Source organism: Channa argus, chromosome 16, assembly GCF_033026475.1.
Source record: "Channa argus isolate prfri chromosome 16, Channa argus male v1.0, whole genome shotgun sequence".
Lineage (NCBI taxonomy): Eukaryota > Metazoa > Chordata > Actinopteri > Anabantiformes > Channidae > Channa > Channa argus.
The window spans coordinates 2,215,322-2,503,679 of NC_090212.1; the positions used below are offsets into that span (position 1 = coordinate 2,215,322).

At 39.2% G+C, this 288,358-nt stretch overlaps 13 protein-coding genes across 35 annotated transcripts in view; 5 read left to right on the plus strand and 8 right to left on the minus strand.

The window, feature by feature from the left end:
* Nucleotides 1-2,840: 2,840 nt before the first annotated feature.
* Nucleotides 2,841-32,581, minus strand: apoba (apolipoprotein Ba). The gene is made up of 28 exons (XM_067480332.1): nt 32,447-32,581; nt 29,443-29,475; nt 28,864-28,976; nt 28,612-28,757; nt 27,933-28,080; nt 27,634-27,786; nt 27,268-27,389; nt 27,107-27,183; nt 26,572-27,028; nt 26,256-26,397; nt 26,020-26,166; nt 25,635-25,846; nt 25,171-25,378; nt 24,912-25,082; nt 24,559-24,759; nt 20,194-20,367; nt 19,878-20,083; nt 19,590-19,772; nt 19,303-19,433; nt 18,836-19,046; nt 18,503-18,675; nt 18,251-18,426; nt 17,764-17,885; nt 17,226-17,599; nt 9,672-16,976; nt 9,437-9,548; nt 8,981-9,167; nt 2,841-5,426 (listed from the first exon to the last, which is right to left on the minus strand). The coding sequence occupies exons 1-28, from the start codon at nt 32,502-32,504 to the stop codon at nt 4,281-4,283; spliced, it is 12,888 nt and encodes a 4,295-aa protein (XP_067336433.1). The 5' UTR covers nt 32,505-32,581; the 3' UTR covers nt 2,841-4,280.
* Nucleotides 32,582-38,808: 6,227 nt separating this feature from the next.
* dglucy (D-glutamate cyclase) lies at nt 38,809-56,726 on the plus strand. 6 transcript variants are annotated; one of them, XM_067480070.1, is made up of 15 exons: nt 38,809-38,949; nt 39,930-40,012; nt 42,228-42,381; nt 43,017-43,103; nt 44,151-44,307; nt 44,516-44,666; nt 44,774-44,896; nt 45,008-45,247; nt 48,716-48,833; nt 49,318-49,460; nt 49,630-49,729; nt 51,037-51,185; nt 53,203-53,322; nt 54,862-55,022; nt 55,857-56,726. In XM_067480070.1, exons 2-15 carry the CDS (start codon nt 39,937-39,939, stop codon nt 56,016-56,018), a joined length of 1,941 nt encoding a protein of 646 aa, XP_067336171.1. In that variant the 5' UTR covers nt 38,809-38,949; nt 39,930-39,936; the 3' UTR covers nt 56,019-56,726. The 6 variants fall into 6 exon arrangements, with proteins under 6 accessions (XP_067336171.1, XP_067336174.1, XP_067336175.1 ...); XM_067480073.1 differs by lacking the exon at nt 38,809-38,949 and adding an exon at nt 38,971-39,088; XM_067480074.1 differs by lacking the exon at nt 38,809-38,949 and adding an exon at nt 38,999-39,095.
* Nucleotides 56,727-62,626: 5,900 nt separating this feature from the next.
* Nucleotides 62,627-80,605, minus strand: LOC137101094 (ovarian cancer G-protein coupled receptor 1). 2 transcript variants are annotated; one of them, XM_067479005.1, is made up of 7 exons: nt 80,479-80,605; nt 66,407-66,708; nt 65,964-66,113; nt 65,152-65,285; nt 64,657-64,879; nt 63,169-63,349; nt 62,627-63,086 (listed from the first exon to the last, which is right to left on the minus strand). In XM_067479005.1, exons 2-7 carry the CDS (start codon nt 66,503-66,505, stop codon nt 62,647-62,649), a joined length of 1,227 nt encoding a protein of 408 aa, XP_067335106.1. In that variant the 5' UTR covers nt 66,506-66,708; nt 80,479-80,605; the 3' UTR covers nt 62,627-62,646. The 2 variants fall into 2 exon arrangements, with proteins under 2 accessions (XP_067335106.1, XP_067335107.1); XM_067479006.1 differs by lacking the exon at nt 80,479-80,605 and adding an exon at nt 68,642-70,987.
* Nucleotides 80,606-86,121: 5,516 nt separating this feature from the next.
* ccdc88c (coiled-coil domain containing 88C) lies at nt 86,122-122,786 on the minus strand. The gene is made up of 31 exons (XM_067479004.1): nt 122,164-122,786; nt 120,729-120,841; nt 119,230-119,338; nt 113,750-113,819; nt 112,532-112,590; nt 111,492-111,575; nt 110,722-110,865; nt 110,234-110,466; nt 109,654-109,735; nt 108,073-108,231; nt 107,835-107,981; nt 106,950-107,100; nt 106,666-106,847; nt 106,419-106,556; nt 106,041-106,325; nt 105,132-105,929; nt 104,335-104,462; nt 104,090-104,231; nt 103,859-103,993; nt 103,552-103,713; nt 103,187-103,464; nt 102,383-102,508; nt 102,071-102,257; nt 101,761-101,906; nt 101,507-101,596; nt 100,741-101,048; nt 97,174-97,257; nt 95,278-95,388; nt 95,059-95,190; nt 94,493-94,725; nt 86,122-91,861 (listed from the first exon to the last, which is right to left on the minus strand). The coding sequence occupies exons 1-31, from the start codon at nt 122,221-122,223 to the stop codon at nt 91,088-91,090; spliced, it is 5,850 nt and encodes a 1,949-aa protein (XP_067335105.1). The 5' UTR covers nt 122,224-122,786; the 3' UTR covers nt 86,122-91,087.
* Nucleotides 122,787-125,119: 2,333 nt separating this feature from the next.
* Nucleotides 125,120-150,342, minus strand: pals1a (protein associated with LIN7 1, MAGUK p55 family member a). Its single transcript, XM_067479932.1, has 17 exons — nt 150,117-150,342; nt 139,560-139,863; nt 138,865-139,042; nt 138,220-138,320; nt 134,351-134,458; nt 133,170-133,247; nt 132,932-133,072; nt 132,169-132,330; nt 131,079-131,156; nt 130,715-130,898; nt 130,461-130,532; nt 129,623-129,694; nt 128,592-128,759; nt 128,411-128,500; nt 127,038-127,150; nt 126,811-126,921; nt 125,120-126,682 (listed from the first exon to the last, which is right to left on the minus strand). Exons 2-17 carry the CDS (start codon nt 139,728-139,730, stop codon nt 126,506-126,508), a joined length of 2,004 nt encoding a protein of 667 aa, XP_067336033.1. The 5' UTR covers nt 139,731-139,863; nt 150,117-150,342; the 3' UTR covers nt 125,120-126,505.
* Nucleotides 150,343-152,094: 1,752 nt separating this feature from the next.
* Nucleotides 152,095-178,576, minus strand: gphna (gephyrin a). 8 transcript variants are annotated; one of them, XM_067479389.1, is made up of 24 exons: nt 178,391-178,571; nt 172,660-172,738; nt 172,507-172,564; nt 171,904-171,996; nt 171,718-171,812; nt 171,559-171,625; nt 170,940-171,233; nt 168,198-168,299; nt 165,967-166,104; nt 163,574-163,616; nt 163,277-163,414; nt 162,946-163,038; nt 162,675-162,730; nt 161,261-161,380; nt 161,052-161,110; nt 160,786-160,939; nt 160,520-160,641; nt 160,002-160,089; nt 159,732-159,805; nt 159,086-159,150; nt 157,833-157,936; nt 157,344-157,440; nt 155,643-155,781; nt 152,095-155,540 (listed from the first exon to the last, which is right to left on the minus strand). In XM_067479389.1, the coding sequence occupies exons 1-23, from the start codon at nt 178,452-178,454 to the stop codon at nt 155,648-155,650; spliced, it is 2,337 nt and encodes a 778-aa protein (XP_067335490.1). In that variant the 5' UTR covers nt 178,455-178,571; the 3' UTR covers nt 152,095-155,540; nt 155,643-155,647. The 8 variants fall into 8 exon arrangements, 7 of the variants coding, with proteins under 7 accessions (XP_067335490.1, XP_067335484.1, XP_067335485.1 ...); XM_067479383.1 differs by lacking the exon at nt 168,198-168,299 and having other exon boundaries at nt 178,391-178,575; XM_067479384.1 differs by lacking the exon at nt 165,967-166,104 and having other exon boundaries at nt 178,391-178,575.
* An 8,990-nt stretch (nt 178,577-187,566) lies between these two features.
* On the plus strand, nt 187,567-191,211 carry dnal1 (dynein, axonemal, light chain 1). 2 transcript variants are annotated; one of them, XM_067480552.1, is made up of 8 exons: nt 187,567-187,676; nt 188,171-188,209; nt 188,402-188,511; nt 188,992-189,047; nt 189,147-189,202; nt 189,320-189,446; nt 189,878-190,018; nt 190,316-191,211. In XM_067480552.1, the coding sequence occupies exons 1-8, from the start codon at nt 187,674-187,676 to the stop codon at nt 190,357-190,359; spliced, it is 576 nt and encodes a 191-aa protein (XP_067336653.1). In that variant the 5' UTR covers nt 187,567-187,673; the 3' UTR covers nt 190,360-191,211. The 2 variants fall into 2 exon arrangements, with proteins under 2 accessions (XP_067336653.1, XP_067336654.1); XM_067480553.1 differs by lacking the exon at nt 187,567-187,676 and adding an exon at nt 187,790-187,814.
* Nucleotides 191,212-191,411: 200 nt separating this feature from the next.
* Nucleotides 191,412-198,072, plus strand: tedc1 (tubulin epsilon and delta complex 1). Of its 2 annotated transcripts, none has more exons than XM_067480550.1 (8): nt 191,412-191,722; nt 192,120-192,204; nt 192,463-192,683; nt 193,116-193,253; nt 193,554-193,622; nt 193,935-194,021; nt 194,258-194,401; nt 194,892-196,287. In XM_067480550.1, exons 1-8 carry the CDS (start codon nt 191,579-191,581, stop codon nt 195,021-195,023), a joined length of 1,020 nt encoding a protein of 339 aa, XP_067336651.1. In that variant the 5' UTR covers nt 191,412-191,578; the 3' UTR covers nt 195,024-196,287. The 2 variants fall into 2 exon arrangements, with proteins under 2 accessions (XP_067336651.1, XP_067336650.1); XM_067480549.1 differs by lacking the exon at nt 194,892-196,287 and adding an exon at nt 196,294-198,072 and having other exon boundaries at nt 191,413-191,722.
* Nucleotides 198,073-198,264: 192 nt separating this feature from the next.
* pth2 (parathyroid hormone 2) lies at nt 198,265-200,979 on the minus strand. 2 transcript variants are annotated; one of them, XM_067480555.1, is made up of 4 exons: nt 200,767-200,979; nt 199,974-200,078; nt 199,559-199,735; nt 198,265-198,685 (listed from the first exon to the last, which is right to left on the minus strand). In XM_067480555.1, the coding sequence occupies exons 1-4, from the start codon at nt 200,775-200,777 to the stop codon at nt 198,511-198,513; spliced, it is 468 nt and encodes a 155-aa protein (XP_067336656.1). In that variant the 5' UTR covers nt 200,778-200,979; the 3' UTR covers nt 198,265-198,510. The 2 variants fall into 2 exon arrangements, with proteins under 2 accessions (XP_067336656.1, XP_067336655.1); XM_067480554.1 differs by having other exon boundaries at nt 198,297-198,685; nt 199,559-199,738.
* A 6,628-nt stretch (nt 200,980-207,607) lies between these two features.
* rin3 (Ras and Rab interactor 3) lies at nt 207,608-227,597 on the minus strand. Its single transcript, XM_067479926.1, has 15 exons — nt 227,463-227,597; nt 226,987-227,123; nt 221,675-222,230; nt 219,856-219,967; nt 219,676-219,748; nt 218,230-218,321; nt 215,291-216,368; nt 212,172-212,355; nt 211,903-212,074; nt 210,882-211,003; nt 210,533-210,719; nt 210,043-210,174; nt 209,700-209,866; nt 209,294-209,408; nt 207,608-208,593 (listed from the first exon to the last, which is right to left on the minus strand). The coding sequence occupies exons 2-15, from the start codon at nt 227,019-227,021 to the stop codon at nt 208,325-208,327; spliced, it is 3,294 nt and encodes a 1,097-aa protein (XP_067336027.1). The 5' UTR covers nt 227,022-227,123; nt 227,463-227,597; the 3' UTR covers nt 207,608-208,324.
* A 6,711-nt stretch (nt 227,598-234,308) lies between these two features.
* Nucleotides 234,309-254,863, plus strand: LOC137100943 (enolase-phosphatase E1-like). Of its 6 annotated transcripts, none has more exons than XM_067478647.1 (6): nt 234,309-234,601; nt 235,012-235,272; nt 237,042-241,088; nt 244,835-244,958; nt 247,603-248,481; nt 249,537-254,863. In XM_067478647.1, exons 3-6 carry the CDS (start codon nt 237,677-237,679, stop codon nt 250,120-250,122), a joined length of 5,001 nt encoding a protein of 1,666 aa, XP_067334748.1. In that variant the 5' UTR covers nt 234,309-234,601; nt 235,012-235,272; nt 237,042-237,676; the 3' UTR covers nt 250,123-254,863. The 6 variants fall into 6 exon arrangements, with proteins under 6 accessions (XP_067334748.1, XP_067334749.1, XP_067334750.1 ...); XM_067478648.1 differs by having other exon boundaries at nt 235,012-235,116; XM_067478649.1 differs by having other exon boundaries at nt 235,012-235,073.
* A 10,616-nt stretch (nt 254,864-265,479) lies between these two features.
* adi1 (acireductone dioxygenase 1) lies at nt 265,480-269,140 on the plus strand. The gene is made up of 4 exons (XM_067478655.1): nt 265,480-266,035; nt 267,009-267,128; nt 267,494-267,673; nt 268,454-269,140. The coding sequence occupies exons 1-4, from the start codon at nt 265,889-265,891 to the stop codon at nt 268,568-268,570; spliced, it is 564 nt and encodes a 187-aa protein (XP_067334756.1). The 5' UTR covers nt 265,480-265,888; the 3' UTR covers nt 268,571-269,140.
* A 753-nt stretch (nt 269,141-269,893) lies between these two features.
* trappc12 (trafficking protein particle complex subunit 12) overlaps nt 269,894-288,358 on the minus strand; it is a 35,019-nt gene continuing 16,554 nt past the window's right edge. For both annotated transcript variants that reach the window (XM_067478653.1, XM_067478654.1), the window contains exons 4-12: nt 285,588-285,701; nt 284,370-284,508; nt 281,788-281,900; nt 281,467-281,539; nt 280,177-280,250; nt 278,068-278,166; nt 276,011-276,114; nt 272,691-272,778; nt 269,894-272,471 (exon numbers count right to left, since the gene is read on the minus strand). In XM_067478653.1, coding sequence (XP_067334754.1) covers nt 272,229-272,471; nt 272,691-272,778; nt 276,011-276,114; nt 278,068-278,166; nt 280,177-280,250; nt 281,467-281,539; nt 281,788-281,900; nt 284,370-284,508; nt 285,588-285,701 — 1,047 coding nt within the window. In that variant the 3' untranslated portion in view covers nt 269,894-272,228. The remainder of the gene's footprint in view (nt 272,472-272,690; nt 272,779-276,010; nt 276,115-278,067; nt 278,167-280,176; nt 280,251-281,466; nt 281,540-281,787; nt 281,901-284,369; nt 284,509-285,587; nt 285,702-288,358) is intronic.

Below are 288,358 nucleotides of genomic sequence, written 5' to 3' on the forward strand. Positions count from 1 at the left end.
AATACAGATAAGCTGCAAAAAGATCATATTACTATTAGATTTCAAAAGACACATTCCTAACTGCGACCACTGAGTAGATTCAGATACTTGTCATTATGTTTTTTACAGTGCTGCGGTGTGTAAAATATCATGGTGTCATCACAGGAGTTCAGAAAGAGGTTAAATGATCACACTGGCTTTTTTCCAATCATGTAGTTGTGCAAGCACTGAGGTTTTATTGATTAAAGGTGTGAATGTGCATTCAGCACCACAGCTATTTGAGAGGCAGTTCTCTTTCTGTGAATCCTGTTATTGTGTGCTGGTAGACGTCATGCTGTACTGTAATACATGTAATTAGGGTGAGAGCTGTGCAACACAGCTCTCACGCTTATGTTATCCTCTTTTTTCTTTATTTTTTAGCATTTTGTTGCTTTTTTCAATTTCCAGCATTTGCATGCTAAAAGGAGATTTCTTTTTTCTTTTTTCTTTATTTGTTGGCATTTTGTTTTTGTTTTTGTTTTACATTTTTAGCAGTTACATGGTAAAAATAGATTGTGGTGAACTCTACCTTTATAATATCAACTCCTCGTAAAATGTATTATTTTTTAATGTCGGCTTCTGACTTATTAACTTCTTCCGGTTTTTGTTATTTAAACTTCTTCTGTCTTTCTCCTTTTCTTACATATTTATCTCTCATCATCTTCTACACCCTTTCACAGTTATCCTGTGTGGCTCTACTTTTGCAGCTTTAAATGTGCAAACGTGTGAACTCTTGGCAGCTTCTGAGTCATCAGTGTCAACCGATCAGTTTAATAGCTCTCCCATTTAATTTCCTTGGAACTTGGCTTTTGTAGTTATATCTTATAGACCCAGTTTAGAATGTGTTTTTGCATATGAAAAAGACCATAGATATTTCTTCTTTCCCTTTCAGCCGTTCCCTTTCAGGGGTCATCACAGGGAATATTTGCCTCCATCTAACCCTGTCCTCTACATCCTCTTCTCTCACACCAACTAACTGCTCCCTGTAACCTCACTGTCAGTCTGTCCATCACCAGAGCAAACAAGAAGGGGCTCAGAGCTGATCCTTGATGCAGACCCACCTCCACCTTGAACTCCTCTGTCACACCTACAGCACCTCACCACTGTCTTACAGCTCTCATACATGTCCTGCACCACTCTAACATACTTCTCTGCCACTCCAGACGTCCTCATACAATACCACAGCTCCTCTCTCGGCACCCTGTCATACGCTTTTTCTAAATCTACGAAGACACAATGCAACTCCCTATGACCTTCTCTGTACTTCTCCATCAGCATCCTCAAAGCAAATACTGCATCTGTTGTTCTCTTTCTAGGCATGAAACCATATTGCTGCTCACAAATGTTCACCTCTGCCCTTAGCCGAGCTTCCACTACTCTTTCCCACAACTTCATTGTGTGGCTCATCAGCTTTATTCCTCTGTAGTTGCCACAGCTCTGATCATCTCCCTTGTTCTTAAAAATTGGCACCAGTACACTTTTCCTCCAGTCCTCAGCATCCTCTCACTCTCCAAGATCTTGTTAAACAAACTAGTCAGAAACTCTACTGCCACCTCTCCTAGAAACTTCCATAAATCTACACATCACCATCCTGTGTTGTCTGGCTACACTCTCCCCTACCAATACTTTACAGTCACTGATCTCTTTCAGATTACAGCGTCTACACAAGATGTCGTCCACCTGAGTGCTTCTACCTCCGCTCTTATACGTCACCCTAAGTTCCTGCCTCTTCTGGAAGAAAGTGTTCACTACAGCCATTTCCATCCTCTTTGCAAAGTCTACCACCATCTGTCCTTCTGTGTTCCTGTCCTGAACACCAAATCTGCCTATCACATTCTCATCACCTCTGTTCCCTTCACCTACATGCCCATTGAAATCTGCACCAATCACCACTCTCTCACCTCTGGGGATGCTCTTCATCACTTCATCTAACTCACTCTCCTTCTCTTTTGCCTCACATCCTACCTGTGGGGCATAACCACTAACAACACTGAACATCACCCCTTCAACTTCCAGCTTCAGACTCATCAACCTGTCTGATACTCTTTTCACCTCTAGAACGTTCCTCACAAACTCCTCTTTCAGTATAACTCCTACTCCATTTCTCTTCCTATCTGACCCATGGTAGAACAACTTGAACCCTGCTCCTAAGCTTCTAGCCTTGCTACCTTTCCACCTGGTGTCCTGGACACACAGTATGTCCACCTTCCTTCTCTGCATCATGACCGATCCGGTATGGAAGTCAGATTTGGTGTGATTCGCATGTTTAATTTGGCATGTGTTTTAAGTTGAATGCCCTTCCTGACACAACCCTGTGCATTTATCCAGACTTGGGACTGGCACAAGAAGAAACTGGCTTGTGCCCCCTTGTGGTTGCATTAAAAAGACCATAGATACTGTGGTTTTAAAAAAATGTCTATGATGAATATTAGGAGAGTTTAGAAGGACATCAAACATGCTCAGACACAAACGAAAAAGAAAACAAAAACACCAAGTTCAGCAGCAACCTGAGGCTGGGGCTGCATTAACCACCCCAGCACACATGTTATCTCCCATCTATGTAGGGTATTTATCAAGTAGAACCTTAGGATTTCTGTCATTATTTAAAGGATAATGCACCTTGCATCTGAATGAATTTATAACTACAGTTTGAGCCAAGACTCCTTTTAAAAACACTGAAGACAAGTAACTGCATGAGTAATGAAGGAGTAATTAAATGATGTATCTTTTCCTCTAATAGTTTTTTTTTTATACAGTAAATAATGAAATGGATACAGTATGAGAAACAGTATAGTATATATATAAATAACAGTACAAAATAGTATTTTATATTATATTTATTTAAACAACATCCATCAAACAATAACTTCCAGGTTAGACACTGGCAGGTCAAGCTGGAGCAAGTTGAAAGGAATCTGGCCAAAACAAAATGTAGCACCAGGTTAAACCATGCAGACACAGACAGTGTCTGCATGGATTTGGCCTGATTTTAGCCCCAATTTAGTCGAGCACGACGGATTTTATAACCTGGTTAAATTTCTCCGTGTGCATCGAACTGTGATTCTGCTTTCAATATCAGTCGGTTTCTCGCATGTCAGACATTTTGCTCACTTTGACATGTCTTGACATATAAGCAGTTCCATTGTCCAATTCCCCACATGGCGGCTTTCAAAATAAAAGTTCTGAATGGGAGTGAGCCTATTTTCACATTATTGGAGTAACGTTATTTTACATGTTATGGCAAAACCAACGGATGTACAATGCAGTGTACAGACTGCTGGAAATATTGCTAAAGAACAGAAAACGGACATCAATGGCTCTATACTATTCATTCCCCTCCTTTAGTTCACATTTCATAGTGAAATCAAGTAAATTCAAATTTCTCTTTTTTATCAACACTAAGTATACAGCCATCTTGTTTAAATAAACTTTATGGGAATTGACACTGCACAAAAACTATTTGCATTTTTAGGTAAGAAACATTTTCATCAGCGTTATTTTCTTCCTAGCATTCCCAGAATATAGATAAGAGGTTTTGACCCACCTAACCCTAAGTTGCAGTTCTTCTAGTTTGACTTGATACTTAATATTCAAGCTCACATACTAAAACTATTAGTTTTGTAATGGATGTTTTGGGGTCTGGAAAGTTGTAAGATTTATTTGAAATGCTACAACTAAAAGTGCAAGTCAAGTGTGCACCCACAAAGCCTGCACACCGCAGGCAGTGCACTACGTTTGCTACAACTCTGACAGTGACTGAACCCTTACATAACGCATGCATATTCAGGAATAGGTTCACACACATACACACAAGCTTTGTGATAAATTTAAAGTATTTTTAAAAATAAGTGTTTTTCAAAAGTTCTTGAATAAATTGGATATGTGGATCAGATTTTACAAATGAGTTTATATCTTATATATACTTTTATATGTATCATCAGTTGGTGTTACAGTACAACACAACCCAGTGTTGGGGTAGGTTGTAACCACACAATCCATGCATCAAAGTTTTACAGACGTAGCACAAAGAGCCATTAACCCACTGATCAAAGAAAAGTGTTACTATCATCCCCCAGTCTGCCCTACACTGTACAGTGTTTCATGTGGTACTGTAAATATCTAATGTCTATTTTTATTGGCATTCAGCAAAAACTATTTTTTTCAAACAGAGGTATAAAATGTAATCAGCCATAATGACCCCGCTTTTTCACAAGATGCATGATTCACTAGCTGGGCTCTATTGGCCATTCACTGAAAGGCTTTCAGTGGAAAGGTAAAGGAATTTCAACATCTATCTTGTTATTGCTCACTCTAATATATGGCACTGTGGCCTGGGAGGTCTTTTTCATTAGTTCTACAGTTTCATTAAGTCCTTGATAAAGATGTGACTGCAAAAAACTGACAGTGTCTTTGGCATTGGTGGTTACATGCTCCTTGCCTACAGCAATGTAGGCTTTGTGAATCTTTAGTTTGGTAAGTTCTTTATATTCAGTCATGTATTTCTTTGCCTCCTCAGTTAGTTGCTTTGAAGTCTGTAGAATCTCTGCATAGATGACATCAGCCTGAGAAGCAACTTTAACATTTTCATCTTTTAGGAAGGTGATGAATTTCTCACTTTTTGCATAAATCACGTTAAAGTAGTCATTTACTGCCTTGTGGAGCAATTCAAACCCTTTGCGCAGTGAATCTCTTAGTTGATTATATACAGATGTTGTATGAAATGTCAGTTTATCCAAAAACTTTTTTCCATTAATAGCAACATCAGTTCCAGGTATGGAAAACTCAGTTCCACTGATGTAATTGGAAATCTTCTCCATGAAGTTGACAAACCCTTGGATTGCCTTCTCAATGGCTGATGATGTTGACCAAAGCGTTAGCTGAATCATCTCTAAGCTTGAGAGCTTCCCCTCAGATCCAGGTACAGTAAAGCTTGTATCACTCAGAAACTGTGTGATCTTATCTAGCAAGACAGATATCTTGTCTTTAATGGGTTTCAGGACTTCTCTAGCCTTGTAAGCCAACTTATCTACAACATCCTGCACACTCATGGACATAAGACTGTCAGAAACCTTGCTATACACTTCTTTTATTTGACCAGTAAGGTGTTTGATTAATTTCGGCAGTGTTTTCAAAGACATGATAACCTCATCATAGGCTCTGTCTATGCCACTGGAAATTGTATTTTTAAGCTTCATGCTACCACGGTTGAGATCAAAGCCAAAATGGGCTGTGTGATACTTGTTAATGAACTTGAGGCTTGCATCCACCATAGCAGGAATCCTGTCCTTGGTCCCTTCAGTCACATCATGGAAAAAATCCAAATTCCATGACAAATGTAAGCTTAAATTGTGAGAATTGCTTATTGTGGCTTTGGCAGTGAATACGTCAATATCCTTGTTAGGAGCAGACTGAAGGAAAGGTGAGAGATAAAGGAGAATTATCATTTAAGCAGGTCAAGTTGCACTACTCACAGTAGATATAGAAAAAAATGTACCTTTGGAAGTTTTCATCTTTAACACAACATTTAATCATAGCCAATTTAGTTTAGCTTTTTGAGAAAAATACAAAATTTACTCTTTCATGTCAAGTGATAACAGATTTCTACAAACAAATCTTATAATAATGAGAAAGTGAAAATACAGTAAGTGATTGCATAAAGATTAACCCCCTATATTGTAACTCACTTGAATCATCACTGGTTCAGCCAGCCGGTTTCAAAGTCATACAGTTAGTTAAATGGAGATCAGTGTGGTGAATGTGTTTACAGGATTTTGGTGTAAATGCAACTGTATTTGGAAGGTTAAGTTAATGGTAAATCCTGGTCAAATCTACACCATGAAGACAAAAGAAAACTCCAATCAAGTCAGTGAATCAGTGAAAAGCCAGAAGAGAGATACAACACCATTTCCTAGTGTTTAAATATTTTAAAGTACAGTAAATTCATTCCTACAAAATGGAAAGAATGTGGCACATGTGTAAATCTGCCTAGAATACATCGTCCTCAATAAGTAATTCAATAGGAGTGCAAGAAGGAGACTAGTGAGGTAGACCACCAACACACGTGTGACTCCTCGGAGGTTTCAGCAGCTACAATGTGGGAGACTGAACATACAGCTGTAGCCCAGGTTCTTTAACAATCATTGAATTTAGTCTAATGTCAAAAAGCTTACTTTGGCTACTATCAAATCTTAGTGTATTCCCACTTGATTTCACACACCTTTTGACAAAGTCGAGAACCACCTGGACAACATGTAGCTATTAGGTATGTACAGTCTCAGTTTTAAAGGAGAGCCGATCTGGCCAAATTCACACATGCGCCACAATTATTCCATTTCCTAATGATGGACTTACTGTAGTTTACTGGACAGACATGTAGACATGTAGGACTGACAGTAGGGACTTTGAATGTTGGGACTATGACAGTGAAGGCTGGAGAGTTGGTTGACATGATCCAGAGAAGGATGGTGGACATACTGTGTTTCCAGGAGACCAGGTGGAGAGGTAGCAAGGCTAGAAGCTTAGGAGCAGGGTTCAAGTTGTTCTACCATGGGTCAGATAGGAAGAGAAATGGAGTAGGAGTTATTCTGAAAGAGGAGTTTGTGAGGAATGTTCTAGAGTTGAAAAGAGTATCAGACAGGTTGATGAGTCTGAAGCTGGAAATTGAAGGTGTGATGTTCAATGTTGTGAGTGGTTATGCCCCACAGGTTGGATGTGAGTTAGAAGAGAAGGAGAAATTGGTGGTGGAACGAGGAAGTTCAGGAGTGTATACAGGAAAAGAGGTTAGCTAAGAAAAAGTTGGACACTGAGAGGACTGAAGAGAGTAGACAGGAGTACAGGGAGATGCAGCGTAAGGTGAAGGTAGAGGTGGCAAAGGCCAAACAAAGAGCATATGAGGACTTGTATTCCAGGTTGGACACTAAATAGGGAGAGATGGATTTGTACAGGTTGGTGAGACAAAGAGATAGAGATGGGAAAGATGTGCAGTAGGTTAGTGTGATTAAAGATGAGGATGGAAATGTATTGACAGGTGCCAGGAGTGTGATGGGAAGATGGAAGGAGAACTTTGAAGAGTTGATGAATGAGGAAAATGAAAGGGAACGAAGAGTAGAAGAGGTGACTGTTGTGGAGCAGGAAGTAGCAAAGATTGTGTGAAGTGAGCAGGACGTTGAAGAGGATGAAGAGTGGAAAGGCAGTTGGTTCTGATGACAAACCTGTGGAGGTATGGAAGTGTCTAGGAGAGGTGGCAGTAGAGTTTCTGACTAGTTTGTTTAACAAGATCTTGGAGAGTGAGAGGATGCTGAGGACTGGAGGAGAAGTGTACTGGTACCAATTTTTAAGAACAAGGGAGATGTGCAGAGCTGTGGCAACTACAGAGGAATAAAGCTGATGAGTCACACAATGAAGTTGTGGGAAAGAGTAGTGGAAGCTCGGCTAAGGGCAGAGGTGAACATTTGTGAGCAGCAATATGGTTTCATGCCTAGAAAGAGTACAACAGATGCAGTATTTGCTTTGAGGACGCTGATGGAGAAGTACAGAGAGGGTCATAGGGAGTTGCATTGTGTCTTCGTAGATTTAGAAAAAGCGTATGACAGGGTGCCGAGAGAGGAGCTGTGGTATTGTATGAGGACGTCTGGAGTGGCAGAGAAGTATGTTAGAGTGGTGCAGGACATGTATGAGAGCTGTAAGACAGTGGTGAGGTGTGCTGTAGGTGTGACAGAGGAGTTCAAGGTGGAGGTGGGTCTGCATCAAGGATCAGCTCTGAGCCCCTTCTTGTTTGCTCTGGTGATGGACAGACTGACAGATGAGGTTAGAGAATGAAAAAAAAGGTGTTCAAGATGGTGGTGAGACCAGAGATGTTGTTCGGCTTAGAGACAGTGGCACTGAAGAAAAGACATGAGGCAGAGCTGGAGGTAGCAGAGCTTAAGATGTTGAGGTTCTCTTTGGAAGGGGATGAGGATGGACAGGATCAGGAATGAGGACATCAGAGGGACAGCTCATGTTAGATGTGTTGGAGATAAAGTCAGAGAGGACAGATTGAGGTGGTTTGGACATGTTCAGAGGAGAAACTGTGAATATATTGGAAGAAGGATGCTGAGGTTGGAACTGTCAGGCAGGAGGTCTAGAGGAAGATCAAAGTGGAGATTTATGGATGTAGTGAGGGAGGACATGCAGTTAGTCGGTGTGAGAGAAGAGGATGCAGAGGACAGGGTTAGATGGAGGCACATGATTCGCTGTGGCGACTCCTGAAAGGGAACAGCTGAAAGGAAAAGAAGAAGATAGATCTTGTAGCCATCCGACGCCTCCTTTTCACAGAGTTGACTGGTGGGTTCCTTTGTCTTCGTGGTGTATGTTTTGGCCAGGATATTGATTCACCAGTAACTGGACTGTCCAGATATAGGTTTATTTATACTTATTTATACTACAATCCTTTGAATCAGAATCAGAAATATTTTATTAATCCCCAAAGAGAGATTGCAGCGGAGCAGGAAATTGTGTGTAAGAACATGGCATATAAACATAGAAAAAGATTAAAATTCAAATATAAAGTTAAAAAAGTAATCAAATTATCAGATCTCAGAGGGAGGAGATATTGAAATATAAACACACCTGCAGCTCTAAGGTGACAATTGTGTCTCTTCTAAAACCAGTTGGTTGCACCAGTGATGATTTACAGTAGGTGAGTTACTTTACTGGGGATGAATCTTTAATTACTTATTTTCTGTTTCAAATTTTTGATTATATTTAGATGTTTTTGTTGAGATCTATTTCCACTTTGACACATGAAAGAATCTTTCTTTCTAAATTAAAAAACAAAACATATTTAAAAATAATTCAATGTAGTTACAAAAATAATAATAAATAAGCTTTCAAGGGGTGGAAATCCTTTCTATATACACTGTAGAACAACAGCCAATCAGTTTATTTAACAGTTAATGACCATAGGCTTGTAAAACAGTCCTACCAGGTAGCGACTGAACACTTTTCCATACAGCTGCGATGGAGACCTTTGCTGAAAATGTAATCCAAGGAAACCAAAGGATGGAGAAGACATGAATGCAGTGAGGCCATCTTTCCGGGAAGCAAAGTTGAAGCTCACATCAGCAAATGTTCGGCTGGTGAGGTCAATATTGAGAGTATGACGAGCATCTCTTTAAAAAAACAAAAACAAATGCTTGTTAGAGTTGGTGCAGTATTATCAAATGTTTGTCTATTAGTGAAACCTTTGGCACTTCATCCTGGGAAAACAAGTGATATATTTTAAGGTAAGACCAAACCATCTTTCTTTAGAAAATCAAGTCAATTTTTGATGATCTTGTCAAAATTATGAGGTTTTCATGCGTATATTTATTGATTTTTTTCACTAGTGGAAATTAAATAAAGCAAATGCATCGAGATTTTCAATCTACTTCAAACTCACCTCAAGTTTTGTGCCAAAACATGTTGCAAGGCGACAGTTATATCATTGTGAATCAATTTGCTCTCTCCAGTTAGACTAATTACTCCATTATCAAATCCAAGAGTTGCACTAGCTTGGGGGAGACATAGGTAAAGTGAAATAATATAAGTTTTCATTTTGCAAAATTTCTATAATTGCTATTATATATCTTATATCTTCTATTATCTTAAATCAAGTAAAGTAGGGCCAGTCTTACCAGAGAGGTCATACTCCAAGAAGGTCAGGGTAGAACTACTGCTGGAATTCAGAAATGTTATAAGGCTCGAGTTCTGTTTCTCCAGGTTGGCAATTGTTGACATATTGTAAATGGTGGAGGAAAGCATCAGAGTGGTACTCAGGGCACCAAAAGCTGGGATGAACACACTTGATGGCAGATGTAGGGCAATTTCAGGGATTTGAATTTTTTGCTCTGGAATGAAAATGGCTGGAACTTCAAAGTTTAAAATCTGGCCTGTGAGTTCATTGAGGCCGATGGTGTGTTCTCCAATGTGAGTGAGATGATCAGGCACATTGGGGTCAAATCGCATATCAATATTCTTCAAGGAGTGTGAAATTCTTTCTACCCAAGGAGGCACTGCAATGCGAATTTCAGGGATGCTAAAGGTGATGCCATATTCAAATAGTTTAAATGGTATTTCATACACCTGGCCATCCGTGGCCTTTGTGTATAAAGTGCTTAAAGTGATGTTAAGGAATTGTAGGTTTTCCATGTTTGTGACCTGATCAAACTTGAGCACATCCCAGAGAGTCTTCTGATAAACAGGAAGCTTAACGGACTTCAAAAACACTAAGTGACCTTCCATTGAGCAAGTCAAATTCATGTGTACCTCAGATTCATCATTGGACAAAAGTAAATCACAAGCATGGATAAGAGATGACAGCTGTTTTTTACTATTGCATGCAAAGGACTGCTTCTCTGGGCTTATGGCAAGGTTGATGTTATAAATGACTCCGGCATCACCCAAACTACTTGGCTGACTTGCATCAATGTTCAGTGTAGTCTTGAAGGTTGTTAGCGGAAGAAAAGCAAGTTCTCCTTTAACAATGTGCCTTCCATTTGTGTTGAAAGATGCAAAATCAACATTGTTCCTGCTCTTGTAATCAACTGTTGCCAACATCCGCCGCAAGGAGGCATCAACAGCCAAGTTCTTATTCAAGTCGAAGTGGAAAAGGTTATGGTCTGAGCTTCGTTTTTGTTTCTCCTGTTTGTCAATGTTCGAGTTTAAGGTAGTCTTGACAGTTGATCGAAAGCCATTGGCATTAAGGTAGTAACTGGCCTCATTGTTTATATCTCCAGCAATGTTATAGACACCCATCACTGTTACATCTGACATCCCCTGGGTAGAAGTCTCCAGTGACACATAGGAAGAAAGTGCTTCAATTACCCAGTTGATATCAATGTTCCCTTTGCCCACAGATTCAATCAAAGGAATTTTAAACATGAAGTTCAGTTTCTTCATGGAAGCTATATTTGGCTTAGTCTGGGTATTTCCACTGAGTTCCTGGTTCATTTCAAAGCTCAGAAAGGGTAGACTGATTTTTGCTTTGTTAGCTACAGAAGCTTCAATGCTCCTTTTTTTGAGACTTATGGCACATTCGTGGTTTGCTTCCATGTTGTTATGCACAAGCAACACAGTGTTGGCAAGTTTTATTCCTCTCTTCCTTGTCAAACTAGTGGTGCCATCTAATTTTCCATTCAAAATGTCAAACACAGATATTGAGGAACCACTGAAACGGGCAACAATGTCAGACTGGTTATAGAGGCCTCCATTAGCACTTAAGGTTATCACAGAGGATTTAAAAGAGAAGTCAAAAGTTGTGTTACCCATGGCTGGAATCACAATCTTGTCCTGAACTGCTGGTAGCGTAAAAGTAGGCAGCTTTATTTCACTTAAGGTTTCTGGAACATGTATGACAGGTATCTCCAAAGATGGTAGCACAAGGGTATAAGAAGGCACAGAGAAACTTATAGCTGGAACTCTGAAGCTTGGGGTGCTGAACTCCTTAGGAATAATGTAGCTAAACGCTGGCATCTCAGCCCTGAAAGCAGAAACTTCAATATTCAGTATTGGTATTTTGTATCCAGGCACAGTAAAGATTCTAGGAGGTATGCTAGAAGTATCAATTTTGTGTTTGATATACTGTGACTGAGCTTGGTCATATGAATATTTTAGAAGTGCAACTACTTTATCTCTGTATTGTTCAAACTGAGGCTGGATGATATTGGCATTGTCACTGATTGCACTGTACATTGGTTCAAGATGTAAATCAAAACTGTGTACATCAGGATTCTTATTGTAATGAAGCTTCAGGTTCATGTCGAATGACTGATGAGGAGTTGTAAGCAGGGCTTTGAATCCAGCATCTTCCCACAAAGAGAAGTCTCTTACCTCAGGGGTTTTCATTTCAAGATGAGGTATCGTCAACAATGGAATAGAAAGAGGAACAGTCAAAAAGTCGAGATTAGCCTCCCCATTAGCTGATGAGTAGAAGAACACTTCCACATCATTGTTTTCTGCTGTGAAGTTGTGTTTGATCTTGTACTGGTTGAATCTTGCCAAAGCAAACCAATAGGTACACTGCTTTTCAGAGTTTAATATGATTCCATAATCCTGCTGGAGATCTACTTTACCAGTGAGTTTCAGAGGGAGGAAAATCTTTGAGTTCACTTCATTCCTAACATCAAGCACAATCTCATATGGGTGGGCCATGAACTTCAACAAGTTTGACATGGTTCCAATGACACTTCCATTAAATTCAGCCTCATGAGAGGCCGCCAGTGCAAGTTTCAAGTCCCCAATATGTGCCTCTCCATTTAAAAGCACAACACTCTTCTTGACAGATAGAACTTCAGTTTCACATTTTGCTTTAACAGTAACATGGCTTAGGATGACTGATTCTGCAGTCAGTGTTTTCCTCAGTTTCAAAGCCTTAGAGTCTGTTTCTCCAACAAAAGTTAACTTGGCAGTGCTAAGATTTAAGTTGAATTTGACATTGCTTTTGTGTGTACCTTCATCAGCATAGTCTTGAATGGACCACTTTCCATTACCAGCAGTTTCACCTGTTACAGTAATGTTGCCAGACTCTAGTGTGGCTGTTATATTCTGTTTCACTGCTGCCTGATTTGAAATTTTAATTAATGGGATGTCCACATTGTGGTTGTAGTTAGTGTCTATACCTGCAGAGACTCCATTCTTTAATGTGAGTGTCATTATGTTGTACAAGTCTGCTGTGTACATTTGGGTTGTGGCCTTGATAGAAGTTATGGCAGAAGTCTCAGCAGAAGAGCCAGTGAGTCTCAAGGACCCTTCATGATCAGCTGAAAAGGCCATATTTGAAGCTTTTACTCTTTCTGTGAATAGCAACTTCTTCATTCTGGGAGCTTCCAACCGAGCAGTGGCTTCAAAGGTGTATTCAAGGGGCTTAAGGGAGGATTTGGCACGAGAAGTAATGGTGGCTGTAAACTGCGGGTTTTGTGGTGTGGATGTTGAGTTGTCAATCTTCCCTGTAGTTACAAGAGTGTAGTGTGGGGAGTTCACTCTAAATTCTCCATGGAGTTTGCTGAAACCGGGGATACAAATGTCACTGGGAACCTCTGGTAATTTAATCAACGGAATTTGAAGCATGGTGATATTAAAGTCCTTAAGATTTAATTTTGGGATGTTGATGGATGGAAAATGTATTTCTGAAAGAGTTAATTCTGGCAAGGTGAGATCTGGCAGATCGGGTAGGTAGAGAACCTTTAGGTGACCAAAGATATTCTCAGGGTCAGGGGTTTGGATCTCAAATTGTCTGATGTTGTCTATGATTGCTACTATCCTTGCTTTAATATCCTCAAAATCTATGGTAATAGAGGGAATTGTGTAGGAGTTGAGAATGGTGAACTCTGGCAGCAAAATCTGAGCTGGGATCGTGATCTCCTGCAGTTTGTTCAGTTTGACTGTAAATGCCGGGATGACAAGGTCAGTTAGAGGTACAGTGAAAGAGCCAACTTGAATCTCCGTTCTCTTCAGTACACGTAGAACTCCATCTACAGCTTGCTTTATCTGAGTGAGGATCTTGTTGTCCTTCGTTACTTCTCCGATCTTATCAATCAATAGGTTAAACTGGGCAGAAATGTAGGCAACGATGTTACTATATGATTCACTTGTTCTCTGAAGGTATATGTGTATTTCATCTCTAATATCCATGTCAAGGATTCGTTGCCTTGCATCTTCAAGGATGTCATGCACTTTCAGCTTGATGTCTATATAAAATGTGGTGTCGATCACATTTTTCAGTTTCCTTAAGGCATCAGCCACATTTGTGTTTTTCAGTTCTTCTAAATATGCAAAGATGGAATTTTGGATCTCTCTCAAAAACTCCCTGAATGCCTCAATTTTTTGCACAATCTCATATATTTGAATCTGCTCGTTGAGATAGTTTCTTAGTTGTGCAATCTTCTTGTTGGTATCATCAACAAATACACTGTAATCAAATTCCTTCATTAAGTGAAGCACGGAAGAAATGTATTTATTAATATGATCAATGCTTTTACTAAAGTCTATTGGTCGGAGCTGGCTCGTTATACTCTGTAAAATGTGCATGATTTTATCGTAAACAAATTCAAATTTGATGGATTTCAGAGCATCTACCATTGTCTGCACAGTCTCTTTAATTTTGAATTCCTTGATGAGAATCACTACCTGATCCATTAATGCTTTAAAATGATCATCAAGATTGTATTTTAAAATTAGGTCCTTTAAATAGAAATACACTGCATTGAGTTTGTTGGGGATTTCATATTCATCAATCCAGTTGACAATAACATCATTCATAGAGTCAATTGCATTTGCTATCTCTGAAGAGGGGATTTGGTATGTCAGCTGATCAATATATTTGGGAAACTCAATCGAGTCAAAGTAATCGTTTATAACTTGAAAAAACATGTCGATGTTAAAGTTTTCAATAGCCTCTTTCAGTTCAGACAGATTGTCTTTGATTTTTTGTAGGATTCTATATTGAGAATCTAGCTCTTGCAACCATGCAGCACTGCTTTCTGTGAGCTTCTGTAAATCAATCTGTCTGACAATGTCCTCAATTGCATGAAATGCTTTGAGCAGCGATTGCTTAATTTCATGCTTCTTATCTAACGCTTGAAGCTGGTTCCTAATCTGTGAAAGTGCAATGGTTACCTTGTCAGAAAGCTGTCCTCCCTTGACATAGTCTTTGACTGTATAGATTAGGTCTCCAATTTTTGTGGCGATATTAATCATTGCATTCTCCAAACTTTTTTTGAAGTTGTTCATTGCACTCTCCAAGTCGTCCATAGTTACAGCAAGATCATTGATCATGTAATCAAGTTTTGCTTTGAAATAATTCACTTTGTTCTCCAAGTCCATTTCCTGCATGACATCATTTACTCGCATTGGTAGCTGATCTAACTTTGCTCGAAAGTTAGCAATTAGCTGATTAACATCTAAACTGTTGATGAACTCTTGAAGTGATCCTAAGGCTTTTAAAAAGGAGTTTTTGAGTTCCTCGAAAGCAGCTGGAAAACTTTTTATGAATGGGATCTCAATGATGTGACAGTCACTGTTCTTGTCATACTTGAGGAAGCCCGTTACACTGAATTCCTGCATTTCTGGCAGTGACCGCTTGCCTTTTCTTAAATGGCTGAAAGTGTCTGCTAACACTGCTCCTGAAAACTCCAATCCAATCTTCACTGGATTATGATAAGCGCTCATGTTCTGATTATAAGCATAGTTGTTCAGTTTAGATTCCACATTCCAGGTGAGAGACTGGTCACTCGGTGTCAGGAGGCCATGAAATGTATTGTCTAAATTAATGGAAGTCTCCCTACTTTGAAGTAGGTGTGTGGTTGATATCCGGCTGTCATGTGACCATGCAAGGGCTAATGGCTCAGCTTTTACCAAACACTTGCTGTACAGCTGTCCTGTGTGCTTGCCGTATAGATTAATTTTTCCATCACTATTGACAAAAGCATCAACAGCAAGGCTGAAAGGCTGTGCCACGGTACGAAGGGTGCTCTCAAAATGCAGAGGTTCAGAATTTATACGTGCTTCACAGTTTGACTTGGAGGAAAGTCCAGCGAACTCGAGTTCACAGCTTTGACTAAGCTGGGCATCCATGACAGCCCCAGACAATCTGTATTTCATTTTAGCAGCCATATTATCATAGGTGAGTTCGTAGATATTGTTAATGTTGTGTTGCTCTCTGTAAGCCCCCTTCATACTTCCACTCAGGACCACTCGATTTGGTCCAAGCTTCACATGGCCTTCATTGTTCAAAGTGACATCATAGTACTGGACATCATTTGTCAAATCAAATGACACGACAAACGGCTTCATATCAAGCTTAGTGTCTTGCTTGTAGAAGATATCTTTACAGATTAAATTGTTAGTCTTGGAGTGGAGGGATAGGGTCCACAGAGTAAGGGTCAGTGTATGGCTATTTTCTGACCTCATCTGCTGCATTGTTCCCATGCTACTAGCAGTAAAGGTGAGCGCCCTTCTTGTTAGTACAATGTTCATGTTGTTTCTTGTGGTTGCATCATATGCATGACACTTAAGGACACTATCCAAAGAAGCTTCTGCAGGTGTGATTTTTCCCTCGATGTTCAGCTCTCCTCTGCTCTCCTCAGCCATCGCATTGGTCCTGGAGGACAGGGATGCTCCATTGTTGTCTAAGGCACCATTAAAGATATTCTCGACTGTGACGGGGCTGCACTGAATACTGTTAGTTCCACTTATGGTCAGACCTTTTCTGCTAATCATAACAGAGGCTTTGTGCAATCCACGACCAGTGTCAAAGGTGAGGGAACCTTCACAGTTTAGATTAAGTCCACTTGAATCCATAGATCCTGTAATAAGTGAGTATGCGCCATTTGTGTCATCATCTGCACTTGACTCAATTCTGAGGATGGACATATGTCTGGACACACCAAATTCAATGTTGTTACTTAGTGATTTACCTATGGCTGTGGCAGCAGCACTGCATTTTATGGTCAGTTTTCCGTCCTTATACTTGATCTCTGCTACATGTTTGAGGATGTTCTTCTGTGCATTGGTTCTGGACACAATTTGCAACTCAGAGTTTGCGTAGACCCCAAAGATCATGTTGTGAACTTGGATGAATGGTGAATTGAAATGCAGGGTGGACTCTCCTCTTCCCTCTCTGTTTAGTGGGTGCAGAGAGTAACTGTGGGAGTAGGAGGCATTGGTGTTGAATGATGCTATTTTAAGCAGTCCATCCACAGTGCCATCTCCTGAGACTTCATCTGAATTTAGAGTGGACGTTGCCTGAGCAGAGTAATAGATGGAGGCTTGCAGGCCCATTGGACTAGAGGCTTCAATCTTATAGCTGGCTTTTGCATTCAGTCTGTTTGTCACCCTTAATGTCTCTAAGATGCTGAAGGAAGTGTCAATGAGGCTGTGGCTGAAGGAGATATTCAGAAGATACTTGAGATTATCATCAGCTTTTCCGGACATCATCCCAGTTCCTTAAAGTAGACAAAAAGAAATGACACCAGGATCAGTTTCAGCACTGAAAAATTTCGAATGTTAAACACATGGTTTTAATCTTGCTATGTTTTCCATAGTTCATCTTTCCAGAAAGAAGGAACTCAGTTTGATCAGCTCTGATGTTGTTGAACTCCACACCAGCATGCCACTTTTTATAGCAAATTTAACATAAGCCCACAGTATCATTCCATAACTATTAAGAATTGGCAATTTAAGAAGCTCTTTACCTTCAAACTTGTATGACAGTAGGTTGAAAGGAGACTGAGCTATAACCTTGCACTGTGCAATGTAGCTGGGGGCATCAAGAGTGTTGTTGCCCCCAGAGATGGAGCCTTTCCAGGTGTACAAGTTGCTGCTGATCTTGGTGGATGCTTCAGCCAAACCAAGAAGGGGCACAGTGAAATCCAAAGAAGGTGGAAAGGCAAATGGTGGCAGTGAATAGTTTTTGGCAGGAATATAAAGGCCTATATTTGGTAAATGGATGAGGGGAATAGACAGAGTTGTTGGGATGTTAAGTTCCTCTGACCTTTTGCCTCCAAATGGAAGATGAAACGAGATAGCCAACTTATCTTTGTTGAACTGGTATCGGAACAAGCTTTCACTTTTAGGGTAGAAGAAATAAAAATAAATGTTGTTGCGATTTTGAATTTTTGAGTCTTAAAATATATTAACAAACTGTATATGAATGAATTGGGAGTCACAAAACAAAACAAAAGTTAAATGGTTTGAAAGCAATGTTCATAAACTCTCAATTTTTAAACTTACGACTGCAGAAACAATTTCTCAGGCAGAGCTGGCAAAGTTAGATCTGAGATGCTTCTCTTTCTTCGCAGGTTTGCAAGGTAAGGGAAGCACGTTGTCAATTTGTCCAGCCATATATTACCTGCCTTCAGGGTGACATGAAGATAAAATATATATCACCATTAACAATGAGCTTAAAAACCCCTGTGTTGGGGGTTTACAGTTAAATTTGTAAAATTACTCACAGAGAATATTTTAAAGGTTTTGATTTGGTACCAGCTTAAAATTACACAGTGTTTACAATGGATATTTGTATCTTGATTTTTTTTTTTTTTTGCACTCACAATCACAGACACGCTGATGGGGGAGCTGCAATGCAGCCCCATACACCCAAATAGAAATAGAAGACTGAAGAATGTATGTAATAAAAGTACTTTTGTTTTTGTTTTTATGGACTGAAAACATAAGCTCTTTGATAAAGTAAATAAAGTGTCAAATTTAAAAATGCTACCTCAATTCCTTTGGTAACTATGTGACGCAGTTTCATATCAGTCTTTGCCACTTTCTGATCCAGGACATTATCAATGTGCTGTTGCAGTTGCCTGTGATGCTCCTGTAGACTTGGGATCAGTTTCTGAATCTCTGAATTCAGGTCCGATGTCAGTTCCACCTGAAACTTATCGTCATCTGTAAAGAGAAATTTGATTGATTGTTCTCAATTTGTATTTTGTGTCAAGGATGTGAGTGATGGCTGATATCTTACCATATTTAAGTATAGCTTTCTGTTGGTAGGATGTCTCAGGGAGTTTGATGTCTGTTTTCAACTCCATGAATACGTTTTCACCCTTCCTCAGGGTCACAGTGGCAGATGCATCAGTTTTCAGAACTGGAATGGCTATCTGGATTTGCAACATGGCATCCCTCATTGCTTCAAGTCTACATTTAAAACAAAGACACATTAGAGTACAACTTTATTTTTTAAATCATTTGGATTTCCAGAAATATCACTCATCCACAGCCAACAGAAACATTTCAAATGAGACAGCTAACAAATTCACGGTTAAATAATTTAAAAGGTTTGTTTAAAGTACATTACTTTGTGTGTCCAGCAATAGTCAGTTGGGGGACATTCCTATTGGTGACATCGATGGTGATGCCATGCACCTTCTTTCCTTTGGCATCAATGTCAGTTACAGACAGCTTTATACCTGCTTCCAAATCATAGTCAGGAATGACAACCTCCGTGGTGAAAAATTTCTTATTGCGGTTGTATTTCAGAGTTGCAGTGGCCTCTGATGAATCATCACCTAGTAAGATCAGAAAACCTTAGCTAGTGTTTATCTCCAGGAACCGTGCCAACTGTTGGCTTCAAGACCTATAGATAGTTGCTCATATTAATATCATATACCTTTAAAATAATGCATTGATAATATGGTGCCAACATTGTAACATACATTAATTCTTAAAGACACAATTTGCAATTAAACAAAATGCACAACATTGTTGAAGTCCAATACATATGCACACACATACATACACACATACACAATCTTAAATGAGTACCTTCTGCCTTCAGAGTCAATTTCAGGGACTCTATTTTATGATGACCCCTTTTACCCTCTCTGAGAGTTTCTTCAGTGATGGTGGCAGTGTACTCTGAAACTTCCCCCGTAGGCTGGATTTCCAGTGCAAACCTGAACAGACGTTCAGTAAAAGTAAAAGTTTCAGTCTAGGTTTCTGGTTAAATAAGGTAATGATTTAGTTAGTAGATAGTCTTTAATGTTATTTGAAATGAACCTGTTAAATAAAAAAAGAATCAAGTTCAATTTGCTAATGCTGTTTCTTTTTACCTGGTTTCACCAGTTAAGAGAGAATATGGGCCATTGTCTATGGAGGTAACATTGGAGTAATGCACTACTGTGCAGAATTTCAGACCACTGAATAGCGGCTGACAGTCTGTTGAGTCAGTCCTGTCCTCCACCAGAGATGGCACTACATTTGTTTGACCAGAGGAAACTGACAAAAGCCTGTTGCTGTATTTCAGAAAGAGATCCAGAGACTTTACTTGAGAGATTGAACAACATGACATTAACAACCACTGTATAAGTTTTGTACCATCTGACAGAAGTGCCACTAACCTGATGCTGAGTAGCTGAATGTTGGACTTAGCAGCAGGAATGGACAGTCTCATCTGGTTCTTTTTTATGGTCACCTTAGCTTTTAGAGAACTCTCATGGTAAATGTTAGTATGCATTTCAAGCCCAGCCTCCACATAGTCTGGAATGTGCACACCCATTTGTGTGATGAATTCTAGGCCTACTGAAGGCATGAAGGATAAGTCCGTCTGCAAAGGGAAGGACATACCAAAACAGTTGTAAACAAGCAATCTAGACTCTATAAACTTTATTCAATTGTATTTTATATGTAAACTATAATGAACATAAACCAACTTACTATTATTTTAGAAACGGAGTGGGTCAGGCCTCCTTTAACACCAGGTGTAAACACACCAGCCAGTGAGAACCTGAGAGGGAAGCCAGAAGCAGTGGGTAGAGAGAATGCATTCTCCATGAAGATATAGTGGGCAAAGACCTCATTTTCAGTGCTAGAAACCAATGCATAAAAAACCTATTGGACAAGAAACAAAGGGCAAATTAACAACTGTTGGATACAATGTGATATGATACAAAATGAAATGATACAAGAAGATATAACTTCATTATTAGTTTAAATTGATTTTACATCTCAAGATGGTGTCATCCACGAGGAAAACAAGTGGCACAAATTTTTTTTAGGCAAATGCCCTGATCATTCTTTGTGTGTCATCAGTAGGTCAGACTTTCACTTTGTCCAGTAATTTGCCAAGTCCCTACAAAAGAACTTGTCCTGACCAAAGAACTTACTTAATTACTAATGTAGGTGGGTAGTAAATTTAATAAAGTAGCATTTTCTTTCAAAGTTCTTTTTAGTTCATTTGTAAGTATTACATTTTCTTTGTATTTGTATAGTATGTAAAAGGTTAGTATGTGTGCTGCTTTGGGTTTAAGCAACATTACAAACTTTGGTTACATGGTTGACGACTTTGGTTAAGACACAGTTAAGAATTCTGCATGGATCTAATTTTGCCAACGTGCACTCACAAAGTTTGTTTCTGCATCCAACCCATTACCCCACTTATCTGAAAATCAAATCCACACCTTACACAACTTAAAAATGTAATTTCCATTTTTAAACTTGACTGTAATAAAAATAATTATTTCACTCATTATAGATCATCTGACCTGTTGCAGGGCTCTGACAGGTTTATTCTGTCAAAACACTGCCAATTGCCTGCAGGATATTTCTCCTTGCATGAGAAACCTGATGATAAGTAAGTTGTGTAAAACAAATGCTAATTAAGTGTATATCTTGTTAAAGTGCGCATAAAAGTTATGTGTTAAGATTTTAATGGCTTTGCTTTAAATATAATGGGAGAAGATGTCATGAAAAGTTCAGCCACATGCTGCTGATGCTGTGTTGTCAGTTGAGTAGTAAGTCAGTGTGCATAAAATCTTAATTATTATTGGTATGTTTGTGGGTCTAATATTTAGAACTGTGTGCTCATAGGATTTTTGTTTTGCTTTTGTGTCCATTTCTCACCAGTTTTGTTAAAGTATTTCTTTTGGTATATATAAATATATATATGCCAGTCCCAAGTCTGGATAAATGCAGTGGGTTGTGTCAGGAATGGCATCCGACGTAAAACACATGCCAAATAAAAAATGCGAATTATGACTTTCACACCGAAAATGACTTCCATACCGGATCGGTCAGGGCCCGGGTTAACAACAACCGCCACCGGTGCTGTTGACCTACAGGGTACCGGTGGAAATTGGACTACTGTTGGTCGAAGAAGGACAGGAGGAAGGTGTGTTCATAGGCAGAGAGAGAAGAGAAAAGCTAAGAATGTAGGACTGACAGTAGGGACTTTGAATGTTGGGATTATGACAGTGAAGGCTAGAGAGTTGATTGACATGATGCAAAGAAGGAAGGTGGACATCCTGTGTGTCCAGGAGACCAGGTGGAGAGGTAGCAAAGCTAGAAGCTTAGGAGCAGGGTTCAAGTTGTTCTACCATGGGTCAGATGGAAAAGAGAAATGGAGTAGGAGTTATCCTGAAAGATGAGTTTGTGAGGAATGTTCTAGAGGTAAAAAGAGTATCAGACAGGTTGATGAGTCTGAAGCTGGAAATGAAGGTGTGATGTTCAATGTTGTGAGTAGTTATGCTCCACAGGTAGGATGTGAGTTAGAGGAGAAGGAGAAATTCTGGAGTGAGTTAGATGTAATGATGCAGAGGTGAGAGAGTGGTGATTGGTGGAGATTTCAATGGACATCTAGGTGAAGGGAACAGAGGTGATGAGAATGTGATGGGCAGGTTTGGTCTTCAGGACAGGAACACAGAAGGACAGCTGGTGGTAGACTTTGCAAAGAGGATGGAAATGGCTGTAGTGAACACTTTCTTCCAGAAGAGGCAGGAACAAAGGGTGACATACAAGAGCAGAGGTAGAAGCACTCAGGTGGACGACATCTTGTGTAGACGTTGTAATCTGAAAGAGATCAGTGACTGTAGTGTTGGTAGGGGAGAGTGTAGCCAGACAACACAGGATGATGGTGTGTAAAATGATGCTGGTGGTGAGGACGATGAAGAGGACAAAGGCAGAGCAGAGCATAAAGTGGTGATAGTTGAAAAAGAAAGAATGTTGTGTAGTTTTCAGGGAGGAACTGAGACAGACTATGGGTGGTCAGGAAGTGCTTCCAGATGACTGGACCATTACAGCTAATGTGATCAGGGAGACAGGTAGGAGGGTACTCGGTGTGTCATATGGAAAGAGGAAAGTGGACAAGGAGACTTGGTGGTGGAACGAGGAAGTTCAGGAGTGTATACAGAGAAAGAGGTTAGCTAAGAAGAAGTGGGACACTGAGAGGACTGAAGAGAGTAGACAGGAGTACAGGGAGATACAGCGTAAGGTGAAGGTAGAGGTGGCAAAGGCCAAACAAAGAGCATATGAGGACTCGTATGTTAGATTGGATACTAAAGAGGGAGATGGTGGATTTGTACAGGTTGGCCAGACAAAGAGAAAGAGATGGGAAGGATGTGCAGCAGGTTATAGACAGGTGCCAGGAGTGTGATGGGAAGATGGAAGAAGAACTTTGAAGAGTTGATGAACGAGGAAAATGAAAGGGAACGAAGAGTAGAAGAGGTGACTGGTGTGGAGCAGGAAGTAGCAAAGATTAGTAAGAGTGAAGTGAGGAGGACGTTGAAGAGGATGAAGAGTAGAAAGGCAGTTGGTCCTGATGACAAACCTGTGGAGGTATGGAAGTGTCTAGGAGAGGTGGCAGTAGAGTGTCTGACTAGTTTGTTCAACAAGATCTTGGATAGTGAGAGGATGCTGAGGACTGGAGGAGAAGTGTACTGGTGCCAATATTTAAGAACAAGGGAGATGAGCAGAGCTGTGGCAACTACAGAGGAATAAAGCTGATGAGCCAAACAATGAAGTTGTGGGAAAGAGTAGTGGAAGCTCGGCTAAGGGCAGAGGTGAACATTTGTGAGCAGCAATATGGTTTCATGCCTAGAAAGAGAACAACAGATGCAGTATTTGCTTTGAGGATGCTGATGGAGAAGTACAGAGAGGGTCATAGGGAGTTGCATTGTGTCTTCGTAGATTTAGAGAAAGCGTATGACAGGGTGCCGAGAGAGGAGCTGTGGTATTGTATGAGGACGTCTGGAGTGGCAGATAAGTATGTTAGAGTGGTGCAGGACATGTATGAGAGCTGTAAGATCGTGGTGAGGTGCTGTAGGTGTGACAGAGGAGTTCAAGGTGGAGGTGGGTCTGCATCAAGGATCGGCTCTGAGCCCCTTCTTGTTTGCTCTGGTGATGGACAGGCTGACAGATGAGGTTAGGCAGGAATCTCCATGGAATATGATGTTTGCAGATGACATTGTGATTTGTAGTGAGAGCAGGGAGCAGGTGGAGGAAAATCTAGAGAGGTGGAGGTCTGCTCTGGAAAACAGGAATGAAGCTTAGCAGCAGTAAGACAGAATACACGTGTCACTGAGAGGGACCCAGGGGGAACGATGAGGTTACAGGGGGCAGAGGTGAAGAAAGTGCAGGACTTTAAGTACTTAGGGTCAACGGTTCAGAGCAACGGAGAGTGTGGAAAAGAGGTGAAGAGGCGAGTGCAGGCAGGTTGGAAAGGGTGGAGAAAAGTGTCAGGTGTGTTGTGTGATAAAAGAGTATCAGCAAGAATGAAAGGAAAGATGTTCAAGACGGTGGTGAGACCAGAGATGTTGTTCGGCTTAGAGACAGTGGCACTGAAGAAAAGACAGGAGGCAGAGCCGAAGGTAGCAGAGCTTAAGATGTTGAGGTTCTCTTTGGGAGTGACGAAGATGGACAGGATCAGGAATGAGGACATCAGAGGGACAGCTCATGTTAGATGTGTTGGAGATAAAGTCAGAGAGGCCAGATTGAGGTGGTTTGGACATGTTCAGAGGAGAAACTGTGAATATATTGGAAGGTTGGAGCTGCCAGACAGGAGGTCTAGAGGAAGACTAAAGAGGAGATTTATGGATGTAGTGAGAGAGGACATGCAGTTAGTCGGTGTGACAGAAGAGGATGCAGAGGACAGAGTTAGATTGAGGCACATGATTCGCTGTGGCGACTCCTGAAAGGGAACAGCCCAAAGGAAAAGAAGAAATCAATCGACTCTTTTTGTGGACATAGTACATTTTTTTTCAGTTTTCTCTTCTATCAAAGCTCATATCAGAAAACTAGTTATCTGACCTTCATGGACAGCATCCTGATGGTGTCATAGTATATGGACAGAGTCTCAGCCATCTTTCTGATGTCACTGGCCTTCATGTATCCTATCTCATCTCCCAGAAGCTGAAGATAGGCAGTTACTTCAGGAGCTGGAGAAGAACCCAATTCATCCATGAGCTTCTGGAAATTGTTTGTGATACCTTTCACAAGGTCCTGTGGAACCTACAGAATTTAACAAATGTATACATTAGTTTTTAATCATGTATGTGCAATGAAACTCATGCTTCTCAGAAAAAAGAATACAAAATGTAAAGTGTTGAGTTCTAGTTGGAGGAACAAGGTTTTATTTTCAGGTGACCGAAAAATATTTTCACCTCTCTTTTCATTCTGTCTCTGTCATGAGGAATTCTGTTCAGAACGTCTCGGAGCATCTGGGCTTTGTCCCCTGCCCAATACATTACTTTGGAAATGGAGTCTGGGAAGAAACCCTTCGACCCAAAAAGAGCATCAATTGTTGGCTCAAATCCCATTCCGTCAACGTCAACCTTGAAGAGGAGATATTGAATATTTCAAAATCATTATAAAACCTATTTGTGAATTGTGGGCCACTTATTAAAATACTTATTGACATACCTCAAAGATGTCATAGCTGTAATCAAAAACCTTTAGAGTGGTCTCCAACATCACCTCTTTAGGTAATGGGTCCCTACCATTGAAGATAACGTTGCTCTGTACTGAACCAATGGCAGAATTGATTTTGTAGTTGCGTGACATACGTTCAAATGCTTTGTTTGTGAGTGACAGCTGCTCTTTCAAGGCCAACTCAATGTACTCCCTGAGCCTTTAGGAAGGAGAACAAGAGAAGACAAATGTTATATTATATGCCCTGTCTTACTATAAAAATACCCTATAGGTCATCTTTGCTACCAGCCTATTACAACCCATTGTTACATTTAATTGCTATGTGACCTCCAGGCTTCATTCAATTTGACAAGACAGATCAACCAAACACAAAACTTTGTTTCCTTCATCCATGACCTGAAAAGAATTTATTGGTATTGAGGTGACAAATTTAACATTTCTGGTTGATTACTCACTGTTGTGTTTGTGGCTTGTTCAAGTTGCGGATGTTGTTCAGGTGGGAGACTACAAAGCTTTTGAGCTGCTCATCCCTCATATTCTCTAAACTGTCCACAATGTCTCTCACCAAATCTTGATCTGGGTTCTTCATCAAAATCACGTAAGCTGCTATACGTTTCTCAACTGGGCTTTGTGTGTCCTGGTACACATCCATGATAATTCGTTTGACCTGTGGTTGAATGTCAGAGTTGTTGTAGTCAGTGATAAGACCAAAGCACGATTACTGTGGGGTGAGAGATCATGTTAATGTGCAAAAAGATATTTTGCAGTATGTATTGGAGTATCTTACTCTATCGTCAACACTTCACACTGTATAACACAGTATGTGCCATGAATCAGTACCTCCTCAGTGATGCTCATCTGCCTAAAGGCTTGTATAGCTGCCTTTTGGTTTGATAAAGGGATGTCTGTTTTCTTAGCACACCGCAAGAGAGAGGAAATCAGGCTGGGGCTGACAGCTTGCATGGCTTCACCCATAACACCAACCACCTGGGGATTAGAAAAAAAGTATTAAACTGCATAGCTGATCGCCAGTGAATGCCAAACCACAGCATATTGAGTGCTTGGATGATGAGTACCTTTAGTACAAGGAAGGTCATCTCAGAGTCAAAGGGAACATCAGAGTCCGAATCACGGTTTTCTCTCGAGCAGTCATTTAAAAGTGTCTCCAAGAACTCAGACACATCTGTGACCACTGGTGTAACGATTCCTTTGTGGAACCTGTAAACAAGATACGTGTTTCTTTACTAATTACCTCAGTAAGGACCCTGTTTTGTTTAACTTTGTTAAAGCTAATCAGTTTTTCTACATTCCAAATATATTGCCACAAATACTGTATGTATTAATATTTGAAAGTAACTGTGGGTCACAATGATGAGTCAGTGTTTTACTTACTTCTTGACAGTGTTGGCCATAGCATACATAATTGCTCTACTCTGTTTGTACTGAGCCATACTGAGCATATCTCGAACACGTGCTGCATCAGGGTTTGCCTGTAGACTCAGCCAATAGACTAGAGTGTCCACCACAAGTGACTGCGCATCTAAGGTCCTCAGAGCCTGGAAGATGGCACTGGTACATTCTGGTGTTCCACACTGGAACAGGGCCTGCCAGCTGAGCCAGCCTGACCTGGCAAGCATTTCATTGACTGTCTGGCTCAGCGTCTCATTCCTCAGGACCCGTAGACTGGACACCAGCTTATGGAAAAGGCTGGTCCTCTTCTGACCCTGGTCTGTGCTTAATGAATCCATGAGGTCCTGCAGGGTGCTCAGAACAGCATCCTTTGTCTGGAGTGGAGCTTTATCGTCAGGATCTTCAAAGTGGAGTGGCTTGCTGTGACTGGGGTTCACATCTGTGTACATACATAGTGACATTAAATTTGCAATTCCCAAGACGAGCTGTGAACTACACTTGTGAAAGACTCATTCACCAAATGCTCCTTTGTTGATCCTTTTGGAGCTCTGAAAGCGGAGCTCCTGGGTCACAAATGATGAAATCCCATTGTTCCTGCAAGGCAGGTCAAAAGATGATGGAAAAGGCATGATGGTGTCCTATGTACACACATGAATACTCACTCAAATAAGGACTTACTCATGGGAGAAAGGCAGGTAGAGGTGTGTTTCTGTGCACAAGGCAGTCATGATGTGACTTCCCCTGTCAAACTGGTAGTTGCAGTCTTGAGTGCTTGTAATGAGCTTTGACATGGGGCGATGCTGGGGGACAAATATAAAAAATCTTTTGTTTTGTACATGAACTGTATCCTTTCAAGTCAGAGGAATAAAATATTGGAAAATCAATAACTTTTTGGGCAATGTATGCATGTCGCACATTTTACATGAACTGTGAAAAGCCTTTATGCACATTCATTCTCAGCTCACATGGTCATCCTCACACAATAACATGATATCCAAGAAAGTTCCCAGTCAGAGGGTTTAGAGCCAGGTATTAATGTCTCACCAGCTTTTGCAGCAGGGCCAGTGGACTGTTGGTGTGTCCCCTGCTGTAGAACTGGTCACACCTGGACAGATCTCTGGACAGTGTCATATGTGTGGCAGGATCCTTCTGAGCGCTCACTTCATATAATGTTTGACACTGACCATGCACTGTGCTCTGAAAAATGCAAATGAAAGTATTATCTCATTAATAATGGCCTTAAAATACAGCAGACACAGCCAGCTGCAGTTATAGTTAATGCAGAAGATGTGTCTTTTCAACATTTTTATGGAAAGACGCTTTGGTTTTGAGATGATACTGACCATGAAACTGCTCTGATCGTCCTGCCTGGGCGGCACAATGAGCACAGAAATAATTCCTCTCTTAATATTGAGGATATTGACTGGCTCATGTGGCTCAGGGTAAAGCTGGACACTGCTGATTTCCTCTGCAGTAAACTTGAGAGGCTTCCTGGTTGAACAAAAGACATTGCATCTTTTAAGGTGGTTGTTGTTCCTGCAGTTAACGTGACCACCGCTGAACTACAGCTTCATACTACATCTGTGCCAGAAGGATTAATTCAATTTATAAGAAGACCTCTATGATTGAAACGTAGTGTTTCTTCATCAGCCTACAAATCAAATTGTTTCCTTTAAAATCCCTGGATGTTAGATGTTGTTTTTAATAATGATTTTGGTATGTAAAACGACTTCTATAAGCTCTAGATTCATGTGAAAAAAGCAAAGGTCTCTGTCCATATAACTGAACAGTTAAATCGATGTAATATCTTTATATTTTATATTTTTAAACCTCAAAACAACAAAGGACTCATTACACCAAGCAACTTTGTAAACTGACTACTACTGTAGATTGTTATTAAAGACAAACAGTGGTTATGAAACAACATTTTCATTCATTTGGAGTAATGCCTCTGACCAACTAGAAGGTCTAAGTCCTTAAAAACATTTACATCAGAGCTTGGGGAAAATGTTTTGGACTTACTTTGACATAGCAGCTTTAAAGGCCTCAGAGTAGGGGGCTTGCTTGTAGACCGGCCGTCCCTGGGAGTCCATGACAGACGCCTCACTGAGAACACAGTCTCTAGTGTGCATGACAAACCTGCATGTCTGGGGGACTTCGATCTCGACCTAAAGATATACAGCAGAAGAAATAGGGTCAGTGGAGAGACAGGGAGCGAGCTCACATAAGACAACAAGTGAACTGATGAAGAGGGACACATGAATAGCCTTGTACCTGACAGGACACTTTATGGCCGTTCCTCAGATTGGAAGCACCCACCACACCATTTCTGCCCTCAGTGGTGTACTGGTACACATATTTCTTATAGGCCTTGAATTTGGATCCCACTGCAGTGATGTATCACAGGGTTATATGAGCTCTTACTGGTCTTTGTTCCTTACTTTACTGTATGCACAAGTTCTAAGAGCTTATCAAATGATTTTTAGCAGACTAAATTAAGTCTATACGACTACACAGTAAATAAAAACTATTTGTGCTGAATTATAAAGAACGTACAGCAAGAGTCCACGAGTAGTTGCTGCTGTTGCCAGAAAATAGGTCATGTGTTTATTAGTTTAGCACAGTGGCCATCGATCTGTTAGCAGATCGCTGCATCAGATTGCAACAACATACCTCATAACCCCTCTCTATCTAACCTACACACATACACACTGAGCTCTCCACACACACACACTATCACGCCACCTATAGGAAGCGACAAAGTCCAGAGTTTTTGTAAATGGAAGGTTTTCTGGGTTTTGTTACGTAATGGCATTTAATGCAAATGCAACTGATGAGTAGATGGCAACTTACACAGACATGTTGAAGTTTGTTCAAAATCTTTCTCTGAAAGAGAGGCATATAATTATAATTTATTAAACATATGGTGATGAAGCAATTATGTGTAAAATGGCTAAATTGTCTTGAAAAGATGCACTGACCATCATCATTAAAGTTAAAACAGATCTGTACAAAGTTATTTAAATTAAGTAGTTATCTAAATCATCACTGGTGCAGCCAACTGGCTTTAGAAGTCACACATTCTGCAGATGGAGATCAGCTGAGTGCAGTGTAATTGAGTATTTGAGTGTGTATAAAAACACACCTGCATCTGGAAGGTCCAGTAGAATAACTCAAAATGTGTAGTGTGATGACCAAAATTCTCAATTTGGAGTCATCAGAGCAAAGAAACTTCAGAGAATACTTGTGCCTTTTGGAAAGGTTATGTAATCTTTTTTCCTACATTTTTGCTACTTTCCTATAAAATTTCAATTGCAGAAAAACACGGCCAACAGTTATCGTTTGTGCAGTCTTTGAGGACTCATAGGTTTATTGATTATTGCCTTGCCATGTTATTTCCATTTCTTATTGATGAATTTACTGTACTTCAAGAGATATTTAATGACTAGAAAATGTTCTTGGATTTATCGTCTGACCTCTGATTTTACTAATTCCTTCACAGAGTTAATTGGCATGTTATTACGTCTTCATGGATTTGGCCAAGATACTGAGTTGCCATTAACTGCATCTTCCAGGCGTATTTCGAAAACAATACTATAAAGACATTCACATGCAAACACATCACCTCCATTTCACTAGCTCTGTGACTTCTGAAACCCACTGGCAGCACCAGTGATGATTTAGGTGTAGGATTTATAATTTATTTAATGAATCACTGACCATGTACAATGTACAACTCCATTTAAAAAATAGTTGGGATGATGTATAGAATGTAAATAAAAATAAGGAGCAATGATTTGCATTGTATTCACAGTAGAACATAAACAACATATCAGATGTTGAAATTGAGATATTTTTCCATTAAATGTAAAATATTAGCTCATTTTGACTGTCGTCTGTAAACGTATGGGAAGTGAGGAGACAAGTTGCTGGAGTTTTGTCCCATTCTGGTCTGAAGCAGGATTCTAGCTGCTCAACAGTGCTGGGCCTTTGTTGCCATATTTTTCATTTAATGATGCAGCAGATGATTTCTATTGGTGAAAGGTCTGGACTGCTGACAGGCCAGTTCAGCAACCGGACTCTTCCCCTGTGAAGCCATTTTGTTGTGATGCATGCAGTATGTGGTTTAGCATTGCCTTGCTGAAATTTACAAGGTCTTCCCTATAGAGACGTTGTCTGGGTGGGAGCATATCTTGCTCTAAATCCTCTATGTAATTTCAGCATTGATGGTGCCTTTCCAGATGTGTAAGCTGCCCATGCTATAGGCATTAATGCACTCATCATACCATCAGAGATGAAGCTTTTTGAACTGCCCACTGATAACAAGCTGCTTGGGCCCTCTCCTCTTTATTCTGCAGGACACAATATTCATGGTTTCCATGAAAAATTTAGAATTTTGATTAATCTGACCACAGAACAGTTTCCCGCTTTGCCTCAGACCATTTTAAATGTTCTCTGGCCCCGAGAACACAGTGACATTTCTGGATCTTCTTAACATATGGCTTCTCTGCATGATACAGCTTTAACTTACATTTGTGGATTGCACAGTGAACTGTGTTCACAGACAGTGATTTCTGGAAGTGTTCCTGAGCTCATGCAGTGATGTCCAGTAGAGAATCAGGCCTGTTTTTAATGCAGTGCCGCCTGAGGGCCCAAAGATCACGCGCATCCAGTTTTGACCTTCGGCCTTGTCCCTTGCACACAGAGATTCCTCACGATTATCTGAATCTTTTAATGATATTATATACTGCAGATTGTGGGATCTTCAAAGTCCTCGCAATTTTACGTTGAGGAACATTTTTCTGAAGTTGTTCCGCAGTTTTTAGTTGCAGTTTGTCACAGATTGGTGAACCTCTGTCCATCTTTACATTCGATAGGCTCTGCCTCTCTGAAATGCTCCTTTTACACCCAGTCATGTTACTGACCTTTTGCCAATTAACCTGATTAGTTGTCAAATTTCCTGCATTTGATTTTGATTTGCAGCAATTACTTTTTCAGCCTTTTGTTGCCCCTGGTTTAACTTTTTGAAATGTGCTGCCATGAATTTCAAATTGAGCCAGTATTTTCCACGAAATGGTAAAATGTATCTGATTTGTTGTTTATGTTCTATTGTTTATAAAATATGGGCCGATGAGATTTGCAAACCATTGTATTCTGTTTTTATTTTTTTTACAGATTGTCCCAACTTTTTTAATTGGGGTTGTAATACAACTAAAATGCAACAACTTCCAAGAGGAGTGAAAACTTTTTTCCTCCCTGTACATTAAGTAACATGCTGTTTTAATATAGTAGTGAATCAAATTCTTACATTCTTGTGAAAAATAAGTGAAAGTTACTATTTTCATTCTTTGATTGCATTCTATTAAATTAGATCGGATTTCTATATAGATTGTAGATGTTACACAGTAAACTTTGACAACAATCTGCCAAGCTGTTTAATAAAACATATTTTTACAAATATTTATAAGTGCAAAGTAAACACTTCTATCAAAGTCCGCCAATTCAAAACCTGAGTTTATCATGACCTCAATAATTACACAATGAAGGAATTAACATCACTAGAGATGGTTCTTGTACATCTACTCCCGACAGTTTGGACACAAACCTGCAGGAGCATGGAACTACCACACCTTTTCCACAAAGGGTCTTTTGACTTTGAATTCTGTTTTTAGGTTTGCAGCCAAACTATCACGATTTCCTTCCTGATAATGATGATATCACTAATGATACAACATGAATCAAATCCAAATGTGTCCTTAAAAACAAGGCTTTTACACAACAGCTAAGTCACTAATAATAACCAAAAGGTTTTTCCAGGATTTTGTCTAAATTAAAATACAAAGTGATTCCTACTCACGACCCAATGTGTAGCTGCTCAGCAGCAGTAACAGACACAGCTTGCTATAACCCATCATGGGCTATAGAACAGGGCCTCTGTTCTTTAGCCTTCCCAGTCTGGGCGAGTATAGCAGGACCTCTACTCAAATCTCTTTTAAAGTCCAGAGGTATATAAACAGAGTAAATCCTGGGAGGTCATTCCAAAGTTCAGTCTCTGACTGAAGGTTGAGTAAGCAGCACTAGGTGAGGAAAAAATAATAGACCACAGAGACTTGTTTTAGTGTATTTTACAAGTAAATCAACTTAATCGTTTGGCTATTAACTCCTAGAATATTAGAATAAAGAGACCACTGATGAATGCAACTAAAAATAGAGATGTAAAAACCTGTGACTGCTTTGATTCACTATACCGAAATATATGAGCATCATTATTATTCCTATAGTGACAAATCGAGCATATCATGTGTAGATGCTGCTTTTGGAGACTTATGGAGACTTATGGAGACTACAGTCTGCTTCCATAGAATCAATTCTATTTATTTATTTTACATTTAGTTATTTTAGTATGCTGCTGAAAACCCTGCAGTCTGTCCTGTTTCCTGCTGAACATGGAACAAGCCAACAACTATATTGATTTTTACGTTACAACAATTTCTTAAAGACAGGTCATTTCTTCAGGGGAAAGATATCCACTAACTTTGCTGCTGATGATTAACTGATAAAGGCTGTAGCAGTAGTTAACAATACTAGTACTGCTATGGCCAATTAAGGTGCTTCACCTGAGGCTGTAAGCAAATTCATGATTATTACATAATCCCCTGTGTTGCCACTCCCACTGTCATGGAGGTTGTCCATTGTATTTCCTCCTTGACACATTTGCTGAGCCAGTTTGTGACATCAGATCCAACCAAAATAACATCACATGCTGTCAAAGCTGAACTTTGCCTCACTGGGCCTTAGACCTTTGAGTCGGGTGAGAAAAAAAAAATGACGCCAAAAAGCAAACAAACAGACAAATGGCAGAAACCTCAGGAAAAGCAAGCAATCTCTCTTCCAGGACGCACTGACAGATGCTGTGTGGAAACTGTAGAGTGTAATCTGTGTCAAAACAAAGGCCCCACAAACAATGAAAGGCCATTTCATATGTTACAGGTGCACATCATGAATGCTGCAGCAGACACCAGTGCAGCAGCTGTAAACATGACAAAAAAACTAAACCAGTCACTAATACGACACCGTTCAAATGAAACCGTTGCACATGCTCTTTTATTTCTCTCACCTTTCCATGTTGAACATTTAAATAAAACACACAAAGGAGCGTCACACTGTGTCCAGGGCTGCAATCATGTTTTGTACTGTGCACATGTGGAATATGTCTGCATATTCTGTGGATAGATAATGTGAATTCCCTCCACTGTTAACAAAGAGTGACTTCATATTCTCTGTTTGGATGCACCGGGGGACAAATAGTAAGTATGAATAGACCTTGTATAGACCTAGTGGACCTAGTATCACTACCATTTATTTTTTTTTGTACATTCATTGAAACATTTGTAGTATTTCTTTGTGTTACATCTAAAATTGTGTTAGTTTAGTTCTATTTAAATTGCCTGTAAGGTGATGCAGCTCCAATGAGCTTTTGTTAGAAAGGGAGCATTGCATTAATCCTGTCTGCTGGAGTTACAAAAAAAAACAAAAGGGGGTGTTTAAGTTCTATTGTGAATAAAATATGGGTTGATGAGATTTGCAAATCATTGCATTCTCCATTTAGGTTTTACACATCTTCCCAACTTATTCTGAACTGGGGTTGTACTAATCACATTAAAAGTAAAACTAAATTTAAAAAAAAAAGAAAGAAATTTAAAAAAAATGTGTGCTGCCCTTGGCAAGATGTCTGCTGCCTCTTTATGATCTTTAGGTTTTTTTTATGTAAATAAACTCAAGTTGCAGTTACATCCTCAGTAAAAGTTATTGGCTATTTCCTAATACCATTTGCATACAGAAGTGGTATTTCTCCATCTTTAACTTGTTTCTATATTTTTGTTTTATCACTTTGATATCAGTTATAATATTTAACTAACATTTTAAATAAAGGGGTGCAAACATTTGCTCCCAGCTGTAGATGAGGGTTGGTCATATCATTCATTTATTCCTTCATTCAACTGTTTAGCATGTCTAGTGCAAGCATCAAATAGATGGACACATGACAATAAAACACATTTTTGGTGCTATGGTTGAACTCTGCTCCTTGCAAAAACAAGCATGGTAGAGAGGTATAAAGCATTACATATTTTTGCTTTGAAAAGAGCAGTTAGGGAAGGTACTTTTTGGCAGGGAGACATTTTGGCACACAACACATATACCTGTGGGAATAGAACACCTGAGCATTATTAGGGCCACGTTTTTAAGCCCACTGTAGGCAGGGGCCACTTAAAGAATGGAGACCTGAACACAAATGCTGTGGGTTTCTGTAAAAGAAACCAAAATCATAATGAAAATAATCCTTTAAAATGTAAAAAAGAAATGTCATTATAATACATAAAGATCTTTATGCATCCACTTTAATGTGTTCAAAACTTGAATTAACCATAGGCACACTACTAGTAGTTTAACTTTTAAAAATTAGTTTAACACCAGAATGTAAAAAACAGGAGAAAAAAAAAAAAAAGTAAAACATACTAACAGACCAGAGTCATGCTGGCAGCCATGAGGCTGAGGAACGGCTTTCAGCCCTTAAGGGGTCACCACAGCAGAATGGTGTTCCACACTTTGATTTGGCATGAGTTTTTCCTTTTTTAATGCCGATGCCCTTCCTGCTGCAACTCTTCCATTTTTATCTGGGATTGGGTCCAGCACCAAGGTTGGCCTTGGTGGCTGGGTGGGGCCACACCTGGTGTGTTGGGATTTGCTGTGTATCTGAAACTGATGCTCTACCCATTGATCCACCGGGCCCCCTAATATAATAAATTCAGAGCCATATCCCTTGGAGTGACAGCATGGCAGCTGGGAATTATGTACATTTGTTTAGATACATAGGGGTAAATTACAGAACAACCTACAACATTACTGGGTAAAACAAAGAGCAAGACTGGAACATTATGGAGGAAAACACCAAACAATGAACTGCTGACACATAGGTGCAGGTTACATAACAGAATTAGGTTGAACTGAGTATTTTTCTCATGGACCTAGTGACTCACGGTGTGTTTCTGGAGTGGTGTATGATTTAGATTTCGACTGTTTAACACTCTTAGTGAAAGTGATGGTATGGTAAATGGTAAATACTCTGCACTTATTTAGCACTTTCCTACCTATTGGCACTCAAAGCGCTCACTTTAAACTGCTGCTCATTCACCCATTCACACACACCGATGGGGGAGCCGATATGCAGCTGGCCAACACTCACCGGGAGCAACTAAGTTGGGGTTCAGTGTCTTGCTCAAGGACACTTTGACATGTGACTGGATGGGGTGGGGATTGAACCAACAACTGAGATTGGTGGACAACCGCTCTACCTTCCTGTGCCACAGTCGCCCCTATGTCTTTTGTTTGCAATCCAATTGATTTGCAATCTAACGATTGATACTAAGATTTTTATCAAACAATATATAGATTTCACAAAGCAGGCTGTAAGATGGTGTGTGTTTGAGTACCAGCACAGTATACAGCAGCAATATATGCAATCTGCGAATGTTATCACAAAAGCGATTCTGGTGCCCTATGGGCTTAGCGCTATTTTCAATCTACATGCATTGCTTAAGTTAGATTAGTTAGAAGGCTGAGATTGGCACGATTTTGGTTAAGGGAGGACCCAAGTGAAGAGACTGAGAGGGATTGCAAATAAGGGGCTTTTATTGACAGATTTAAATGGTGAACAGAGGTCGCTCCTAACAGGAGGATATTAGAAACCGGATTCAGAACAGGACCAGCACACGAAAGGAGTTAACAATAGAATTTAAGGTGAAAACAGAGTGGACGTTGAAAACAAGAGGGGAACAGAATTTACCAAAATAAACACAGCTAAGGCTCAGGGACAAGTTAGACTAGGGAATGAAAGAACAAACAAAGGCTACTAAATAAGGCACAGATAAACGTTCATCTACTAAAGCGGGTAAACACAAGGGTAAGGCTAAGGAGACTAACAGAAATATAAATGGACACAAACTACTGAACAAAGGATCACACGTGATAATGATTAAAGTAAAACTGAGCACAACTTAACACACTGGAAGGGAAAGATACCAGAGTAACAGCGTTGGGGGAACATAAACACAAGAACTAAGGGGAGGCAGACACGAACAAACTAAACATAAAGCATTGGCAAACTGAAGAACACACAAGCATATTTAAACACGAAAAACCCAGGATCAAAACAAGTGGAGAAAACTAGAGACTAGACCAAAATACTGAATTAAACAAAAGGCAAACTTCAGACCAAAACCACACAGAAAACACGGAGTCCAGGATACCAAAGTCCGAGATACTAGAGTCCAGATTTCCCAAGAGTTCAAGAAACATAAGTTCAGGCTTTACCAAAAATCCAGCGTCTACTGTGGGGTTGGTGAGGACAGCAGTGACCACAAGGATCCGGCAGGGGAGAGAAGGGAAGACTGAACTTAAATAAAGGAGGGAACAGGTGCAAACAATGAGGGACAACGAGAGTAAAGCCAGGCAAAAGAACCAGGGACAGGAAGTAAGGAGAAGGGGCCACAAAATAAAAGTCCAAAGTCCACCCCCTTCAAGGGCCGGATTCCAGACAGCCCTAGAAAGTCAGAAGGTCCAGACTGAGCCAGGTCGCCACCGGGCAGGTGGCCGGCGCCGACGGCAGAAGCCCTCGGCGCTCAGGCCCACCAGTGGCCACGGAGGGCTTCTCCAGAATTACATAACATATTACAGTTTCCGTAAATTGCTGAAACACTAAAACCAATTCCTAGACTATGTAAAACTGAAGAAGCTGCAAAAACTCATTTGTCTGATGGATCTTTTTTTTTTTATAAACCTTAAACAATATTCACAGAGTCAGACACAGTTTTCAGGTTAAACCCCCACATATCCCCCTCAATTTCATCTACCAGCCTCAATATGGAACTGTGAGGTTTATATTTTTGGTGTTCTCCAGCCTGGCCTGCCCTGCTTAATAAGAAATTAAGAAAGCAGGTGGACACTCCCATGGTTTCTTGCATTATCGATTATCTCACTGGCCAGCCCCAGTATGTCCACCTGCAGAACTGTGTGCCCAGCAATGTCAAGTTCCCTCTTCTGTGCTGTGGTCTGCTGGGGGAGTAACATGGAAGACACTAACAGACTAGACAAATAATCAGCAGGGTAGAAAGACAACAAGAAATTTGAAAGAAATAAATGAACTTAATGGTAGTTTTTTTTGTCTGCCTCAGCATCATGGCACTGGCCTGAGTCAGGCCACAGAACCTTATCTACATCTCTTACATCTGTGCTCCTTTGTTCGGCAATGAGGAAAGAATCATCTGGCACACAAAATCCAACCTTGAAAACACTTCACTGTTATCCTATCACATGCTGCATTCATGGACATTAGTAGATTGTTTCACTATCGGGGCTTTAATCAGAAAACCTTCCATCACTATAAAGAAAAAAATGCTTCAGTTGGGTTTGGGAAGGGAATTTGGGACCACAGTGAAAGCTCACATACACAGGATCCTCTGCCTGCTTAGGATTCTTTGGCTTCTGTTTATTCAAAACTTTATATTGACCATCCATACATGTTACAAGATGTTGTACATACAGTAGGATCACATTCCTATAATGCTGCCCAGACATTTCAATAATGGAAGACTGACCAATTACTGTATATTGTGACCTCTCCTTAACCTCTTGGTGAAATTATTTTCTATACACTCTGTGAAAATAGACCTAAATGAGTTTAGAGATTCTCACTTTTGGGTATGAGACACATATTACTGTACCGGTTTTCTTCTCTGAATGTTTGGAATAAGGAAGTCATTCAGAATCTGCTTACTTGGGTGCACAGGTCCTGCTTTCCTCACAGTCATGTCATGGACGCAATATATGATTGTTGCTCAGACTTCATCTGAACTGAGGGAGCCAGAATGTCTGAAATTTGCAGTTCATAAATGTCTGTATGCTTGGTAGTTAAACAACATATGTAAAAGGTATTCATAAATTTAAGAAATGCATTAGTGTGAATAAACATTTTAAATTATGCAGTTTTTGTGCAGTGTGTATCATTGGCTGTCTTTTTGTTCTCTCATCTCACAGAACCGATGCATAGCTTGGATCTTTAAGTCTGAGGTTTGGGTTAAATGTTTTGTGAAGAAGAGTTGACCTAACTAGCATAAAATAACCAGTAGAGGGCCACAACACCCAACTGTAGCGTTAAGAAGAACACGAAGAAGAAGAAGAACACGAAGAAGAACACGAAGAAGAAGAAGAAGAAGAAGAAGAAGAAGACGACGAAGAAGAAGAAGAAGAAGAAGAATGCGGAAACGAGGAAATCTGTAACAATAATATCCTGGCCGTTTTAAGGTAGTAGTAGTAGTAACGTTAGCAGTAACAGCAGCAGCAGTTGTAGTTAAATGTGTCCGCCGCTTTGATACCATTGCTGTGTGTTGGCTGAGGCTGCAGATTGGGCTCATATACTCAGCTTTTTCTGAAGGACATTGAAGTAACTAGTTTGGTAACGCTAGGGTAACGTTAAGAAATAAACCGTTGTAAATATAGACGATATTAAATCAGTGAGTTACGGTTATAGCAGTTTATTAGCTGTTTAACAGCTAACAAACTACTAACGCTACAACCCAAGTCGCTGGCTTTATAACAGCTAACAAACGCCGTATTGATATTTACTAACAGAGTTCAATAGTAATATTAGCTAACATAGTGTAACGTTCACGTTACATGACAGAGGGCTAGAGTTTAGCTAGCGTTGGGGGGGTTATTCTTTGTAGGTGGCATAACAGATTAAAGATCAGATGGGTAATTTTGGATGTTGTAATCCAACAGATCCAGGATCCTGATAAATCTGTATAATTATTACTCACGAAGAGGTCAACAATTGCTCCTGCTCTGCTTCTTTTCCAACTAACTGCAATGGCTCAACGTCTTGGTGGTTGTGTTGTATCTAAATCACTTTGCATCCTCAGGTGATGAGTATCTATGTCCCAGGAATTTGATTATTATTTTTTTTAACCTGATTACACCTAGTCATGTAAATATTTGTAAGAAAAATCTAGGGTAATGGCATTCTCAACCTTAACCAAATAATTTGTATGAGCCTGTAAGTACTGAATGTAATTGCTTGAATGATACTGAATGGTGACCTAGAGGTAGTTCTTAAAACACCTCAACTGAACAAAAGCAAAGTGATTTGAAATTGCCACAATTTTTCTTTTTTCAACAAACTAAATCCCACAAAACATATTTGTCCCAGTAGGTTTAATTATACTATGAATCAAATTTTAGGGGAAAAAAAAAACCCTGTTTGTGTGTACGTATGTACTGTTTAGGTGAAGAATGCTGACTGCAGTTAGAGTGGGGAGACGTTCCCTTAGATACTTCAGGGTCTTTTCTAATGCTTCTATGTCCTCAGGTAAAACACACACACACACTACAGCACTAGTAAAATTGGTTACATTGTTATTGCAGATACTGGTAGTGAGTTTTAACCCTGCTCTTCAAGGACCTCTGCTCTGCTTGTTTCCCAACCAACTCTGCACATCCCACTGCTGATTATCGGGATCAGGTGTGTTCAGTCAACCAGAAGCTGGATGATACTAATTAACATTGTCTTCCTGCTCTCTAGCTTCTGATCACTGACACGTGATGCCGGTAATCAGCATCGTGTAGTTGGAAAACAAGCAGAGAAAGGGTCCTTAAAGGGTGCAGTGTTAAGAGCCACTGCCTTAAGATCTGTTTGTTAATCTGTGTCAGTGGAAGAATAATAAATAGTGTCTGATTAACATAGTTTGATTAACAATAAAAGGCATTTTTTTAATGTTTCCTGAATTTCTAAAGATGGGATCAGGTGTTTACATGTTCACATGCCCTCAATATCTGATCTAAACCAGGATACACATGCAAATACAGCCACAGTCAGTGTAATGTGTGTAAATTGTACTGTATATATGATGGCAGGTAATTCCAAAGGCTTCTCTCACATAGAACAAACTTACTTGCTGATTATCTAAGTATTAACACTAGACAGTTTACAGATGTCACTATTGATACAGTAAGTTTAGTATAGGTGGAAAGTATTTTTGTATCAACTGTATAATATATTAGGAATATAATGTCAGCAGAGCAGCTCAGGTCACGGAGCAGTACCACAGCTCATCCACAGGGTGGCAGCAGAGTCCTGCTGTTATCACCTGTCCCCCTTCTTCTTGGTGTCCCTCTACTGGTGCTTTTTTAAATGTAATTTTTGTTTAATTGTAATAAAGGTGCAGTAGACTGCCATTTTTATTTAATTTCCCATCCTATTTTATGTACAGAAGCATTCACACTATATTGTACATGCAATGTGATCCACCGTGCAAAGATCACTTTGAACCAGCATAAATGTGTTTTTTGACAAGATACAAGCATGTTGTTCAAAGTAAAGGTGAAATTATTTTATAAATGAATGACCTTGACATTCAAGACGGTTGTATTCTGTACACTTGATCAAATCCGTGACTTTCTGCGTGTGTCATTCTGTGTCTTGTGTATTTCAAAGATTAACCACATCCAGCTCCTCCTCAATCAAACATTAACCTTTGTGAAGTAACTAAGAGTAAAATGTAGCCACTAAAGACACCTGTTTCTTAGTTACATAGCTCTGGCTTCAAGCTAGAGGCAGGAACCTGAGAACCAAGGATTACCAACAGTAAGCAGCTTGATGGAAGTACACTTTATCATAGTATTAGTTGGAGTGGCTTACAAACGTGTGCTGTAAAATGGGTGAGTTTCGTAATTTGAAGTGTCTGAGTCCTGCTGAAGTGAGGCTGTTAATCAGCAAGAAGGATTCCACAATAAGCATCACAGCTGCATTAGCTAAAGGTATGAGCCAGTCTGTCACTTTTTATTGTAACAGTTCTTAATAGCCAACCTGTTCAGCCTTCAATCACGTCAACTCTAGGATTGATGTTAGGTCATTTTTATATGAAGAAAAAATCTAGATCTTTAAATTTTGACTTTAGTTTAAAAACAAAAGGAATTCATATGCTTGTAGTAAGTTGTTGGTTGTGTTAATCTGCCATATAGAGTAATCAATCACAGTTTAAGTTGAAGAAAATATAATCTCTCACCTGCCATGTCTCCTGTAATAAAACAGAAGTAGAAATTAAATTAAAAATACATATTTTATAGACGACTGTAAAATTGCCCGCAGGTGTGAGTGTGAATGTGAGTGCGAAGGATGTCCGTCTGTGTATGTCTCTCTGTGGCCCTGAGATAGACTGGCGACCTGTCCAGGGTGTACAGCTGGGATAGACTCCAGCCCCTCCACAACCCACAAGTTAAGCAGTTCCAGATAATGGATGGATGGAAATGTTTGTAAACTAAAGTGAAACTATCGTAAATAAGATTCCTCTCAAAGGTTTAGCCTGAATAATAAGCTGACATTGTCTGTTGCAGATCCCAGTCTTTATTCTCATGCCAACCGCCACCTCTATGTTTTCGACATGAACATGAATTAAAACGAAGAGCTTCCCCTTGAAGAAATTTGAAGAATTGAAGAAATTAGAAATAGGCTTGTGACTAGAACAAACTGTTCTCTGTTATGACTGGATTCTAACATGCATGAAATATTTGTGTCTGTGTGCTAGGATATTGCCATGCAAGTGTAATCATCCTGCCCGATTGTCTGGCCAATGACTTTGAAGCCTTCTGTCACAGGAACCCTGCCCCCTTGCCACTCATTTATCGCAGCCAATTAGGAGAGACTTCGTGTCCACCCCTAAGTAGACATACTGACATAAGGTATTCCATACTCACACACCTGTGCACACACATAGTCTTGTGGAGAAGCATAACCCTGAGCCTGGTTCTGCTGGAGGTTTCTTCGGTTAAAGGGAGTTTTTCCTCTCCACTGTTGCATAGTTCAAGGGGGAATTGTTGGGTTCTCTCTATACATCTTTATAGTCTTCACTTTATTCAGCAAAATGCCTTGAGATGACTTTGTTTTGAATTGGTGCTATATAAATAAAGTTGGATTGAATTGAATTGAACATGTGGTATAAAGACACAGTGCTTTTCAAAAGCATATTAGTTCAAGGCTACTTCTCCCAGAAAAGTTTAGGGAGATTTATAATGATAAAAAACAACCATGTCTCTCTCAGAATATTTATGCATGACATCTAGTCACACCGATAAACCTTTAGTAAAATGTCCATACCTACTTTATGACAATAATGACGCAGACACACATATAGACCACAGTAGTTGGTGCATGAAGCATTGACACAGTGAGCTTGACTTTTGGAATGAATTTAATAAAATAAGCTGCTAATTTTTTTAATCACATACAATCAGTTAATTTTGAAAGATAAAAAAAAACTTAACCCCGGTCATTTGTGCGAAGCAGATCACACACTTCTATTTTTATTTGTCTTCAGGACAGATCTTTCTCAGTACTATGTTTATGAAGACGGTCGCCTGGTAAAAACAGTCTCGAATCTGCACAGTTACACCAGACAAACAAGGTATTTTCAAGTATTTTTTAAGAAGTTAAGCTGTATGTCACTACTGTAGTTTTCATTTATTCACCACCTTTCCCCTTCATTTCTTAATACATAGTCAATTTAACTTTAAAAACATTTTCATGTCAAAGTGAATCTGACAGGTCCAGTTACTGGTGAATCAGTAACCTGGCCAAAAAGTACACCAGGAGGACAAAAGATCACTCCAAACAACTCTGTGAAAAGTTTTTTGAAAAGCAAAGTCAGGGGATGGAAACAAGACCATTTCCTGGTCACTGAAAATCTCTTGGAGTACAGTTAAATTCATCATTAAGACATGGAAGTAAACTGAGTGACCGTACAAGAAGGACGGTGCTTACAGAGGCCACCAAGACACCTATGACTCCACTGAAGTAGTTACAAGTTTCATCAGCTGAGATGGGAGATACTGCATTAGAGGTCTGAACCCAACTCATAGCAGTCATGTGGAAAATAGACCCAAACAACATGCATAAATTAATTTTCAAATAAGCTGAACCCGACCTGAACACGCCTGAGGATAATTAGATTTGATCCAAATCCCGAAGGTACACAAAAATGGTTTAAAGGCAACAAGTATATGTTGGAGTGGCTGAGTCAGAGCTCAGACCTGGATTTGCAAAGAGCTGTTCACTTACAATATCCAAATCCCCTGACAGAGCTTTTACAAAGACAAATGTGGAAAATTTGCAATGTCCAGACACAGGCTCAGTGCAGGAACTGCTGCGAAAGGTGAATCTATTAAACACTGACTTGAAAGGAATTTGCAATCATCTAATCTTTTCATATTTTTTATAAACTGACATTAAGCTTTAGGCAGATTTAGGAAATTAGTTTTTACTTTGACATGAAAGAATATTTTAATTAAACTGGCCGTGATGTAGTTCACTGCCAGATTTTTTTTTCTCTATCCACTTTAATGGATGTTTTAAGGAGCAGTAAGATCCCAAAAGTTTAAAAGACAATCACAACATCCTGACTTGAGTATGTGATCCTGCCAGCATCACTTGTCCTTCCTTGCTGTGCTCCCAGTATTCAGTCAGAGCAGCATGCGGAACAACACAGCCATCGGTGGTCAGACATGGTATGTTTCTATCTGGGCTGCAACTCTAGCTTCGCAGGGAGGCTAAAGAACGTGGGAGTCCCTGTCAGGAACATGGAACAGGGCAGAAACACCAGCATGTACAAGGTATGGTACACACCTTTACAAAGATCCAGTTTGAGTAGTAAAGCAACTGTAAGACCTTTATACGATTAGCACTTTTGATCGGCACATGGTGCTTAGTTTTACTACATGTTTTATAAGGTCATTGCACTGAACGTTGCTCCTTGTGTGTGTGTGTGTGTGTGTGTGTGTGTGTGTGTGTGTGTGTGTGTGTGTGTGTGTGTGTGTCCAGACTGGAGTTTCCTGTGTTCCCGTAGGAGTTTTCAGTTGCCCTCTAGTGGTCACTATGTGTCCTGTTCCACCTGATGTATTGGACGTAGCAGTGGAGGAAACTTATAGCAACCCACTAGGACATGGCGCTCCTGTACACATAGGAGACCCAGGTACATACAAATGCAGACACACACATTATACATGGCAAGAATGATAACTCATTAATACATGAAGAAACTTCAGATAAAGGTCCTGAATGTTTATACATTCTGCGTAGCGCTTCTAGGCATAATGGACCTGTCCACACCAGACTATGGGGAGCGACCAGAGCTGCAGCCTGGTGATGTCCCAGTCTTCTGGGCCAGTGGAATGACGGCTATAGAGGCAATACTCAACAGCAGTAAGTCGATCTTTCTGTTTCAGATAATGTTCATTTCAATGGCTCAAACATTGAATAGAATCAATATTTGTAACATTGAACTGACCAACTTGAATGTTGTGTATCTTTCAGAACCTTCTTTGGCGATCAGTAACTCACCAGATTGCATGTTCCTGACTGATATCCCAGCCTCCTCCTCTTCAACCATAACGCCTCCCACTGAAAGCATGGCTCCTTCATACAGCAAGCCCAATTCTGAGCAGGCCCCCCTCTGCTTCCTGGTATCCCACAATCCCTTGTTATACAGCCTGGCATGTCAGAGGGTAGTGGCCAGAATCAGAGAATTGGAGATGATCATTGGAGAGGACCCAGGTAAACATATGGGAAAAGTGTATGTACAGTGCATCCGGAAATTATTCACAACGCTGAACTTTTTCCACATTTTGTCATGTTACAGCCTTATTCCAAAATGGATCGAATTCATCATTCTTAAATTTTACAAAAAATACCCCATAATGACAATGTGATAGACGTTTGTTTGAAATCTTTGCAAAGTTATTAAAAATAAGAAACAAAAATTACATGTATTTAATGACTTTGCTATGACACTCAAAATTGAGCTGCGGTGCATCCTGTTTTCACTGATCATTCTTAAGATGTTTCTACTACTTGATTGGAGACCACCTGTTGGAAAATTAGTTGATTGAACATGATATTGGAAAGCATACACCTATCTATATAATGTCCCACAGTTAACAGTGCATGTCAGAGCATAAACCAAGCCATGAATTTTCTCTAGACCTCTGAGACAGGATTGTATTGAGGCACAGATCTGGGGAAGGGTACTGAAAACCTTCTGCAGCATTGAAAGTCCCAATGAGCACAGTGGCCTCCATCATCCATAAATGGAAGAAGTTTGGAACCACCAGGACTCTTCCTTGAGCAGGCTGGCCAGCCAAACTGACGATCGATTGAAAAGGGCCATAGACAGGGAGTTGACCAAGAACCTAATTTCAGTCTGAAAGAGCCCCAGTGAAGCTTTTAGAAGAAAACCCGTCTCTGTAGCACTCACTAATCAGGACTGTATGATAGAGTGGTCAGACAGAAACCACTCAGTAATGACAGCCCATTTGAAGGACTCTGGTCTGATTTAAAAAAAAAAAAAAAGATTGAACTTTGACCTGAATGCCAAGTGTCATGTCTGGAGGAAACCAGGCACCGCTCACCACCTGGCCAATACCATCCCTACAGTGAAGCATGGTGGTGGCAACATCATGCTGTGGGGATGTTTTTCAGCTGTGGAAACTGGGAGACTTGTCAGGATCGAGGGAAATATGAATGCAGCAATGTACAGAGTGTTCTGTACCCCAGACCGGTGCAAAGGTTCATCTTTCAACAGGACAACAACCCTAAACACACAGCCAAGATAACACAGGAGTGGTTACGGGACAACTCTGTGAATGTCCTTAAGGGGCCCAGCCAGAGCCCAGACTTAAACCTGATTAAACATCTCTGGAGAGATGTGAAAATGGCTGTACACTGACACTCCCCATCTAACCTGATGGCACTTGAGAGGTACTGCAAAGATGAATGGGAGAAACTGGCCAGAAATAGGTGTGTTAGCTTGTAGCATCATACTCAAAGCCTTGAGGATGTAATTGGTGCTAAAGCTGATTCAACAAAGTATTAAGGAAATCACATGTATAAATACTTTCGTTTTTTATTCTTAATACATTTGCAAGGACTTTAAGGCTGTAACATAACAAAAAGTTAATTTATTTGAGTTTTGGAAAATCTTTCAAATCTTTGTGTTTATAAACCTGCAAAGCAATGAATTACATCAGATAGAGGAGGACAGAGGATCAGTGAGTGATAGTGACTGATTTATATATTTTTCGGTCTACTTAAACATCATCCAATGATTAATGTTATGCAGAAATTTTACATTTATAGCAAGGGAGAATTTGGATCTATGTGACTTTGCTGTGACTTTGCTGTGACTTTGCGATCCTAGGGACATTTTGTGCCATTCAATTTTTCTTTTAAGCCTCTTTGGTTATGTTGAGTGACTATAGCTGAAATGTGGCAGAAGATATTTATTTTTTTAAATGTTTAGAATTGTCTCAGTTCCTTAAATTAGCCTAAAGTGGCTAAGCAGCACAAAAACTGACACATTTGATCCTAAAGACAAACCATTGAAAATGCCATTTTTTTGTTTTTTTAACTTTTATATTGGTCCATATATTTGTTTGCTACTTTTTTTTAAATACGAAGCATGCAGAAAAATTACGTTTTTACGATTTTCTGCAAGGGTGCCTTGCTATTGAAATGATACGTGTGTATGTCACCATTAATGTTGGGTTGATGGTTTGTGTGTGTGTGTGTGTGGTGTGTCAAAATTTATAAGTGTTTTTAGTAGGCCACACTTTGATAAAAATGACGGTGTTATGCAAACATAATAGCTTTTAAAGGGTTCAAAAACCTAATATTTGATATGCATATTTCAGGCTGAAGTGCTTTTCAAATATTGAGTCGTTTTAAGTGTAAAAATATTAGATAATATTATTACAGCAGTTTTTTTGAAAGGTGATTTTTTTTTTGTCAGCAGGACGAAATGTGTGAGTTTATTAAAGCTTAAGGTTGACAATTAGGTTAGGTTGACAAACTCCATGAACCATGTGCCCACTTCCATGTTGACAAGAGTATTAACACTTATAAAATCTCAGAGTAGATAAAACGTTTGATTCATTTGAAAGTCAAGTAAATAATCACAACCACTGGTATTATCACATAACCACTGAGTGCAGTGGCAGCTATCTGTCACTTGTAATTATGTCAGTCCCTGTAAAGAATATAGTATCCTTAGTAGTAACTATGCCCTCCAGTCCTGCATGCACATTATCAGCAAAGAGAGTAGCTACTGGGAAAAGACCTGGTTCAACAGATACTATATACATTAGCACTAAAGCTTTAAACTAAATGGAATGCAACCATAAAGGCATAAAACAAACAGAATATAACGTGAGGAAAGTTAGCTGTGACTGAATGAGATCCCACAGGGTTAACTAACTACTGAGCTAATGGTGATGGAATTTGGTTTAGGCTCATCAGTACTAGTCTCACTAGCTAGGTGCTCTTTGGCAGGTGCTTCCTCAGTGGTTTTGCTGCCCATTATAGGAAACCACTAAGGAAGCCGCTGCATTGCAACCAAGCACGACGAATCATGAGCAGAGATGTCAGAAGAAGACTTCATCTTATTGAGTATTGTGCATTTATGGCCAAAAGCTGTTTTGATAATGGAATTACAATAAAGACCTAATGCTAGTCAGAATGATGGAATAACTAGGTTTCAAAATCTGGTTATTTGATTTGGGTTGAACACCCCAGGTTTGTTTGAAAAACGTCACTGTGTCACATTTATGCAGAGTGCAGAGAGAAAGTGAAAGACCAGCTTTAAACTTTAAACCATCACCACTGTCTCTAAGAGCAGTCAGTCATCCAAATCACTAGTGATAATGAGCAGGCTAAATATTCAAAATCATTTGATTATGTTACATGTGAAATTGGATAATAATTGATCGTTTGTATAGTGTAAGAATTAATGCTTTCTAAAATCTGTTACAAACATTCAGAATGTCCCTTAATAGATCAGCACAGCAACTAAAGACTGAAGCTCCAGTAACCCCTTCACCATAACATCACTTGGAATTCGATCGTATTTTCACTTTTCCCAAAACGTATAACTAGTTTTTTAATGTTGGTGAAACACTTGTCGAATCTGAACATACTTCTGCTTCTAAAATGCACATACTTTTTGTTTTTTGTTTTTTTTGTCACCAGGTCAACGAGGGATCAGAGCTTTATTTGTTCAGGATGAACTCCTGCACTCCTGTCTGGCACTCTCCCACTCCACCTCTGTTGCCATAACAACTGGGTTTCCCACACACTACATGCACAGGTATCAATATTTGGGTGTGCCTATAGACATCACACATGCAATTTCATTTAGTGATTGTCACTATTGTAACAGAATCTAAATCTACTAATGGCATTGCTGAAACACTTTATGTAGTTAATCATTCATTATGTGACTTTTTTGGTCCCAGGTTTCTTTTATACATCATGTAAAACATAGCTTCTTGTAATCCTTTGATTGCTGTTCTCACATCCCATAAGTGAGAATAGTGAGAAGTGATACTTCTCTTGGAGAATCAGGCAGTCCAAAAAATGATTGCTGACCAGTGAGGAGTTTGTGGGATGTGTGAAACGCAGCAGTGAGTTTGACGAGGCTTTAAAGTGTAAAGTGCCCTAAGCAGAGAGCCGAGGTGGAAACACACAGCCCCAACTGTCAAACCAGCTTTATTAGGAAATAGTGTTCAACATTTATTTTGGCTTGGAATTTCCCTCCAGTTTATAGTTTGCTCTTGGTGTTTTCCCTGTAGCCCTCCTGATGAGACAGATGGGCCACCTGGAGCCATTGCCATGGCAACCATGCTGTTGTCTCTAGGGAAACAGGTGACAATGGTGACAGACAAGAGAGCCCTGGAGATGAATCAGGCCATCATTGATGAAGCTGTGAAGACAGGTGACAGTGTTTTAATTCAGACTTCAGACACTAGGTATTAAAAGCACATGAACCTGCCCCATGGTCGCATTAATGTGAGAAGAGTCAAACATTTTTTCAACCTTTTTTATTCTCAAATCCGAAAGCTATTGCATTCTAAAAACCAAACCCTTCACAAATCCACCCTCAGGTGTGCTGAAATCTACAATCCCATTGATCACATTTGATGACAACGACCCAGACGCTGCTCTGCACTTCTTGTGTCACCATGGTGACTCCAGTAAACCCAGGTAAGCAGGGACATAAGTTAAGAATCGTTTAGCCCCATTGTTAAAAAACCTACTAACTCTAGATTATTTCAGTTTAGTGCTGTTTTATTTGTCATACCACTAGACTGTAATGGTTTGCTATTTGGTGCCATTTGAGCATCACATTTTTGATCATACAATGGTTTTTACAATGGCCATTGTTCATAAATGTACATCAATAGAAATGAGGAGAAGAAAACACTAACAAACTTGAAAAGTGCTGAAGTTAGTGTGTTCTGCTGAATATAGTACATTTTGTACGTTTTGTTATTTCCTTTCATTTAAACCATGAATCAGAGTCAGTGTAATTTGTCCATTTTGACACACAGAAAAACAGATCTCTACGAAGAAATAAAATTATAAAACTGAACCCAAATGACTGCACAAGTACTCACACCCTTGGAATCAGTATTTAGTAGCTACAGCTTTGGCACCAGTTTCAACACTGAGCCTGTGTGGATACAGTAGGTCTCAATCATCTTGGTGGACCTGTAACACTGCAATTTTTCCTCCTTCTTCTTCATAAAGCTGCTAAAGTTCTGTAAGGTTTTATGAGGATTGTGAGTGATCAAGCCTTTTGAAGTTCAGCCACAATTTCTGAATTGCATTGGGGTTTATGAACTAACTCAGCCACTACTCAGCATTACCCTGTTGCCTTTAGACTGATCCTGTGTAGCTTAGGCTGTTTGTTTGGGCTTGTTGTCTTGCTGCAAAACAAATCTTCTCCAAAGTTTCATTTCTCTTGCAGACAACATCAGGTTTTCCTCCAGAATTTCTCTAGATTTTGCTGCATCCATTTTACACTTTACTTTTACAAAACTTCCAGGACTGGCTCCAAAGTTAAAACCCTCTAGACTGATGACCAAAAAGCTCAGTTATTGGATGCAATGTCTCTCTTACTTATTATGTAACTTGTAACTCCTTCAGATGAGTCTTAGGAGTCTTAATACTAAAACGAATGCTATTACTACTGCTTCTACTACTACTACTACTAATAGTAATAATAATAATAATAATAATACTGCACATTCTGCATTACTAATGCAGAACTCTTATTACTAATGAGTTATCTTAAAGGTTGTAAATATATGCAGTCAGTAAGGGTTTTAGATTTATATATTTAACTTGGACTAGTTTTTGTTTCAAAATCCATAAATTCATGTACCGTAGTGTTATATGTAAGATTTATGCCTCACATATATCACAGAATATTGACTCCTCTATAGTCTTTCAGTCAGTTTTGTGGGTTTGCAAAAATAATTTGGTTATAAAATGTTAAAAAAAAACAGATATGACCACCTAGTGGCGATAGAGCGCAGTGGACGAGCTGAAGATGGAAATTACTACAACATGAGAGAAGTAAACATCAAACATCTGGTGGATCCCATTGATGAGCTGTTTATTGCAGCCAAAAATATACCTGGAATCACAACTACAGGTATATCCTTTTTTCTGTATTACATTCTTCATGGTGCATTTTTATTACTGTAATAGGGATACAAATATTTTGCACTTTAATGATCAGCTATGTAAATCATTTATTCTATTCTAGCGCCAATTCACAACCAAGTCATCTCAGGGCACTTTACAGAATAAAGTCAAGATTATAAAGATGTATAAAGAGAACCCAACAATTCCCCCTTGAACAAGCCCTAGGCAACAGTGGAGAGGAAAAACTCTCTTTAACGGAAGAAACCTCCAGCAGAACCAGGGTCAGGGTGGACGACCATCTGCCTTGACCGGTTGGGATGAGTGGAAAGTGGAGAGAGAAAAGAAAAGAGCAACAACAAAACATCGGGCAGGTTGGTAGGACCAGTAGCTGCCCACTGGAAAACACACAGCTTCAAAGCCTGGGGACATCTGCAGAAAGGGACAGAGAGAGGGAGACAGAGAAGGAGAAAGACAAGTTGGAGCCTGAACATTCAGAGCTTTATATGTAAGAAGCAGGGTTTTGAATTCTATTCTAAATTTAATTGGAAGCCAATGGAGAGAAGCTAGTGAAGGTGAAATATGATCTCTCTTGCTAGTTCCAGTCAGGACTCTTGATGCAGCATTTTGGATTAATTGCAGGCTCTTTAGGGAGTTAGTGGGACATCCTGAAAGTAGGGAATTACAGTAGTCCAACCTAGAGGTAACAAATGTATGGACCAGTGTTTCAGCCTCACTTTGAGACAGGATGCTATTCATTTTGGCAATGTTCTGTAGGTGGATTTGTTTTAAAAGTGAGGTAAATGACAAATCCTGGTCCAAAATAACTCCAAGGTACCTTGCAGTAGTACTGGAGGCCAGACTTATGCCACCTAGAGTAACAATATGGTTGGACATCATATCTCTGAGATTTATGGGCCCAAATACTATGACTTCAGTTTTGTCTGAGTTTAGAAGTAAAACATTAAAGTAAAACATTTCTTTTCATCTGGTTCCATAGATAGATATAGCTGGGTATCATCATCATAACAATGGAAATTTATGGAGTGTTTTCTAATAATGTTGCCTAAAGGAGACATATATAAAGTAAAAAGTATTGGTCCTAACACAGAGCCTTGTGGATCTACATAGCTAACCTTTGTGTGCATGGAGGATTCATCATTAACATGAACAAATTGAAAACTATCAGATAGATAAGATTTAAACCAACCTAGTGCAGTTCATTTAATCCCAATTTCATGTTTTAGTCTCTGTAATAAAATGTTATGATCAATGGTATCAAATGCAGCACTAAGATCTAACAGAACAAGTATAGAGATGAGTCCATTATCTGAGGCCATGAGAAGATCGTTGGTGACTTTTACCAGTGCTGTTTCTGTACTATGATGAACTCTAAAAAAATGTATACAGCCTGTCAAAAAAAAATCAGACTGCAGACACGGTTTTATTCACAAACTTCAGTTATGTTCTACTAGCACACAAAACAGAATAAAAATAGAGGTTTGAATTAGTCACAATTTCTTTCATTTTCAGTAATATTATTAAATTGATGCAGCTTATAAAACTACTTATTCTGCTTCACCTGTCTTTGTTAAAGATATGAGTGTAAAAAAAGTGGTATAGAGACTTTTACGGCCTCAGTGGGAATCATTTCCTCAGCATCAGTTAAGGCTGCAGAGCTAGTACACCAGTCTGCACCTTTTGTGACTGGAGGTTACTAGCATGACACACATTAATGTCCAACCCAACTGGCAGTCAGTCAGGTTGCATTGTGGAAAATGTAGGCACCATAATTTGCAAAGAAAGTGGGATGAACCAAATTCTGTTGCATAATTTCTTTCCATTGTAAGAAAGATAATTGACAGTTAAACAATTGTAAATACATATATGCCTAATATATACATGATAGTGACTGTTTTACTCTACTTGTGTTTGCTGTTGATTCTATTCACAGTGTTTAAACAACTATTTAATAACCTGCTAACATCTAAACAGAACAGTCTCTGTTCTTCTCTGTGTCTCTGTAGGAATTGGTGATGGCGGTAATGAGTTGGGAATGGGCAAACTGAAGGAGAAGGTGAAGAGCCTGATGCCCAAAGGAAGTCTTATAGCCTGTGAAGTTCCTGCTGACCACGCTATCGTTGCTGGTATAGGCTGAAAAGGATTATAGCACTGTGTAGTTTTCTTTAAAATTGTGGATTATACTATTACTGCTTTTAAGACTGCATAGACTAGAAGTGCTTGTAACACATATAGTATGTATTGTAATGTTACCACTAATCCCACTGTCCCGCAAATGTAGGGATAGATGCTCATATAACAACCACACTGAAATACAAGATATTCCACCAGGTCTTCTTTTAGCATCACACAACTTTTCCAGTCTTTTGTTGCATCTCTACCGTCATATTGGAAACATGTTGCCGACAGTAAATTTAAAATGAGCAGATATTTTTCAAAAACAAATCAAATTTATTTTTTTCATCATATAGGTTTCATATCATTGCAGTTTTTATTTGCGTTTTACACAGTGTCCCAGCTTCTGAAAATTAAGAAACATAAACACAGATGCAGACATAGATTATGTATGATAATATCTAGAATATTAAACATGCAGACTATAACCAGAATATATATATAAATGAAACTGAAAGTGACAGCCTCTCTGCATCTTTTCTGTGTGTAGTCTGGTCTCTGGTCAGGACTAAAATTAAAGAAAAACCAGGAAATCCGTTGAAGAACAGTAGTTAATATCAGCTGTGAGTTTAATGTAAAAGGAGTAAAAAGTAATATTTAAATACCCTAATAAACCTAACGTGGGGAAACTAATTATTTGATCCCCTGCTGATTTTGTAAGTTTGCCCACTTACAAAGAAATGAAGCCATAATAAAAATGATAGACCCTTCACCCACAATATCAACAGAAATTCCCGACAAAGCAAATGATACAAATGTTACAAACTGAGATGCATTTCAGTGATTAAAATAAGTATTTGATTTTTTTGTTTTTGTTTTTTTTTTGTTTTCTTTTGTTACTAATGGTTTTTGGGTGACTGTCGTCACAGCTGCCTTGAGATCATTCACAAGCTCCTCCTGTGTAGTTCTGGGCTGATCCCTCACGTTTCATGGCGCTTCAGACCGAATAATTTGCCAATAATCACTCCAAGAGTTGTCTCCTTCTCACCAAGGTTCTTGTTAATGGTCTTGTAGCCCATTCCAGCCCTGTGCAGGTCTACAATCTTGTCCCTGAATTCCTTTGACAGCTCTTTGGTCTTGCCCATGGTGGAAGATAGCAATTCTGTGGACAGGTGTCTTTTATACACATAACCAGTTGTCATTAGCAGAACTAATCAGTGAGCACATGCCCAGTCTGTGGGAGCCAGAATTATTGTTGGTTGGTTGGGGATCAAATACGTATTTTACTCACTAAAATTCATCTCAATTTGTAACATTTGTATCATGTGGTTGGGGATTTTTGGTTGATATCTCTATGTCTCTGTCTCCATGCTTTCGAATATACCTACGATAAAAATTATAGACCTTTAATTTCTTTGGAAGTGGGCAAACTTACAAAATCAGCAGGGGATTAAATAAATATTTTCCCCACTGTATACTTTTCAGAGCTATACCTGCCAGCGTATTTTCTCTCTTCTCCCAGTCACACCCACCCTGCTTCCTTCCTGCAGGGGTGTCTAACTGGGGAGGATATGCTGTGGCCTGTGGGCTCTTCCTGCTCCACACCTGCCCTACACACCAGCGGTACCTAAAGAAAGGACTGGGAGTGGAACGCACGCCCTCCAGAGAACAGCTGCAGGATTGGACTGCAAACCTGCCATCTGTGAACAAGGTGACACACAAACTGTAGTGTTTTCAGGAATTGTTTCTCCTTTGTCATATCCTTTGAATAATGAATGTTACACTATGTGTTTTAAAAGTCCAAATCTTGTTTAGCAGACAAAGTTATTTGAACAGTGAATTCCACAGGAATCTCTTGCTCAATTCAGTCTCTCTGCCATCCCTTACGTAAAGCTCCAGTGATTCTCTGATTCCTATTCATGTGTGGTTTCTTTGTCTGTGCTTAAATTAGATTGGGTTCTAAATATTTATTTATGGAACAAATTGCACACCAATGCATGGAACACCACAAAAAAAAAATCAGATAACAGTGAATATATTTATAAATACAACAAAATACTACAAAATAAGGAATCCAATTTCACACAGATTTCTAAGCCTACACAAATTAAGAAGTAGCACATGTTTCTATACAAATAAATAGGATACACGTGCAGAAAGAAATAATTTATCTGGCTATCTTTTGCAAGCAAAAAACAACTCAACACTTACTCTTAAAGATATTTTTGGAAGAAGTGATTATATCTAGTGCGAAATGTGTCACACAAAGTGACAAAACCCACAAAAACGTATCAGTTGACTCTGGACTGTCCCTCAGCTTTACAGACTGAACAGTATTTTCAGCATAACCACTCTGTTTAACTCACTTATTACTACCTGCTCAGGTCCCAGACTTGTGAACATAGTGGAAGACATACTGATTTCATTTTTCTCAGGAGTTGGTGAAAATCAATCAAACACTGATTGTATTTCAGCTTTTTCTTCTGGTGAATATCTCTATTACAGCCATTGTCACACACGCACACTCACCATCTTTGTTCTCCAGGAGGAGACGTTCCTTTCTACTCTGGTGCGTTTTGGGATACGAAGTGGGAAAACAGGTCACCTGGCCATGGAGGTGGATGGTTTGACTTTTCACCCAACACACTCGGGCATAATCAACAGACTACTGGATGTCACACTAGCTGCCTCCTCTGAAAACCATTGATTATCTCCATTGTTATTATTTGTCAATAGTACTGTTCAAAAAGTGAACCGCTGACTCGGTTACATTCAGCTCCCTTGAAAGACAAAGCACCTGTTTTCTCTCTGTGTGTCTCTCAGACATTTTGCTACTTTAGCAATGAATAATTCAGGACTCTGATTCTGTTTTGATGCCTGAAAGACAAAAGAGTAAAAATTCACCTTGGAACAGAAGAAATATATAATTTTATTGCTGCTCATAGATAGTAACCAGCAGTTGGTTTATAGCAAATGTGATGATAATGACTCTTTAGCTCAGATTATGTTTCAATATTCCAATTATGCTTGGATGCTTAACTAATAAGGTTCCCATGCCAGAGGTTTGCAGCTTTACTCTTTTGTCTGAATTCATTTAGCATTAAGACACTGGTTTGATTCCCAGGCCTTCCTTGTGTCCTTGGGCAAGACACTAAAACCCAAGTTGTTCCCGGTGGGTCAGGTGAGCACCTGGTATGGCTGACACCGCTATCTGTGTATGTGTGAATGGGTCAATGAGAAGAAACATTGTGAAGCACTATATACTGTAAGTGTCCATTTACCAGTTTAAATTTGCTCATAATACTTTACTGTAATGTAAAGTAATAATTACTGTTCTTGATTTGAGCTCTCGTCACAGTGAGCAAATGTCATATCCATCTGTACAACTAAATTAATTAAAAGTTTTCAACACAAACCCTTCCTGCATGTTCACCTTCTGTACTTTTTTCTTTTACCTTTATTTTTCAAACTAGAAAAAACTGTTGACTTTTCTATAATTGCCAGATTTCACCTGAAAGAGCGAAAAAGTGTTGGGTTAGGTCTGAGAAATGAGCCATGCAGTTATAAAGTGGTTGGATCCCTACAAGACAGCTTATAATATGATTGCAACTAAAGCAGTAGAGGCTGAGATTTCTTTATTTAAGCCTATGGGTCAGGCTCCAAAAAGACAAGAGCCTGCTTTCACCATGAAACAACTCAGTGTCCTTTATTACACACTGTTTTCACAGGCACTAAGTGCTGGTACTTGTAATGAAAACTAAACAAAAATGACACGAGAGTGTTACATTGTAAAAATGGTTTAGTGCAACTACAGAAAAGGAGGGGAAGCAGCAGAGTTTCCGAATGCACATTTTAATACATTGTAATTAGATCCATGTACTTTTAAAATAAATTGTAATGACTTACCTCTGAGTTAAGACAAACACAACACTAAGTGTTTGTGGAAAGGTATTGAAATGCCAAAAGAGATTAATTTATTACATTCCACAGACTTTCTAACAACTCGGATACCTAATTTTCATTAATTAATATGTGACTGTAATCCTCAGATCTATAAATCTAATGATTAATTCTGCTCGCAAAATCAAAAGAAGCGCACTGGATGGTTTCTTTGTTCCAACCCGCACCCAAATAGCCTGATCTTGTAGCACCTCACCACTTTATATTTTGAGTTTTAAAAAATACTGAGAGTCCTTGAAGTACACAAATGTGTATAGTGCATTGTTAACTATTTTGTTTTCAGTGATTAGATTCGGTCATCTAGTAATATGTAAAAATTACACACACACAGTGCCTTGAATGTTTTATCTATGTCACAGTGAAAACCTCTTCAATTAATGTTTGTAATGTAATGTTTAAATTCAACTGTGTTACTGTATAGGCCAATGTTTGTGGTCTATCACATTCTGAGCAAGCACTAAGGCAACGGTGCGGAGACACTGTAACGGAAGCAGCCTTCAGGAGAAGCAGGCATGGGGGGGATGGTTGGGGTGCATTTCTGCATCTACATCTACATTTCTCCACACCACCCATGGTTCAACTCATGCATGACTAACCAGATGATTTTTACTAAGCTCTGCTTTCCTTTAAGACTTTATGAAAAACCCCACACGTTATGACATGACTATTTTGATTCCTCTTTGTGGTCAGACTTCACTTGTTTTAAACAAAGTTGCCTAATTGTCACTGTGTGTGTGTGTGTGTGTGTGTGTGTGAGAAAGGAAAAAATAGAGCGAGAACTCTCTGCAGACTTACTCTATCCTCAAGCTTTTCAGTTTTACTTGTAGCCAATTTGATTGGTGAACAATATTCTCTGCCTCCTGAGCCTCAGCCCCTGACTATGTTGGACTGGCTTTAGCTTTGACTACAGGTCGCATTTAGCATAAGCTCATTAGAAGCAGATTTAGTGAATATTTTACACCAAAGAATGATGACAAGTTTCAAGACAGTTCAGCCTTTGTTTTGTCTTGCTGTTTTTCTCATCTCCCCTCATCTCCTTCTCAACTGTGACCTTTAACCCTAAAATGGCCCAAGTTTAAAATGACTTCTTCTTACTGGACGAAAGCAGAAGCCAGGAGCAGCTAATAGTGCCAAGATTAATACACATGCTGCTCCCACACACATACGCGTTGTCTTGCATGAGGAGTTCTGTGTCGGCCATAATTTATTCTGTGGAAAGCTCAACTGGTTGGACATCATTTAAAAATGTACACATCTGTGTAAATCCCACAAGTCACATTACTTAAATAATTTATAACCATATCATACTAAATTGGTAAAACAGTTTATATTAAAATATGTCCAAGCTAAAGAAATTAGAACTTTCTATTTTAAACTGAGTGAAGGAGAGTGAAGGAATTTTGTAATAAAGCTACACGTTTATCTCCCTGGAGAGTTCCTCAGACTGCTCCTAATAGAGTATAATGTATGAATCTTTGTTTAAAGTTTATTTATTTTCTATCTTGTAGACAAAGGAGGGTATAATGGTGCATGATGTGAGCAGTGTACCAAACTGTAGTAGTGAAGCGGAAACAAAGCAGGAAGACAAAACTTTCACTATACCCATCAATCTACATCTACATCTGGTTGGGTGCAGCCTGATACATGTAAAACTACATGGAGCTGCCACCATGTCCTTCCAAACATGTTTCCCAGTTGGTGTTGGCTTCTTCCCTTGTCCCCAGTTGTATTTGTGATTTTTATGGACAAGGTCTCAAAGTGTGGCCGATGCAAGGAGACTTTCTGGTTTGGGGACCACGGAATTGCTTCTCTGCTTTTTTCTCTTTGCAGTTTGCAGCAGAGTGTAAACTTCCTCATATGAGAGTCAAACGTACTAATATCAAAAGAAAATGTAAAAAAATAGCCCAGAATGGATTATGGTCAATACGGCCACTCGACATGTACCACACACGCACTCACACACATTAAAAATCTGTCTGGACACATTAGAAGTAGGCCCCCACACATTCACACACACACTACACCATAAGCATCTCCAGAGGAAAAATTCAGCTACAAAAACAAATACAATGACACACAAAGGGCCCGTTTGTTTTCCCACACAGTTGTTTTCCTTTTCAGTGCCTGATTCACCTTTATTAATCCCCTAAAACTAATAAACAAAATAAAAGCTCACATTCAGCCAACTATAACATCAACAAGTTCCAACATACAGAAAGAGAGGAGCTGTTAACAGGGAAAGGAAAGTACATCAACTCAAAGTGTAACTATACTGAGGCAGAGACAGAATATATGATCCTTTCACAAAGTAATAATTTCTAATGGTAATCGATTGTAATGTTTCTGTTTGTGATTTTGCTGTTTTCTGAAATGAAATGTTTATGAATGAATGCAATGTAATGCAGCAGCAACTACACTGGCAGTGTTTACTTGCACCTGAGTAAGCAGGTTCCTTGTAGACACTAACTTTCTCGGGGGGTTGGGCACCAATTCTACAACCCTAGTAAAATGTGTGTTTACATGCAGTAGACCAGTAATGTCATTTCTCATCAGCATCGGACTTATTTTGGATGCATTTCTCACAGATTTTAACTGTATAGTCACAAAAAACGCTTCTTTGTGATTTCAATCTGCAGCATTTTGTCATGCACATGTACTGTTGAAGAAAGGTTATGTGTATATGCGGCAGAGAAACTGGTGTTCTGCAGGAGAAAATCGCCAACCCTGATTATAAAAACTAGGTTTCCTGTTTACGTGGCACTTAAGAAATCAGCTTTCCAATTGTAATCTGGCTACTTAAGAATCATTGTCTGCAGTGCACAAGACAGCCAGCGTTAGAAACTTGTGCAAACAGATAGCAAAGCTCACCAGTGTGTTTTAATCAGGGCTGTGAGTTAACTTACGTTAACCAAACAACTATGACCTAATGATAGGAGGACCACAGTGTTTGTTGCTTGGTTAGTCCACAGAACATAAGAAAAAAGGCCTTGCAACAGGGTGAGTGGCCTTTTTTGGTACCACACTTTTTACACTTTCATTTATTTTCTTGAGTAGAAGTCTGTAGGACAACGTACAGTAACTTATATCAATGGCCTCAATGGCAGTCAAGTCTTTGAATTCATTTAAGGAATCCTCCTTTTTCATAACCTAAGGAGGATGGCTTTCTGGTTCTACCTCTTTCCCTCATACTGTAATACAGGAGTTTCTCTATCTCGTTCATTCTGCTTTTCACTTCCTGTGATTTTCACATCATGATTTTCACAAGATGACAAACAACCTGTTCTCACACTCAAAACTGGATTTACTTACAAAAGCAATTATAGGACAATTGTATTGCACTGGTTAATATAGATGCAAGAAATATTTTATTAGACCTATTTTACACCTTATCTAGTGACATATTTCAGCTGCTTGGGGGCGGAGGCCAATGCCCTTTCTGCCTCCCTGCAAACTCTTTGCATGTCTGCTTGTTTTAAACGTTTTAAAGCTAAAGCTGTGTATTTTCTGGTTGATAATATCGTTAATAATTACTAATATTATCCATCCATTACCTGTAACCGTGTCTCCTGTCATAGGGCTAGAGGCAGGGTCCACCCTGGACAGGTTACCAGTTCTTGTCAGAGCCAACACAGAAATACACACACACACACACAGACAGCCATTCATACTCACATTCAAACGTATGGGCAATTAAGAGGCACCATTTAAACTAACATGCATGTGGAAGGGGAACCAGAGTATTTGGAGGTTGATGAGTATTGATTCATACAGCATAGAAAAAAACAAAAACACTGAAGGAGGAAGTTGTTAAATTTCAGTCGTGTTCTGCATTTTCACTGGACGGGCAACTTTATTATTCAATCCCCAATTTTACATATCACATTAATAATGCCCTGTGCAAATAAACACTTTTTTTAGACAGGTCATCAAACATCAGTAAATCCGTTTTACAGCTGCATTATAAATACTCAAGCTTCAAATTTAGCACATGCATTGATTCATGGACTGGTCATCATGTGCTTGGGATGTGTCTATAATGTAGATGGGATTACAACACCACTTCATTTAAAGCTTTTATTGCATTTGTTCTGCTACTGCCAATGTCCATGCTGTGTTATCTCATAGGGTCAAACATTGTATACATCTGAATGTCAAAAAGAGCTGCGGATGGATTTACAAGCCTGTGTTGCATCATTGGCATCACTGGGAAAGAGTTTTTACCATAAGTTTACTGGAAATACACATTTAATTGCTTCTAGCAGAACAGATGAAGCAGTTTCCTGGAAGCATATTTATTTATCAAAATGTACTTTCACACATTTACTGTCATCATTTTAAAGGATCACTGCTTGTGGCTACTTTTCTATGGAGCCCAGATACAGGGGATCATGGTGGGTTGTATTCTTTTGTGCTTATTATATATATACATATATAGTTTTCCCTCACAATTCCCTGTGATCCATAAAGAAAGGTCAACTTGTATTATCGTCTCCAACCTTTTACTGTATGTAGTACATGATCTCTGTATGTGACGAAGTTTCAGGACAAATGTGTTCACTCTCAGCTGTGGCTGCTCTGTATCATTGTAACTACATCGTTACCAGGGCGAGTTAGATAATGCAGAGACCAACTGAGAGCAGCTGTAGCTCTTATTTTAGCCCTAGCTATAGTAGGCATGTGCTTAAGTTGTTATGAGTTTGTAGTTTATGATGGTGAAACAGTAACTACTGAGGGTGTATTAAACCTCTCACCCCCTGTGAAGCCCAGAAGATCACACATACTACCCAATGACAATTACGAAATAGGACATTGAAACACTCATGATTTAACAAATAACGTGGTAGTTTTCTCCTTATTTCCACCCACACTGGGGTTTCTAGCTTCTTTACTGTTTATAGTGGCTTATAACTGATGATCAAAGTCCGAGTAAACCAATTTTAACTGGTAATCGAGTTTCCCTTCAAAGAGTCAAGATCCAAACTCAAGCTTCTCATTTTATTCAGTACGATCAGTCACTGGGACCTCTTAATGAGTTTAGCCTCACACTGAATTGTAAAGTGAAAATGTACAGAGACCTGACATGAGAGGTTCATTCTGAGCTTTCATTAATCATCTGAAAGAGAAAAGAAAATGTTTCCCCTTCAATGCCAGTGGATGATGATGATGTAAACTCAGCTGGGTGGACAACAGGCTCTCATTAGTGCCACTGTCAGACTGAGCCCTACAGACCATGATCAGCCTCTTACTCTCCACTCACTCTTAGTCTACTTCATCTTTGTTTGGGATTTGGTCTTGTCATTTGAATCCCGCTGCCCTGAGGCGTCTGTTAGCATGGTCCCTGATTGGTCCTCGGAAAATTTTAGCTGGTGCTCTCTTTAGTCTGTGTTTTGGCTCAGCTTCTCCATGGCTATCACACAGCTGGGCTTTCCATCACCGTCCACACAGTTGTCAGAGTGTGTGTTACCTTGTACAGTTAGGGATGTAACAGTTTTTTCATCAGTCTGTGTGATCAAATTCGTGTTTTTGCCAGCAGGGTCTGTTTTAGCATTGCTGAGCGTGCTTGTGTGTGTGAGCAGCGTAACTGTTGGGCAGCCGTTGTTGTCGTCTGTGGCAACCTCGTTGGAATCTGTAGCCGGATTTGTTGGACTCGCATTGCCACGGCGACGGCAACAACAGAGTACCCTGGAAACTGGTTTGAATAGGGCTCTGTACAGGCCGTGGCGGGCACTTTCACTGACAAAGCAGTAGAGAGCAGGGTCAGCCAGACAGTTGAGGGTAGTCAGCAGCAATGATAGGTGGTAGTAGTTGAATATTCCTGCAAATAAGAGACAGGCCGGTGTCATTTGGGTCATTTAAATTCGTAGTAATTGTAATGCTTTCCAAACGTGGCAAAATACCTGTAATAAAGTTGCAGTCCCGCTCCAGCAGGGTGCGTACTAGCAGGAAGATGTGGTATGGGGAGAAGCAGACAAGGAAGATGAGAATGGTGCTGCTCACTAACTGCCTGATCCTTATCTTCTGATCGGGCTGCGTCCCTGCACTCCGACCGACAGCACGAAGGACACACAGGTAGCTGATCTGGACAGAAACAAAACAAAAGTTGGCAGCTCCATCAGGATCATGGATAAGAAGACAAACTATGCTTCGCACTTCCACTTTACTGCCTTTCTTCCTTCTTACTTTATATATTATTTTTCCTTCCGTTTAGTTTGGACAGCCTGTCCATTTACCATGACCAAAGATGACGGTTTTGTGAGTTCCTGTCTTTATTATAACCATCACCTCTTCTCCCAGGCAATAACCCTTCTGCACGTCAGTATCATGGATGCATTATAAGAACTGGACACAAGGTTAAAGAATGGTCCACAACCACTCCTGTATAATAAAGCTTTATAAAAATTGCTGCCACAAAAATGAGCCAGATGATCCTCACATTTTTGGTGTTTTGGGGCCCATAGAGCAGCCCCTTCCAATTATACGCCTCGGCTCTTTACACACCCTAAACTTTTAGACTTTGGAGCCTATCCTAGACCAAACCAATCAAGTACTGAAAAATATGTCAATTTTGTTGATTTGTGACACCATTTTACTGCTAGTTCAATTACAGTGAAAAACACTTTTTGAGCCAGTGTGCATCACACGGTCAACGAGAAGCTTGATGCAATACCAATAATAGGCAAAACACCAAAATTGCTTTACTGCAATATCACTATCAGATTGAGATTTGACACATTTTATCTGAGTATGTTGCAACAATAGAATAAACTAACTCAGCAATGTCAGTTACACGACTCTAGAGAATGTGAAGTTACATCACACTATGTTAAAAGTTGGGGGATGTGATGCCATGTTGTTATCAATTTGGTCTTTGCCTACTAGAGGAGCTTGGCTACCTGCACATCTGTTGCTTGGCTAAAAAGTTTGCATTGTTCAAAATTGATGGAGATGGGAAGAATTGATGAGGAAGAAAATGGACCCTTGAAAAAATAAATTGCAAACTAAATTTGTGGAAAACTAAAAACCATAAATACATGAACAGTTTCCCAGTGGCTCTGAGTGATATCGGAAAATATTAGCGACCAGAAACTACAGGAATACTGACTTTTCTTTTCTTTACAACAGTATTGGGACTTTGACCTTTGCACTTTACTTTTACTAATTACCCAAGTGATCACCTACAAATGTTTGTCTGGACATTTACATTTTTTCCAAACTCAGGTTGAATAACGCAAACAGAACAGACGCAGTCGGAGACACTGTCCTATAATCCATCTTCAGACTGCATGTCAGCTTTAATCCATTACCAAATCAACTCAAATCTCATCACAGTCTTCAAAAATGAAATGTATATTGGACTAAAAGCCATTAGTAAAATTGTATCCTACCAAGAGAATGGCCAGCGGAAACATGAAGCCAACAATGAAGCGGTAGTAGTTGATTTTGTACTCCCACTGCTGGATGGGGTAATGCTCAAAGCACACTGACTGGTTTCTGTGGTCTCTGCTCAGTTCTTTATGATGAAAGAAAACTACACCGACTGCGATCTCCTTCATCCAGACAATAGCACTGGCAACCCACGCTGCACTCATGGACCGCAGGGATGCGAACCTGGAGATATGGAAATAACACAATGACAAAGCAGGAAATTAGTATTGAATTATGGTGGAAATATGTATGATTTGCTATTAATTCTGTATGTTTCATTGTATAAAAATACATTTATGCAGAGAATTGTGTGTATTTTTTAGTTCCACCAATTAAAAGTTTTGTATGCTTTTTAGCACAAATGATACTACATCTATACAACCCAGTCTGCATCAGCATGGAGTAACAGGGGTCACAGGTTAGAAGAACTGAGGGGCGAGCAACCATCTGATTACCTTAGCGGGTGCACCACAGCCAGGTAACGATCCAGACTGATGCAGCACAGGAAACCAATGCTGATGTAGATGTTCTCATAGAGCAGGAAGCCACACAGCTGACACAACCATTCCCTGTGACGCCAATCATCATCCTGAAACACGCATACGACAAAGTACAAGACTGGAAGATCACCAGAGGTCTACAATCGGTATTGCAGGTCTACTGCAAGTGTTGCAGGATTGTGTGTACATTTACCATGTGCTGTGACTACTGTACAGCATGTAATAACCTACACATAATGCAATGTATAAAGTGTTAACGTATGTAACATTTAAAAAACAGGCATTTTAATGGTCAGGTAGGAAACCAGATAGATAGATAGATCATTTTATTGTCATTCAAATATAAGTTTCCATTTGAACGAAATTTGGTTCCAATGGCTCCACAATAGTTATAAACTGTCTGTACATAAAATTGACAAAAATGGACAAATAATAGAAAATCTATGTTCACAGACAATGTTTGCGCTGAGTCCAATGTGCGTCTACTTATGATGAAATTGGATTATTGCATTAAATAAAAAATACTGCATAAATAATAGGATACCTGTGTACAATCTATAGGGATAATGTTCAGGTATTGTACTTTAGTTTGTTACATAATACAGCAAAAGTTAGAATTCATTCTAATACATTTTGTTCTGCAATTCTAACATTACGTGCAGCAATTCTGTGTTTCCTCACTGCTGTGCAACAAAAGGTCAATCCCTGACCTTATATGGAGAGACAATCAGCAAAATCAAATATGCAGTATGACAGACGTTGTTCACCTGAAAGAAGTACTGCAGCCACAGTGGTAATGATGCCAGGTACAACAGATCAGACACTGTGAGGTTCAATAGATAAACTCCAAGCTCGTTCTTTTGCTTCAGCTGTAGTGCAGCGTGGTACAGAGAGTACAGGTTGCAGGGAAGACCAACCTACAGACAGGAAGACGATTCAGTGTGACTTAGATTCAGTTTGATTATGTGTTAACTGTTTTCTTCATCACTGACCTCCTCCTCTTCTAGAAACAGCTGGCTGCATTTAGACTTTACACTTACAAAATGCATCCCAACACTAGCACAGCACAGGCTACCAGGCAATGACTGGATGGGTGCTATTTAAATATTATCCAAATTTGCCTAAATTGGATTTTTCACAAACAAGTATTTGTTGTTTAAAAATTCAATTAATGAAATAAAAAAGCTGTAAAACTATTACATACACTTACCAATAGTACAAGGATGTACACAGAGGAGAAGAGGTACTGGTGGATTTCATGGCTGATGGTGCAGTTAATCACATCCTCCTCAGACATATTGGCCAACATCGCATCTTACCGCACTACTTCACCTTTTCAATGCACTTGTGAATCTATTAGGGCCTGCTCACACATAATAACCTTGATGCACGCACACACACACACACACACACACACACACACAAGTCCTTATGCTGGTTGGAGCAGCTTAAACGTCTCATAGTGTGAAGTATTTGTCTTGTTTGATGGAGAGGTGCAGATTCATCTGGCCACTGTGGAAAGAAGAAGAATCGATGTTAGTAGATTATAAACATTTTACTGTTGATAAGATTTGGTTGTGTTACTGATACAGTATGATGGATATGATGCAACATGATTCATTTTAGGGCTTAACAAGACTGAAAGTTTACACCCATGCTGGCAGCTCTGAGGATGGACAGAAGCTACAATAGATGACAATGGCAATATGCCCGTGTTCAGCTGCTAGTAGTTTACCAGTATAATGTTTTGTTGTTGCTTTTTGTTGCTCTGTTCTTTTCTCTCTCCACTTTCCACTCACCCCAACCGGTGAAGGCAGATGGCCGCCCACCCTGAGCCTGGTTCTGCTGGAGGTTTCTACCGTTAAAAGGAGTTTTATCTCTCCACTGAGGCCTACGGCTTGTTCAAGGGGGAATTGTTGGGTTTTCTCTTAATAGTCTTTATAAGTCCATCTTTATAGTCTTCACTTTTTTCTGTAAAGTGCCGTGAGATGACTTTGTTGTGAAGTGGCGCTATATAAATAAAGTTATATTGAATTTAAATGTTTAATTTAAAGTGTGCAGTATGCTTCTAAATGCAATCTGTTTCAAATCTTAAGAAAAAGTGATTGAGATTGTTAGCAAACGCCCTATAATAAAGCACTATGGGAAGGGACAGAGATATTAGAAATGAAAGTAATAATGTTAAGAATGCTAATAACAACAGATAATAACAATTTAAGGAGTGTGATAACAAAGCAGGTAGACTGTCCAACAGATAAACTCTGACATCCATCTGTATAACAACAACAGTATCATTGGTTCACCCTATGTAGATTTATTCTTCATTCATCATTGATTTAAGCTGCTCTTTCTTTGGTTGTGGTAACTTTCAAGTGAAGAAACGTCTTCCTGTGGAAGTCATGACTGTATCTTTTTCTTAGAAGAAATGTCCCTTTAGTCACAATTGAACTAATATGGGCAATGTCTATGACCAAGCAGTAAACTTCCTGCATGTGGTGATATTAGAAATTTCAAGTGCACACATCCTCCTTTAAAACCCTCCTTTCAAAACATTTCAGGTCATTGCGAAAACAAAAGTGAACAGAGGACACGATGAGAAAAGCTCCCATGCTGAAAACACTTGGGTTGGTACTGTGGGCTGCCAGGCCAAAAAACAAGAAGTGTTTCTCAAGCGTTTTTATTCCCCCAGATATCTCTGTGAGAAAAATGTGCAGTCACACTCATGAAATGTGAGAAATTTGTTGCAGAAAAATTAGTAACGTGGCTGATATACACCCAGGCCTTCTGCGTGATCTATAAACAGTAATCAAATTACACTGCAATCTCCAGAGAACTGGTGGTTGCATCATTTGCCAAAACCTGCGACACAGAACTGCAACATCTTTCATCCAGCATTACTGCAACATCCTGCATCAATGCAACCATCAGGAGACCAATGGGCCAGAACCACTGAAGTTACTGTTCATATTTCTTGTTTGAAAGAAGTCAAACAAGACAAGAAGGAGATGCACAACCACCATAGAAAAAAACAGCCAAAAAGGTAAAAACATAAGAGAAATGTATTAAAAGTGGACACAAAAAACACCATAATATTTTCTCTGTTATACTTTAAATAAATTCTGCGACGAGATTTTGCAACTTTTTTGTTTAGTTACTGCTACAATGAACCAAAGTCACTGTTCCCCTATTTACTGCTGTAACAGGGGGAAGCTGCTCAAACATGGGAATTTCTATATTATACACATGAAATATTAAAGCAATTCTGTTGATTTGTTTCTTTTTTTTCTGATCAAAAATACCAAAAAATTACTGATAAATACAGAGACGTGTGAGAGAGAGAGAGAGACAGAGAGAGAGAGAGAGAGAGAGAGAGAGAGAGAGAGACAGAGAGAGAGAGATCTCAGGGTACATGAAGCTGTTCATAGAACTTTATTTTAAGCTTGACCTCAAATACGCTCGATGCAACATGACGGACATGTTTGACTTTCTTTCTCACACTGTTCATGCTGCGTGTTGTTTGCTGTAGACCTGATAGCAGAGTATTGCAGTCTGATCTGCTGGATATTAAAGCAGAAAAATACAAATATTAAAATGCGCAGTTACCAAACAAAATTGTTAACACAACTGAAAATGTTTACAATTTTTATTCAGTACACTTGAAAATATTGATATACAGTTTTTGCTTAATTTATGTTAGGAATCTGATATATAAAACATAGGGACAATATCGTCGTAAAAATGCTTTACTGTATGCACATATGATCCCAGTAGTTCAGCACACAAATGCAGGAAAATTGATTTGAATTCTAAAAATACGCTCTGGGTTGGGTTTCCGAGTTTGTAGCACGAGTCCCAAAACTGGAAACACGTTGGTTGTGTGACACCTGTGTTGCGCATGTGTCAAAAACACAGCTACCCTTTTTGCATCAGTCTGAGATTCAGCTCACTGTGCTGGTTTTATGGTCCTTAGCTGGATCTTCTTTGTTCACTCTTACAGGGCTCACAGCAGTTTCAGTCACTACAGGCCCTAGTTTTCTGTTTTCTCAGCGCTAATTTTAACCATGTTGTACCGTTCGAGTACACGATGGCTACAAAGGCTACATTCATGTGAGAACCCCCTGTTTTAGTTCTATCTTATGTAAGCAGTAAGGCAAAAAAATGAAACAGGTATTTTCACCACCTTGGATGTGATTATATAATGACATATAGTCAGAGTGTTGACAGTAATTCAGGTGCATAATTCAGTTTTTTATACCACGGCAAACTCTTCACTTTTAGTCTCAGTTTGAAACATGGACATATCATAGCATCACAACTAGTCAGGCAATACAGCTCAACTGATATCAGTATGATATCTCACCCCGCTCATCTGTGGCAGAATCAACAAATAAAAGTGTGTAGGGGTGCAGATGAATACATTTTCCATAGAGAAGAAATTTCCATAACTAAAGGTGGGTTGACTTGACTCATATCGAAGGCACCGTAACCATCTGTGCCTTAATCTGACCGGTTTATTTAAAAGAGACAGAGACAAAAAACAATATGATGCTTGTGGTTTAAGTGTGTTGTGTTTAAGTGGCTCTAAATGGTTTTTATAGTATGTTATTATGGAGCCATTCTAAAGATGTTAGGGTGCTGAATGCCAAAGCAAATAAAAGGAAGAGGAGGGTGAACGCTGAGGTTTTACTGTCCATTGACTCTGCAACTGGACTCATTCATAAATTCAGCTCATTTTATTGACTTGTTTATTCAAAGAGCATGAATGAAAGTAATGGAGAACAAACTCCTATAAATTTATTTAAAAAGTATCACTTCCATCCCTGTTGCTGTTATTGAAAATTTCATAGAACCATCCAACTGCTGACATATGGAGCCACCTGGGAACCTGTGTGATGAAAACACGCATATATATCAGCTGCCCAGAGGAGCATGATTTGCATCAGGACAATGAACCAGCACCTAAAGGCCCATTTCCACCATATAGAAACATATTATTCTGTGGTTTACACCAATATAAACAATACAAAAGCATCCAAAGAGGTTTCTCGTAGTGATGTTGTTGTTGCTGCAATCCGACACAAGCAAAAACACACACATAGGGAAAATGTGTGGGAGATGGCGGCGACAGACCTACAGAAAATCAACTCCTGATGGTGACTTCAGGCTTTAAAGTCCTTTAATGATCAGATTAAATTTAAATTTTCTTTAAAAAAAAACCCACCGTTTGTTTCCTTTCCCTCTCTTTGAGAGTGTTGTTCATGTCATTTTTGTACAAAACCTACAACAGGATTTAAAATCTTCTTTCCCACTTATGTTCCTGGATGGATTCAGGCAACTGAGCAGCTAGTCAACATTATATCACTGATGTTTTTATGAAAATACGATGTGTTGTGCCCCCTTGGGTTTTTACCTTTTTAAATGTTTTCACCTGTTACCTATCACTTGAACCCACTCTACACACACAACTTCCTGTTTCCTTTCCCTCTCACATTCTGTTTATTCTCTGTTTAACTGGTCAGTTTTTTTTAAACCCTGCTCTGACTCAGTTCACCTCCTTTTTTTGTCTTCCTGTGCTCGGTACACTCTCCAGCCCACTAGGTATTTTCCATGCATCTATGGAAATGCCCCGAAATATCTTAAAGAACTCCCCCCAGCACAATCTACAACAAGACCCCTTCGCTCCACCAATACTTATCGTCTCTACCCCGACAGAACCAAACTCTTTCTGGAACCCCCTGCCCGAGAACCTAAGGGCAAGACTTTTATATGCTTTATATGCTCAGAAAAGCATATTAATGTTATCATTACCTTTTTGAAATGTATTTGATGTTTTATATGTTTCTGTGCCTTACATGTTTGTTTGGGGGGGGTGGGGGGGTTTGTGTTTTATTCTTGCTTTTAATCAACTTGCGTAGCACTTTGAGATTTGAGATTGCCGACAAATGTAAAGTGCTTCATAAACAAAATGAATAATAATAATAATAATTATTATTATTATTATTATTATGTTGGACAGACCTGCTGGTGTTACAGAACCTGCCTGTCTGTTATCTGCCTGCACAACCTGAATTCAGCCGTGGTCCCTTGTCTCTGCCCGCCCCCCATTGAACCTCCACTGTAGCTGGACCAGCTTGAGCATTTTGGACTTGGACATGTAAAGTAAACTGAAGAGGAAGTCTCTTCAGAGTGTGGTTTCCTCCTCCTGCCTGCAGAAAGAGTTCCCCTCCACATCCTCACCTTTTGATGTCAATATTCACCCTGAATAACCATATCCTTTACAGCAGATGTATATATGCACACATAGACATACTGTGCACATAAAAGCCACTTTCTGAACCTAACTAAACAGATAAGTAAGAGGCTTTTATTATGGTTATTGTCTCAGCAGACCCTGACTGATGCAATGAGCTTCTCCTTTCCTAATCACACACGTCTTAGGACATATGCTGTGGTTGTTGAAAGGATGCAACTGTATCAGAAAGGTCCAAAATATTGGTCTGCATCAAGCAAAGCAAACAAGAAGATTGGGGTTAAAGACCTTTTCGAGACCTTAACCCTATTGAGAATCTTTGGAATGCACTGAAAGACTTTACACAGTGGTCTGACTCTCCTATCATCGATACAAGACCCTGGTAAAAAATTAATGACACTGTGTACAGAAATAAATGTGGTGTCATTGTCTTAGTTCACTAAAATTATGCAACAGCAAATGTGTGCTGTAATCAAAGCCAATGAGTTTTTTGGGGGGCTGGCCAGTGTATTTGTATATGTTTAGCTGATGTAGTTTTACTTTCTTCAGTATAATAAATTATTTATTTATTGGTTTTGGGAAAGATTGAACTCTGTGGACATTTTTTAATTTTTTCCTCATCCAAATAGATAGATGGTGGAAGGACGTAGGGTGTCATTGTGCTGCAGATTCTAAAGCCCACCAAAGCAACGTTACCCTTTGATCATGTCTTTTTTTTTTCTTTTCTTTTTTTAATATTGATCAATTGGCTTATGCTAATGTAAATTTCTACTGTGCATAAAAACTGCTGTCCAAATAAAACTTACTTGACCTGAAGGTCTGATTGGACCAGATTGGTAAATTGAGAGGTTTAGCAAATACAGTACCTGCCAAGAACCACAAAGTTCCCACCACTAAATTCTTATATACTAGATTCAATACATCCGTGACAATCTAGGCATGAGGTGTGGATAGATAGGATTTCCCCTTCACCCCAACTGTTTTTTTGAACATTTTATAATATATTCTACACTACGTCAGTACACTCTGGACACATGCCCCTATGGAAGATTTCCAGTTCTCAGACTGAACTTTCAGCTTAATTAATCATCTTGACTGCAGAATCGATAACTCAACAAATTACCTCGTGATCAGCACCTTCACATATTTCCCTGGGGCTGCTGCAATGCTATTGCTTCTCTGTGATCAGTGATCCTGACAACTGTAACCGTGGCAACAGCAGCAACCTGTAAATCAGGCCCTGGCAGCATGATAACACAGCTGTCTATCTAGCTCTGTCACATCTTTTGAGCTATATGTTCATCATTAATGACATCTCCATCAAGCTCATCCCTAAAATACAGTCAGTCAGACTCACTTAGACAATTTGAATATTTTGTAAAAAAAAAAAAAAAAATACACATGCTTTTGTCTCTAAGACTATGGGTTTGACATAATGAAGAATATAATGTGATCTAAAAGTAATTTAAGTAAAAGGTAGACAATCATGATATAAACAAATTCCTTGCAAATTACAGGACGTTTGTGTGTCATGTAACCACAGCATCACTTTGTCTTGAACTAGTAAACATGGCTGCACCAATCACTGTGTGTCTGATTCACTTTACGGGACAGCACCGATTATGCCTACGTTCCTGGAATGTGCTGTTGTGTAACAACACAAGTAGATGTGAAATGTCTTTAGGCTTTGGTCTCATGCAGTGGGACTTCAACATCACTGTGGGGAGTTCAACATCACATTGGTCACAGAGTTTGGAAGGATATATGTTGATATTATAATTATTATAATAAACACACAACAAGTGGAAACTTGAAGCAGATGAGCTACAGCAGCTGAAGACCAATAGTAGACTTGAATAATCTCACTATGTCTTATTAGTGTTGATTTGTGCTCTAACAATGGGAGGGTGGGCTGTTGGTGGTGTAATAGCGTAAGGGCTACTTTCTTGGCACACTTTGCCTGCTTTGGCAGTTCTGAAGGCAGAGGGGGTCCAACCCAGTAATAGTATATAGTGACAGCTTTTGGCTTAACCATTCAGGGGTCGCCACATAATGTGAGTGATTTGGCATGAGTCTTTACACCCGGATCCCCCTCCTGTTGCAACCTTCCCAATTTTATCTGGGCTCAGGACCAGCAAAAAGCTGGTCCTTGGTGCCTGGGTGGGGCCACACCTGGTGAGGAGGCATCAACCCCACAGCCTTCTGTATCCCAACCCGATGCTCCACCCATGCTCCACCAGGTGTCGTATAACCCAGAACTATCTTCATCACCTGCTCAGCACAGCAGAAACCGTCTCTTGCAAACGTGTTCTAGCTGATAGAAATGATTATATATAGGTATCTGTGAAACCTGTTACGTAAATCCTTCAACCAGAGATTCCTATCTGTAAAAAATGCTCCTCTCTGTTGCTATTTGCAAGATTGAAGCAATGACAATGTAAACATTAAACAGACAATTTACTGTGATGCACTAACTGACACGAGTGAATTATCAAGAATAGGTTCAGATTTTTCTGAATTTTTCCAGACATAAGTTTCATTTGAATTCTTTTATTTTTCAGTATTTTCATGTAGGCATTAGTTCATTGCAGAACTCAATACCTGCAAAGTGGTTGAACAGCTTGTAACAATCTGTTATGCATCTTGTGGATCTTTAATGGACAAGTGATAGAATTTCTGAGTCAGTAAAAACAGTAAGGTCTTAATCACACTGCCTTGTGGGACAGTGAAAGTCAGAGTGTGAGCATAAGCTCACACTTTTTCCTGTCACTGAGATACAGAAAACCACTGACAGCCTTTACTCTTCTTAGCTACTGAGCTTCTGTTCTGTGTTCTGTGTCTACAATGAACTAAGGACCTCTGATGGTACAAACACACATTTTTACTTTTCAGAGATCAACAAAGGATTTTGTGCAAATGACAGACTTTTGCAGGTCATCCACTTATTTAATGTTTTGCAAATGTCCCAAAGGAACTGAGACACCAAACGACCACAACATTTATTAAATACAGACACTAAATGATCCGTAAGAGATGTAAAATTATCACAAATTTCTGGGTTTTTCAAAACCTGTACTCCTTGGCACATTTTTTCATAAAGTGTCCATGTTCCCAGGAAAATCACATACATTTTTCCAGCAGGTTGTTGGTTATTTACTGAATCTCTCCTTTGATTTCCTGTCTCCAGCACAGAAGATGCAGGGTGACATGTATCTTATGTCATCCTGATTAAGTAACAGAGGTTCACCTTGAACATCACGTGTTCTGCATGAATATGCTTGTGTGTGGAGATGATCCATTCAGACTCCCATGACAATTCCTGCCATCTCATAACTTTCTGCTTTCCCAACAACCTTATGAACTTAATTATGTGAGCTTCAAACAGCTAATTAGCGATTATTCACTGGTGTAAATAATAAATCCAAATCACACAGGCTTCAGAATTCCCTCCATCTGACGCCATGAACAGTCAACAAAGTCATCTGGATTCCTTTCTTCTAATGACCTGCTATGAAGGTAAATCAACTGGGACGATGCATTTTCTCCTGAGCTTAGTGAGATTAGACCTCTGAGATGATATATGATGTGATTTGATTTGCACTACGTCATAGCTACAGATAGTATATCCCTCACTCAGCAGTGCTGGGCCTTCACAGTCAGACCACCGAGGCTGCTCGAAGCATCACTCTGAAGCACCAGGATTTAGGACGTCAGTGATGGTCGTGCTGATGACACTAAAACACTAAAGCTACAATGGCATCAACACAGAGTGAGCAAAAAGACTGGATGTTGGTGTTATTAGCTTTGATGAAATATGCTATTAAACAAGTGTGTTTTTAAAAGCTGATTTTTATGTTGGGACTCATTATTATTATTATTATTTTTTTTTATTTATGTCTGCACAATCACAAAAATGTCAAATGTCGATTCTACTAAAACAATGAAAACTTGTTCCCTTTGACAAGTACAAATACAGTGTACACTATTAATGATTTAACTTTTTTATATCCATATTGATGGTTCACTGGTTTGTAATAAGGTGAATGACATCTTCAACAGTGGCTTCACGTTAGAGTTTTGCTAGAACTGCAGAACACAGCTGAGGTTCATAGACCTATAGTCTCTCTGTACAGAATACATCCATGTTATGGGGGTTAGGTTGGCAAACCCCCCCTACCAGGCAAGGTGGTAAATAACACCAGAAATAACTTACAGAAGTAAGCACTGTACTTTATACTTTACTTCAGAACATTCATTTTTACCTTTACTTCGATATCACTCTGAAGGAAATCCTGCACTTTTTGCACCACTTTGTGGAGCATGTGGAATAAATCTGGATTAGATTAGTACATCCATCAGCAGCATCAAGTTCAATACTGTTTAAAAATTCTTTGGCTTTTATCAGGAAAAAAGTTAAATTAGTCCCCTCATTCACTTAGTGAAGTACTTGTACTTTGAATACACTTTTCCAAGCCTTTCTAAGTACAATATTCAAGACCATGAGTGCACACACAGCTGTCATTGCATCCTAAAGCCATGGAAGAAAGTCTTTATCTTTGTAAAGTTGGATCGTAAACATCCCAACAGTGATGACGACATATACAGTCAGTTGTAATAAGAGATGTCCCTGCCAGTAATCAGTATGTGTTCTTCTGCTTTTTGCCTTTATCTTTACCACTAAACACTAATTGCTGTGGGGTTTGTTGTTTTTCTTATTTTTTTTTTTTTTTGTAGCACTGCATTTCCCAGAGATCACATAGCCCACAACACAAAACAACACTGTGTCAAGTTCTCTTTACTCTTCCCTGACCTGATTCTTTTTAAATGAACGTGAAAAGATTTATATAGAGACAGACACCATAGCAGCTCAAGATAAACCTAAATATTGAAGGCACTGAAACTAGTTTCTGACACAGTGCACTACCAGTCAAGGCCTTTAGCAGTTCTGTTAACCCAAACTGTCGCTGTTAGATCAGTACAAAACTAGTCAACACAAGCACCTAAGGCTTATTAGTGGTGTTAGCAAATGTTGAACATACTTTTAATGAGGAAGTAACATACAGTAGAGTTTTTCACAGCTGAGCTTCAAATTGCTCACTAACCCTGGAGGGGAGCCGCTGATGTTACTGCTACTACCACTGAAGTTGGTTATAAAATGTGACTTGGACTCGGAGTTACAATCCCATTCATTGACAAAAGGTACTGATCCAAACCTTCACCATCCTAACTCAACCCTAAATCCAAGTCCTAACCCTCAAACAGCCCTTTGAATGTCCAAAATGTCGCTGATGCTATAGTAGAAAACACATTTGGGGCTTTGTATTTGAATTCAATAGAATTCAATTAAATTGAATTGTATTTCAAAACTTTTGTGCAGAAAACTAAACACATTATTCATCTCCATCATAAACTTTCCAGCATCCCCATGTACTGTATGAGTAAACAGGCTTTGTAAAATGATCGTGTCCAGAAAATGATTAGCAGCCGTAACTGTATTACACAGCTCAGTATCTTCATATTCCATCTGTGGTTTAATCCTAATGGGGATGAAACTCTATCCAGCTTAGTGTAAATAAGATATGAGCACTCTACATGCTGCACTCAAAACACCTGTGACCACTAAACTCTCAGGCAGAATATGAACTGAGGTGCTCTCAGAGCCAGAAGCATAATTATACTGTGCTCCTGACCCTGACGCTGGGCACAATCGGCTTCTGAGATGAAGGACAGCAACATAGAAAGCACAAAGTAAAAGTCTGTAATTGTTTAAGAATTTCTTTGAATCTTTGCATGTCCCAGAATTACACCCATGCCCATGAAGATGTATTGATTAGATTTTTCTGTCAGATAATGTTATGTTAACTGATGCATCATGTCTATTTCTCAGGCTTTGACATAGACGTGAGAAATCCTCAGGATCCTCTTAAGACCGTCCTCCAGGGCCAGTGGACCACACGGCCCCAGTTCCATTGGAGCCATAAACCCTCTTGACAATCCCTGATACTTGTACTACGACCACTGGGTCCCTTTACGAACCCCTACAGTCCTCTAGTGCCTCAGCTGAATTGTGTTTGCATCCGCACTATCATTACAAACAAGGCTTGAGTTTTTCTGCCAGCCCACAAAGCACAGAGATGGACTTTTTATGGATGGATGAGCTAAGTGGACACAAGGGCCACTGCTCTCTGTCCAACTTGTGCTCAATGTCTGGGCCTAAACCCAGAGGCAAGCTGAAAAAGAAAATGCCTGAATAATCCAGGAAAAGCCTTTTGCAAGTCAAAAGTAATTACACCCAGATCAGTGCAGCAGGAGGTGAGATGCTGAGGAAAACTATTGTATACATGCAGGTCACGTGTTCATTCTCTCTGTGTTGTGATTGCTGATGCAAACTGCTTCTCTATTCATGTCAGTCTAGTTTACTGTGCTTAATCTGAGTCATTCATTGTGAAACAGCCTGATAACATTGTGTCTATTTGTGATGGATGAGACCAGATACAGGCTAAATTAATAAAGCTGCTTGGCGGGATCCTCTTGTTTTTGTAGGCAGGGAGTCAAGGTTTAGTTATGAGAAAATGAAAATGAAGTGGTTATTCATTTTTATGAAGGAGAACGTCTGAATTAGCTGCAGGCCAATGCTGCAGTTCTACCTTTAAGAAGCTAAAACTGCAAACGGTTTCGTGAAACAACTAAAACCAGCCTAAAAACATTGTGTCACTTGCTTTACTTCATTCCGGCTCCACAGAACAATATGTTGATATGTTCACATGTTGTTAATAGTTAATCTTAGGACCTTTTTGTAGCACTTCAAGGGCCAAACCTGCAAAACATTATCAGCCACTGTGCAACCTGCCCCAGCTCCACTTTGGGGTTTTGATTCCAGCCAACTTTAATAAAGTAGTAACAATACAATGTTCTAAATGTTCACAGCACAATGGTTTAGAAAAGTTGAGATAAATCTTTTCATCCGATCATTCTAAACTCATCAGGAGTTATGTCAACTCCTAACTGCAAAACACAATGACATTTTAGAAAAGGGACAAAAGTGCTACAGTGTACAAACCTCCACAGTGATGAGTGTGATGAGTGTTATTGGATACAATGAGGTCATATTTGAAAACTACATGGTTACCTATAAAACATATCAAAACTTTAAAAAGTCCCATAAAAGCAGTCATAGAAGGACTATGAGCCTCTTTCCAACTGTCCGCACACACACACCCACACATGCACCCACGCACGCAGACACACACACACCAAAGACCAACTGTTGTGTTGGCTCCATTTGGCTTCATTTGGATGGACAAGTGGCACTTAAACACACCTCAGCTGTCACAAAGTGCTTCATAAAATAAAGAAATGAGATAAAACACAAAAAGAAAAAAAAAAACATAGGATACTGAAATGCAAATCTCAATAGATGGGTCTTGAACTGCTTTTTAAGAATGTATCCTCCAATCCAACAACAAAGTCCTTAGTCTAGCGGCCACAGGTTCAAAGTCAAGTTGCCTTTAGTTTTGAGTCTGGAGCGAGGAACAGCAAACAGAGCCTGAGACCTTGAAAATCTGCAGGTGACATTATTGCACTCAGGTTCCTGACAATGTGGGGGCTCGTTAGTGATCACAGGAGTCTTATGTTGAATCCTGAATGTAATGGGGAACCAGTGTAAAGATATCAATGGTTGAATAGCAGCATACTAGTTGGCACAGTAAGCACAGGGCCAGAGAACAATTTAATATTTTAAGCACACAAAGAGATCTTTTTTAGGGAGGTGAGTGTGAGTGACAGTACGAATACTGTCATTCAACACAAAGGCAATGATCATTCTCAAAATAAAATCAACTTCGTGGTGAGAGGGAGCAATTTCAATTTCAATCAGCTGAAACACACCGGAAAACTTTTCAGCATTGAGTTGGTTCAGAATGCGAGAGCTGATGTCACACCGACAAGGTGAAGGACTCACAGATCATACGACAAATCAAATAATGTACAATTATCCCCAACAATAGGCTTTTCAAAATAAATGAGATCAATATTTAATCCCAACATAAAAACCAGGGTATGACCATTTTTGTGTTTAGCGCCTTGACACATGTTGACTGAGATTAAAGGTCTGCGGACACATTTACAGCAAAACTGTAAGAAACCATGTCCATGTTCCCTGCTTCTGTGCCCAGTTTCAGTCAGAAACAGATCATCTAAGTTTGATGACAGCCTAAGAATGTGTGATAAATGTTTTGCACCTATGTGCCACCCTGTCAGCCAGATCGCAATATTTGAGCACTGCAAATGCAAAAGCTGCGCCTACGGAAGCGTCAACGCTACAACCAGACGGAAACAAGCTTGCACGGTGCCCCATCAAAGCAACCATTTAATCTGTCCCTTATCTGAGAATATGACAAAGGAAAATGCACACCTGGCCTGCAGCCATGTGTCTGAGGCCCACACTTCAGGGTTATTGCACCAGCTCAACGCAACAGTACGAAGATTAAGAAACATTTGCATGATGGGAAAAAAGTTTGCACATTCTTCAGTAGCATCATTCATCTACAATAATGGACCAGTCTGCGCTGCACGTGCCTGAGGTGAACAGAACTTTATGCTGAACTAAAGCTGCACTGAAAGCTGTGTCCTCACACAGGAACAGTCTATGAATATTAGATGGACTTTTGAGGCCAGTCAACCAGCGAAAAGAAGACCAGCCAAGTGAAGATGACAGCTTTTCCCCCGAACAAGTCCAGTCTGACTCCAGCACCGGTGTCTTTTTCCCCCAAACACCATTGGTGCTAATAATAATGTAATAATAATCCAATAACTCTGCACTTTAGAGGTTGTTCGAGAATTCCAGCCCTGTCCACATCTGTCCCCGTCCACTCCATTCATCGTTTCAGCCGCTGCACAATAGTCACATTCCAACAGGAAGCCGCTGCCACACACTCATCACGACACGCGTTTGAAATGATCAATGAGAATGTGAAGATCCAGCAGAGAATATTAACACGTTTAAATGAAATAACGAGGCTTTGTGTTCTTACCGACTCTCTTCGGGCTGAAGCTGCGCATCACAGCACACTGACCGCCCGCTCTCTCTCTCTCTCTGTTTGTCTCTGGGTCTCTCACCCTCACGCCTGCTCTCTCCTCCTCATGTAAGGTTCAACACTGCCCAAACACACACACACACACACACACACACACACACACCAATCATCCAGTTCCTGCAAACTCTACTCAACACGTACGTCTGCGTGAAGTTGCTGCTGTCCATGTTACAGTCGACTAGAAATATTAACGTCCTCAATCAATGTGTGGAATGTGGAATGTGAATTGTTTAAACAGAGAGTGGTTTTGCTTTGGAGAAAGGTTCATGTTGGCCTCGGAAACTACAGCCTGGGTCATGGCTTTCTTTAAATCCCCCCCCACCATCCCCCATTTGACAAAACACTAAAAATAATGTTTTTTTGAGCCAGATATTTTAAAAATGTATTTATTTATGTTTTCACTGCTACTTAAAGGTGGACAGATAAATAATATATTTGACTGAGGCTCATCCTTCTGACCAATCAGAGAAGTCCAAACATGTAGATATGAAAGAAACCTTCCGGGCATCTATGAATTTCAATTCAATTCAATTCAACTTTATTTATATAGCGCCAATTCACAACAAAGTCATCTCAGGGCACTTTACAGAATAAAGTCAAGATTATAAAGATGTATAAAGAGAACCCAACAATTCCCCCTGGAGCAAGCCATAGGCAACAGTGGACAGGAAAAACTCCCTTTAACGGAAGAAACCTCCAGCAGAACCAGGCTCAGGGTGAGCGGCCATCTGCCTCGACCGGTTGGGGTGAGTGGAAAGGGGAGAGAGAAAAGAACAGAGCAACAAAAAGCAACAACAAAACATCGGGCAAAATGAGGCCCCTGTTAATGATCCCTCTTTTCATTCAGCCTTTTAAATCTGCTGCATGTTTCTCTCTGCAGCCTTTTGTCGCCCATATGTGCAGTCGGAGAGAAAAGTGGTTAGAAGCCTGGTTACACATAAACATGGCAGAGAAATTGGCTTTCTCTAAGAGAAAACTGCCTCGAAAGATCAGGTTTCTCTAATCCCCTACCCTGCATTGTGAGAGCAGCTTTCCTGTTTACATGACAGTTAAAAAATCAGCTTCCTGAGAAAGTCGGATGTGAATGGCACGAGATGCCATGGGCTTCGTCTCAGCATCAGTATTTGATGCTCTGGTTGAGTCTTGTTCAAGCTAAGTAGATTCCCAAAAGTATCATATCATGTCTTTAAGCACTTTAAGTCTTATATGGAAAGCAAAGTTATATTTGACTCCGGCCCCCTTTTCTGATAATTCTTATGACCCCAAATGGTTGTCTGATTTGAGTTTAGTGTTACACCGCTAGTGTGTGGTTAGTTGCTGTCTGAGCGGCAAGACTTCACTGAAAGTTGCAAGCAAACAAACTGAATGAATTCAAATGTGCCAAAAGCTGAAAAAGAGCTGATCATTCTCTGCAAAGTTAATTTAGCCACTTGCTTTGAATGAAGTCACTTTTGCTCCTCCTACAGCCACTTAAGGTAACGTTTGAGGTGACAACAGCCATTTAATGGTGCAGTAAGATTGTTTGGTCATTTTCCTCCATAAGTCTTCACAGTGTTTTTGTAAAGTAGCTAAAAAAAAAAATACTCACTAGATCTCGCTCAAAACTGTGACAGTCTAGTAAAATCGATCTTATAACAGAAAGTTTATTTGTTGTTTTATTTAAACTTCTGTACTTGATTAAATCTCGTCGTAATTTTGTGTTTGTTTGTGCGCACGTGCTCCAGGGATTCAAAATTTCACAGATATGTTTTTGTAGTAATGCCTTTTGCACAGAAACCGGTTGCTTTCCCTCATAAGTTATTTAAGTTTCACATCTCACACACGCACACACACACACACACACACACACACAGAGCCAGAGTTCTACATCTCTGTGTTATCACGTACTTCACGTATCTAATGTAACACTGGATAAATACAGTATCACTGTGCTGACTGACTATATGTTAACATAAACATTGCAGGTCAGTGAATTCACACATCCACCACCTGGGGGACAGAGATGCTTATGGTACCTTAATGTGTGACTGACAGTTACACATCCACATCACCAAGACTTCTACAAAATATCAAACAGGACGGCATTTAAAGGAAAGGAACAAAAATACTGAGGTCAGGGTTGGATGAAACTTGAAAAAACAAGCCTCATAGATAAATGACAGAACATGTGGGCCCATATCGTTTAACTGTGCCCCTCTGGTTTTATATAAGTCAAACCTTTCCATGTAACTATACATAATCTGCAGGAAAAATGATGTTAATACAGTTTAGTAAAACCTTTCTGTGATTTTTGGCTGTTTTTACAGTATTCATTGAAGATACATGAATCTAACAGTTCATTTAAGCCAATTTGGTCACATCATCAATATCACAATATTGACTACATATGTGTACGCAGGCAGATTAATGTACAGGCCCGATTTCAAAAAATGTGAAGATGTGAAAACGTAAAAAAAAAAAAAACAGAATGCAAAGATTTGCAAATCTCATCAGCCCATATTTTATTCACAATGGAACATAAACAACATATCAGATGTTAAAACTCACATTTTACCATTTCATGGAAAATATTAGCTCAATTTTAATTTGATGGCAGCAACACATCTAAAAAAATAATGGAACAGGGGCAACAAAAGGCAAAAGTAATTGCCGCAAATCAAAAACAAATAAAGGAGGATTTGACTGCTAATCAGGTTAATGGCACCAGGTCAGTAACATGACTGGGTATGAAAGGAGCCTTTCAGAGAGGCAGAGTAAAGATGGACAGAGGTTCACAAATCTGTGACAAACTGCATCTTAAACGATTTCAGAAAAATGTTCTCAACATAAAATTGCAAAGACACCAGAGTTTAAAAGCCTGCATCTCTGATGCTTTAGGATGCATTAGTGCCTATGGTGTGAGCAGCTTACACATCTGGAAAAGCACCATCAATGGTGAAAAGTACGGTTTTAAAGCAACATATGCTACGCTCTCTTTCAGGGGAGGCCTTGCATATTTCACAACAGCAGAGCCCGGTCAGCTGAACTGGCCTGCTTGCAGTACAGACCTTTCACCGATAGAAAACATTTAACCAAAAAACTGTTGAGCAGTTAGAATCCTGCATCAGACAAGAATGGGACAACATTCTCCTAAAACTCCAACAGGTCTCCTTACTTCCCAGACATTTAAAGACATTTAAAGTTCATAAAAAGGTGTAGTAAATTAAAGACAATAAAAGATAAAAAAAAACAGTCAAAACAGTAATAATAATGCCCACTGAAAAAAAGTATTGAAAATATAATTAATAATAATAATATGAATAATAACATTGCATTTTGATAAATAACGTTCAGTAAACGTAATGTAAACAGTTAAAAACAATTAAAATGACATTAATACGAGAATAAAAAATCTATGATATGATGATATGTAAATGAATGCAATACATGAAAAGCACGATTAGTTTCCGAGCATTTGGCTTGAGAATAGTCCAAGACTATTTTTTCTCTCTGGGCCTTTGAACCAATAACTAAAACCTCAGTTTTGTTCTGGGTAAGTTGAAAATTCTGTGAGCACTAGCACTAATGTCATACATTTTAAAAGGGCATCAATAAGAACAAACATGGGCAGCAGAACAAGCTTGATCCAGGAGACTTGATGCCAATCCAAACTGTTGGCAAAGAGGGGAAATACACTCCTGAACAAAATCTTAAGATCGGGGATAATTTACAAGTATTTGCACTTCACACTGGTGGATTGTAAACAGGTTGTAAAGTATTGCTTAAAAATGCTACAAGAAGAAACAGGAGCAAGAGACAAAAAATAGTGAGTAGGTAATTCATTGAAAATTGTATCTAAACTGAAACAGGCTGTTCATCAGATGATCAAATGTTTAAGACCTTAGCCTTAAAAAGTTTGAATCTGTGCAGAAATCTGACTTTCATGTCATTTTGCTTCAGATATTTCCACCTTCATGGCTTAAAAATGGAATTCTGTCGTTGAACATGCCAGGATCATTTTCAATTTCTTAAAAGATCCTGTGGGTTATGGGACAAAACAGCCAAGTTGTAGACCCCCCAAAAAAACTTCACCTACACTGAGCTGGAGGATCCGACTGGCTGTCTCTGAAGACACAGGTCAACCCTCCACCCAAATTAAGGCCCTTACCGATGCCTACTGCAGCCCAATAACCATAAGACAGCTGCTAAGACGGCTTCAAGGACAAAAACCATCTTCAAAGTCGACATTTACTCCCACGCCACAAACTTGCCCATTTGGACTTTGCAAGGGAGCAGCAAAGGTGAGATGAGAACATCTTTTATCTGGGCAGTTCTGATGGCTTCCAATGTTACTGGCATGAAAAGGAGATCCCATCTGTGGCGGCAAAGAGTAGGAGGCACCATCATGATCTGTGGTGCTTTAGGTTGTGCAGGGGCATCAAATGGCAGCTGGCTATGTGGAGATGTTGCAGCGGGCAATACTCTTGACTGCGCAGTAATGACTGGGTCTTTCAACGGGACAACACTGCAGTTCACAGTGCTGACCTGATGAAGGACTTTTCTTCCAGGAGAAAAAAAAAAAAACACTTTTTTGGAAACATCCTGCTTGTTGCACTGATCTAAATCCCATTGAGAATGTTAGAGGATGGATGGCAAGGGAAGTTTACAAAAACGGACCCCACTTCCAGACTGTGGATGCCCTTCGTGAAGCCATCTTCACCAGATGGAGCAACGTTCCCACCGGCCTTCTGGAAACATCATCATCATCTGGAAACGCATCAAACATGCAGAAACGAATGTTTAAAGTGATCAACAAATATGGTCGGGGTACTCACTACTGATTCCTTGTTGACCTGCACTATGGTCTTAAAAGGTTTCATCAGTGGATGAACAGCCTGTTTCAGTTTAAATGCAATGTTCAATAAAGCACCACTTACAACCTGGTTATGATCCGCCAATATTTTTTATTGAGCTTTATGAAAAACACTTTTTTGGGGATTTTTTTTTGTTCAGGAGTGTATAGTGCACAGATACTGGTATGCAGGAACTATTTCATTCATATTCTATTACTTATACAGCCTATACATTGTGTTGTTTTTTGATTTAGATTTGATGACCGATTTTGTTCGCTTGACTTTAAAATCTGCTTGTAGCCAAAAACACTAGTTTAAGTCAATACTTCTTTTAAGTCTAATAAAATCGAAATAACTGATATTAATATTGAAAAAATAGGACTGAAATTGGGTGATTACAGCAATTTATTTATGTTTATCAAATGAGTTTGGACTGCATCTAATATTCATTTTATTTTTGTTTAAGATGACAAAAACAAAAGCTCAATTTTTTTGCAGAGCCCATTACAGCAACTTTAAAATACTTTTTTACTTTTAACATTCCTTAAACATTCCACAGATATTTAGTTTACTATCATGGGAGAAAGAACAGCTGGAATCAGTGAACACGGGACTTTAGTTCATCATGTGCCTAAAAATGCAATTATAAATGTATTTATTGAAAACAATGATCCTGCTGCCTCTGAATTCTGAACTTTCCACTTAGCACCTGTGAGGAGCACCTGAAATAAATGTCACTGGAGAAACATTCAATTTTATAAATCTTTATTAGCCAAAAGCTTCTGGCGGCAATAACATGAGCCTCTTCAGCTTGAACTGAATTAAACTACTAGTCTTCATGTACAGTAGTTGCATCAAAATCCCACCACAGCCAGCGGGTCAGTTAGAAACAGTTGCAAACCGAAATACACTAGCAAGTTACAGCAGGAAATGTTATTGACATCAGCTCCACCTCATCTTCCGCTTTCACTTGTGTCATGATGCCGTGTGTGTGGTTGGGGCACAAAACGTCTGTTAAACCAGAAACCGTTTCATAACGTCATAACAAGGTCAGTCAGAAAGAAAGATCTCAGCTTGGATGAAGGCAGACACCAAGTTTTGGGGAAAGAAAAGCAGGCTGTCAGCAGAGCTGGTAAAAAGACACGCACAAACTTTCCAGAAAGCAAGAAAATAATATAGAAGGAATGCACATACCCATGTGTGTGGGGCAGTGTGTTTACTTCAATAAATAAAAAACGCTTTTTGCTGCTGGGAAAACAGCAGACACCTACATACACACTCATAAACATGTGGGCACATGCTGAACGGATATGAGAAGTAATAATGCAATGATGAAATGCACAGTAAACCAAAAAAAAACTAACCGGTAAACTAATGATAAAGATCATGTTACCTAAGCTGCTAACCTGATATTACTACTGAAGGGTTTTCCAAAATTTTCTACAAATATTAACCTTTTAAAGTAATTCATCTGGATTTGATTGGACATTGCTCAAGATTTTACAAAAAGTCTTTTAATATTTTAGTAGTATATAAACTCTAACATCATGTACAAATGTTACAGGTAAAATAATTTAGCTCGTCGCGTACTGACATGTGCTTTTTGTTCAAAAGGTCAGCGAAAACGTTGGTGATGGATTCGTCAGATCTTCATTTTTACAAGTCCAGTGTGAGTGCTTGCAAGTTCAACAATCATATTTCTAGGGCTTTTTGTTTGCTGTCAGTTGATTCTAATGCAGGAAGCAAAAATGTATATTTACACACAGCTGAACAGACAAAAAGTTTAGACTCCCCTCAGCCAGGGGATTTTAAAGAATCCCAGGGCAAGATGTTAAAATTGAAAACTGCCCAAGTCTTGAGGTTGCACACGCTGGAGTGCATCAGAGGGCCAGTCCCACGCCCGTTAAAATTGGGGAGGGTTCTGTCAGGACACACAATCCAGCATAAAATTCTGTTTTAAATCTACAGTATGTACATATCACCGCAAGGTTACAGGAGAAGCAGAAGGAATATAGGAAGGAATATACATACACAGACAAAGGATCAGTCCATCACAATCATTCTTCTTTCATTTACAATAGAATTCCTCTTCAATGGACATTTTCATTCATATGCCCAAATTCTTCATTCTCCCCTCTGTTCTGTATTCAAATGGGCAACACCACTCTCCAGCAAACCCTAAACTCTATGTATATCTCTCTGTAGTCATGTTTCAAATAAAAATGGTGGAACTGTCAAGCTGAGAGACATGACTGACCCATTTCAGTTAACTGTGACAATGTAGAGGAATGAATACCTATACTTTTCTGTATGGCAGAAATATAGGACATTCGACAGATGTGGTGGGTGTTGGGAATCTTAAGCTACAGCTTCATATACTCTCTGTGGTTTGTCCCCTGAAATGGTTCTGAAAACAGTCTTTAGCTATGCAGAATAAAAATCACTTTTACATTAACATGTGAGGACTGGGCAATATGGCTTTATGCTATGTTTATTGTTCGCAGTCTTTGCTGACAATTTGTGGTATTTAGTGTTATTAGCCATAGTAAAAAGCTACAACTAGCTCAGTGTGATACAGTCTGTGAGCTTTTAGTTGACAGAGGTGACTGAGGAGAGGACATTTGCATTTATTAGACAGAGAGGAGCAGGTAACAGCCTGGACAGTGTGAGCAGTAGAAGCCTCCTGCCTGCTACAGCTACAGTCTGACCTGCAGACACCAGCCAGAAATCAGAGTCCACCACAGCCTCCCCATCGTTTCCGCCACCGTTTTGTTTGTGCTGGGCTCCACAGTAACTCCATGTGTTATTTTCTTTGGCTTTGAGCAGATGATTTTTATGTCAGGTGCAGTTTAGTGTCACATTGTCGCTGCTTTAGTTAACATGACAGTGACTCCACAGCTCCTGTCCTGTGTCCACACAGCATATTAAAGTGCAGCTTTATGCTCTGTCATGTATTTAAAACAGAGATGCTTTCATATCTCAGAGGGAAGAGAGGAGACAGGAAAAAAATTCAAGTTGAATTTACTCATTAAAGAAACAATGTAAATCCCACCCTAAAATTGAACCAGCTATGTGACAGACATTTTAAAATGGAAATAAACAGTAAAACTCTGCTCGTTTAGGGAGTCAAAATCTCTTTACTGTGATTTTTCTGATTAGAAATAAGGTAAGTTAGTTATTCACTCAAATGATCTCTTTATCCCACTGCACATGGCAGAACGTTTGAAAGTCGTTCTGCAGAAATGCAGGCGCCATTATGTAAATTAACTATTTAAAAAGACTTTTAAGTCTATTGGCCTGAAATTGACTTGACTTATTCTAACATTTGTATTAGGTTTGCACTAACATTCATATATGGGTGGGGGTGTTGATCAGGATATTAAAGAGACTTGCACCAGTTTTAACGAAGTAATTTTGTTAGAGAATTCCCAACAACCCGACATCAACAACAACTGCAGCAGCAAAGGTCAACTGCTGAAGGAATTTTAAACCTTGACAACAGTATTTTTAGTAATTAGTACTATTAGTACTAGTATTAGTGGAGACAATGCTGGAGCAAAAATTTGTGATGCTGCTATTGTCCTTCCAAGCGGAGGCTGGTTGAGAAATAGAGTTTAGGTTGATAGAAATACAAATTATCCCTTTAACTGTTAAGAACCCCACATTTCCATTGTATTGGTCACTGTATTGCAGAGCTACTTCCTGCTTCAGCTTGGACACGCCAATTTTCATTTGGTAAGTGCAAATTATTGGTTTGTCTTGTGTAACCATATGGATTTTGCTGTCGTGTAGAATAACTGATCAGTTTTTTCATTACCTCTTTTTCATGTAATTGTGATTTTCAGATGGTTCATTGGAACCAATGCAACCAGTTGCTCCAAGATGGCAAAGTCCATAAGAAGGCTCCTATGTAAAACTATTGACTTTTAATAGTCAAAAAGAAAAAATTGAACTGCAATATATACACAGTTGTATACTGTAATTAATTTTACAGTAATTAGGTGCAAATGTTACAAGACCTTCAAGTTTTTTGCCAGGTAATTACTGCAAATTCTACAGGTAATTCTTTACAGTGTATGCACTGACAAATCAATCAGCCAAGTAATTGTTTCAGCTCTAATCAATTTTACAACATAGAAGCCCAAATGTGGTTATATAATATTTAATCCATATTGTCCACTCCTACATGTTAAAAAGTTGTGTTACTTGGCACAGCATATGCTAATGTTGTGCACCGAATCACAATGGCTGTGTTTTAGCAACAGAACATTGAGCCAAATACTTAAGTTAATTCAGTTTAACTAAACTCCAAATTGCCACAGTTCACTGATTGCATGTAAAAGCCAACCATCCAGATGACAGTGGAGTTCAGGCTCTCTCGCTCCTCTCTCTCTCTCTTTCTCTGTTGTCCATAGACTACAACTGTCTGTCTAACCTAATGTGCAGCAGCATATCCTTCTAAAACACAGTTCATCCAATGCGTGTGTGTCTGTGTGGATTAAGTCCAGCCCAATAGTTAGTGAAGCCACAACCAACCCCCTCAAGGACAATGCCTCTGTGCCCGTATATATCATTATGTGTTTGAGTGAGTGTGTTTCTGAAACTAGTGTTGGCTCGGGCTCAGCACCATTTCCAGTAAAGTGTCAGAGTATTGCATGCTGGGACAGAATCTAAAGATGGAGGGAGAAAGACTGTAATTTAACAGGGAGGAGCCCCTCCAACTCTGTCCTGTTTATCTATCCATCTTTACTCTATATGTGTCCCTCCATCGTCTCACCCTGTCCACCACTTGGTCCATCCCAGCATTTCTTTATATATTCTCACTTTATCTCTACACCGCTTTAACCTCCATTTGCTGAATCCCTCCCCATTTCCTCTCTTCCCCATTTGTCTTTCCAGTGTTTGTTCTAGAAAGAAGCGGAGAGGACAACAGATAAAAAAGAAAGAGGGCAATTTTGATACATTCGGTTGCTCTGATGCTTCCAGATCATCAGTAGTCTGTGAGGACCGACGTTCTGCAAAACCGGTGGCAACGAGGTAAACATATGCAAAGCTGGACCTATCTGTCAGCAGTAAATGAATTCCAGCTCTTTGATATAGCCAGTTCGTAGTGTTCTCTTCCACAACTATGCATTTAGCACTTGTTCAAGGTTCCCGCAGGCTTTGCATATTTTTGCAGCTCCCATCTTCATTTCGGTACATGTTAAAATACGAACTATTTAAAAACTGGCCTCTAGATCATCATCATCTGAGCAAAATATCCACAATTCACAGCCAGTATTAGCAACCCATTATAAAAGATCATCTTTAGTGTTAAAATGATCAAGTCCAAATTCTTAAAAGATCACCAGTGATTGAGGGGAGATCAACATCGTATGCTCTGTGAGCTTGTTGTAAAAAAATGACGAGTGGAAATTAAATCCGTATAGAGCCGGACGTCCATCCATTGTTTCTGTGCAGGTGAAATCCCAGATGTTTGTTAGCTTCAGAAAGATTCCTGAATGTGTTTCTGTGGTGCATGGAATCAAATTTGGTTGTCTTTTTTGTTCCACAAAATACAAACTGAACTTCTTAACAGGTCCTTTAAAATGTGACCAAAGACCAATAATCTGAATTTGAGCATTTAAAGCCCATGAAGGTCCAGATTATAGCTCCAACAGACTGTAGATTTATCCATATTGTTCCTGTTTTAGACACAATAATAGTTGCAGTGTTTAGACACAACCATACTCATACCACACTGTCTGGGGGTCATTGTTGGGGTCAGGGGAAGCTGGCGTGCTTTTCGGGCGTTCGACAGAGTCACACCTTGCCCGCTCATTTTCTTTCTTTAAGTGGGAGGAGTCACCAGATTGCCTCTCCCTAGAAGCTTCGCCATGCTCTGAGGTTTCTTTGGCAGGCACAGCTCTGACAGGGGTTACCATAGCAACCTCTCCGCGATGATGGTAGGTAGAGGAGGAAGGAGGGCCATTCCGAGTGACAGGAGTCCTCCCTCTGTCTCTCTCTCGATCAAGGTATCTTTCCGTTTGCAGATTGAGAGAGGACGAGTGGTGAATGGGTGGGTTTAGGAAGTTGCCATCTCCATGCTGATTTGTTGGACCAGACAGATGAGCAGAGAGTGGCCGTTCTCTCCCACCAGCTGACCCCCCTTGCCGCCGGACCACCATATCTGATTGACCCGGAGATCCTTCATTTACACGAAAACTGTCTGGACCATTAGATCGCAGTAAATCAGCTGAGGCCAGGCTGAAGGCTCTGTTAAGTGATTGGCTGGTTCTCTGAGTGGTAGGCAGACCTGAGGCTGGCGACTGGCCAACAGGCTGGCGGGGTGAAGGCTTGACGCTTTGGCCTGGCCTCTGGTTGAACGTTTGTACAGTTGGCATGACGTAGCTGGTGGGAGTCACCTGATCTCTACCAGAGGGTGCAGAGGGAGGGGAGCTTTGTGTAAAATACTCAGTCATCAAGTCCTCCCTGCTTCCTGTAGACACCTAGAATTAAAAGATAAATTAGAAAAAAATAAATAAATTGTCCGATCACATTTTGGTTGGTTTTTTAAACCAACAGTGATTAACCTTTCTGCTGACATCAGGCTTTTCAACTTTATTTAATTCCAAATTTATCTGCCTTTATTTCAGGGTTGTACCTGTTACAAGTCATTTGCTGGTGGGTCAGTTTCATTTTTAATTGATTTATTAAACTCAGTTTGTCTATAGCCTCTTTCACACCTGCACTGTAATCCGGAAATTATTTGAACATTATCTAGAGGTAGCATGAGGTGACGTGTAACAGTGTCTTGAGATCCTCCTAAAATTATGCAGAGTTTATCCTGCAAACCCTCTAGTACATAGTCCAGATTTTCCTGAATTGTCCTGAATTGTTGGCAGGATTTAAAGGGAGCGATGGAAGTGCTGAAAACTTTTCCATAAGTTAATTGCTAGGGTGTTTCTATTTTATTTAGATGCATGGCTCCAATATGCAGTAAACAAAACAGTTTCCTCCCACCATGAGAACGTTTCTGAATCTTCTGCTCTTTGTTAAATGAGAGTGCAACTCTGGATACTTAGAGGAGGCTGCATGGTCTTATCGGTTGGCAGCACATGGAATTTAGTCATTGCCCTCTTTGATTATGCTCTTTTTACGTTTCTCTCACCACTCACCTAATCAATGGAAGCAGATTGCTGTGCACACTTAGCCTGGATATGCTGGAGATTTCTTCTTTTAAAGGGGAGTCTTTTTTTTGACTGCTTAACTCGACTTTTGACGCTTTCTCTATTTATTTATGTTGATATTTAAAGTGCCTTGAGATGTTTTTGTTGTGATTTTGGGCTATATAAAAAATGAATTGAATTAGTTGGGTAAAAAGGAGATTTAAAATGTGTGCCACGGTTAAATGCTATATGTCAATTCTTATTGGGATTTAATATGAGCTTCTCCTACATTTAATTTAATATGAGCTTCTCCTACATGGATATCAGTACATACAGTGTCTTGACTGTAGTAGGTAGCGCTGCCACCTCTCAGCTAGAAGGTTCCTAGTTCAACTGCACCTGTCAGCTGCAGACTGTGTAAAACCGGCATTATGTAAAGATACAATTCAATTCAACTTTATTTATATAGCACAAATTCACAACAAAGTCATCTCAGGGCACTTTACAGAATAAAGTAAACAGGGTTTTCTTTTGTTTCTTTGGCTTTATTAATGGCCACTAGCATCCCTCCCACAGCCAATCATTTATTTAAATAAGTGAAAAAAACCTGTCCAAGCTGCAACACAGCTGTAATCTGGATAAAAAAAAAATTTACATTTTGCACATCTTACTATGATGTAAGGGGGGAGTGAAAGGGGGGGAGGGGGGAGTGAAAGTTAATCACATTCAATAATTGTTTTGTATTGTTACATACAATACAATAATTATTGTATTGTTTGTTTTAGTCAGAAGTTAGCCTCACACCCGTTAAGAGATAATAAAATGGACTTTTAGCTAGGTCTAACAAATGAGTGTCTGTTGCCCATTTGGAAATTATGACTAATGTCACTGTCAAGCTGTAGAACAGGGGTCACCAACATGGTGCCCGTGGGCACCAGGTAGCCCGTGAGGACCACATGAGTAGCCCGCGGGCCTGTTTTAAAAATAGCTCACCATAGCGTCACTTACCAATGAGCTGCATCTAATTTTATTGTTGCTATTCTTTTTTAAAATCACATTTGATATTTATTGTGAGAAATCATTAACATGATCTGTGTCTTCACATAGATGAATATCATTAATTTAATTAAATATTAATATTAACATATAATTAACAGTAAATTGAAATTTGTTATTTCAAAAGTGCGGATTAAACTGGTAGCCCTTCACTTTAATCTGTACCCACGAAGTAGTTCTCAGTTTCAAAAAGGTTGGTGACCTCTGCGGTAGAACCTGGACTGTAGTGAATTCTTACATTTTACTTAATTTAATAATGTTGACAAGAGGCTGTTGTACTCAGAACATGTGTCGTGCTTTTATCGTTTTTGTGAGGTGCAATATATTGGATGTAAAATGACAACCCTATTAATCTCCATCACAAAATGTAAAAGAAAAAAGAAAAAGTGCACTATGTTAAGTCTTGTTTTCATTGTCATACCTTGTGCTGCCTTTATCTTTGATGCAAATCCTGCTGCAACTCAAACATCCTCAGTTTTCAGGGACTTGGGGCAAAAGCCTGAGTTTGAGACAATCTCGGCTGCCATATTTACCGCAAATTCTTGTCATAAGACAAATCCGAATCCATTGTACTGCAGTTTTGAGTTTTTCCTAAATTATGTTTATTATGTGCTGCATAAGCATTTCTTCAGATTCAATGAGATAGTTTGTTCTGCATAGACTAATCATTAAAACTATAATGTCTTGATCATTAGTTGGAAAATGAACTACATGGCCTACAAACTGGATTCCTGTTCTGTTAATTCTGTTAGGGGTGGATAACCAGTCCACAATTGACTGCAGCCGGGCTGAAAACCAGGCTGAATCAAGTTCAACAGAGCCAGGCTCTGTTAGGCCTATGTAATTTTAACATCTCGTGTGTGATTCATAAGTGAGTGCTTCTCACTTGCTGTAGGGCTTTCAACTGAGTCTTACCATAGGAGGTGATTGTAGGTTGCTTTCTTGTAGAAACTCTTCCAGCGTTACCATTTCACTTCCTGGAGAGGAGGGCCGAGTCTTAGTTCTAACGCCACCTACACGTTGCGGTTGGGCCCTCTGGGGTGTGTGGTCATATGGCAGAGTGGAACTACTGGACAGAGCCTGCTGTGGCTGACCTGTGACATCGTCACTAGAGAGGCTAGCTGAAAGAACTTGACGATCTGATGTGTCTAAGACAGATGCAAGTGCTGTTACTAACTGAATGTGGGTACTGGGGGATTGCACAAAGGATACTTCTATGACAAGCTTAAACTCTACATATGACTGGACTGCAGCCACATCTATTAGCAAGAAATTATAGAAATCATTTAGCATTATATATCAAACTATGCATGCTACCAGGATGTTGTCTCAGACTTGTCATCCTACATTAGATTCCTGATACAATGCAGAGTATTTTTGTAGTATTTGTTTGTTTTTTTGTCCTTTCGGCTTATCCTGTGTAAAATTTGATTAAATGATAGTAATGTAAAATCACATATTTATGCAAATACCAGATGTACCTCTGCAGTTGACAGGTGAGTTGGAGCTGGAGGTGTAGCTGCAGTCTGCTGATCCTGGGAGACTTCCCACCTTGCCATGGTGAGCAAAAATTGAATCAGAGGTGTGGCGTGAGTCTTCCTCAAACAACAGCCCTGAAATTTTGTCATGCACAATTATTAATAGACTCATGCTCTTGCCAACGTCCATGTTAAGTCTTGTGTGTTAATAAGCAGAGCTACCTCTGGGCCTATGGCTGGAACTGTGTACCAGCTTGGAGCTAGAGTTGTTGCTCAGGCACATTGATGATAACGGATGGCTGGGAATGGAATTCAGAGCTTTATGGGTCTGACCTGGAAATAAAAAAATGTGTAAAAAAGATGTGTAAAACGTAAATATAAACAATGCAATGACTTGCAAATCTCATCAACCAATATTTTATTCACAATAGAATAGAAAGAACATATCAGATGTTGAAATTGAGAAATGTTACCATTTTATGGAAAATATTAGCTCATTTTGAATTTGATGGCAGCAACCCATTAAAAAAAAAAAAAAAAAACTTGGAACAGGATCAACAAAAGGCTGGAAAAGTCATTGCTGCACTGCATTAAAAACAGGCATGACTGTCTACTGGACGGCTGTAGCTAAGTTAGAAACGCAGTTGTCCACGGACCGCTCCTGGCTACATGTTGAAGTGTCCTTGGGCAAGACACCAAACCCCAAGTTGCTTCTGGTGGGTCAGGTGAGCACTTTGCCACAACTTTAAGTTAAAGCTGTCTCGTGAAAAGAAGAAGCCATATCTTAAGAGGATCCAGAAATCCCAACATTTAAAATGGAAAACGTTTCTTCGGGCAGATGAATCAAAATGTTAAATTCTTTTTGAAACCGATGGATGCCGTGTCCTGAGACAAGAGGACAGGGACCATCCAGGTTGTTATCAGTGGACATTTCAAAAACCTTCATCTCTGATGCTATGGGGGTGCATTAATGCCTATAGCGTGGGCAGCTAACACATCTGGAAAGGCACCATCAATGCTGAAAAATACATAGAGGTTTCAGAGTAACGTATACTTGGGGTTGTATTTAATGGTAAACGGTAAATGTTCTGCACTTATATAGAGCTTTTCTACCTATTGGCACTCAAAGTGCTTTACACTGCTTCTTATTCACCCATTCACACTCACAATCACACACACTCACACACCACCCGATGGAGGAGCTGCTGTGCAGCTGGCCAATGCTCGCCGGGAGCAACTAAGTTGGAGTTCAATGTCTTGCTCAAGAAGACTTCGAAATGTGACTGTTGGATTGGTGGACAACTGCTTTAGAAAACTAATTTTCATATTTTATAATCTACATATTCTTTACATTATTTATTGTACAACTTGTAATCTCAAATATCACCTAAAATGTGAAAGGTGTTTATCAACTCCCTGTATTAATTGCTCTTACAAAGCAGATGTTAAGTTTATCAGTTTATTAACTGCATTTACTTTTTACACTGACATGATTATTTCTTTAAGTGATCTGAGACCTGATATAGCAGAAAGCATAAATTTATAGAATGATGAAAAGTAAAAATGGTTTACTCATTTACATTCCTCCAAGTCACACAGTTGTAAAAACTTTAGTGCTTTATAGTGTTTGAATTCAATATATTATATATGTAACCAATCCTTAGAAGTGATGAATACTGTCAACCATAATTTGGTTTACATCTAATAAACTTAAAGTCTGGACTGTAGGCTGGCCAGTTTAGCACCCAGACTCCTTTACTACTGGGCCATGTTTGCAATATGCTGGTCAAAGACCTGAACATATGGTTCAGTATTATTAGGGCAATGTAGCAAGTGGAAGATACCCATACCATGTGCACTAATGCACCTCCACTTGAAATATACAGCGATTAGTCAGTAGGTGGTTTGGATGGCTTGTCCGACTGCAGGATAGTTTCCACCTCAGTCTATTTCAAAAGAGCTCACACTCAGAGATGCATTTGTGAATGCAGTAAGAAACTGATCACTAACAGAGGTAATCCTGAACCCACAAAATTACCATTACAGAACTGTTTATTATCCTATTATATTGTCATTCTTAATAATATTATGGTTAATAACCAATAATGTATTAATTACCATGTCCATCTTCACCATTGACACCATCACCGCTGCCTCCTGGGGTACTGCTGCGATAAACTCCTCGGCTCCTGTCAGTCAAACCTGCACACCAATCAGAGTGTGTTAACAACTTCTTTGAGTCTGTGTACATATAGTGTTACCATGTGACATACAATCAAATGGAGCAGTGGTGCGGGGATGCAGGACAGGTGTGATTAGTTTACTGTACCAAGAAAGCCAAGCAGAACATTAAGAATCCATTAACAGGTCCAAACGGACTGGAAGCTACACACCACTGTAGAATATTATTCAGGCCCACACTCTTACATTAGTGGTTATCCCTCTAAATTTTATTACTTCATTCCACCTAAGCTGCTTTGACTTAACCCTGTGTCAGAGTGAATCACCTAAATACCAAGCCAGTATAAAGATGATGCACTGAACCAAAAATTGAGATTGTGAATGTAAATGGACTAAGTGTGTTTTAAGAATATAAGATCTGAACTTTTCCTTTTTCTGAGATTGTTATCTGTGCCAAGTAAAAACAGAATGTAACAGTTGGACAAAATATTGTTTACATTCACCGACTACAGCACCATAAGCATCTGCTCATACCACGACAGATTTTAGCAGCAAAGCTCACAGATAAGTTGAAAACAGGGTGTCCATTATTGATTTTAAACTAAGCTTTTCATTTGTACAGAGAAAATTTTAATTGTGTATTTTCTCATTTTAAAAGTTATAATCCTTCTTTGAAAAAGCCTACATCAGTGATTCAAGATTTTTGAAAACTCTTAGCCCTCTGGTTCTTGAAAAAAAATAATATTTCAAACAGTGCACTGGTAGGTAAATATTTGTGGCAGCAGACAGATGAGTTTGGCACAAACTCAAACACAAATAAGCAGTATGTGGTTGCTTTGGTTACTGGTAAGCGCTAATGAATGAAGAGGCTGCTGGTGTGCAAAGCTTTGTGATCTAGACAGATCCATCTTAAAATAACTTATAAATCCGCACAGACTGAAAAGCACTTAATGCAGCCATCAATTTGCACTGACACATATATGTCAGATTGAAAATATTAAAAAAAAGGGAGGTGTGACACAAACACACACACACAGTTTTGATCAGATATGACTCAAAAACAACTTTTCAAGAATGTGCAGAATTAAGCCAAGCCTCATGTGCTGGGAAACAGCATAAACACAAACACAAACAATAAATAAGACATTTCTACATACACTACTTACAAGTAATACTGGTAGGGTCACAACGGCAACATGCATCTGTGTTGCTCTGCATGTTTATTTGTACTGAAGACAGGGCAGTGTTTACTGGTGTTAGTGTTTTTGAAGAGTGTTCATTTAGTAAAAGTGACAACACTGAAAGTTGGGGTTGATGTGACAATGATGATGATGGTGATAATGATAATGTTAGGTTAAAAATGGTGATGATGAAGAAGATGTTAGAAAACTTCGTTGGCTGAGGTTGACTGGCTAGTGATGACGTCAGAGGAAGACCAAAATCGCAGTCGTCTGGTGAGAGAGAGGGGGGGTCGGGAGGGGGAGGGGAGGAGCTTTTCTTGACTTTTACTGCGGAGAAAATTGAAGCGCTTTGGGGCAGAAGAAACTGAGTGGGAGAGAGTAGGATAGAGATATAAAGAAATGAAGAGAGAATGATAAAAAAAAAATAATGAGTAAAATCGTAAAATAGTTGGTTAAGAAGTTAAAAGTATGCAATTGAAAGTGTGTGAAATAAGAAAGCCCATCCAAACAGAACAATGAAACAGATTTCTGTAGTTTAGCAATCATGCATTAGACTCAAGACTGACCTCTACTCTGAATTAAAACAAAGTATGGCTAATGGGGAAAATCTCAGTGCAGAGTAAATAAAATAAAAACTACAGACACATCTAATCTATGAGAAAAACAGAACAACTAACAAGATTAGCATAGGTTTCAACTTACCTACCAAAGGCGGGTCATTTTCTGTATTTTACCATTTTTAACAATTGCTATACAGACATTAAAACTAACAATGATACTCACTATAATGTTGGTCAGTCTGGAACCTTTAACTAGTATGTCCTGTAGTCCTCTGTTGATTCAGCACTCATCAGCCAGGCACACTGCTCTACTGGGTAACAGGTTTCTGTCCCCAAATGCTAAAAATAATGCCCAATAATTCCACAAGCGATCTTGTGAATGCCTGATAACGAACTTACTTTCAGACCACTGTCCAAAATTATGACCATTATGAACAATTGGGTCAACAAGATTTTTGAAAGAAACAGAATGCGGGTGTTGGTTTGACTAATTTTATAGTTTTGGACAACAACAGAGGTCTATGGCACAAACAGACAAGCTAATTCAAGTTGCAGACTGACAGATATTTATGTTTAATACTAAATCATTACTAGACCAATAATAGAGTCTAAGGAATGTTAAAAATAGGATCCATTTATGAAATGACCAAAGCTATCCTTTTAAAGGGGTTTTGGAACTAAGAGGGAATTGAGATTAGCCATGAGTAGAAATCTTAATTTAAAAGTAGAGCAATGAAAACCCGTGGAAAAGGAAACAAAAACCTTTTAGTAGCATGCATTAGAACTCAGTTCTTCTATTAGGACAGAATGATGACAGCAGTATGTATTGTGCAGCCAAATATAATCCCTTGTCACAACCTGGATTAAATTTTTCAGTAAAAAGCTAATGATACACATGGGTAATATGTGCTTTAAATGTAACAACCAGTGATGCACTTTCCATTGATACAATCAACCAAAAAAACAAACAAAAAAAAAAACTACAAAATGTGGTCTTATTTGTGCTAACATAGACCAAGGATCTCAACTTACTAGACCCAACAAATGTAGTGATATCAAAAGGGAAACAACATTGTGTCTTGGCAAGCTAGCTGTATTCACAAATGCTGTTTTCTCTAAAAGGACTATCTGTTCATCTAAAACAATGACAAGTTTTTAGTATAGTTTCAGTGTGCCGATTTGTTGGGCTGACACAAGAATAAATGTGTCACTGCAGATAAATATAAGGTTAAGTCAGGTCATTGTGAAAGTCTCTCTGGCTGTCTTCGTGAAAATGAACAATTTTTTTGTTATTGGAAACCTGGTACCTCAGGGTAGTATTAATATTAATATATAATTACTATTAATATTTCTACTTTGGATGTAGAGGTTTGTTACAGAAGTAATGTGAGTTATGTGAATGTCAACAGCACCCTCTGTGACAGAAACCTAGGAGGTACACCTCATTTAAATTTATGTTTTTCATCAGCTTTATTTTTTTTGTAGCAAAATGTTAATTAAAATGTATTCACTGTGTTTGCATTTCAGAATGTTACATTCAAATAATGCATTTCCTATCTACAATGCCAGACAGAGAGCAAACCTTATTTAATTTCTTTTTCCTCCAGTATCAAAATGGAAAAAAGTATTTAAATAGTAAAAAGTATTTATTTTGAATATGTGTAAATGTCCTTGACACTCTTGTCTGCAATTTATAATGTTAAATGAAGAGGTTTCTTGGATGTGTTAAGCATGGCACTGTGTGAATATTGTAGTGTGTTTACCTCTGCTGATGGGTGTCACTGCTGGACTCTGGGGTCCAATGCTGGGGCTGCTAGTGTGGTTGCTGTGGTTACTGTGGATGTGACTGCCATCTGGCAAGTCACTTCCCGTTCGCTGGAGATGAGGGGAAAGGTTCTCTGGGGGGATAGGAAGGGGTGGGGCAGGTAGGGGGATATCAGGGGCACTCCTTGCTCGTTCTCTGTCTTTGCCCACATCCTTGTCTCGCTCACTGCCACCTCTCTCTCTGCTGCTCTCTTTTCGGGGTTTTATCAGTTTGGCTAAAGCTTTGGCTCCAGACCACTGACTCCTCCTGACAACACACAAAATTATATCCAATCATAAAAAACACAAGCAAATTAAATAATAACAACTATTTTACATTTTAGGCTGGGTGATGTTAATGACGATGCTTTGAAACTGTCGTGGTATTTTTGACAGTCACATTAATCATTTTACATTTTCTGTACCATTACAACTTATGATCCACACTATTTCTTTTGCATTGAAAATAGTTCTGTGTCATATAAGAGCAAAAGCATCTGCTGTGTTGAGCAAACTCAAAACCATCTGTCCTTTGAAGAATGACATATCCTTTTGTAGCGAGAGCTTAATTTATGTGACGTAATCTGCATTTTGTTAACAAACCTCACTGAAAGCACAAGGTCAAATTTTTTAGATTGTGAAATATTTTATATTGAGATAAGTATATAGTTCTGTCAACCGGGTCTAATGCTACAATTGAGTTGTTGTTAAGGAGAGAAGCATTACTTTTTAGGTGCAGGGTCATAGAACTTGTACTGGTCCATGATCTTCTCTTCTAGTTTCTCTTTTTGACGACGAAGAGCATTCAGCTTATCACTAATAGCAGAGTGACAGGCAGAGCGAAAGGAGGAAAGAAACCAAGATATTATTAGTCATCACTCTCAACTTTTACTGCATTATTGGTTGCATAAATAATAGTCACGCACAGTATGCTACTTAAGTACAGATGTTGTATATTGTGTAGCTAAAAGTGCACTTACATGTACAGTTTTTGTTCCTGGTGATACTGCTCTTTGCTCTCCATACTCCTCTCTAGCAGCGTGTGGTTCTGCTGACTGAGTAGGTTGATCTGACTCAGGAGGTGATGGTTCTCCTCTTCCAGGTTCCCCTTAAGTCGACTCAAAAGCTTAAAAAACACAAACATGCACACACTAGTGTCAGGATAGGAAAATAACGACATGATGACCCACACGTGTTTGCCCAGGAGAAAACTGGAGGGCTTTTAACACTGCCATGGTGTCCATTTTTTCTCTGTAGTGTACTTGTGGTAAAATAAAAAGCCCGTTTTACCTCGCAGTGGTTGTCTAGTTTAGTCATGTTGAGATCCAGACTTTGGTGCTGCTCCATCAGCAAATCGTATCGTGCAATTGATCGGCTCAATTCCAGCTGGGCAGAGCCTAATGAGCTCTTGAGGTCATTTATTCGCTGTTGGAGACCCTCACTTTGCTCTGACTGATGTGAGAGGTTCTCTGTCAATCTAAGACAGGAGTAGAATAAGCCTAATGAGTAATAAGGAGTAAAGATGTCTGGGGCACTATTAGAAAATTCCGGTGATCAATTCGTATAGTTTAAATATCAGAAGCTAACTGTGCTCCAAACTACCTGTCCACTTCTGTTTGCAGTTGTAGATTCTGTTGCTGTAGTAGTCGATTCTTTTGGATCTCCTGGGTTAGCTCCTCCTTCTCTTTTTGGTCACGTCCCTCTTGCTGCTGCAGCAAAAGGCAATACCTGCAGACACAGACAGGCACAGGCACACACAGTATGAAAGGGTTGTAGCTACGTCATAGTGCCACATGTAGCAATGTTTACTTAAAACTTTGAAACCCTGTAGCTGGGTATTGCCTACTTTTTTCCCCACATGAGGAGGCCAGAGGCTGCATGCTTTGCCCATTTGAAAGGTATAAGATGAGCACGGTTGTGTCAATTTGTTTCTTGGAAAGAGCATCTGATGAATTTCTGAAATCATTTATGTCTGTTAAAGACCACTTCAGTACATTTTGTTTTGCCTAAGTATTTAATTTACTAAAACTATATTACTAAATAGTAATTACAACTACAGTAAAGCTCCTAGATGGGCCAGATTTTGTTATAACTAAAACACATATTTATAGCTACTTAACACTTCAGCACCTTCTTATAAAGCTGATGAACTGCTCATGAAGCGAGTGCTTGTCATCTGACTCAACACAAAAACATGGCACATTTAAACATAACATAACACACAGTCGACTAATGGGTTTTTAGAACAAAAGTATATTACTGAGCGTATCTTCTATAAATTTGCTCAATGGCAATTCAGATTATATTTACTTCAGTTTTCTGAGGCACGTGCAAGTTAAAGTTAATGAAAGACTACTGTAACTCTGCAGAGTTAGTAGATTTTTATGTTCTAAGTTGTGAACTTACTTGCTCTGAAGTGTTCTGTGTTCATTCTCTAATGCCCGGTGTTTGCCTTTTGTTGCAGCATGCTGGCTGATAAGCTGCTCATATTCATGTGCCTGCCGCTCGTGAACGCTCAGCAGACGCTCGTGGTCACTGAGCGTGCTTTCTCGAGCTCGCCACGCCTCCTCACGCTGCCGTTGCCACGACTCTACCTCTGCCTCTAAGGCAGTGACTTGGCCCTGCAGCACAGCATTCTGGGCCATGAGAGATGCACTCTGAGAGGACAGTGTGGAGTTCTCAACCTGAGAGTGATTATAAATTGACAATTTAAAAACAACACCACAAACAGCCATAACGAATAACAATATACTTGATGATTCACTGAATACCTGCAGCTTTGCTGTCTGTGTATGTAGCCCTGAATTCTGTTCCTGTAAAGTGGTTGTGTGTCGCTGCAGACCTGCCATCTGGTTGTTTAGAGAATTGTTTTGGTTCTCCAGCTGTTTGAGCTGCTCCTTAAGTAGACTGCTCTCTGTCTGCAGGGAAGCATTCTGTAGAAAATGACACACCACAAACATTTAATTACAATTACACCGTGAATAAGTACATATGCGGTCAACATAAAAACAAAATTATACAATTTTATAAGCATGAGCTACACCTTGGGGTTTTCCCTGAGCGGTTAAACATACTTACACTCTTTTCTACATCAATTAGATGATCTTTGATTCGTAGCAGCTCAGCAGTGGCTGACATGTGCCCCTGGTCACCACCTGGGCGCTGCTTAGTGCTGTGATTTTCTTCCTTCTCCTGACACAGGGCAGACACAGTCTGAAGAGCACACAGAAACAAGTACAGATGTGTTAAGAATGTTCTGATGACACCAAATCAAAATGTGGGGAAATTTCAGAGCAGACATGTCCTTACAGTGGCGAGCTCAGCATTAAGCTTGGTGTTGAGTTTGTTGCTCTCTTCTAGTTTCCTTTCTAGCGTGGATATTTTTTCTTCCTTAATCTTCATTGTCTGTTGCACAGTTTCCTCCAGCCGGGACTCCAGCAGCTTGTATTTGCTGACATACAAACAGAAGACATAAGTGAGGTTCAGCTTTCATTACTATACTACTGTAATGAGATTAGTGGTCCTAGACTTAAACATGAATACATGAAGGTTACCTGTCCTCCAGTGTGTGCTCTTGCTGCAGTAGTTTTTCTCTGTTCAAGCCAATCTTCTCCAATTCTTCATTAAGACTTTCCAACTCAACACTCTGCTGCTGAACCCTTAGCTTCTCTGACACAAGCTCCTGCGTGCGCGCACACACACACACACAAACACACACACACACACACGACAATGAAACTACATCTGTATTTCCAAGCAGATGTATAAAATTCACATCAGAGTAAGAACTATTATGTTGAGGCTACAAGCTCATTTTGGACCTTGGTAATAGTTTCTGTCAACAGTATTATCAGTTTGTAATCAATTTTCAGAGCTGTTGTGGAGCTTTCAAATGAATCACACAAGCTTCCCCAGCAAATGGAATTCATTCTGTTGCCATGGAACTGTACGTACTAGGGCTTCACAATAATCAATTGAGCATCATCACTGCTTGGTACACATGAACAATATTTAAGTCACATGACGTGCAATATCAAGTGAGGAAAACCAATGTTGAGCACGGATACGCTACAAAGCACTGTTCATTAAACATGCATATTTCTTTAAATAAACTGAGGTAACTGCATCATGTACTGTAAAAAAGCTTCAGAACAGATTCTAGATTTATCATGGTATATATTTATAACGTGGTATTAGGAAGTAGTTAGTTGCTTTGCTTCTTTCCTACCAAAAATTAAATTTAGTGATAAACAATGACAAAATATATAGATTTAAAATGAATAATTGGCTGCTGAAAAAAACAGCCATGTATCAAAACTAATGAATCATCTCAAAAAACTGTTCTTCTCACCTCCCTCAGAGCAGCCAGAGTTCTTTTGTCAATAGTTGCCCGTTTCTGGAGCTCCTTGTTCTCCCTCTCTATCTCTTTGGCCTTGAGTGCTACCTCTTTCAGTCTGTCCACTTCCTTACTTAGAGCCTTCCCTTCCTTTACCAATGTAGCCAACTGCCTGGTTTTCTCCTCCAGTTCTGTCTCTTTACCCTCCAGCAGGCTTCTGATCCTCCAGCTCTCCTTTTCTAGGTGCTTCCTGCTTTTCTCTGACTGCTCCAGGTCAAGTTGGAGCCTTCTCTTTTCCTTGTCACCTTCCTCTCTCTTTCTCTTCTCCTCCTTCAGCTCTTCCACTTCCCTCCTAAGTTCCTCCTCTCTGCTGTGCATCTCACTCTTCTCTCTCTGAATTTCCTCCCTGTCCTCTTTACTCTTCTTTACTTTCTCTTCTAAACGATGTTTATCCTGGGTCAGAGCTGCTACAATTAGCTCAATCCTTTCTGCCCTCTTCCTCTCAGTTTGTGCCTCTTCTATGACTTCTTCCAGCCTCCTCTGCAGCTCTTGTGTTTGCCTTTGCGTCTCCTTGTGCTCCTCCTGTAGGGTGGCCAGGCGGGCCGATGAGGAGCGCAAGTTTTCCAGGGAGCAGCGGAGGTCCAAGTTCTCCTTTGTTGGCAGGCTATTCTCCACCTCCTGCCTCGTGAGTCGCTGCAGCTCTTGCTGGGCATCCTCTGCCTCCCGCATCAGCCTGTGCACCTCCTGCTCCAGGCAGGTCACCTGCTTCTCTAGAGTATCTGACCGCTCGCTGCATGCACGCAAGGATGCCACCTGTAGGCAAAATAGGAGAACTGTGCCTTACAGACGTATTCTTCTACCAATGATAATAAAGAGGAAATAGTAAATAATTTCAAAACGTATTAATTTTAGTAATATTATTACTTCTCTGGTTAAAGTGTCCCTGCTCCGCTCCAGTTTTGCTGCATCTCTCTCTACCTCTTCGCACCGATCTGCCTTCTCCCTCAGCCTTGCTGCCTCCTCATTGGCTACTTTGAGTTGCATTTCTACGCTAGCCAATCGAGAACTGGTCTCAGTAATGTTCTGGTGCAGTAAACGGTTCTGTGCTTCCACCTCACGCACTCTCGCCTCACTATTTGACTGAGCTCGCTCCTGAAGGGATGCCACTGCCTCAGAAAGGTGTTGCTTCTCACTCTCCAACTCTGAGACCTGATTGGGCAGAGCAAATAAGGGAATCATGAAAAAAAAATCATTTTAAATTCTTACCTAAAAATATTTTAGCTGAGTGTGTTTGTTAATTACTTGTTGGTCCTTCTCTGCCCTCAGAGTGTGAATCTCTCTCTCCAGACTCTGTTTTTCCTTCAAAAGTTCCTCTCCCAGAGACTCCATATCCTGATTTGTCAGTCTCTCCTGGTCCAATAAGCCCTGAAGATGCTCCATCTAACAACAAAAAAATAGACAAAAAGGTCCAATAGTTCCAAGTAACACATAGGTATACTTTCTCATACTTTCTCTATACTAATAGTACTCAAGTATCGCAGCCTCTTACCTTTTTGCTGAGACTTTTATTCTCTCTGTCCAGCTCCTGGATGTGGAGCTGCTTTTCTTGTAGGATGAGGTTGTCCTCTTTCAGTCTTTCTATAGAGGCCTGCAGTTCCCGGTTCTCCTTTTCCAGCTTCAACACTCGACTAGAAACACACTCGTTTAGCTCGTGGACCAATGACTTACGAGCTGCAGCAAAGGGAAAATGCTTTGGTTAAAACCTAAGATAGAAACCCATATTTCTGGCCACATAAACAACAGAAAACAAGCTTAAAAGACAGGGAACCTTACTTTCTGTGTTAGTGTTGTCATTGTTTTTGGTCAGCTGCTCCAGCTCCCAGCCTAGGTGAGCCGACTCATTCATACTCTGTTTCTGTCCAATCTCTAGCAGCATGTTCTCCTCTACCAGCTCCTCCAGCCTCTGACGTTCACTGTCCCTCTCCTGGTCCAGACGCAGACGCACACACACACACACACACACACACACACACACACACACACACACACACCAAAATAAGCAAACAGCAATAAAACATTTTCAAATCCTAGAAGCAAACAGGTAAAGGAATGCAACAAAATGCATATACAGACAGATGGTATGAAGAAGCTAATGGTATCAATAATTTGGAACTAACGCTGCTTAAAGGCATAAGGCACCGTGTAGAGGGTAAGTAAACTCGTTTATTATGACATATGCTGCAGGTCCATCATTGTGTGAAAGCCTGATGCAACAACAGATTTTAGATCTTAATTACTGTATTGTTATACTTCATTATCAATGATTGTGTTAGAAAAAATCTGCAGGACGTTCGATAAGAACATATGAATCTGGCCGACTGAGAACTTTGCCTGAAGTAAGTAAAGGTTATTTGGTGACTTTAAAGTTTGTGAGCTTGCATAGCTTCTATCTCTCTGTGTCAGCCTGTCAATTAAAATGATAGAAGTAACATGTTGAGCGTGTACCACGCCATGTCAACAAGGTACCTCTCCAGTAGCCCTGGGTCCCTCTACGACTTCAATGCAATCTAATGCAGACTGTTAAATCTACATATTAAAATACCAACTGTGTGCGCATTTTGGTAGGAAACAGTTGGCCGTTGTAAAAAAAAAAAAAAAAACACAAATACCCAAAAATATACTTGTATGCAACAATAACACACAGGTTTAGTGTAGTACCATTTCCAAGTCCTGTATCTTAGCTCGTAGTAACAGGTTGTCTTTCTCCAGCATGTGCAGTTTATCACAACGTGCTCTGGAGGCTGACAGCTGCTCCTCCAACAACACCTTTGTTTCCATCAGAGTCAGGTTGTCCTCACGAAGCTCCTGAATGACCAAATGACCCCCCACACACACTTCAAGTCAGTCTGTATGCATATTGCGTGTCAGGTGTAAACTTTATGCATTTCAAAAGTACCTCCACTCTGGTCTTGTAGAAGTAAACATCATTGAGTTTCTCTTTGCATCTGGCCAGTTCAGTCTCCAGTCTGTCAACTCTTGCCGCTCTCTCTCTCAGTGAATCCACTTCATCCCGGTACACTCGGACTGAACGAGCCTCACAAGAGAGCAACTGGTTCTGAACCACACAAATATAATAACATAATTACATCTAATGAACCTAACTTTTTGTGTAATGATAGACTAAACCAAACATAGAGAAGAGGCAAAAGGAGCAAAGGTAATGAGGTCTAATTAAGTGCTATTGACAGAAATGGTGCCATGGTAAAGAGACTTTCCCGCCATGGCTACAAAATAGGCATATTAAAAAAAAAAAAAAGATTAATGTCTAATAAACACATATCATTTGTGCTTTGGAGTCTCCGTGAGGTGTCTCTCTGTGTGTCTCAGCCCTGCATCAATCTCCATGTATATGCGAGATTGAGCCAGTAAGTGGTTTCTTAAGTGCATGTAAGTAGTCAGTAATCTGTATCCTTATAATAGTCAAAAATAATTTATCACCAACTATTATTACAGTGCCAATCTCTGTTGTCATGAAGCTTGAGTAAGTGAGAGATTGCTCATGCAATTGTTAAAGGCAACTAACATCAGTAAAACATAAGTTATTTGGCTGCTATTAAGACCAACGTGAGCATTGCACTACCAATGGCAAAACTCTGCCAAAATATTTATCTATGTAGACTTTAATTTAGACAAAAGCCTTGGGAGTTTATTAGTTTTTATTGATACGCTTCATTACTGTATGTGGGAAGAATTGAGATGCAATGTCCCCTCGGTCATTAATAAAGTATTTCTGATTCTTTTATGTTTACTCTTCTCTAATTTAAACAAATACGCTAAAAAAATGCACCTCTCTTGCACCCGCTCCACATGACTATTTATCATAAAAAAAAAAACAGCACATGGCTATCCATGTTCCGCGTTCATATCCCAGGAATTAAACAGCAGATTTAAACTTTGTTATTTTCTGCAGCAGGTGAACTAGACACAAATAAGCCACATAGACCAAAAACTCTGCTTACTTCCTCTCAGCTTTCTCTCACCATTAACTAGCATCACCAGATGTTTATTCATCTAAATTTCCTGTTTATTTCTTCTATATTTCCTCATTTCTTTTGGCTAATTTTCCCCCATTTTTATGTTTTGAAAATATAATTTGGTATTGTGAACAGAGTAAACTTACATTTCTTACATTTTGCATGGGAAGCAGCTTCAATGTGGCTGCAAATGACAAAGGACAACAGCTCCCTACCTTGTAAATTATAATGTATCCAACCAGAACGCAGGAATTTGTTCTGATAAAATTATATCTGCCTTATTCATCAGCACGGTCTGATAGATTAATACTCAACAACTGAAGACCTGTGGAAGTTCGTTCAGTAAATTAAACAATGTGCATCCCAGTCAGAGTTGATATGGTCACTGGGGTGGCCAGAGGTTTTCCAAGGGGGGCTCTGGCCAACCCTGGCCAACCCTGGCCAACCCTTGGGGGTGCTATTAATCAAACAGATCTGAAACTATTTAATGAGCAGGTCCTGACCTCTTGTTTCATTCTCTGTAGCTCCTGATCCAGACCCTCCAGTTCATGTTTTGAATCCATCAGTTGCTCAGTCTTCTCTTCCCTGCAAACACACACACAGATAAATAACAGAGTAGCTTAAATGAAATGTTTAACCATCTTTCATTATGCTGTTTAATCAGCTTCACCCCATAGTTAAGCTGAACACAGTAAACTGCTCAGACTGTAAGTCTTTATTTTACTTGACTGTAAGTTCTTCATACTGACTGTGATTAGTTGTGTGTACAGTGGGACTGCAGACTTAACCTCCAAACCTCCAGATGGTTTCATTGTGTGATTACAGTATATGCTATATTAACTAGACATAATAACCTACGCCTTCCACCTGCTTCTTATATTACCAGTTTAGTCTTGAGACCACCAAAACCCTTGGTGGTTAACTGCACAGTGTGATGCTCCTTAAATCAAACTGGGACATTTGTTTGCCATGAAACACTATTAGGACTGTAAAGTATGAGATTGATCTTACTTTTAGTCACTGTGTATAAGTCACATGTGTAATACCCAAGTTTTGACAGTTTTATCTAATTAACAGACTCACAGTTCTTGTCTGTATCTGCGTAGCTTGGCCTTGGTATCAGCGAGTTCCACAGACAGATGCTGTTTCTCTTCTTTATTCAGCCCTGCCACAGATGCTGCCAATCCTCCGTTACTCAGTCCCACATCTCCCAAACCATGCCCGCGTTCCAGGCTGCCCAACCCCAAGTTTCTGCACCCTTCCTGAGGATGCTGACTAAACAGGTAATCCCTCTCCTGGGTCAGATCCAGGATCACCTAGACGAAAGTTGGTGTTTTTTTTTTTTTTAATAAATTACATTTAAACATTCACACATTATTTGATACTTCCCATAAAAATGCATGCATTCATGCATTACTGTGGATAAAACTATGAAGCACCATCACACACACATTTGGGCAATACATATCTGCAGAAAAATTATTACAATAATCAAAACATATTTAACCAAAATAATCTTGCATTAATAAAATATCAGCATGGCAATGGTTCTTGTTTTTATGTCTGGGTACCTCACTGGCTTTGTCTCTCTGGTCAATCAGTTGCTGTAGGGACATAGCCATGTTACGGGACAAAGGTTCCAGCTCTTCGTGTGGAAGTTCTGCTCCTTCCTCCAGCCAGGACAGGTCGAGAACATTCAGCTGATTGTGAGTGACCTGCAACACACAAACACACACATAAAATGCCTTGATGGAAAAATACAGTGGGTTTCTCTGAGCATAACTAGAGTGTTTTCAATAGTTTCTAAATATTAAACACTTGAGTTGTTAGGCTAAACTCATTATCCAAGTCAAGTGAAAATTACTAGTCTGTCTGGCACAGCTGGGCTGAAGTAAAATATTGTCATGAAGAGATTACAAAATCCCAAATGGTAAGATTCAGATTGCTGAATCAGTTAAAAATTAAAGGATTTTTATTTTTATTTTTTTTAAATAGAAAAATGACAAAATCAATAAATATTACTATTTGATAACTAGGACACAGAATATTTGCTTTAAATAAAAAGTTAATTAAAAAATATCATGTCATGATTGCTTTTAGTGAGGAGGTCGATGGAGAGAGGGACTCAGAAGCAAGACAGACAACCATGAGCATGCACAGACATCACAACAAGTTAACACTTTTTACGAATATCGAGTACCTTAAAATACTGTACATCCAAAAGACTCAAACCTGCACACTTTACATTTAAGAACTTACAAGTTTGACGCCACTGTCATCATTTTGGTTCTCTACATCAACACACTGGTAATAAACTAAATCTGCATTGTTCTCTACTAACCTCCTGGATGTGGGAGACGATGGCAGCCTGGGTTTCAATGTCTAGCAGCTTGATTTTCTCTATCATCTCCTCTTTTCGGTCACACTGAGCACACACACAAAAAGGATGAAATTATATTAGGACACATTGATAAAGCAGTTTTATTTTAATCAAAATAATCCAGTAACTATAGGTTAATGTTTCTGCATTTTGCCATGACATGTATGGCTTGCAAGCATTAAATGGACTGGTTAAAAGTTCTTTTCTAAAATACAAACATTTTAAAGTGCCTTTATAAACCCTTCCCTCCTGCTGTCTGTCTTTCCATTCATCACTTCCTCTTGACCTTCCTTTTTCAAGGAACCAGTAGAACCAGTGCAGGCAGGGAGGGAATCAAAGGGAGGGGACACAGAGAGAAAGGGAGGGAAATTAGGAAGTAGGGAGTGAGAAAGGGAGCAGCCATGTGCAAGGGAAGGATAACATGAAATTCTGTAAGTTGGGTTCAGAGGTATGGGAGAGATGGAAATGAGACGGACACAGACAAACTGACTAGACTCTTTTTTAAGAATTTCGGTATCCAAATTACATTTGTACTTCATATTTCTGGCTTACTCTCTGTAAAGTTCTACACTGGTTCAGACTCCGAAAATGTAGCATCTTTTGCTAATATCCGACAGTTTGATCCATCATGCAGTTCTCCTAAATCACCAGAATGTGTTCAAATAGCCACGCACAGTCTTCCTTCAGCATTTAGCTTCATAATTCTGATGAATGTGCAGTAAACCAAACGTACTGTATGACTCCATGTGTTTTTTCAATCGTGCAGACTCACCCTGCACCTTATCGGTAGGAACACTCAACGGCTTTGCTCAGACATGCAAAACTGAGCAGACATAAATGCACTTCCTCGGAGAGATTGGGTGTCACAGTGAGCTGGTGTGTGTGTGTGTGTGTGTGTGTGTGTGTGTGTGTGTGTGTGTGTGTGTGTGTGTGTGTGTGTGTGTGTGTGTGTGTGTGTGTGTGTGTGTGTGTGTGTGTGTGTGTGTGTGTGAGTGTGTTACCTGGACAGCACAGCCTAGTATCAGCAACAAAAGCCTTTTCAGTTCTTCCATGCTCTTGGCTGGGTGGGAGCAAAACACAAAAATTGTACAGCTGAATAAAGTTGAACAGAGGAAATCACTAGTCACACGGCAAGTTTCTAAACAGGTCTGAATAAGCGACCTAAAGACCGATGGAGACAGCAGCAGTAGCCCTCAGGCTGTGTTACATATAGAACTTTAACTGCTAACTACAGAGTCTCTATTTGGCCTGCATTGATAGTAGAGCAATATAGAAGTATTTTTCTCCTTTTCTTAAAATACTGTAGGTGGTGTTTAGATTTGGTTTTTCGATTTGTTTTATTAAGCGATTCAACAGTCACAGTGCAGATAAAAAAACAAAACAAAAACTACACTACTAGGCCGAAATGCGCCAGGCTTTGCTAAATGGTTATTGTTTATCAAATTATTGCAATAACATTTTTGTAGGTTTTGAATGATGCTTACAAAGAAAATATTACATATCACTTTTTCCTTCTTTAATCAGAAAAGACCTCATGTAGTTTAGACACGTCTGCACTGCTGATAAATACATATGACTATACCAGATTATAATGGACATACATTTAGGGATGAGAAGTTAAATTTTGATTCTGTATTGATTGCGTATGGATTCCTAATCAAACATCCATGAGAACAAAAAGAGGCCGAGGAAGCTTTTTCATCTCAATGGAGCAGTTTTAGTGTATATAATATATACTGAGTCTGAACACTCTCTCCCTTTGTCATGAATCCTTCTTGCAAGCTTCCGGTAGAATAAAAACAGAGTTTGATGAATATAGGATAATTTCTGCAACTGTCACCAAAACATGCCAGCATCTATGGAATGAACTGAGACATATAATTCCGGTGGATTAGACAATTCCATCCCTGGATACAATGGAATTTAAAAAAAAATATCATGTATTTTTATTTATTCCATGGTTATCATCATCTTTACAACTTTATAAATTATGTTTTGAATCTATCATTGAAATTCTTTATAATAGAAATTAGTTTATTGCAGCAGAATACAAGTATAAGAAACTTACAAATACACAGTTTACACATGCTTTTAAAAGTGCTAAAATTGCAGTTACCCATTACTGTTGTGTGTATTATGCAACTCTTAGCACATATGGATCTATACAGTTCTTGATGAACAATAGAGTGTAAAGTATGTTGTGTGCAAATAAGTGTTACCCGATATTGGATCCTTGGCAATGCAGAGGATGTTGGGAAGGGGCATAACTATTAGCTGCTGTAAGTTCTCCTGTAGGACAGAAGAAAGGACATAAGTTAAGGAGTTGGTGGGGCAAAGACACAAAGTTGGTCAGTATTACGGGAATGATTTTTTAACTGCGTATTAGACAGTATAATTAACAAAAACTGAACCTTGTTTCAAATATAATTTGAGTGTGAAAGCAGAGCTTATAGAATCTGTCTGGTGCTGTTCTTCTAACAAAAGGTGCATAACTTCAAAACTATTTATAAAAATGAATCACAGTCCAACTACTGACCCAGACTTGTTTGCATGTGTGTGTGTGCGTGCGTGCGTGTCAAGCTGCCAACAGGAAACACCCTCCTTTCAGACAAAGAGAGAGTGTGTGTGTCAGGAAAGAAACTGCCCACTAGGAGGGAATGCTTTCCATTCCAGTATATCCTTTACTGTCTCCCAAGCACACCTGACTGCACAGAGAGGGCACAAAAAATAGAAACAAAAAGCAATCGAATATTTCCTTAACAATTTGAAAGAATGAAGGTGTCCAATTTCATTATCTAATTATGTAATCTGTCTGACATAGCTGTTTAAAGATAAGGAAAGATGACGAGGTAATAAAATCTCACAGAGAAAGAAATTTAGTTTAGGGAAAGGACACATGGCAGGGACACTGGACAGTGTGTGTGTGTGTGTGTGTGTGTGTGTGTGTGTTGGGGGAAGGGAGTGTGGGCATTTATGCACTTGTTGGATCAAGGTTCTTTGGAAAGAAGGAAGTACCTGTCAGCGGGGGCAGTAAGGCTGGAGTAATACTCTCAGAAACATAGCAAGGAGTCTCACAACAGGGAAAGATATTAAAATTCCCAGGTGAAAGGATTCCATTTTCATAGTAGCCTCTTAAAGGTTTTCATATGACCATTCTGGAGCCTACTGCATATTTAGTCAGTAACAACTTATTGAGATGTAAGGCTCAGGTCTTAAGTGTCATCTGCTAACTGGGCAAATAAAAGCACTATCAGCTTACACCACAGGTACAACTGAGCTGCAGGGACAGCAGAGAATAGACGGAGCAATACCTGCAGATACTATTACCCTGGCTTATAGAGCAGGAGGTAAGGGGAGACAAAGCCAGACTCTTTTTCACTCACTCACACACACAGTAAATAAAACATGTGAGCTGGTTACCAGATGTCTTTAGGGCACAGAACACTTTGCCATGGTTTTGTTTATGTCATCAAGACATATGACAGACAAGCTCACTGACAACTGTCCAATAAAACAATGCTACTAGACGTTCCATCAATGTTATTAAGTTCTGCCTGCAACACCAACTTATATATGAAACATGAAATTACCTGAGCTATATCTGGTTTAAATAAAAATAGAAAGGTGACCTTAGCATAGTTTTAAAATCATAATTACAAAGTGTGAAATGTGAAAATGGCTGGGAGGAAAAAGGGAAAACCCTTGTTAGCATGTAAGAAGATTGGAGCTCTGTGGTGCCTTCAGATTGCTGTGTAAATGAGGGAAAGAGTTTGTTATGCATGAGACACGTTTCCCCAACTTCCCAACAATGATGTCCCAAACTTTAAGGGTCCTATCCCAGTCCCTTAACACTTGGAATCTGCCAATACAAAATTCAGATTAGATCAGATCCTATATTTAGATTAAGTAAATGTTTATTACATCAGTTATTGATGCAATGCAGCTTTATGATCTGACTATAAAGATGTATAGAGAAAATCCAACAATTTCCCCCTTGAGCAAGTCCTAGGCAACAGTGGAGAGGAAAAACTCCCTTTAAATGGTAAATGGTCTGCACTTATGTAGCGCTTCTCTACGTATTGGTTCAAAGCGCTTTACACTGCTTCTTATTCACCCATTCACACACACACACACACACACACACACACACACACACGGGGGAGCTCAACGGGAGCAACTAAGTGGGGTTCAGTGTCTTGCTCAGGGACACTTTATGAGCCAGGGATTGAACCAACAACTGCGAAATTAGTGGACAACCGCTCTACCTTCCTACGCCACAGTCGCCCATTTAATGGGAGAAACCTCCAGCAGAACCAGGCTCAGGGTGGGCGGCCATCTGCCTCGACTGGTTGGGGTAAAGAATTTTGTCCTCTTATGGTTGTAAAACTGTACTCCAGAGTTCGACAAATTCAACAAAAGCCACTAACATAGCATTCCTAATCAGAGTTCAAGAAAACAGTGGCAGTTTGAAACAGATCTGACTACGCCACAAGGTTCAAACCCAGTTCTCACCAATGTAACTGTAAAAAATAAAATAAAACAAAAAATTTGAAAAGCACTCTTTCACACATTTTTGTATTAGGATGTAAAGTAGCCCTAGCTTTCACTATTACTGCTAAATGCCTTAACCCAGCCGGAAAAGTCTTAGAGCTCTAACAGCTCGACCATCGAAAATGTTGTTACAATGCAATTATTTTTAATACAATCATTATGCGGATTTCTTGCCATTATGAGCATTATTATGAGTATGAGCATTATGTGAGTGTCCTCACATTTAAAAGGAAACAAGTGCGTGAGTTTTCATGTGTACAGAGAAACCCAGGTGACATGAAGTTCGAAACATCCCATGTATGCTCAGAGATTTGTTCTGCAGTTCCCACGGTAACCAAGGAGGGGTAAAGTGAGAGGGGAAAGGAGTGGGAGAAAGATAAAGAGGCAGAGTTCTGCTTAAGTTACTGCGCAACAATTACACCTCTTTCACAAGTTTTATTTTGAAAGGGAAATTTTGTCCCATTCCATACAGGATTTCAGCTGCTACACTTTCTTTTGGAGCATCATCCTCAGTTACTTAACGTGGTGCATTTCATTCGCACTTGATGAGAGCAGAAAGTGATAATGTTCAGTTCAGTTTGAACCTGTTTAAGAGTTGATTCACCTGTATGATCACAGTGGAAGATGCTGTTGAAGTGTACTGTGTTATGCAGTGTGTACTTAGCCTAGCTTCAGTGACACAGATGTAGTAAAACAAATAGAAACTCCTGTTACCCTATTGCAACACATTCATATCTATTTTTAAAAACTGATTATTACATCAATAATTTGTTAAAAAATGCAGTCAAATGCCAGACACAAGTTAGAAGTTTAGTTAAATTAGCTAATTTTGTCTGATCAATAGTCAAAATAAGCCCACATTTGAGAAGCTGTAACCAATAAAGTATTTGTATTACCTAAATTGTCATCAATTTATTTGCTGCTCAATTAACTCTTCTTGTGTACTAGTTGGATTAAAAAAAAACAGCAAGCAAACAAAAGTACACAGGTTAGTACTTTCGTTAGAACTTTAAATAGAAAAAGGTTACTGTGCTTTGTATAAAAGATACAAAACAGAACAGGAGATGAAAGACACCACTCCTTTTTCCTAAGCACACACACAAACAGTTTGTCCTTTATCACTGGGAATACTGGGAGATTTCACTAGGTGACACTGTGCATCTGCTGGGACGTCTTCTAATTAGAGGAAAGGCAGCGCCTGGCCCCATATGAACTAAGCTGCACATATGAGTGTGTGTGTTTCTTGCAAATAATACACTGACTTAAGGTTATACTAAAAGGTGTCATGCATGTGTGTGGTTGAGTGTATGGTTTTGAGTCAGGGTATTTAAATGTGGTTAGAAATAACCCTCACGACAGATTAACCCCATACAGCCAGAACGACACACACACACACACACACAGAGCCGCAGGTACGTTTAATATTGTGTTAGCTACACATAATCAGTGTCCCTTTTTATGAGTTTTGTTTGCTAATAACACAAACCAAATACTGACCAAGACCACAAAGATGGTCCATCATGCCGACCAACACCACTAGCAGAAATAACAAGTACAGCAAGTACAACTTTAAGTATTTTTTCACATACACAAGGAGAAGGTCATGGTATGATACGCCTGCATGCTCAACTAAAGTGATGTGAAAAGTATCCGTTTAGATTTTTAAACATTATTGCTATAAGTGTACTACATAATGCAACCACAAAAAGGACACCAGCCAGTGTCTTCTTTTGCCAGTCCATGTCAAAGTGTCCTTGAGCAAGACACTGAACCCCAACTTAGTTGATCCTGGTGAGTGTTGGCCAGCTGCATAGCAGCTCCCCCATCTGTGTGTGTGTGATTGTGAGTGTGAATGGGTGAATAAGAAGCAGTGTAAAGCACTTTGAGTGCCAATGGGTAGAAAAGTGCTATATAAGTGCAGAACATTTACCATCTTCTTGCACTTGCATCTCATGAACTGTAAACACTTTTCCGATAGGACTTTGCTTTGATGTTTTCTCCTTGAGATGTTTGCTGCCTTGTACTTCACTTGAAAGTCACTTTGGATAAAAGCCTCTGCAAAATGTCTAAATCTAAATGTAACTGATATGCTTTGAGTAATATTTATAGTGTTGATCACATGTTGCAATCAAGCTTACAATTGCTTGTGCATCTCTACACTGTAGCTGCAGTGTAGTGAATGGATGGTTGCTGAATCAGAGTAAACTCACTCAAACATGTGAACCACCTGTATAAAAATGATGTGATCCCATGACCTAGATAATTTCACCAAGAGAAATATTTCCAACACCCGGGACATAAGCAGCAAATATCAAAATGCACGACTCAGTGGGTTTTGGGGGAATTCATCTTTGTTTCAAGACAAAAAGTACAGACCACACCAGCACGCTACATAAAAATGTATGCAAAGTAGTTTTTGTTTAAAAATAGAGCGTGGTCTTCTTTTTTCTTTCGGCTGTTCCCTTTCAGGGGTCACCACAGCGAATCACCTGCCTCCATCTAACCCTATCTTCTGCATCCTCTTCTCTCACGCCAACTACAAATAGAGTGTGGTATAAATCAAATAATATTTTTCCAAGAAATACTGTAGACCTGTAAAGTAAATACTTTTACAGACCAGTTAGTTTGTTACACTTTTTAAAGTAATGATTAGGAATTATGACTCAATCCAATTGAAACTCCACCAATATACCAATACAAACAGTTGAGGACAATACCAGCTCCATAGTGCAATAAAACTGCTACAAATACTTTTGAGTAATGAAGATATTAACAACAATATTGAGCTGCTGATGGAAATAAACTAATTATAGCTGTTTCATGCTTTTTTATTTACGTCTGTGAAATAGAAAATTTTTCTGAGTTACTGAGTTCTGCAACAGTGTGTGTTGTGTGTGCAAGCGTGTACATGGGTACCAGGTACTACTCCCATTATAGGAATTTAAATTTGACTACACAATTACTTGTAGGGACATTGCTTTGAATTTTACTGTGATTACTTGGTTTAAGATTTGGGTATGGTTGGGGTCAGGCCAGGCGGAAGATATGGTCACGGTTAGAATCTCCAGAAGATTAATGTTCCTTAAAGTTATGGACCCAAAACTGTGTGTGTGTGTGTGTGTGTGTGTGTGTGTGTGTGTGTGTTTACCTGGTAATATGTCCTGATATGTCTGCAGAGAACTGTCAGGTTGTGAAGGCGAAGCGACACATCATTGTTCACATTCTTGTTTAGCCTCTGATTGGTTGGGCTGGGATCACTATGGAGACACAAGACAGGGAGCACTTAGACTGACATTACTAGGTGCTATTTAAGACGCAGATCATCACGTACAGACACATACAAACACACCTATTCAACTGGAGGAGGATTTATGTTCACATCAACACATGTTGCCCTGTGCCAGATTGATTTGCATATGAAAAGGGGGTGGGTAACAATGTCTGGTTGACCTACTATTGACTGTCATGATGACAGTGTTTTGTTGGAGCTCAAGTCACTTCTAATAGGAACCCTCCTAAATATGAAGAGATGCAAAAACAGACCATCATTAAGAACTGCCCTGTACCCTGTGAGTTCCTGGGCTCTATGTGGCTGAAGATGGATAAATATGTATAGATACTGTAAGTGCATACTATGACTAACGTTAACAGACTTTGGCCTCCTTAAACATACCGATTAATATGATTACTTTAAATTAAATGAAGTCAACATAACTGAATTAGTCACACAAAACATGCACATATTTAACTGCAGGTTTGGAGTCCGGCAGATTTACCAGCTGACTGGGTACCTGATTGACTGATTTACCAACTCTCTCTAAGTGGCTTTCCTTTAATATTCATCATGGTGCTTCAATCCTGATGCTCCTCTGTAACCCACTTTCTCATAGACCCCTACGAAGCTTTACCCCCACCCCCTACCCCCACCCAAGTCACTCCATCCTATATTCATACTGTGGAGAACAATAGCATGATTTACATTGTTTCTGAGAACAATAACAGATGTTAGAGGCCTCTTTAACTGGTTAAATTGGGGGCAGAGGAATTCATGGGAGTAGACTGAATATTTATTCATGTGTTTTACTATTATTGTTAATAATATTAGCATTATTGTTCTGTGGTCAAAATATATTTCCTTGTCACTAAATATTAAAGGATAAATCTAACATATATTGAATTGAAGTTGAAGTTATAGTTGTGAGTTACTGAAGGCAAGGGTTCATTTACTTCTGCCACACAAACCCCCACTCAAAACTATTCAAGGTGATAATTTTTCTTAGTAAATAAATAATAAAGTTTCTTATTGCCCCACAGCACTACCCGCCTGTTAGAAAGCTGATTCTCGAGTCTCTGTACAAATTAATACTGGCTCAGCCCTGTACAAATGAAAAATGACAAAACTGACAAAATCGCTTATACTTCAGTTCTTGCTGCAATCTAGAGCAGCACATCTGGTTGTGATGTTTACAACCTGAAACCAGCGAGTCAGGATGTGGTCACAATGTGGAGAACACACTTGCACAGAGAAACACAGGAAACTACTGCTCATATACCAAGTCCAGCTCAATGAAGACACACACCAAAAGACATAATTTTACTGACTCATGAAATTGAAACACGCAAGTCTCACTCTCTCATGCTACCTACATGTGTGTCATGATTTTGTGCAGGAAGACGCCATCCACCAGCTCCATGAACATGCTGACCGAATCCTCTGATGCCTCCTTGTCACATGAACCCAACGGGCCCAATGTCCGCACCTAGAGAAGTTCAGGTTAAAGACAAAGACCGGAGACACTATGTCACACATGCAAATATGTTATCAGTGTAATATGCTGGCTGAATTGGGCTTTGAAATGGTTAAATTGTGTTTCTAGTAGTCATTTGCTTACTTTGGCTGTATATTGCTAAAATGGAGTATCATAATCATTTACTTATTCAGAAATACTTTGCTTTTTTTGGGAATGCCCTTCTGAGACTCATGCAGTGATACATCTGGAAGCTGCCCAGTCCAACCACAGTCTAATCTCATGGCTACTAAGCAGTTCCACTGGAACAGTTGGACTAAACACAACCGCTGCTCTTTCATTTTCCCCTCCCAGCTCTAACCTAAAATCTAGTTCAGGGATAAAATCCAATCCAGGGATTGTATTGCTGACATTTTGATCACAAAAGCCCATCTTGTTAAGATGTAGAATGGGAAAATCTGAGAAAAACTTGGCCGTATGAAAGTTGGCCCTAGTCACGTTTGTAGTGTGCGGTCATAATAATTGTATTTGTTTTAACAAAGACGAAAAAGAATTGGTGGTTGACAGGTCAACAGGATGGTCAGGAGGAAAAAGGAAGAACCCAGTGTGAACCCCAGCTGTCATAGTCTGGGTGGGAACAATGTCCAATTCTGCTTCTTTATTTAAACACACACACACACACACAATATATAGATAGATAGATAGATAGATAGATAGATAGATAGATAGATAGATAGATATAGATAGATATAGATATATATATATTTTTTAATGTGTGTGTTTTCCATTAGGTTACTGTCAAACATCTTCAACAGTGCTATATAATGTGTCGTTTATGAAATCTGCCTGTATTTGAAAGGCATGCAAGTGCTGTTAGCGCTAATAAACACGGACGTTTTGAACCCGACTTGGACATCAGGAGCAAAACAGCAGCAGTGAGAATATCTGGGTGGGCGATGGGAAACTTTTATGCAAACATTTTTTTAAATTGAGAAGGATGATAAAAAAATAAAATTAAAAAAAAGGGAGGAAAACCAACGGCAGCAACCCAAGAAGTGAAACACAGCAGCTGTGAGTAGTGAAGCGCAAGAAACAGAAAAGGTGTTTTTTTTTCTTTTTGGTTTGACAGTTGGTGTGATAGCTAAAAATGGAAAGTCCCAAAATACAACACAACTACTCTGTAATTATGTTCTGAGTTACAGATGTTTGTACCAGCCAGTGGTCAGTAACAAACGCACCTGACATGACGGAAACAAGAGAGAAAGTAAGACAGAGGTCAGAAGCTCGTGCGCACCATCCTCACAAGTGTGTGCGCGCGTGCTGCTCCTACTCACCCACATCACCAGCGGAGACTCCATGAAAGTGGCCAGTAACTCAGAAAGAGTCACATCCATGGTTGCTGTACAGTTTCCGGGCCCTCACTCAGTTACAAACTGATCAATAATCCACCCGTCAATCAGTCGATATCTGCAGCAGGCTCGCGGTATTTCTCCACACAGAGCAGAACAAAGCCCCCGCGAGGCATCGATCCCTCTTTTGCACGAGTCACACCACTATTGTCTCGCGTTGTCCCGTTTCCCTAAACACTTACTTTTAAACAATTAAAACCCCCGTTAAGCATAAAAAAACTCTTCCACGTGCCTCTACATTCGCTCATCTGCCTCCCGCAGTCATGCAGGTCGGTTTTTCGAGTAAATATCCTGTATATTTTTTCGCCTGAAGGTAAAAACACTCGATCCAAACTTCGCAGCACAGTTGTTCGCGTTGCCACGGATACGAGACTCGCACCGTAAAGTGGCGAAACTGCCGTGCAATGATAAAAGAAAGCTAAACAACGCACACAAAGTAAAATGCACAACACATTACAAAAGATATCATTCAAAAGTAATTTCTCTTTGCTACATCTTAACTACATCCATCTACTCTCATCAACCTGACTGTATGATCCGAGGCAGAAGGAGGGACTAACAACAATGCCGACCAATCCGTTACTGGAAATAGAGCGATCCCCACCCTTTGTAATAAATTAGCCAATGACAAAGCCGTATTTTGGTGAATTACAATGCAAATCCAAAGAGTTTAAGCGGAACAGGATGGTGAGCGCCCTCAAAGAGCGTTTCTTGATTAGGTAATGTAGCGCGTGTTAGATATACATGGTGAATTATTTTGGACAAGAATTGACTTCTTTTGTTTAAATTGCCATACTAACCAAAATTGAACAATGTTTATATGAAACTACTTAAAACCCTCTAGTTGCCATTAAAATATTTCAAACGTTTGGACCATATGAGAATTAGAACATGATTTCTTTTAATTCTTTAGGTTTTTTTGAAGTTGCACTTCCCCTAGAAGGCAGTTCGCATGGGGAGAGGCGGGGAATCCTCTTGCTCTGTGTTTAGAAGCTGGTATTGCTGTTCAAACTGTTTGAAAGGGAAACCTAAGATCGGTGCAGATCAAAGGGCACAGAGGCCAAACATGTAGAAACTGTTGCTGATGACAAGAAATGAAAGTAGTGAAGAACTTGCAAAAAAGCCCACATCGAGTGAGCCATTAACTTGTCATTTACCAGATATGTTGTCCCCACTGTATGTGCATTTTATTATTAGGTTTTAAATACTTTCTTCAGTACGATATTACCATTAAAAAGCAAACAGTTAGTGAACATGTGCCCCAAAACAAGCTGATCGATCTTTACAGAACAATTTACCGGGGACACAAATCTAGGTGTTTTTGATGGCGATCTCCTTGCAGTTTGGATGTGGTGACATGTGGAGGAGTAAAGGGTGGGGTGTGGTGATGGCTTTGTACACTTTCAAATATGAGTGTTTTTTTAATCAGACAGGCAGCTTCACCATCTCCACATCCACAGAATCAAACCAAAATGTGTACAAAGAGTGTGAAAATAATAATGGTGATGGAAGACGAGGTTTTTCACTGAATGATGGGTGTGGCAGATAGAACAGCGACACCCAGTGGTAGTTTGTGAACCTACTGTGAAATTCAGTTTCTTAAGGATGTTTCACACTGGAAGGCGCATGAATTGGTGTGATACCATCTTAGCAATCGTATGATCCCAAACAAATTAGTAATAGTTATTACATCACTGGATGAAAGAAGTCATAGTTTATCATTTATCAAGGACATGCATACTCAACACTGATGATATCTCCATATTCTAGGCTCCCAGTAAACCACAAAGCCAAGATGCCAAAACTGAAGCAGGAATTGACCTAAATTAAACCCGTGTTTTTAGAGGGCACTTGTATTACTTTGTCTTTGAGTAAACCAGGGGGCTACTCGGCCCTCTTGCCCCCTCCTCCTCCTTGACCCAATTATAACTGCTTTGTTGTACTGTACATATATATTGCATTTGACTAAAAACACAAGGTAACTTTCAGGAGTTTTAAGACAGTCGAGTTCTGTGGTCAAACCCTTCTTTCTTGTTATGGCCTGCTTTGCCAGAAAAAAATGTTAAAGGCATGCGTGCAAACACACACACAAAGTCAGACATTTTATTTAAATCAATAATCTATTATTTATTCATTGTGAATATGAGTACAAAAGCCTGAATTTTCTCAGGAAGAAGTGATGTCTGATAAACAGGAAGTGGTGTCAATTCAGTTTACAGTCATTACATTAAAACCACATAACCCCTCACCCACCTACCTCCTGGACCATTAGCAGGTTGAAAGCGGTGAAACCATCAATCCTACTGGTGCATTCTGGACTTAATAAATCTATTTTCAATATTAAAAAAATATAAATGCTCTACACAGTGATATGGTGATAAGGTCTATTTCAGGTCATCATAATACTTAATTGTCTTCACAGACAGACAGAGACACACACATTCACACACACTTAATACATAAAAAATTCTGCATCATGTCCCAATCAGGAACACAAATAAAAACTACAACTATTCTTCACCTGCTCAAACCTCAAAGCTCAGGCTCACAGGTCTATTTAAATGTGATAAGACATAAAGGAAGTCAGCTGACAAAGATAGTGTCTTATAGGTCAGTCAGAGAAAAAAAAAAAAGTCAGCCAGCCAGTAAAAAGAGATATCAAGTGCTCTGTCCTTTATTTTAGTGTTTATTGCAATAGTGTGCATTTAAACAGGACCAATAAAAAAAAAAGAAGAGTCAGTCAGGGTCCAAAAGGCTGTGGGTGCAGGCCATCAAATGCCACCCACCCCAGTACAGGGGAAATCAGTGGCTAATGCACTGTTGTAGTGTGTGTGTGTCAGATGCGTGTTCTTCATAGCAATTCATGTGGTGGCTCAGGGTGGATTTTAATGTCTGGAACTTTCACATTTTCTCATTACCAGGGGCCTCATTTGTAATAAGTCTGTGTCTGAGACCAAAGCCAGAGTTAAAACCAAAAAAAAGCGTAAATTCATTATCAAACATTTACACTGATCCTCTACATTGTAAAAGTTAAAATTATGTGAGCATCACAATTTACAGATTTCCAATCAAAATGTCTGAAATGATCACAGGATAAAGTCAAATGACACTTTAGAAATCAGGCAAAGAATGTCTGAGATGGAACAATCATAAAAAAAAAAAGTCCATATTTTGGTCTCATCAGAACTGCGATGATAAAAACAAACACAAATATTATGGATTAGTTAGTACATAGGGCCAATGGTAAGACAAACCAAAAAGGAAGATTTTGAGAACATTTGCTCAATGTTAGAACAGTCTGAAAAAAAAAAGTGAATATTTTAATGGGAAGAAATTACAGAAATAATCTTGATGTTTTATAAGTGATGAAATTACAATAGAGTAAGATTCCGAATTTAGAAGTAGTAGTTTTATGTTAATAAATATTATGTCACAATTAAAATTGCAGAAGTTAAAGAAAACAACCAGTAACATTGCAAGTCATAAAGCTGTCATAATGAAATGGAATAAAGACGGAGATGGGTGTCTCCAGACAGAAGAGCAAAAATAAAGCAGTATGCTGTACAGTGAGGGAATTATGATGGTTTGCTAGTACCATGGTAACTATCTCCACCAACAGTAAGACTGCAGTTCAAACACCAATTTTGTGTGAATCGTCAGTAAATGGTAAAACACACGACTTTTTTGTGTGGAGTTAGACAAACTTCTGTAAATTCTCAAATGATTGAATCGTTTAAAAGTTTTACATTTTAATAATACAAATTAAGTGACAAATGTAATTTTCATTCTAAACATATTTTCTACAACAGTTCTATTTTATCTCAGTAATTGTATTTTGACTTATAACTGTGTCAAATTACAACTTTACTCATGAATATTATGACTTTATGTAAAACTGCAACATTATGTGAAACTAATACCATTTCTTGCATATGAGCAACTTTACCTTGTGATAATGTGATAGTCACATAATATTATGGCATTAATACTGCAATACTGTGATGTTTTCTTATGAAATTACAACTTTATTTCTCAATATTTTGACTTAATATTTTGGCTTAATTATGATTTCTTCATTATATTAACATTTTAATCTCAAAATCTCTTATTAGTTTTTGTCAACCGTAATGTTATGTTACTGTATAACCCCCACCACAGCACAATAAGTTTGATGGTCCAGCTGGAAAAACTGCAGAAATGTCTACTCCAATGACTGTGTGTGTGTCTACACTGTAAATGTATGATGTGGAAGTGTGTGTGTGTGTTTTCAGCGGAGCCAGGAGCAGGGCACCCACTGAGGTTCAGTGTCCAGTTTGTTTATGAGTCGTAGCAGCTCATTGTAGGCTTTGTCCTGGTCTGTGTTTACAATGACGGCATCAAACAGGTGACCATAGCTCTGCTCCATCTCCCGGGCTTTCTCTATGATGTCCCGCAGCTCCTCAGGCTGTACACAACACACACAGAAACACATGTTACTGAGGCAAATATTTTTGACATAGAAACAGCAGATAGATAGAGAGATATTAGAGATACAGAGATATTTTCCCTGAGTGGGTGTAAACAGACAGGAACCTTGGGATTCTTGTTGTCTTTAGCCAAGAGGGCACGGAGTCTTTCCTGTGAGGGTGGAGCTATAAAGATGATGTAAGGCTTCAAGTCTGAAGTCCTCAGCACCTTTAGCGCCTTGACACACACACACAAACATGTTAGTATTCAAATTCTGATGTTTTGTTGGTGAAACTACTTTGAACTTTGCCCCCCTGCTTAATCTTTGCCTGGTTGTGTGTTTGTGTACCAACCTGTGTGTGAAGGCAGAGCACACAGATTTTTCCAGTGTTGATGACCTGTCTCACTGAGTCTGCACTGGTCCCGTACAGGTTTTTCTCAAACTCTCCAGACTCAATCAGCTTCCCTGAGAAAATCACAAATCCCAAAACTTTAGATTTGGACATTCAGGTGTAAAATCAAAACTGTTAATAAATAAAAATCTGTGTGTATCTTATGTGTTTTTAAATACTAATTCATGACACTAATGTGTAAAGTTGAATTTCAGCACTTTGTTCAGCCAGGTTGGTAATTCATATTAATATATTATAATTTAACAGTTGGTTATATTTTGTGGTGACAACCATGAACCACAACCTAACTAAATAATTGTGTCATTATGGCAAATTGTGTGTTTGTGCAAAGTGTTTGTAAGGATGGAGATGATATAAACACATGCACACAAACACACAACCAGCTATGTCCTAATTATTTAAGTGCAACAGACAACTAAGATACAACTCTGCAAAAATAGAAAAGAAAAGATGGGAGCAAACAGTGTCTGGGAAATTAAACAGGAAATTACTCTGGCCATGGCTGCATGTCCACTGTTTTTATTTTGACATTATTTTAGGATTTAATCTTAATTTTGGTTTAGTTTCATCAGTGGTTTTAACACTTTAGTTAGTTTAATTTTATCTATTTTATTTATTTTATCTAACTTACTGCAAAAGGCAAGGCAGTGATAGAATATCTGAACCATTTAGGCCACTTCAAACAAGGCATCAACAATTTGATATTTTTTGTGTGTATTTAAAAACATTAATAACTATGTGATTTTAAAATTTCAGATGAAGTGTGTAATTTATTCTTTGAAAGCCTGGTTGACATTTCTTACCAGTCTCAATAAACTGATGTGTGTTTTATCATTTTGATTGGAGCTGGTCATTGCTGCTTTCATCTGTGGCTGCTGGATTTTGACTTCACCCCCGCTGCCCTCCCACCCCTTCATCTTTTTCTATCAACATTGTGTGTTATATGTGTATTTCTCCATACAGCTTCTAGCTGGGCTGGTAGTCAAGAGCTTCACTGAAAAACCAGCAGTTGTGATGGAGGAGAGGTACCTGGTAATTCTACTGTACTGAATGGAGCAGTAGCAGTTTCTAGCAGTTTTCTAGCACATGCAAATAAAACCCAGACTGCTATGCTCAACAATTCCCAAACTACACTACAAGTTACTGATATATCTATCACTGGACTACTGAAGTTTTCTAGCTACTATAAAACTGAACAAAATGTAGTTATACATTTTTCTCAGCAAACACTATTTATGTGAAGCTCCTGTGGGAGAAAACAAGGAGCATCTGATACTGAGTGAACTATGTATAAATATTCATTGACATCTTACCAACTGCCAGTTCTGCTTCGAAGGTCTGACGAGACACAAAGTGGTAGTCTCGACCATTCACTTCGCCTTCTCGACGGTTCCTCGTGGTGTCTATAACACATAGACAAACAAGTCATGGCAAGGTTTTTTTATTAGTGAGAGCGAGAGAGAAAGTGAGGGAAAGAGAGCGAGCGAGTCTTACGAGGTACAGCTCCAGCAAACCGTTCTGGTTGGGTGTTGAGGAGTCTCTGTCTAAGTTCTGCCTGCCCACAGCTGGCTGGACCAATTAGTGCAATTGGGCGCTTCCTATTGGCCGGCTGGTGGTACAGCGCCATCTCCTCATAGGTGAGAATCTCCTCATTATCGAGATCTGGACCAATGCAGAGCAGAGAATAAATTAGTTGTAATCTGGTCTAAACATTGAAAACTACTGCTGAAAATACCTACACTTTGTATTTTTTTTCCAATACATAGAATACAATGTTTATACAGCAATATGCAATTTGCATTTCCATGTAGTAACAGCCATAAATGCCCATCCTACAGCCAAAGTTGGATTTTGTGTTGGCTTGGAGGAAGCACTAGTAACATGAGTTGTGTTGCGCCATTTGAATAGTCCTTGTTTGACTATTTGCAATAGTTGTATTTGTTGTAGGTAAAAAATTTTGATTGCAACTGTACTTCATATGGATGTTTCATATGGAGCACATGGGGACAGGTGTTGTTGTCAATTTTAATTATTTATACTTTCCTGCACTGAGAAAACTCGTATTTGCTTATGATGCTACTTGGACAATGATATTATGGTAGAAACTACCATAGACACAACCATACTTATAACAGTTTAACAATTGCTTTGAGTTTACTTAGATGAATAAACATCTGATGAGTAGATAAAATCCTCCAGTCATCTAAAGGTTTGCGTCAGTGACTAAAAGACATCTGTACAAAGATGTTAGTTAAATAATTCAAAGCTACAGAATGCAACAGATGCTAGCGCTAGCATGAGACCTGTCTGCTACACTCTGCCATGCTAAGCATACCGTTTCAGGTATTAGTATCAAATTACAATAAATATGAAGCAGTAGAAATGGTTGAAATTCTCTGATGTTAAGGAGGATGAGCCTCACTCAAAACCTTTTAGAAGTGAAGATCTTGCCAGGAGGAGTCAATACCACAACAATGAGATAAGTTTTGGAACAGGTTTCTTCTAAAATAGCAACACAAACATACCATCATTCCGGTGAGTGTTGTACAGCAGCTTCTTCCTCTTCCTCTTGTTCTTCTTTGCACACCACAGCTTCCCTGTAAATACAGAGACATGAAAAATGTGTAGTTAAAAGTTTGTTAAATGTGCACAAACAAACACCCTCGGTTATTGGTAATGGAATTGCCAGTGATGACATTGGGCATAGGGCTGGGTATTGAACGTATTGACTGAATTGCTTCAATCCTACTGAGTAATAACAAATAACATAAGTTCAATATGTAAGCAGGGCCCAACGGTGCACGCGTTTCACTTATGAACTAAAAATAAGAGCATGTAAATGTCTTCTTTTACACCTGAACCGGAGCTTCCCTACTACCAAACACAGTGACAGTGACACCTCCCTCTGCCAGATGAACGTGCTCAGTTTTTGGGGTTTTTTGGCCTTTCAAGCTTATCCTGTGAGTTCAGGGTCACCACCACATGTTGATTTGGCACAGTTTTTACTTCCTGACACAACCCTCCCCAATTTCTACCGGGCTTGGACCGGCAATGCACAGCTGGGGATGGGAATGGGCTGTTAGAGGGTTCAGAGTCTTGCCCAGGGACACTTCGACATATAGCTGGGACCGGGGATCGAACCACTGACCCTGTGGTCCGTGGACGACTGCCTTTACCAACTGAGCCCCCTTAGTCACTGTCACTCTTTGATCAGACAGTGACTAATTGCTATGTTCTTCAATTTTTTTTAAACTTCACCCAGTAAATAAGATTAGGACCCTCTATACACTTAATCCAAAAAAATAACCTTAAACTGTTATCCACTGTAATAACATTATATTTATAAATGGTGGAAGAACTGACCAGGCTTCTCTGGCGCCTTGTCTTCCTCTATGGTTTGTTTCATTGCTTCTCTCTGCTGCTGGAAACTCTTGCCTGTGGGAAAAAATACAAACATGTGAGAGAAAAACAAACTGCAATCATAAAATGCTAATTTGTTTGAGTGCCACAACTACTGTGTGCATTTGTCTGACAATATGATCCACCAAAATGCATTAAAAACAAAACACAAGACAGAGCGATCTCAAAAGGTGTCAGCTACAGACAGACAGCACTACCTGGTACCAGTCCAGCTAGTGGCTGGTTATCCTCATCTCCATCTCTATAAGCCTGCCACCAGTTGGGGTCTGACTGGCTGATAATATGGAGGATATCTCCTTTCTGGAAGGACAAGCCTAATTCTCTGCATGGCACATATGGGTCATCTGAGGGGTCGTAGTCAAAATAAGCCTTTACATGAATCTGGAGGGAAGAGAGAGGGAGAAATAAATCATTATCTAGGACTAAAACGATTCCTCCAGTAACTTAAAAATATTAATTCAAATGCTTTGCGTCTTCAAGCTGAAAAACACTGCAAAACGGAACTAGCTGAACCCAATATCTCAGCACCTCTTCTAGCCATAATAAGAACTCCGCACTCACCACACTCTCTTTGACAGGAGAAGGCTTGCTCTGATTGCTGGGAATCAGTACAAAAGTCAATAGGCCGTGCATATCAGCCTGAGACACACAAAGAGAGACATAAAACATGTTAGATTGGTGAGTGATGATTTAGGGCGGGGTTATTTTTTTAAAATGACTACAACTTATAATGCGTTTGTTCTGGATTAGTGACTATGGAAAATTTAAATTGTGTTTTAGAAAGGTGTCTTGCAATGTTTATATGCTGAGATTAGGATCGAAGTCTATGCTCATGTTTAAGTTGTATGCAACAATATTTTTCTTGTAAGATCAGGTGTCACAAATACAAATTACAAATCGTAATTACGTAATACGTCATCGTATTAATGTATCTACTAACGTATTGGCTTTGACGCTTCGTAAATAGGAAGTAAGATGGCTGTATCTGGAATGTTGTGCGTGCTGCGTGCACCTGGTGAGTCTGCTGCCCCATATACACATTGAAATAATCACAACTCCCACCTACAGAGTGACTGCAAATCTCTGAAACCGTTATTTCACTGGCTACAGCGTTGCTCCATCATCACAGGGAAAGCACACTATTAGTTTGCTAATTAGAGTACAGTACCATTTTATTCTTTGGATTTGTACAGAGAGAATGGTGTAAAGCACTTGAGGATTCAATAACTCAGTGCCCCTGCAAATATACTGTGATACTGTAAGAAACTGTTGTTGCTGTCGTCCTTCAATCATTTCAATCAGAGTTTTGTTTGGGATGTTTGGAGTGGTGGAATTTTCAAATACTTCATGTGATGTCTTTTTTCCACAGGCGACATAGTGAATAATAATGGATGGGAAAGTAATTATTGAATAATCGAAAGAATAATTGACAAAAAAAATTATTGGTGGTTTTAAATATTTAGGTTCAGCCCTAAATATGTCTATATAATATCATATAATATTGAGAAAACCATATAAAGACTTATACTGGGCATTTGTCATATAATTACTGAAATTCACGTTATTAAAATCATTCACTGTTATGCCCTGTAATAGTCTTTATCACTGCATCAAAGAGCAGTATCAAATATGCAAATGAAGAAATACTTACAAGAATGTCAAAGACTTGGTTGACGTCTTTTCCTCTGATCTCAATGCCATTAATTTCCAAAATTTCATCTCCTTCTGATAAAAGTCCGCTCCGCTCAGCTGCTCCACCTCGAACGATACGACTGATTACAACACTTTCCATTTCATTCCGAACAGTTGCTCCCTACAAAACGCAGTCAGACACACAGAATATAAGCACAGTTAGAGGATAGGAAATCATAGTCATGCCAGCACTGTGTGATTTAAAGTCTACAAAAGCTCTTGCTTTGCTAAACATTAAAAATAACATTATTATTGAAGCTTAAATGCTTTGGAGAACATAAAAAAATAAATCATAATATGCAGCTAAATACAATCATAACTGTTATCTTTATTTAGTTTAATGACATATACTATGCGTGTAATACCAAAACAACCTGACTGCCAACAGCTCTAAGGGAGTTTGGGGTGTGTTGTGCTAGCGGTGAGAAGCAGGCTACAGATGTCTCACATTAATTTGCTTTTGCTTGTAAGTCTTGCAGAATTCAGCACTAGCTCACATTGATTCACTTGACATCACTTGAGGAAATTTATCTAGACTTCTCAAAGCCCCCACTAGAGACACAGAAAGTTTTATAGAACTTAACTGCCTTCACACTCCCCAACAGCTGGAAAAACATTTCCCCGTGTAAAATTGGTAAAGGTCCACTTGAAAACCGGTGCAAAACAAACAAAACAAAACCACACCAATGTTGTAAGGTCACAAGAGTGTATGTCTGTTTTACCAGTGGTATATCTTGGGCCTTCTCTATGCGAACTATCTTGACAGTCTCTCCTCCCCACTGGGTCAGTGTTTCTCCTTCAGCAGGCAGCGGTTCAGGCTGCATTTCCCTCTCTGCTATGCTGTCATGGGCTAGAAGCAATGACTTCAAAACACACAGACACACACACAGACTCAGTTATTAGATTGGACAGGCACTAGAGGACTCTTTTCTTTATTTGCTAGTATGGTTTTATCTCTACCTGCATACGTATGTCTGAGAGCAAGCTGTGAAGTTCGAGTCCCTCTTTGTTCTGACTTGACTGGATGAGATTTCTGACCTGAAACCAGGCAACAACACATTATATGTTATATATTATTATGTTATCATTATATGAAATATTACCATAACCATGATATAGTACATTAAATTATGCAGGCAAAGAGAGAAATAATTGGAATACAAATTATTTTGGCAGATGAAATGAAGCAAAAGTGTTTCAAAATGTGGCTACAATTACTGAGGCTCAATAGAATATGTCTTTTGCCATTTTTTAATCATGTGGTATGAGAACGAGAGTGATTAGTGTTAAATGTGCACTTTAACCTCATATTAAAATGAGTAAGGACTCAAATGTCTTTTGAGTCGAAACTAAACATGAGAAGTTCTGAGCTCGAATCAACTGAAGGTGATGTGATTTCCAAATCCTAAATTGTCCAGCCCTTTCCTTTTTATTTTTTCAATTGCCTTTCCACTTTGTTAACAATGACAATGAGAGCTGTTCTTTCATAAAGCCTAAGACAGGACAGGGGTGGAGATGCCAACACAGAGCAGATATAATGTGCTGGTCTTTAATGAGATTCCTCTGAAATGAGCCATGAATACCTCTGACAGCTAGCCAACTCAATACTGTGGAAGGGGAAATAGTTTCAACATTGATAGCACTAGCATCCTGCTTCACTTAAATTGGTTACGATCAATCTGGCATAATCTGGTAGTGAGAGGTCTGATTCTTTACTTTAGCACAGTGTGATATGATCCTATAGAATCACAAAGTGAATGATCGGCTGCCAGGGATGTGTGTATATTCAATTGTGTGTCCGTATATACACATATTGTAAGAACCAGTGTTTCAGCTCTAATTGATCCTGAACAGAGCCATTCTGTCTCTAGCCTCGTTACTCACTGACCTGGAGTGTTGTTTTGTGTGTGTGTGTGTGTGTGTGTGTGTGTGTGTGTGTGTGTGTGAGAGTGTGTGTCTGTCATGCAGTGCCCCCCACTCAGCACGCAGAAAAAGATTTAATCCACATGCATGCTGCTTATCCTTTGATTCAGAAATTAAATGAAAAGAGTGAGTTAGTGTGTTTTTCTGTTAGATGGACATGATCTTAAATAAAATAAAATACTTTTTAAATAAATGAATTATGAATATGACTGAGCTACCTCCATGGTCAGCTGAAGTGCCTGGTGTGTTTGTGGGTATGGAGGAGAGAGCCGGTGCATGCTGGTGGCCACAGCATTATGGATCTTCAGTGCTGACTGGAAGTCAGACTAAAGGGAAGAAAAGACAGCAGGATGATCTGTCAGATTTTAATGGCACAAGTACTGTTGCAATTAAAATGTTATACGTTTTACCGACTGATTAAAAAAAAGGGTTTTGGTTTTTATAGTATTAATTGAAGTTTTAAAACTTAAAAAGGCCTCTCTCAAAATCAAGAACTGATTACAATAACTCAACAAAGAAAAGCTGCCACCTTTACACACTGAAAACTTAAAAACACTCCCATCGCACGTCAGTGTTTCCCAAACTTAGAAAATACACTTAGGGTGCCTGCCTAAGGGGAGAGTCTATTCCAGTATCATAGGACAAGAGTTGGGGTACACCCTGGACTGGTCGCCAGTTTATCTCAGGGCCAAAACAGATACACTCACATTCACAGCAAAGTAAGATTCACCAATTAACCTAATATGGATGTGTGAGGACTGCATGTCCTCCCTCACTACATCCATAAATCTCCACTTTGGTCTTCCTCTAGACCTCCTGCCTGACAGCTCCAACCTCAGCATCCTTCTACCGATATATTCACAGTGTCTCCTCTGAACATGTCCAAACCACCTCAATCTGGCCTCTCTGACTTTATCTCCAAAACATCTAACATGAGCTGTCCCTCTGATGTCCTCATTCCTGATCCTGTCCATCCTCGTCACTCCCAAACAGAACCTCAACATCTTAAGCTCTGCTACCTCCAGCTCTGCCTCCTGTCTTTTCTTCAGTGCCACTGTCTCTAAGCCGAACAACATCTCTGGTCTCACCACCGTCTTGAACACCTTTCCTTTCATTCTCGCTGATACTCTTTTATCACACAACACACCTGACACTTTTCTCCACCCGTTCCAACCTGCCTGCACTTGCCTCTTCACCTCTTTTCCACACTCTCCGTTGCTCTGAACCGTTGATCCTAAGTACTTAAAGTCCTGCACCTTCTTCACCTCTGCTCCCTGTAACCTCACTGTTCCATCTGGGTCCCTCTCATTCACACACATGTATTCTGTCCTACTGCAGCTAAGCTTCATTCCTCTGTTCTCCAGAGGAGACCTCCACCTCTCTAGATTTTTCTCCACCTGCTCCCTGCTCTCACTACACATCACAATGTCAAAATCTTTAAAGAGCAGCAGTTTTAAAAAACTTGGGCAAAAAATAGGATAGGAAGACCCATAAAAACTCATCAAATTCTCAAATTTCCTTTTGAGAGACTGGAAGCAGACAAACATAGAACTTAGCTCAGATATTCTGTCATGGTTTGGTGCTGAATTTCTACTAGCAGTGTGATATTGCCTGAAATGATGGGATCAGGAATGCTTCATTTTGCATACCATTCCTTCTGGCAAGCGACTGATTGGGAACAGTTTTATGTTTCAGCATAACAATGATCCCATGCACACTGTTAATGCAGTAAAAACAAAATGTAAAAACTTGAATATCATAGAGGCAATACAGGACAGAAAATGAAATAAAAGGCAGTTTAAATCTAAGAAAACTCTGGGACGTGCTGCAGGAAGCCTGATATACTTAATATACCAAATTCAAAAATCCCATTGGCATTTTTTCAAAGGAACCAGGGAGATGTTAACTTCCAGGCTGGCCAACAAAAATTCCATTCCCATGGCACTTTATCAGGATCATCTTCAATCCAGTGGAAACGAAAGCAGAGTCGGTTTACTGGTTGATGTCAAGGAATTATAAACAAAACAAAACAAAAAAAGCAGATTGCTATCCCATTTTATGTTATAATTTCTGCTTCGATTAGGCTAAAAACTTTATACTTAATAGTAAATACTTACTGGAAGGGCCTTTCACTGTGCAGGATAACAATAACCCAAAGAATAGTGCAAAAGGAATTTAAGAAGTAGAAGAGGCCATACTTTGTGATCCTGTGCAATATACAGTACATAGACTTCTGTAAAGTCAGGTGTCAATATTACACATAATCAACGGCCCAAACTTGAGATTCATGTGTCCTAGTGTCAGTCCAGCTGTCAGTAAGAATAATTCTGCAATCCCACTTATGATCCCACTACAAAATAAAAATTAAAAAAACTTGAAAAAACAAGGAACTTTTGCCCATGCTCTTAAAATAATTCAACTAATACAATCTCAAAAACATTTAGCATAAATGTTTTCATTTTCTAAATAAATTGGCTACAATTATAATACAAAATGTAAAACCAACATCTTCTCTACTTATGTTTAGTATCTGTCAGCCTGGATTATGTTATTCATCTGTTTTGTCTAAAAACTAGTAAAACACATTGGCCAGACACAGAGCTCCACTGGGCGTCATATTTCTTAATTCCAAAAACCAAGACTACTGTAATTTCCCTACTTTTGGGGAGTCCTGATATCTCCCTGAAAAGCTTTCAATTTATTCAAAATGCTGCAGCAACAGTACTGACTGAAATTAGCTTGCTTCCATTGGCTTCCCATAAAATCTAGAACAGACATTAAAACCCTCCTTACACACAAAGCTCTTAATGGTCAAGCTCCATCATATTTAAAAGACCTCATAGAACCATATCTTCCCACTTCAATCCCAGAATGCATACCTACTTGTGGTTCCCAGAGTTTCCAAAAGTAGAACAGGAGGCAGAGCCTCCATAGCTATAGAGCCCATCTCCTGTGGAACCAGCTCCCAATCCAGATTCAGGGGGCAGACACCCTGTCTACGTTTAAGACTAGGCTTAAAATGTTCCTTTTCGATAAATTTTATAGTTAAAGCTACTCAGTCAACCTTAACTAGCTCTTAGTTATGGTGCTATGGGTTTAGACTTAGTTGTGCTTTTCATTCTCCGTCCCCCTCTTTCTGTCCCATTCTGCAGGTGTCCCCAGCTTTGGAGCTGTGTATTTTCCAGTGTGCAGCTACTAGTCCTACCAACCTGCCCGATGCTTTGTTGTTGCTCTTTTCTTTTCTTTTCTCTCTTCACTTTCCACTCACCCCAACTGGTCAAGGCAGATGGCCGCCCACCCTGACCCTGGTTCTGCTGGAGGTTCCTTCTGTTAAAGGGAGTTTTTCCTCTCCACTGTTGCCTAGGGCTTGCTCAGGGGGGATTTATTTGGTTTCCTCTGCATACTTGTATAGTCTTGACTTTATTATATAAAGTGCCTTGAGATGACTTTGCTGTGAATTGGTGCTATATAAATAAAGTTAAATTGAACTGAGTTTAAAGGAGAAATGAAACAGACCTGAGTGTCAGGCACAGCATCGCCACATTGCCACTGTTGCAATGTGAGAGTGGCAAGTTTTGTGCATTCTTATTAATTTTAACTTCATGACAATGAACATCTGAAGCAATGGGTAGAGCGTGGTAGAGTTTAAAGAGCAAAGCAGAGCAGTTAGAGGGAGGACTGGTTGGAGCACAGAGGATTTATCTTAAAATCAAAACTAAAACTAGTTGCCAAAAGGCTTTGGAGGTCCTGGGTTCTGGGAAAACTCTACTTTCTGCCCTCACAAAGGTTATAGGAGAAATTGAATAATTGTAGGTTTGGGCAATAAAAAAAAACTTTAACAATATGTAATCAGTAACTTAAATACAAATTCAAATTATAATTGTCTAACTGTATTCTTCACTCTGCTCTCAGCTTTATTCATGTGCAAGAATGTTGTTAGACCCTTTTTTATTGGATGAACCAGACAGCAGTGATGATACTACCTCATCTCTGTAAATCCTTTTAACCTCTGAGGTCAGAGCGTCCTCAAAATACCTCAACTGTATTTTGACCTGAGGCTCTGTCTATCCAAGTCCCTTTAAATTACCTTGTTTAGTAGTGCAAGAACCAGCTCTATGTCATTCTGACTCTGCTGATCAGACAGACAGCCTCGAACCTGCTTTAGTGACAGGAGCAATTCGTCCAACTCTGCAAGAAAAACGCATTCATTCTTAGCAATGAGCTTTGACAGAATTAAAAATGCACACTTTAAATAACTAAACAAAGATGATGACACTGTAAAGAAAAAAGATCACACTTATTTCAAATGATAACAGGATGATTGCAGGAGACAACCTGCTTGTCCAGGCATTACATCAATGTGCATGAGAAATGGTTGCACATTTCCTGCTCTTACTTTTCTGTGCACTCGGCTTTGGGTAAAAGTAAGAGTAATACAGAGTATTCTCTGTGTGTCTCTCAACATTATCAACCCAAACAAAGTTTTAATTAAGTCGCCCTCAAGACCCCCTCATGTTGTTCTCTCCCACCCTAAGGAATTCCCTCCCTGGCGGCACGTCTTCCTGAAATTCCGTTCCTTTCTTGCTCTCTCTTTCTATCGTTCCCCCCCCCCCCCCTTTCTTTTTAAAATCAAATTCAAATTATGCTTTTAACATGTCTTTCACTTGAATTTATTTATTTATTTATTTTAACATCAGAGACCAGCTGTTTTTCATGTAAGTGTGCAGTTTACCTAGCAGTGCCTGTGTGTGTTGGCTACTGAGTGCTGGCTGCTGCAATATGTACGTGTCTTGCAGGAATGTGGGGTTGTCTATGCCAATGTGGGGATTCTGGGAAAGCTTCCTGAGTCGAAGTGAGGCGTTCAGATCTAGCTGCCGACCTTCCTCCTCCCTACGCCGTCGAAGGTCCTCCTGACACACACACAGACACACAAGTATAGAGAAGTAGTTTAACAGGGTAAGTTTTTTCATCATCTCAAACTTTTGTCTGTACCAGGCAACAATCAAGTAGTAAGAAGTTTTATTCATGATCAACATCGACCATTGACAAAGGTCGACTACTAATTCTGGGTGCCAAAACAGTTTGAGACCTATTCTCATTAAATAATCCTCCGGTTCTCATCATGTCAAGAAATAAAAAAAATGAATTTTAGTTCTGATGTAGGACATTCAGTAGCCTATTTGAAGCAGGTAGCTGACACAATCTGGTGTGGCACACCAAAGTCATTAGGCTGACAGCCACCTTCTTTAGGAAACACTGAATATGTATACAGAATCATGCTAAGTTTAAAAATACGCATGGTTAAATAATATTCAACTCAAGTGAAAACAGTTAGTGTCAGGCAATAATAATTGTAGAATAATAGAATATTGTCTGTAATGTCTAACCGTTGAAAACAGGATTGTGTGTGTGTTTGTGTAAACAAACCTGGTGTTGTCGTATCCTCTCCAGCTGTGCAGATCGGCGGAGTGGGAGCGTTCGACCACCTAGTTCTCCAGGACAATCAACAGCCATTTCTCTGTGCTGCTGTCCTCCCCTCAGCTCTTCATCTCCTCCTCCCTCCCCAGCAACATGGCCATTTAGATGGGAGGTTGTCATTCCTCACACAGACACACACAAATGCCACAAGTGTGTGCGTTGGTGTGGATAACAGTGTTTAGGTGTGTATATCTACTTATCAGACAAGTCTAGGAAGGTAGCTCAGTAAATCGGGCAGCCATGACACCTTCACCTGTAAAGAAAGCAGAAAATTTATGTCAATCTAGATTCTTGGTGTTTCTTGACATCCCAATAATTTTTAAACAAGAGTAAGAGGCATCTTTATGGTCATAGCAGTGATTTTTGACTGAAGTACCTAACAGACCCTGGACAAACGTGACGAGTTACTATATTCACCTGTGTTCACCAGCCTGATATGACCCGTTAAGCACAGACTGAATAAGTGCTCAAAATAGCATTTCCTACAGTGGCTTTATGTGGGAAGTTTTAATAACTACTGGTTTAGCAACTGCATGGGTCACTAAGTAACTGGGGTGCTGACTGCTACTGAAATATGACTTGCTGATCAATTGTTACACTGACAGATGGATGACTTAAACAGCCAACACAAGAAACCCAGTCACTTCGTACCCGTGTCTGGTTAGTTGGTCTCTTAAGCAGTTCAGAGACAGCAGTATCATGACCAAACATAACCATGACAACGGCTTTGTCAGCAGCTGGGTGGTCCCTTTTCACACACACACAAACACACACACACACACACACACACACTAGATGAACATAGTATTATGAAGGGAGATGGTGGGAGGGGAAAGTGAAAGGATGATAAAATTGTGTGTGTGTGGGGAGGGGGGGTGAGGCTAAGTAAACAGGTGACAGATGGACGGCTTATCTTTGGGTACCACAATAACAACATCTTTGATATGCTATCTCTTACCAGCAGGACTGCACACACACACACACACACACACACACACACACACACACACACACACACACACAAAGAGCAGAGGTCCCATGATACAGCAGTGAGGAATGCCAGGCAGCCCTGGGAACAAAATTCCATAGATGGGGGAGGGGAATATGTTTACAGTCACTTCAAAATATATTCAGTGTTTTTTGGCATACTTCTTGTGTTGTAGATTTCATTTTAAATGGATAAAACTACCATTTTCCATCAATCTACACTTAATAACCCAATAATGACAATCTCTATTGCATCTAGAACTTGATATATACTAAAATATATTTTACATATGGCCCCACAATACACACCTCATACAAAAAAAAAACTTTAGACCTCAGTGATAATATTAGATCATTATTGTCGAGCAGTTAGATGATGGTGAAATACACAACAGGTTGCATGGAGTTTGTCAAAGGATATTTAAGTCTCTCTGTAAGCTTTAGGCCAGGGGTCACCAACAGCGCCCGTGGGCACCAGGTAGCCCGTGAGGACCACATGAGTAGCCCGCGGGCCTGTTCTAAAAATAGCTCACCATAGCGCCACTTACCAATGAGCTGCATCTAATTTTATTGTTGCAATTCTTTTTTAAATAACATTTGATAGTTATTGTGAGAAATCATTAACATGATCCGTGTCTTCACATAGATGAATATCATTAATTTAATGAATTATTAATAATAACATATAATTAACGGTAAATTGAGCAAATTTGTTATTTCAAAAGTGCGTATTAAACTGGTAGCCCTTCAAATTAATCGGTACCCAAAAAGAAGTTCTCAGTTTCAGAAAGGTTGGGGACCACTGCTTTAGGCCAAGTGTCTAACTGTCCTTGAGTGGCCCGAGTAAAGCTTAGACCTGATACACAGAGTAGCTGTGGAGCAACCTGAAGATGGAAGTTCACACATATTTCCTATCTAATCTGACAGAACATGAAAGCATTTGCCATTAAAAAAACAAAAAAGGGTGCACAAAACATTTTTTAAGAACACCCAAGGTTGAAAACACTGCAAAAATTAAAAGGTTGTGAATACTTTTACAAATAAAATATTTCAGGTTTAGATTTTTAATAAATTTGCAAAAATGCCTTGAGGCAAATTTGTGAATTGTGATATTGAGCTACATAAGTCCATACAAAAAACTAAATTCATATCTAAGTGATGATATATACAGAATACTGACACCAAATATCAAGCAAACAAAAATGCACTGAGCAGTAGGAGAGCAGAAGTGTCTGATAAGGTATTCGTCTGAAAGCCAGTGGAGCCATAAAATAACAATAAAGAGCCTGCTGTCTGAGAAGTCAGTGTCTGACTGGAGATACGTGGATGAGGATTTAAGCATCTCCTCTGGAACCTCCATCCTAAAACCACGAACATTAACGCAACACAGTGCAGGGATAAAATCCAAGGCTGTTGAAACTCAGAGGTCTCAAGCAAGGAAAACAATCGACTAGAAATCATCCTGAGGGCTTAGTAGGTACTAGCTGGAATAACATCTGATGTTAAATCCGGAAAAGTGTACATGCCAAGAGCAACACACCTGCTGAACTGAATGTGATGGGTTGTCTATCAATAAGCAGAAAAAAGGTGACCATGCAAATAAAGTATATAACAAGTAACCAGGTTACATAGCTTTGTCAGAAAAGCATATTTTTTTAATGGTCATGTAAACGAAAACGCTGTTTTCGGGATATGGGATTAGGGAAACCTGATTTGCCCAGGTAGGTTTCTCTCTAGGAAACTACTGCAATTTCTTTGTCACGTATACAAGTTACCAGGTTTCTAATCAGCCATCTGGGCATGACAAGAGGTTGCAGACAGGGCAGAGAAAAGCTGAATGAAAGATTCATTACAAGGCAATGCCACCTTGTTTTTAAAATCAAAATGCACACAAAGTCCAAATGAAAATCAAACTGAATTAAACTAAATTAAATTGACAATCAAATGAATAGTCTAAATAAGCGGTCAGTGTCAAAAAAATAAATAAAAAAAAAATAGATTTTTTTCTGTGACTAAAGTTAACATTTCTGAGCCAGGCTTTCAAAATAAGTCACGTAAACACAGTAAATGAGGCTAAAAAAGTCCAACAGAGATATCAAAGCTACAGTACAAAAATTAACAGTTAAGAAAACGAATATGTAATAGTATAATACTATGTAATTATATACTATGTAATAATATGCTACTATAATACTAAGTGTCTCTGTAGTAGTGGTCAGCCAAATGCATCAAAAACCTAGACTGGATTTTTCTAAAAAATAAATGGGTGCACCCCGAAAATGTGCCAAATCAACATGCAGACCAATGATCTGCTGTGGTGACCCTGAACTTACTGGATAAGCCGAAAGGGGGGGAAAAAAAGTTGTTTTTGTTTTGCACTTGACTAGAGAGTTCAGACTTCACTAGTTCACCAACATTTCTTAGTAAAAAGCCAATTAAATCGTTTGCAGCATATATGTTGAACAAACAAAACTCCCAGCATAAAAGTAATGTCAGCTCTGCCCACATTCTCTCATCCACCATCGCGTTAATCAAAGCAAACTTGTTGGCTGATCGTTGAAAGCTGACTTTGAACAGACCACTGTTCAATAACCATTTAGACCAGTTTACTACAAATCTTGATGAGCAAGTTCTGGTGGACTTCGACAGCAGCCCACTCTCCCAAACCCACTTGTCCCTCTGCCAGGAGGAGGCCAGAGAGAGAGAAAGAAAGGGGGCAGAAGTTCAGTGATAGCATAATAACTGATTTCTATAATCTTTATTCTTATTTAACTTCACCCAGTGTTTAATGTCAGGGCTCGGGACTAGTATTTATTTTGTTTAAAGAGTATTTAATTTAGGGGAGATATTTAGTCTATGTAGTTGTACTCTATGTTGTAGATATACATTAACTTTCATTTTTTATTTGGTTAATTTATGGTTAACACCTAGTAAGTCAGATTAATTTAACAGTCTTACAATAAATCCTCGTTCATGAAAGTGATAATGTTCAGTTTGGTATAAAACAGTTTTAGAGGAATTGATTTAACTGTTGTATGATTATTGCGGAATATACTGCGGTTGAACTGTGTTATCCAGAGAGGTGTTGCTGCACTTAGCCCATAGCTTTATTGATACTGATGTGGTAAAATAAATAATAGAAACTCCTTTAGTAGAACACAAGACAACTGAACAACTTCAAACACTACAGCCTCCAAAATTATCTCACAGTTGAATCAGCCCATACATTCCATTAAGAAGGTTTTCAGACCCTCTTTCACTTTTTTTCCCAATTTTGTATTATTGCGACTTGACAATACAGTTTAAATTTACTTTTGTTCCTCATTAATATACATTATGTGTCCCATAATGACAAAAACTGAAAAACCCATTGACGTAAGTATAATTCAGATATAAAACTTTTCATTCTTGTATTTTATGTTAACCAAAAAAAGCGAGAAAAAAAATATTGACATGACTCCTCTCAAGATCAACACTGGTTGACCCCTGCAAACAAAGCCACCACAAGTTTAATCAAATTCTGATGGAAACACTGCTTTTTGTACAGCTATGTGCAAAAGTTAGTACCCGCTTATTAATATTTTTAAGTTGGCAAAAAATAGTGAAACATTGTTTTGAAATGAAAACATTATTAAAAATGTTTCCTTATTAGATATTAAAATTAATTTTCCTTTTTTTTACTATAACTTCTGTATATATATATACACACACACCTTGAGCATTTTTGTTACCTGTGATGATGTAAGAACATTTGTACATTTTTTGAATGTGCAGTGTTATTATGCTAGTTTAGTGTTAGGTTTGCATCCTCTTACACCTAAAACCACATGTAGGTAAATTTTAAATTATGGTTCAGTAATACAGGTCACATCAACACACACTGCAATAATATAATAAAGGTGAGCTCAGTTTTATTACGCATTTGGTTTGTCTCTGCTGTCAACCATTCAGTTTGAGGAAAATCATGTTACATTTCTTTACACAAAGTATAAAAATTTGTCTTAAGTTGTCAAAAATGCATTTTACAACTTTGTATGTGCAACAGTGTGATTTAGATTTACATTTAATATTCTGATTTTAAACACAAAATAGTATTTCTAAAGATATGCATCAAGTAAGTTGACTTTTGAATGAATTCTCTCAGCAAGTGCAGTATTAATTCTACCTGTGATTTAGGTTCAGTGAATGTGAATACTGCAACAACTAGCAGCACAAGCAGCAGTATCAAGAGAGAACTAAACAACAAAAGCAGAGGGGTTATATTAGGGCAGACAAGTTATCTTTAATAGTTTTGCAATGTAATAATTCACACAACACATTTTAATCTGCTCTTCTGCAAAGCCAAAATACACAAGTTCTCTATGCTCACACCATAAGAGTCCATTGGTCATGGCCAAGGTCCTATCACTGAACACTAACACAGAACCCCAGATCAATGTTGTCCCTTGATAATCCCACAAACCTTTATTCAAATGGGACAAATGCAATGATGAAAAGAGAAAAGCAGCATAACTCTGTCAATAAACTATGAGTGGAAAAGCAAGACTAGAAAAAGTGAAAGACGGCTCTTCTGCACTGTAGTTAGGACTACAATTTAAGCCGTAACATGTAAAATACTACTCTGTAATAGATCTTCTGTCAGCAGGCGTGAGGGAAATCAGACCTTGAAACTACTTGAACTGCAGACAGCTAAGACAAAGAGTGAGAAAAGCAGTAAGCCTCTGTAGTGTGAACGTGACTGTGAGCAGAAGCAGAGTCCATTCTTATCTAGCGCCTGACAGTGCATGCGTGTACGCACACACACACACACACACACAGACACACACACTTCAAAACGGTTGTACCACTCCGTACCAGACAAAGGAAAAGAAAAAGGCTAAAAAAGGGAAATGGGGAGGGGGATAAAGACATAAGCTTAAAATATTTTAAACAAGTTGTCATTTATGAATTAGAAAAGATGAAAAGACATAAATAATATTTTTATTGCCTTATAAAAGCTTTTGTAGACTTTAAATGCACAACCAAATGGGGGTGACTGTGGCTCAATTGTTCATGAACCACAGGGTGGTTTGACCTCCGATTCCTCCTGGCCACATCTCGAACTGTTCTTGGGCAAGACACTGAACCCCCAAATTGCTACAAGCTTTGGATAAAAGCAACCACTACACTGGTACAATAACCTGAGAAACAGCATTGAAGTTTGACAATATTTAAAATCTAGTGAAAGCCAAGCTTAATATGACCACCCAACTCATTGTTTCAGCCGGTTAAGGCAGGTTTCACTGACTGAAATCCTGAAACTACTATATAAACAGCAAACTATAAAGAACACTCACTAGCCCTGTCCAGGGAGGGACTTTTGTCGTAGCAGTGGTGGATGACACTGACAAGGTGACAATAACAGCCCCAAACTAAGTAGAACCCTGATTTGGTGACACATTCTGATTTTTTCGGAAGCATAACTCTGGGTCCCAATCAGGTCAGAGAATCAGAGTGAGAAGACTGTGAGAGACAGTGCTATACAGAACAGAGAACTTCTGTATTTCACGGGCCTGTGGCCCAATGTGCCTGCCCTCACCACTCAATAGCTCACTGTGTGTGTATACATGTATCTACACAAGTTATTCTAAACCCTGTCACCATAGCAATGTGACTTTATACCTGAAGGTAGAGTTATACCAACTCCTATAAAATTTTTACACCTGTAGAAGGATAAACAACATGCACCTGTAGCTAAGTAGTTACGCCGAAGGCCTGTTAGTAGATAGGCTGTGAGACGATCATTTGTAATCAGTGACAATGGTAAATGGTCTGCATTTATATAGCGCTTTTCTGCCTATTGGCACTCAAAGCACTTTACACTGCTTCTTGTTCACCCATTCACAATCACACACTCATACACCGATGGGGGAGTTCCTATGCAGATGGCCAACACTCACAAGGAGCAACTAAGTTGGGGTTCAGTGTCTTGCTCAAGGACACTTTGACATGTGAGCAGAGGTGCCTGGGATTGAACCAACAGCAGCGAGATTGGTGGACGACCCCTCTACCATCCTGCACCACAGTCACAAGGGTCAATCAGAGTAGTTTGTAATATTGAATACTTTGCCAACAGTCAACTCAGTGAAGTTTCATTTTCAGTTTATGAGTGTAATTCTGTGTTTTCAGTGCTAATAATGAAACTTCTTAAGAAACTATTGTGAAAAAGTTTCAAAAAAAGGCTCATTTTAGGTAACATTTAATGGTAAAAGGTCTGCTTAAATAGCCCTTTATCCTAAACATACACACACAGACAAACACAGACACACACACATGGTGCTCTTCTAACTCACTGGCAGCAACTTGCGGTTGTGTCTCTTGCCCGAAGACACTTAGACACATAGCCAGGAGTGACTGGGAGTCCAACCACTGACCCTGTGGTCTGTGGGATACTGCCACCCCTAGAACAAGAACAACGGAGTCTATTTAAAAGGACAAAGGCAAATAGGCTAAACCTTGTCATTACGAGGTTTAAAATATAATTCATTGTTGGTTTCTGTCTCTGAATGTGATGTTAGATAAAACCAGTGGTCTATGTGTATAAATATTTTGAGGTAGGACCTTATAAGTTAAAGTTGCTTTAAAACCAACATACAACGTTTTTAAAAACAGAATGGTCACCGCTTTGGAATTAATCACTCAGTCACATATCACTCAATAAAAATGTGTGTCTGGCTGATGGGTTTTTATTCTGCTTGGACAACACAGATTAAATATGCCAGAAGCAAACAAGCCAAAAAAGGCTACTGGCTGACAACTAATAAAATGTGAGTAGAAGATTCTATTTTGTTATTAGCACCTGCAAGGTGATTGTGGAAGAATAATTTACAAGATGTCTGAACTCTTAAATTGCCCAGGGGGCTTGGTGGTTCAGTGGCACAGCATTTGGTTGGGATGCAGAAGGCAGCAGGTTAGAATCCCACCTCACTAGGTGTGGCGCCACCCAGCCACCAAGTGCCAGGGTATCCCCGCCAGATTAAATGGGAAGGGTTGCGGCAGGAAGGGCATCGGGCTTAAAAAAACTAATGCAAAATCAACGAGCAGAAAATGTTCTGCTGTGATCTGTTGATCTTTTGAACTTATTCCTTAAAGCAAAACAAATCAAAAATAAACAAAAAACCTAAATCCATATTGACAGCAGCATGATAAACTGGTTTGACACTTGCAAACAGTTTCTTCACAACTTTGATGTTTTTAGTGCTGAAGTCCTTTACAGAAACACGTCACCAACTACAAAGATGCAAACTAACCAATTTTGGACTAAATAAAAGACATGAAGATTTGACCTCAAAGTGAATTTTCACAGTTTTTCATGAAATGTTTTTGGCACAACATTTTAACAACTGACTTAAAATGCACACACACAAAAATCCATCAGCTACTAGTAGCTGTTCTTACCCATAGGCTTTTAGGATAAGTGATAGTTTCACTGCAACATTCCTGTTCTTACTTTCAGCTAACAGGACAATACTATAAGGCCTCTCAGTCACTGACAGTGAAACACAAAGTTTATTTCCTGCCCAGTAATATTTGTCTGTGAAGAAGAGAGTGTAAGAATGTGTAAGATTCCAAAAAGGCCACACAAGATTATTACATGAACCAGGTTGTGTGGGGTAAACCAAAACCATATGTTAAACAAACTGTTAAAGCAGCACAGTGATGCAGTCATGGTTTGCAGTGACTGACCTGAACACAGAGCAAGACACTCCAAGGGAGAATCAGTTACTGATATTAGGTGTTCAAGATAACATACAGAACTCGTCAGGTAACATGTTTGCCTCTCCTTCACTGTCTTCACATATTAGTGTCTGTATTTTCTCAAGCTTATTCTCAACAACATTTTTACCATGAAAAACTGTATTTATTATGAGTTATTTTAGAAAGATCTTAACAGATGGAACATTTTTCTTTGCTTTTACAGACATTCACAATATTGACTAATTAGAGATTTACAAATCAGAATAAGTCACACACCTTTAGTGAAAGACTTTATCATATTATTGCTAATTTAAAAAAAAGGAATGTTTATGCAAGGTATTAGTTTTTACTGTTGGTTTTTGCTTGTCAAAAGTGTCAAAAGCAACAGCTTACAATGGCCTTGGAATGTATCCAGACCCCTTATTTTTCTACAGGCTGTATTGTGTTGCAGATTCAGATTTTTTATTTTTTTTGTTGCAAATTTATAATAATCTAAATCTGAAATCTCTTGCTTTGTTGTGGCTCCAAAGTTTGATCTGGTGCATTATGTTTGTGTTAGTTATCTTAGAGTTAGTGTTTAAAGTTTATCTAGAATAAAAGTGTCGAACTGCATAATATAACCAGGCAACAGCAGCCTTAGTCGTGGAGGTGACCAAGAACCTAAAGACCATTCTAATAGAGTTTCAGAAGTAAGTCCGATGGCAGAAAATGTAGAGGGCAACCATCTCATGTGACAGGCCGCTTAGAGTTTCCCCAAATACAATGGAGCATGAAATTAATTATCTGATCTGATAAAGTAGAAATCAAACCCCCGATCAAAACTTAAAGCACTATGTATGGTGAACACCAGACACTGCTCATGACCAGCCAATATTATCTCTACACTTACGCATGGTGTGACAGTATCATGCTATGGGGTGGTTCTCAGCAGCATGGACATGGAGACTGGACTGAGATGTGAGCAGGATAATTGCAACTAAATCCACAGAATTATTAGAAAAACAAAATGTTCCAGAGTGCGTGTGACAACAAAAAAAAAAACTTTCCTACTTTTGTACTGTGGATTGATGAGTAACAATGAGGATTTTATGAACGCTTTTATCAATTTAAACTTTACGGCACATTAAAGTGTCTGAGGTCTTTCAATACTTCCCGAAACCGCTGTAAGTGGAGATGAGCCTATTAGTGTTGACAACGACTTTATACATTAGATAGAAACTAACAATGGCTTTTTATCACCAAATTTACTACGAACCTTGTAAGAACACAATGGTGTTTCGCTAAAGATTTTGCACAACACAACATTAGCAAACGCTTATAGGAGAAAATTAGATGACACAACGCAAATTAAACACAGTCCTCTGTGTACAATTACATAACATTGGCATTTTAAGGTAACGTAACAATATGTGACACTTTAACTTGTAGTTTCTCTCTATATTTGACAGGGTCACGCCTAGTTAGCTAAACGAGTGACATTAGCCTAAGAAATGACTGTTTTGCTTAGCCAGTTCCACTATCAAATTAACCCATGACTAGCTGAGCAATTGGCTAATTAGCTTCGTGTTTGGTGAACATAAAGTGTCTGCACATGATATAAACGTTTCTTATCACCTTTGCGAATACGCGTCGTCACAAAAACTTACTTTATTTAGCAACTATGGGTTAATTTTACTTTACGTTATCAGGCTAATGCTAGCAGCTAACTAGCTAGCTTACGCCTGCAGCACCTGTTGATAACAAAGCCACTTCAGACCAGACCGAAAACGCTGGAATACTCACTCTCTAAGCCGTCCTTGTACTCCCTGCGCTGTTAAAATCCAACTGAAGAATCGCAAATAAGTGTAAGTGTAACTCCAACCCCTTGTAGTTCAGACTTTAATTTATTTATTTTTTTTATTCACAGTCCAGTTTCACTCTAAATCGTTGCTCGTTTATCGTAACGTTAGTGTAGATCTATCTCTATCGCTCGCTCGCTCGCTCTATCTCAGACTGTCATTTCCAACTCTAGGCAAGGGGGAGGAGACAACATACCACCAACCTGATACAACAAAAACGCTGATTGGATACGGCTATGAAAGGAATGTAGTCTGAGCCAATCACACACGGTGCGGCTGTAGGACGTGAATACCACACAGACGAATTATTAAATAAAAAGATAAATGGACGCCAAGGAAGCCAAAAATGACCACAGAAGAGAGCAGAAACAACGAGAAACCATATGCATTTTGTTTAATAATTACCCTCAGTTAAAAATGACATGCTGATTTATTGCAGTTTTAATAAAAACTACGTTTTGTGCATTTTGTAGCCTACATTCCGCATGCTTATTAAAGCCAGGCATAACCCACATTTTTAGATCTAATCGAATCTTAAAAAGAATATGTTACACTATTATTTACTCTCAGAAGTTTCGGTGCATCAACACAATTGTTACTCCTAAGGAGACAGGTATCTTTCAAGCCTATGGATCCATATTTTTAAATCAGCCAAGTTTTATCGGTGCCTGTAGTAACAACACTTGATGCTGAAATGAGTAAAGTTTTTCTTCAGCATGTAGAAAAAAGTTTCATCTAATATTTATATATATTGTACGCACAATTTTTTTCACAACAGTACGTACACAACTTTACTTGATCCCATTTCCATACAGTTGTCTGATAACAAGGTTGAGTCCATATGAAATACTGTATTGCCTGTGGGTTTATTTTCTTCATTTTTAAATACATTTATTATCTTGACAATAAAACAGTGTATTAAATAAATAAAGAATAATAAATTCTACAGATTTTACTGAACGCAAAGTTTTGTTATAACAAGAACAAAACCAACAATTCATTAGAGTTGCTCTGTGGTAAAAATATGACCTGTTTGTGATGGTTTAAATCTCATTTTTTAAATCATTGACAAAAACAAAACCCATGACACCATGGCCTATACTGGATGAGATAATAAGGCTTGTATTTACGGTGCCCACAATTGGTGCAAGTACAATTTGCACGTCTGCCAAAACCTGGTGCAGAATAAGGCAAATTCATAAAGGGCCATTACACAGATTTTTAACTGCCCGCTATGGTTCTAGTAAATGCACATAAATGATATTAAACATCCTGCTGTCATCCCTGTAGTTATAATATCTCTACACTCCTAGCTAATATTGAACAATATTATCTTATTGCTCAAGGTAAAGAGACAGTTAACTTGGTCAACTTGTTCTGCCAGATCTCATCTCTATTGAAAACCTACTCCAGGTGGTGTAATCTAAATAACTTTTCAAATGGAAATAGAGATGTATTTATATAGGAAAGGCAGGGCATCGATTCCCCAAATTCGAACTTTAGAACTACAGGAGGCATGTTGAAAATTGGTGTAGTCACCCTTTAAAAACCTCTTATTCTACGTTTCAGGATTTTGAGGGGGCATGTTTCTCTCTTTAATTGGAGGAAAAAATGATTAAATAAAACTTGGTTCAGATACAGTATTATCTACTTACTCTATGAAATAAGATTGTCGGATCTGAACATATCTAGGACAATGTGTCATTTGCTGAATTTACAACCTTGATAAAAAAAAGTAGCAGCTATAAGCAATGTGAGGAAACCACTGGATCACCTAATCTTAAATCCTTTTGTCTCTTATTATCATTATGTAGTAAGTCTTTTGCTAACTTGTCTCTGAAATAAATAATTCCACATGTATATGAAATGATTTCATTGCATCGCTGAGTATTCAAGAAAAACTGACTTTCCCAAACAAAAGGTACAGAATAATCAGGATTATTTTTATTAATTCATCTTCAGTTTCAATATTATTACAGAAAAAACATCCTCTTCATTATATTTATACAGTAGTAGTAGAATGCTGTGTCATTGCTTCATTACAAGTGCTGGTCATAGTTTATAGTGTGTGCAGTGTGACTGAGTTCAGTCCAGTGTTACGAATCACTCAGTACAAAGGCAGTTTAACAATAACCTGCTTCTTCTTACTTAAATAAATCTATCTGGATTTGATTGGTCCTCCTTGGGCAGGTGGCAGGACATGCTCGGATGCTGTGTTCATGTCATATTGGGTCTACTGTAAAAATGAGCTGCCAAATGTGAGAAAAGAAATCAGTGTGGTAAAGTACCAATTAATATTTAATGTAGGTTATTTATTTGAATGTGGCCCTTCCAGTGAATAAATCCCCACCTTTGAACTCTTGCAAAAAAAACAAAGTTCACCCTGTTTTTTCATTTTGTCTTACATGACATGAACCCAGCATGAGCCACTGACAGATATATGGTGCATTTGAGGTAACTGGGAAGTTTCTGACATCTGAGCTAAAGGAATAAATGAGAAGATAGTGCTGGAACGGACGTTGAAAAGTGTTCTCATGTACTACCATAATCCTAACACTTAGTCAGATCAGAAGCCATGCCCAGGTGCTGCACCCTGGTTTAACACCTGGAATCTAACCTGCCCAAAGAGAAAGACACCCTCCCCCCTTTTATGTGCATGCAAGTGTGGAGGTGGGGGGTGGGTTGGTGGGGTAGGAAGATGAGGAGAGGGAGGAATGGGGGGGGGCAGGAGGAAGACTGAAACAGCCTAGAAGGACAGGGGTCAAAGGTCACATGGACTGACTTGTATAGTATTCAGGTCAAGGAGGAGAGCGAGCAGACCTCATCTGGCAATAATGTTCACTTAATGTTTCTTAGCTTAACAAACAAGTTCCAGTAAGTCCAATTTGACCTGAATGCAGCATTTAGACCTTTGACCATGTGGATTTGTTTGGCACCAATCACAATGATATGAAGAATCACAGGAACTAGAGGGTTTAAGGTATGGCACTGGTGAATGCTTGGGAATCACAGACTTCACGTGATGCATTTGAATGGTCTTTGTTCATAGGTAAATAATTGAAGGTCAATGGGAACAACAGGTCTACTATTCTGCTAAAGCTAGGAATACACTTCTGTAGTGGGCTAAATATCAAACAAGGTTTTTAATATTTCTCAGTGTTGCTCAGAATACATACAGTACCTTGAGAGAAAAGCAGCCAAATGATGGAGGTTGATTTACAGCCTTGAACTATATCAATATTTTTTACTTTAACCAGCACCGTAACACCATCATGGTAGAAATACACCAGCTGTGTATCCTATGAGCACCTGAATGTGACACCTTACTTTCAAGTGACGGTTTGGAATTTTCTCTGAGTTACAGTATGTCAGGATGCATTCAAGTTCATGTTTTTGTGGTTTACAGATGAAACTAGACAAAAAGAAGGGAGCTTCTGATCAGCCAAAGAAAGTCAGCCTTTGAAATTAGCTGTCTTGTTAATCATTGGCTACTGAAAGAATGAAAATGTTCCATATTTTTCTTGGTGTCAACAAATTCAATGACCAAAACCAACAAAGATCCTTACAAGTACTGTATGAATATCAAAAGAGTACATTTGATATTTCTTTGGGCCATAAAACTCTATAGTACTTGAGGTTTAATGACAATTAAACCTCTTTTGCCAGCATTCTAAGAGTCAGAATTTTGAATTCTTACTTTTTTCCTCACACTTCTTATTTCTACTTTATTCCTCAGAATTCTGACTTTTTACTATAAATGGAGAAATCAGTTTCTTTAAATTAGTTTTTCTTTAAACAGTTTAAAGTTAGATTTCTGAGAAATCCAACTTCACAGAAAAAATGATAAATAAATGCAATGTTTACGACCACATTATGACAAGCACCAAATTTGAAAGAATTTCAAATGTCTGCTTAATTTATAGTTCTCCATGTCCATTATGTCTGAAAATAACACTAAATGTATTTTTGCTGAAAAACGGAAGCATAAAAACGGCAAGTTGTGTTTGTAGTAGTGCATTATTCCCTTTAAACAAATCCTGGCTGACCGTTTCCTTCATTATTGATACAATTTACTAGACAGACATGAGCAGATTTATTTTCCTGAAATGTCAAACAATTTCTTTAAAGATTTACATCTTCCCCGCTCTGTCTATGGCACTCAGATAAGTTAGAATGTCACACAGTAGTGAGAAATGGACTAAAATATAGCTGGCTTTGGTCTTAATTTATTGACAACACAAAAAATAAAGAATAAACTCCTGGTCTTTTAAGGGAAAGAAAACACATTTATCAATGAAAAGTATTTTAATTTTCTAATTTAATTTTATTGTGTAAACCTTAAACTGATGAAAATTAAACATCATTTAAACATAGGTTTATGGTAATATTGTCAGTGTTGCCCACCTCTTATATGAGAAGAGATAATAAAAGTCTACTTATTATTATAAGAACGTTTATATTTGAAGTCTGAGCAGAGAAATCCAGCAAATAAATTCCATTGTGGTGAGGACAGATTTAAGTCCTGTCTCACTGTGCTGTAAAGCTCAGCCACTGACTCACCTAGAAGAGTTTCATGGCTTTTACTGAGAGTCATAACAAGGTTTTGTGTCTCAGCATGGTTTGAAAGTGTTATATCTGGATAAAAATAAATAATACAAAGGTATTTTTTTTCTTTTTTGGCAGAAAATTACATTTACTGTACTGGCACAAACTGTATCAGCAGCTTCAATCAAAAGATGTCTTTATTTAGGCTTTAGTTAATATATCTGTCAATGATAATGTTAGGGGTCAATGTGTTCCAGGGAGAGATTAGTGATACTGCAAGGAGGGGTTATCATGGAAGTTCTATATCTATATAGAAGCTGTCAGAGCAGAGAAAGATGTAGAAAAAAAAAGAAAAGAGAGGAGGAGGGTAAGGGAGAGAGAAAAAAGGGTCAGGAAGAGTGGAGCTTCGGGAAGTCTCTATATCTCTATATTTACCAGGGAGAAAATGTCAAACGCACAAAGCAAATGAACAGGAGAGAAGAGGGACTGATTACTACTAAGATGATAATATTCAATAGGAATCATGATAATAATAATAAATAGAATATTAATTAAGAATATTAATAATCATTATCATCAGGATAATAATATTACAGAATAAATCTCAGATTTTTTCACATTTTTTCTCCATTGAAATACAGTGATCTCCTCAGAGCAGACCAATGAGGATTCAGCCTGCGCTGGCCCCAATTGACTGTTGCATATGACATCACAGCTAATGGCGACCAGGTAGACATGCATCACTTCCTGCCCCCACCCGTTTCCTGTCCAGACAGGAAGTCCTGGCACTGCCTTGGTAATCGGTAGCGAGTGATGTTGAAGTCTGGGGAGAAAAACAGTTTCCTCCCTTTATTACAAAGAATGACACAGGTGTACATGTCCCCTGTGTGACTACAGGTGAATCCAACAGATGAGAAGGACGTACCTGCATCATAGCCGTCCAATGACCATGACATCCACAACCTCTCCCTTGTGCAGTTCCACATACTGCTCTGTTTTAGGAGGCAACATCAGCAGACCGTTGGCACTACGCATTGACATTAACCTGCTGGATACCTGGTTGCCTGGAGAGAGAGGGGGACATGTGCAACTCAGTCAGTGCACATTTGTGTGTGTGTGTGTGTGTGTGTGTGTGTGTGTGTGTGTGTGTGTGTGTGTGTGAGTGTGTGTGTGCATGCACGTCTTTCTATGGTTGTGGGAGCAAATACCAAACAATACCATGTTATGGCATCATGAGGATTTTGTCCAGCCCTTACAACTTCAAAGAGCTCTTTGTGGTTTGAAATTGGTTTTAAGGTTCTGCTTAGGGTAAGATATTTGAAAATGCATTTTACAAATGATTGTCCTCACAAAGATAGAACTCATGTGTACAAATTCCATGTTCTCCATAACCAAGTCAGAAAAATAATAATATTCTAGCCCATGTCTGTAGTAACCCTTCCTGCTGACCTAGTGTTTGCTGCAAGTTTGTTTTTCAGTTCAACCATCTGGTCTGGTGTTATTTAAGACACTCCACATGAAGACTTGTATTGTGGATGCTTTGCTTGATTTGAATTTTATTTAAAGCAAATCAACCGTGACAACACCTGTAACCAAAGTCTATTGAAGGTGTAACAGAACCTTTTACTTGGCTAACTTTCCTGTCCTGACTGTTTGCTTTTGGGTCCAACACTGTCAAGTTTGATACTTAGAGCTCATGCATGGGTACTTCTCACTTTAGCCGAACCTTCATCACTGCTCGCTCCTCCTTCAAACCAGAAGTTGTTCTGGGGTCATCGTCACCCAGTACAACGTAGATACTGTATTTAATTCATACTTTGACATGACTACATTTCAGAAGCAAATCTTGTAATTGTACTCAGTTATATTTGATGTTTGCTTTTAAAATTAGGTTAATAAAACAAAATACAGTGTAATAATAAGACTTTACTGATCCCCGGTGTGAAATTCACAAACCTTCACTTTGACACTCTTTTTTTCCCCACTTCACCCTCATCCAAGTCATTGTTTTTAAGCTTGTGATTGATTGATGACACCTGATCCAGTTGGGGTAGGAATAGTTGGAAAACAAGCAGGGCATTGGCCCTCTAGGACCATATTACCACACCTGACGTAAATCAATTCAAATTATACACACAACATATGATTATCAGAAAAGTGTATAAGGCTTTTAAAGTTCCAGTGTTACCAGCTGCACCATTAAAGTGATGAAAATATGCATCAATAATTAGGATCTAGTCATTTAATATTTACTGATGTGAAATAAGCCATTTTGCATTAAGAGCAGTGTTAAGAGCCGTCGTTACTGTAATCACATCCCCTTCCCCAGTAATTAGTCTAAAAAGTTAAAAATAACATTTCAGTAACAATATTAGTTACTTCATCCCAAAACAACTCATTACAATGTTACTTTTGTTGTCACCAGAGCAAAGATTAATTTGAAATCCAAAATTTAACATTTGTAGTTGTCGTGCTTGCACACGTCATTATTAGCAGCACCATAAGCAGTAAGCTTTTTTTTTTTTTTAGCTAGATCTTTAGCTAGAAGTTGAGTAGGCATCTTTGTTTTTTTCTAAGGCTGGAATAATAGAAGTGTGTATAAGTGTGTATTCATGTGTGTGTGGACCTGTGCTTTGTGCCCAGGGCAGTGGCTCCTGGTGATGCCAGGTGAGAATACAGCGATGGTACTCTGGTCTGGGATCCAGCTTAACATCACAGGAAAGCTGAAATGCAAACACACACACACAAACACACACACACACACACACACACAGATTACAATCAGCTTTCAAATATGTACTGTATAGAGTCCAAAACAGCTGCTTCACATTTAAAGAAGAGTATCATACCATCTTCTTGTACACTAACTCTAAATATTTTTTAACAAACTCCTGTATATAGGAGCCACATCAGTTGTTATACTGTACAATACATATACTGTTTTGTAACATTTGTGACTTTGGTGAAGATCAGATCACACTTCATGACCATTTATGCAAAAAACAAGAAAATGTCAAACTGTTGCATTAGTTTTTCTTACAAATGTTCTTGCAAATATCATTACAAACATTTTTTTTCCTGTATGTGTGTTAGTGTGTGTGTGTCTGTCTCTTACCCTAGCCTTAATAATAGTAGGTCGAGGGTCCAGAATGCCTTGCATCTTCCTCAGAGCAGGAATCACAAACAGGTTACATGTCACCACTGCAGACACTGGGTTACCTAGTAAAAGCCACAACACACCACTAGGTTACTGAGGTGGAAACCTGTGAATTACATAGCAAATGAAAATTGAGAAACATAATTAGTAGCTAGCAATCAATTACTGAACTCTGTAAAGGACTACACAGATAAATGCAGTGTAATTATTGTTAAATGTACATCGACAGGTTCACCATGTGTATAAATCATTCACCATGTGTATAAATCATAACCCTTTTAGCCTGTATGTAGCTGCTGATATCACCTTGTACTTATATGTCCCAGACATTTATCCTGATCTCAAAGTCATAATCAACACTGCAGACCTTGTACTAAAAGAAATAAATTTGCTGTCATTAAACTGTCAGGAGAACAATTTAATGCAAGTAAATAATGGTAGATATAAGATTTTTTTATATTTATGTTTTGACTAATAATGTAGTTATCCAATAAAGTTACACTTCATTTATCATCGTGTATTATTTACATTGGTCTAACAGAAATGTTTTAAATGTACTCAGCACAGTAACAATGACTTGTCAGCATAGATGGGAACAGCTTCAAATAAGTACAGCAATGTGAAGTGCGCACACTACATTTGCATTTTAACTTAAAAAAAAAAAAGAGCAATATACAGTAATTTATACTGAAGAACATCCTGGAAAAAATTGAATGGTGAAGCAAAGAAAAGAGGTTGAAGATTAATATGTAAAGCTGTCTAATGTGAAGTTTTAAAGATGCTCTAAACTCAAAAGCTAAACTATGCTAATGCTCTAAAAGCTTTTTCTTGCCACCAACTGCAAACCTAACCTCAGAAAGGTGTTAAGTGGAACTGTAGTTTGAAGAGGGTTGCAAGAACCAGGACTGCAGCTCCTAAATAGGACTAAAAGTTGTATGGCTGTATGAAGTTCAAAGATAATTGATTGGGTGACCAAGTTTGAGCATCCAAGTCTGACTTTAGCATCAGACTGTTCTGTTTTTTGAAATACAGTTTCTATCCCTTGCTTCACATTAAAGACCTGATTCATATATTGGGAACAAGGTCATGGCTGAACCAAAAATAAAGCCTGCTTGTACACAGACTGAATCTTCTGAATCACCGTCCTTTACTCGTATTCTACAGTGTCCACAAACCAGTGCAAACAGTTACTACACACATACACACAGTACCTGGCAGAGCAAAGATGAGTTTCCGTGCTCCATCAATGTCAACTGTGGCAAAGGTAGTAGGAAGACTGAAGAACAGAAACACCCAGGTATTTTACCTCTAGTAGCTGTGATAGTATCATATTAATATCATTATCAGCATCAGTACCAGTACTACTATCATTAGTAATAGTAGCAGCACTAGCAGTACTTCTATGTGTAGTAAAAGAAGCAGGAACACTACTAAGAGCAATGAAACAATGGTTTTATGTTAGAAAAAGAAAGCAGCAGCTAGTGCAATAGTATAAGCAGTAATTTAGCAGTAATAATAGCAGCAAGTGTGGTAGTAGAACAAGCAGTTCAAGCAGTACAACAATAGTAGAATAATAGTAAAATTGTCATTAGGATTAACCATAGTAGTAGTAGTAGAAGTAAAAGCAGTAGAAAAAATGACAATACTATTGGTTTTACTACCGTGGTAAAAAAAGTCTTAAAGCCAGTAGACAGGTACTGGCAGTAATACTTGTAATATTAGAAATGACAGTAATAGCTGAGGACATGGTAAACATGGTAAAAGTAGTGTGGTAGTAGTAAAAGCAGTATTAGCAGTAGGAACTATAGTATTGGTAGTATCGGTTATTGTCAACCTTTCTCTTGTTCCCCATCTTACCCTGGCTTCATGAAGACTCGTCCAAAGTGGATCTGAGCATGAAGGTCAATATCCAGCACCTGCTTCAGATAGTCCTGACAGACACACAAACACAGGTACATTAAGAACAAAAATAGTTTTAAACTGGTTGCTTTCATTGCTCAAAACCAAACATCAGCACTGTGAAAGAAGATTTATTGTAATATAGCTGGTTCTTCATTAAATATCAGAATATCTTCTCAAAATGTCAACAAAGTCTTTAGTTACTTGGTGGATCATAATTGACTTTACCTTCTCTCCCATGGACACACCTCCTGAGGTGATGATGACATCAGCACGACTGATTCCCTCATGAAGAGCTGACAGCAGGTCATCAGGGCTGCAAACAAGAGCATGACACATTGTACTTAGGTGACTAATGATGGAGGGTGCTACACCATCATCATCATCATCATCATCATCATCAGGGTGCCACAAGCCTGTCACAACCACTGCAGAAGGTCCTTTTTGGCTGTGGAAAACCTCAGGATAATGACCTGGTTATGTCCTTAGGTGCATGTTGGATTGGGCCTGAGAGTTTCACTAATCGAAAGCTTGTGTTACAACTGGAGATGTGGAGTTTAAGTTTAAAAGGACGCCTGTCACATGGCATCATGGGGCTACAACTCAGGGTGCCTCAAATTCAGCTTCTATATCCTTGTTTTTTTAAACTAATTATAACATTTAGGGTCTTGGTAGGCAATGATAAGACTGACCAAACTGGTCTAGGCACATTAGATGTTTGAGGGATGACACTAAAGTGCTCTTACTTGTCCCCAACAATGCCCAGGTTGATGGTGGGGTACCCATGTTCCTGGATGGTGGCCAGCAGAGTGGAGCGGTTAGAGTCTCTGATCTTCCCTGGGTGGAGGTCATCCTCTGGATTCAAGAGCTACACACACACACACACACACAGAGAGAGAGAGAGAGAGAGAACATAGAACGTAGAATTTTTGCTTAATTAAAATACATATAACATATATACAATAATTTTAAATATGACTGTATTTGTTAACAGTGCAGTATAAATGTGTACCTCATTTCCAGTGGACATCACGGCCACCACAGGGAACTTGTGGACACTGACCTCAGTCACTCCCACTGTAGCCAGGAGTCCAATCTCTGATGGGCCCATATGTGTTCCTTTAGCCAGAACACACTCCCCTCGTCTGATGTCATGGCCTATTGGCCTGTGCAGACATACAAACATGTTACGCTCCTAATTACCAAGGGGCTTTCTAACATAGCTTTGAAAGCAATTAGCTTCCACTTCTTAGCTTCCATTCATCTAGTTTTTTTTACCTTATGTCCTGTCCTGGCCGAGCCTGGACCATAATCCTCACCTCCAACTCCTCTGTGCCCTGTAACAGACACGCTGTCATTATCAGCAGACCTGCTAACAAAAAACATGCTGTCCATATACAGCAGTAAATGTTTTATGTCAGAACCAAAAACATTAACAAGCACAAAAATGAGAAGTGCTCACGGCAACAAAGAACTGTTGTACTTACGTCCTCTGACTCCCTCAGCAGCTCTGTATCCTCGACTTGGACAACAGCATCAGCTCCACAAGGAATGGGAGCTCCGGTTGTCACCCTCATCACTTGACCCGGCATTACTGTATGGGTGGGCTGCACACAAACGGACATACACACGTACACACAGAATGTAAAACTAAATGTAGAATTCACTTTCCAGCTCAACTGAGTAATCAGGGCTTGATCAGTTAGATGACCAACAAGGCTAGGATTAGTCTAACAGGACTTCAGAAGTCGTCTACATGCACATAGATAGGAGAGTGTTCTGACAAGACAATCATGCCAGCATCACTCCATCAATCTGATCTTCACACAGAAGCCAAAGCCAGTTTGGTGTTTGCCAAAATGCATTTAAAGGATTAAGAGTATGAGGAAAAATCCCGGTGGTGGCACCATCATGTTATGGGAGTACGTTGTGTCATAAGTGGCCTGCCTGGCGGGTCAATGGGAGCATCAAACTGGGATACATGTCTCTTGTTTCAAATCCCAGCCTACCTAGCTCCAGACGGTCTCCTGTGGCTGCCCACTGCACCAGCCCAGGGGGATGGGTTAAATGCAGAGCATGAACTTCACTGTATTCATTTAAACTGTAAAAGCTTCTCCTACATCAATGAAAGGAATACTAGTCAGAACAGAGGAAAGGATAAAGGATGCCAAATACAGAGAAGTCCTTAGGGGAACCAGTTGCCAAGACAAGACTGGAGTAGCTTCAGGACAACTCTAGGACTGTCAAAGCTCACACTGGCCATATCTTGAATTAGTTTAATTTAGAGTTACAAGCTTAGGTGGCTGAGATTAGAGAAACTGTACATACTGTATAACAACTGCTGCCTTTCTTGACTTCTCCTTTTCGATATTCATATCACTGAGTGGATTGGAGTGTTCTTTCGTCATCAAAAAGTGTAGATTTTGGACAGGATACTGATGAACTAGTAACTAGACCTTCCAGATACAGGTGTATTTCCACCACAAACACATGATGTCTTTCTTTTGTAATCTTTTAAAATAAATTCATCATGATTTAATGTTGCAAAAAAAGGTTAAGGCTCCCAATGTGTTGAGTACTTTTTGTACACCCACCTTTTGTTGGCTTTCAGTTGCTGCACATGCATGAACTGAAATAATAGGCCGTTGAGCCTGCACCATTAAAATACTGCCCACAGTATCTCTAACGTTATCATTAGATAATTAATAGTAGTGCGAGTGCTACTGAAAATAGTGTTTAGCAGTGTTACTCTCAGCAGATAATGTAGTGGTCAGACTAAAATAACTTGTTGTGTTTGTATTAGCAAGAAGTGCTAAGAGTTATGTTAACAGTGTGAGCAGTAGTGAGTTGAATAATTCAACAACCTTATCTCTACAGTAGTGTTAGTTTATTAGAGCTGACCTGCTGTCCAGCTTGTGATTCTCCCACGATGAAGCGATCTCCTGGGCCGTCAGCAGCTAGAGGTCAATAATCATGGTGTTAATCAAGTTAAGTATGGAAATTAGAACATGACGTTTGATAATTTATATTCCAGTGGCAGCCAAAAGGACAGTTTAAATACAGTACTGCTACAAATGAACAGATGAATGCAGATGTTTAAAGTCTTTTTTGCAGATCCTTCCTTTACATTTGTGTCCTGATAGCTTGTAATTTGTTTGGTTAGTGGTCTCACCTCGTACAGCGTAGCCATCTTTAACAGAAGCAGGGAATGGAGGAAGGTTGTCTTTGGCATAGATGTCCTGAGCAAGCACTCGACCCAAACCGTCTGCAGAGAACAGCCCAAAGCAGATCAATCCAGTGCAAACCACAATGTAATGACAAATACAATGATAATACAATAATGTGTGTATAGTTGGTGCATCTGAGCATGAATCTCCCTCAGTTTACTGAATCTTTGTAGGTATTCTTCTCCATGTGACTAAAATACGCCTATAGAACAAAGTCAAACAGAAGACAGAAGGCTGATATTCTACACACACATACAGACACACACACACACACACCTCTATAGTTAATGACTTCAATTCCCAGAATAGGTGTCATCTCTAGGACAGTGATGAAGGCTTTGTCCATTGACGTCAGCGGGAATGGGGACATGCGGTGACGACGTGCCACTTTGCTGATGTCCACCGCACTGTGGCCTAAGTGCACAAATACAAAAGCAGACAGATTGGTTGTAAGTAAATTGTGAATATGCCGCTATAAACAATACCACAAAGGATCTACATTTTCCATGGTGGTGCAAGTTGTTGCAAAGCTGGCATGTTATTAAAACGCACACACACACAGTCTGAACTTACTGGCTCTCAGAATGTTCTCATTACTGCCACATCGTGACTGAACCTGCAGAAAAGACAGACAGATATTCTATATTTGGTCAGTGTTTGATGCAAATATATATATAGGGAAAGCCTCTCATGACAGTCTGGCACAGGTTTTCATGAGGTGTTATCTAGGAGTAGTACCCAGCACATGAAAACACAAATGACATTAATTATATCTCAGATTTTCAAAAGCAACACATCAGGAGCTTTTTAGAAAGGGAATTAGCCCTGACTGTACAAAATAACACACATGCTTAATAAAAACACTGATGAATTGACTGTTCTTTAAATATATATATCAGATATAAGCCTGCGTGTGTTGACCATCTCTATTAACACTATGATGGAAGTTCCTTTCCTAAAACAGCTTTATCAAAAAAGTAATGCCTGTGATAACATTTCATTTTTTCTGATTATTAACTTTATTTTTTCACACAGAAAAAAAAAAAAGTATGCTCTGCCAGGGAGGCCTCTGTGTCTTTACTACCATAAAAAACAGGGCTTATTAACAAACGTTTGTATATAAAAAATAACAACTACAGAAGATTCTGCTCGTTTTCAAATAGTTGCCTGCACAACCTAACAAAGGTTTATTATCAGCAATAAAAGACAAATGAAAATATGTAGAGTAGAGAAAATTCTAGTACTATTAATGTACTACTTAATGTTCAACATTGAGTATATTTCCCCAGAACTAATACCATTACAGTCATGTCATAGTCACCACTCTGCTGTTTCAATTCTGTAAACAGAAATGCTGTTTTCAGAATCTCTTCCAATTCCAATCTCCATTACATTCCCTACACATTTCAAATTAAAAGGCTACAAAGAAAAATGAGAAGTGGTCTATGCTGACTTTTGAGATCTTTCAAAAATTGAATGATGTATCTTTTGACCAACGACATCCAAAAGAGAATGTTGTTAGCTTAACTGCAACGTTACATTTTTTTTTTACCAACTTTAGGAACAAAAAATTACTATGGGGAATTACTGTCCCTTTCCTTTTGTGGACTGATTTGGTGTTGCACTTGTATCCACATTGGGGAAGGCGCGAATTTAACCTTCCTTGCTTCAAATTAAAATGTGATCAAAAATGAGAGGGATTATGTTCAGCTGCTGCAAAGCTTCTAATCTAAGATGTCCTGAGCCTATCCTATAAAATGTTATTGGGGCTCATCCAGGAATAATTTGAAGGATCAGTATCAGCTAAAATAAAGCAGATCAAATGCCAATCCTTCTTTCTTTTAGTCTACTAATACTGTTCTTAACTCAAGGAAAACTGCATAGCATCATGGTGGTGAGTACAACATGACTGCTGTAATTAAAGCTCTGGATCAAGAGAGCAGGCAAACGTGGAAGAAGTGTTTAAAAAAAAAAAAAAACTCAGTAAAACGTATATGATATCTCACTAAGAAGTATGATAATAAATACTAATAAAATAGGGGGAATTGAAAATTCTATATAATATATAGGCCTACTCCAAATAAGACCTGATTGTCTGCAACTGAATTAATTAAGAAACCAAATGTAATTTTAACCTGACCTTTAAGACAATTCCAGCATCATTTGAGTTTTTGCATTTTTTTTTTCCCATTTTCAATCCTTTCTAATGCAATAACTTGGCCAAATTATACATGAATTAACCACAACTGAAGACATATTTCAGTTTTGCAAAATCTCACCATTCACTCCCATTCAATTCCAAACACCACACAGGTCCCGAGATTTTAATATGTTAAATAAAGGTAGTCATCACTGTGATGTAGGAAGCCGACAATCATGTTTAGCGATTCAGGAGTGTAACATCGGACTAGCTTGTACATTCAGCTTCATATTGATATGCTGTATAGTATATACATTTTTGAGCCAAAGTGGGACACGATGAGAATCACGTTTATTATACCCATCCATAACACTTGATTAGGTCATCAAAGTTTACATTGATTAAAATCTCAGAATATTTCTGACTAAATGCATACTTTTTAAGTTAGGAAATCAAATTAGCAACTAATTAGGAACCCTGTTCTTTACTGAGAGTTTGGTACATTAAAACATGGGAAATTTCTATAGTGGCCCACAGTAAAAAGGCCGGGAAATACAGGAATTAAGCAAAAACTCTAATCATGCAGGAACTGTCCTTTATTGTTTATTTGTTAATTGGGAACTGTCAAAAGAATTTCGTATTACTACCACCAGGAGGAGTGGTACCTATACACTTGGCATGCTCTATAAGTTTTGGAAAGCATAACTTTAAATTTCATGCAAAGTGCCATGTAAATTTTTATGCTTGAAAGTGGTTTTAATTTTTGCGATTGTGATGTGTTAGTGGTCATTACATCGTGCATGTATGTATGAAAGTTTGTGTGTACCTTGGGTGTCGGGCATGAGGCGGTGGAAAGGCGGGAGGTTGCCTGTGTTGCCCGTGGTGACTCGGAAGGGGTGGAGCTTAAAGAGGCAGAATCTCGAGGAAGCACCTGAACGCCTCGAGAAATGATCGAATCCGGGATCTACACACACGCACACACACACACAGACACACTTCATGCTAATCAACTAATTTTCTTCAGTTGTTTTATTGTTGGATATCTATGACACATGGGGTTTTGGAATGCAATGAAGTTCCACCACTAATTAACAAACCTTTATTATTTCAACATACAGTTCCTTCCAAAAGTGTTAGAATACCAAGGACTATTTAGTTTTTGCTAAACATCAAAGTATTGGGGTTTAAGGTCCAAAAATAGATACTGCTTTCACTTCAGAATGTCAGTTTTAATTTAAAGGTATTTACACCTTAGTACATTAGCAGGATTGAGCACAGTTGAACCCATTTGCTGGGCATTCCTGCCTGACGCACCTGATTTTTACTAATGGCAGGGCTGTCAGCTGGGAGCCATCCTTCACTGATCTTTCACTGCTTTAGTCCTGGAACGTTTTAAGTTGTAGAGCAGCCCCCCTGCCATCAGGCCTAGGATCTTTACTTTCCCCATGCTTTGTCTTAGGCACAGATGAATTTTCGGATCAGATCAACCACTTTTTACATCTTCCAAAAGTGTCTGACAGATGTTTCTTGTTGGATTGGTTTTCAAACAAGATGGCTCTAATGACAATGCTTTAGATTTGGGTTGTTCCTGTGAAGACTGTTTCGTTGTTGTAAAAAGGATAAAAAGGCCAATGCAAAAATTGGGAAAGTCCTGAAAAAATAAAGAAACCACTGGTGTACTGAGCAACATTCACAAAAAAAGTTTTGTTTGTTTTAGGGGGGTTCTATTTTCAGTTTCAAATGCATGTGTAGGGGGTTAAGGACTCATGACTGATTCAACCAATGTTAATATTTTCCACTCTTTCCCTCTGATGAAGTCTTTTCCTGAGTTGGCAGCATGTACGCATCATTTTCTTGCAGCCCTATGAAGCTACTCCCAATTACCTTTGATACATTTCGCTCTAAAGTGATTTGGGTTTTTCTTTACAGCTTTCACAATTCCTCATCAGCTATTGTTTCCCTTGGCCAACCTCAGTTCCCCTATTTCCTCAGATTAAAAATTGATTGCTATGTTCTATGTTGATTAATATATCTTAATGTAACTACCACCAAAAAAAGCTGAACTTTTAAACCTTTTTCTCATATTCATGTGGTGATGTCAAATTCAAATGTCTTTCATGTACAGCAAACAATGTATAGACCCTGTCATTCCAGTACTTTTAAGAGAAGAAGGTGTCAACTAGCCTAAAAACAACCAGGACAGAGATATACATTGGCCTTCACCTTTGATGGTGAACTTTCTGCACACAATACACCGACACCAAAATCACCCATGTTTCACTACAAGATTACTGGGTCGAATGCTTTAGGGCTTTATTGTGTGTCATTCCACTCTTCGCTTTTCATATGATATACAATACATACCTAAACATGTGACAAACAACTGGAAACGTCAGCTTTGGGAATTCATAACTACATCACTATGTGGCACATTGATGTTGGATAATCAAAGTCTTTCACTCCTACCCCTGACAAATGACTACCTCAGATACTATATACTTTTGCTCTTTCTTTTAAGTGGTGCTTAAAATTGGCTACTATCACAGTTCTCTTTAATACATGTGTTTATCAATATTCAGATAAGAAGGAAAGAATGAAAAAAAAAATCAGTGTCTGGAAAACAAAAACAGATCATTTGGTTTTAGACCACAAATTCTTGATGGAAAACTTGAAAACCATGAAGGACATTTTGCTGAATACCATTTAATGTGTAATGAATTAGAATCATGGACTGTTCCTGCAATCCAGGATGTTCCTCATCCAAAATTGAGAACATCTGTGTATTTGGTATATCGTGAGTGGAGAAAAAGGTGCAACATATTGTTTCTGAACATTTGCAAATGTATGTGGTGTATTTTTAAAGCCTGCACAATTGATGGTGCTGGTTTATCAACAGCTTCAGAAACACTTTAAGCCAGCTACAGAGAACTGAAAAGATGGCCAATAATCATTTTAGCTAAATAAGTTACGCACGTTTGAGTAACAGTGTATGACTGACAGACACGATCAACCTGAACAATACCAAGGGGAGGATGGGTGTCAGTGTGAGTCTCTCACCTGCTGGCCATGAGTACAGGAGCAGGTGAAATGAGAAGGAGGGGCGGGTGTGTTTCCAGGCAGATAGGGAGCCCCCTTAGCCATGACCACAGCATGGCTTGTCTGATGGACACACACATGCAAGTAGGTACGCACAAACAAAAAGACAGACAGACAGATGCAGGTCGGCACAGATAGACAGGTGAATGAGATGAAATGGTTATAAAACAAAAAAAAAAGTTCACATCTTAATGACATAGCAGCTGCGCCAAAAATCCTTCTAATGATCATCATGATGATGTGAATGGACTACATTCAAAAAGGAGTTTCAATTGTCTGGTTGACAAGATCTTTATCTGCAGTATGTGAGCAGTGATAATGGTGAAATGGTCAATGCAAGAGCACCCAATGCAATCCGGGACGTAAGAAAAGAAAGTCAAAATTTACACAATGCAATGAAATTCTTGGAGCGGTTGCCTCTTGACTCCATGATGTTAACCATCATATTGGTGACGTGCATCTCCTCTCATAGCCTTGTTGAGATTTGGGAGGAGTGCACATCAATTTACCTGTATCTACAGATAAAGCCTGATTCCATCTATACAGTTTAAAGTTCCATGGTCCAAATTTACCTGCCAGCTGTGAGTTTCTGTGCGGAGTTTGGATGTTCTCATCAGTTTCCTCCGGGTACTGTGGTTTCCTCCCACAGTCCAAAGACATGCATGTTAGGGAGTCCAGGGAGTCCCAGCCTTTTACCTAATGATAGCTATTAAAGGCTCCAGCCAGATGGATGGATATGAACAGTGTATATCTACTTTTAACCTGGCATTATTACAAAATAATTTTCGCCATGATAACCTTCTCCTGCTCTGTAAAATTCTCTAATATGAACATAAACCAGGGGTTCCAAAACCTGGTCCTGAAAGACCCATGTCCTCTGTGCTTACCAACTATCTTTGCCTGACCCACTGTCAGGGATGGTTAACGAAACCTGGAGCCAACACTGGCCCTGGAACTCATCACAGGTTACTGTTAAAAACAACAGTGTGTGGAGGTAACGAAGCATCAGGTAAAACAGGATAATACTGAAAACAGAGGGATGCACTGTGATTCACAGCTTGTGTAAAGTGATGCCAAGCACATCAGCTGGCAGTGTGGGTGTCCCTGGCCCCGATGAGACAGTTGTGGATGACAAAAACAGCCTTTCCTCAGGTTAGTAATATAATGTTGCACAAGGAGACACCTAGAGCTGTAACAGAAAGGCAGTTGGAACATGCTTTATTTCTCAGCTTGTGCCTAATATAATACGATTAAACTCAGGCATGGGATGGCAACTGGTGCATTCAAAATTTCAGCTTGGTTTACTGTAGCTTTCAAAAGTTATGGAAGGAAGTTGTTTTGGGGACCCAAAGTAACAAACTTTAAAAACTTTAAGTTCATATTAAAGCACAAAGTTTACATTTAGGTATAAATATACAAATCTAGTTCAGAAACTTTCAAAGGTGAAAACATGACAAAGAAGTCTTCTAGCAATTAATAAAGTACATTATGCTAAATATCTGTGGCACTAGTGAGACTTAGACAGTGTAGCAGGAGCCACTTATGTACTGTACCTGTGTAGTGGGTAGATAATGATCCATCAACATTTATTAAGTAATCATTTATTGTATTTATTTATTTCTTATTTATTTATATATAATTATATTTAGTACACAGTATATATACATAGTAACTAAATCTGTCAAAACAGAAGTAGTGGAGTAAAAAATACATTTCCTTCTGAATTGTAATGCAATAAAAAGAAAAGTAACAAAAAGTTAATTTTCACCTGCAACTCTAGATGTAGAATAATTATTAGCTACATACATCCATTATCTAGGACCACTTATCCCGTTTAGGATCACGGGTGGGCCGAAGCCTATCCTACCTGTTATTGGACCAGTGGGGGGGATATACCCTGGACAGGTTGCCAGTCTATCACAGGGCCAACACAGAGAGACAAACACAGACATACAAATATTCGCACTCACATTAACTTAACATGCATGTCTTTGAACTGTGGGAGGGAACCGGAGTTAGCTGCATACAATACAGTTTAATTTTAACATTTGCTTCATAATTAAAAAGATGTTTCATAATGTGTTCAGGCACCAGTCTAAAAGTCTTGATATAGGACTGGTGTCAGAAAAATGCTAAACAATACCCATTATTACTGCTGATTACCGTTGTAAGATGTTTTTCAGGTAATCAGAAGCTGGGAGATACCATCTTAAATGAGGATGGAGTGGGGGAAGACAAAGTGAATGGGTATCTTGGAGCTTCTAAAAGGGATAGTAGCCTTGTGGAGCAATTTGAAAAACCCGTGCTGTAAACCACTCTAATATGTTTCTCAAACTACCTTTCCTGAATATTCATATCATCTCACTAAAGCCACACAGCCCATCAGTACCTGGAACTTTTTTCCACATTTTAACTTTGATTACTTCACTGGTCACGTGTCAAGTAGACCTCTGGCACATCTATAGCTTTTTCATAGACAGCTTGAACTATCAGGAAAAAATGTGACCATTCAAAATTGTATGGATTGCATTTAAAAGTTATGCTTCCTGAAATGTCATGCTGTCTATCGATTTCATCACTACTAACATGTGTTTTTGGTTTGTGCTGCAGCAGCCTGCTGCTGGAATTAACCAATTTCCCCACTGGGTTCAAGTTTCCTTTATCTTGTTCCCAACAGAAGCGCTGGTGCTGTAAACTGGTTACCTTGGCAGCGATGGCAGCTGCAGTGATGTGGGAGGAGCCGTGCTGGTGATGGTGGTGGTTGTGCACATGTCGACCTCTCCGCCTGTCCTCTTCCTCGTCCTCCTCTTCCTCGCACTGGGTGCCGCGCTCCATGGTGTGTGTGTTGCTGTGCATGTTGCTGTGCGTGTTGGCCAGCAGAGGAGAAGGGGAGGGCAGCTGTTCCAGGGCAGCATGTGTGGATTTAACCCTGACCGTGGCCTCGCGCAGCAAGTCAATGGCATGAGGCAGAGCGGGCAGGATGAACTGGAAACATTCCTGGAGAAAACCACTTATTTTTATTTATAATCATTTTAAACAAGCAACCAAAGGTAAAATAACTAATCGAAATAATTGCTTGCAAATTATACTACAGAAGAATATTGAGTCCCATGTAAAGTACAAATTCTAAACTTTAAAGTCAATATGTCACTGACAGAAATGCCAAAGGAACTAAATTTGTTGTCAGGGTAAACCTTATATGCATCAATACAATGCTAAGTGATCTCAGAATAACCAATTATGTATATTACATAGGGAGAGCTTTGGATTATTCTAACAGGGTACAGATAAAGTACAGTGGAGCAAAATCAAAGCACTGTACCTGAGAGCCCTTTTTGCTCCCTGGTAGGTTAATGATCAGAGTTTTACCACGAATACCACACACTGGCCTGAAAAAAGATGAAGTAGAAATCAAATTAGAACAGGGGAGGACACCAGGCACATCGGGTTCGAATCGGGTTCGAATAAAACCGATTAGCACCTGGACAGCATGCCTAGTGGTGTAACATTGAGTGATCCCATCAGCATGGCCAGAGCCATACCAGGGGCCTCTCGCTCTATCACCTCTCTGGTGGCCTACAAGACAAGGACAGAGTTAGTCATTCAATTACTTCAAGTACTTGTTTATCCCCAGTTTTGCAGTCTTTGTCTGCGTGTGTGAGGATACCTCAGGTGTAACATCTCGCGGTGCAAAGCCAGTTCCTCCAGTAGTAAGAATGAGATTCAGCTCCTTCTCATCACACCACTCCAAAAGAGTTTCCTGCATACGTGCAAACACACACACAAAATGTAACAACTGCACCATGCATCATCTTCATGTGGCACACCAACACGCAGCAGCAATCTAAAAGAGGACTTTTGTTTAGTTAAAAAACCTTCTAATTCGAGTGGTGGCAAACACCTGCCCTGCTCCAGTCAATCCATGCAACCAGGGTGCAGCTCAAGTACATTTTTCCCCATGAACAACAACAGGATAATAGCACAGTAGCAGCTAAAAGAGCAGTGAATTAAAAATACTTGATCAGCTAAGTTTTGGGTAATGGGCAAATGGTTCCTACCAACTTTTGAGCCGGACAAGCACAGATTCAGGGTGTATGCATAGAATCACTAATTTTTCTGCTAATTCAAAGATTCTATATTCACCTATCAACTGTGTGTTCTTATGCAACATTTTTGAGCGTAATGGGAAAGTCCAGACTTTCACAGCATATTACTATGTGTCTCTTTGGCTCCAGAGTGATTTGGTAAACAGTAATTCCAGGACACGTACCTTGATCTCATCGATCTCATCTGGAACAATCTTGTAGGCTGCTATGACTCCTCCCAGCCTGCAGGAGGTGACAGAGATATAATTTACACTGGAATGTCAATTTATAGTGTGTGCCTGTGTGTGTGTAGACCACAGTCTTGTGTGTAGACTCACAGTGAGGGATCATGGACCAAGTCTTTCAGATTGACTCCACTCCTGTCCTCAGCCAAGTTCCTGAAACAGCTGTCACTGACTGCAAAGTAGAGAGATCCAGGTTACAGTGTTGATGTGATGCATTTCCACATGATGTCTGATAAAAATGGATGTCAAAAAAGACATGGAATTAGTTGATATTAAGGAGACACTTCAATTTCAAAGTTTTTGATCTCGATGTCAGATTACGATTTCAGGGGCACTTCCACACTGACATAAGTACAAATTTGTCTTCTTCTTTTCCTTTCGGCTGTTCCCTTTCAGCGGTCGCCACAGCATATAAGTACATTATAAGTACAAATTTGTAACTTATGTAAATTTGGAAGTAGCAAATTCAGAAAGGAAACTGCATCATCACTACTGGTGGAAAAAAAATGATTACACGAGGTTGCAACAGTGTTCCTTAAATAACACGTTGAACAGTGAGCTACTTTTGTCTTGTAATAAATAGACACTACAGATGAAAGTGGTATCAATGTTTTGCCCACCTACACAGATAAAGTAGTTTCATCTGAATATATAACTACAGAAGTGCCACAGTCCTGCGGCACGAACATACTATATTAATAAAGTCCAAATAATCAGCACGTAGGCAGGTGTTTATCCTCAACATTCTATGTATATTAGAAGGTAACTTTAGCTTCAGTAGCACAAACATGCCACTGCACTCAAATAGTTGCATCATGCATTAAACATTGTTTTTAGAGATGTAAAAATCTAAATCTAAATATAATTTAGATCCCTGTGTTATAACTTAATTATTTATGTGATTGTAACTAAGTGTAAGTGTAACTGCAGCAATAAGCAGCTATAACAGAATTGTGTCCAGTAAATGTAATGACTGAGAATGAACTATGAGGCTTCCTGGCTTCAACCAAAGGTCAGATTAAAAATGTTGTCAATATACTGGCTTCGTTCATTTGTGTTTCGTTGTTTTTCACTCACAAAACTAATAAGTGTGTTGAACACTAGCATTTAGGGTAAGATCTGAATTATGTGACTTGGCATACCATACTGCTTTGATACAGTGAACCCGGCTGAAAGCAACTAACTCCTCCATGTTGAAGAACATCCCAAAGCCTCTCTTTTCAATGTGAGGAGTAAGCAGTGAGGAGCAATGTTTGAGGAGAGATAAGTGAGGATACATGAGAGCATCCTTCACTGAAGTATTTCACCATGCAGTTATGCCTCTTTATTGAAATCCTGTCATTGATCAGACTGATCAGAAACTACATCAAAACTTCAGCTCAGTTTAATTCTGAAGTGTACAATACTAACAAAACAGGACCAATGTTAAGACTCACACGATGTTATTTTTGTTGTTTTTAGATCAGACATCTGCTTAAAGCCATCTGTATCTAATATCTTGTATTTCCTGCTATAAATCCAGTATGTACAGTATGTGCATCACTGTAGAGGTTATCTGCAGCTCTGTTAGAGTAACTGTTGGGTTTCCGGTCACCTCACTGGCTAACCCCCTTCTGGTTACTAACTTTGACCAGACAAGCCAGAACCCATCGCATCATCTATTCCTAACCAATCATAGAGGTCTAAAAGGAGTTCATTGACTAGAGTGTGTATTGTGGGTATTTGTGGAACCTTTACCAAAGGGAGATTCTAATCACGTTTTAGACTCATCTCAAGGAAAAGTAAAAGAAAAAGAATACACGACAGTACAGATGCTTTCCATCTAGTCTAATGGAGCTTGAGAGGATCTTTTGGGCAGAATTGGATTAATTGCCCAAATGCAGGTGTGGAAAACTTGTAGAGGTTTACCAAAAGAAACCATAAGCGTAACATGTTGCTATAGGGGCTTCTACATGAGTTAGGAATTCTTTAATTAGTTAATTGCTCCAGGTTTGTTTTTTAATTTTATGCTGTACCGTTTAATATTAAATGTGCAACACTCAAATGTGCATAAAGTCAAGAGCTCCTAACATTTTCCAATTTATATTTAATATTTATCTACTGCTATTTATTGGCATATTGACATACCAGCTGATAAACCAACCTGTCTACAAAATTGTACTTGCACACAACAACACCTCTTTTAAACAAGAAATTTCTCAACCACACATTAGCACACATTTGCCAGTGACAGGAATCTATTATGGATTTGCTGTACACTGTGGGGCGACTGTGGCGCAGGAAGGTAGAGCGGTTGTCCACCAATCTTGCAGTTGTTGATTCAATCCCCGGCTCCTCCGGTCATATGTCAAAGTGTCCTTGAGCAAGATACTGAACCCCAACTTAGTTGCTCCCGGTGAAAGTTGGCCAGCTGTATCACCCATCGGTGTATGAGTGTGTGTGTGTGTGCGAATGGGTGAATAAAGCGCTTTGAGTGCCAATAGGTAGAAAAGCGATATATAAGTGCAGACCATTTACCACTAAGTGCTACTTCTGGCCTATACATGTTGTGGGTCTGAGTAAGGCAGCTTTAATTTCTACACACATTTAAAAAAATATTTTAAACCATATTTTTTGATTGTTTGGTTATTCATTTTTAAAATATATTTTGACAATGATACCAGCAACAGGTCTCAAACAAATGTGGACATGGGCATGTCCACTGTGTTGCATCACCTCTTTGTTTAACAACACTATGTTTGGGAGCTAAGGACATCAACTGCTGTAATTTTGACAGCAATGTTTATTTCCCCGATTCTTGCTTGATATGGGATTTTAGCTGCTCATCAAATGAAATTCTATTTGACTTCATGATTATCCATATGTTTTCAGCAAGTGACAGGTCTGCACTGCATGGGTCAGTTAAGTACCTAGACTCTTGGCAGAATATGTTGTACCAGAACCTGTATATATGATTCAGCATTAATGGAGCCTTCACAGATGTGATTATGGTAAATGGTAAATGGTCTGCACTTATATAGAGCTTTTCTACCTATTGGCACTCAAAGCGCTTTACACTGCTTCTTATTCACCCATTCACACTCACAATCACACACACATTCATACACCGATGGGGGAGCTGCTGTGCAGCTGGCCAACACTCACCGGGAGCAACTAAGTTGGGGTTCAGTGTCTTGCTCAAGGACACTTCGACATGTGACCGGAGGAGCCGGGGATTGAACCAACAACTGTGAAATTGGTGGACAACCGCTCTACCTTCCTGCGCCACAGTCGCAGGAAGGTTATGATGCTATGTGCACTAAAGCACCCTCACTCCATCACAGATGCTGGCTTTATAACTGTTCTGATAACAATTCAAATGCAGCGTCCATGATTTCCACAACAAATGTCAAGTTTGGACTTATCAGACCAAGGAGCCAGTTGTCCACTTTGCCTCACTTTAAATCAGCTCAGACTCAGAGAAGCCAGCAGTGTTTCTGGATTTTGTTTATAGTAATTGGTTTTTCTTTGCATCTTATACTTTTAACTTACATTTGTGGACACGGCAACAACCTGTGTTCACTCAAAGCGCTTTTCTGGTCCCGCTGGTCTAATGCAGTGGTTTCAACTACACAACCATAGTCTGTTTTTAACACAGTGCTGCATGAGGGCCTGAAGATGAAAGTCATTTAAAATTGTTTTTATCTTGTCCCTTGGTACATAGGAGATTGTTCCTGATTCTCTTTATGGTTCAATGATATTGTAAACTGTAGATGGTAATATTCTACCATTCATTGCAGTTTTATATTAAGTAATGTTATTGTCAAGGCGCTGAACACACATATTTTCACTGAATGATGAACCACCTTATTTCTGAAAGATTTCGACCTGTTGCCAGTTAGTTGTGAGATGTTTACCAGTTGTGTGGAGGTTTTTTTTTAGCATTACACAACTCATCCAGCCTTGCTTGTTACAATGTGTTTGAGATGTTTTCCTGGTATCAAATTCAGAATGAGCAAATATTTTTCAAAAAACAAATGTCAGCATTGGATATGTTGTCTTTGCAGGTGTCAAATGAGTTAACTGCATTGTAATTACAACAATAATAATGGCAGAGTTTTTATTTACACAGAGCCACACCTTTTTGCGGGAACATTTAAAACATTTTATGCCGGTGAACATTTATAGCAACACAAGAGGTGCCAAATTTTAATTATAGCAGCTATCACCTTGTGCAACAGTGCAGCTCACTTGTATGTCAACAGTCTTAGATGATTAAGTTATATCAGACTTTGAATACTTCGACAATACTTGTTGATGTGATCAATTCAATGTCAGGTTGAGCCTTCTAATAGCCTTTCTTGACATTTAAATGCCTTATACAAAGAGTTGTTTCAGTTATTAAGCCATTAACATTATAACTTTCATTAAATTACTGTATGATTCATTGAACGACTGTATTAATTTCAGATTGTTGTGTATGTAACCTAGAGGGGATTTAAGCCAAATATCCTTAACCCATATTTGACACCATTTGACATATTTGAGTTAAAATGTCTTCCAAACATCACCCAAAAAGGTATGGACTTGGCTCAGGTGGTGGAGACTTGATAGGTGGATGACCCAATAGCTACATATGTAATATCATGTTATTACAACTTTCTCTTCTAAGACATGACCTATTCTGCAATAGCTTCCAGCACGCATTAAAAGCGATTAATTTATCGCCCACTTCCCCATGTTTGGATTTGCTTGAGGCCCCCCCAAACCACAAAAATCCGCCTCTGGAACGTGTGTAGACATGTGACAGGAGGTTGGGGTTGTCAGCTGGATGGACATTAAGGGTTTACTGCTGTTAGCATGGTAGCTCTTCAAACCATGACAGACTTCCCAGTCTGCTCCTGGCTTGCACCCTTTGAGCATTATTCCAACGTCTCCCCTTTGCCTATGCTGACTGTCACACGACTGTACACTAGTCCCAGTGCTCCTGTGCACGACTCACAGGCGAACATCAGCTGAGCTAATTAGAAAAGCTGCTCAAACAATCTGCACAACTGAATTAATTTCGCCTTGGCGCTGCGCCTTCTCTTTAAAACGCACGATTTGGATTAGTGAATGCACTTTGGGCGTTAAACAGATACACATAGACCTTAAGCCCAATTTGAATGCTTTGTCAAACGAGCCATAAAAGAAATCTTAAATAAAAAGACCCCCAATAGCAACCGAAATGCTGGATTTGCCAAGAGACATGAATAATGCAGCCGATGTAGGCTCCATAGCGCTACATTGCTAGAAAAATATCGTTCCCCCTGCGTCAAGTTTGCAACACACAGCACACAAACAGCGGGAAAATGGTGGTATTCTTTTCAAACTAAAAGCACCAATGTTAGTTACAACCTTATTGCGGAACATGCTCGCTTTGGAATAGCCCCTTTAATTTTGAAAGTCTTTACCGGTTGGTCTTTTGTCTTTTGTCTCACTTGGCGCTACATGAAATAGCTCACTATTCTGTCATGTAGCCATCTATTACAACACTGAAGATTACAGCCAGTCTTCACATGTACATACACACAGACGTTTAAAACTTCAACAGAGAAGTACAAATATCGTTATTTCAAAGCAAATCCCACATCTCTCCGACCTGTCAAGGGTCGGACAGCTAACGTTAGTGCAATGACAGTCAACGGAACCGGTTAGCATACTGACTCCCGTTAAGCTAGCTCTCTTTGCAGCGAAGACGGCTCGTATCGTGACACCGACGTGAGCGGGCAACCGACAGCAAAACAGCACAGACATGCGCTTAAAAAAAAAGCCTTAATCGCATTTTATCAAACAATCTTCTTACCTGTCAGAATCCCCACTCGGGTCTGATGGTCATGGTTGGTGAGCACCATCCCGTCCGCCGCCATGTTTACAACCTCTGTCTGCACTGTGACTGCACATGCATAGAAGTGTGGTGCTGTGCGGGCTGCTGCTGCTGCTGCTGCTGCTGCACCTCTGGGGGACAACTCCGCCTGTGTAAATGGACGTGTGTCCTTTAGTGTAAATGTCCTCCAACTACCAAGTCAAAATTTGGGTTCGCCCCCAAAACACTATTAGAGACTAGAGCCTGTGACCGATCCAAACAAAATTTAGATAATCAGTGTGTAAAATATATGGCATTGGCACAGAATTGTCTAATAGTCAATATCAGTACTCATTTACTATCAAATGTGGACTTTTAAAGGTAAAGAATGTCCGACGACGCAGGACAGTTAATGTCTTTACCTGAATTCCCTCTTTTAACATTACTTAGACACATGGCACGTTCAGAGGATAAAATAGATTAGGTAAAGAAGATAAAACTAAAGGATTAATAACAAAGTCCTTGCTCAAAGGGTGGAACTGGGGTCTGCTTTACATACTGCAACACTAAGCTGTAATTATAGGGGTCAACCTGGTTATTCTGATTGATGACTGACAGCTGGGATGAGCTCCAGCATCCCTCTGACTCTGAACCGGATAAGCGATTCTAATGGATGAATGGATGACTGAAAGGGCCAAGAGGGTCCATGAGCCGGGAGTTTTCTGTGTTCTACTTAGTTTTTTCTTTGGTCACTGTGCCTTAAAAGGTTAGGTAAATTAATATAAGCTACGGATGATGTAATCAATGAAATCACATTACTGCCTTTGAAGTGTCATACAACGACCTCTGAAGTGAGTAAGCCTGCCTCTACAAGAGCCTCTAAAGTGTCTGGACATATTTCTTGTTTGAAAGAGCTCAGTTAAAAGAAACATAAATAATGAAAGATATTTTTAAAAAAGTGTACATACCGAAATGTACAAAAATGAACACATTTCTAAAAACAGACATAAAAAGGCACAAAGTTACCAAAAACAGACACAAAACTTCCTAAATCAAATGTAAAATTATCACATCCCGCAAAGAAAAAGTGGGTCCTTCAATTGTCTGTGCCAAGGGGCTCATTTTCCCATCATCATCCATAGATTATTCCCATGATAGCATGACTTGTTTTGGATGGCTCTGTGTTAAAACGTTTAATACGTTTATTTTTATATTTATGATAAACTTAAAGTATGCATGTTCCCAAACAATGTTATCTCTAATGTCACATGACAGACTTGCTATTCTAGTCATTTTCCAGCTGAACTGATGGCTCAAAACAGGATACACAAAGCTTAAAATGGTTGGTCATTGTGAGCTCCCTTTTCTACAGCCATTTGATAATCTCGAGATGCACAAATAAACAAAAGTTAAATCCAACAGATATGGAATGTGGCAGTGGAACATGGCTTGGGACTGGCGTGAAGAAACTGACTGCAGTTGTTTGTTATGTGATCTCTGGGTGAAATTTATAGTAGGTTTTCAAGCTCTACAACAACCCTTATACAAGAATCATTAAAATATCATGGATAACATGAAATTAATGTTTGTTATATTAGTGTGGTATTTCTTTGTATTTTGGAACTTGAATAGTAGTTAATTTATGCCAATGAATTATAATGAAAATGAAATACATGAACACATAAAAGAATTACCCACAAAAACCTAAATTTATAGCCCATACATTTCCACACAACAGTGCCTATAGTTGACTCTATGAGAACGATCACTACCAAACACAGCTTTAAAGCACAAGTGTTGTCAGGACAATCCTTCCCGCCAGCTGCGGTCTTGCCAATGAACGATGTCTGGTGGTCCCAGCACCGCACAAAACTTTTTAGCGCAATTATCCCACGATGGTGGAACAAGCTACCAAACTCTGCCCGCTCAGCAGACTCTCTCCCAATATTCAACAAACTGCTGAAATCAGAACTCTTCCGCATCTTCGTATGCACTTAAATCTCTTAAAAAAATTAAAAAAACCCTTTCTGCTCTTTCTCGCACTTGCATCTGTGAACTGTGAACACTTTTCTGATAGGACTTTGCTCTGATGTTTTCTCCTTAAATTAGATTTTTGCTGCCTTGTACCTCACTTGTGAGGGGCTGTGGATAAAAGCGTCTGCTAAATGACTAAATGTAAATCTAAATGTAAATGTCAGGACAGTTGCTATTCTTCCTAGGGGCGACACAAATGTATTTGCAGTACTTTTATGAAGGTGGAAATCATATCATCTGACATCTTTAACATAACATAAAAAAATAATAACAAATAAATGAAAGATAATTTTTAAACAATCTTACATTCCCTTATCATAAATAAAAAAATGAATTATACATTTAACAGATAGTCCTAGATATATGTAAATTCAGTGTAATTCAACAATATGTATAGTTTTGATTTTGGGCCAGCTGAACTTAAACAGTACAACCTGTGAAACAGTACAAACTGTGGCTACAAAATGACCATACAGGTGAAAGTCACCTCTTTACAACAGTTAGTACAAGTAGTTTGAGGAGTTGTTATGCTTCACATCATGGAATTTGTTTTATATTTGGGCATCTGTTTTTCTCTGATCAGGGTCACACTAACGTCCCTTTCAAACTCACTCATTGCTCTTCCCCAGCCTCTCTATGTTCTCCTCCCAGCCTGGCAGCTCATATTGTCACAATCAAGTCTTGTACTTGATTCAAAAACTCTGTCCAGACTCTCACCATTGTCAGTCTCTTTCTGTTTTGCTGTAGATTCTGCTCAGGTTTCTAAACTGTTGTAAGTCGACCTTTGGACTGAGTTAATGTTTGCTCATGTTCTGCATTTTTTTTTTGGTTTACTCATGATAGTTCCTGCTAGAATCCACATACTTTAGCCTAGTCTGTTTTTCTTTGTTTTATACCAGGGCCAGGAACATTTTGTGGAACTTCTTTTATCTAGGTTTCATCCAGAGGAACCAGGGTCTAAAATAAGTTCTGAGCTAAAGTTCTAACCCCTAAAAGGTCCCTAGTCAGGTACTTTCTGAAGGTTTGGGGGCTTTGAGGGTGGGGTCTGTAATACTGAAGGACCGCATTTCATGTGTGGCATTTACACTCGGGTCTGAGCAAGACAATTGTTTGGCTTTGGCTGGGATGCAGATGTCTGTAGGACCAAATCCCAGCCTGCTTACCCGGTGTGTCCTTGTGCGAGAAAGTCAGTGCTAGTTCATCGTGCGCCCTCTGTTGGGGCCCACAATCCTCCAGCTGGCGTTTTTGAACATGTATATGTGTTCAATGATGGCAAATATAGACAAAGATTATAAAGATAAAAGTATGAACTGGCCAATTGATTACAGCTGCAATGGTCACTTCTATAACAAATGTAAGAGTGGAGTAAGTTAAGACAGTGGGGGCAACATGGATTTAATCATCCAGGGGCTTTGGCCCTCCTTTGGAAATTCAAGTTACAATACTGGTGGAAATTTTACTCCAGGGAAGGCTCCTGGACTTCAGTCCCTGGGAAAGAAAGTAACAAGAACTTTTTGGTTGGAGCACTACTTCCGTTATAGTCTGTTAATCATTGTACTCTCCCCTGTCAGAGTGATTTTCTGTTCTTTGCTACCTTAGTTTTTTCATTAAAGCCTTTTGCTTTAAATAACTCATGTCTTGCGATAAGATTGTAATAACAATAACTTTGTTTGCAAATAGTGCCTTCCTATGGCATATGACTTTAAGAAGATTTTCATAGCTTTATCATTGAAACATCCACTGGTCTTTACATAGCTCATCTTCTCACCCCCCCCAGCAGAAGTGTTGGTATCACATGCTAAATGTCTGTCCATAGGGGGCAGCATTGTCAAGCAGTTAAGCAGATGATGCTCTTGAAGATGATCACCTTCTTTGGGCACAACCGAGTTATTGTATGGGCAGCAAACTAATCAGACTTGATAACTATAAGTATTTTTCTGGGCCCATTCAAATTCCCAGTGAAGCTAAAAGCTTTGGAGATGAGTTTGGTATAACAATCACAATCACATGTTTGAAATGATGTATCTACCAATGTTTCCAAACTGAAATGTGATATCAAACTAAATATCAATTGTGAATTTGATTCAATAAAGTAAAACTGGTACATTATATTGTGGATTACAAAGGCCTAAGTGCCTGTGGTAGACATATTAGTCACTGCCACACAGAGGAAGCAGTGTATAGTCTATGGAAATGTTATATTCTCTGTTCTCTGTTAGACAAACTATGATGCAGCTTTATACTGATGTTGGCCATCTGTCCAGATGTACTACCCTGGCAGGTTTCATTCTGGGGAAATGTGGAAACCTGCCAGGAAACCTGTGAGAAAAAAGGTTGACTTGAAGAATCTTTACATTAAGGCTCAAAAAAATTATTTTCATCAGCTTGGCACCACCTTGCTGTGTAAAACCTTTATATTCAAAGCAATTTATCAACTGGGGAGTGACAACGTGGTGGAACCATGGCACTGAATAGTAGAATGACAGTCAACCAAGCTGCTTGACCTGACACTAATTCTCTTTCTTTGAGAGGTGGACAACCCTAGTGTCCATTTACATCCAAGGATTGATGTCAGGTGCAGTCTATAAGTCCCGCTGTTGGAGGCTGGCCAGGAAAAAAGATTCCTTGAGCATTCGGCATAAAGTCTTTTGTATTTTTTTTTAATAAATCACTAAAAGACTATGGAGAATGTAAGATTTTTATTCTGCAAGGAGTCAAATCAGATGTTTACTGGCCCTGTCACACCCCAAAATGTATCCATGTGGTGGCTTAATGAAGCTGTTTGCTGACGTGACTTACATGGAAAGCTCACAGTGCAAGGCAGTGCTCTACTGCTTAACAAATTTGTCAAAGTTCACCAAAGCCAAACTTCACATGAAAAGTTTTAGTGGATTAATGTCAGCACCAGGATTCCATTAAAACAATCTTTTTCTGTCAAATCTGAGTTTTAGTTGTTGGTGTGAGCAGGATTGTATTGTGTGGTCATAAAAGAACATCTTTTTTACACGAATTTGTCTGGCTGCATGACTTTGCAGTCCATATTTACTTTCTCTGGCAGCCTGGTGATAAACAGGTCAGTGCTGTTACCTCTCAGCTGAGCACAGGCTCTGTGTGGAGTTTGCATGTTCTCCTGTTCTTGCATGGGTTTCCTCCCCAATTCAAAGCTTGGCATGTTAATTATGTTACTCTGTGTCAGCCCTGAGATTCACTGCTGACCTGTCCAAGGTGTACCCTGCTGCTTATCCAGTGGTGACTACTATCAGCTCCAGCACTCAAAGATCTTTAACAGGATAAATTGTTAAGATGATGGAGGGATATTTATTTTCTCTCAAACAGCCAATATATCAACTATAATTATAATTTTAATTTTAATTTTGTTCTGATTAATAATATATGGTATTGCCACTATTCATCACTCACACGAGTCAATAGCTGGTTTGTACAGTATTAGCACTATAACAAGTAGTTTGACATAAAAATATTAACTTGAGGTCCTCTCCCAAGATTTTTCATGCCATGGACATGGACAATCAATTAAAGAAAGACACAAGTCTAATACTTAGCTATATCAGTTCAATCTCCAGTGTAGATTATCTTTATTGTTGCCACATCCTGCTCCTCGGCAGGCTTTAAACTTTTGAGCTCATCATTTCCTGTTGTGAAGAAGCTCGAGTTGACTTTTTGGACCCATTCTGTGATCCTCTGCTCAGTGTAGTACTCATCATCACTGTCCTCCTTTAGTATTTCCAGATGACCTTTGTCTTCAGAGCCCTCAGATTCTGTTTCAATAGCTGAGTCATTGGAGCAGAAACCTCTTTGCTGCCTGGCTTCGCAGACAGTGGCATCAAGTTTAACCTTACGGATGCCAGTCATCATCGTACTACTTTCATCGGTCCTGGGATCACTAGTGTAATTCTTCTTTTGTACTGAACTCAGTGTTGCAGTTGGTTGACCATCTATAGGCCCTTTATTCCGTCTGTTTGCCGACTCGTGGACGACCGCTTTGCTTCCAGCAACACTGATTTTGCTGTATTTGTTGGACTCTTGATGTACTTTCCTGCATTGTGTAACCAACACATGAAACACATTTTCTGTCTTCGTATTACCAGTTGGTAAATGGGAACTATATGCTTTTGGTTTGGCTGACTCCTTTCTGGGTGCCGGAAAAGATGCAGTTTCTTGCCCTTTGCTCTTTGCTCTTGATCTGCTGATGGGTGGAAGAGGAATGCTTGTCATTTGTCTTTGTTTGGACAGACCCATGAAAGGTTTCGACCTGTTCAGGACATGTGCTGTGTTAACTAATTTTGCAGCTGCTTGTAGATAAATGAAGGATCGCGTGTTGATGTCGGCAGCAATTGATCTGTCAATCCACTGGATGCCATCCTCTAAAGTTCGATTTTTTCTTTGAGCAACATTCAGTCCCCTTTGTCCAGACTTGCCACTCCTATTTAAATTTGACCAGTCCTGCTCCCTATGACCAACTGAATAGGAACTTTTCATTGCTTCAACAGTTTGTATTCCCTGTCAGGCAAACTGATCCATCTTTGATGTGGATTTGACTGTCAAGCCCCTTTTATACTGTTTGTCTCTTAAAAACACAGCCCGCTGCAAACACACACACCACATACACACACCCCTGGGCGGTCACTTGATCTGTAACAGTATCCTATATTTGTGGCCTGTAAGGACCCAAACTCTCTGACAGTTATTGAAGTACCATTCATCAACAACAGACACCCACACGAAGAAGAATTATCATTCTCCCATAATGCCTTTTTGGTTTCATGACAGAGTAAATGGTGGAGATTTAAACAAATGCAGAACCTCGAGACACATTTATAATGGATAAAAACACAATATTACGTTCATCTTATACATGTGCTGAAGGCCAGTGTTTCATTGGGACTTATACTGATACTCCAACTTTACCAGCTCAAGCAAGTTTAAAACCCTTGAGCAAATGATATGTTCTAATTTTTCAATTAGTTCTCTGTTTTTTTTCATGCACACTGTAAAAATGCACATGAAAACAGAAGGATGGAAAAGCATGAAGCTTAGATTTCAGTTACTATATCCTGTTAAACTGTCCTACTGTAAAACAACTCCACACATTCCTTGTTTTTGTGCTTCAACATGAAAATGTAACACTTCTACCTGCCACTATAGAGTTGCTATCCATATTTCAAGATACATTAATTTGGCGCTATTTCAACAAATGGTCCCATTGGTTATAACAGTAACAGCAGTTATTTAGGTTGTAGACGTTGGTGGTGATGTAATTTTTCGTACAACTGATTTTTTTTTCTTACTTTATACAGAGGTCTGGTGTTTCCCTACCTGTGCTCTGAGCCTACTTTAATAAGCTGGTCTGATATCCTGGCTCCAACTCTGAATTTAACACTCTGGCATGAAACTGATGTTGTCTTTTTTCCCTCTCACCCATCTTAAAAAATGACATTATTCCTTTCTTTACTGTCCCTGTTGTCTTTGATGCTTTTTATCATTATTATTAGCTTTTTATTATTAGCCTGACTTGACAATCTTCCAAGCAATGTCTCCCCCATTAAGCCTCCTGTAAAATATTCACCACTGAGGGTATCTGATATGTGTATATAGTGTGGGATCATCAGAGCAGCAAATAAGTGTATCGTGCTGCAAACCTAAGCCTGACGTTTCAAGTTTCTCAGTTTAAGAGCTCATCAGTGACTCAATTCCTGTTTTTTTAATTAAAGACTTGCTGGAGAAATTGAAGGGGGTATTATGCAGTTACAGGGTTGCAGGATACAGTGATTGGAATTAATAAAAAAAAAATACAATAAAAAAACTTCATAAGAATATAACATGTAATAAATTGATCAAATACTATTGGATGTGAGTAAAACACACGTATACTATACAACCAGATAACACTGAGTGACTACTTCTTATACTCTTTGTTTAAAATGTGTTTACACTGTACACAACAATACAAAGATGCACTCAGTCTCAAAAGGGCGTGGACGTATTGAGAGGTGTGTGTTAGCCTGTGACACTGTACACCTCCATGACAAAGCAGCTCACCACCACGACATGATGATCTCACTTCTTCCACTGACAGCAAGTGAGGGTTTTTAAGTGTATGACAGGACAAAGGGTTCAGAATTCGAAATATATGTTTTTACTCAAGAATTGTGTATGACAGATCACTAAATTAGCAGTTGTTACTTTGTTTTATTCCAAACAGCTTTTGTTGGTTTTTAATATCTCCTTCTTTTCATGAACATTTGTTGCTGTTTGTGCCTCATACTTGTAATGTAGCCAAAATCTGTGAGTACAGATTATTAGAATAATGCCATTTTCTCTATAAGCACACTGTATTTAAAGTTAATTACACATTTCTGCACATAATGATTTAATTGGACTAACTCCTAAAACATTTAGAAAAAAATCTAAACAGGGGAGAGGGTTGTCAACAGACTTTGGCAGTAATACATTTAATAGATGAACACTGGGTGGCGGCATTGTCCTTTATAAAAGGGTATGTACTGCAGTAAAGGATGCACACACATTTTTGCCTTTTCAAATGTGACCGGAATAATTTCATATTAGGTTAAGGTGAAAATTAAAAGTCACATTCAATATGTAGGTACATGTATAGACAGTCAGAAAAGGTCAGAATGTGACCAGACAAGCAAGTCAACCATTACGTGACATGACATAAAAGACAGAAAATCCAAATGCCCACAGCGTGTATTTATGCAGTCATACAGATCTGTATTCGTAATGACAGTATTATACACTTGAGGTGTGGACAGAATTATTTGCTTTTGCTTTTCTAGGGGAGCTTGATCTAAATGGACAATGACATATTTTGCATCTTGCCATTTTTATACTCTTTTCCTTATTTTGTTTTCCATGTAATATCCTAAATCTATAGTAAATTTAACAAAGTCAGGCTCATACTTCACATTACTCGGTATGAGGAGACATTTTTCTCATTTTCACCTATGCACATTGAACACACAACCGATACTTCACAACGGAGCTTTAATGTATTTTATCTTAAATATAAATTATAGATAAAATGAGGGCACAACCCCGTATTCTATAAAGAGTGGGAAAAACGATGTTCGTTTATATCTTTTATCCCTCTGCCGTTACGTGTTGTTTTCGTAATTGGGGCAGGCTCAATCACAGTCACCCTGCCCATGCGCAGCTTCTCGGTTGTTTGTCATTGCCATAGCAACCAGAGCAGGCATCAACCATCAACATGGTGGGTGTTCTTTTGTGGCTATTTGCTATTTTTTTCTTAGCTAATTTATACGACCACAAATGTAACCACCAATTCAAATATGCGGTGCCTTCGTGTCTGCGAGTCACAGTTCATTTTACACGCTACATTGTTGTCGCAGTGAGCTAATATGTGATTACTTGAATTAGCCAGTTAGCTAACCTAACGTTAGCGTTAGCTTCAGTGGCTAACAGCTCAGCTCAGCTAGCTTAGGTAGGTCTGAGTCGGGTTTGGGAGACTCAATGTCTTTTGTCTTTTTTCCACTGCTAATTCTTGTTTTGGGAGGTTACTCACATAATACCATGTACCAAACAACCAAACCCCAAATTCAAAATATATTAAATACTATATTAGCCTTAATATTGGGGAAAATGTGTGCCTGTCAACAGTACACTAACATCCTATTTAGTATTTTGTCATTATGATATAATCCAGCTTCTCTGTTTTTTAAATCAAATGTCATGGAATGTTCCCAGGCCAAAGCAACAACAGTGAAAGATACTCTGTCCAAATGGGTAAGTGGCATATACACAAAACTGACAGACACACAGACAGCATACCATAGTACTATTTACCACTTAACAAGTACAAACATTCGTAAATGGAAGTTTGTTTTAGCTAATTTATGTGAGCATACTTGTTGTAATTGCATCTTTTGATCTTTATGTTTGTGTGTGGGTGTTCAAATCTGGTTGTTGTGTGCTCAGGAGGAGAAATCAGGGGAGAAAGCAAATGAAGCTAAAGTCATAAAACTGTATGGCCAGGTTCCTCCTATAGAGAAAATGGATGCATCTCTCTCCACACTCACCAACTGCGAGTATGTCCTGCATTGATACAGTTGCTCATTAAGTTTTATTCATAGTATGTTAGAATATGACAATTATTTAACATTAGAGCTACAACTAAACTAGTAATAACAACTAAACTTTCCATTTAACACAGAAGTTTTTTCATCAGTTCCATCACAGACTGTAATATGTCTGTATCTCTAGAGTGGCAACAGCTCAGCATTGGCAGCAGAATAGATGGCAGCATATAACACACACTTAATGAGTGAAACCAAATTCACTTATTAACACTGATCACTCAAACACTTACAAATGCATTGATACAAAATGTAGATTTTGCCACAAAAATACTAATATTTAATAAAAAATTTATACTTCACAATGCATTAACTAAATTTACAGTTTAACAGTAAACATGGTGATGGTGTTTAGTTATTGACATTTCAGGCCAGACTATTATATTGTTCTTGCAATATCTGACTCTACTGTTCTACTTGTATCATCCACAGAAAGCTGTCTCTGTCCACAAACTGCATTGAAAAAATAACCAATCTCAATGGCCTGAGTGAGTTAAAGACTGAATAGATACAGTGTTTCATACTGTAGACGCATATTAGGTTTAAAGATGGAAATCTGTTGTTTTGACATCATGTTGTCCTTTTAGAAAACCTGAGAATATTGTCATTAGGAAGAAATAACATAAAGGTGCTCACTGGGCTGGTAAGAGACGGCATTTTTATTTCTTGACAACATTTTATCACTTTTCCGAACATAAAGAAGTTTTAGATGTGTTTGCAGATGCTAAATAATGTACATATTTTGTGTGTGTGTGTGAAGGAGGCAGTAGGGGACACATTAGAAGAATTGTGGATCTCTTATAACTTAATAGAAAAGCTGAAAGGAATCCAATGCATGAAGAACCTGAAAGTCCTGTATATGTCCAACAACCTGGTCAAAGAATGGGGTAAGCTACAATTATACATAAAGGTAACTAAAGTTAAAATAAATGTAGTTAATTAGATGGTATTAGTATGTAGGTTTGTTGATTAAGTGTTTATGAGGCTAAATGACATATTTCAGAACATGAAAGTCTTCCTCCTTCCTTTCCTGCCTCCGTTTGTTTAATTAACGAGGATAAATATAGTACAACATATGAACTATTTTTTCCCCCCAGTGTCTGACACTACAGGCTTTAGCTGCATTGTTTGCTGAAAGCAAAGTACCCTCTACATATTTTATGGGAAGGAAATTTTCTTATTCAAACTAAATAGGTCACTTCTCATCATAGGTCTTTTAGTTTAGTGTATTTAATCTTTTTGATGACGTGCTTGTGTTGAAACCCCTAAATGTAGCACTATTTAATTTTGTATCTGAAATTGTTTCTGTCTTGTGAAGGAGAATTTGTGAGGCTAGCTGACTTGCCATGCCTCGTAGACCTAGTGTTCGTTGGAAACCCACTGGAGGAGAAGCATTCAGCTGAGGGAACCTGGATGGATGAAGCCTCTAAAAGACTTCCTAAGCTGAAGAAACTAGATGGTAAGAATATTTAAGCACCTGTGTGTAATTGCATATACTGACATTCACTCAAGGAACTTTCTCCTTGAAGTTTTCTCATAATTGGTACCAAGTTGGTAAATTGTACTCTTTTAACCTAGAAATGAACTTTTTAGGAATTTGCAAATGCATCAACACCAGTAAATATAATTTGAAGACTGTAAAAGGAAACCAAGGCATCATGCAAAAATCAGGAGCCAACTTTTACATTATCAGTTACAAGTAACAAGTCCTTGGTTTGAAGACACAATTGTTGATCTCTTTTTCCCTTGCTTGTAGGAACCCCAGTCATCAAACAGGAAGAAGATGAGGGAGATAGCTGAGAAGCATAATTCTCCGCAAACATCAACTCCCTACACTGGGAGTCTTCCCTTTTTACCGTTCATTGGCTAAAATACTGTTTTGTAGAGTGTTTCATATACCTCTAAGTTGTCCTAACAAGCACAGTGTAGCACACAGACTAGAGAGCAGAGACATTTATGTGGACCAGATGTTATCAGGTAATTCTATTTGCTCTGTGCTGCTGAACATTCTCTCGTCCAATAGGAGTTGGGAGAAATACATATTAGTGTCAGTCTCAAATTCAGAGTTTGTGAACTTGCTAAAATCACGGCTTAATACCTAACTTAGGTAGCTCTCCATTTCACAAAACAAAAAAGCACAGGAGAAATTTACTTTAATTTTAAGAAAACATTTCACAAAACCCTTAATTTTTTGGAAAAAACTTTTTTGGAAAATTACAAAGACAAAAAAGATAACATGTTGCAAATACTGGAACAGAACAATGCTTCTTGCGCATGACTGGAAACCACATTTCATTAAACCATGAGCTTAATTTGTATTTTGTAGCCTTAAATCAGCTAATGTAAAAAACTGTATGACTTTCCAATGGAGTCTGGGCGATGTAAGGACTAGTCTCTATTGTCTGCTGTCTTTAAACAAATATGTTTTCATTTTTTTAAAGATATTGCAAACTGCAGTTTGCACATTTATAAATGTAGTGTAAATGTTTAAAAATGTGTGTTCAAAAAATATTGTAATATAAAAAAGCTATTGATATTGTTCTTGACTTGTTATGTTAAAGTTGGTTTTGTAATGGGACCGTTAGACTTATGTGATTAAAATCACTTGAATTACAAAGTTGTATAATTCACATTAAAAGGTTACGCATTTTTTTTCCTGTCAGTTCTACAACTGATAAAATAAGAGGTAAATACATAAAATGTTGATTTGAGCACATATATGAGTAAAATGCATAATAATAGTTGTTAAGAATCTGTTTATCGGCCACCGACCCACGTCTCTCAGAGTCAGATTTCCAATTGGTTAATTTAAATGTCATTCATTATTTCGTGCATTAGCTTCCTTGGCAACGTCTTCCTACCCGGAAGTTGTCATTGCCGCGAAATATCAACGGCTTAACTTCGAAGAAGGGTAGTTTAAAGTGTCTTTACAGATGTGAACGTTACTCTGTCGGACTAAATAAAGACACCCGAGCCTGTGCATACGTTGCTTAGACACCTGTACTGTGCAGAGGTCGCAATGCAGCGGAGTAAGTCGGCTGTGAGCGTGGAGGTGAAGCAGGTTATTGGAAGTCTCTGTAAACTGTTAGCGGCTACAGGCCTGGAAGCTGTGCCCACACCGGAGACATTCAGACGTGCAAAATTTGGTGGTGGAGTCGAGGTGGTACGTACATCTACTGGAACTACATACATTTTCTTAAGTGCTATAGTTACGTACAGCAATTTTAAGATACTTACAACTGCCCATTTTATTACAATTCAAATAGTGTACTTTAAACTACTGCAGTTGTCTGAGAATTGGATCTACCTGTTATCTTGCAGGAAACAAATATAACTTCGTGTTCCATAAAGAAGTCCTTATTAAAGACAAGAACTGTATTTTGTCAAAATGTATACATTGACACCAGTTGGCTCACTGCAGGAACATTAGTTTTATAACTAGTATGAAGGGAATGTGGGTCATAAAAAGGAAGTAAAAATAAGTTTCAGACCAGGCAGAGGTATGTTCCTGTCTTTCAGTGACAACTCTGCCTAATACACGCTTGCTGTTCTTTACCTAGGAAAGTCTGTTTCGGCAGCTCCTTGCCAACATCCTAAAGAAAACTGGCATTGTTTCCTCAGAAGCATGTGTCCAGTTTAAAGGAGGTCAGTGAATGTTTCTTGGCTCTTTGTTCCATTGGGGCTGATTTTTATTTCATCTGGTTTTGTATAATTTGAAAGTACAGCACATAAAATCTGCCGTACCTAGAAATCTGCAAAGTTTTGAAATAAACTTTTTGCATTGTCTCAATAATCTGACTTCTTAGTTGACTCCCTGTGCCATGATTTATCCATTATTTAGATGTGTCTTAAAGGGATGAAAATAGTTCCATGGGTTTGCTGAGTGACAAAGTGTTATCTCAGATGACAGGAAGCTGGTGGCTGCAGGTCTCTGGCAGACTGGTTATCATGCACACTGGATATATGCGAGGGAGGAAAGAGAAGGAGAAGGGATGGAGGGAAGGAGTTTCTCCAGCAAAGATCTCCTCTTGGCACTAGGTTGGCTGCTCGCTACAGGAACACTTGAAAACCTGCTGACACAACGAGTTCAACAATTAGACAAAACTCTTCTCACATCTATACCTGTAAGTTCATCTGGTATTACGACTGAATGGTAACTTCACCACATTTGTACTTACTGTAGTGCTTATCGTTCTAGTTTGGATGACATCATCTGCATTAGTTATTATTTCAAATTATGTCATTTAAATGAGTTCTGGAGGAGCAAGTTGACCCAAACTACAAATTTCATAGTCAGAAGAAAGAGATGACATTATCTGTACTTCATGACATTCACTGGAGGATTTTTTTTTTCAGCCAGAAGCAGAAAGATATATAATGGAAAGCACAGAGAATTTCAAACCATTCATGTACATATACTCCTTAGACCACAACCATAGGCAGCAAGTGGAAATTTGATAAAGTTGCCCTTTAAGACCAACCTAGTATATTTGTAAATCACATTCTTTACATAATTATGTTCTGTTTTTTCCCTATTATGTGTATCTGCATGTTAGGCCAACACTGAGGTTTCTGATGAGCTCCAGTTGGACTCTGCCTCCCTGCGGAAACTTCAGTGGCTCATTGGCAATTTGAGGCACCAGGGACGAATCCTGCTCTCCATGTTAGAGGAGCGAACTCAGTTGATTCACGCAGTGAGGAGACCCATGTTTTCATTTACGCAGACTGCTTTTCTGTTTTCTTTTGCCAAGAAAAACGTTGCTTAAAGTTCAGCAAAGTACAGATTTTAGAGCATATTTTACTGCAGGATCTTTGCAGAGACACAGGTCTGCCAATGTAAATGTGCATGCAAAACCTTTTAACCTCAGTCACTTAAACATCAACGGACAGAAACCATACAAAAACAGCCTAAGGTTTAAACTAACATTTGAACTAATTATAAACAACAAACCATTTTTTTTAAGCTATGACTAATCAAATGAATCTGTTCACAGGTTTGTTCTGCCAGCGTGTCCTCCACTACACCATCCTTCTCTGATCAAAGCTCCACAGTACTAAAGGATGTAAGTGTGTGTTAATAGAGGTAAATTACTAATAATATGTTCTGCCTGGTGATGTATTACAGTTAAACTTAAACAGGGTTTTATTTGCAACTTACAACTATTCTGTTTGCTGTGAGAAGAAAACCTGTATGTAGTGACAATTATGTTTTTGCTTTTTTTCTTTAACTACTTGAAATTTAAATTATTGTTTGAGTGACTTCTTTGTCTTCTTCAAAAATGCTAAATGTACTACTATATCTACTATAACATGAGGTATTAATTGCCTTTATACAATATGTTGTATCGTTGCAAATGTGTATGTCTCTGTTATAGGACTGTATTAGAATGCGGCAGCTCTGTGACCTCTTGGAAGCATATGTCAACTGGAAAAAGGTGGAGAAATCTTTCTGGACCTGGATGGTGAGTCAGACCCAGTAGTTATAGTTTTTAGAACTGGTTTTGGTCATTTGTACAATGACTGCTGCTAAATGTGTGTGTGTATAGCAAACTGAGGGCCGGTTTGAATTTTCATTAAATTGAATTACTGAAGTGAGGACATCTGACATTTTGACAGCGAGGTCGTCACAATCTTGCAATGTGCAATATTTCAATGAAATTTCAAAAATAGAAGTGTGTGTGTGTGTGTGTGTGTGCAGGACAGTGTGGTGGAGTGCCATCTTTCAGAACCTGTTGGCAAGAGATCTACACATGTTCCGAACGTGAGCCCAAGGGTGTGTCCCAATGGAAACCCGGAGTTACAAAAACTGGAGGACATGCTATTAAAACTGCCCACAGCACAGGTGTGTTTCCCATACATTAAACAAACATAACCACACGAAACGCATGTAAAAATACTGAACATGGCCAGAGAATGACACACTCAGAGTGGATCTGACAAAGGGCAGTGATGCATTGTGCTTCATGAATACATCCCTTCTCAAACAGCATAAAGTCTGTTGATTACTGATAAATAGACAGGTAGTGTTGTGTCAAAAGTTTTAATTTCTTTTATCGAATCAGCCATAGACAATAAGACCTTTTTTACATCCGCATTTCTCAACCGGAAACTCCTGAAATTGGGCTGCTTAACTTCCAGTGTAAGTTATTACACAATGGCAATATCTAAAAATCATAGCTTTTGGAGTTTACCTAAATGTTTGTGTTCGATGCAAAAACAACCATACTTGTCATTTCACTCATTTCTCTCCACAACAAAAGAAAATGGGTGCGGGCAATTAGGCCAGACGAAGGAGGAAGTTTTAAGGTGCTAACAACTTTGTTGCACCACAGAAAAAGGAGAAGGTCTTCACAAGGGCAAGTAAACATTTAGTTGCAGAGGAACCAGCCACCTCTTCGTATGATGTAAGCGTGGAAGCTGCCACCTACGCTCTGCATGTTTTCAGTCTGTTTTGTTGGTTCTAATGTAAAGCTAACCAACTTGTAAGGTACCTGTAAGGTAAAGCTAGTAAGCTTCACATACTTACAGCTATTGCTTATGACAGTATTTCTGTTTACATGTGTGTAAGGAGCCACATAACATAACATTAAATATGCTTGTCTGAGATCTATGTCAATCTGTGTACAGGAGAGAGAGAGAGAGAGAGAGATAAGCGACAAAAGTGGTGATAGTGGTCATGTTTATCAAGCATGTCACATAAAAATATTCTGACGTTGAAATACAGCAACCTGACTAAATGTTCTGCTTTATGAATATTTATGCTTGTAACTACACAAATATAATAATTTTATTCATTGGCAGAGAAAACACTACTCCATCCCTGTTACTATGTCACTGTGTTGCACAGCGTAAAGCGGAAATACCCTTACACTGAGCCAAAAAACCAAGTTAGCTTAGTCACTAGTAGTAGTATTGATAAGGGTCAGGGTTGTGCAGGACTACAACAGTACCACAGTTCAAGATGCAACCACACAGACAGCATTGTTCAGCCTTGTGGTACTGAGAGGAGTTGAACAGTCTGATGGCCTCGGGGACAAAATGCCTTAGTCTATCCATGGAACAGGACTGGGACAGCAGTCTGCCACAGAAATATGCAGTGCTTGAAATTAATACCCACCAAATTTGGGTGGGTTAACCCGACTACACACTCTGGCGTGTTGAATTAATCTGTGCCCTAAACTCAGGATGGTAGTTGAAGTGGAGATTTACTCTCTTGTAACTGGATCATTTCCCTATGTAGACTCCACCAGCCTTGGAATTTTAATTAATACTTAGATATGTATTGCTCTCACTTGCATGGAGGTGCTTTGCCTATGAAAATTTGTATGCTGCTTTAAAAAAAACAAACAAACTGCAAATTAGTCACGTCATGGTACCAGAAATTTTGTGGATTGTACCAAATCCACTGAATGCATGGATGAAGTCACTTCTAAAAAATGTGAAGCTGGGTCATGCTGTAAACTCTTGGGAGATGGGAGCGACATCATGTGAGTTACACCGTCTGCATGCTACAGTGGTTACCTGCATACGTTTTGGTTTGTTTGGCTGAAATATTGTTCGTTTGATGGAAATGGAGCAAAGGCAAGGCCGCATTGTTTGTAACAGAGGCAGCTGTCGCACTCTTATTTATCTTTTTTTTTTATATCATCAGTACACATCATCTCTGTTCTTCCAGTCATATGAAGTTTGAAAATGATAGTTTCGTGCTCTGTTTCTCTCCGATTTTTTTGCCAGAAAGGACAAAGGGGATGTGTATGGGATACTAAGGACATAGGAAAAGAGAGGACGCACAGTGGACTAGACCCCTCCTCCCTCCCTCTTCTCTTTTCTGTCCCATCCCTGCCCTCCCTCTCTCAGACTTACAGAGCCAGGCTCCAGGCTGAGATGCCAGTCAGACACAGCAGCTACCACATAGAGGGGCTAGATGAGAGAGCCAAGGCTGCAGATGAGCTCCAAGCCTCACAGGCTGCACAGATGCTTCTTCAGACAGAGGCTCAGCTGCTGGAGAGGAGGGACCGACAGAGGATGGCCAACAAGGTGCTGCTGCAGGAAATGATTGGCAGGCTGGATGAACTGGTGTTGATACCACCATAGACCTTTTTTTTTTTTTTTTTTTAAATTGAATTGTGCAATAGTAAATGAGGTGTTCTCATCAAAGGGAAAAGGATCTGTCTCTCTTTTTTTCATTGACATGGTGAGATGAGCACTTTAATAATTTCTAAATAGACAGTTTGAATATACACTATTGCCCATAAAGTTGGAATACAATATTTTTTTACCTTTTCTCATGAAATTATTACGACAGTGTGATTTATTCTTGATAAAGTCTATATCCTCCCAAATATATCACAATGAAAATTAAAACGCAATTAACCTTTGCATCTCGAAATCTAATTTAAATTAATCAGAAATATCAAACTACAATGAGTGATTTTTATAAAGATTTTCCCCCTTTGAAGTAACTCGGCTGAATCATTAATAGTGCAGCCAGTTGGTTTCCAACATTTCACATTTAAGTTGAGATCACCTGAAACCAGTGAATGTGTTTAAAGGATTAGAGTACCACAACTGCAGGTTTCACATACTGTCTAGTCTGATACCCAAACGCCCAGTTTTGATCTTAGACACCTCTTCCAACTGACATAAGACTCTCTGCCATAAGAAAAACTAGCTGAAATTTAATTTGACCATTTTTCTCTTTTTCTCTCCCATAAATATTTGACTGCTGAACAACCTGGGCAACATGTACAGTTACTCGCATCTCAGCTTCTGAAGCTGTTAACTCCTTCAGAGTCATAGGTGTCTTGGTGGCCTCCCCCTTTCATTTCCTTGTTGGACAGCCTGCTCTAAGCATTCCCAACATTTCTTCATTATAGTTTTCCTGTGCTCCAAGAGATGCTATTTAATGGCCAGGAAATGCACTTGAAAATAATCTTCATTGGAGTTTTTTATCTTTATGGTGTAGATGTTGATTCATAGGTAATTGGACATTCTAGATGCAGGTGTATTTATACTAGATTCCTTTAAACACATTCAATGCACTCAGGTGAAGGGTGAATCTTATTTATTTTCACTTTTTAAAATTTTTTTTTTACTAAATTTGATGACTTTGTAGACATCTGTTTTCACTTTCACATGAAATTGACATGAAGTTGATACTTTTTTATACCCACTGTCTATTTCTTTGCCTAATAAAACTGACAAAGAGTGCATGATATAGACTTAAAAATATATAATAATATTTTACATAGTTTTGGGGCTACAAGTCACATCAGCCATGCAAACTCACACACACACACACAAAATACATACTTCCTCTATTTGTGTTGTGTTTCTAGGACATGTACACTATGCACATGTCATGCAACTATAAGGTCTAGAATTATCACAATATAAACAATATTTTGACTTGCACTAAAAGCAAACTAAGTCAGCAAAGCACCAGTCTAATCTAGGATAATCAAATCCTAATTCATACCAGCTTTTTACTCTTACTTTGGTAAAATGTTTTGCAGTTTTTTATTAAAAGCCTAAATTTGCCTACAAATGGCTACAGGTAAACCATTTGAAGTATTTAGTATTTTGAAATGACACTACTGTTAAAATCCGCTGTCACGATCTCAGTAAGTCAAACAGAAACTACAGTTGCTTTTTTATTTATTCAGCAAATTAAAAAGACCAAATTACAAACTATTCAGATGTATGTTTTTTTCTGAGTTGTTTATTTAATCTTTTGAAAAATGAATAGCTTTATTAGCAGGACTGGCATAAAATATGGAAAATGCTGCAAGGAACAGAAATCCGGAGGCTTGAAATAATAATACCGGTGGTTAATAATTTGATGTGTACGCTCACTTCTTGTCTAATACGTTGATTTACTGAGAAATCACCCACAGAACTGGTGAATCTCAGTTATTTTTCTCTAGCTTAGATATCAGTGAGACTAAATTATCAAGAATTAACCACCAGTAGTTTCTGCATGTAGGAGTTGAGCCACTTCTGTCTTTCCATCGACGTGAGGAGCTTACTCTTCTCTCTGAAGGCCGCATCATCAGCCACCACCATGTTTCTCTTCACTGTTCCGGCTCCCTGAGATGACCACTCAGCAGGCCATGTCCTCTCCATGCTGGACATATACAGATCGTGAGGTTAGTGACAGAATACAATCCAGGTACCACACACTCCAGCACTACTACAGCTGTACAGCAGACAGTGGAGCACTGGTGAGTTCCCCAACATTTAGAATGATGTAAGGTGATGTGAAATTGGGGAGGGTTGCATCAGGAAGGTCATCTGGCGTTAAAAAAACAAAACAAAAAACTGCCAAATGAACGTGCAGACAATGTTCCGCTGTGGCGTCCCTGAACTCACGGGATGATCCGAAAGGACAAAAAAGGAAACTATGGCAAGGGTCTCATGTATTTTCAATAAAGATCAAATACATTTTAGAACCACTACCCTAGTGGGTATATAATGGGTGGGTCAGTGACATCCATATTATACTGTACTTTCTAGATACTTTTCAGAGTTGCATTAGTAATAAAAATACAGCTTAAAGATTTTATTGATCCCTGGTGTGAAATACAGTACAGTATTTTGAATAATAATTAACTGCGTATATGGTTGTTAAATCTGCTTTATCATTACCAGCTGCAACGTTAAACTGATGAACACACGAATGCCTTATAATTATATTCACTCAGGTACCTTGAGCTATTCTGCTTAAAGTGTACTTTTATTTTAATACGCTGTTGTATTACTACTCTTAGTTAAATGTATCATCTGAGTTCTTCTTTCACCAATGGATGTTCACACAAGACTTGACAGACAGATGGACTATATGCATTGCTAACCCCCAAAATACAGGCTATGATATATGATATGATGTATATATACAAGACTTGTGAAGTACTACTGAATACAGTAAGGTTTCACTTTATTACAACTTTTGCGACAATGTTATATTACATTAGCAATTTTCTCATCATTGTGCAGTTACCTTGTCTCTGCCCGTTCTGGGGCAAAAAGCCACTCTTCCCTCATCAGTCCTGCTTTGCTGTTGGCTGCTGCTCTGAGACTAGGCGCTAACATCATCTGAACACTCCAATCACTTAGAGAAATGGAGGGAAAGAGGACATCCCAGTCGTCTCGTTTAGATTCCTCTGAATCGTCAGAACTTCTGGAATCAGATCAGATGACACTTAAAGATTTTTTTAGAAGGAAACTGGGACCTTAGAATATTTGCAAAGGACGGCTCAGAAAGATATAATGTAAGTAAAAATACTGAACATTTAAATTGTTTATCTTAGTATCAATATTGTTTACAATGCGATATATTTATTATTATTATGTATCTAATTAATACATTGTAGAAAGAGTGCAAAGGAAATTCATAAGATTTAACAAATAGTCACCTAATAGTCAGGCGTGGCTGAGGGAAGCCAGATGTCACTAAGGTCATACCCAGAATGCAAAGCAGCAGGATTGATGTACATGGGAAAACAGGCAGCAGAGACATCCTTAAAAAAAAGAAATGGAAAAAATCTTCAAAAATATATATTAACTGATAAAAGGTTCTTGTAATTGCCAAGTCGACTCTCTCCACAACCTCATAAATAATCAGAGGAGAAAAACACTGCAGTTTGCATATAGTGAGCCAGTACTTTGAGTGATCCAGTGAAAATTGACATGTTGAGTTTGCTGTATATTTAATTCAAAGAAGTCTGTGATAATTACATATATACATGTGATAAAATATTACATCATTAAAACAAAACAGCATAAAGAACATTTTTATGTTTTTGGAAAATAATGGCGATTATCACTATGCACTTTAACTTAAATTAAAAAAGATACTAAAAACCTGTAAAATGCTCATTAATTACTTAAATGTATGTAAAACCACCTTTAAAATACAAACATAATGTTTTTACAAATAAGTAAGTCAAAATACATCTGCAACAATATTCATTAGAATCTGTACTCACATCTCACGGCTACTTTAATGCTACGTTAAAAATAAAATACATGAATAATAAATGTTGATAATAATTAGTATGTTCTTTGCGATCTAAAGACAAATCCATGAATGTGTCGTTCTCGAACCTGCACTGCAGCTTAAAATAACAACAGCTTCATGGAAAGGTGTTGTTTAAAAAAGTTCCTAAAGTTATTAAGAGGCTGGATGTTGGCTGGATTCTTACATACCTGCTTCTCATGTGTTCTGCTTGTTAGTAGCCTGAAAGCAGCGTCTTAAATGTCAGTGGTTACAGGTCAGCTGTCACCCAAGCAGAGAAACGTTGTTGGACGAACAACCAGCAAAGAACAAAACCACTTATTTCTATGTTAGTCTCTTCTAAACAGAAAGAACTTTGAATAAAAACTTGGATCTCCACTCTTGTTTTTTTGCGTTGCTTCTGTGCAAACATAGAGTAAAAGCAACCGGATGCTTGCGTTACATACTTATATACCCTGGACTACAGTGCTTCAACCCCCCCCCGACCCCCAACTCACCCACCCACACACATACACAAGCATACCCCCTTTTACCAGATCAAACCAACTTTGAGTTTAGCATGCAGAAGGAAGTGGTGTTAGCTTGTTAGTGTCCCGTTTCAAAGACTTAGTCATGGTGCTGAGGTAGAGGACTCTGCATCTTATTACTGAAAATCATTATAGTGCGTCTATGTGTCAATACAGTATGTAAGAGTGTGTTCGACTGTGGATTTTTCTCATCTAGACTTTTTTACTTTATCTACACAAAAACATTTATGTCTAGCTAAAAATATTCTCCTTTCAAATCAATAGAGTGTTATGACAAATTCAAATGATAAGATAGAAGATTTCAGTAACTGGTTTGACAGTGATGGGGAAAATGGATGCAAGCTGTAAACTCTTCTTTTGTATACAATCATCGTTTAACTTCATTTGGCAAAGCTCACATACAGTACAATTAGTGCACAGTTTAGTATTATTCATTAATTTGTCAGTTGGTAAATTTTCCAGCTTGTTAACATGTTACTCACGAACTTTGGCTGCTGTACAAGAGACTTTTATTTAACTTAAAGTGAAAATGACTTCCTTCAACAGAAGAAAAGGATGCTGAATTGTGAAGGTAGATTTTGATACAGGAAGAGCAGAGAAAATATTAACACTGTGTACTCAACTACACAGTAACACTCAACTAGAACTATAGCAACAAAGATCCTGTTTTGGTGAAAAGCCAAGTCACATCACCACACATACCTTTCTACAGACAAATGTCTCCAAGTTGTCCAGTAGATCACTGTTCAGATTTGTTTGTTTGGCTAAAGGTACATGAACAAGCACCAGATTTGTATAGAATATGAACAGCATGTTCCAAAAAACTTGCAGATGTGTATGGGCTATTGCAGCTGTTTTTTTTTTTTTTTTGTTTGTTTTTTTATTGAGCATTGATGCAAGCGGTTGCTTGTTGCTTCAGGTGTATTTTAGTAGCTGAAAATAATCCAAGGTGTAGATTGTGATGGGTTTTAATCCAGGCATATTAGCCTTTAACACGTTTGATATTATTATTAATATTAATGAGGGGGATGAGGGATTTATAACAACAACAACAACAACAACAACAAAAAACCACACATTCAAGCACATGCATATCTAGTGGACCCCCAAGAATAATAGGAAACGATGAACAGTTCCATCCTGCCATCACATCATCTTACTAACCTTGTTCAAATGTTCAAAGCCATTGACATGTCAAAAATATAGCTTAGTGGAAGAGACAGACAAAGCTACTGGACAAAGAGACCTTGTTAGTATGTCACATTTGAGAAACCTCCTATCTCCAAAGATAACCACTACAAAAAGTGATTGATGTATTATATGAGACATCTCTATTTGATCATTTTCCTCAGGGGCTATGAAACATTTTCTGTGTGTGGAAGCCTTAAGACATGGAAGCGAGACAAAAGGCACCCAGGTGGAGATTTTGTAGAGTTAGCATACAGCATGCTGTTACCATTTGAGGACCTTGTTATCCTTCTGGTTGGAAATAATGACCCATGGACAGGAAGCAGCTGGGCTTAACAATGGCTCTGCAGCACTCTGACTTTACACAGGATAACAAGCTTGAGACACAGAGTCTGAGTCACCTCACGCTTACCTACGTCTCTCCATCATTGAAGTGTTTATGAATTCATCTGTTAGAAGATACTTTAAAGCAATGATTGAATCATAAGGAAATTTGTGTGAATCAAGTTTTTTTTGTTTTGTTTTTACCTTTTTTGATGCCAGAACTTGATGACACCCATGACATCAGCATAGGGCCATTAATACTGTAATAATGAGTTTTAAAAAGCTGAACAAGAGAAACAAACAACGAGAGAAACAAAAAGAGAAGATTTAAGTAAAACTCATGGGTTAGGGTTCGAGTATGCATGGAACCAACGAGGTCGTATTATATGTTAGCTTAAAACTTGTGGTGTTTAGGGTGAAAAGGCTATTTCTTTCCAGGAATTTGGACTTGGTGGACAGTGTCTGGTTCGGGGGCCTCAAAACTGCTTTGCTGCTTTTTGAAGATGATGTTTTTCTGTGGACTTCATCAAACTAAGACTGTTCACACTAACCTGCTGCACATCCTTCCCATCTCTGTCTCTTTGTCTTTCCAACCTGTACAAATCCACCATCTCCCTCTTTAGTATCCAACCTAACATACAAGTCCTCATATGCTCTTTGTTTGGCCTTTGCCACCTCTACCTTCACCTTACGCTGCATCTCCCTGTAATCCTGTCTACACTCTTCAGTCCTCTCAGTGTCCCACTTCTTCTTAGCTAACCTCTTTCTCTGTATACACTCCTGAACTTCCTCGTTCCACCACCAAGTCTCCTTGTCCACTTTCCTCTTTCCAGATGACACACCGAGTACCCTCCTACCTGTCTCCCTGATCACATTAGCTGTAGTGGTCCAGTCATCTGGAAGCACTTCCTGACCACCCATAGTCTGTCTCAGTTCCTCCCTGAAATCTACACAACATTCTTCCTTTTTCCACTTCCACCACTTCGTCCTCTGCTCTGGCTTAGTCCTCTTCATCGTCCTCACCACTGGAGTCCTTTTACACACCACTATCCTGTGTTGTCTGGTTACACTCTCCCCTACCAATAATTTGCATTCATTAATCTCTTTCAGATTACAACGTCAACACAAGATGTCGTCCACCTGAGTGCTTCTACCTCCGTTCTTATACGTCACCCTATGTTCCTGCCTCTTCTGGAAGAAAGTGTTCACTACAGCCATTTCCATCCTCTTTGCAAAGTCAACCACCATCTGTCCTTCTGTGTTCCTGTCCTGAAGACCAAACCTGCCTATCACATTCTCATCACCTCTGTTCCCTTCACCTACATGCCCATTGAAATCTGCACCAATCACCACTCTCTCACCTCTGGGGATGCTCTTCATCACTTCATCTAACTCACTCTCCTTCTCTTTTTCATCACATCCTACCTGTGGGGCATAACCACTAACAACATTGAACATCATGCCTTCAATTTCCAGCTTCAGACTCATCAACCTGTCTGATACTCTTTTCACCCCTAGAACATTCCTCACAAACTCCTCTTTCAGGATAACTCCTACTCCATTTCTCTTTTCCATCTGACCCATGGTAGAACAACTTGAACCCTGCTCCTAAGCTTCTAGCCTTGCTACCTCTCCACCTGGTCTCCAGGACACACAGTATGTCCACCTTCCTTCTCTGCATCATGTCAATCAACTCTCTAGCCTTCATTGTCATAGTCCCAACATTCAAAGTCCCTACTGTCAGTCCTACACTCTTGGCTTTCCTCTTCTCTCTCTGTACACACTTTCCTCCTGTCCTTCTTAGAGTAGCCCAATCACACTTTGGTAACTTTAATTAGCTAATTAATAAAAACATGTTCAATAAAAACTGTTAAATACAAATATTCAATAAAAAACAAGAGTAAATACTCATCCATAGAATACAATTTAAATGTCGGTTTGTTAACAGCGGTACTGTGTGTAGTACCACACACAACATTCAAAGTAGCACTACAACAAGGTTTAACTGTTTCCTCTGTGAAAAAATTGTCTTAAACTTTATTATGGAGTTTTTAGTAGAAATAAAAATATAAAAATATATATATTCAAACTTCTCTGCACTGCCACAATACAGGATGAAAGTGGTTAAAAACTATGGTACAAAAAAGCTACATTTTTTAAAATAAAGCATGTGAAGGATATAGAAAAATGACGGTTAATAATAAATCCGTTTTTTTTGGCTCAATGTTGTAATTTCTTCCTCTCACCACTTGAGAGCAGCCACTACAAGTACCAAAGTCTTTCTTCAAGACTTTTACTCAAGTACTATGCAGATTATTGTATTTAAAGTAATCCATTTTAAATCCTTCTAAAAAAATTATATTAATTATAATAATTAATTTTAAAATAAGGTCATAGGTCATTGTTGGTAAAGATAAAACCACTTATTTAAACCACTTAGTGGTTTAAATAAGTGGTTCAGTCATAATGATACATTAGTATTTATTAGTTCATAATATATTTATATAGAAAGCGTATTATATTCTTATATTTAAAACAGCTGGGATAGGCTCCAGCCCCCTATGACCCTGAACAGTATAAGTTGTTACAGATAATGCCTGGAACCGCCAGGTGATATTAATTAATTAATAAATGACATAAATTCATATTTCTGATATGCTCATTATTACTTTTCTGTTCTTAAACTACAAACACAAAATACACGGATTGTGCCAAATATTATTGGGAGAAAAGTTATGCTTGTAAGCCAGTTTTAAAACATTTGATTAAGAACCTTGAAATCTATAGCACTGAAAACTCCTTCAGAGCAGTTGCTTGTAATTGGGTACAAAGGTTTTGGTGGTCGTCTCTTACAACATTATTTGTTGAAAACAGTTACTTGATTTAAAGACTTTTTTTTTTTTTTTTACATTTTCTACTTTTTTCAGTTTCTCATTTATAGCAAGGCCTTAGCGTTTCATGTTTTTACCATTCAAGTCAAAATTAGTGTTAAAAAAAATCTCTAAAAGATTAAAACTTGCAGCCCTTTGGGGAAAAAAGCCTGATGTCAGTTAACAGTTTAATTATTGAATTGGTTGGACAAAATATATGGTCATACAGTAACAATAGCCAGGAACAAATTAGTGTTCAAAGAATTTGAATAAGGCATTTGTGCTTTATTGAATGCGTTTATAGGTGCACTGTTACGTTCTGGGATGATTCAAACTCTATCACTGATCCCATGAACGACTTTTTCAAGTACATAGTGAATAGAACAAGTTATGTTCGAATTCAATTTGCTGCAATGATTTTTGAAGACTTAAAAAGCCAGATCTATGGTATACTTTTGAATTATATCAAATTACCTAATTTAAAAAGTAAAAGACACAAAAAAATAAGTATTGACGTACCATGAAATAGCTTTGCTGCACAAAAGAAGCTTGTCAGTCAAACATCATTTAAGTTTTTAGTATTAAAATAGTGCTCTGTTGATTGATAAATCGTTAGGAGAAAGAACTTTAAAAACTGCCACTGCAAGGAAAATAGAGTTTTCTTTTAGAGATTGAGCTGAGAATTTTGTGAAGGTTATACATAGATGATTTTGAGATTTTCACTCCTCTGAGTACTTCTCACATGACAATCTACTGGACATTGAGTAATTTGCCTCCAGGCTCACATTCACCACTCAATTACTTGACGGTCTTGTGTCAGAGTGATGATGTAAAGACAGACATCTACACAGAAAAACTATTTTTTAACTATTTTATTTTGTTTCTGTGTTATTTATTCATTATTGCACCTTGTAAAGCACTTTGTGATGTTATCTGTGAAAAGTGCTAAATAAATAAAGCTTACTTACTTACTTACTAACTTACAGTTGAAATCAGCTCAGGAGAATAGTGCAAGCTGTGCTGGGATGAAAAGGCATTGTGTTATCTAAAACTCAGACACACTTCAGTGTTAACACCATCCTCCAGATTTTATGCATGATGGTTTTGGGGGAGTAGTGCTGAAGCTCGCATGTTGTTTGGGATTGCTGACAACCAATAAGTATAACAAACGCATCCTGCAATTCCCTTATAATTGGTCAAACAAAGCAAATAAACCACATCTGATCCCACATATGTGTTTTCAACAAGGAAAAGAGTAGGTGGGAACCCCTATGAAAATCAGACCTTGTTAAGACTCTTAACAGGGCCTCCCTTTCTTAATTGGGCATCTTGACCCTCATGGGGGGAAAGATGTTAACAGACTACTTTTTTTTTTCCCAAAATATCCAATCTCTCAGTATAATAGCCTGTTTTTGTTTTTTGATAAAATATTTTGAGGTACAAAATATGTCTGACTACAGTAGAATGAAAGTATTTGCTTTTCTATATGTTGAATGGACTGAAGTTACTGTTAATAATCAAAATTCTTTTGTTAATTTGTGCATGTGTTTCTACAGTAACGAATTCAAAATAATTCATTTGTTGCCAGTTACTTCCTGTTGTCAGTGTATACTTCCTCAGCGAGAATTGTTGCCATTGTTCTTGTGTAAAGTCATTTAGTAATGGTAACACACGTCGGTGATGCAAGCTGTATGAAGAGTTTGAAAAAAAGCTTGTTAACAATTGAAAAAACAAAAGTAAAAATTGTATCAGTTGCAAACACCTGATCAGCTGATTTCATATTTCTAGTTATTATTAGTTTTGTTTGTTTTACATCTTCTATCTGATCTGCATACTTAGACGAAACGTCATCCTCTAGGGTCTTTGAAAGTACTTACTTCTGTTAAACTAACACCACATAACCATTAAATGATTTTGATCAGAGCGTTTGCTTTTGACATGAGAGTTACAGGAGAAGTTTGTGAAGATGGTTGTGCAGTTGGGTACTTGTGTTTAGAGTTTGAGGAAAATGAATCACAACCTGGCAACCTACATTTGGGCTTAATAATAGCTTATAACAGATGCATAAAGCATTTGTAAACCATTATATTGATCTTGTGTTGATGAAAACGAGAAACAGTATGAGCAAAATGTAAAAGGCAGTTTATTCACAATACAATTAGTATATAGAGAATACATGTGCAATGAAAACTTACTGGGTCTGCCAATCGTGCTGCTACTGTATCTGCTTAAAATTCAGTGTTTTAGCAGCCATTTTACACAAAGTAATTCTGGACTTTATAGGAATTACTGGTTCGCCCTGTTACTAAGATCCTAGACCAAATAATCTGCAGCTTACAGTTTACACCTGTCTGAAGCTTTAGAGAGAGTAGCACAGAGTAGAAATACTATGAAAATAAGCATGTATGTACATGGAAGGATTACATGTTTTGGTTTTTTTTTCAAATGATATAAAACCATATCCTTAGATGCAGTTTTTGGAGTTCCAGACCCCTTGATGAGTTAAAAAAATCAGTAAATCACTCTCTTTGTAGTTAAGTGTTGCTCTCTGTGGTGAAGCGCATTGCAGCAGACCAGTCAGATGTCAGAAGATCATATAAAATTCATTCAGAAAACAGGAAACATACATGCTTTAGGAAAAACAGTCATGTAAGATGGCTTGCATGCACTCATCCACACCAGTCACAATTTGTTCATATAGGTTTCAATGGTGAGACCTGAGATGAATCCTACTGTGTATTTCATTCCCCTCTTGTTGGAATTAGGAGTTTGTTGATGCAGTAACACTGTCGCAGTAGTGATGAAGTACTACAGCAGCTGCCACTGTAATACTGTGACAGTCACAAGCTAATCAGACTCTCCTCTGCCGCCTCCGGCTCCACGGCATCGAAACACGCTGCTGTGTCGGCTTGAAAGAAGGCTTCTGCAGGTGGAGCTGGGGGAGGGTCAATGGGGCAGGTGCGGCTGTGTTGGTCATGGAGTTGGTCTGGAGGGTGATAGACGAAGCAGTAGGCTCCAGGTTGGCAGCTGTTTTTAACACTTAGGGCCAGCTCTGTAGGGGCAACGGGCCGGTGAACACCGTCCATATACACACTAAGGGTGTAGGAGTCTGAGGAAGAGAAATAAGAAACCTGGATGTTACCTAGAAATCAGTGTAATAATGGAGTAGTAGAGATATTATAATAGTATTGGCACTAGAAGAATACACATTGTCATGGCGATAATTAGCTTTTCAACCTGTTTATCAAGTGTGTACTAAATAAAGAGCTGGAGTCAGGATGTTGTTTGTTAAGCTGACCATAAATAGTGAAAGCATTCAGAGTTAAAAACTATACTTAACAGTACCTCCAACCCTCTCTAATTAGCATGTTGTATTTTGGTTTATTTGGCCATGTGTAACTTTGGAAGAAACTATGTGCTATAATTATTTCATGACAAACAAGGGTTTTTCAGTTAATCGTTGCAGCATTACTGGCTGCAGCATTGTTCCTAAGGTCATTATACAGTAGGTCTCTGTGTAAAGACTATGTCAGGAAAAATAGAAGCCTCATGATAATTAGAGCTGTAAGCTGCACAGTTACTGCACCTCCTTTATTCTGAAAGCATGTTTGTGAGGTGATTAGACCAATGAGATACAATCTCATAGTCAGCTAACTTCCTGATGATGTCGTCTTTTTTTAGTATGTTTTACTTTAGTATGTAATAGTCGTTTTAGTATCTTTTACTCGCTGGAGTACCCGTTTAAATTTAAGCCTAATTCATGTGTTCATGTTGTATAAGGTCAGGTGTTGTGTTGCTAAAGCATTCACCTTGTTCGAAGCGTGCAGCACACTGCTCAGACAGCTGCTGGATGGTCGTGGTGGGGAGGACGCCCAGAGTTTTTGGATTGGCATCAACCTCGGGACAACACACCGTCAGAAAGTCCTGTACAATACAGATACACAAAGATGTTAACTTTATTGTTATAACTGGATAGAGACGTGTCAGTGTTCACATATTTCCGCAAAAATGATCTGGAAACATTTGGCTACTATCAAAGCTTTTTCCTATTTTTTGGTTTTGATAATGCAGTTATTGTATTTTAATCATATTGTTTTGAGCCATAGTGCACACAAATCCTCAGTGTCTCGTTCTCCATGTCAGTCACTCTGACATGTCTAGATCACAGTGTGACATTGCTGATGATGTCATCTGTGTGTGTTTGTGTGCGTGTACCCGAATAGATCCTTGAGCGGTGGAGTCCTTGTTGAGTGTGCGTCGTCTTTCCCAGCGGTGGATGGAGTCCTGAACCTCTCTGCTCAGCTGCCGTGTCGCAGACCTCTGCTGGTCAAATGTCTTAATGTGCTCCACAGCGCCGTAGGTGGTGGTCAGATAATAGGAACCTACACACACACACACACACACACACGCACACAAAGGTATCAACACAGGTATCACACACAGGTTTCAACATAGGTGTCAATATCAATATGTTAGTGAGAAAATATGTTTACATAATGTATTTGCATGTTTTAGTCATTCTCTGTCTCTCTCTCTGTGTGTGTGTGTGTGTGTGTACCTTCTCCTAGTGTTAGTGCAGGGTCCATCAACTCCATCATGTATTCAACATCCAGTTGCAAGGCAGACAGATTGGATCTAGCCAGGACGTACATCATTACAGGCAGGAAGTCATCAGCACCATGGGCCCGCCCTAAACAAACAAACACACACACACACACACACACACACACACACAAACACACACAAGTATGTAAATATTTTGACTGAGCAGATTGAGGTGCAACAACCACTACAGCAAGTAGCAGCCACTGTGTCTTGGCAGCTACAAAATAATCATTTTTCAACATTAGCATTAGTGAGTTGCTGTATAGAAATTATCATTAGGCAACATAATACATACACGATAGATCCAAATGTGAACCGTGAGGTTTGATAAGAATTGGTGCTGAAGCACTGTGTTAAATTCATGGAACACACACACATGCTACTCTGAAAGACTAATGATGTCAGACTGTGACTGGGTTCAGAGGTTGAGGGACTGTTCTGACCTGGACAGCTGACTGACATGGCATCATAGATAATTTTGCAGGTCTTCAGCAGCAGCTCAATCTTCTTCTGAGGAGAATACTCCAGGTGGAGTTTGTTCAGTTTGAGGCTGATCTTCTCCATCGCAGAGGCCTCTGGGACAGCTGTGGTTATTCCTAATGCTGTAGTGGTGCTGCCTAGGACGAGGGACTGACAAACGAACAATAAGAACATCATGAATATAAATGTACTGTACAGTATCTGCATAATCTCTTGCAGCTGTAGTGCTGCTCTTGTAGAGTTGGTGATAATGTATTTCCTAAGTTATTCTGTTCTTATTACATCAGCAGAAGTGCTCCTGTTCTGTCCTACCTGGTTCTGTGCCAGTTGTTTCAGGCTGCTGCTGTTGGTGTGCAGTCTCTCCAGACTCTGGTAAATTGGCTCCCTTAGTGGCTTCAGTACACTCTTACATAGAGCAGCTTCTACTATGCCCTCTGCAAGGACACACACACACACACACACGATCAAAATGTTGCCGTCAGTATGTTTCTAACCACCATAGTTTGATCAATTTAGGTGTTTAACCAATAACGCTACATAGAAATGTGAAAAACTTCCGAGACCCTGGGGACCACTGCTGAATGTGTGTGACCTTTGAGCCCTCCGACACTATTGCCATGAGAAACAGGCTACAGTGATCAATATACTGTAGCCACATGGGCCCAGACTCTGTGATGCAAGGTGGAAGCCATCAGTTCTGTGCAGAAATGCTGCCGAGTTCTCCAGAACTGAGCTGTCAAATGGACTGAAAGGCAGCAAAACGTGTTCCGTGGTGCATGAGTGCCTACGACATGGTGACTCACATATGTGCGAAAGTACCACTGACACAGAGGTATATACTCAGAAATAGTGTAGGCTATCGTGAAGAGGAGAAGCAGACACCAGCCAGCAGTACAAACGGTTTGGCAGCTGCAGTCTTTTATCCAGCAACAATGGGCAAATATTCCACTTGCAGCATTGCAACAATTACTATCTTCAGGTAAACAGTGTTATTAAAAGGAAAGCTGACGTAACAAAGTGGTGAACATGACTCTGTCCCAACTTTGTTTGAGTGTGTTACAGGCATCAAGCTCTTAATCATAGGCTCAAACAAGTAAAAAAAAAATGGCACATTTCTTTTCTGGAAAATGTGTTGGTATAGAAATGAAATAGGGAAATACAGTATGCTGTGTTTGGGTCGTAATGTACCAAAAGTGTCACTAGGCTCATTTAAAAGCATTTAGGAGATTTTACTTATGACATCACAAGTTGGGTTTCTCACGCAACAAATCTCCTCCACCCCCCACTGTACAGGTTACTGTACAACGACAACAACAACAAAAACAAGTGTTACCTAGTTTTTCTTGTGAATACTGATGCTGTGGCTCCAGCAAGGCCTGCAGCTCTGCACTCTGCAGCAAGTAACTTTTCAGCTGAGTCATCATCTGTCTGATCTCCTGTAACAGCTCAGTGGTGGAGGAGTGGTTTGACATGGTCTCCAAGGTGAAAGCACGGTGCTCCTTTAACTAAAAGCAAAAAACAATTCCATTTGTATTTTGGACTTGTTATCAGACAAATCTGGATACATCATGGGGTTGTTAAGGTTGTTTCCCCCTCACTTACCAGGTTTCCAATGTAGCTCGCTGGATCCCGAGTTAGCTCCACTACGCGCTGTGTGAGGCGGCGGTCGTGGCTGATTAGGCTTGTGAGGACCGACGACAAGCGGCAGCGAGCTCGATCCAACATAACGGTGGTGGTAGGGGTCCTCCTCACTGCTGGCCTGGGGCTGTGGCTACCTACAGGGCGACTGGAAAGACCCATAGAGTCATTTTCATTTCACTAACATAACAATGCCATAATCAGCACAATCAAACACAATGGTTGAATACTTCTGTCCTCTGACACCTTCCTCTTAGGGAAGTAGTGTCATGAACTGTGGAAAGGGATTTTTATGGGTTATCAAACTGCTTTGATGATCTGACTCTCTACAAAGTTTATTTTCAGTGTTATTAATAAAAAGTAAGAAACCTTTTAGTTTCCATTTTTTTTTGCAAATTGACGGTGGAGTTGAAATTTATGGCCTTAGTATATTGTAGAAGCTTTTATATAGTTTTGTGCTGGGTCTCAAAACAACTCTCATATGACCTGAAAACAAAGATTGTTCAACATCATGGTTTAGGGGAAGGCTACAAAAAGTTATCGCAGAGATATAAGCTGTCAGTGTCCACTGTGAGGAACATAGTGAGGAAGTGGAAGACCACAGGCACAGTTCTTGTTAAGGCCAGAAGTGGCAGCCCACAGACCACCTCCAAAGACCTACAACATCAACTTGCTGCAGATGGTGTCACTGTGCATTGTTCAACAATTCAGCGCACTTTGCACAAGGAGAAGTTCTATGGGAGAGTGATGCGAAAGAAGCCTTTTCTGCACACACGGCTCAAACGGAGTCGCTTGAGGCATGCAAACGCACATTTGGACAAGCCAACTTCATTTTGGAATAAGGTGCTGTGGACTGATTGAGTTATTTGCTCATAACACGGGGCGTTATGCATGGCGGCAAAAGAACACAGCGTTCCAAGAAAAACACTTGCTCCCACCGTAAAATCTGGGCGAGGTTCCATCATGTTGTGGGGCTGTGTGGCCAGTGCCGGTACTGGCAATCTGGTTAAAGTTGAGGGCCGCATGGATTCCACTCAATATCAGCAGATTCTTGAGAATAATGTTGAGGAATCAGTCACAAAGTTGCTGAACAAGACAACGACCCAAAACACTGATGACGTGAATGTCATTGAACATCTGAGGGGTGATTTGAAGTGGGCTGTCCATGCTCGGCAACCATCAAACCTAACTGAACTGGAGATGTTTTATAAGGAGGAATGGTCCACATTACATTAATCCAGAATCCAGACACTCATTACAGGCTGTAGGAAGCATTTAGAGGCTGTTACTTCTGCTAAAGGAAGCTCAACTAAATACTGATGGGATTTTTCTCTTGGGGTGCCCAAATTTATGCACCTGTCTAATTTCGTTTGATGCACATTGCGCATTTTCTGTTAATCCAATAAACCTCATTTCACTACTGAAATATTACTGTTTCCTTCAGTTATTTGATAGATGAAAATGAAATTGCTGATCCAAACAGCCAAATATTTATAAATGAAAACCATGGACATTGTCAGGGGTTCCTAAACCTTTGCATACAACTGTATATTCTGTATTAGCCTTTGTTTTGGAGCTAATATTGGTCTCTTTTCCACAAACCCTACATTAAACTGTACATTGTACATACAGTCAGGGTTTGGGTAAAGCTTATTGTGACACAGTGATATATGACTTTTACACAGTTATTGTAGGTTTTATTGATTTGATTTATTGTGAAGCTATGCTGAATCTTCATTTACCACACTGATAATTCCCTACAATATCTGTGTTGATAGCAGATGGGAAACAATAAATAATGAATGTAATGCATGAATTAAATGCACAGCCCAAATGTCTTACAATATGTCACTTATGGTAGAATAATCTTTATCAAGATGCTGTTGTTCACACAGACCATCAATATAGTTTGCTATAATTATTATTATCATTCCCAAACAGACAAGAGAAGCATATTTTTGAACTTATTTACTTGGTCAGGTGGTTACTAAGTAGTTTTAAATGGTCCAAACTGGCTCAGTTGCTCACCCATATTCTACAGAAAACTGATCTTAATGCTTAATGTCAGTCATCCATAACTGTAATCAGTGAACGTCGGCCGCCTCTCAGAACTGTGTCTCTGTGTAACTCTGACAGAGTAAGATTTGGTCGCCACAACTGGCTACTTCGCAGATCTTCTTCTTCTCAATGTACTGCACAGTCTGTGCAGCTACGTAGTATCATCAAGTATTAGAAACAAGATTATGAGCTGTACATACAGTTTACACTGATGACAGCTCATTAGCTAATCTGCATAATTATCTGGATCATATCTTAGATTAGACTCTAAAGCTCCTCCACTAAGGTGATTCTCGAAAATGTACATTCAAGGAACTGCTAGTTATCATTTAGAACTGTGCAGCAGCACAGTCTTTATTCAGTCTCCAGATTATCTCATGGCCAACACAGAGAGCCATACACAGACAGACAACTATTCACACTCACATTCACTCCCATGGACAATTTAGAGCCACCAATTAACCTAACATGCATGTCTTTTTAAAAAAACGTCATTTGTAATGCTCATATAATTAACTCAATTCCATTTACTTCCACTCCTTTTGAGAAAAGCATTGTCAGGCCCCCAAAAGTTCTGAATGAACTGCTGAGCACAGAATTTCCTTGTATTCGTATTTAAATGAACTCAGGAAACACTGAAATCCCAGTCTGTGTGTTTAAACATGCATAAACTAGAGAAAAAGCTTAAGGAAATTTTTGTTGGAACACTGTTATTGGCCAATGTGGTAAATATGCAGCATAGCCGAAAGCTGGTGTCATGTGCATCACTGTTTCGCTTGGGCCTAAGGTAACATCTGATACTAGGGTCTTGGCATATCTCAAGTCTGTAAACCAACTACTTCATATTCATTTACTGATGAGTAGGATAGTGGATGTAAATGTGCAAAACCTCATATCATTTTGTTTTGTAAATTCATTTAAGGATTGTGCTACACTGGAATGGAAATCTAAAGAACCCAGAGAATGGACAGCTTTAGACCAGTGCACCAACAGTAACTAAAGCGGCGGAGCACATCAAGACCTACTTGTGGTTTTGTTCTTGTTCCAGGTTGGTCTCTGCTTCCTCTTCAGTGCTGCTGGTAGAACAGGAATCAGGTTCATTTCCCAGTGCAGCGCCCCCCTGTGGCGAGTACAGCGACACATCCGGCCGCCGCGGTGGTGACGGATGAAGGATGGTCATCCCAGTACTCTGACTGGCTAACACTCTCCCAGCCTGGTTGGGGTGCACAGGCATGTCTGGTGGTTTCCTCCTGGGTGGGGGGACAGGACGAGACGGTCTCTTCACCTCACACTGGGAGCTGGGTATTTCTTTATCCTCCTCTTTATTCATTGTCACCTCTTTTTCCTCCTTTTCATCCTCTGTTTCTTTCTTTTCTGTGTCCTTTTTTACCACCTCCTCCTTCTCCTCCTCTCTGTGCTGGTTACTGTCCTCTTGCTCCACCACATCACACAGCAGACCTGCTTTATTTCTGGTTTTCTCCTCCCCTCTCTCTCCTCCCTGCTCTATCTCACTTTTCTGTGCAGGATTATGTCCCTTCTCTCTCTCCGTTCCCTCTCCTACCTCTTGGTCAGTGCTTTTCCTGGATGAGGTGCGACGAAGAGGAGCAGGAGGCAGAGGGGGAGCGACTCGGCTCTGCAGGGGGACAGGAGGCCTCGATTGAGGAGGTGATGTTGACATTGACTTCCTCTCTTCTTTCTCCCCTCCTCCTCCTCTTCCTTCCTCTTTTTTCTCAGCTGCTGGTGCCACAGCAGATGAAGCGTGAGGTGATGGGGGGGAGGAAAAGAGAAGGCCCATCCCAGACCCTGAGCCCAGGCTGGGGGGTCGGGGTGGGGGGCGTTTGTACTTAATATCCTTGCTGGGCGTGCTTTTTGTGTGACCTTTGACCTCAGGGCTAACCTTCTGTGGTGCTTCTCCATTCTGCAGGGAGGAGCTGAGGTTTGGATCAGTGTTGATATCAAATGTGGGGCTAGAGGAGGGGTTCAGGTCATTGCTGGGGGTCTTTTCCAAAGTGACAGGGTTGACATACAAATATGGACTGCTGTGGTTCTGATCCAAAACCTGGTCCTGGTTTCTTGCCTGTTGGTTCAGATCTGTCCAGAAATCTGTAACACATGCAGACAGCACTGAAAAAGTTTGACCGAGCTCATTTATCAGAACATTTATTAGTTCCTATATTTTTTCATGCCATGATATGAAATGTATAAATTAATAGTTGAGAATGAATATTTATTGTTAAAATTGTAAACCCCAGTTTGACGTCATCATAACAGAAAAAGTGTCACAAGCTGCGGATGAAAACTCTTTTAACTGTGTTTTTGAATTATTGGACCTTAAGCTAAGAACCTTTTGCCACTTTGCTTTTGACTGTTCATTTGACAGTTTAATAGTTTTATTAAAGGAATATTCCAGCTAGATCAGTGTGACTCAGGGTTATGTAAGGGTCCATTTCTTAATCTGGTGGACTGGATGGAATGATGCCATGTGGTCACATAAGTGCCAGGCAACCAGCTGAGATGTCAGGAAGCCACTGGGTCTGTCTTGCATATACAACATGACAACCCATTTCATACTTGTGTTATGTAGACGTTGCTCCAGCTTCATACACTGATCAGCCAGAACATTACCACTGTCTGTATTAATAATGTCATGGAGGACAAGCATGTCCACTCTGAGCAGTCTGCAGCTACACATCCCCACAAACAGCAACATGTGAGACACTGTGTGCAGAAGTGATAGAAGTACTCAAAACTCTAAAAAGCAAAAGTGCAGGAAATCTCCACTACAAGAAACACTTCTAGTCTTTTACTCAAGTAAAGGTACTATTTAGATAATCTACATTTTGTTTAGTACTCCGCTAAGACATAATTGTATTTTAAACAATACTGATTATGGCATTATTATTATGTCACTGTTAGTAAAGGTGCAGTTGATTTTAACCACTTTATGTGCTGACAGGTGGAAAATACATTTTTTATTGTTATTATTATTATTGTCCTTTCAGTTTATCCCGTGAGTTCAGTGTCGCCACAGTGGATCATTGTCCGCATGTTGATTTGGCACAGTTTTTACGCCGGATTCCCTTCCTGACGCAACCCTCCCCAATTTCTACCGGGCTTGGACCAGCACTGCACAGCTGGGGAGGGGAATAGGTGGATAATAGAGACTGTATGTATTAGTTCATAATGTTTTAAAAAACATATACAATATAGTTATAATAAAACCACCAGGTGGTAGTAATGTTGTGGCCGAAGGGTGTGTTTACTATATCATAAGAATATTAGTTGACATATTGTCGATATTGTCAACATGACAATATATTATTTCTTAAAGGGGCTGCCTAAAACTGCTTATTTCAGTGTTACCTACTTCATATCTAATGGGTGGGGGCCTTGTTGATCAGTGGTAGAGCATTGGCTTGGGATGCAGAAGGCCGTGCGTTCGAATCCCACACCATTACGTGCGGCCCTGCCCAGGCACCAAAAAACCCAAAAGTTGTTGATCCTGACTTCATTTTTTCATTTCATTGTGAAATGGTTCATTTTAGCTCCTGTCTCTTTAAGGCCCCCTTCTCCTCGAGTCCACCCTGTTCCGATTGGCCAGCTCGCAGAAGCCTGACATTGGGCTGAGCAGAGCCATGAGCCATAGGTGTATTATGAGAGCAGGTGGAATTTTAACACTTGGCATTTCTTAATATGGACTACGATCATCACCCCTGTTAAACTGCGATATAATAATTTGATATATTGATTCTTATTTTCTCTTTCTGCTTTTCTTAGTTATTAATATTCTTGATATTCATTGCTTTTTTTCAACACGTGTTTTCACCTTTAAACATTTCTGCTATGTAGTGTTGCCCATTTGAATTCTTTTTTATCTCCATCTTTCATTGCTGTATCCTGTTATTTGCTACAGCAGTGACCCAGCTTCAGTGCACTGTGTATGATGCACAGATCATTTATCTACCTGCACCCATAGCAGAGATGACCTCCAGCTCCTCTCTCCTAGTTGCCGTGGTAATAGCCAAGGGTAACTTCAGTGTGACATCCAGGATGTCCCTAATTGGTAGATTCAGTCAGCCAGTGTTATAATATAATATAATATAATATAATATAATATAATATAATATAATATAATATAATATAATATAATATAATATAATATAATATAATATAATATAATATAATATAATATTATATTATATTATATTATATAATATTATATTATATTATATTATATTATATTATATTATATAATAGATAGTTTTAATAATACAACACAACCTGCATTTGTTTGTGGGTCTGTGTGTGTGAGTGCATGTTTATGTAAATATGAATCACATAATTTCCAAAGTGGAATTTTTAAGAACAAGCGAGATGTGCAGAGCTGTGGCAGCTACAGAGGAATAAAGCTGATGAGCCAAACAATGAAGTTGTGGGAAAGAGTAGTGGAAGCTCGGCTAAGGGCAGAGGTGAACATTTGTGAGCAGCAATATGGTTTCTACAAAGAGTCCAGCAGATGCAGTATTTGCTTTGAGGATGCTGATGGAGAAGTACAGAGAAGGTCAGAGGGAGTTGCAATGTGTCTTCGTAGATTTACAGAAAGCGTATGACAGGGTGCCGAGAGAGGAGCTGTGGTATTGTATGAGGACGTCTGGAGTGGCAGAGAAGTATGTTAGAGTGGTGCAGGACATGTATGAGAGCTGTAAGACAGTGGTGAGGTGTGCTGTAGGTGTGACAGAGGAGTTTAATGTGGAGGTGGGTCTGCATCAAGGATCGGCTCTGAGCCCCTTCTTGTTTGCTCTGGTGATGGACAGACTGACAGATGAGGTTAGACAGGAATCTCCATGGACTATGATGTTTGCATATGACATTGTGATTTGTAGTGAGAGCAGGGAGCAGGTGGAGGTCTGCTCTGGAAAACAGAGGAATGAAGCCTAGAGAGGGACCCAGGTGGAACGGTGAGGTTACAGGGAGCAGAGGTGAAGAAGGTGCAGGACTTTAAGTACTTAGGGTCAACGGTTCAGAGCAATGGAGAGTGTGGAAAAGAGGTGAAGAAGGATGCTGAGGTTGGAGCTGCCAGGCAGGAGGTCTAGAGGAAGACCAAAGAGGAGATTTATGGATGTAGTGAGAGAGGACATGAAGTTAGTTGGTGTGAGAGAAGAGGATGAAGAGGACAGGGTTAGATGGAGGCACATGATTGTTAGAAGGTATATAGAATATGTGTACATGTGCTTGTGCATGTGTGTGTGTGTGTGCTAGTTTGTTCAATGTACTGTATATCTATGACTTTAGCTTTAATGTGCGTGTCTGTACATGTACATGTACATACAGTACTGCACGTATTTTGTGTGTACTCTTTGTCGGCTGTTTATAGATATATTTTAGAGAGGTCTGTGTGAGTATGACTTACCTGCTGACACAGTAGAAGGAGATCAGTTTGATGATGTCATCAAAAACCAGAGAGGAACCATCTAGGTGGACAACTGAGAAAGGAAAACATATTAAGCATGAATCACTAACTGCTCTGAAAAAGCTACATTTTGTATTTCCACAATTTGAAACATAAGCTCCACTAGTGTGTCACACGTACATGTCTTGTATTGTTTGACCATCAGATTGTGTACGAGCGGAGCCCCGTGTTCATCAGGCAGACGCACTGACAGCATCATCCCCTTGTCCTCTGTGCTGTGAACCAGGAACACCTGCAATTATCAAAATGAGCCATTGGTGTTAGAACAGAGAACATGGACAGTGAAATGCTGAATCGGGTTTGAGTAGTGCAGGTTTTTAACGCTGATGGTGAGCTAGAGAAGTGTGCAGTTAGCAGCTTCCCCTTTTTAAACCACCCTGTGCTGATGTGATGTGGTGATTTTAAAATGTCAGATCCGCTCTCACTATCGAATGTTAATTGCAAATGTTCAAGTGATTACTGGCCAAAGTCAATTTTGCTGTCGCCAGGTTTGGGTGTTGTCTTTTGGTGGCGAAACAGGATTTGAAACAACACTGCTATTTTTAAATCAGTGATTGTTTATGATGTAAGAAGCACTGCTCAGAGTTCCTGTAGTATCAAGAAATGCAAAAGAGTAGAGTGTCTACTCTACTAAAACCTCAGCTGATCTCATCAGGATTGAGGTGTTAATTTATTACTGTATTTCAGTGATGCCGGAGGGGTGTTTGTGAACATGGAAGAGAAGAGATATAGACTGGGATATATTTACTGTACTCAAGACTTGGCATTTCAGGTTTTTGGGGCAAAATGTATTTAAATAGAGCAGTTTGATGAGAAAAAGTCCTCTGGAAATCAACTATCGGTTTTAATTTTTTGCTTTTCCTTTTGGTGGTGCAAGCTTCTTTTTGGTAAAGTTCCATGTATTTTATTCTGGAAACATTGAATATTGAACACAAAGTTTAATTTGGACAATTTTCATAGCAAAAATCCCACAAATAGTATAAACTGGTCCATCATTGGACATTTGCTACTGCTGATGTTGAATCAGGAGTTAAAGCTTTGCAGTTGATCATCATAAGACAAGGAAATAGTGTACTTCCTCCAATAAATAAAAGGCTACAAGAAATGCACAAAAAATGACTGACCAGGATGTGTGCAGGAAATTCTTTTGTAATATGATTCATGGGCTTGGGTTCATGTGTTACTTCATTCATCTGGGTGGGAAATGATTGTGTGTGAATTTTAGCCACATTATGGGAGTTTTCTACTTCCTCACTTGGAGAAAAATAGGGCAGAGCATCATTCTGGTGAACTGTGGCAGGCACTATGTTATTGGTACATATTTTTTATATTGCAACTATGCAGTTATTTATAAGTATATTACAAAAAAGTGCTGATAAAGCGTATTTTGGATTTCATGTTTTTTGATGTTTTTCATCTACAGCATTTAAAGAATAATCTTATAAATTATAAATAAATTATTATATATAAATTGAAATATACACGAAACACGAAAACTGAATATACCATACTTGGGTCAAGCCATGCATTCAAAGATTAATTACTATATTTCTCATTAAACTTTAGTTCATTCGGTTTTTAAAACCACATATTGATTTTTAAGTGGGTCTTGACCATAACAGGCAGGAACGAAACATCCGAAACATCCACAACAGCCAACCGCAGCAAGAGAATACACTTTAAGGACGTAAATAGTTTAAAGGATTGGCTATTATTCAAGGTTAAACATGCTTAAAACATAAGCAAGTAGAAAAATAATCTTTTTTCCCCATCGGAGGAACAAAACAATTAGGGTGTCACAAGATCTGAGATTGTAATTAAAAAAGAATTCAAAGATCAAAGGCAAAACTGAGCCCCTGTGTGTAATTGTGTGTGTGTGTGTGTGTGTGTGTGTGTGTGTGTGTGTGTGTGTGTGTGTGTGTGTGTGTGTGTGTCTCACCCCAGCCCTCTCTTTCTCCAGTATACTGGTGGTTTGGTCTTGGCTGAATGATTTGGGCTGCCATATTGAGGTGCTCCCGAGCAGGTGATCTACAGGACTTGGCTGTGGAAGAGCTGGAGAGAATGGTGGGATGACTGGAAGAGGAGGAGGAGTGGGTGAGGAAGAGGAGGCAGATAAGACTGTGGGAGACAATGGAGGAGGAAGAGAATGAGGAATAGAAGAGGGAGGAAGATCAGCAGAGACAGTTGGCTGGGGAGAAATCAGGGAGGAAGTAGACAGCACAGTAGGGCAGATAGGAGACGGAAGAGATGGGGGAGGAGGGTTCGAGGAGAGAGGGGGTTTAGAAACAGGATGGAGAGGAGGAGGAGGAAGGGATAAATTGGTGCATGGAGGTAGAGGAGGTCGAGAGCGCAGCTGAGAGGACTTTGACGTAGGAGGTGGTGGTTTAGGTCGACATGGCCGCGCTGGAGGGTTGGAGGACGGAGGAGGAGGAGAGAGGGGAGACGTTGAGGGGTTGGATTGAGTGTTGAGTGGTCTGGTCAGAGGGCTTGTTCGGCTGTAAACAGAAAATCCAAAACTTAATGTACAATGTGGAATATACACGTCTGCTCATTTCAACTTCAGTTTGCCTGCAGAAATATAACTTGTTCTCTGCGATTGTAGGAAAACTGGCAAGAGTTTCAGTTCACCTTGTGTATTGCAGAAGGCTCGACACACATGCTGTGTTTCATTTCTATGAATAATTTGAACAGTTGCTGAGAAGATTAGCAGCCACCAGTTTGCTTTAGACAATCTGCTAACACAGCCTGCTCCACAGGACCAAACACAAAAGTGCTCTTTTCTTGATTGGATCAAAGCAGACATTGCTATATATTTTCTTACTGTTAATAATGAAAAGGCCAAAACCAACAATGTGTTAGTTGCCCTCTTAATATTTCCCAAAAGTCCCCTTACGCTGTCTTTTTTTTTTTTTTTTTTCAGTTAGGAGAAGCTGTAAACACAACAATACGTGCTGTTCTATACTGTTTCATACGTGGTTTAAACGACAAACTTTTAGAAGTGAACACACTGCTGCCTGTGCTGTGCTGTGACACTGACTTCCGTGGAGTGGTCTCAGTGGTCTCAAACTCAAAATCAGGGGAAGTGGGGTTTTGCTTTCGTAGTTCAAATGGTGAATGGTCTGCACTTACATAACGCTTTTCTACCTATTGGTACTCAAAGCACTTTACACTGCTGTATGCTGTACTGTACCGTTTCATACATAGTTTAGATGACAAACTTTCAGGAGTGAACACACTGCTGCCGGTGACTTCAGTGGTGCCATCGCCAGCACTTCTCCTATGACCTAGCATGTTTCTGCTAAAAGAATATTTCTAAAAATGTCCATACTGTGGCTTTGATACTGTACTGTGTGTATGACAAACACAAAACATGGTCAGGACAAGTTCTAAACTGGTTCCTTCCAAGTTGGGTTAACATTGAAAACAATGTACATTTATCACGTAACAATTCAAATGGTATCAAGTGGGCTGGTGGTTTTATCGGAATATATCTGAACTATGTCACCATGGCCTATTTTGGGTTGATCTAGGTGTGAACAAGCTGTGGTAGGTTTGCTGGGCATAATGCAGGCTTCTAATGAGAACGCAGTGAGATCATACAGTTCAATTTTAGCTCTAAGACAACGACTTCCACCACGGTTCACTGTGTTGCTTCACTTCCCCATTGGTAAATGTTACTGAAATGCAAATTACACTGTATTGTTTGCAACTTTGTGATGCATCACAGGCAGAATGAAGTCAAACGGTGTGCTGCTGGTTCCTGTTTTTTGGTTCTCATGTTTGAACACACCACAGTCAATCTGTTTATCACTAGTATGAAAATACAGTCAAAGGTTTTTATGTTTTACCAAAATTACTATAATCAGTATTGTTTAAAATGTGTAGTTTTCTTGGTGAATTGCGTGTACTTTAAGTAAACTATAGATAATCTATTTAGTACTTTTACTCGAGTAAATTTGAGTAAATGTACTTGCAGTGGCGATTTTCTTGCTCTATGGCTTGAGTACTAAGTTTGTGTATTTCTACAACCTCTGTACACAGTTTATTACATGTTGCCATGTATGGGGCTGTGTAGCTACAGACAGAGGGGCCACGCCAACCTTTGACCTTCATGACGTTGTTAAGACCACTGTTAATAATGTTGTGGCTGACTTCCTTTTGACTCTAAATTGGTTCTCAAAAGACGCATCGCTATTTACTTTTCAATGTAGTTTTTCAATGTAGTGAAAAATACAAATGCTCTGCACTTAAATAGCACTTTTCTACCTGTTGGAACTCAAAGTGCTTTACACTGCTTCTTATTCACCGTCACACACACTCACACACAGATGGGGGAGCTGCTATGCAGCTGGCAAACAGTCACCGAGAGCAACTAAGTGGAGGTTCGACCGTTCTACCTTCCTGCCACCTTCCTGGCTCCAAATCAATTTCAGTCCCCTCCATTGTTTGGTGGGGGGACAGAGGGAAGATCTCTCAATACACAAACAAATCTAGAGAAGCTATCTATGTACGCATAGACCCTATTATAATAAAGTATGAACATATTTATTTATGTAATTCAGGTGATTCAGCAAACCATCCATTCCTTTACCACTGAATTTCTTTCGTTTAACATTGCAAGACCTGCTGTTACTGTAACTGAGGTCACTACTGTGAATTCATACTGCGAAATGCACCACAAAAGTCCCATTTATGCCAAGAAAGGGCTTGACTAAGTGTTGGCTCAGCTCATTTTTGAAGCTCAGATGACAATAATAAAAACAGTTGCACCACTGACATTCTGGAACATTATTTGACTGATGATTTGAATGATGTCATCATTTATTGCTATTTAGTGATACATTCACAGTTACTAGGTACATATTATTACAGTCAGGGGGATTTTATATATAATAATATAAGTAATCCTGGAGATACCACACTGTCAGTCTGCTCAGTAGTAGGAGGAAAATAACAGCAGAAAACACTTCGTTCCAAAGTTGCATTTTACTTTAGTGTTTCTGTTATTGTTAGAATTATTTGCACTTTTGCTTCTGCACTGACAGTCACCAACAAAGTTTTGTTATATTTTATGTTATTTGGCAGGTCATATAGAACTTATAGCCACTATAATAGACACAGTTATGCAAGTCATTTGAAATCTAGTTTTGATTGTAAATACTGTAATAAAAAACCATATTGTTGAAACTGATAAATTAAATTCTGTAAGCATTTGGAACAACAAGTCAAACATGGGGTTTGGTTGGGGTTAGGCTGACGGGCATGAGGGGTATGTGTAGGTACTTAATAAAGATGGTGATGGTTAGTAAAAAAGTCATAAATCATCACTGCTTCCTTAAAGTCACAACACGTGTCACATAACATGTGTCACATATATGGTTCAAACATCAATAGTCTTTTGTTCTATGAGCCATCCAACCCCCCCAACCTTCTCCTGACAACTCCATCTGCTACTGTATCTGTTTTGGCTGCTTGCACAAATAACTAACTTCGTTTTATGTTACTGGGGGACAGTCTCACTTGGAAACTGAAGAGCCCAGTTGCTTTAGTTTTGAAATAAAACATTTTTACTCTTTTACTTCTGCCTGATGCCGTTGTGATACATGTAGAATGTTGCTTTGCTGTTCTGTTGCTGAAATATGCAGGTCCTTCCTTGTAAAAGATGTTGTCTGAATGGCAGCATATGTTTCTTTAAAAACACTTGGTATCAGTTATCATTGCTGGATCCTTCACAGACGTTACTCACACTGTGAGCATTAATTCAGAGGTATTCTTAGGCCTATGCAGTTATTTTTACTACAAAGATGTGTCTGGCTTCAATGCCGGGCCTAAAGATCAGGACCATCCAGTATTACTTTTTGACTTTGTCCTTTGTGTACAGAAATTTCTCCTCATACTCTGCAAGTTTTGATGGTATTATTATTTTCCAAATTCATTGCAATTTTATGTTGACAAATGTTATTGTCAAGGTACCGAACACATATTTTTATTTTTTTTACAGAGTGATGAACCTAATCCAGGCTTGTTTTATAGCCAATCATGAAATTGACCAGTAGTTAGCCACATTAGTTTGGAGATGTTACAGCAGCAGAGATGTTACGCATTTTTCGTTTTAGCATTACTCAATGTTTTCATGGTTTTGTTGCCCCTGTCCCAAAGTGTTAAAACATGATGATGTGAAATTCAAGGGAAGTGGGGTTTGGCTTTTGTAGGTCGAATGGTAAATGCTCTGCACTTATAAAGCACTTTCACACACCGATGGGGGAGCTGCTATGCAACCGGCCAACTCTCACCGGGAGCAACTAAGTGGTGGTTCAGTGTCTTGCTCAAGGACACTTTGACCTGTGACCGGAGGAGCCAGGGATCAAACCAGCAACTGCAGGATGATGGACGACTACCTTCCCGCGCCACAGTCAGCAACTAAAAAAGCTCAGATTAGATCCACCTTAACCACCAAAAACAGTACAGATAATAATAATAATACACATAGTAAAGATAAAATAATATACTGACTTGTCCACATGTCCACTAACGTCACGTTTTGGAAGATCATATTTTCATGAATGTATAACAAAGTCTCAGCATATTGCTGGTACTGGCTCTTCCATGCAAGCAAACACACACACACACACACACACACACACACGCTCGCGCGCACAGACACACGCACGCACACACACCCACACACACACGCTCGCACGTACACACACACACCCACTTAAACATGCAGGCCCTCACACACACGCACGCACACACACGCAGACGCGCACACACATGCACACACGTGCGCACACACATGCGCACACCCACACACACACACACACAGGGTTAATCATGTCTTTGACAGTAAAACTAATTAAGCAACACACAGCCATGACACATACTCTGATAGATGGGAAGGTAACTGACACCAAGTTCAGTCAACTCAAACTCATTACTTCAACTGTGTGTTGAAATGTTTAATCAGATTGAAATCCAACTCTTTGCTGTGTACATTCAAAACTAAGCAGCAAACACCATTTTAAGTCGATTTGTGTGAGACAACATGAAATATTCCAAAGACTCTGAGAAGCCACTGACCTATATATTAGTCAGTGAGTCATCACATCTGTTTTTCCTGCTCTGGCTGCCTGACTTTCGACCCCCGACTCCACCTCCCCTCCGTGGCATAAAACATCCCCATGCCTCAAATATTACCACTACGGTGTTTTTTTACTCCACTACGTTGTCACATAGCCCTCATAAACTTACCCAGTGTCCTGGGAAGCGACGCTGGCTTCCATCATATTTCCACAGATTAAATGTTCGACCGCTCTCTGTCACTGTGGCTCTCTCAGCTCCATTGAAAACCCCGCCTTCTCTCGGCCCCCCTTCTTTTTTTCATTCTCCTGTGGATCAGAGCAGGACTGAATAAGGAAAAACTAAAAGGCAAAGGGAAAATTTGTTTCTGTGTGTCAGGCCCTCCCCTCGGTTTTTGCCTCAACTTCCTGAGCTGAGCGTCATCCAGGAAGAGGCCAAGCAGTCTGGTCAGACTTCCCCTGCTCTTTTTGTTTAGTTTGCTTGTGACATACTGTCTTAAAATGCTGCAGTACTTTCTTACTCTGTGCTTGATTCAGCTGTCTTAGCAGTCTTACATGTTTTTGAGCAGTGAACTTAACTACATCATTCAGTCACATCCTCTCATTTTTACAGTTTTCTTCTCTGTCAAATGGGAAAATGTCTCTTACCCTGATAACAATCCTACATATTAAGCAGACGCTCTTCAGCCTCCTCCTCTCTCTCCTTCTCTCCTCCCCTCTAGTTCTAAGGCTTTCCAGATGCTGCCTCATTCAGACTGTGGAATGTACCAACTAATGTTTCTTAGTAGCTTCACTCTGTTTTAAACACCACCCCCTCTCCATTTTTTTGGCTTTGCCTTCTACATTATCTCACGTCCACCCACCACTTTACAACTCACTGCTTTACACTTGTACCTACCTCCACTTTTCTTCCTCTGCTTTTGCATGTTTCTTATTTATAGGGCCTTTTCTCCGTTATGACTCGGGACTGTTTTTGCTATATCTGTATCAACCAGTAGAACTTAGCCTCTTTCCTTTTGACTAATGTGCTGTGCCTCACAGTGTAAAGTGCTAAACATTTACAGCTTTGGTGGCTTTAAGAGAATGAACACTGGCACCGAATATTGCTGTTAATTAGAAAGTTACGCAACAGTTAAATCCTTCAGTTTACAGAAACACAGTCCAAAAGTTCTTTTTTTTCTTTTCTTTTTTTTGTTATTTACTTTGAAAGTAAAGCTCATGAGCAAAATAAAATGTCTGTTCTATGCATACAGATGTGTGTGGATATGCAGCTGTGACCAAAAATACAAACATCCAACCCTAAGCAGTAACAATGCCGCCAAGTGTTATGATTGTGCAGATGCTTCCTGTGTGAACGTCACTCACGCTCTGCATACTCATGTGAGCTTGTCTGCTCGGCTGAACATGACAGTTAGGTGTGAAGTTGCTTTCAAACAGTCAGCAACCACTGGAGGGAGCTTTGTCACAGAGCACAGTTCTGCCTCCAAGACCCAACCAAAGCCTGACGTAAATGATTAAAGTTGCTCTGATAGATTATTTGGCAAGTTAGGGGCAAGGGAACCTTCTTGAGAACAACACGGTTCTCCTGTAAAATATGACTAAGCATGTAATGTGTACAAGCACAAACATAATATGACTGTGGGGTGGCACATAGTGGCTGTAGTGAACAGAACACAGTCACCTAGAATTTAGACAAAATAAAAGTTTATTAGGGGTGGGTAGGGGGGCATCGAGGCATCAACAAAGCAGAGAACAGCCGGGAGTTTGAGTCCATTATGAAACAGCATTGAAATGAAACAAAAGAATTACAAACATCTTTGTTGAAGTCAAAATCATGCTCCCAGGAGGATAAAACTCCTAGGATGATAATTTGCAAAGGTTTGCAGGTTACGTCTGGAGATGCATGTGTCTTTCTGTTATACTTACACGATCGATGTACATTTCAACAACGGGGCAGTGTCGCATTTAGCAAACCAGCATTTCCCTCGGCATCAACAATATATTACACAAAATTTTGGAATGGAGAAAACAAAAGACCCTTTTTCTGCATAGATTTGTGCAGCTGTTTTTATAACCATGAACCAGCATAATTTTGCATTGAGATGATATGAAGCTTGGAGGACACAATTACCAACAGTGCACATGACGCTACTGCAGCATCCCAGTTTACATTTAACATTTGGCTGGAGAAGTTTGCTGTTACCCTCCTCTCCCTGTCACGTAACACATCTTTTCATTGCTAGCTGAATATTGCCTTTGGATAAAATCACCAGGAGTTGGTTTACACTTTAGATGTCATCTCATTTCTCATACTAAAGATGTTGTATTCTTGATCGACCTGATCCTCCAGAACTCATCGGAACTAGAAATAAAAAAAACTCTTTCAAATGATGTAATCTGGAGTAGATACAGGCTAAATCACACAATAATACAGTGAAGGCAGAAAAAAAAATGAATATTAAGTGTACCCCCCAAACTAGAACCATAGGAAGCAAGTTGAAAATTGATGAAGTTGATCTTTAAGCGAGACACTTACAGGCTCCATGGATTCATCATAACTGGAAATCTGGTTCTCATTTATAATGGTTTTTGATCCACAGTGGACGTAAATATTTCATCAGCACAGCTTTGAACATGCACTACACATTTTACGAGACATTTCTCCTGGTACTCAGTTCTACTTGGCAACCCTTGCTGTGAAAATACAATTTGTGACATTTGTGTCAGTTACAGGCCACCATATGCTGTGCCACAAGCCTGCTGTGATGCTTCATAAGACATTTCTTACCAGTAATTTAATGTTTTTATGTGCTGTCTGATCAGAGCCACTCATGTTCTGTTTTAGCTGGAGTAGACACTGAGCATTTGGTTTCAGTGATTCATTTGTTTACCAGGAGTCTTTCAAAATTCCTTACTAATGACAATAAAGGAGAAGTGCTGAATGTGGAGTGGAGCAGCTTTCGGTTCATACAGCTTTAGGCTCATTCCGGATCAATATAGACACGGCTCAACACTTCCTACATTGGACTGTGGGGTCCTATAAAGGCTATATACAATACATGGAATATTTATCATATGCAGTAAAACGTGTATTATTGAAACACAAATACACAAACTTAAATGTTTTATGCTCGCAACACTACTGAATGCTACTATTTCATTCTGGCTACAATTTACAGTTGTAAGTACACACAGTGTATCAGAGCTTGCCGTATATGTTGGCCAGCATTTGCAGACCACTCATGCTTATCCCCTGTTCATCACAATATTAAAACCACCAGGTAGCATTGATGTTTTGGCTGATTAGTGTAAATCCAAGCTCTCCTGTTTCAAAATCCTGGAATCGGTAGTGTACGTGGACTAGAGGAGCACGGACAGTAGCAGCAGTTGCTTTGTTTGTCAGTGAGAGGTGTTGCAACCTCGGCCATCTTATGGTTCGGGAATGTATGTGTGTACCTCAGAAGGTGAGCTGCTCGGTGCAAGTCTCCATCTAATTATATGTCCGAAGACCTATTCCACACCATTAATGTCACAGGCTGTGTCCATACTCCCCCCTTACTCACTCGTTCCCTACTCCCTATATAATATACACTAAGTAGTTCACTGAACAGTGAGCAGCCAATTGACTTTTCAGACACTTACTAACTGGCTGTTGTAACGTTGAGTCATTACCAAAAGCTGTTTGACACACGCAACGATCATTCTATAATCTCTAAAATGGGGATCATTGCATTGTGTGATTGTTAGCAGAAAGTAGTAATACTTTTAGTAACCCACTATATAGTGAGTAGGGGATGATTTGGAACACAGCCAATGTGTCCATCCCACCCTCAGCCATCAAGTGACATCATCCACATGGTTCCTAATAGGCTACAATCATCTCAATATGGGTATCCCAGTGCACCGATGATTTCAGATCAATGGAGCCAACCTACTGCAGCATGAAATATAGGGATATAGGGAGTAAGCACATGGACATGAAGGTGGATGGTGCACTTGTTACTTTGAGCTACAGGTACAGGTACAGCAAGTTCCTGCCACTGGAGATTTCTCTGAGGATTCTGGCATAGTGTGGTCCATCAGCACAGAGCAGGAGGCTAAAAGTAAAAAGGTGGTGAGGACAGTTTGGTTCAGCCCAATTCAACTCAGCAGGTCCAAGAAGTTTGTGCTGGATTTCAGGAGGTAAAAGAAAACAAAAAAAAAAAAACGGTCCCCTCTAAAGATTAACGGGACACATGTTGAGAATAGACTAAAGACTAAAAGTACCTTAGGGTTCACCTGAACAACAAACTGGGCTGTGTGATAGTAACACCGACCACAACAATAGGGCTCAGGAGTGCAAGTGTGCATGTGCAATGCCATGTCACACATGTCCTACGATTCTGTAGAGGACAGCGTCTGACTGAGAACAACTGGTGCCAAAAGGATTGCAAAAAATCAATAAAAGTGCCAGCTCCAGAGAGGAGGACATTGCTCAAACTATTGAGTCTCAATGCCTTTATGGATGATCACAGGAGTACCGCCAGTCGAAGACTGATACCACCAAGATGCAATATGGAACACTTAAGGAGATCTTTTCTCTCTGTGGCCAATAAACTGTACACGTCCTCTCTCCACTTCTGCTGCTTGCTGAGGAGATGGAAGGAGATGGAAGCATGGTGCAGTATTAAAACAATCACACTAACTTCATAATACCATCTATCCCCATAAGCACCACCTGTTATTAATATTAGCTCGCTTACATTAACCTGCACCTTAAGTACGCATCCTTGCACCTTGTGTTATATAGTTATTATAATTCTGCAATTGGTTAATTTAGATACCTAATTATTAAATAAGTATAATAATTCTGTATTTTTATGCTCTTTTGATTCATTACTGACTTCAACACCCATCTCTTGGTGGAGTTTAAACAGTTTTGGCAGATGGTGTCAAATGAAGCTCACAGAAGCTTCATACAAGTATATCACAACTATTGATGCCCACTGCTTTTGAGTTTGTCCACAAATAAAGTTTCTTTTCCAACTTTTTAATACAATCTACATTTTATGCTGGTTCCTTTCCATTCACCCTACTGGCTTGATGGCTTTGAGCTAAAGCTTGTAGCAGACTCTTAAGGTGTGTTCATTCACAAGGGCATATTGTGACTAATCCCGTAGAACTTAATTTATTTTGCACCTATGAAAGGCCTAAACTTACTAAACCATAGGACCTTGGTTTGGTTACAACTATTCCAGTCGTTCAGGAGTAACATGCAATTGCTGATGCTGTCTAATCTCGTATTATTATTGTGGAGGTGCAGCTCAGCATAAAGCTTTTCTTAATCTTGAATCTCAACCCAAAGCATAGGTCTTAAGCATAGGTTTAACATTTGCAGGAAACACAAACATAAGTATAAACCTAATTGCTTCCGGGCTTCGTGCTTTCACAGCTGCTGGTTGTATTGACAATAACACGCTCACCTGGCCAATGTGAACACACCAGCCTGAGTAGATCTTCAGGCAAATTCAGTCTGCACTTTTTTCCAGTCAATGTATATTTTTACTGTGTTGACCGAGCTCCTTCTTCCTCTCCTCTTTCTGTTGCACACACACAGACAGACTCAACACCACTTAAGCTCACATAGCGAGCAAGCATAATAAAAGGAAGTGTGAGTCAGTCTCTGTCAATCACACAGAACACCATGGAAACTGCTTGTTGTCAGATAACTCTACCCAGTGACCAAAATACCCAATTAGTCTCATAATTACAAGTATTGGCTTGACAGTGGAGTTCCTTTTGGGGCATATAGTAGATTTAAACCCTGCAAGTTTCAGTTCTGCTGCTTTCTTTGTATCTGTTTCTGTGCATAGTTAAGACATTTCAGTGACCTTTCATTGAAGGTGGGCCCTGGGCTGAGGTCAGAGGATTTATTTTTAGTGCAGATGAGGATAAAAAAAAAAAAACACCACCCTGTCGCCACTTTATGTTTTGGTTCACACACTCATTTTCATTTAAACCTTTTTTAATAATGTTTTGTGAAATCAACAGTCTATTTTATTTAAATTATTTTTTTTTTGTTTGGATGATCCTGCTTTTTCCAAATGGTTGCCAAATCTTGTAGGTGTGTTGTGGCCAGTTTGAAATGAAATGTTAATTATTGTGCAGTTCTACCCAAATGTGCAAGACGAGTGTTTATCTGTCCTAAACAATTCTGTAAATAAATAAATACATAATAAAAAAACTGTGCTAACAGCAGTATGATATATGTAAACAGCTCACTCCAAATACTGCACATTTTAATATTATTATTATTACACCATTTAGAGACTTGTGCAGCTGTTGCAACAGGTTGCAGTATCCAAATGCAGTGGCAGTGCTTTTTGCTTGTTTTTTTACTGAATTCATTTTAGATTACTTGTCAATCACTCAAGCACATCTTCTTTTTTTAGATTTTTTTTGTACTTTGTGTTTACATGGGTGGCACTCGATATTTTTTGTGGCTGCTGCCGATTATGCTAAAGCTAACTACTCCATTGTTCTCTGTTTCTTCAACAGAAGATAAAAACAGAAAGGACGGAACTATCTGTGCACAGGAAGCGTGGTTTTTTTGGAACCAGAAATCCACATCATTCAGACTGCAAAAAGCCAAATACCTACATTATTAACATGTCTTAATGATAAAAGATACACCTGGTTTTTCCACAAAGCTGTCTGTGGTCAAATGATGGTGCTGATGACGATGCTTTTGAATTGTGCTGTACAGTATGTGAGTATTCATTGTTGCTCTTTCTTTCTGAAACCCTCTCACTCTCCCTGCCGCCTCCACAGTGATGCGTGTTGCATTAACGCTGAGGTGAAGAGTGGGAGGTAGAGGGCAAACTGAGAGGGCTCCAAGAGGGATGGAGCGAGCCATAGAAGAAAAGAGTGTGTGGGAGACTGAAACATAGATAGATAGATGGATAGATGGATAGATGGATGGATGGATAGATAGATAGATAGATAGATAGATAGATAGATAGATAGATAGATAGATAGATAGATAGATAGATAGATAGATAGATAGATAGATAGATAGATAGATAGATAGATAGATAGACAGATATGTCCTTCCTTAATTCATCTGCTCCTTCATTACCTCATTTCTAAAACGTCTGATAGTGATGATTTCCCATGGGTATCCCACTCAGGTCAAACCAAATCTAGAAGGGAAATGATACAAAGGTAGCAACTGTGAAAGAGGGATGAGAAAGAGAGATGAGGACAAGGGAAAAGAGAGGCAGATGGAGAGGAGAAGTTGGTCTCTTTGCAGCTCCAAAGCTCTTAAAGCCCCGAAGCTGTGTGGAGTGTAAATGGGAGGGAGAAGATATAGAGGAAGAGAAGGAGAGAGAGAGCAAGAGGTAGAGGGAGGATGAATTGAGGTGACGAAAAGCTATAAGGGAGAGAGAGAGAGAGAGGGAAAGGGAGAGGAGGAGGAGGAGGAGGGTTTGCGTTGGTGTGTTGGTTGGCAGAGAGCACGCTTGTCAAAAAAACCTTCCTCTGACAGAAGGCATGATTCACAGCAGAGGGAGAGAGAGGGAGAGGGGGGAGGCAGAGAGAGAGCAAGGGAGACAAGTGATAGAAAAAGAGAAAAAACGACAGAGATAAAGAGAGACAGAAAGAAACGACAGGAGCAGAGATGCCGGTAAGAAAAACAACAAACGAGGATGCTGATTTGAGGGAATATGGGAACACATTACAAGGATGGAACTGAGTTCGATGGACTGGATTGACTGATGCCTTCTAATGACTGTGACCATGTTGATAAGGTTCTGGCTTTTCTATTGATCGGGAGAAAATAGAGCAGGTGGCAGTGGCAGTGAAGGGGTGGTGGTGGTGGTGGTGGGGGGGGGGTGCTTAGGAATGAAGGCACGCAGAAAAGATAGAGAAAGAGATAGAGAGACTAGGAGTGAATCTCAATTATGAATAGGCTCCTTTGATGAGGTTTTCTAAAACATTGCTAATGCATGCAAATGAGATGGTTGGGGGTGTTGAATATTACATTTGAGCTGGGTTTGTGTCTAGATACTATTGTAGACAGCTCTCTAAAGATGCTTTTCACAGTGTGACTGACCATTTTTCTCTTCTGTAAAAAGACGTACTCTAAATTGAGTTTTTGCTTTAGCCAATGATTTTTCTTTTTTAATTTCTATTTTAACTTTCCCCCCTCTGAACTCAGGAACCAGCTTTAAAGAGATATCAACACCATCTTGACTTTCTCTTTGGATCTGGCTTGGTGTTGTATGTTATATAACATAAATAACTGAGCTAAGAGATGAGATAAGTAGGGTTATACTATTTACAATGTTGTCCACTCATATACATTTAAAAGTTCTGCATCTCTTGCATCTGAACCCATATGAAGACCGTGCTATGTTATAGAGCCCAAAGGACGTGGACAGTGAAACAGTTTTCATCATTGTGGCTCGGTTGGATTCAGGTCAGGTGACTGATGTGGCTCTTGCAGAATATTCCACTTCTTACATTTTAAATGTCTTGACTGGCTTGTCATTGACCATCTGCACTGTGAAGCACCGTCCAATGACTTTTAAAACAATTGGCAAGTCTTTGCAAATTATAGAGTCCTAAACATTCTCGAAATCATTCTGCTGCTCTTGGCAGGAGTCACACCATCAATAAATACAAGGAAGCAGTTTGTTTGGCAGCCATACATGCCCACGCCATAACACTACCTCCACCATGCTTTACAAATGAGGCGATATGCTTTAGATTCCTTCTGCAAACTCTTTCCACCTACCTCTTAGATGATGTTCTTGATCTGGTGGATTGTTGGGAAGGGTTTTCAACTTCTCCTGTCATGCACCACAGATGTTTTCAAGTTCTTAGGCACCTTTTAAAAGTACCTAACTGTACCAAATACTTGATTTGACCACCCTTCATGTTTTTGGCTATCTCACAGATGAGTTTGTCTAAATTCAAACTTCAAATCCTTCATAGTAACATAAAGAGCCAAATTCATGGCACATTTTTCAATGTCCAAATGCTTATAAGCCTGACTGTATGATTTAGATGCAACTTTAATGATAAAGGGTTTGCCAACAAGGGCTGCAGCTTCTACCTCAATGTGCAGACTGTCCTTGGATGAAAAATGTACTTGTTTTTAAATATTTGTGCAGACAGTTGTTGAAGTAATGGTTGAAGTACAAAAATCACAAAGAAAAAAGAAATGTTTTGAAAAACCAGTGTCAAAGAAGGATTAAGACCAATGCTTTTGTTTGCATTTGTTTCTTCCCACGTCAAAGCAGAGTGCTTCTCTCCTCAGCATTATTAGTAAATGGATACATGGAGGTACTTGGGTTGGTGTTTTACCTGAATGCAATATTTAGCATAAGTGATTCTAATATCCTAATCAATACATTGAGGAAATGGTTGGCTACTTTTTAAGATGTCTCTGGGCTAGTTTAGCTCTCAGTTGTTTGGCAAATGCTCTGTAGGCAACGTTGGATTAAAATTAAAGAGGCACCCTGATAGTTTACGATTGTACTTCCGCTAAACTGGGCATTTACAAAAAAACAAGCTTTTGGTCTGCACGTTGATTTGGAATGAGTTTTTTTTTAAGCCAGATGCACTTCCTGCCACAACCCCCCTATTTTATCTGGGCTCAGGACTGCTACCAAGGTCCTTGGTGGCTGGGCAGGGCTACAGCTGATGGGGTGGGATTCAATCCTGCGACCATCTGCACCCCAACCTGATGCTCAAACCCACAAGTCACCAGGCCCCCCAAACTGGGGAATTACAGAAGAGAGCAATAAAAAAAGAATGGTCAAACTCAGGATGAGATTTGCTTTCTTATCTTTATCTTACTTTTACTTCCTAGTACTGAGTCAAAAACCACTGAATTCTACTGCTCCTATAATTCAACCTAACTGTGTCTTTCTTTAGACCCTCCCTTACCTGGATGCACTTGAAATCCTGTCTTAAGATTGTAACCAGTGTCATGCCTAATCCAAAATACCTGATACATGATGACTGAATATTTGAACCCTTTCAAGCACCTTTAAGAGCCTTAAAGGGCAACGTACAACTGTTCACAGGCTGAGTTCTAGTTTTTGCAACAAAGAATAATTTATTGATTTTTAATTCACATTTCAATACTGACTATTGATCCTGAAATGTGTAGAGATAGTTGTACCTTTTCAAGTTGTTTTACATACAAACCGTTTTTGTTGTTTGCTTTGTTTCCCACAGAATCAGCAAACACCGCCAGAATAGGAGGAGAAGCTTTCAGTGGATCCAATCTGCCATCCACTGTACAATGTCTTTCTGTCGCTGTGTTTGTGATTGACTAATGCTCGGCCGGAAAAAGATTTAAATGGCTGTGAACATACAGCCCGGACAATAAACGACCAGAATAAATGCAAATGAAGTAATGTCCGGAAAGAGTGAGAGAGACAATGAGCTAAAAACGGCAATCCTGTGGACATAAAAACTGGACTCATTTTGTGTTCTTTTCACGTGTGTCTCCAAAATCAGCTTGGAATATTTCTCAAAGCTGGATTCCATTTCCAAACTCGAAAAAATGTTGTTTATGTTGCTTTTACGCCGTGGAGATTTTGACAAGAGGATTTTTTGTAATTACAAGATTGTTCCAACCCCTCAGTTAACAGAAGAGATATGATTCCTTGTGAATGTAACATTTCTCCAGTTTTTTCTATTTGCCATGGCAATATCAAAGCCTGCTGCCAAGTGCTTTGCACATCCTGAGAGTTGTTTTTCAGGCTATTCTTTTCAGTTTTAGTCACTTAAAGAAGTTCACAATTCACTCTTCAAACTTCCCACGTGCCTCCCACCAACCCCTCCCACCATCCGCCATCCGACCAATTATGGGCAAGCCTCTAAGCCGTCCTGGGTGTTTCAGGAGGAGCTCCTGCTGCCTAGAGAAACATGGAGCTGGTGATGGGGGCGTGGGGGGGCAAGATGGGGGAATTGAAGGGGGATATGGAGATGGCTACATACCCCAACGATCCATCTATGATACAATGTGCATCAATCAACAGATTGACAGCCATCACCACCACCCTGGAGGATCCATACGGCGAGATGGTGGAGGTGAGGGAAGTTTTAGCTTCTCTGCAAGTGGCTCGCTCAGGGTTAGCAGGCCCCCAGCTGACATGTTCGATCCACAGCCCCGCTCTTTAACTCCAAACCCCTCATTCGTCAGGCGACTGGACGAAAGAGCCATCTATGATTCGTTGAAGCTTGGGGGTCAGGATGCTGATGGTAGTGGCTGCCACTCACCAGGACATTACAATCGATCCGTTTCTCCGTCTATGTCCTCGTTCTCAGCTCCAGGAGTCTCCTCTTCCTCATCCAAGAAACACCATCATCACCACCATCATCACCATGGTGACAGCACAAAGAGCCGAGATGACAGACATTCCTGGAAAGTCTTGACACCTCCAAAACACATTCAGTGTCTGGAGCTTACTACAACTGAAATGATGGACAGAGGAGGGGCATATCTGAACCCAGGGCACTACCCTACCCCTGGGGGACAGTCTTCTCTTACCTCCCCCCTCATTTCCCCTTTCTCCGGTTCACCTCTTTCTTCAGGTTACCATACTCCGGTCTTTTTCTCTCCTGCCAAACCTCGCCCCAGTCAGACACAGAGTTTGCGCTGTTCCCCTCCCCATGTTATTCAGCCAAGGCATTATTCCCAAACCCAGAGCCTTAGGCTGTCACCACCCCATGAGCTTAGACGGTCACCCTACCGTTCCCCGCTGGTCCAACTGTCCGCTCATGACCTTGAGCAGGATCTGAGGGATCAAGGAGGGGGATGGGGCCGCAGTGAGCGAGACAGACAGTGGGAGAGGGAAAGGGAAAGAGAGATGGAGCGAGGGTGGGCCCAGCGAGAGTGGGAAAGAGAGAGGGAGAGGGGAAGGCTGGAAAGGGAGAGAGCAAGGGAAAGGGAAAAGAGGGAAACATCAACTTTTGGGACCTTCGGGTACGGCCGACCAGTTCCTCTGCGTTCAGACAGAGACTCTGTATTTTTAGATCCCGACCAGGTTTTAGACACAACACCTCTGTTGCTCCCCCAGCCCTCACCTTCACCATCCCCTAGTGCTGCTCCCAGAATGGGTACCTGTGCTGTGGGTAGGAATAGAGCAGGATCCAAAGTTGTCCCTGAGAGTGTGGGTGGGGGAATGGTTTCTAAGTTTGACAATGGGGGTGTAGGTTTAGTGCTGGTTGAGAGCAAATCTGGACCAAGGTTAGTAAGTCAAGTTGGCACTGCAAACATATCAGAGGCTGAAATCAGGGCTGCAATGCAAGAACACCACAGAGCTGAAAACTGGAACAAATATGATAATGGATCCAGGGCTAACTTTAAAAGTGGGTCTGAAAAAAGAATGGGCTCCCAAGTGAAAACAAGACCGGGGGGACGTGAATTGGAAGGAAAAGTGCAATCTGGGGTAGAGATAGAAAATATGAATCCAGCTGTCAAAGAAGGACACAGGGGAGGGACAAGGAGTGGAGAAAAGGGGGGACGTAGTGTGGCTAAACCAGAACCCATTGCTGAGATTATGCCTCCTACTGTGACTGACGCTGACAGTAAACTTGAGATTGCAGATGGACCTGGTCCAGAAATTAAGCTTCAGGCAGGAGTTGAGGTTAAAGCTAGTTCTAAACAGATAGAGAACAGGGTTGGACCTGAAGCCGAAGCTGTAGCTAAAGTTAAAAATGAAGAGGTTGCAACAACAGAGTCCAGAGCAGAAGCTAAAATTGAAATGGAAGCTACAACTGCCTTTACATCCGAACCTGAGGCAGTACAAGAAGCTAAGGTTGATAGAGAGACAGGGAATAGGAGTAATCCTGAGATGGAGGTTGTCACTGAAGCCCAAAACAGTACAATGACTATAGATAAAGCTCAGCCTACTGTTATAACTGGAGATAAAACTGAAGTTGCTCCTGAAGATCCAGCTGGGAAAAAGCCTTTGGACATTGATAAGATTGAATCCAGTCATTCACAGAAATCTTCCAGATCCCACAAGTCCAAATCATCGAAGTCCAGCTCCAAGACCCGACCCGGTACAGCCACAGGGCTACGACCAGGCGTAATCAGCCCACGACTAAACAGAGGGCTTGAAAACCTTGAGTCGTCAGACCCTGCCGAAGGCATAGAGTCCACCTGGCCACGGCGAATCATTGTCCGAAAGAGAACTGTGCGGCAGGGTGGGGCACTCCACAACCTTCCTATTCTCCCTCCACTCCCTTCTGTCCTCTCAGCATTAGAGAAGAGGCGCCCACATGCACACCTCCACCCCTGTCCAGGGCACACTTCAGATAATCCAGCAACAAGCATAATAAACGCTACAAGTATTGTGGGACGACTTTCGCTGAAAGAGCCCTCCCATCCAGAAACAGCACAGGGGGTCAGTTTGGTGGGCAGGGCTTCCCTGAAGGAGCAGAACTTGGAACACTGGAGGGTTTGCAGAGAGCAGGAAGAATCCAGGAGATCTCGGAGCAAGGAGAAACAAGCAGACCGGAGTAAGGAGAAGACTGCTAGTGAGGAGAGAAAGGGAAAGGAAGAGAAGAAAGAGAAGGAGAGGAAAGAAGATAAAGAAAAAACAGAAGTAAATGTAGGTGGGGAAAAAGTGAAGGTTATTGTTGTCGAGGGGCTTGTGGAAGAAACCAAACAAGAAACAAGAAGGGTTGAAGAAAAAGTCCAAAGAAATTTAAATCTAAAAATGAAACAGGAGAAGGATGTACAAATAATTTCAGAAAACATGGAGAGTAAAGGTATGAAGATTAAGGATGGAATCCAAGAGCTGGACGAACAAGAGTTGGAGGGAGTAGTGGCTAAATTACAGAAAGAGGGTGGGGAAGTGGAGGTAGGACAAGGAAGGACCCCTGGAGAGGAAGGGGGAATGGAGAGTTGGGATGCTGTCCTTGAGATGGTGAACACATTGTGGGATGACGGCTGGGAGAAGGGAGGAGGAGGACAAGGAGGTGACATAGATTCTCTCTCCGGCTCCTTGCAGCGTTGGCCTCTTCTTCGGCCCCCAGTTGGCTTTGGAGGCTCTCACCCACCCTCGTCAGCAGCCTCGGAACTTAGCTTGACAGAGTTGGAAAGGAGAGCCAGGGAGCTGGACTCTGACCTGGAGCACCTTGACCTGTCCCAGCCCCATATGGACACCCAGGATTTATACCAAACACTGTTGGAGCCCCAGAGGGATCGAGGTGACATATACCAAACACACCCTGGGACACAAAGAGACAAAGCTGCTCTCATAACAGGTAGATATATGTTGGATTTTCAATCCTAATATTCTATTAATTTTTTTTTTTTTTGGTGCCTGCAATGGTACTAAATTTGGGAAATAGATTAATATTATTTGTTATATTTACTCGAGGTGAGTTACCAGAAAAGACATTACAAACTGAGAGATTTTGAAAGCCATCAGTTTACTATCCCAAAACGGCCCGAGAAAATATGCTGTTGCTTGCATTGTAGAAAATAGCTTGTGTGATGTTAGAGCTTGACCCCCCCCCCCACTGGGGAAAAAGTCAGAATTTGCTGGCTCTGCTGCTTAGATTGTAGTCAGTCTTTGTTTGTTCCATGCAGCTGTCAAATATGCATATATTACCTGTGGTGTGGGGTCCTGGATAACTTCACTGGCAGCAGGAATAACTGTAGTTTGCTAATCACCAGAGGTAGGAAGGAATCATGTAAAAATTTCTTTGATTGTACTTGAGTTGAAATTTCAGCTACAATTATGTGTTTTTTTGTTGTGAAGACTTTTATCTTTGCTCTATTTAACATAAAAATTTGCACTTTTGTCAAACCTTTTATTTTCAATCCAAGCTTTTTACTCTAGTTTCAATGCGTTTAAGAGGAATTCATTTATTGTTTTTGCATCACTGTGCAGTAGTTTTTTTTTTTATTTGGAGGAATAGTTGATTTTTGATCAGCAGCTCAGGTTAGCTAAGCTATCCTCAGTTTTAACATGAGGCTCCTTACAATTTTGCTCATTTCTGTGTCTGGACGATTTACAGCAAAGGGCTCTATGATGACTGTGGTTCCTCTGTGTGTGTTTTCGCTGCAGTAGCTCTTGAAAACATTTACATGAACTAGTTCGTATTTTAAAAAATGCAAAACAATAGACCCTAAAAGGGTCTTTCCAGAATTAGAGGACATTTTCTTTCCCGCACATGAAATTTAAAATGTTCCATGCTCAAAATACTAAAACAAAAACTTTCTGTGTAACATACACTTGATACAGAAATATTATATAAAATACCAAATAAATGCCCCAAATAAATGGCTTTTTCTCGTCCACAATTCACAGAGGTATGGAACACTCTGACCCGCCATAAGAATTAAATCTGAATATTCTTAAACTGATTATTCATCACATTTATCAGTTCTTTCTCTCTTCTGTTTTGGTATTTGATCACATCCAGTTTAAAGTCTTGAAATGCATATTTTTTTGAGTCATTCCTACTCATTCTGTTAATCATCCATAGTAAATATATCTGAAATGTTAATAAACAACATTGGTGTGGTTCTGAGTAGTTATTTGTCACATTTATGACATGATTTACATGAATATGTCCATTCAACTCTCTTAGTCTTTGCAATTAATTTCAACCCTACTACATATAATTTTTTTAAAAAATAATCTGAAACAAATATTTAAGCTCATGACCTATTGTCCTTTTAACAGTTTTAATGATTATATACATGAGGTGTTTGTTCAAATACTTGAAAATAAATATTGAAAATTGTAAAGAAAAGTGTGTGACTAGTGAAAAAATTAGTGGGATTGATTTCAAACGTTGCCTAAGTTAATGTGAGTCCAGACTTATTTGAAATTAAATTATTTTATTTATTTCTTTAATGGTACAGGATTTACTACACAATATTTTAAAATATACTGTTTTCAGGTTCCTGCATATTTATAACAGGGGTGCATCAAGAAGAGTGCACAACAAATAAATCATCTCATAAAAAGTGTAAAATTAATGTTTGAGCTGGACGAATCAAATTGTTGGAGGGTTTAATACATATTTATCTTAAATTCATAACAGAAAACTATAAAATAAAGAACCAGTTTTGCAAAAGTGTTAATGCTTAAATTGTCCTCTAATTCTTGAAGGACCCAAAACAGATTAACCTTTTAAATAGATCATGAAAGCTCCAAAAAATTCATTGCAAAAAGAAAAATCGGAGCCTTCCTGTGGTGATGGTGCAAACATGAAATATTTTCTTTAGTTTTATTTAAAGTTCAATGGTTTAATAATCTTTACATTAAAGTATACATGTATCTGTTCTTCTATTTGTGCAAACAGTGCTTTTAAACACAGTTCATTCATTTACCAGTCACTATAACAAGGACATTTTTCATAGAGCAGCAGCATTCCTATATACAAAATATACATTTTAATGTTAAGAAGTCATTGATTCTGCAGGCTTAAAGAAAAAGTAAAATTTTACAACACTGTGTACGAAAATGCTATTATTTAAAAAGGAAATGTTATTTATTAGTATATTATCTTGTAGCCTGTTCTCTAGTAACTCATCATATTATATATACTGTATGTACACCTAGTGCCAATTTCAGAGTCAGTTCAGTTATTCAGGAATTAGTCATGAACTCTCAGGTCAATGCTAATTTGTTCTTTAATAAATACTTTTTGTGTGCAGTTTTGTAAGTTGTTACCAAGTGCTACTAAGCCGAATTTAAGTTGAGAGGTTTAAAACTGATTAATTGATATGAGAATCTACATACAAATGGAAAACTAAAAAAACTGATGTTTGAAAAAGCAAACACATTTTCCACCTAAGAAGTAAACCAGAACATTGATTTCTTTTTATTCTTACTTTGTTTGTTGTACTGTGGGTGGATCAAACTGTAAGTCCTGAGCTGGTTGTATAGTTACATCTCTAACAGCTTCATTATTTCACCGTAGTTTATAACCTAGTACTGCTGGAATAATCATACCTGGTTACATATTTTGACTACAAACCACTGGATGTATGAGGGTCTAGGGTGCCCATTTTGTTTTATGGCTGGTTATCTAACTATCCCCATAAATCTATGCACACTGGCATTACACAAAGAAATACAAATAATATAAATATCAACAATTGTACAATAATGCTTATAGACTGATTTAGACATTTTTCTATCGTGTTGACAAATGTTAACAATTATATTTCAAACTGTATGAAAATGTTTATTTTAGGGCAAAAAAAAGTGTAACGCAGAAAAAATGCATTTAAAAAAATAAATGTAGCATTTTTCAATGAAATCCATTAAATTCCAGTTTTGCATTTGGTAACTACCTAAAACACCAGCGTATACACTGGAAAGCTTTCTAATATCAGCAGTTGCTCTGCATTGTTTGTGCAAGTCTGACTGTGAATTGTCTCATTTATAGAAGAACCAAAATAACAGATGGTGAGTTATTGTTGTGAACTTTATACATATCAGCCTAATAATGTTATGGCTAATACATAACATTAAATAACATGACACATACATGATATCTGCCTTTCTTGGATAGTTTATAGATTGGGTCTACGTTTAGATATTTTACAATAAAAGACAGCAGTTTTGGTGCCTATTGTTCACATGTATATGGCTCAAATACTGAAATTTATTTCAAATTTATTTCTAAGATTATGAAGTTGCATAGGTTGAATTAAAATCTGGTGGCAAATAAGGACTAGGTAGATACGTCCTTGTGGATGTTGAGGTGGATACTAATACTGATACTGATCATTGTTCCTTTAAAGAAAGGAAAATCAAGGTTTAAAGCGACTTCGTTAGTTTGGACTGGGACTTGTTTGTGTGATTGTAATGATTGGTGAGTGATGCTGGCTTGTTACCTAGATTAGGATTAGCTGGTTTGCTTCAGCTAGAAAAACAAAACACATGTCACACAACTACTAGAAAATGGCAAACACTGACCTACTGATTAATAGTGCGATGTATCTTTCGTATTTTTGGGTTGAACCAGTTCCCTCTTTTTCTCAGGAGTGGGGAGCAGATCCCAGGTCAGTTTGGAGCTCACTGCTATGGCCTCACCAGCTACAGACACAGACAGACCTTCTGCTGAATGGTCCACTAAATCTGCTGGGACCTCCACTGTTGGCACAAGGTGATTCCGCAAGCACAACTACAGTCTGCACTGACTCTCAACCATTCTCCACCATGTTGATATTAGCGATGTCCTGAATAGGTTATTTGGCCCAGATCACGATCTAAGTCCTTCAGTACTGGATATCTGCCAATACTGAGTCTGATTTCTCTGAACACACAAAAAGACACAGTGCTCAGTATTCAAATGATGTTCATATACAAAGATTGAATAGGCTAATATCATCTTTTGACTGTGAAAACCTAACCTAAACCTAACTTATTCGGACCAATGTGACGTGGTGAGGGCAAAAACATTTCTACCCGATTGTTTCTGCTCATACAGCAGGTGTGTGATTCCATTATTCTTCATTATTGCAGATTTTGTTGCATATATGATTAACAAGTGTTGTAGTAAAGTCAAGTTAAATATAATGTCCCCTCTGCTTCAAAAAATCTGTATATCTGAGACTAACTCAGCCCTTTGATTCTTCAGGGACCGTGTTTTTGTGGCATTTAGCTGCCCCTCTCTTCTGCATAAAATGTACAGACCTGGCATGGTGGATCACTGTTCACCCTCCATTATGCAGGTACTGGAGATAGTAAGACAGAAAGAGAAGGGGCAACTTGGAGTGTTGGTTTCAAAGGAGTGTGACCTTTTGATCAAGGGTTACTACTGAGACCAGCAACTGGTCTTTCTCCTCAAAGACATTTCCACATACATCCTATCTTGCTTGTGCAATAAGACGTGCAATGGAGGAAAAACACTGAGGATTCTCAGGAACCACCAAGGCATTTAAAGTCCAGCCTGGACAGTCATGCTATGATGCTAAACATACCCTAAGCAGGTACCTCTGACTAATCCTGAACTGCAAATAATAGTAGTCCATGTTTTTTGCATCAAAGTTAATCCATGACTGTGCTTGACCCCCAATCAACACACAAAATCATCACTGCTGTAGTTAGGAAGAGTTGTCTTAATGATCATATGACGTGAGTTCTGTGTAAAAAGGGCTAAAGATAGCGGGAAACTCCAGGGAAAAGGAGAAAGACGTGGTGAGACCACAAACTTGAGATGTGGAAGTTGATCTGCTTTATTTTAGGACTTTAAAATAATGTACTCCTACATCAGCCCTGACACTGATCCTCAGGATCCATTGGGCACATCTGTATTTTGCATGCATTCAAAATAACTGAAGGTTCATCACACAGGGCAAGAACATAATCTAGGTTTGAATTCAGCGCAGATAGAAATTGATCTGGCCTGATCACAGTCAGCTTTTAGAGGGGGTTACAAATGCACTGGGCCACAACACCATTGGATCTTCAATTTAAATCATGGCCATATAGGCTCAAATTCCACAGTACACACATCTTTACTGCTCACATGGGTCAGTTGAGTGAATGTATGACTTTCATTAGAACATCTGGACATTTTCAATTTATTCTGTTGGGGCCTGAGTCACCACACTAATATGGAGCATGGCACATGTAACAATTCCAAACCCGTTTTCTAAGCTGATTTAAACAACAAACTATTATTTTTGGATGTGTTTTTCTTTTCATTTCTCATTTCTTTTCTTTTTATATTTTTTGATATATACTCACAGAGCAATGAAATATATCAGCACCCGATTTTGACTTGTGGCTGTGTACCGTGCAGTGAGGTGTCAAGATTTCTCGCAGTTTAAAATTGATCGTGTTTGGATTCTACATGTAAGTAAATGCAAATTAAATGCACAAAATTTCTTGACGCTGAGTCGTGAGTGATATAACTTAATGCACTGGTATTGGCCCTTGTTCCTTAAGGGACACCACATGTAACTGTCCAATACAGAGACATGAAATGACTTACACGAGAAAGATTGGTAAACAGTCTTTCTCAGTCAAAATGAATAAAACCTCTTAATTACTGACTAAATTCAGTGCTGTTGTATTAGTTTAGTACTCCTGACATCCAATTGCAACAGTTCAAATGCAGTTAGTTTATTAAGTGATTTGTGTGTATTTGTGGTTGATCCAGAAGGACTCTGGATCTGACTGCATGTATATAAATCTGTCATGCATTGTGTGGATATTTCATTGCGATTTATGTTTTGCTGTTGAGAGCATCTCCTACTTCTACTGATGTTAGAAGTTGTTTGTCTTCCCAATAGTTTGGCAAGCACATTTAGTACATATGGTTATGAGCTGAAGTTGCTTTAGTTATGGATTTACAATCTATTTCTAAGCATTAAGTTCACAAAAGTATGTATTTTATACACTAACCAGTTAAACAATGAAAGCCTCGAAATACACAGGGGGCATCAGCTGGTTTTTAGTGCTTAGAATAATTTATCTTCACTTATCTCTCCAATGCTTATTAAAATTAAAATTTTTATGTTTTCCTTCCTTTGGACAGTATTTAACACCCCACAGTCGTTGCAGTCCATGTATTCTTAATTATGTACCTACCACCTTTAGGTTTTGTGCAAACATCCAGTGCCATTAAAAAAAACTAAGCGCTCCAGTGGCTGAAACACAAAACAGATTCAATGGGCTTGATCTGAAAAGGTATGATACATTCGATGACAGTGTGTGGTACTGTAACCAACAGTAGAGACACAGGAGCTTAACAAAAACATGAGGATGTAGTAGTCATTTGACTGCCTTGCCTTTTTTTCTAGCGCCACAAAGGAGGACAGCTCTCCAGACTCCAACCTAACGCTGGAGTCCGACTCCAGTGGCGTCTTTCTCTCTTTGTCCAATCAGAGCCAGGAGGAAGCCGGATCAGACAGCGACCAGCCTATCAGTGGTTCTGACCTAGGCAGCAGCAGCACATCACTGGAGAAGGATGGGGATGATGGGTTGAAGGAATGGGGGAGGGAGGAAAGTGCGGAGCTACAGTGGTGCTACCCATCACTTTTAAACACCCCCTCTCAAGACATAGTAGGTAATAGTTCAAGAGAGGAAGCAGGGCATGGAAAAATGGGGGGACATGAGAGAGGCAAAGAAGAGAGTGGAAGGAAAGATGGGAAAATAGGAACAGTTTCAGTCATTAGGGCCCCATTTGGGCCCCGTACAGATATTGAGTGCTCCCCGAATCTAAAGCATTCGCAAAGTGAAGACATACCACCCAGGAAAAAAGTGACCCTTATCGGGGGGGACTCTCCTCTTCCTCTGTCCCCAACAAAAAAAGTAATCAAACACCTTTTAGATCCTAATCAGAAACCATTCAGAAGCTCAGGACTGGACTGTGGTGACATAGATCCCTTCGTCCAGTCGGACAGCTTTGTTTACCTTGCTGTATCTGCAAGACCTGTCTCCGAGGGTGAAGTTGCCACAGTGACAGACGCTCCCACCGATACAAAGCAAGAGAGTGGACAGCAACATTCAGATAGCATGAAAACACATTTCCAGTCCAGAGAACTGGATGCCAGGAAAAGTCACCTTGCCCCACAAAATCCAGAGGAAGGAGATTTTCTGTGCACCGACAGCTTTGTCTACCTTGCTGCTCCAGCCTGCCTGCTGCTTGGCCCTGCAGGAACAACGTCCTACAGTGGCAGGTAATGGATGTGCAGTTTTGTGTATGCTGTTGTCATATCTTTGAAGCCATGAGATAGCAAGATGGTCTCTTAGAGAAGATATTACCCGGATGGGTGAGCCAGGAATACCAGGGAGATGTCCAAGGGTCAACCTAATCAAATAACCAACCTAATCGAAAGACAGTTGGCTTATCTCAACTCAGTCGAGCAGTGATTACCATTAGCATTACCCAAATGTCTTGACCATAGGTGAGGGTTGATAAATCGGAAAAGCTGATAAATCAAGAAAATTGAGTGTCACATTCTGTTTCTTCCCTGTTTTCATCACAATCCAGCGTCAATTGTTGATGCAGTCTGTATTGGTTCTCAGGTCAGGTCTTTATCTGCTACCTTTAGAACACAGCTCAGGGAAGGTTACATACACAGAATCCAAGTGGTTGGTCCAAGCCTCCACTGTGGAGATGCTGGTCTGCTGCTCAACACTAGGTTAGTCCTCAAGTACTTAAGCTGAAGGGTCCAGGCAATCCCAGAAGCATCCTTCAGGTATTAGCAGCCTAAAAGGATTGCAGAGCAAAAAGGCATTGGCAGCACTTCAGGAAGGCTCCAGAGAAGCTTCTGTCAGACATCTTGCGACAGGAAGTCAGGGTTCAGGCCAGGCTGGTTTGAGCAGGGCAGGAAACTGATGGCAGATTTAACATAATCTTTTGTACTGTTAACTTAATTGTATTTCATTTTTTTCATTTAGGTGAAGGCATACTTTGAGTTGCATGATCCCCGTTACTAACTAACTACAGAACCTTTTAAATGGAAGCGTGTGCATGTTTTCTAGGTGTTCAGAATTCAGCACTCATTTTTGCGCTAAGCCGTTTGTAATTTGATATGAAGACTGTTTGTGTCAGAGTTCAGATTTCTCCATCCTTTTAAAGTGGCGCAAAGGTTTCATTCAAACATGAAAATGAGGATATAAGGAGGAAAATATGAAAGACTGCAAAAGCCACCGATCACATTGTTTACTTTGCCTACTGCAATACTTTTGTACGATTTTGTGCTCACATCTGTTTGTTGTGTTTTTCCAGGGAGTCAGACTCGGAGAGTTCAGGCTCTGGCCCCGTTGATCTGTCAGTACTAGGTTGTGGCTCAGTGGCAGGGGACAGTGACTGGGACTCAGATCTGTCTGATTCCGATCCCAGTCGCTCCTCCAGAAACTCTGCTGCTGGTAGCAAATCTTCTGGTTCTGCGAGATCCAAACAGCTGCCTGCTGAACCTGGCTGGGACTTGTTCGGAGACACCACCGAGCCCGAAGTGCTCAGCGAGCTCTTCATGGAACAAGACCGAAACAACAATGGGATTGCAAGGAAGGTGACTGGGGTTACCACCGGCTTGGCACCAACTCCAAGCATTCCCATGGCAACTAAGCCTGTCACTACACCAGTGAAGTCGGCAACAATAGGAGAACAGTCGTCGACGACAAAGAAAGTGACATGGCAGTTTAAACCAGCCCAGAGGTCAGTTTGCACAGGAAGTAGAAAGGATAGAGAAAAGGAGGCGACATCAACATCACTGCTAAGGTTCACGGAACTGGGAGGAGGCGAGATGCGTAGACCCTCCCCTTCATCTTCCTCGTCTTCTTCATCTTCACCATCATCATCGTCTTCTGGTTAATGTGTGAAGGAAATGGCTTCGGTCTGACCATCTGTGAAGAGCTTTTATTGACCCGACGCTGCATTTGTGGCAGGAAAGTAGAAAAGTTCTTCTCCTTGTTTTGTAGAAACTGACAGCTTTTTTTTTTTTTTTGCTTGTAAATAATGAATTTTGCATTTAGCTGCTGCCATTGCCTTCTTATAACCCTAAAAAAAGGCTGCGTAAAAAAGACTAGTTAACTGTTGCATTGTCTTAGGTTAGCCTGCACAATATTGTATATATTCAATGACGTTTGAGACAGTGAGACTCAGGCAAACCAGAAACTTTCAGGTTGAGATTGTGTGTGGAGTTACGACCACTGATAGAACACTAAGGTAAGATATGCACAGCGTCCTGATGAGTTTATCGACACTCAACTTCTGAAACACAGGGTTGATTTCAAAGCTACGTGTTAACATTAAATATAACACAAATTAATAGTTCTGTGGGCTTTTTATTTTAAATTAATACACTGTTAAAGTCAAGGAAAATCTGCCCTAAAACAGAATTCATAGATCGTATCAGGCATACTGAATAATTTGGCTTGGTCACGTGTGTTTACTGTAGACCTTACAGTATTTGAGTTCAGTAACAGTAATACATAAAAGTGACTACACTTAGAGAAAAGAATTGCTGTCTAGAATCTAACAATGTAAATGAGTCTCAGGCCTTATATCAAATTACACTTTCTCCCCTATATGATGCCTCAATTAAACCACCTTCGTGTATGTCCTTCAAAAGTGACTTTTAAAAACCGACTAAGGTCCAACTTTACTGTGTACAATGTATTTTATAATCACGTTCAACTTTACAATGTATTTACCAGTGTATCAATAATATATTTTGAACTCTGAGAGAATTATCAAGTGAAATATCTATACATGAAAGTGCACAGATCAACAAATAATGGAATGATTTAGTAATAACATTTAATTTAAATGTTTTATTTATCAATTAGATTTTAAATTGTGAATGTAATAATTAAGCAATATGCTTATAGATATATATGTTATATTTCATATGTGTGTGTTTCATATGTGGAAAGTGTTGCGTGAGTGATGTGTATAATAACGGCTGAGGTTCATTTTATTTAAACAGCCAAATGCTAATAGTAAATGCAGTCTTACACTCATTAAGAGAGTTTATGTATAACATTTTTTAGCATCATCAGGTAACTTGGTATAATTGCCCTAATCAGCAAGACCATGGTTGAGATTATTGACAGCCTTTGGTGTTCGCCACTAGAATTTTAAGTGCTAGTAATTCTCAAAATAAAGACTTCATCTACCATAATCCCTTTTTCGCCCTGTTTGTCTTCTCCTCTGTAGCATCTTTGGTTTTACTGAAGAGGATAAACAGGTTGCAAACATTTTCTTTTTCTTTTTGGTTTTGTTTTGTTTTCCATTCGCTGTTGACTCCCCTCTGCCATTTGTCACGGTGAGAAAATTCGACAGCTTTAGCCTCGTTTGTGCTGAAAGTAAAGCCTTCCAGAAGGTTTCCCTCCAAATCCAAGTCAGACACACAGAATGTAAAATGCAGTGTGGAGGCTAGTACAGCTGCCAGTCATCCCAGCAGTGGTCTTGTTGTTGAGTAATTACACAGAGGTCTAAGCTACTAATGTCTTAAAACGGATGTGGGAATCATTCACTGAGGTTAAAAGTGATACGTCTTTGATAGAAGGCACAGCACCATCACATTTGTTACAAACGTGACAAAGGGAATGTGAAAAGGTTAACAAATGGTTGTCAGTTACACAATCTTGTTACTATATGATGTGGTTATGAAAGGCTGCGTGGGACGTTGTAGCCTGACAGGCAAATCAATTTTAAGCGGGTTTAGTCACGGTCAACCAAATGTGTCTGAGTGTGTGCTGAGACTGAAGGTAATGGCACTGGATGGTGGAAGATGAAATGAAAACTGTTGCCTTGTGCAGCTTTAACTGCCATTCTAAACACTGAACAGCTCTGCGTGTGCTTATTCTCCGTCACGATTCTCTATGTAAACCAACAGGATTTGGTGGAGCCCTCAGCGCACCTGTCGGGTTCAGTGATGGATTTATTTTTTTTGCGCTTTTGAGCGCAGATGTAGAAGCACATCCACAGAGGAATTAAGTGCTTCATTGGCATTTCTTTATTTTTTAAAGCTGCAGATCTTTGTTTTTGACCCTCAGCATGTCTTGAGAAGGGAATGTTAATCAACGATGCATTAATGACTGATCGGTGTGGGGCTGGGAATGGGGGTGTGTTAAATGACTTTTTTAACTATGTCGAAATGCAATCAATGGACCTTCGTTAATATGGTGATGACGTGCAAAAACATCCCAAATCGTGCTGGAAGTCAGTTTTGAGCATGAACAGTGAGGTGTGAGGACAGATTGGCATTTTCAGGAATCATTTAAGGCAGACAGGAGAAACCAACTTATGTAGAACACAACATGTTGTTTTAACGTCACAAAATCATTCGTACTTCTAGTTAATTGAGAACTGTAATAATTACTTTTTACTTAAAAGGTTATTGATTTACTGATTAGTGGAAAGCAAAAATATCTGTTCATTACTCATAAATATGGTCTTGTTACTTTGCCCAGCTCCTTCAAAGGTGCCTTTGAACAATCTCCAAACACACACACACACACACACACACACACACTCACACACACATGTTGCATCTATTGTATTTGAAATATGTAGAAATATAAAACAAGCAGTCAGGCAGTTTGGGGAGATTTAATGACCATTCAGCAACTAGCATAGTTTCAGTGATCCTGTGAGTATCTCCACACACAGCCACCAAGTGTAATTCCTGATGTAGGCTATTGTTAGCAGGCCAGCTACAAACACACAACAGGAATAAAAAAGCTTAGGTAAAACTGGGAACGTGTATTTCTTCTTTTGAAAGCATCATGTCCTGTACCGATCCTCAATTGGCAAATTACCAGAAGATTAGTATAATATTACAGGTGACGGGTTAATTTCATATTAACTAACAAATAAGTCACATTACTGTATTGTGTTAGCAAATTTTACTGACCCACACAACTCGGACGTTATATATGTACTAAAATGCCATAGCTTATGTGCTCATCTGGGTTCAGCAGTTTAAAGCTACTGTGTGCAACGTTTGTCACATGCAGTATGTTGTAGTAAAATCATTCTACGCATTTTAAATAAACATACTCAGTATTTCTAGCATTTTGTAGCTTTTGTTTTCTTCTTCAATTAGAGAGTTTTTTTTTTTCTTTTTCAGACCCATTAATTCTCTCCTCTGCCTTGTGGCTGTCCCTCAGGCCTGCACGCTACCAGCCACAGTTTGAGGGGTTTAGTGTCTTCACCAGGGACACTTCAACATATAGTCAGGGAGAATCGATCTGCGAACCACAGAACTCTGCAGGTGATAGGCAGCCACTCTATTAAGTGAGGCACTGCTCCCCCCACCTGCTTCACAGACAATAACATAGTTCGTTGAAAAACCTGTGTGAGTGTAGCAGGTGGTAGAAGAACAGAAAGAAGAGGGTGAAGTAAAGTGAAGGGCAGATGGAGCAGATTGGATTCTTTTCGAGTATCTTATTGATTGCGAGTCACGTGCTACAGCTAGCTTGGACTCACAAAAATTACATTTTAAAGCTTAGATAAAGCACTTGACTCATTAAATATTCTACTTTAACTTGGCAGTTAATAAAATAAAGAAATTACTAAGAGGATTTGACAGACAGGGAACCTGGAACATTTAGGGTCTTGGGGCCTAATCCAGCCTTCCATTTGAATGCAATATTAAAATCAGGGAATATATCTTTTAAATATATGACAGATTTATTTTTTTTGGGGGGGGGGGGGGCTCACAAGCTCACAATGTGATTTTCCACATAGTTTTGGTCGATCGCACCCACATGACCTATTAGCAATATAAATACATAGAGCAGATGTATGTGTTATGAGAGGCATCATTTTCATGTCTCCTGTTTTTTTAATTCTAAATAAAAGAGGCCATCTAAAACATGGATGTTGAGCAGAGCCGGTTTCACAGTTTCTTGCTGATTCTCTGCCAGCTCTGGCATCATGACACGATCATGTATGAAGAGCTGACTGTTTCTTGGTGTAGAAATGAGATGGGTCCATGGACCATTATCAACTAACTGTACAATCTCTCTGGTGGTCTACGTGCCCTATTTTTACATGGACTTAATTCACCCTGGTTGTGGCTGAGGCCTTGTTCTTTAAAACAGTGTTTATGAGGAGACACTGTTCATTACCTGTAACCTGTGTGGGATTTTCTTTAGTATATTAAACAGCTGGCAGTATGCCGTGTAGGACTTGGAAACAGGCTTTCTTTGGGAAGAATGACATATTTTTCAGTTGCATTATGCGTTTGCACAAAGGGATTTTTGTCTGTTTGGGTACAGTAAACCTTAAAGACTTTTGGATTTTTAGCTCGCTTTAAACTGTGGCAAGACATCTAGTTTCACTGTGACATATTAAGGATAAATTACTTTAAACATCCTTCACAGACTTTTGTAAAATCCAGTCAAGTCCAACCATACACGTAATATTTTGCTGTTCAAGTTAACGCTGTTCACTGTTAACGCTTAGTGGTGATTAAGAATTACAGTAAGACCCGAGAGTGACCCTTAGTGGAAAAAGATGACTTATGTGAAATTGTGTGCTGTATTCCCAAGCCTTGCTGAAACGCATTTATGTACAAATAAAGACTACATTTGATGGTGGAATTTGGCTGCCTTTGCTCTCTGTTTCTGTCTCAGCTGTCTTAATCCTGCGTTCTCCATTCTTGGCTTTCACTAAACATGTTACTAGATGAAGTTACACTATACTTTAACCCAAGTTTATTTTTATGCATGAATCAAAAACTGTTCTAGTCAGGATTATTTTTAGATTAACAAGTGGCTCAAGTGACAATGCATAATGTGACAGGTTCTGCTTGAAGTCAGTGACACACTGAATGGCCTTTTTAGCCCAGACATTTCTTTTAGGTTTCAGCTAAAAGATGGGTACTGGGTTATATTATGCACAAACCATAAGCAGCATATACAATAAATAATACCTTAAATAAAATTTAATTGAACAATAGGGCAGCTTTAATATTTAATAAAGTAACACATTAAAAATCATAACAGATAATTCCTTACAACTGAATTCCCCCCCCCCCCCCCCCCCCTACTGTTCATAATAATATTATAGGCAAGTTAATTGTTAGTTATGGTAACATGGCTAAAACTAAGTTAGGGCCCGAAACACAAAGTTTTAAACAAGACCCCAAATTAGCCAAAATGCCTGTAAAGGAACAGAAAGCTGAAGGGTAAAATGATTACGGTACATCGGACATTTACAGACATCTTGTTTTAACTTTGATGTACTGTACTAAGTAATGTATATGTATGTATTTGTGCAACGAGGAATTATTGTGACCCAGCTGCACTAACTTTTTTCCTTCAAACTAAGTGGTTCACTTTTTCAGGCTGACCCTTTTTACAACTTGTCTGACTATCTGACTGCTTATGTTTCTTTTCATATTAGATGATCTCTGCAGATACCTTAGTAAGCATGGTTTTATTATATCCTATAGAAATCATAGCTAAAACTTTGCTTTGACTGGAAGAAGCCATTCTAGCTAAATGACCAAGTAACCAGGCCAATTTAGTCATTTTGTAGAACAAAGGTTTGCTGTATTTAAAACTAAATTGGGGGTGTGAGTTCACTCATTACTGGGGAAACATCACCGTAATTCATCATTGACACACAACTTACCTTTTTAATCATGATTACAAGAGTTGTACTTCTTTCAAAATTTCTTTAATGTCCTTATTTATGATTACACACACTCTCTCTCTCTCTCTCACACACACACACACACACACAGAATGCACATACAGCCAGCCTACAGTGCCATCTGTGTATTAATGTTCTATGAGGATTCGTGTCAGAAATGTAGGTCTGACTATCTATTTAAGGCTGAGTAATTAGAGCACTTTGAATATGAGAAAGAAAAACAGAGGGACTACCATTATGAATAGTTAATCTATGTGCCAGTTCCTCAGCTCCCCAGGGACTGTGGTGTGTTGGGCCAGATGACACAGCCTGTTTGTTGCACAGTCTGTAAAAACATGTAACTAGATTAACCAGCTACCGTTTCTCAACTAACTTGAAGAAACTTTTCAGGATCAGTGAACTCTAAGAAAAATAGAAAGATTTGATTTTTAAAGAAACATAATTTTTTTTTAAATTTAGTTAGAATGTAAGTAAAAGTTATTATTTTCTTCATCTTGGAAGCCATAAAAGTACCATGCAATGTGTAATCGTGCATATGCTAAATACGTAGGCTTTTTCAAAAACTCAGATGCCTATTTTTTTTTTTTTCCTCCACGCAAATTATGAATGTTGATCTTTTCTTTATACTGATCTTCATGATCAGCAGAGAAAGTTTGCAATGCATGTTTACTCAGCTGTGTTCTTAGCCTTCTCATTTGATGCCACCCATGAGATAGCCGCTTGACCCTGCCTACTGAGCCCCTTTGAGGCAATGAGGATGTTAAATTGTTCTAATACCGTAGAGGTGGAGTCGCTTGTGATGATGTGTGTAAAGGTATGTGTGTCTGAGCTCAGTTATGAGATCGATCTCGAAATTCCTTTATGCTTTGAAGAAGTATGTGGTGCTGCTGCCGTGTCTTTGGAAGGATAATAAAGCCGCGAGAAAGAGGACAATTATTAGAGCATGCTTCCTGTGAGCGACATCTGGTATTTGAGAATATTCCACCGAGAAGGCTTTTCCTGTCATTACAGCTGTCACATCGTAAACGTAAGCTGACCTTCATAAACCAAACTGTTCTATCCCAATACTCAGTCTCAGAGAGCTTTGCACAGACTTCTCCAGACCATTATCTCCTATTAAAGGAAAATATCAGGCATAATGAGTAATGCATAAATCGGCTAAATGAAATAATAACAAAAAGAAATGGAATGACTAGCATTTTCTGAAGGGGTGTTCCTATAAGCAGGAAGCCCACAGAGTCCAATATCTCAGTCCTGCAAGACATTGACAGTGTCTCTCTAAACAACTAACATACAATCTTTTACAAAATCAAAACCCTATTCGGTTTTTATCATCTACCAGCTCAGTGACTAAGCTCTGGGTTGGTTTTCTTGGCTAAAGTTGAGTGTTAAGGTTTAGTTGGGGCCTGGCAAACAGCACTGGGACAAAACTTGTGTCAACACAATGTCCCCTTTACATGATGTTTGTGAGGATTTCACTCACATATCCTGGCCTTCTTTAGAGAATTGCGTAGAGATTGTTCAACCCCAAGAATTAAAGTTTTCCCATGCTCACTCTTTTCCACAGCCGGTAATAATGTTGTGGCTGTATATTACTAACCTTACAGTACCTCATCGTATCTCACACTGTGACAATGTGCATTTGCATCGCTACTTCCAAGAACACTATGTTTAGTTGCTGTCTGCTGATCAGAGTGTACGGCTGAAATGAAGACTTCAGCCACACAATCTCTGGAAATAGTGGGTGGGAGGATGTGTTCATGTTATTTCATCCACCTTGTACAGAACACCAGGTCACCAGGTGCCTCTTGACCTGGTCTGGACAGGTGGGTGGCTCGACTACGCTGCCTCATTAACCGTGTACTGATCGTGAAGGTTCTTTCCTCCTCTAGTGTCAGAACACAGTGTTCATGTTTTAACAGGCCTCCTGCAGGAACAATCCCCCAAATAATTGAGTGATTATACATTAATGTTAAATACAGAATATGCAACTACTCTCTCTGTGGCCTTTCTCTTGGGTCTCTTTCTCTTTTGCATCGCTGTTGTGTGTTACACTGTGTGAGTGTGTGGGTGTGTGTGTGTGTAGGTGCCTGCTTGCTTTTTTTTTATTGTCTACATGTGTGTGTTGTTGTGCTGTGTGGGTGCTAGCTGTTTGTATGCACTGCATGTGTGAAGAGAGGAGGACAAAAAGAAGTGCTGAACCTCAGCAGAATCTAACACGAGCGCGTGCGCACACACACACACACACACACACAGAGACAGAGAAGCATACAAGCAAACACAAATATAAAGTACAAGGCATCAGGATTCAAGGTTGTTTCTCAGGCTGTGCAACAAAACGCCATGCAAACTGTAAGCCTTTACTTTAATTAACCTTTAATCACATCATTATCATTATTGTTATTAATATTGTTGTTCCTGTTTTTGATGTTGACGACCATAAAACTATAGACCTGCATTTGCTGGGAAGAAACATAAGCAGAGCTAAGAGAGTCAGCCGGGGAGCGAATCGATGTAGAAGGAAGGATGGGGTGAGGTTCAACAATCTGTAAAAAAGACCATGTTGGCAAATATTTCAGCATGCATCCACCTCTACCTATAAGTGTTTATCCTGTTCAGAGCCATGGGGGGCAGAGCCTATTCCAGCTTTCAGAGGCCAGGTACACCTTGGTCAGGTCTATCTCAGGGCCAACACAGACAAACATATGCAGACTTTTCACCAATACAAAAACTAATACTGATTTCCAGTGATCTTCAGGCCCTCAGGCAGCACTGCATTCCAGACAGATAGGATTCTGTAATGGACTCAGAAACACTTCTGAAAAACTGACAAAATGAACCCAATGTGTTGCTGCATCGACAACGGAGTGTTAAACTCTATTCATGAAGAAACGACCATATATAAACAAGATCTCACGGTGCCTTCTTTATGCCTAAGCTCATGTAAAATTCCTCAGGCTCCAGGCATCTGACAGGTATGTCCTGACCTACTTTTGGATTGTGATGGCAAATTGAACTTAACATCCAATGGTGGAAAAGTTTGACAGTAAAGTCTCATGGAGCAAAAACTAATTTGAGTAAACAGATACACACAAACCACGGATAACAGATAACACCTAATTAGTAATTATAGTAAAGATTACAGAAAAACATATAAACACCAGCAATTAATTAATCTAAAATATTGTAAAAATACGCAGAAAACAACAACAATAACAATGATAATAATAGGGAGCTGAGATACAGTACATTGAATAACAAAGTGTGTGAACCCGTGACAGGCGACGTTTACAGCAAACCGACAGGGGCCTTAAGTCAATCTGCACTTCTTCATGTGCTATTAAATTAAAACTTACTGCAAAAATTACGTGAGCATATGTTATATAAGAACAATGTGTGTGTGTGTGTGTATATATATATATATATATATATATATATATATATATATATATATATATATATATAAGAACAAAAATGTTAGTGTAACTGAATCAGCACGAAAATGACCTAAATGTGTCTTGTTTCTTTTGAAAATTAATGAAATTTTTCCTGTCCTATGATCTAATAATAAAACTGCATTGATTTGTGGCCACTAGGGGGAAACACGACAAACTGTTAAACTGGGGCAGCAGTGGCGCAGGAGATAGAGTAGTCGTCCGCCAATTTCAGGGTTGTTGGTTTGATCCCCAGATCCTGGGGTCGCATGTCAAAGTGTCCTTCAGCAAGACACTGAACCCCAACTTAGTTGCTCCCGGTGAGAGTTGGCCAGCTGCATAGCAGCTCCCCCATCGGTGTGTTAGTGTGTGTGTGATTCTGAGTGTGAATGGGTAAATAAGAAGCAGTGTAAAGCGCTTTGAGGGCCAATAGGTAGAAAAGTGCTATATAAGTGCAGAACATTTACCATTAAATACAACAATTATATAGAAAGTTTACAAACATGTTTGCAAGACTTAGTCCAGCATTTAGTTCACTATGGCTGATAACATCCATGCATGAGATCCTAATGTTTATTTGTCCTTTTCAGGTTTGGGTTTGGAACAAAAGCTCACGAGAGAGTTAGCAGATGGCTAAGGGAGGCCAAGTCATGAAAGCTCTGTGCAACATGAATAAAATCCAGCACTATTAGCGCTCCTTTATGTTTGAGGCATTTATTACAGTAATTACCACATTAAACACCATCAATAGCTGATAGCGGGGATTCTATCTTTTGCCAGTGTGTTTAGGCTGAAGCAGAATGGCTACCTTTACTGTACAAACAGAAACACAGTTTCTTTCTTGTTTCCTTTTGGAGTTAAAGCTATACTGAAGACAGAGTGAGAGAGAATGGAATATAGACAGAGGGAAAATATGATACAAGCACTGTGATGAAGAGGAAGAGAAGATCAGGAAGTGCAGATTATATAAGACCATCACAAATATGATGGTAAAGACCTGAGAGAGAAACACAGCTATTTTAAACCTTGGGCTAGCACTCAGAGAAAGAAGCAATGTGGGCTGATATGTTGGCCACCACAGCAAAAGTGTGTGTGTGTGTGTGTGTGTGTGTACGTATGCGTTCCCCTCCCTGCAGATACCTGGCAGATAGTGGACTGGGACTTTAAAGACAGATTACATAATGCTGACTGGGGCTTTTATCACAGGAAAGCAGCTCCAAATTCGTCTCTCGGTCATATCATTCCAGAAAATCTGTTGTTTTGCAGAGAATCAGTGGAGATAAACAGATCCTGCCCGAACTGAGGATGATCGTCGTTAACACTATACTATATGTACAGTAGTTAACAATGGAAGCAGCTCAAAAATCAAATGACTGCATCCTTGCTGTCAGTCAGCATCACCCAAGGACACAGCAGACAACTCCCCCTAAATTTTATAAGTTGCTATGGTGGATGTGTTAGAAAATAATTGCTTAATCACACATCCAGGAGACACAGAACAACAATAGCAATTAATTTAAAGGGGTCAAGCATAAGGCCAGACGATGACTGTAATTCCAATAATCTCTCTCGTGTTAGTGCAGCTTTTCTTCACTGAGTACCAAACCCCGTTTTACACTTCATGTGTCTTGGGAGCGTCAGATGGTTGAGTGTAAACGACAAAGAAGAAACATTAGCTACAGTGTTAATTCACAGATGATCATTAGCTGCAGTAGCTGCTAATGTTTGCACTGATGTATATATCACCACTCTCTAAATTAGAGGAAAGCTTAACCTAATAACCACAAACACACACACACACACACACACACACACACACACACACACACACACACACACACACACACATTCACACTCACACTGACTTGGCAGCTTCACTATCTACATTGCAGAAACAACACAATGTAACTAAAAACCTCAGTGGAGCTGAGGGCAACCACAGTGTTGGGTTTGTCACTTTGAGCAAAAGAGATGCAATTAATTGCATTATTTATATAAGATACTAATAACTGCAGCTTTAGACTGATTTTAAAATAAGTATGGAATTAAACTTTTTTCAGGTAAGAATCACCACAATATTCATGGACTGTTTCTAAAAATGTAATTTCAGTAGTAGTAAGTATTTTATAAAAGTCATTAATATATGTATTAGTCACTAAGTTTGGCTGTGACATTATCAGACAGCTGCTGCTGCTGCATGAGGCCTTGTAAGTTAAATCAGGATGTAAGTTTAATGATTTTATTTTTAGGACAATGCCTGGCCAAGATTTCTGTTAGCTCGAACATGTTGCTCTGGAAATGTTACTAAATTACGTGGGAGTGCTGTGCAGTGCAGTGTGCAGGTCTTTTTTTCCTACTTCAGTTCAAAATTAAACTCCGGTTAGCATCTACAGGTAGCATCTGCATTATTGTTAATAACTGACTATGGCATTAGAGGACATGCCCCCTGCTGCTGCTGGTGGATGTATAAAACATACTGTTGATTATTAAAAGCCGTCACGTTTGGGAACCGAATGTGAGGCTTTGATGTGTTACATATTCTGGGTCATTTTTTTGAGCTCAGGAAGTTTGAAGCACTGAGCCCACAGGGAAGCTGCCAGCAGATCATAACCTGATGCTCTATCTGAGACTGGACTGAGCTAAAATAGAGCAAAAAGGTTGTGTGTGTCTCTCTGTGTGTGTGTTGGTGTGTGTGTGTGTGTGTGTCCTCATATGTTTTGATGTCTTTACAAGTTAACTTTTGGTTTGAATCTAGAAATATGGGTTAAAGTGTTGCCTTATAATTTTACACCAATTAAGAATTACAATACATTATTTGACTAATTTGGATTAATTGTGCAAATTAAGTAGTTATGAGCTGAGCTCTATCAGAATAACCATGATTTCAAGCTGCTCTCAGTGACAACCAAACTGTATTAAGGAAAAGACTGAATTTAACACTAAACTTCGACATGTTTTTTTTTTCTCGCTGGGAAAATCTAATTTATTAAAGGCAGTTAGCATCATGGTGACAGAAATTAAAAGAACATTTGCAGAGGATGCATGAACTAGTTTTGTGTTGAGTGAACCTCATACACGTCAAACTGCGATGCACTGTGATACACAGAGGTGTTAGAAGTACAGAGACTCAACACTCAAAGAAAACTGCAAGATTTGGACTTAACAAATTATGTTCAAATCTTTACTCAAGTAAAAGTACTCAGCTGATAATCTACATTTTACTTTAAGAACAAAAGTAGGTAAATACTCCCCTAAGACATCTAAATATTTTAAACAATACTGATTATAGTAATTAGGGCATGTGCAGTAATTACAAATAAATAAGGGTCAAATGTTGCAATCAGGTCGTTAACCCATAATGACACATCAGCATTTTCTTATCATCATATTCTTATAAAACCATATCATATTTTTATATTAAATCACCAAGTGGTGTTAATGTCATGCACAATCTGTGTAGTTTCCAATAACATAAAGAAGAAATTTAAAGTTAAATTAGCTTGAAATTATTTATTTGTGTAATAATTTTATACATTTCCCGGCAGAGACCTGTTCGAGCATAAACTCCCATCATTTATTATGTCCCAGCAATGTGTGTGTGTCTCTGTGTTCAGTGTTGATGTATGTAGAGCAGTAACACGTTCCAGCTGATATAACACATCCACATGGTGCCGAGGCCGAGGTGCTGGGGTTCACCTTGAAACAAAGGACACATAACTACTTTGGATTCTTTCATACAAAAATCCCTATTTTTAGACTGAAATGTGAATCCTGTGGCTGACATTTCAGTTTGGTCTGCTTGTTTTTTAATGAGCCACATCAAGATGGACCACAGTCAGACCTGTTCTATCTAACTCTGCTTGATGAAATCAGCTGGTGTGTCCTTTGTCTTTTAGTGAAGTGTGGTGCCCTCTGGTGGTTTCACTGCCACTATTGTGTGTTTATCAAGAAGGTTTATGACAGTAACATAATGTTGAACTGCTGAGGAACACACATTTTTATTCTAAGATTTTCCTAGTCAACGTTCACATTTCCTTCTAACTGACATTTAGTAAATGAAAAGGGCACAAAATAATTGTGGAACATAACAGTTTGTAAAATAACAGTTTGTGAAGTAAAAAGCAGTGGTTCATAAACATGTAAAGAAAGGCACTTTTTAATGTCTGAGGCAGGTGCTGAATGTACTATTGTTCACTGCACAGATAACGTAAGACCAGTGGTGACCACACGGCATATAACAGTACTACACTTTATAGTGCAAGGTCCACTCTAATCTAGTGCAAGGTTACTGTGGTCAGGAGAAACTCAAACAACTTAATCAATTGGCCTCATTTCAAACTAAAAGGGAATAGAGGCAAAGAAAAATGTCAAATGGTAAAAGTGGTAGAACCAGAGCCACAACATGATGGGAACAACGAGAGTTTGGCAGAATCAATAAGAAGGAAGTCTAACATTTAGCTGCACTGTTCCTAGAGAAACTTTAATGAAGATAAACATGCTAGTTTGACATTTTATTTATAATCGCTTCACATATGGCCCATGAATCCAGATATGCACAGTCTACATGTTTGGATGAAATTCTTGGTTATATACACTATATATTAGATAAATGCTCTAACTCACAAATCAGCATTAAAAAATGTATTAAAACTTAACTAACTGGAATGTTTAATGCTATTGCTACTACTACTACCACTACAACAACAACAACAACAATAATAATAATAATAAAAAAAATGACAATAATAATATTTCAAAAACCAAGTTCATTCTAATTCATTGTGCTCTGCACGCATGGGTTTGAATTCCATCCTTGTTGATCCGCTTTTTCTACCTCTGCAAGGACATTTACATTTAGTCATTTGGCATACGCCTATTTTAAAAATTACTTACAAGTGAGGTACAAGCAAAATTCGAAGTCAAGGACAAGACATGAGGCAAAGTGCTATGAGAAAAAGATGCAAGTCCAGGAAACAGGATTTCTTTTAAACCATAAGTATTTTAAGATTCAAGTGGATAGGTAGTTGCGGAAGAATTATGTTTTTAGCATTTCTTTGGAATATTGGAAGTGGGGTTGCTGAGCATGCAGAGTTTAGAAGCTTAGGATCATCAGAGTAGAATGATTGAGCTCAGGAGTTTTGTTTGTGATGACCGTCTGATTCTGAGGTTGTTTTACCTGAAAAAAAAAAGCTTGTTCCAAACGGCCACTCTGAACGTAAACATGTCAAAATACTGAAATGTCACATTTCAAAATAAAAATGATAAAAAAAAGTTTGAAATATCTTTATATCCCTACCTAATTGCATTGATCCATACCTACTAATACAGGTACTGATACTAGTAATAGTAGTGGTCTTCTATTATTCTAATAACATTACCATGTTGTTAGTATTTAAGTATTATTATTATAATTATTGTTATTATGAAATGTTAGCTTGAAGTAGTAGTTTTCCACTGTGACCAGTGGGGGCATTACTTGACTTCGAATAATACATGTGACTCCACCAATGTTCCTCTGACCATAGAAGTTAAGTAGACACACATGGGCACAGTTTCAGATTTAATCTGAAGGGTGGTTAATTGGAATTGAATATGAGGTAATCAATGCAATTTCTGATTTGACTTTAATAAGAAATTATTCAGTAAGTGTGTGGTAATAGACTTTTTGTTAGGGTGTGTGCTCTTAAGCTCCCAAGCTTTCATCATCAGGCCACAAATCATAAAAAAACGGTTTAAACACAACTTTACTTTGCATTGTTCACCACTTTAGAGAGAACAGAGAGCCTGATGAGCAAAATGCTAATCTTTGTTTTCTACTATGGATGAATGGAGAAAGATATTTAGGCTTTATAACATTGTATGTTTTCTTATGGAAAAATTAAGTTACGCCGATTTTGTTAGGACATGTTCTGTGAAACAGCATTCACTTTTAAAGCCAGGTCCATATGTTTTTGGACAGAGAAAAAGCTTTAAGTATGTGTTTAGTGTGAATAATTGTGTAAATACTGTAAATAATACTTTAGTTGAATATACGGGCTGAATCCCAGCCATTTCTATTTGTAGATATAACATTTTGGTAGCTCACAAAATATTTGGAAACATTAATATATTCATATATCACATTATAAGGTTAATTATAATTTAGATACATAGAGTTTTTCTTATCATTATGTCATATTATCTTTCAGTTTATAGATATTTTTTGTAATTACTGTCCTGTGTGTGGAGCTTCGTTACTTTCTAGCGCCAAAAACAGAAACAGAACAAAACTACACGTCTGGTAGCAATTTTATAAAAATAAAACGTGTTAAATTTTATTTCATTATGTGAACACATTGCCTTTAGCTCAGTGTAAATTTGGGAAGCAAAGATAATGTACATTGTTGAATCTAAAACATACTAAAAGGTCTGGATGCTATTTTCTTCTGCGGCTTTACCAGGGTGCGTGAAGGCGTCATGGTCTAATACAGGAAGTGACTGCAGTCACGTGACAAGCAACTCCAGCCCTCTTCACTTAAAGCGTGTTCGCTGCTGATGTGCGGCTGTTTACGCGTCAGTATGGGGATAGAAGCCTGGTACATGGACAGGTCGGATGAAGACCAGAGGAAGCCCCACAGACTGAAGCCAAACCAGCCTGTTTCTTTGGACGAACTAAAAAAGCTTGGGGTGTTTTACTGGAAGGTAACGTTACAGCGGCTTTAATTAATTAGGTCTATTCATTTACAAAACCTCTGTAAATTCTCACTCAGGTTACATAACCACTGGGACTTTAGAAAAAATACAGTACACCCACGACTTACAGTGAGGTACAAGGCAGCAAGAATCTAAGTCAAGGACAAAACATCAAAGAAAAGTCCTATCAGAAAAGTGTTCACAGTTCACAAGATGCAAGTGCGAGAAAGAGCAGAAAGGGATTTTTTTTTTGTTTATAGATTTAAGTGCATATGCGGAAGAGTTCAGTTTTCAGCAGTTTTTTGAATATTGGGAGAGAGTTTGCTGAGCGTGGAGAGTTTGGTAGCTCGTTCCACCATCGTGGGATCATTGTGCTAAAAAGTTTTGCTTGGTGTCTTCTATACGGTGCTGGGACCACCAGACGTCGTTCGTTGGCAGACCGGGAAGGATTGTAGACTTGCAAGTTGAGGCAAGCAGGAGCTGTCGAGTTAACCACCCTGTGAGCAAAGACAGAGCTGTGAACCCGATGCGAGCAGCTACAGGAAGCCAGTGTAGAGATCTGAAGAGTGGTGTCACATGAGTCCTTTTCTGCTGATTAAAAATGAGGCGAGCTGCTGCATTTTGGATCATCTGCAAGGGTTTGATTGTGGATACTGGTAACCCCATAAACAAAGCGTTGCAGTAATTGAGACGAGATGTGAACAGCGCCTGTACAATGAGTTGGGTTGTATATTCCGTGATGTAGGGTCTGATCTTCCTGATGTTTTAGAGAATGAGGAGATGTGGTCCTTAAAGCTCAGTTGGTCGTCGATGATGACCCTCAGATTTTTGGCCGATTTAGTGGGGACAATCACTGTAGATCAGGTGAGAGTTGGTATTAAGATGTAAACCACTTTATTTTAGTCACAAACAGCTTTTAGTAGCCGTCACTTTCCACACATGAGTTTATTTACTGGTAACAGCTTTTGACCTGTTGTTGCAGCTGAATGCTGACATCTATGAAACGGACCCAGAACTGGAAAAGATCCGCAAAGAGCAGGGCTACTCCTACATGGACATCATCACCATTCACAAGGACACACTACCTGATTATGAAAAAAAGGTAACCTAAGTGCTTCAAACCACAGAAGCCGTGTGCCTTTAAAACAGGCAATATCTCCTAAAAAATGATGTTTTTTTTTTTTTTTTTAGATTTTGACTTGTTGCTGCTTCATTAGTGAAGACGATTCAGACACTTAAAAGTGAACTGGAGTGGAGTGAGATGTATTCACTGCATTAGGAGGTTTTATGAGCTATGGAGAATAATTATAATAGGCTACAGTGGCTTATGACCTCTATATGACCATCTTTTGCACTCACTGGCAAAGACAATGACACAGCTAGCACTTGAACTGGATGTTTTACAATTCAGCAGAGAAACCACCATTAGTCAGGCCTCATTTTCTTCTTGTCTGACTGTTCTTTCAGCTGAAGATGTTCTTTGAGGAGCATCTGCACTTGGATGATGAGATCCGCTACATTCTGGATGGTCAGGCCTACTTTGATGTCAGGGACAAAGAAGACAGATGGATCAGAATTGCAATGAGCAAGGGAGACTTGATAACCCTGCCAGCAGGCATCTATCACCGCTTCACCCTGGATGAGACAGTACGTCTGACACCATCAGCTACTACTACTACTACTACTACTAATAATAATGTTATTGCATTCAGCATTGGAGAAACTGTATCCTAAAATCACGTTTTACATGCTTTTGGAAAGGGTCCACAGACTTTTTGTATCTTGAAAAAATGTGCATTCCCGAGCATTTGCGTTCTGAAAAAGCCCAATTCCTTGTGTTCACAGGTCTCAGTTAGTAATAAAACAAGTTATATAAAAATGTACTGAAATGTAATGGAAGCAGTGATGCTACAGTGTAATAGACATTTGAAGCCTAGATGCTTAGTGCTGAACCAGTTGTCCTGTAGCTGTGTAAGTTGCTTTTTACTATTTATTTGTGGAGGTTAAAGCTACATGGTAAGTGCCCTGTGACTAGTAAATTTAAAAACTTTCACAATGCACCTCAGTACATGAGATTAGATAAAATCGGGGCATCGGGAAGAATTGGTCATTTGCTGCAGTAAAGCATAATATTTGAATAACACTACATCCTGACTGGTGTAACATACTGTACAGCTGAACTCAGAAGAAGCAGATGTGCATTGTCAGATGGTGTTTATTTAGGTAAACGCAGGAAATTGTGTCGTCATTTACACTTTAAATGAATGCACATAGTGCTGGCTTGCAAAGTGCTGCAGCTGAGCGAATGTTAAATCTGTTAACATTGTCTTCACTATTGCTATCATTAGTTTTTAGGTTTTCTTTTTCCACTTTGAGACTTTTAACTAAAGGCAGTATTAGTGACTGAACTGAACACTGTTTCTGCAGAACTACACTAAAGCCATGAGGCTGTTTGTGGGGGAGCCTGTGTGGAAGGCGTACAATCGTCCAGCTGATGACTTCGACATTCGTCAGAAGTATGTGGCTTCTCTGCAGGGATCCTGATAAAGAGCTGCATCCCACCATGTGAACCACAAAGTGCATTCTGTCCTCTAATATGATTCAGCCTGGCCAATAAACGCAGGTTTGCAGTTAGAATGTTGAGAAAACATCCCACAGCCAAGGAAACCTTTAATATGTGCCAATGTCAACACTATTGCGCTTTTTAGTGATAAATTACACAAAATGAGGTCTTCCGGTGCAATTTACATTGAAAAGTTAATACTTATGTATCTAATGCAATATAGCTTTGTTTACTCTTGTAAGGTGCTATTTTCCCAGGTTTAGACATCACCTGTTGTCAATACGGGTAGAAATTAGGGTCTGAAAACTTCTTCCACCTTTGGACAATCTGTAGTGCCCTATTCACTTTACCTAGTTTGGTACTGCAGTTACTGTCACACTCAGTAGACAGTACACAGATATACTGGAGTAATACAGTTGACTAGTGGTGTTGCCATTGTCATATTAAAGTCTCTCTGAATCTCCATCTGGTGATGGTTATGGAATTTGTGCACATGGCTTCTATGAATATTAATGTTTTATTCATCTGACAATAAACTGCTGCTATTTTCAGTGTGTGTGTGTTTTCTGTTAGTACACTGTGGCTACAAATGTCTGAGACAAACTCTAAATCTTTGTATTTTTATGTGAGACTGTAAATAATTGTAAAGTTTGATGGATTAGAGACATAGGAATTTATTGTAAAGGTCCCGTATTTTCTAGATAGTATCTTGGAAACTGGCTGGTACAGCTGACTGCAAAAGTTTGCATCACTTTGAAATGGCAAAAAGTAAAACAAATCATTTGTTTCATCAACCTATTTAATGCTCTCTGAGCTAGTACAAACATTTATTCATCAGAAATTAAAGTTATGGTGATGAAAGAACATTTGTACTTGCTGAATACACATTGTTATGGGAAGTTTAGGGTTAAGATTATGTCCCCTTTCACTGAGATTGCATGTAGAGGGAAGCTCTACTGAGTCATTGTAGTTCACAGGTCCAGTTTATCCTGGTAGTAAACATTCAGATCTGTTTGATGGAGTTCCTACAAAACTTTCCAAGAAAACTATAAATACAGGGCCTGTAAAATTGTTACCAAAAAGTCTGACAGAAGTATTAAGTTATCTACTTCAGCACATCCACACTTGTGGATTTTGTCTCATTAGATTCTTGTTCACCTGCTATAAATATGACTGTCAAGTTACCAGCAGAACGTACTGACCAACAATTGATAGTGGGAAACACAGAGTCAGAACTAAATGGAAGAGTCAGAAGTCAAACTGTTAGTAGCAAAGAGGAGTTTTTTTTTCTTTCAAAGAGGAAGTTCATGGATCTGTGACAATGGACAGGATCAGTTGTATTTGAATGCATCAATAGGGAGACCACCCTCAGGTGCTGTGAACAACTGGCTAATTAACAGTGCAATCAGAAAAAGTAGTGGTCTCAGTGGACTCTAAACGAAGCAAGACCAAACATATCAAAGATTAACAGTGGAACATGAAAATGTTTTGGTAACAGAAGAAGTTTAGGACTGATAACAGCGTATGTAAAGACATGAACAGGAGAGAGAAAATGATGCAAATGTATAATGAATCATGTGTGAATGTGCAGTACCATTCACAAGACCTTAAAACATCATTACATCACACTTTGAGAAGTGCATCTTGAGCACATGCTGTCATTAGAATAAAAGGCCAACATGATGTTCTAAGGTATTATGAAATTAATCCATGTTTCAAAAATGTATCTTTTCAATCACAAGATTTTGTATAACTGTACATTCAAAATGAATTCAAAACAGAAGCATCATCATCAGTCATCATCATCTTGGATTTTTACACCCCCCTCTATTTAGTGAGCGTGTTCAGTTTAATGATGCAAGTTGATTCAGAAGAGCAGTTTTATTTAAGGTAAAACAAAATGTTTTTTATATACATAAATATGATCAAAACAAGTATGTAAACAGTGATAATTAAACCGGAAACAAATCAATAAAAGGTTTAACAAGACGAGCATTATTATATAATCATTAAAACATAAATCTACCAAATCTGATATGTGCAATTTTGGATTTTAAATATCTTACATGACCTCCTCTTGTTTAGAAGACAGAATTTAATGAAATCTGAAAGGCTTATACATTTTCTCTACATGAGTTCATAAACCTCACAAAACAGGCAGCTGAAATGAAGTGGTCTTTGACTGTTAATCCAGTTTTACAGGTGTCTGCTGAGGAAGAAGTGCTGACAGGACCTCAGTGGATATTTATTAGTCTTTAAGCTCAGTGAAGCTCAGGATAATGCCCATGTCAAGCTTCACATTATCAGCCTGCAACTCCCTTAAAACTACTCTTGAGTGTGTAGTGCAATTAGCATGTGTGTAATGAGGCCATTTTGTACAGTAGTAGGATTCCTCTAGTGGTGTGACTAATAGTTCTTTGAGAAAAATTACCAAGATTAAAAAGGATAGCTTGATATTTTGTGAAGTATATTTATTTGCATTCTTACCAAGAGTTTAATGAGAATATTGATACCATGATACTAATCTAAAACTAGTATGGTCTAAAAGAAAACACTGCAACAATAGCTTGCATAGTTAACTTGTTAGCAGATTAGCTCGGTAGCAGCAGCGGCTGATCATAAGACCGGGGGTCATGTGAGTAACTCGTGTTAGCCAATGACCCTTTGCCTTGCAGGTTGTACGGGTTCCTCAGTCTATTCTTTATTGTCTGGGTGCAGGAAGTCTCTGCTTGTTGCTTGGCAACCTCTGCAGATCACTGGGCCTGATCACGACATATAGACTAGTACACAACACGGTGTAAAACGGCAAAAGTTCACACTTACTGTACTACTAAATGATATGTAACATGTATCAGGGCGAGGGGTTCCCAGCTTATCATTAGCCTATAGCGGAGGCCCCCCTTTTGGAAAATATCTTAAAACCCTATTCACAAACACATTGACATTAAGAAACCAAATCTTAAATCTAAACTATATTTCGTAAGCATTATTAGTACAGTTATGATTTGATTTTAGTCTTCTTCTTTTGTTTAGCATTTTTCCTCATCTTTTTTCCAATTTGCTGAAGCTCACTGACACCCCGTGGAGGCCCCCGCTTTGAGAACCAGAGGGTTAGTGAGCTTTAGACCCCTAGTACAAGAAAAAAGAGCTACAGTAGCAGTTTAACCATTTCCAGTCTGCTAAACCAAGTCCCTTTTTAGCAAGCTTCATCTTTACTGTACAGCTATGGAAATGATATCAATCCTCCCATCTAACTTTTAACAAGAAAGCAAATAGTAATTTTTTCATAAAAATATTTGTATTTTCTATCCAAAATGTAATTCCACAACATGTGTAAGCTGGACATCGGTTCTGTAAATAACTATGAGGTTCACTTCTGGCTCACCCTTCAAACGGGACTGGAGTGCTGTGTACCCTGTACGTGGACATAAAAGGAAGTGTAGACTGGGGCTTGGCCTCCCAAACTCCCCCAGATCACCAGTTCTTGTTTTTGGGAAACTTAAACAAGCACTAAACATCAACTTTTCTGTGACCACACTTTCATAGGAGCTACAGATCACACTGATGAGGTTTTATTCCCTGTCGCAATGGGGGAGAAAGCAGTGATGTGTGTCCTCTACCAGTCCAACCTCCTGCCTCTTAGACCAGCTTGAGGCACTGCGTGTTGAAGCTGTCCCCTTCCCGGCAGGCCACCGCCTCCAGCAGAGCCTGCTTCTTCTGGGTGCTGCGAGACGACTCTAGCTCGTACATAGTGGTCAGGTTGAAGAGGACGCTCTCGTGGAGATAGAGAGCTGGGTCCTGCTGCACCAGACCCTCGAGCTGTCCCAGAGACTCTTTCAAACGGCCGAGGTACAGCAGGCACACTGCTGCATTGTTGTTGGCCTGGAATTGCATAGGAAGCAGGGAAGAATAGACAAAGAGTTTAAATGTTTAACCAATTTTGTTTGATAATTGACACATGCAGTACATGTATGGTACTGCATTAGAATTACTTTAAGTTGTGTTTCTAACATTACACAGACCTAATATTAGGAATCTTTAAACTGTGGCTATATTATTAATGTGATGCAGATGATTGTGTAGAGAATGTTTTGTACTTACAACAGGGTTTTTTGGGTCAATTTTTAAGACTTCAGTGAAGGATGCATGTGCTTCAGTGTAGTTGTTCTGACTGAGGTAGACAAAAGCCCTGGAAAACACAAAAAATACTACACTGATGATCCATTAATCAAAAATTATTACATATCAACTAATATTCTCCCTGAATAATGTTGTGTAGCTCCTCTTGTGTCACCAAACACTACTCTAACCCATTGAATCATAAACTTCACTCTGAACGTGTTCTCTGGTAAATAATATCACAAGATCCGTAGCATATCATTTATGTTGACACATACTCAACTGATGCAAGAGAAAGAATAATTCATTAGACCAGGGCACCAACTATTATTGCTCCAGTCCAGTTCTGATGCTCATGTGCCAACTGTAGGTGCACTCTGCAGTAAAAAGGGGTCCAAATGGGCACTAGTCTCTCTTACCATGCTGTGACATACTGTGTGTGTTCTGTCACCTGTGGCCATAACCAGCATTACATTTTTGTAGCATTACAACTTGTACTATAGTAGCACTTTCTTTGGAATCACACCAAACAAGCTGCCCTTAGCACCCAATGCTGAGCCTTGAGTTCCCACAACTCTGTTCTTCAGTTACCACTGCAGACTAGAAAGACCCGAGAAAACCTGCACTGACCTAGCTCTTCAGCCTTTATCGAAATTCCTAACAATTGCCTTCCTGCTTCTCTCACATCAACTTCAAGAAGTGACTGCTCACTGGCTGCCTAATATATCCCATATGTTGTTGTTAAGATAATTCATGTTATTCATGTCAACATCCGTGGTTTTGATATTGTAGCGGATGGTGTGTAGCAGCCAAAACTGAACAAAGTCAGGAGAACGTTCATAAAAGCCTGCACAAAAATGACCACATCCAACTTGCTGTTACTAGCTTCTAGTTTACCTCCGTTAAATGCCACAGATAGGCCATGTGGTACACTGATAATCTGAAACAACATCACTTCAGTACCTAATTCCACTCTAAGTGTCCCATAAACATAAAATGTAAATCTACAGAAATTCAGTAAATTAATTGTAAATTTCATCCAGGTCATTTTATTCCAGAACTATAACTACATTACTACCTGACAAACAGGGATTTTTGACTGACTGCAAATTCTAACTATTATGATTTTACTGTGGAAAAACATCAGAGTTCCACCTCTTCCTGAATAGTAGTGTTGATACAAAGAGGAACAATTCTCAGTGACTGAAGAAACTGGTTTATGGTTCTTACATCAGTCAGGCTTTGAGAGCTTCATTACCAAATACTGTAGATGACTAATCAAAACACAAAAACAAGTCAAATCTAATTACAGGAGATATTTCTGTTGAGTGGTTTCTGTAATTTGATGGAGGACCATAGTGACCAGATCACCAAAAGTCTTCTAATAACATGGTGTGCCTGTCTGCTAAAAGGTTTAAGCGAAGGATACTGTGTCTTTGCTTGAAGCTCAAAGCAGAAGCTTTAGGCCGACCCTAAGATTGTGAACTGGAACAACTTCTGGGTCAAGTGAGAAGGTACAATAAATTGAGTGGCTCCATAGTTGTGGTTAAGGAGATATGGGTTCCACTCTGGTCCTCTCATGCTTTTTACCAGCTCCCCAAAAGGCTGCGATCTTTCCCCATAACATTTCTTCTTCTATATCAACAACAGGTGTTCCTTAATTTAACAGTTCATCGAGCTCCTGAACCTTGCGAATGACGCCACCATGACTGGGGTCGTCTCTGAAGGTGAGGCGTGTGCATGTGTGTGGGAGGTTAAATAGGTGGTGACGTACAGAAAAACAACAGAAAGTGCACGCATGATCTATGCCCTTATCCCTTTAAAAATCCCAATCAACTGTGTCCACTTCGTTGAGTATTACATTCAACCCAAAACAAAACCACAATTAACCATAAATGGTCCAAGCAAAAGCATAATAAGTACTGATATACAGTACATAATGTTACCAAGGAGACTGGGGCCCGTGTTAGAAATCAAACTATGTTAGGCTGCTCACTGCAGCAGCTCCTAATGCAACAAATCTTCAATCTCCAGATTACATTAAGTGGATGTGGAGGACCTCAATCATTTATTGCATGCTATCAGAGTATGGACAGGCTAGTGGAGGCGTGGGAAACCATGCTGCTTCATATTTGATGCAAGTATTTGATGAAACGGAATCATTTAGGTGTTAAATAACACCAACAAACACAATGTTTGTCTGTACTGCAGCAGACCGACGTTTCTCTTATTTTTACAATTGATGATGAACCCGGTGGTGGAGAGTTGAGGAGTGAGATGACTGGTGAAGGCAATGTTTTTTGCAGAGCAGGGCTGTATCCAGTGAGCTCTGTGCACTTGCAGACCCTTTTATTCATATGTTGCTGGATTTAATTAAAATAAAAATAAAAAATACTGAAAACAATTAAAACTGCAGGTGGCCAAAAACAGACTTTTTCAACAAACTTGTGAATTGTGAATATATAATATAAAGTGAAGGTAAACCTGTCAGAAAGATCATAGTTTCATATGTGGCACACTATTTTGCATAGGCGTAGTTGACAGCAAGTCAAGTCTTGACCCTAACAAAGAGGGCACAGCAGAGGATACACTTCTTGTGGTAGCTGAAGAAGTTCAATCTGCCAAAACCAACAATGGTGAGCCTCACTTCCATAATGGAGTCCTACCACATTTTCACTGTTTTGGTACATCCACCATCACCCTAAGACCTGCATGACCCCAGGCCCTGAAGCGTGCGGAGAAGGTTATTATCTACCCCTCTCAGTCTGGATAGAAACAGTTTGAAGAATTGCCCTATGGCATGAGGCTGCCCTCTACGAAGACCAAAAACCCACACCACAAACACAGTTTCTACCTGAATTCTGTCAAATCCTCACCAACACTAGTGCATTGTTAATAAATGTCTATATTAATAGTTTTTTTCCCCTCAGACATTTAATGAGGTCTTACATAATGTGTTAATTACTGATTTATCATTCTGTGAATAACCTGTAACAACAATAACTAAATGCCACAAATAGTGTGACGGCATGATATCAATCATCTGCGTTGAAGTGAGCTTCAACACACCCGGTGTGAGTGACATGGGCTCTGTCACCTGAGCTTTGCCTCATGCTCCACATCTCCTCAGGCTGGAGCCACAGAGGTGTGACCTCCTGTGCTAAATCACATAACAGGAGGAAGCATAAACCTGCAAAAAGCCCTGAAGGAAGTAAGCGTCCGTGGAGCGAAAAAAGATCCTGAGCAGCATAAAAACACATGCACACACATTGTACCAGAGGTGCTAAATGACACACATGTACCTGTTCATCAGCACGCATATGGTGTGACTGGGCTGGCTCTCTTTCATCTGGCAGGCTTTCTCCACATCTTGGAAGTACTTCTCTGCTGTTTTAACGTCTCCAATCTGGCCAAGAACAAACCAGAGGCATCACATTAACAACTCCTCTTTGTGTGTGTATTAGGTGAGAGTATATTGTAAAATGGGCCGAGCATACTGTAAATAAATGTTATTACATGGTCTTCAAGACAAAACTGTCCCATTGCACCAGCAAACAATGTATACAGGAACATATCAAGGGATAACAATAATGACTATATATATATATATATATTATATATATATATATATATATATATATATATATATATATATATATATATATAGCGCAACACATCCATGTAGTCTGTTTGTGGTTTCACTCATCGACAACTGGTAATAATGCAACCAGCAGCAATGTGCCCACAAGAAGAGGGAAGATGAGTGCTAGCTAATAAACATGGATGTAAACAATGCAGTTTTCCGAATAACAAGAAAAACTGCTCCGCACTTTTGTTAGACCTTCAGGCTCCTCACAGTGCGTATTTGCTTTTGAATGCACTGCATTTACAATATTTGCTTTTGTGTGTTTAGAAAGAAAAGTCCCCAAGGGTGCATTTAAGTGACTAGCAGTTAAGAGCACTGAATTTGTATGAAACTATCTTGGCTGAGTGCAGAAGATGAGCATGTGTTAATAGGGCTCTGTGTAACAGTATTTTTTTCATATCAGTTGATATTGATAGTTATCGTGATACATATCAAAGTTGTTTTTTGTGCTTTCAAGAACCTGGCAAACCCATTTAGCTTAAGGAGTTTTTCACCTTTCATACCTTACAACTGCTTTCTTCTTCTTGTTACTGTTTGTGCTTGTGTGTTAATGTGTTTCCACCTCCTGTTGGTTCAGGTTTCTGTCACAACTTGTAAATCACAGATGTTTTAGCAAGGATCACCCTTTTGACCAATCAGAATAAACAACAATTTCTGCTTAATTAGAAAGCTTTGTAACATTTTTATTTATTGTTATTTGATGACTTTGACTATTTAAAGGGAGGTGCAAAGTGTAGCAGAGGGGAAAAAGTGATGCAAAGCTATTTCAGATCAGGGTGAGCAGGGCCGAGGAGAGAGGATTGATTCTGAGTCTCGTGTGAGCCAGCTTAAGTTCCACACTGTAACTTTTCTTCAGACTCTTCAAAGTGGTGAGCTTGACCTTCCTCCACACTTTAGGTTTGGGTGAAACGGACATATTAACAGCACATAACCATAATCACGCAACTATATAGTCAATATCGTAACATACATTTTTTATCATGGGTAGGAATTACTGACAATATTTATGCTATAAAATATGATGATGATATGATATAGCATGGACCTATGTGCTACCAAAAAAGTACAGTGTGCATAAAAACAAGTTGTACTACTCTGCTAAAAAACTTGCAATGCAATGCTCCCTGTTTTAGAGATGAGAAAGCTACTGTACCAGCACACGGCCCAAACAGCTGTTAGTAAGTGTTCAACATCTTAGTTCTCCCATTCACTATTTAATAAACTATTAGTGTGCATTATATATGTAGAGGAACAAGTAGATGTGCAAATCAGAGATGTCACAAGCCCAGAGCCATCAATGATCTAACCAACATTTATAGCTGGAAGTTCAAAGAGCTCAGTCAAAATTAGGAATGTCCCAGTGGTACTTTTGCTCCTAATTCCCATCACAGTGCTTTCAAGAAACATTTTGGAGAATTTATTATTTGCTGTTGCTTTCAAGTGTTTAATGAGGAAATTCGAAGCAGTCTGTCCTGCATAGTGCTATGTGGATAAAAGAAAGAGGAGGGGTGCATAACTCATTCTTAAACAACAGATCTTCTTATATTACATTTTTATTTTTGTACACATTAAACAAACAAGATACAATGTGTTAACTAGTCAGAATTGAGGCTACGTGTATTTATAAGTAGCTGATTCTCACTGCTTTAAGCTTTTGCACTATCCTATAATAACTGATTTGGAGACCCATTAATAATGCATCTATAGTATTACCTGCAAGAAGATGCGTCCGATGCCACTAAGCAGCTGAACTCTCTGCTGAGGTTCATACTGTATGATGGAGTAATAGGTCTCCACGGCCAGAATGTAGTCCTAAAAGAGAGGGAGAAACTGATTAAAGGAAAGAGAGTGAAGAATGGAGGGCAGTGGAAATAAAGACAGAAGTTAGTAGTGAGTGAGTTAAATAGTAGGAGACAGAGACAGGTGGAGGGCAGACAAGGTAAAAAAAAGAGTTAAGGAAGAGAGAGGGCATTAATCAAGCATATGGAGTATTAGCAGCGTGATGTGACCCTCCTCCCACCTCCACACTGCAGTGCTGCACATTGTTCACATGGTGACTGGACTGCTGAGCAGGGTTATGGGAAGAGGTCAGAGAGCGGTGTGTGCACACAGAGTGTGTGTACTGGGCATGTATGTGTGGATTACTGTAGAGTATTTAACAACTGCCTTGGCTCAGTTTTCACAATTGAGTTTCCACCTGAGTCAAACAACCTTCATAAAATGAGTTTAAAATAACTGATTGATGACTACACTGCATGTATGAATAACATATTCTAGTAAACTTCCGTACATTCTGACATTCAACAACAAAATTGTGACTGTGGAAAAATGTGGAGGTGGGTGAGATAGACTTTAAACTTTACCAGAATATTTTAAAATATCTTTATGTTAACACTTTAAATCGCAATAATATAATTCAACAATATCTTTTGGCCGATAAGTCACATACAAATCAAACACAATCAGTGATGAAAAATAATAAGCCTGGACACTGAATACTGCACAAAATAAACCAATTAAAGCTACATTGAGCATCTATAGCTAGTGCTAGCAAGAGACTGAAAGTCAATGCACTCTGTTCTGCCAGGCTACTCTCTCCCTGCTTCATTATTCTCTTCTGCTATGTGCTAAGCTCTGCAACACTATTCAGAGCCCTCATGTATTGGTCATTATCAATAACAATAAATAGGAAGCTGTAAAACTTCTAAATCAAACCAGAGGCCTCACTCAAAACTTTTAAAAGCAATTGTTACTACACTGCTGCCAGAATTGTTGTTTTGAGTCGGGGTCAGTGGGAGGCAAGGACAGAATCTCTCCACAATATGTGCATATTTCTAATAAAAATATTTGCTAAAAGTGATATACTGTAGCTTTAAGTTGGCAAAAATAAGAATATGAATGAAACGTTTCTTTCACAGTGTTTAAATGATCTTTTAAGTCATTAGTTTGGATTAGCATTGTGTCTGTTAGCTCAGACATTTCACCATGGTTGTTCTATTTGTATGTTCACTTGAGATGTTCATGTTATGGCATGTTGCAAATGGTTACTTATTATCGCCGATATTTTAGCACTGATATTATAAACAATAGGCGGCTGTAGCTCAGTCGGTAAGGCAGTCGCCTACGGACCACAGGGTTCGATCCCTGGTCCCGGCTATATATGTCGAAGTGTCTGTGGGCAAGTGTTTTAAAACAGTTTTCACTTACTGCTTTTAGAGTTTCAGGACAATGATGTGTAAACACTGTTTAATTGCATATCAATATGAAAAGTCTGATTAAACTATGCACTTTATGGGTAATTGAGACCCCAAGAATTTGAGACCCAAAGTTTCAAGAATCAGACTTTTCATTTTAATAGCAAAAAGTAATGAACGAAAACTTTATTTAATCAAAAACTATGTTCAAAAAATATGAACGTATATGTACTCGAAAATGTTGAGTATTGTGTATTTAAACTCAAACTGAGCCAAGGTAATTAAAAAAATACTGTAAATCGCCAGTAGATGGCACTGTGGTTCTCTCTTCAGTCTGATCCAAGTCCACTTCTCATCCTCCCTCTCTCCCTCCCTCTCTGTCGTTCTCTCGCTCACTGACCAAGAATCCAATTAGTGGTCAGTCTGGGGGGATTTCACTGTGAATCCTCCACCAGCCTGGCATCAGAGATCTCTGAGACTCTCTCACACTCGCACACTTTCTCATGCAGACACACATCCGGGCAGACTCAGACATGCATACAAGGACACATTCACACAACACACTGTGACACACAAACAATCTGATGACAACACACACGCGCTCACACACAAACACATACACCTCTACCTTCATCAGCAGTAGACAGTTGGCCATGGAGTACATGACCCGGCTCAGGCGAGACCTCCACAGCTTAAGAGATGCTAAAAAACAGGGAATGAAAAAGAAGAAGACAGACAGAGACACAGGTTTATTTCTTACAGTGCAATTTGCCATCTTATTCCCTTTTTGGGTGTCTCTCTAACGTTGCCCTTTTCCCCTGCATGCCTTCGAAATTTGCTTTAATTCCTCCATCCCTCTGATTACACCTCCCCTCTATCGCTCCCCCCTCCACACCAGGGTTTATTTTAAGGCGAGGTGGTGAGGAAGACACTGCGGCATACTCTTCTTTCCCTGTGCACCCAGTGGAAGAGCTTGTGTGCAGGCCTATTAGTATTCATTGCTGCACTTGTGTGTGTCTGTGCGTGTTGGAGAGAAGAGCTAATCACTCAGTGGGGGTCTGATGTGCGAAGGCAAGGCCCTGTGTTATTGACTTGACTGTTGACTGTCTGTGTGAGCAGAGAGAGGAGAGACAGAGGGCATGGCTATTATGCTGCTTTTAGAAAGGGGAGAAACTTGAAGAACCAGAGAACCCTCACACATATACTCGCACACATGTCACCCTGCCAGATTTTTCCAATTATAAGGAAACAACTTTGTACTGTATGTTTAGCTCAGCTTCAGCATGTGGCTTGTTGTTATTCACCCGATCACCTAGGTGATTAAATGGCTTCTGATTGCTTTATCGAAAGTGGACACACAACCTTTGAAAAAGTTGCTAAATTAGTGCTCGGTGGGGTAATAAACTTGTATAAAAAAAAAAAAAAAAAGAGTAGAAAAGATTGAGTCCATTAACATTAGGGTGTATGAAGGTGTGTCTAACTAACGGTGTATGGAGCTATGTCTAACTAAACCTTGTGAATTTCAGATGAGGGTGCCTGCCTATTTCCCCAGCATACTTATTCAGATGTGAGTGGATTGGATAGGATTGAGCTGTATTGATCTGCTTGGCATGAAGGGCTGGAGAGAGCATTTGATATTCAGTGCAAGTAGCAGAGTAGTGAGGTACTAAACACTTTTAGATCACTGCATTGGTGTATGTGTGTGGCTGAGAGACTGTGTATGTGTGTGTATGAATGAGGTATGCTGCAGTCTTATACCAGGTCTGTCTCTGCCTCAGAGCTTGTGTGTAAGCGTGTGTGTGTGTGTGTGTGTGTGTGTGTGTGTGTCTTACCCACTAGGGCCTATGACCTCACTCTCCACCCACAGTGTGATGCAGTCTGGGACTGAGGCCAAATGTCTGTGTGAGTGTGTGCATACCTTGCCTGTTCTCCTGTGTTAGGGTGATCATGGTGCCATCCTCAGCCAAGCCTTTCTCCAAGTTCTCCAGAATCTGTTAATAAGTGGAGAAGAAGAATTCTAAACTAGGGCCAAGTTGCTTTACTGCTAGTGCTGAAGGCTTTTCATGTGTGTATTAGATTCTGCATATTCAATAACTTTCAAATCCTTCCACATTTGGCTGTTTACACAGGTGGGCTTAAGGCTTTGTAAGGCTTGTGCTTTGGTGGGGTGTAGTTTTATTTTGTGAATGCTATATCTTTACATTTACTAAAGACTGTGTTTGTGTGTGTGTATACTTACAGCAAGGCAGACGGTTTTGAGACTGTGCAGGCGGTCCAGAGCCTCCTGGGGCTTGGCCAGGTACTGAGGAAGCTCAGCATGCAGCAGCCGCATGGAGAACGGTACCATGGAGCCTGGTTAGGAGGGAGGGACGATGGAAAAACAGCACAGGGTTGGAGAAAATGTGTGAGGAAAAGGGGAATATAAGAAACAGGGTGGGATGAGGACATAGCAAGAGAGAGAAAGAGAAAAAGAGAGAGAGAGAGAGAGAGAGAGAAAAGAAAGGGAAGGTGGAGAGAGACAGAAAGACACAGAGCGCGAGATGAGAATATAAACCCATCCACCCACACACAGACTGCACACAGCCCTGGAGGCAGGAACCTACAGATGGCATTGAGCTACGTATGGCTGCTTATTAAACCCTCTCATCTCTCTCTCTGTGTGCTGCACAGCTCCATCACTCATCTCTCTGCCTCATGCCTCTGTCTCTCTCTGCCTCTTCATCATTCACACTGTCTCACAGTGACTCACTCACTCACTTACACACACACACACACACACACAAATATCCCTTAGAAAGACCCTATATTCAGGTGAGTCCCAGGGCTTTCATCAGGGTCTCTTTGATATTGCAATCAGATCTGAAACTCTGCTCGCTGGTCCATCTTTTGCGGCTGCTTCTGCAAGCTCTGTTTCTATCGCTTATCTGTCTGCTTCTTCTTTCCAACTAGCCCATCTACAGTAGATACACACTCCTTTTCCCCCCATTTACCTCAGTGTCTGTATTGCTGCCCTCTGTTACATCATTTTGTCTTCCTGCTGACTGGACATTGCTCTCTCCAGCCTTGAGTCTTTATTTGGTTTCTCTTGAGGGTCAGCAAGTTTCATCAGCTTTAAATGAAGGCTTTTAATACCCTTACAGTGTCCCGTAAAATGAAGCGTTGGTGAAACTTTGTACACGAGAAGTGGAACAACCCATTAAACAAATACTACATTTAAATGATACCCTGTTACCAGGCCTGCACTTCTTTGAATGTTTGGGGCAAATGAAGTTAATCTAAATGGAACTGCCTCAATCAGGGGATCTGCTTTCTGTTGTTACTAGTGACATATTAATCATGTATTGGTAAGACACCATCAAGATATTTAAGAATCTGAGGAAAACCCTGTTTAATCTAAAAATAGAAAGCATATTATCATATTATCTAAAAAAGCACCATCCAACGGCGTACAATCCTCCTCTTCTGGAATTCAAAATGCTGGGTGCCACAAACAAACAGAACACATAGCTTAGAAGGCTAAAGGGACTGCTAGCTTGTAAATGTAAAAATGCATGTTCTAAAATATTCAAATTGATGGTGCGAATGATTTCTATGCATTGAAATGCTTTTTGCACATTTGTTGGACCTGTTTAACACAAGTGAATTCGGCTAAGATCTGTGTTTGATAAGGTAAAAAAAAAAAAAAAAGAATGGGCTTTTCTCAAAAAAGCAGGAAAGGTTAGCACTAGCCTATGAGAAAACTTCTGCATCTCAACTTTAATTTAGTGATCTTTACATGTCATATTTAATAACTGATAATAAATCATACAGCTTTAAAAAGAGCATGAATAAACTCTACTTTTTAAGCATGTGCCATACTGATCTTAATGTGTCTGAGGCGAAACTGGACTCAACTTTTTATTTGGCAAGCAAATTAATAACTGACAAACATTGATTGTTTCTTAAGCACTCAGTCGATCCTAATTCTTCAGAGAGCAATACACAGGCAGCTGTCTCTTAAGGTTGTCAGAGTGCAATCAAGGGTAACAGGTAGTCAATGCAACTGCTTGGCCGGAGAAATGTTCGACTTTTGATGCCAAGCTACACAACGCATGCCAGTTTGTCGGCGAACACCTTCCAGGGCACAAAGACTTTAATATTGAGCAATGGAAAGTCAATTGGTGCTATCTTAAGAAACTGTGCAGTGTAGCTTCAAGTTTGGTTTGTTTTATACAAGTGTATGTGAGTGTGTGTGTGTGTGTGTAAGTAGCTGTGTCTCTACTATTGCTTTCACTGTGGTAGCCCGAGGGGTGAAGCAGATCCAAAGTAATGGGAATACATTAGAGAGCAATTCATGCGGCGTAAAAAGAGGAAAAACAAAACCAAAGAACTGCTGGAGACAAGTGGAGTTGTTGGAGCTTCTCGATGATACAGTCTAATATCAAGCTCCTGGCAGAAACTTTCCTTTGAATATTTAATAGGACTGTGGTGGTATGCTTGTGTATCCTAAAAAAAACATGGGGAAAATGCTAAATCCTTTTAGAGAACAGGCTAATAACAAATTCAAAACTCACAGATAAGAGTTTCAGAGCAGCTTTTCAGCACCATCTACAACTATTCGAGCTACAGTCGCCTCTCAAAGAGAAAGAACAGCTTTCTCACATGTGAAATATGAAGAGAGATATCAAACAATGTCTAGGTTTACAGCACAAGAAATTGTATACAAAATTTTCTGTGATCAATACCAAAAGTGTGCCGCCTACACAAAGGTCAATAACTACCCAAAAAGGACAGATGGTGTTATAGTTTTAAACAAAGCTGAATATGTTTGTGCGCATATACCTCTCTTCCCAGGGTAAACAGTGGGGTAGTATTCGTAGTAGAGGTCTGGGTGATCCAGGTTGCCAAAGGGTTCAAACTCTAGCTCAGCATTTTGGAAGAGGTTCAGCTTGGTGAGCAGGGCCAGCCGCACAAACCAGAGCTGGAACACATACAAACACACTCTCCATTTGTAACACAAATATTTAGTGTGCAAAAGCAACACATAAAAAGAAGATGCATCATGCAAATCATCTTATGTCATTGGTCAAGGTAGCAGGAACCTCTGACAGTTATATATATATATATATATATATATATATATATATATATATATATTCCATGTAAATATAGTTTGTGTGTGTCATTTGACTGTTGAAATCAATAAGATTTGAATCTTATTTTTAGTCCTAAAATTAAAAACACATATTAATTTTAGTAAAAACCCCATTATGTAATAACATGTTGCAACACTGTAATAAAGTTACACAGTGCTATCATTTATATAATTGTTTTCTCATTTATACAATATAAAAAATAGAGCACTGCATTGTTAAACTGTTAGTAGGACATTACTTTTTTCCCTCCACTGAGGGATTTTATATACTTCCAGAACACGAGCACCTATTAATAAAAAAACTACAATAAATCATTTTAGACACAGACACCATGCGGCATTTGCCTGGCGCTACATTTCCTTTTACAAATACAGGAGTCTAATTGATGCACATAAAATACATCTAATCTATACAGTATGAATGTTTATTATGATGAAATTTAGGCAGTTGAAAGCTGTGTATTGTATTAATTAATTAATTTATAGACCAGATCTTTACACAGATGCAAAGAATGCTAATCCAAGCACACACTACTGATGAAACTTTGCAGACTAATCGAGAATCAGATTACAGTCTGGCCAGAGGGGTTCCAGCCTTGCAGAACTGGTTTTAAAGCTGCTGCCTGAATGATTACCGCCCCACAGCATTCGCACAAACATGAACTAATAACAAAATAACTGGGTCTACCATATCATATCATCATTTGGTCTGTTTACAGCCACGTTAGTTGCACAATTTATGCAGTTTTCAAGTATTCTAGGAGAATTATTAAGTTCATATGTAGTGTAATGTACTGTTCATCTTGGCTTCAATCCTTTCTAGCACCAACAGAAACACAAAGATAGAAAGGCTGCTAGAAAGACAGATGAATGGATGGATGAAGAGAAAGCCACTGGCATACTACCTGCAGTGAGTCGGCGGTGTGGGAGGTTGGCTGACCAGCCTTTCCATATCCTTGGCCATGAGCTGTCAGCAGCCGGCCCGTCAGATCTACTGCCGCCCGCCAGTTCTTGCTACTCTGCAAGGGAGAAAAGAAACAATATAACTGAAACAAATACTGGAACAGTTTTTTTTTTTTTTATCTCTATTGTGCTTACATGGGGAGTCCACATGTTCTGGAGCTTGTGATCATATCAAACAGCTCTAAAACAGCAATTTTTAATTTAGCCAACTGCAATTAAAATGGGCATTTTCACACTGTACATAATTCTGTGCATCTCTGGTCTGCGCTCAATATCACATTTGCCATACGGTTTTATCTGGGTTTTGTATTCTGCATGTAAAATGTATGCACTATGTATAGTCACGTGCAAAAGTTAGTACCCCTTTTTTTAGTTCTACGTTTTTGTGTAGAAACATAATTTAAAAAAATCATCTGTTCATAGCAAGTCTTAGTATTAGACAAATAAAAACTATTATTAAACTTTTTCACTGTGAAATTTTTATTTAACAAAAATGAAAAAAAAAAAAAAGAAAAGAAAAACAGCATGGGTGATACTAAGTACCTTCCCATAATTCAATAGCTTGGAGGTCCACCTTTAGCATCCGTAACTTAAAGTAATTGTTTCCTCTTTGACTTTATCAGTCTTACATCATTGTGGAGGAATTCTGGCCCATTCTTCTTTACTAAATAGCTTCATTTTATTGAAGTTTTTGGGCAGCTTTTGCACAGCTCTCCTTATATCTTATTTCTTTCAGCCACTCTGTTGTAGATTTACGGATGAGCTTTGGAACATTGTCGTGTTACATGTCCCAATTTCAAACAAGGCTTTAGTTTTTAGTTAGACAGATGGCATTACATTTGCCTTTGAATCCTCTGGTATAGAGGGGAGTTCACAGTCGACTCGATGACTAGAAGGTGCCCTGGTCCTGTGGCAGCAAAAAAAAAGGCCAATTCATCACCCCTTCACAGCTGTGCTAGTAGGTCAAAGGTCAAAAGTGAAAGGCTCTGCTTGATTTTCACTAAACATGGTGCTGGTCATTAAGGACAAATCAAATCAGTTTTCTTCTAATTGTGCTGTCATGGTCTTTAACATTTAACATGCTGCATGAGGCCTGTAGGCTTATTTTTTGTATTTCTCTGAGCACTGCATGGCCTAACCTAGGAGTGAATGTGCTGGAATGTGCAATGCTGAGAAGATTGGCAACTAAATGCTTTTCCCTTGTTTCTAAGTGTTGTCACTATAGAAACTCCAAATTGTTTGGAAATGGTTTTATAACCCTTTCCAAATTCGAGTGCAGCAACAACTGCTGCTGTAAAGACCATTGCTTAGAACTGTTCCTCTTGGCATTGTTTTAACTAACACCCGAATGCTCCAGACAAGCAAATTGCCAAACGTCTGCTTTTATGAAGGTCTGCAGACCTGCTGATGATCAGTTAATCAATGGCTGATGATTAGCAGCACTTGTCTGCAACTTCTACTCCTAAATCCTATGGAAGCAGTAAGGGGGTATTGCCCAGATTTTTATTTTTGGCTTAATTTTTTAAAAATACACATGGATGAACAAAATATTATTTTCTTATTCACCTCAGTTTCTATTTGCCTAATACTAAGACCTGTTATGATCAGATATATAGAGTCCAAAGGCCAGTTTACATAATAATTTTACTGTTTACCTGAATTTGTTTACAACCTGAGCGATCACGTGGTGGCTTGTTCTGTGCTGCAGTCTAAGTCTATTGATTAATTGATTTCCTGTTTGGTTTTTTTTAAAGAAAGGAAATGGTGAAAATAAATGCCCTTTACAAATTCCCAGAGATCAAGATATCCAACGAACAGTCCAAAATTTAGAAGCTGGAACAAGAGAATGTTCACCAAGTTATTTCCCAACTTTTTAACTCTAACGCTTTGGTTCAAATTTGGTATTCCTCGTTATAATTAAAAAGGTACCCTCCAATATCCCTATATTAAAATAGCTCTCTGCCTCTAGCTCAGGTTTCAGTTATAGCTATGTAGTTATAACAAGATGGCCAGGTGTTGTGATGTAACGTTTTTGATTTAAGATGAGGTCCTTGGATAAGATTTCTTTAGTTCAGATGATTTGATCTGAAGGACTTTTATAGTTCAGATTATGACATCTGGTTGCAACACAGACAGGCTTAAATCTTTATCTGCTTCTCCCAAAAATTGTTGCTTTTGGTTGGTCTGGTTATTTCTTTTATTTGCCATATTGCACCACTCTCTGATAAATTAACTGTTAAATATATAGAGATTTAGAAAACCAAATCTAATATAAAAAAAATTGATATAAATAATGTACTTCTTTTTTAATATTAACTTTAATAAAAATATATTACCACAAATCCTGATCAGATTTCTTGGTGGAAAAGTAGTGGAATGTAATAGCTTCTTCTGAAAGACAATGTAAAAAAACAAAAAAGCATGTGCCTTTTTAAGGTCTTGAATTTACAGCTTTACAGCTACTGCAAAATAGTGGGAGAGGATGTTCTTTTATCTTATATGACAGTTTCAACTCTAAGTTGATGTTAATGTCACTTCTAAAATTACAAAAGAAAATCCCCTACACACAGTATGAATTGAGGTGTGTGCTTAAATGCACAAGTGAAAGTGTGTGTCTACACCAGTGTGTAGAGCGATGCTGGAGGACAAAGGACCCACACATACACACAAAGACACACACACACACACACACACACACCTAAATATTAGCAGC

Excerpts from the sequence above, each read along its gene's own strand:
- apoba (XM_067480332.1), bottom strand. The coding sequence starts at position 32,504 with ATGATGGGTTATAGCAAGCTGTGTCTGTTACTGCTGCTGAGCAGCTAC. Across the intron at positions 27,787-27,932 it reads ACGATCAGAGCAGTTTCATG|AGCACAGTGCATGGTCAGTG; the intron begins GTCAGTATCATC and ends TGCATTTTTCAG. Across the intron at positions 20,368-24,558 it reads TCAGGATGCTGTCCATGAAG|GTTTTTTATGCATTGGTTTC; the intron begins GTCAGATAACTA and ends CTTGTCCAATAG.
- dglucy (XM_067480069.1), top strand. The coding sequence starts at position 41,358 with ATGGGTGAGTTTCGTAATTTGAAGTGTCTGAGTCCTGCTGAAGTGAGG. Across the intron at positions 49,461-49,629 it reads TGATGAAGCTGTGAAGACAG|GTGTGCTGAAATCTACAATC; the intron begins GTGACAGTGTTT and ends ATCCACCCTCAG. Across the intron at positions 53,323-54,861 it reads TGACCACGCTATCGTTGCTG|GGGTGTCTAACTGGGGAGGA; the intron begins GTATAGGCTGAA and ends TCCTTCCTGCAG.
- LOC137101094 (XM_067479005.1), bottom strand. The coding sequence starts at position 66,505 with ATGTTGGCCAATATGTCTGAGGAGGATGTGATTAACTGCACCATCAGC. Across the intron at positions 63,350-64,656 it reads TTCCGCTGGCCATTCTCTTG|ATCAGCTACCTGTGTGTCCT; the intron begins GTAGGATACAAT and ends GTTTCTGTCCAG. Across the intron at positions 63,087-63,168 it reads GGACTGCAACTTTATTACAG|GAATATTCAACTACTACCAC; the intron begins GTATTTTGCCAC and ends TCTTATTTGCAG.
- ccdc88c (XM_067479004.1), bottom strand. The coding sequence starts at position 122,223 with ATGGATGTGACTCTTTCTGAGTTACTGGCCACTTTCATGGAGTCTCCG. Across the intron at positions 106,557-106,665 it reads ATAAAAGTCTCAGCAAAAAG|ATGGAGCATCTTCAGGGCTT; the intron begins GTAAGAGGCTGC and ends TTTTGTTGTTAG. Across the intron at positions 104,463-105,131 it reads CTCTGGCTGCTCTGAGGGAG|GAGCTTGTGTCAGAGAAGCT; the intron begins GTGAGAAGAACA and ends GCGCGCACGCAG.
- pals1a (XM_067479932.1), bottom strand. The coding sequence starts at position 139,730 with ATGACAACCTCCCATCTAAATGGCCATGTTGCTGGGGAGGGAGGAGGA. Across the intron at positions 139,043-139,559 it reads AGAGGATACGACAACACCAG|GAGGACCTTCGACGGCGTAG; the intron begins GTTTGTTTACAC and ends TGTGTGTGTCAG. Across the intron at positions 132,331-132,931 it reads AGGCCCAAGATATACCACTG|GGAGCAACTGTTCGGAATGA; the intron begins GTAAAACAGACA and ends TGCGTTTTGTAG.
- gphna (XM_067479389.1), bottom strand. The coding sequence starts at position 178,454 with ATGGCGGCGGACGGGATGGTGCTCACCAACCATGACCATCAGACCCGA. Across the intron at positions 163,617-165,966 it reads CCTCATGCCCGACACCCAAG|GTTCAGTCACGATGTGGCAG; the intron begins GTACACACAAAC and ends TCTTTTCTGCAG. Across the intron at positions 160,940-161,051 it reads CGGCCAGGACAGGACATAAG|GCCAATAGGCCATGACATCA; the intron begins GTAAAAAAAACT and ends ATGTCTGCACAG.
- dnal1 (XM_067480552.1), top strand. Across the intron at positions 189,203-189,319 it reads TAAAGGTGCTCACTGGGCTG|GAGGCAGTAGGGGACACATT; the intron begins GTAAGAGACGGC and ends GTGTGTGTGAAG. Across the intron at positions 190,019-190,315 it reads TAAGCTGAAGAAACTAGATG|GAACCCCAGTCATCAAACAG; the intron begins GTAAGAATATTT and ends CCTTGCTTGTAG.
- tedc1 (XM_067480549.1), top strand. The coding sequence starts at position 191,579 with ATGCAGCGGAGTAAGTCGGCTGTGAGCGTGGAGGTGAAGCAGGTTATT. Across the intron at positions 191,723-192,119 it reads TTGGTGGTGGAGTCGAGGTG|GAAAGTCTGTTTCGGCAGCT; the intron begins GTACGTACATCT and ends TTCTTTACCTAG. Across the intron at positions 193,623-193,934 it reads GCTCCACAGTACTAAAGGAT|GACTGTATTAGAATGCGGCA; the intron begins GTAAGTGTGTGT and ends TCTCTGTTATAG.
- pth2 (XM_067480554.1), bottom strand. Across the intron at positions 199,739-199,973 it reads CAGCCACGCCTGACTATTAG|AAGTTCTGACGATTCAGAGG; the intron begins GTGACTATTTGT and ends ATCTGATTCCAG. Across the intron at positions 198,686-199,558 it reads CCAGAACGGGCAGAGACAAG|CATGGAGAGGACATGGCCTG; the intron begins GTAACTGCACAA and ends GTATATGTCCAG.
- rin3 (XM_067479926.1), bottom strand. The coding sequence starts at position 227,021 with ATGATGGAAGCCAGCGTCGCTTCCCAGGACACTGG. Across the intron at positions 212,075-212,171 it reads CGAGCTACATTGGAAACCTG|TTAAAGGAGCACCGTGCTTT; the intron begins GTAAGTGAGGGG and ends TTTTGCTTTTAG. Across the intron at positions 209,867-210,042 it reads TGCACTAACACTAGGAGAAG|GTTCCTATTATCTGACCACC; the intron begins GTACACACACAC and ends GTGTGTGTGTAG.
- LOC137100943 (XM_067478647.1), top strand. The coding sequence starts at position 237,677 with ATGGGCAAGCCTCTAAGCCGTCCTGGGTGTTTCAGGAGGAGCTCCTGC. Across the intron at positions 241,089-244,834 it reads CAAAGCTGCTCTCATAACAG|GAGTGGGGAGCAGATCCCAG; the intron begins GTAGATATATGT and ends TCTTTTTCTCAG. Across the intron at positions 244,959-247,602 it reads ACCTCCACTGTTGGCACAAG|CGCCACAAAGGAGGACAGCT; the intron begins GTGATTCCGCAA and ends CTTTTTTTCTAG.
- adi1 (XM_067478655.1), top strand. The coding sequence starts at position 265,889 with ATGTGCGGCTGTTTACGCGTCAGTATGGGGATAGAAGCCTGGTACATG. Across the intron at positions 266,036-267,008 it reads TTGGGGTGTTTTACTGGAAG|CTGAATGCTGACATCTATGA; the intron begins GTAACGTTACAG and ends CTGTTGTTGCAG. Across the intron at positions 267,674-268,453 it reads GCTTCACCCTGGATGAGACA|AACTACACTAAAGCCATGAG; the intron begins GTACGTCTGACA and ends CTGTTTCTGCAG.